The sequence below is a fragment of the Symphalangus syndactylus genome, chromosome 16 (assembly GCF_028878055.3).
Source record: "Symphalangus syndactylus isolate Jambi chromosome 16, NHGRI_mSymSyn1-v2.1_pri, whole genome shotgun sequence".
Lineage (NCBI taxonomy): Eukaryota > Metazoa > Chordata > Mammalia > Primates > Hylobatidae > Symphalangus > Symphalangus syndactylus.
Window position 1 is genome coordinate 33388501 of NC_072438.2, and position 288358 is coordinate 33676858.

The following is a 288358-nucleotide window of genomic DNA, read 5'->3' on the forward strand; positions in this document are numbered from 1 at the left end:
ATTTATGCCAAAGTCCCTGAATCTGCTATGCTGAGGACTAGAAGAAGAAATTGACCATTTGACTTTCCTTAAGGTCATTTCCCTGGGTCTCTTGGAGAGAGGAATTATTCTTTACACAATAAGCTTCCTAGGCAGGACTGGAAACAGCACCACGCAGTAGATGGGACATAGATTTAGGACAGAGATTGCAAAGTGGCGGCCTCTTTGCAGCTCAGGATTTCTTGACTATGGCACTAATGACTTTCTGGGCTGGATCATTCTTGGTGGTGGGGTCAGTCCTGTGCATTGTATTATAGAATCTTTAGCAGCATTGCTGGCTTCTACCAGTAGATGCCAGTTACACTCCTTGCCCCTAGTTATGACAACACAAATGTCTCAAAACTTTGCTAAATATCCTCTGTGGGCAAAACTGCCCCTAGCTGAGATCCTGTGTTGTGGCTATTTTAAGCAGAGAGGGGTTTAATTCCAGGAATGAGAAGGTGCTTTCAGATCCACACTAACATCATTGCAGGAGCCAGGCTGGGCTTCAGAAACACACAGAACTGGCCTTTCCCTGGCCCTGCCTCTCAGCCCCATTCAGTGGGTGCTCTCTATCATTCCCTTGCCCTGTAAGGGGTCCCCCTTGACTCATTCACATCCCCCGGTCTCCAAAGGCTTTGATTTTGCATCAGTGTCCAACAAACCTGTTTGCAAATCCTTGGTTCTGCTTCTTGCCGGCTGGGCACTCTTGGGCAAGTTATTTAATTTTCTTGAGCTTGGTTTCCCCATCTCTGAGCGTCTTTCTCAACTCACATTCCCTGTCTGCCTTGTGGCTGTCTGTGAATGTCTCAACTCCTCTTTCTTTTTCCCTTCGTCTTTTATTTTCCTTGACATCTTTTTTCCTTCTCTGTGTCTTTCCTTCAACAACTAAAGTACATTGATCAAATGTAAGGTTTGATGGTGTGCTCTTTAAAAAACATCGCCTCACAAAACAAAACCTCTATCAAAGAAAATTGGGAAAAATAAGGAACATTTAAAATACTCCCTTTAATCTTATCTCCCTAAAACAATCGTTCTGACAAATCTAGATCCATCTTGTCTTTGTTGCATTGCCTGTTTTTTCCCCTAATTTTTTTCTTACCACAGGCAGCAATAATAAAATAACATAGACTGGGTATTTTATAAAAAAACAGGCCGGGCGTGGTGGCTCACGCCTGTAATCTCAGCACTTTGGGAGGACGAGGCAGGTGAATCACCAGAGGTCAGGAGTTCGTGACCAGCCTGGCTAACATGGCGAAACTCCTTCTCAACTAAAAATACAAAAATTAGCCGAATATGGTGGCAGGCGCCTGTAATCCCAGCTACTCTGGAGGCTGAGGCAGGAGAATCGCTTCAACGCGGGAGGCAGAGGTTGTGGTGAGCCAAGATCGCACCACTGCACTCCAGTCTGGGCAACAAGAGTAAAATTCTGTCTCAAAAAAACAAAAACAAAACCAAAAACAAACAAAACAAAAAGCAAAACAAAAGTCCGGAGGTTTAAAGTTTGTTTCTAAAAATTCCAAGGCTGGGAAATTGGAGATTGAGGCATTGGCATATTTGGTGTCTGGTGAGGAGGCGCTTCCTGGTTCATAGAACAGCACCTGTTGGCTATGTCTTCACGTGGTGGAAGTGGCAAGGGTCTCTCTTGGGCCTCTTATTTTTTTATTTCATTTTATTTTATTTTTTAGATGGAGTCTTGCTCTGTTGCCTAAGCTGGAGTGGTGGCACGATCTCGGTTCACTGCAACTTCGATCTCCCAGGTTCAAGTGATTCTCCTGCCTCAGTCTCCTGAATAGCTGGGATCACAGATACCTGTCACCACACCCGGCTAATTTTTGTAGTAGAGATGGGGTTTTGCCATGTTGGCCAGGCTGGTCTCGAACTCCTGACCTCTTGGGCCTTTTTTATAGTACAGTAATCCCATTCATGAGGGCAAAGCCCTCATGACCTAATCACCTCCCAAAGACACTGGGTCCTAATACCATCACCTTGATGATTAGGTTTCAACATAAATATTGGGGGAGGGGAGTCATAAACATTCAGACCATAGCACCCGGTATTTCTGTTTTGAATTTATCATTTCTTTGTTATGTTGTATCATAAACATTTTGATGTTGCTACATTGTTTTCACAAATGTCATTTTTTTCTGAGACGGAGTCTCGCTCTTTCGCCCAGGCTGGAGTACAGTGGCACGATCTTGGCTCACTGCAAGCTCTGCCTCTCGGGTTCACACCATTCTCCTGCCTCAGCGTCCCGAGTAGCTGGGACTACAGGCGCCCACCACCACACCTGGCTAATTTTTAGTATTTTTAGTAGAGACGGGGTTTCACCTTGTTAGCCAGGATGGTCTGGATCTTGTGACCTCTGATCCACCCACCTGGGCCTCCCAAAGTACTGGGCTTACAGGCGTGAGCCACCATGCCCGGCTAATTTTTGGAATTTTTGGTAGAGACGGGGTTTCACCTTGTTAGGCAGGATAGTCTCAGTCTCCTGACCTCGTGATCCTCCTGCCTCGGCCTCCCAAAGTACTGGGATTACAGGCGTGAGCCACCATGCCCAGCTAATTTTTGGAATTTTTGGTAGAGACGGGGTTTCACCTTGTTAGGCAGGATAGTCTCAGTCTCCTGACCTCGTGATCCTCCTGCCTCGGCCTCCCAAAGTACTGGGATTACAGGCGTGAACCACCATGCCTGGCCCATAAACGCCATTTTTTAAAGTGACTGCAAATAGTCTTGCTTATCTAGTGAAAGTGTCATAACTTACTCGAGTCACTCTCCCATTCTGGACATGTAGTTTGTGTCTTTCTTATCTTTATTCTTTACTCTGTAATGAATATTTTCAAACATAAGGATAAAATATTTTTTCAATGTGGGTACCTGTAAATATAATTATTAAGTCAAAGGATAAAAAAGTCATATTTCTTAATAAATGTTGAGTTCATCTAAATTACAAAGCCAGAGGCTGGGCGCAGTGGCTCGAGCCTGTAATCCCAGCACTTCGGGAGGCTGAGGTGGGCAGATCACGAGGTTAGGAGTTCGAGACCAGCCTGACCAACATCATGAATCCACTGCTCTACTAAAAATACAAAAATTAGCTGGGCATGGTGACATGCACCTGTAATCCCAGCTACTCAGGAGGCTGAGACAGGAGAATCCCTTGAACCAGGGAGGCGAAGGTTTCAGTGAGCCAAGATCACGCCATTGCACTCCAGCCTGGGTGACAGAGTGAGACTCCATCTCAAAAAATAAATAAATAAATAAATAAATAAATAAATAAAAATTACAAAGCCAGACACTAAGGGTTCCATAAATAAAAGGAATAAGCAGAAAATACACCACAAAAGATATAGATCTACTAATTCAATCATGAAAAATGCCAATTTTTGAAGTACATATTAAAACCATGAATAGGGCACTTCTTCCTGCTAGTACAATTTGTTTGAAACATTAGTGTCTAACAGTGATGAGGGAGAAATGAAATAGATATTGGTGATTTACATGAACAGAACCTTTGAGGGAAAACTGGAAATACAAATGATCCGTCTATTGTTTATTATACTGTTCAGTGGGAATATTTTTTCCCACTGTGTTTGCCTAATTTTACATAGCTATATTGTCAAATCTATAGCTCTTTTGGGTTATCTCATTCATGGTTTTTCTGTGATCTGAGTTTTAAAGTCTTTCTCCTGGAATTAATTTTTTTCCATTGTTTTCCATCCCGAATCAACATCCCTGGAATTAATTTTGATATATGATATGATATATGTCTAAGTCAATTTTTTTTCTAATTGATAATTGGTTACTCTAGACAATTTATTAGTAATCCTTAACTTTAAAAATTGATTTGAAATGCCTTTTTAACCTAACAGCAGGAATCTATTTCTGGGTCATTTTATTCAATCATTCATCTTGCTGCTCCTTGGTTATTATCACATTGTTTTGTTCATTGTAGTTTATTACATTGTAGTTTATTATTTATTTATTAGATTGTAGTTTATTATTTATTATTTTGTATTTGTACAAATACAAATTTATACAAATATTAGTTTAGTATTTATTATTTTTTACATTGTAGTTTATTCGTGTGTTTTGGTATCTTACAGAGCTTGTTTCATCGCATTTCTTTAGTTTCTTCTGAATTTTCTTCTATATTCTTGTCCTCTCTATTCTTCTGTGTTAGTTTTACAGATGCTTTCTTTTTTGTTGTTTGCTTTATTTTTTCCTTTGGAAACAGGGTCTCACTATTTTGCCTAGGCTGAGCTCCAACTCTCCATCCTTCCATCTCAGCCTCCCGAGGAGCTAGGATCACAGGCATGCACCACCTTGCCCAGCTACTCAGATGAGTTTAGAATCTTCTTGCCAACATCCTATCTTCTCCCTTGGTGGGGGATGCCAGGGTGGGCTGGCCCAAGTGTTTTGGTCCCTAATGTCCTCATAGCACATACGTGTGTGTCAGACAGGCCTGCTCAGGCGGGTCACCAGAACAAGAGGTTTGACGTGAGTGTGTATAGAACCAAAGAACAAGCTCTAAAACAGGGGCTTCCAACCAGAGAGAAGGGATTAAACCGGCCTTAGGGTGGGACTGGGTTGATTAAATTAAGGAGATTATAGGCATGGGTGGGGCTAAATGGGACCTATTTAAGGCCTCTTATCTTCTCCGGTCTCCGACTAGTGGCTTCCAGTTCTGACTGAAGCGGTCTCCCGCTCTGAAGCGGTCTCCAGCTCTGAATCCAGCAGTTTCCAGCTCTGACTCCAGTGGTTTCCAGCTCTTCTGGACTGAATTCTTTCCAGGTAGGAAGACCAATGAGGGGTCTGAGGGATCTGGAACCTTCACCACAGTATAACTAATGTCTTCAAGTCCTGGGTGGGCAAAGGTGGTCTTTGGGGAGATGGTGAAGGGTGGGGTATCAGAGTGTCGTGTGGGGCTTGGAATGATGAAGGAAGTTGGGGTGACCAGTCAAGGAGGTCCCCATTTTCCAGCCTGGCAGGCTCTCCGTGTGTTGTTGGGAGTGGGGTAAGGGGTAGTCCCTGTGTCCGGTGAAATGAGAGTGGGCTCGTGTGTCAATGAGCTCCCCATGGGGCCTGTTGGAGAGCTTGGGTCTCATTTAGGAGATGATGTCCACAGATTCTTGCTTAGGCTTATGAGAGGTTGGTAGAGTTGTGAATCTGGTTTGAATCCTCAGTGGGCCAAAAACTTGGGCAAAATCTAAACTCCCAAGCCAGACTCCTCATCTGCAAAATGGCGATAAAATTACTGGATAATCTAGGGTTGTTGTGAGAATTTAACAACTGAGTGTTCGTTCGGGCTTTTGACGTTTATTGGAGACAGGGTCTCGCTCTGTTGCCCAGGCTGGGGTGCAGTGTTTGCTGCGCTCATAGCTCACTGCAGCGTTGGTCTCCTGCTCAAGCAATCTTCCCACCTCAGCCGCCCAAGTAGCTGGGGCCCCAGGTGGGCATCTCCCTGCCTAGCTTATTTTTGAAGTTTTTTTTTTTTTTTTTTTTTGAGATGGAGTCTCGCTCTGTCACCCAGGCTGGAGTGCAGTGGCGTGATCTCGGCTCACTGCAAGCTCCGCCTCCCGGGTTCACGCCGTTCTCCTGCCTCAGCCTCTCCGAGTAGCTGGGACTACAGGCGCCCGCCACCACGCCTGGCTAATTTTTTTGTATTTTTAGTAGAGACGGGGTTTCACCGTGGTCTCGATCTCCTGACCTCGTGATCCGCCCGCCTCGGCCTCCCAAAGTGCTGGGATTACAAGCGTGAGCCACCGCACCTGGCATTTTTGAAGTTTTTGTAGAGACAGAGTCTGGGTATGTTGCCCAGTCTGGTCTTAAGCTCCTGGACTCACGTAGTCTTCCCACCTCTGCTTCCCAAATTAGTGAGATTACAGGTTTAGAAATCAAAAGTTAAGAGATGAAAGTTTTGGCCGGGCGTGGTGGCTCATGCCAGTAAACCCAGCACTTTGGGAGGCCGAGGTGGGTAGATCATGAGGTCAGGAGTTCAAGACCAGCCTGACCAAGATGGTGAAACTCTGTCTCTACTAAAAATACAAAAAAAATTAGCTGGGTGTGGTGGTGCATGCTTGTAATCCCAGCTACTCAGGAGGCTGAGGCAGAGCATTGCTTGAACCCAGGAGATGGAGGTTGTAGTGAGCCGAGATCGTGCCACTGTACTCTAGGCTGGGCGACACAGCAAGACTCCATCTAAAAAAAAAAGATGACAGTTTTAGAGGTGAAAAGTGATAGGTTTTGACATCCTGGTTTCACCATCTGATGCAGGTAATCTGCAAAATGTGGATAATGAATCAATGGTGGTTGTTAAAGTTTTAACTTTTAAAAACTCTCTTGCATTCTTCATCTTAAATTCAGTTTATAAATATTTTTGTATTATTTATACATTTACTAAAGTTTAAACAATGCGTTTTAAAAATACTTTACATTTCAAACTTCATTTATACATATTTAGTTTATTTTTATAAATTATTGCAATTGTCTAATATAACAAAACTTCCAATCTACCCAAATAATTTTTATAAATCTAATGAGCACCAGGCAGAGGTAGTAAGCTGGCAAGCAAGCAGCTAGTGGGCCGCATTTAGCTTGACATGGATTTTGCTTGGCTCCTATAGTTGCTTTAAAAAAAAAAACCCACACTTAAATTCTGTATATTTGTTCATTTATTTTAAAATTATTTGTTTTATTTTGAGACCGGGTTATAAGACTGGTTGATTTTTGTATTTTTGGTAGAGATGGGGTCTCATCATGTTGGCCATGCTGGCTGCAAGTGAACTGCCCACCTCAGGCCTCCCAAAATGCTGGGGTTACGGGTGTGAGCCACCGTGCCTGGCCAAAATTCTACAATTTTACCCGAAAGGCTTAATTTCTAGCTTCTGAAATGTGAGAAAAGTGGCAACACTTGCCCCAGTTCCCAGCAGCAACAGCCAGGCGAAGCTGAGGAGTGGCTGCTCCTTTTAGGGGAAAATCACTGCGTCAGTTCTCCACTCTGAGATCTTTTTTGTCTCACCTGGCCTTTTTCTGTTTTCTTTTTTGAGACAGAGTCTCCTCCAACACCCAGGCTGGAGAGCAGTGGCAATCACTGCTCATTGCAGCCTTGACTTTCTGGGCTCAAACAGCCCCCTTGCCTTAGCCCCCTGAGCAGCTGCGAATACAAGTGTGTGCCATGCCCAGCTAATTTTTAAAAAAATTTTTTGTAGAGGCAGAGGTCTTCCTATGTTGCCCAGGCTGGTCTTAAACCCCTGAAGGGATCATCCCGTTCCAGCCTCCCAGAGTGCAGAGATTATAGACATGAGCCACTACACCAGGCCAATAGCAGGGGATTTTAAGGGAACATTTATAACTTTAAAAAACTAATCTGTCGGCTGGACGCAGTGGCTCATGCCTGTAATCCCAGCCCTTCCGGAGGCTGAGGTGGGTGGATCATGAGGTCAGGAGTTCGAAACCAGCCTGGCCATAGTGAAACCCTGTCTCTACTAAAAATACAAAAATTAGCTGGGTGTGGTGGCAGGCGCCTGTAATCCCAGTACTCCGGAGGCTGAGGCAAGAGAATTGCTAGAACCCTGGAGGCAGAGGTTGCAGTGAGCCGAGATTGCGCCACTGTACTCCAGTTTAGGTGACAGAGCGAGACTCCATCTCAAAAAAACAAAAAAACAAAAAAACTAATCTCTGCCAGGCGCGGTGGTTCATACCTGTAATCCCAGCACTTTGGGAGGCGGAGGCGGGCTGAGGCAGGAGAATCGCTTGATCCTGGGAGGTAGAGGTTGCAGTGAGCTGAGATCATGCCATTGCACTCCAGCCTGGGCAACAGAGTGAGACTCTGCCTCAAAAAAAAAAAAAAAAAAAAAAAAAAAAGAGCAACAGAAAAAACCTGATTTCATGGGGGCAAGATTCAAATGTCAACTGAAGTTTGAGATTCGGAGGCCCTGATTCATTAAACCAATAGTTACGTATTGGACTTACCATGAGTTGAATACATGCATATAGTGTGGTGGGAAGGGTCTGTGAGCCCTGAGAGGTCAGAGTTGGAGAGTCTGGCAGTGCTTCTAGTCATAACAGACACGTAATAGGACATAAGGAATGGTAGGAATAGTATTTACCTACTAGGTTCCAGGCCTATGATAATGCTTTATATTCACTGACTTACCAAATAACTTATAAACTATACAAACTTTATTATCAGGAACAGTTAGTTATATTTAATAACTCAGGCAAAATATTCACATACTCTTACTAGTACTAATAATCATTATCATGATTGATCTTTTAGGCTGTCTTTGACATACAGAAACGGACAGTGTCGTACGTTTCCAGCACTTACCTCCCCTCCGCCTTAATCTTACTTCCCTATGTTTCTCTTTGCCTCTTCTTTCTCACTTAGTTTTGAATCAATTCTACTTTGTCGATCTGTAAGCTGTCGTAGATCCTTTTAGGAGCAGCATACAAATAGAAAAATACAGTCCCCCATATCCCACAACCAAATATAACCACAATGGACATTTTTGTGTATTGCTTTCCGGTATTTTTCTCTGCATATTTATGTACATATTGAAGCAAGGTTGAAGACAGCCTGTAATTATGTCAGCCCTGTGTTCTGTTCCGTTAGCATTTCTCCATTTAAACCTGACTCTTTGAAGTCTAGTGCTGTCTCATGACTATGTAACACATTATTTGACTTTTCTGGAATTCTGGCTGTATCTAAGGGGATAGGTTTCCTGTCACCGAGCCTGATTGAACAATTCTGAGATTATCAACACTGCCATAGGGCCCTGAAAAAGCGTCTAATGAATGCAAAAGTTCAAAGCGGTTTTGTTCAGGTGTTATTTTTAGAGACACTTTCTCAGGCTTTTATGCTGCAATCCACTTTGTGCCCCTCTCTTGCAGCAGCTGCGGCCAGGGAAAAAGCACTAAGTGGGCTTGCTCACTGGTCCTCAGGGGTGGGTACCCTGGGCAGGCCAGCCCAGAAGTCAGCTGCCTCCTCTCCAGGCCCTGCCTGGACAGCTGAGAGTCAAGCAGACAGTTATTCGCCATCCCTACCTCTTTTCTGTCTTCAGTAACTGGCAGCTTCATCCTGCCAGAGTTTGGAATGAGCTAGGACTTTCCCATCAGTCTGAACTCCTGGGTTTTCCCAGGCCTGGTGACTCAGGGTAAGGCACCAGGCCGAGGATGAGAAAGGAGAACCTGGACTCCTGGGTGCCTTTGTCTCACCACACAATCACCTCCCAGGAAGGCTGTCATCCACTCACTCCTGTGGAATCTCTCTGCCACTTCATTGTAAAGAAAGTCAGCCCCAGTGAAGGGTAAAAAGAAGTGCCAGAGGGCTGTGGGGACAAGCCATATACTGGTAAAAAGGGCACTGGGGCAGGGTCCGAACAGCTGAGGGTATGTCTAGCACCAGGAATTGAAAATTAGTAGTTCACAGAGCTGCTTTGTTTGGCCTACTCCATATTCTTTTAATGGTACATTTCACATAGAGACCTGTATATCTGGCTTCCCCAGAAAAGTCAAGATCTGACAGCATCTGACTATATTTTTTTTATGCAATATCTGAAGCTGGGTAGCAGCCGGCCCTGGATGGGGTGTTTCCTCTCCAGATTAACACAAAGCCCACCAACTTGTTAAATCTCACCTCATAGGACAGTAGACACAAAAATATACTGAAATGAGTTGAAAAAATGTTAATACTTTTTTTTTTTTGAGACAGAGTCTCGCTCTGTCGCCCAGGCTGGAGTGCAGTGGCGCGATCTCGGCTCACTGCAACCTCCGCCTCCCAGGTTCATGCCATTCTCCTGCCTCAGCCTCCCGAGTAGCTGAGACTACAGGTGCCCGCCACCATGCCTGGCTAATTTTTTTGTAATTTTAGTAGAGACGGGGTTTCACCGCGTTAGCCAGGATGATCTCGATCTCCTGACCTCGTGATCCGCCCGTCTCAGCCTCCCAAAGTGCTGGGATTACAGGCTTGAGCCACCGCGCCCGGCCCGGTGATACTTTTTTGATGAAAGTATTTTTTTTTTTTAATTTAACTTTTTTGAGACAGATTCTTGTTCTGTCATCCAGGCTGGATTGCAGTTAGCTCTCACTGCAACGTCCGCCTCCCGGGTTCAAGTGATTCTCATGACTCAGCCTCCTGAGCAGCTGGGATTTTTTTATATTTTTAGCAGAGACAGGGTTTCACCATGTTGGTAGACGGGTCTCCAACTCCTGGCTTCAAGTGATCTGCCCGCCTCGGCCTCCCAAAATGTTGGGATTACAGGCATGAGCCACCGCACCCAGCCTCAATGAAAGTATTTTAGATGTTTGTATTTATACATAAGGCTCTATGTTTGAAGTACTAAATGGGGAGAGTATTTTGTGTCTCAGATGGAATAACGATAGGAAAATGTTCTTCAGCAAATTGTATTCCCCTAAAGGGAGAGATTATAGAGTGAAGAACACAGACACGCCATCTACCTTTCCTCCACACTTTGTAAAAAAAATTATATAAATTACAATCCCAAACTAGAATCATATACCATCCCTGATCTACTACCAAGATCTATACACATTAAGAGAACAATGTTCTGGATTGAACCTGTTTTGCCTTTTAAATTGGAACACAAAAGGGATACCTTTTCCTTTTTCCAAGTTTTTGAAATTTTGGTCTCCCTCCTACATTCACTCCTTGTTGAAAGTAATGGAAAGGCAATTAGGTCTGTGTCCCACATGAAAGCCCACGGTCAGGAGGGGAGTCTCATTGAGGTGACTGTCCTGTTAAGACCTGCTCCTGTGAACCCCCAAGCACAGGGCAGAGCAGGACATGAACTAAGAGCCAGGCTTTGCCAAATCCGGGTCGAGTTCACCAAGAGTAGTGTGTGCAGCACCCTTCCTCCTCTACATCCTGGCAGTAGAGCCCTTTCTCATTGTAAACCCAAGTGGTGTCTGCAGTCCGCCTTGCCCAGGGCTGGAGGCAGAGCTGAGCTTGGTGAACAGGTGCCAGGGGATTCCTGTCATCAGTGGACTACGCTTTAGAAGCTGCTTGTTGCAATGATCATTGTCTGAGAGCTGGATTTGAAGGCCAACACCCACTAGCAAAACCATCATCCCCTCTAATAACAGCAACCCAAGCAGATTTGATTTCTCCAGTGAAGGTTCTAGATGAGTCTAATCAAGGCTTCCCACCCATCTTCTCCCAACACCAGAGTTTCCCTGTGAAAACGATCATGGTTAACTCGCACTGAATACTACTTATGTGCCAAGTACCATTCCACATTCTTTACATATTTTAGCTCACTTTACTCCAACAGGGACCATTATTCCCGGTTTGCACATAAGCAAATGGAGCCAGGGAAAGCAAGGGGCAGAACAGGGAACTGATTTCCCGGAGTTTGGGCCCAGAGTCAGTGTGCTTAGCCACCGCCAACACCAGCCCCAGAGAGCTCCAGGCTCCTGGAAGTCGTGCTCCCGACTCCTTCCCCTTGCACAGTGGAGAGAACTCGGTGTTGGAATGAAACCAGCTAATTCCAGTAGGGTGCTTCCGCTGTTGTGAGGAGCTGGGCAACTAGTAAGCTCGCTGAGCCTCACTGTGCTCCACTATAAAACCAGGAGAGTGCTCAGCAGAGGAGAGGGTCTGGGTTTCAGAATAAGAAGCAGGTTTTCTTCCTGCTCAGCAAATCCTGGGTAATTGTATCACATCCCCTAACCCCTTAAACCTCAGCTAGAGAGGGAGCCACTCTTAGCCCCAGGGAAGGCTTTCGTGTGCACAGTGGAGACAACGCCTGCCCAGCAGTGCCCGGCACAGAACTGGGGAGCTGTTGTGATAAGCATGGGGTTGGACTTTCTGTGGGACAGATCCTATCTCACAGCAGTTTGGAGAACTGTTGTATACACACGCAGGTGACACGAGGCAGAGCAGGATGTGAAACGAGCGCTCTGGTTTGCCAAACCCGCAGCAGGCTTAGGACGGGGTGGTGAGAACAGCCCCCTTCCTTTTCCTCAGCTTGACGGTCCCACCCTTTCCCATTGCAGACCTAGAGCCCAGACTCCCAGGGCAGAAAGCGCCCCACAGACTGATAAAGCTGAACAATCCAGGCTTTGTTTCCAAGGGCTTTATCCCTGACTTTCTAACTGGCTTTTATCTGTGTCTTCACGTCTCTGACCTCTTGAGCCTCACAGGAGCTAGACTAGAATGTTCAAGTTCTTGAGGAGAAGGCAGGGGTGGGGGAGCCCCCACTTGCTGGAATCTCGTGCGGACCGAGTCGGGGCGGGAGAGGGCGCGCACCAGCCAGGCTAGGGCGCGCGGGGCGCCGAGGGGCGCGACCGTTTGGGGCCGTTCGGGCCAGTTCGCTCGGCGGGGCCCGTCGGAGCTTTTCTCCCTGCAGCCTGGCTGGCCGCGCGTCTTCTCCGCGCAGCGGGCGAAGTTGCGATGGGTTCATTAAGGCGGCAGGTAGGCAGTGCCCCGGCGGCGGCGGCAGGCGGTCCTGGAATGTGCGAGGGGCGTGATGACAGCGGCCGCCGGCCTCTTTGCGCAACACCTTCGCCATATATACTCCGGGCGCTGCGCTCCACCTGGCCGCCGCCTGCAGCCCAGCACCTGCGGAGGGAGCGCTGGTGAGTACCGCCGCCGGGGCAGGGGCGCTTCCTCGCTCTTTCAAGGACTTTGTTTGATTCACTTAATTCTTGTAAATTCCTCTCGGTGCTGACTTCAAGGAACTTGGCTGGCTTTGGGCTGCAGAAGTGAAAAACACAAAGCTCTCCACAATGTTCAAGTTGTTTTCTTCTTAATGTTACGGTTATTGCTTTTATTACAGCTTTTGCTGCTACACTCTTACTATTGACAGTGTTATTAATCAGCCACACTTGTGGATTCTAAAATGATCACTGTTTTGAGAGTCGTGGTTTGGAAGAGGAAAGGCCCAGGGGATAGAAGTCTCCACCTAGGAATCAGGATAGCTAGGCTCTTTGTGGTTGGGTCACCAACTAGCCATGTGACTTAACGCTAGTCCCTGTGAGCCCCTGGGCTGCCGTCTTCCATTCTTTATAAGCAGGGGAATGCGACTTCTCAGGACCATGAAAATTCTAGGTTTGTGGTGGCTGCCTGGTGATGTGACACTGCCCCCTACCCAAGTGTGACTTCCACGTGCTACAGTGCTTGTTTGCAGTTATTTAAGGTGCCTAGGAGGCAGTCTTAGTTTGTTTCTATTAGGGCCCGTGGCCATCAGCGAAGGGTCCATCCTTCAGCCGTCTTGGGGAGCAAAGCCCGCAATTTCTGTTTTCCAAGCCAGAAATGGGTGAGCAGGCTGGGGAGATAACTTACAAGGAGATGTGCACAGGAGTGGTTGGGTTCGGGCACTGCTCATCCTCAGGCCAGAAAGTGGGGGCTGCATGGCATGGAGTTAGTTCAGGTTCCCTGGAACGGTGCCTGCCACCGGTGGCTCGCACTGCGCTGAAGAGAGTTGGAATCTCGTTTTCTTTGAGGAGGTCCCTTTCTCAAACATGTTGATTTCATGGAAGCAGCTTGTGGATTTCATCACTCGAGTCCCCTCTTCCTGTTTAGGTGCCCCAGGAGGTTTCTGTGTTAGCCCTGATCGCTCTGGGCCTTGTCGTTCTTTCCTTTTTCCTTCTTTCCTTGTGTGCTGGCAGCTCTTTAACTTGTCCTGGGTTGGGTATTCTTGGAAAACTGTGTCTGTAGGAGTGGCCGATGTTTCAGATTGTTAAAGAAAAACAAAAATAAAAAAGACTGCCTCTTTTGCCCCATGCCAGCTGATCATGATCTTCTTCTCTGCTTTTGTAATTTGGGGAATGGGTGATAAGAAGGGCGTGCTTTGTAAAAGGTTTGGATGCTAAACAAATTGCCCCATCCAAAACTTTCCCCAAACTCCTCAACTGTCTCACTGAAGCAAGTCCCTTGTGGTATGAGGATGGGCTTCTGATTGTTGCTGTTAGACATAAAGGGGACCTAAAAATAGCCCAAATTCAATGCAATGAGGAAAACAGCCTCACAGAATCAGAGTGCTTTGGAATAAACTGGGCTTTAAGAACCATTTTCAGGCATCTTCCACCCCTCCATCCTCACCCACAGCCCCACTTCCATTCTGGGGACAGCAGGGAGCAATCAGGACATCCCAGGGGATTTATTCATCTCAGTGAATTTTAAAAATGCAAAGGTACAAAAAGAGGGCTATAAAAAGATTGTGGTATGTTTAAGATGTTTATGTTTACAAATTTAACTGCTTTAAACCCCCCAATACAATGCAGCATAACTGATATAGTTACAAGTTATTTACAGGATTTATTTTAAGATATCATAAATACAAATTGATAGTGCATGGTGAGGGTGTGGTTTGGTGATATGGAACAAGTTTAAATTTTATTAGTGTGCCACATCAAAAAATGTACTCAAGTTACCTATCAATGTGAGGCCCAGGCCAATTGCTTCCTTGACTCCTCTCATCACTACCACCACTGTGTCCTTGAAGAGATTATTATTAGCAGTAATGTAGGGACAGGGTCTCACTATGTTGTCCAAGCTGGTCTCAAACTCACAGGTTCAAGGGACTCTCCCACTTTGGCCTCCCAAAGTACTGGAATTATAGGTGTGAGCCACCACCCTGAGCCTATAGGGGTGATTATTTTTCCTTGTGATGGCTGTAAGGGAAGCAGAGGAAAAGGAGACGTCACCCTCTTGGGAATTTTCGAAGCACGGAGTCATTATTTCAAAGTACAAAGAAAGTTTTCCTGGGCATCCTGAGACATTGGCCTGCATGAGGTTGAAATTATCTCTGCAGTGTTGTGGTGCCTATGTGATTTGAAGCAATTAACTTCTCTGTGGCTCAGTTTTTCCCTCTATAGAATGAGGATACTGTTCATTTTAAAGGAGATTCTAAGTTTATATAGATACATGAAATGCTGTGAGTAAATTTGTGCACCAGTTTGCAAGTGCCAGGCACGAAGTCCTTAATAAACACCGCTTGGCTACCATGTGCCCAGCACTGTCCTATGTGCTGGGGATACAATGGCCATACTCTAGTCCCTGTGCTTGTGAAGGCTACCATTCTGGGGGGAGACTGTGTGTCCATGTCCTGGTTCCTCGCAGGACCACTGCCCTGGGCTTCCTCCTCTCCCCATTTCTTCAGATGGCCTTGACTGCTGCTCTGGGCACAAGGGTTCCCGGAACAGGTCTTGGTTGGAGAAGCCCAAACAATGCGAATGTAGGGGTTGGGTGACTGCCAGGTACCCTACATTCCCCTGCTTCCCAAGTCTGAGCCGAGTCAAGAAAGTTCCTCTCCTGGGTCTTTCTGGCAGTGGGTGCCCATGTGGTGCAGGAAGTGGAGCCAAGAGGGTGAGGCGCACAGGCAACTCGGTTACAGAGGCCAGTGTGGCAGCGGGGGAGCCCCTCCCTGGGCTTTAGTAAAAAGCTTCCAAATGATGACTTCTCTCTTCCTCTGCTGCTTCTGGCAGGTGGCAAGAATGTGCTGGAGTGAGGCCTTGGGAAGGCTGGGAGAGAACAAGGCAGTGGTTGCGCCAGGGCTATGGGGGTAGGAGAAAGGCTTAGAGGGGCTCAGAGCTCCAGGGTACATTCTCTGCCTGCACCATTTAATACTCACCCCCACCCCCACCCGCCCATCCCACCCCCACCACCCTCCCCTCCTGCTCAGCCGTTGCAACATTCTTGGGCGGGCATTTCCAGCATCCGAATGATCACGTGGGAGTGACCTGCAGATATGCCAATCTAGCCCGCTATCCAAAAACACTCAGAGCCCTCAATGTGCCTAGACCTAAGGCCCCTGGGTGCCCTGGTGCTTTGAGGGCTGGAGAATTCCTCCTCCCTTTGCCCCTGGCTATGAGATCTGTGGAAAAGCTTCTGGCTTTGGAGCCAGCAGTCTTGGGTTCATATCCTGACACCAGCTCCAGGTAGTTGGAGACAGGCTTCTTTGTTTCTCTGTGCCTCAGTTTCTTCATCTGTACACTGAGAGGAAAAACTCCTTCCTTGGTAGATTTAATGAGGTCACAAACTGTATAGGACACTCCTCTGCCACAAAACAAACATTAGCATCTTTCTCTCACAGGCTTTGGGTTCGTTTATTCAAATATTAACTGAGATCCACTACCATGCTGAGCATTGGAGATTTTTTGGTCTAGGGTACACACAGATTATGGTCTAGGGTACACACAGTGGAGGTGAGGCCATTTCCTGTTCATGACACAGTGCATTTCCACATAATAAACACTCTTTTTTATTGTTCGTGACACAGTGCATTTCCACATTGTGTCATGAACAATAAACAAGAGAGTTCCTAGTGTTTACTCTGCCAGGCACCATGCTCTAGCCTCACCTACACTTATTAACCAATTAGTCCTCATAACAGCTCAGTAAGCGAGATGGTATTGTCCCCATTTTTGCAATGATGAAGCTGAAGCTCAGAGTGGCTCAGGGTTGCATATAGTGAGGGGCAGGCCTCTGCAGAGCCAGCCCTCCCCCACTGTGATTCTCTCTCTCCAGGTATCACTGAGCCATCTTACCTTTGTGGGCTTAGAGGTTGAGTTGCATCTTTTAAAAGAATTTTCTTCTAAAATTAAAAAAATCACCCACAGTCTCACTACTCCCTTTAACCCAAGAGAACATTTCTGGATCTTGTCTGCCTTGTTGAGATGATGCTGTGAATGGGAAAAAGAAGTGCTTTAGATTCGAAGTTTATCTAAAGCATTTTCCTATGGTTTTACTGATTCAGTATAACCTCTTCAATGGCATGCTCTTACAATGCATGGGCATACCATAGTTAGAAGGAGTAATTTCTCTTTTAATTTTTTAACACTGTAAATGATAGAGCAGCAAATATCTTTTTGGTCTACATCACATTCATTCTATCATAAATATGCCCGGCAGAGCTGAAGACTTTAAAGATGAAGTGATGGACAAGACAAAGTCCCCTTTTTGGTAGGGTTTGCAGTCTGGTAAGCAGGAAATATGTTGAAGAAGAAAGGAGTCAGGTGGACTCAGGCTCTAAGAAGCCCTCTTGGAAGAGGTGATCAGAGTAAGTTAGGTATTTCTGAATTTCTGAGAGGAAATATTCTTAGCTTCCTGATTCCTAGAAGTGAAATGACTGGGTCACAGACGTGTGATGAACATAAGGCACTGGACAGTTTGCTAACTTTTCCAGAGCTTCTAGCAGTGTTCAACTCATAACATCTTCTCCAGCATAGCATAATGAACTTAAATTGTTTTTGCTACTTTGATAGTTGTCACTGTTTTAGTTTGAATACATTGGATTGCTTCTTTTTTTTTTTTTTTTTGAGACGGAGTTTCACTCCTTTTGCCCAGGCTGGGGTGCAATGATGTGATCTCGGCTCACTGCAACCTCTACCTCCCAGATTCAAGTGATTCTCCTGTCTCAGCCTCCTGAGTAGCTGGGATTACAGGTGCGTGCCACCATGCCTGGCTAATTTTGTATTTTTAGTAGAGACAGGGTTTCACCATGTTGTCCAAGCTGGTCTCTAACTCCTGACCTCAGATGATCCACCCGCCTTGGCCTCCCAAAGTGTTGGGATTACAGGCGTGAACCACTGCGCCCGGCCTGGATTGCTTCTTTTTTAATAGGCATTTCAGCCATTTGTTCCTTTTCTGTGAATTGCCTTTTTCCAGTCCTTTGGACTGCTTTGTCTAATGGACAAGGACTAATTGTCTAATGTCAAAGAACAAGGACTGCAAGGACTGGAATGTGAGGTGTGCCGAATACCATGCAACTGAGAAAAGCTTTGTGAAGAAAATAGATTGTAAGAAGGTCTTTTTTGAAGGCTGAAAAGAATGTGGTTCTAACAAAGGATGATTAATCTAGACAGCATGACATAGTAATAATTGCTGCTATTTATTGGATGCCTCCTCAATGCCAGTCACTTTCTAGACTTTTAATTTCACTGTTAGTCTCATAACCCTGCAAGAACTATTCCATTTTATAGATGGAGAAACTGACACTTTATGCTCAGAGGCATAAAGGGACTTGTCTAAATACACACCCATTAATAGGTGGCACCTCTAGATTTTAAAACCAGGCCCATCACGCCTTTCACAGAAGGCCTGGGTGGTAGGTAAAACACGTAGAAGGTATATGAACACCTGCATATATATATATATATATATATAGAGAGAGAGAGAGAGAGAGAGAGAGAGACAGAGTTTTGTTCTATATCCCCCAGGCTGGAGTACAATGGCGTGATCTCAGTTCACTACAACCTCCACCTCCCCGGTTCAAGCAATTCTCATGTCTCAGCCTCCTAAGTAGCTGGGATTACAGGCACCCACTACCACCCCCTGCTAATTTTTGTATTTTTAGTAGAGACAGGGTTTCAACACGTTGCCCAGGCTGGTCTTGAACTTCTGACCTCAGGTGACCCACCCACCTTGGCCTCCTAAGGTGTTGGGGTTACCGGCCTGAGCCACCTCACCTGGCCCCTGCATACATATTCACATACACACTAAGTTGTATAAATCTGTTAAGTTCCACTGGATAAGGTTTTGCATAGATTTGCAGTGCACTTGTCTTGATATAAGAAGTAGATGGGGTTCCATTGAAGGGTTGTGAGGATTTGGCATGCTATGAGACAACAAAGATGAATGGGCTTGCACCCTGCCTTTTTTATTTATTTATTTTTTTTGAGACAGATTTTCACTCTTGTCACCCAGGCTGGAGTGCAATGGCACAATCTCAGCTCACTGCAACCTCTGCCTCCTGGGTTCAAGCGATTCTCCTGTCTCAGCCTCCTGAGTAGCTGAGACTATAGGCATGTGCCACCATGCTGGCTAATTTTTGTATTTTTAGTAGAGATGGGGTTTCACCATGTTGGCAAGGCTGGTCTCAAACTCCTGACTTCAGGTGATCCACCCATCTCAGCCTCCCAAAGTGCTGGGATTACAGGCGTGAACTTTTGACTGATGGAGAGTCAAGACAAAAACAAGTTTAAGAGATTAAAGGTGGTGCATGCAGCTAACTCAACACTGTACGAGGTAGTTTGCTTTGGTGACTGGGTGAGTGTTTGAGGGGGAACCACAGAGGAAATACAGTGCTTAATATGCCACACTTAGGGGGCATAAGTATGAAATCTTTCCCTTCCTTTTACTGCTGCCTCCCCCTGAAACCCCCACCCAGGTGATGCTTTGCAACCAATGGTTCTTCCTCTTATAGAATCTCAGTGTGCCTCCTTTCCATGACTGCTGCTTTAAGCTGTTTTCTCATCCACAGACCATGGCTCCCTGGCCTGAATTGGGAGATGCCCAGCCCAACCCCGATAAGTACCTCGAAGGGGCCGCAGGTCAGCAGCCCACCATCCCTGATAAAAGCAAAGAGACCAACAAAAGTAAGTGTCCCTCGTTTGTCTGCAGATTGGCCTCTGGTGAAGACCCCAGGAGACTCAGGTCTGATTCCTCATGACCCCTTTTGCTTGTTTCAGCAGATAACACTGAGGTACCTGTAACCAAGATTGAACTTCTGCCGACCTACTCCACGGCTACACTGATAGATGAGCCCACTGAGGTGGTCGACCCCTGGAACCTACCCACTCTTCAAGACTCGGGGATCAAGTGGTCAGGTAAAAGTGAGGCCAGCTGAGACATTCAGGAGGGAAACTTCCTGTGGTTCACGGTGTCATCATCCTCCTGTCCCTCCCCCTTTTCATTGTTCTGATGCCCTTGAAGCAAGGGTCCTGGCTAGGGATGTTACCCTCTCATCTTTTTTTTTTTTTTTTTAGAAGGAGTCTTGCTCTGTCGCCCAGGCTGGAGTGCAGTGGTGCGAAATTGGCTCACTGCAAGCTCCGCCCCATGGGTTCAAGCAATTATCCTGCCTCAGCTTCCCGAGTAGCTGGGATTACAGGCTAAGTTTTATATTTTTAATAGAGATGGGGTTTCACCATGTTGGCCAGGCTGGTCTTGAACTCCTGACCTTGTGATCCACCCTCCTCGGCCTCCCAAAGTTCTGAGATTGCAGGCATGAGCCACAGCGCCCGGCCACCCTCCCATCTTTGAGGTTGAATCAAAGCATGTTGGACTAATTGGGGGTCATTCATTCAACAAATGTGCCAGGCACTGTGGTTATAGCAAAGATGGACATTGTCTGGCTCTTATAATTCGCTGTGGGTGAACAGGTTCCAGTTACTGCTTTGGAGATAGTGTGGATACAGTGATGAACAGAAAAGGCCCCTCTTCTCAGAGAGCTTTCAGAGGGGTCCCCTCACCCAAACGTGGGCATTAGGGAAGGTTTCTAGAAAAAGAAAATATGCAGCCAGACAGCTGGGTGCAAGCAATCACTGTTTCATTTCCAAATGTATGTAGGGCAGAAGGTCTGTCTGTGAACTAGACAGCAAGGAGGAAAAAGGAGATTGGAGTGTGGGGTGGGGAGGAGAGGTAGGAAGGAAAGAGCTGGGAGGGGGAAGATGAGAACCATTTTAAAAGCCAGTGGAGTAAACAGCAGTTAAGGATGTAGCATCCCAGGATGTATGATGCCCCAAGCCCTCCATAAATTGAGGCCGATTGCTGCTGTGCAGCTGCATTCTAGAAAATACTCTGTGCTGTTTGGAACGTGACAGCCATTATCTCCGACCCTGCACTTAGCAGGTGGCTAGTGCTGTTAACTGCCTCACTCAGTGACACTGTGGCTCAGTTGAGCATGGAGCCTGGTTTTTCTGTTGCAGACCACATTGAACTCCTCCTCCCAGATGCAAATCCTTTAGAGGCACTTTACCAAGGGTTTCAGCTAAATGGGCCACAGTGGTAACTGCTTTGAAAGCTGCAGCCATGGCTGCTTCCCATCTGTAAGCCTCGCTAGACATAAGAACTTACGGCTGCCAGGCTGGGAAGGGAGGGGAGGTGGGGGGAGCTCTGAGCTCATTGCCAAACTTCTCAGTGTTTCCAACACTAAAAGTTTCATGCCTTTCTCTCTCTCCCCCATCCCACCCCCCTGCAGAGAGAGACACCAAAGGGAAGATTCTCTGTGTCTTCCAAGGGATTGGGAGATTGATTTTACTTCTCGGATTTCTCTACTTTTTCGTGTGCTCCCTGGATATTCTTAGTAGCGCCTTCCAGCTGGTTGGAGGTAAGAATGAAAGGCTGAGAGGTCTGGGGGTGAGGGGTGTTATCATGAAATGTGGTTCCGAGGGTAAAACTCAGCAAGCCCTCTGCAGCTGCAGCCTCCTGGAGCGTTTTAGGACTGGAACTGACCTCAGATCATTTATGAAGTCTATGCTTTCCGTTATAGAAGAGAAAACTGAGGCCTATACAAAGGGCTATGACTTGGCCCAGGTGGCTTAGGCCAGGAGTTGGGGCTAGAGACTATTCCAAGCTATCAGCCAGTTGAGTTTGTCCACAAACCCCAGGCAGGAAGTTGTTTGACATACAGACTTAGCTGAGGAATTCCTATATCCTCCCCACCAGAGAATTCTGGAATGAGAAAGAGTGCCCTTTCAAAAGTGGGCCCTTGCTGGGGGAAGGACAGAGCCCCTTCTCTGGGCTGCAGGAATCTGCATCCATTGTAGTTACCTTCACAGCCTTCAGGGCTGCGTGTGCCCATGCAGCGTGAGAACCCAGAAGTGAGGTCACCATGTGCTTGGTTACTTTTGTACCTCAATGGTGATGTCAGAAACAAACAGGCAGCACTCTGTCTACTGGGTGCAGGCATTTTCGGGGGCCCTCTATCAAACATTCTTTCCCAAAGCCCTCCCATTTACGGAGAGATCATGAACCAGCCCCGAGACTCACAGCCAGTAATTAGCAGGGTGAGATTCAATCTCAGATCTGGTGACACAAAGGACCATGGATTTCTGCAACCCTTGGTGCCTCTCTTGGTGTGACTTGGGAGATTTGGGGAGGTGGGCATTCATGGGAGAGCATGAGGGGCAAAAACTTCCTGAACATTGCCTTTTTTTTTTTTTTTTTTTTGAGACAGAGTTTCGCTCTTTTTGCCCGGGCTGGAGTGCAATGCATGATCTCGGCTCACCGTAACCTCCACCTCCCGGGTTCAAGCGATTTTTCTGCCTCAGCCTCCTGAGTAGCTGGGATTACAGACATGCACCACCATGCCTAGCTAATTTTTGTATTTTTAGTAGAGACGGGGTTTCTCCATGTTGGTCAGGCTGATCTGCAACTACTGACCTCAGCTGATCCGCCTGTCCTCGGCCTCCCAAAGTGCTGGGATTACAGGCGTGAGCCACCGCGCCTGGCCTCCTGAACATTGCTTCTGGGCTCCCTGGTCCATGGGAGCATCGGCTACGGGCTTTGCTGTCTGGTTATCTCAGACAAATCACCTGCATCCTCTGGGCTTCCATCTTCTTTTATACAATGGACTTGGGAATGCATTGATGGTCTCAGGTACACTCTTGAGAATAACTCTCCCAGCATTCGATTACAGGCTGGTGCTAGGGCTAAGGGTGGATAGAGAGATCTACTCTTGGAGGATAAATCTGAATTGGGTACACACCCCAGAGACATCCAGGAGGCTCATTGGCACCCACTGGTCCCAGTATAGAGTTGAGGCTGGGTTCCTGAGCACAGAAGGGCTTGCTGACTGAGGAGTGTTTGAAGAGTGGGAGGATGCAGCGGAAGGAACAAAAGTAACCAGGGGCTCACAGTGGGTCGGGAACCAGGGCAGAGAGACAGAGACAGGAGGCACCTGTGGGCAGCTAGTGGGTTTCCTGCCTTATCGGGGCAGCACCGGGAAGAGGCATGGGGAAGCAAGATTCCCTGGGTGCCTGCAGTGATGGAGGCTGGACTCTCCAACCTGTAGCCAGCTGACCTTGGATGGAGACTTCTGTTTACTCGGTGCCTACCTAATCCCCCACGATCCGGTTGTGATTGTTTTTGTTTGTTTGCTTGTTTGTTTTTCCCAGGAAAAATGGCAGGACAGTTCTTCAGCAACAGCTCTATTATGTCCAACCCTTTGTTGGGGCTGGTGATAGGGGTGCTGGTGACCGTCTTGGTGCAGAGCTCCAGCACCTCAACGTCCATCGTTGTCAGCATGGTGTCCTCTTCATGTGAGTCGGGGCACCCATGAGCCCACCTGCATTCCAGACACTTTCTTGTCTATCTGGGGGTGGGAAGTGGGGGGGGCGGGAATTCACTCTGAATATGTCCAGGCCTTGTCACCACTGTCTTCGTATCTTGCCCCAGCTACAATATGTTCCCCTCTTGATTCAAGGCAACTTCCTGTTTCCATTTCGATGGCAGGATCTGATAATAGACCCTGCTGCTGGAGTTCTCAGCTCTGAATTCTCTAGTACTGTGCTTTCCAGACCTGTAGCCACTAGCCACATGTGGCAATTTAATTTTGTTGAACTTTAATTGATTTAAAATTAAAATATAACATTCAGTTCCTCAGTTGTACTAGTTACATTTCAAGTGTTAAAGAGCCACATGTGGCTGGCACCTACCCTATTGAGAAGTAGAGACATAGAACATTTCCATCACTGCAGAAAGTTAGTTCTCTGGGACAGGGCCACTCTCAGTGCTAAGAAGAAAGACAACTAATCACATCACAAATTGCTCTGGGACGACCGAGCATGGGGGGATGGCACGCTAAACTTGTACCTGTCTGGTAATTGCTGCAGCTAGGTTGGACAGACCCTCTGAGGGGGACCAGTTTGAACTGATTATTATTATTATTATTTTCTATTTTCTTTTTAAATAGAGACTTGGGTCTCACTGTGTTGCCCAGGCTGGTCTCAAACTTCTGGGCTCAAGTGATCCTCCCACCTCGGCCTCCCAAAATGCTGGGATTACAGGCCTGAGCCACAGCCCCTGGCCAGAACTATTTTTCTTCCCAAGCCAGCATCTTAGCCAAAATTAACTAGAATGTTTCTGGTTCAGTTAGAAAAAGGTATTAAACTTTCAAAATATTTTACTTGTTTATAGCAAAAAAGATGCAGCAATATGCTGATTTTGTCTGAAAAAGTTACACTGCCTGGAATTAAGTGTCTGATATCTAGCACAGAGATGATGCTTCCTGGCTGGGCCTAGTGGCTCACGCCTGTAATCCCAGCACTCTGGGAGGCTGAGGCGGGTGGATCACCTGAGGTCGGGAATCTGAGACCAGCCTGACCAACATGGTGAAACCCCGTCTCTACTAAAAATACAAAAATTAGCTGGATGTGGTGGCGCATGCCTCCAGTCTCAGCTACTCAACAGGCTGAGGCAAGAGAATCGCTTTAACTTGGGAGGTAGAGGTTGCAGTGAGATGAGATCAAGCCACTGCTCTCCAGCCTGGGAGACAGAGCGAGATCCATCTCAAAAAAAAAAAAGAAACGATGCTTCCTTAAGGGTGAGCCTTTGTGCCATGCACAACTGACTCAACTGTACATGCAAGCCCTGGCACTCATCCACCTAAGTCCTTAATCAGTGGGTGCCTCCTGGTCTCCTTCAGGCTAGCCTTGGATCTGCAATAGGGAGGATGGAGGAAGCTAGAAAGGCACTTTCTTCAGATTCATAGTGAGGTGCAAAAAAAAAGTTTAAGAATTTACTTGCATAGAGGATAAAAACTACTTCTTTAGAGGATACCAGCATGGGTGACTTTAGCCTGCCTCCAGGCTGCCTTTCTAAGCTTGCTCATGGCACTTTTCCATCCTCTAGTGCTCACTGTTCGGGCTGCCATCCCCATTATCATGGGGGCCAACATTGGAACGTCAATCACCAACACTATTGTTGCGCTCATGCAGGTGGGAGATCGGAGTGAGTTCAGAAGGTAAGAGGCTCAAAACCAGCCTTTGCGACATCAGCTCTATTGTTCTTGGCCACGCTGTTGTAACTACTTTTAATCAGCCAAAGATGACATGCTTATCAGGTTCATTCCTGGAGTTCCTAGAAGTAACCACAGGGAAGTATGGCTAGGATTGGATCACATACTCACCAGCTGATTAGACTCAGCTCCCTGATCGGCAGAGCAGGGATAATACTATCTATCACCACTGAGTTGTTGTAGGATTAAATATACAACCCGGCAGGTTAAGTGTTCAGAGCACCTAGCACACTGAGTTCACTAAATAAATGCAAACTCTAGCTAGAAACTTAGCTGCTGGGTGGCGGAATTGAGGCAAAGCCAGTTAAAAGAGTAGGATTTATTGGGACTGGGCGTGGTAGCTCATGCCTGTAATCCCAGCACTCTGGGAGGCCCAGGTGGGCAGATCGCCTGAGGTCAGGAGCCTGGCAACATGGTGAAAACCCATCTCTTCTAAAAATACAAAAATTAACCGGCCATTGTTGCGAGTGTCTGTAATCCCAGCTACTCTGGAGGCTGAGGCAGGAGAATAGCTTGAACCCAGGAGGCAGAGGTTGCAGTGAGTCGAGATCGCGCCACTGCACTCCAGCCTGGGTGACAGAGTGAGACTCCATCTGGAAAAAAAAAATTAATAAATAAATACTGTTTTGTTTGGTCATAATTATAACTTATTAAAACTTCCACTTTCGGTCAGCTCAACCCATGCCACCTTTTCTTTGTTCTTCACTTACAAGTTAATAAAAAACAAAACGTAGTTTCTGCATATGCATAAACTCTGAAACTAGAGCAGGTAGAATGCTGGAAACTTCTTTCAAAAAGGTTAATGTGAAAATTAAGTGTTTCTCAGCCACTTCTAGCTAGTTTATTTTTTTTTTTCAGTTTTTTTTTTAAAAGGTAAGCTGTTTCATTGAAGACAAAAAAAATCCAGAACAGAGTTTTTTAAATCTGGAGATAAGATGGAATCGAGGAGGAATCTTTGAACCTCCTCAGGTGGATGCAAAATATTTTAGCTTTGTTTCCTGTGGAAACTATTCATGTTTCATCACTTTCAAGAACTTAAAAAAAAAAGTTTAAGAATTCACTTTTATAGAGGTCTTTCTAAGTTAAATTTTTTTATTGATACAAAATATTTTTACACCTTTCTGGGATACACGTGATATTTTGTTACATTCATAGAATGTGTAGTGATCAAATCAGGGTATTTGAGGTGCCCATCGCTTTGGGGATTTATAATTTCTATGTGTTTGAAACAATTGAAAACTCCAGCATAGAGGGCTTTGATTGCCTTCATACTGGTCCCCACCTTTCCAAAAGAAGGTAGCCTTCAATATACATGATACAAAAGTGCCCTGATGCAATTCTTCAAAACAGTGATTGCTGAGCTAATTATTCCAGCCGTAACATGCTTGCTGGCCCGCAGCTTCCTCATCTGGCCAATGGGAATATAGATACCAGCCACTTTGGGGATCGCTATGAGAGAACAAAAATGAGATTGTATACATGTGCACACTTCCATAGGTGACACCTAGCACAGGGTGGCAGATGATACAGGTAATGACCCACCTCACATGGTGCCCACTTGCTTAGTGACTAATCTGGCTGTCGGGGTTTCCCTCCCATAGAGCTTTTGCAGGAGCCACCGTCCATGACTTCTTCAACTGGCTCTCCGTGTTGGTGCTTTTGCCTGTGGAGGCGGCCACCCATTACCTCGAGATCATAACCCAGCTTATAGTGGACAGCTTCCACTTCAAGAGTGGAGAAGATGCCCCAGATCTTCTGAAAGTCATCACTAAGCCCTTCACAAAGCTCATTGTCCAGGTAACTTGGCTCCTTCGGATACAGAAAGAGACAAACTTCCTACCCACAACATCCCCTACCTAAGCTGACAGATACAGAGTGTCTACAACACTATTCTGGGCCTGGCACGGTGGTTCACCCTTGTTTTCCCAGCACTTTGGGAGGCCGAGGCAGGTGGATGGCTTGAGGTCAGGAATCTGAGACAAGCCTGGCCAACATGGCATAACCCTGTCTCTACTAAAATACAAAACATTAGCTGGGCATGGTGGCGTGCACCTGTAGTCCCAGCTATGTGGGGGGCTGAGAAAGGAGGATCGCTTGAACCCCGGGAAGTCAAGGCTGCAGTGAGCTGAGAATTGTGCCATTGCACTCCAGCCTGGGTGACAAAGTGAGACTGTTTTTAAAAAATAAATAGATGAATAAACACTACTCTGTAGCTGCCTGTGGAAAAGGCCAAGGGAGGCAGAACTTTAGGGCCACCTGACAGAGTGACTGACCTTGATGGTTACTTTGACTTCCATGACATGCCACCTTTATTGGGGTGGAGGTGCTTCTTAAGACTGGACACTTGGGGCCACTTTGTTCCCACTGCTGTCCTCAACCCCAGTGGACTTGATAAAGTATGATCTACCCTTTCCTGCCTAGAGCCGTCTCAGCCCCTTCGCCCTGGGTCCTTGCTAGAACCTTGTGTTTTCACTCTCACGGGTTTTCTTGGCCATTCAGTCATCCAGAAAATACCTACTGTCTGCTCCCTAGATATCGGTGCCTCTGCAGATAGAGTGAGTCCCACTTTGCCTTTCTGGGGGCTCACAGTCACATTTATCTCCTTAGAGCCCCTCTCCCTGCAACCCCCCTGGGTTTGTGTCCTAAATCGGTTCTGAGGATATGCTGATGGTCTCCTGTCTACTGTTTCCACAGCTGGATAAAAAAGTTATCAGCCAAATTGCAATAAACGATGAAACCGCGAAAAACAAGAGTCTTGTCAAGATTTGGTGCAAAACTTTTACCAACAAGGTACGTTTCCAAGAATATTCCCGGGGTGGGGAGTGAACCTTTGCATCTGAACATGAAGCTAAATCTTGCCTTCAAGGAAGGTAAATAGAAAGTCAGGGGAAAGAAATATTGGAAGTCCCTGAAAAATCAAAAGTGACCAGTGAATGCCTTTAGAAAACAAGTCCCTGAATGAATGCCGAATGCAGCTAAACAGTAGGACAGACAGACAGACTCCCTTTTGCCCCATCCCAGGGATACATTATTTCTGGTTTGTTATTTCCATGCCTCTTGGAGAAGGCTTAACTCTGCCTGCCGCTCTGTTCTCATTTTTGGAGGGACTTGTGGAAATAGTCCAGCACGCCCTATGGGTGTTGGCAGCAAGTGTCCTCTCTCTTACTTTCCAGACTCTTCCAGAGTATTCCCCCTGCTCGGGCCCAGAGCATTCTTGCCCTCTGTCAGGAACCTACCCAGCCTGCTTTGCACCTGGGTTGTGGCTTGCCCTTGCTTCTGGGGTGTACATGTATTTTTTTTTGTGGAGTGCTAAAGACTGGAGACTAAAATAAACAAACTAGATGTTTTTAAATGGTGAAGGCTGATTTCAGTTGTCCTCAGTTATTCTAAGAGATTTCTAATAAAGGTGAGAAATAAGTCTTCAAGAGAAAAGAACTGTTCTGTTGGGGCCACACTGCATGCACCATGGGTGGTGTCTGCACCCGTTCATTCCCACCCCCGCCATTGCCTCCCATTCCCCACTAAAAGCCAGTGTTGTGGGCTTTTGTCATGTTTGTCATCCAGACCCAGATGAATGTCACTGTTCCCTCGACTGCTAACTGCACCTCCCCTTCCCTCTGTTGGACGGATGGCATCCAAACCTGGACCATGAAGAATGTGACCTACAAGGAGAACATCGCCAAATGTGAGTGGAGCTCAGTGGATTGGCCACTATGACAGGTGTTTTCTGGGGGTGACATATTTATCCGTGTTAAGTCCCAGTAAGTGAAGGAAAGGACAGTAGGAGTCACCAAGTACCTGCCCTGCATCAAGCAGTGAGCAACATGCTTTTCACAGCAGAAGGAACTATGGCTTAGGAACTGAGGTGACAGGCCTGAGGTCCCACAGCAAGGGCAGAACTGGAACTTGAAGTCCGTTTCCTTTGCCAGCTCCACACCACCTCAGAAAAGCTCAACAGATTCTAGAGGGCTCCCTCTACATGCTTTGTTCAGACTCCTTTAGTCAATAACTCTAGGGGCCAGGCATGGTGTCTCATGGCTATAATCCGAGCACTTTGTGGAGGCCGAGATGGGCTGATCACTTGAGGCCAGGAGTTCGAGACCAGCCTGGCCAACATGGTGAAACCCCATTTCTACTAAAAATAATACAAAAAAATTAGGCATGGTAGCTCAAGCCTATAATTCCAGCTACTTGGGAGACTGAGGCACGAGAATCGTTTGAACCCCAGGAGGCAGAAGTTGCAGTGAGCCAAGATTGCACCACTACACTCCAGCCTGGGCAACAGGAAGATAGTCTGTCTCAAAATAAAATAACTTTAGGGAGATGACAACCTGATTTGAAGGAAGATGTGGGACCCACATAGAACAGATGTATTCACTCAATTAGTCCCTACTGTACAGCAGGCCCCATTTCAGGGCACTGGGGCTGTAGCTCTTGAACAGGCAGTGAGCTTGCATGATGCTCTGATTATTAAGAAGCTGTAATGTTTTTTCCAACACAGCCATCCTTCGTTGTTCTAATTACTCCTTACATATACTTTTGTATATCTCTGCTTCTCTCTTCTCACCCTCCCACCACATTAATTCTGAAGAGTATACCTTAATACTCTAGGTATGATTACCCCAAAGAATCAGGTTAACTTATCACCTCCCACATTCTAGGCACTATACATTCATTCATATAACCATGTTTTGCTAGGATTATCTGGGGGATGCAGAAGGGGCTTTATAATTAGCAATGCCCCTTACTTTGACTTGCCCATCAAATCCCTCAAAGCATACTTATCATTAGTAAAAAAAAATTAGACCATCGACGCATGGTCTTTAGAGACAGAACTGGGCTTAGTCTGCCCCTGAATAGTTGTGTGATTTTTAAAGCCATCACTTCATCTTCCCGCCTCATGCGATCCCACTGATTATGACATAGTCTCAGTGGTGCCCCTTGCTGCGAAGGAGGCTGAGAAGGGCTGTCTTGATTTGGGGCTGCCATCTGTTAACTAACAACCAGGAATCTGTTTGTAGGAAAGACAGGATCTGGGGGAATAAATAACAATCTGTAGCCGTGGTGGCTCCATGCCCTCCTGACAAGGTTCTTTGTGGTCTTTTTAGGCCAGCATTTCTTTGTGAATTTCCACCTCCCGGATCTTGCTGTGGGCACCATCTTGCTCATACTCTCCCTGCTGGTCCTCTGTGGTTGCCTGATCATGATTGTCAAGATCCTGGGCTCTCTGCTCAAGGGGCAGGTCGCCACTGTCATCAAGAAGACCATCAACACTGGTAGGTACACTGCCCTCACTTGTAGGCCTTTAGGGATGGTTGCTGCATGGGGTGTGGGGGAGTCCTTTAGATTCCCATCTAGCAACGGCCTCTGCATGGAGTTTCTCTCTCAGATTGGATCAGCAGCAGAAGTGAGGATGTCATTCACCTGGAAATGGTTCTTGGCGTCCTGGGTGGGGTCTAGGGAGCAGGCCCAAGCTTCCATTGCATGTTGTCAAGGTCCTGAGAAGGAGTTCATATGTAGAGAGCTGTGAGTCAGGCCTTCCTTCCTAGCAGGTTTCCTGTATGCTCAGGGCTTTACTGGCTCTGTCAAGACCCCTTAGAAAAAGGACCCCAGGTGTCCGCCCTCGCCCCCACCTCCCTTCACTCTTGTGAAGGAAATGTGATGCATAAATACATCAGCATCTAGAGGTGGCCAATGAGACTGCTGGCCAAGAGGATTTCCTGCCAAGTAGGGTGTCCTGGCCAATGAGAGCTTGCTAAGCCAATGACATCACTCTATGAAAGCTCAGTGAAATATAGCCAAGAAAATTCGCCCCCCACTCCAGGTTGTCTTGGGGGAACAGAGCAACTCTGTGTGCTTCTGGGAAATGCAGGGCCTGATCCGGTGCTAGTTGGGTGGGGGACTCAGTTGGTAGGCATGTTCCAAGCTGCTGCGTTTTCTTGATGCTTCTTAAGGCGGAAATGAAGGTTGAAGGTCGAATGTGGTTGCTGACGGGAGACCAGGGCAGGGGAGGAAGCATGCTGTCAGCACTTTCTGGAAGGAGAGTGGTTACTTGTGTGGGTTCACTCTTTCTAACCTGACCTCCAGGGAATCTGTGTTTTTGTTTTCATAACACTTACCTGCATCCCTGGTTTTTCCATCTGAATATGCGGAGCAAAATACAATGGGGAATGAAACTGGATTCTAAAACTCTACTCTGTAATCTGAGACCATATATGGGATGAGGAGGTGCCTGTACAACCTCACCCCTAAGCCCAACCCCTGCCCCAGGCCTCCAGCCCGTACCTTCCCCAGAGAGGCCGTGACATCTCTCCCTTCTGTCTTCCAGATTTCCCCTTTCCCTTTGCGTGGTTGACTGGCTACCTGGCTATCCTCGTCGGGGCAGGCATGACCTTCATTGTACAGAGCAGCTCTGTGTTCACCTCAGCCTTGACCCCCCTGATTGGTGAGTTACTCCCTGGCTTCTCCCTCTGGCCACCACTGCCATTTCCTGTCACCCCATGGGGCTGATGTGTTTGTGTTTTGTGTTCCTCCCAGGAATCGGTGTGATAACCATTGAGAGGGCTTATCCACTCACGCTGGGCTCCAACATCGGCACCACCACCACCGCCATCCTGGCTGCCTTAGCCAGCCCTGGCAATGCATTGAGGAGTTCAATCCAGGTCAGGACTCGAGGCACGGGGACAGGGGCCCTGGGGGTGGGACCACCCATGGTTTTGCAAACTGGTCTCTAACAAGAGCCAGGCTTTTCTCTGTGCTATCCAAAAGATGGAACTAATATGTGGAGGGGAAGCCATGGGTAAAGTTTTCAGGACCTTGATATGAGAACAATCAAAACTATCAGTCCTGAGAGAGGCAGTAAGACCCCATAACTGGTGGTTGTTTCAGCAAAAGTGGGGTGGCCCCTTGATATAGATGCGGAAAAGGTACTTAGGAAGCATGGACACCACCTCCCATCTCCTCAATGCCTCCTATGGGGAACTTTACAATTAGGAGAACTCCTTGGCATGGACCATCTAGGTTACTTTGTGCAAGACCTTTGGGATTTGAATTTATTTATTTATTTATTTTAATTTAATTTTATTTTTTTGAGACAGAGTCTCGCACTGTTGCCCAGGCTAGAGTGTAGTGACATGATCTCCACTCACTGCAACCTCCGTCTCCCAGGTTCAAGTGATTCTCCTGCCTCAGCCTCCCAAGTAGCTGGGATTACAGGCACCTGCCACCACACCTGGCTAATTTTTTGTATTTTTAGTAGAGACGGGGTTTCACTATGTTGGCCAGGCTGGTCTTGAACTCCAGACCTCATGATGCACTTGCCTTGGCCTCCCAAAGTGCTGGGATTACAGGTGTGAGCCACTGCACCCAGCCTGGGATTTGAATTCTTATCTCACCATTTAAATACCAAGTGACCTTTGGCAAGTGTTCTAACCTGAGCGTCAATTCCCTCATCTGAAAGATGGAGGACATAACCCCTATCTCATTAGGATTATTATAAAGATCTGATGAGGCAAAGCCATCTGTGCAAACAGAAATAGAAATTCAAGCATATAATATAAATTAACCGCATATGTCATCCTAAAATTTTTTGGTAGATATATTTTTAAAAGTAGAAACAGGCTGATTCATTCTTCAATAATGTATTTGATTTAAACCATTATCACTTTAATATGTCATCCGTCTGTCAAAAATTGAGAGTCTTTGAAATCTAGTGTGTATTTCATACTTAAAGCACATCTCAGTGTGGACATGCGGCTAGTGTATTGGACAGTGCTGGTCCACAGCCTGGGCATGGTACTTGGCACCTTGGGAAAGTGACCAAGTGCCTGACCTCTGGAGGCAGGCACCCAGGATCCCAGGATGTGAATTTCCACCTCTTCCATCTCCCACCTGTGGGACATGAGGAGCCTCCATTTTCTCATGTCAAGAAATAATGGTTGCCACTCTGTAGAGTGTTTTTTGAGGATTGAGATAATGCACAGTTGAGTGCTCCTGGCCCTCCCAGACACATAGTAGGTTCTAATGGAATCCAGGTACCCTCTGGGCTGAGCCATAAAGACAAAGAAGGCCTGGAAGGCCTGAGACTGTGCTGCCTGTGATGCCTGCTAGCTTACCTCCCCCTCCCCCTCCTCCCTACTGCCACCCGCATTGGGCAACAGGCCCCTCACCTGTCCAACCTCTTGTGTTGCAGATCGCCCTGTGCCACTTTTTCTTCAACATCTCCGGCATCTTACTGTGGTACCCGATCCCGTTCACTCGCCTGCCCATCCGCATGGCCAAGGGGCTGGGCAACATCTCTGCCAAGTATCGCTGGTTCGCCGTCTTCTACCTGATCATCTTCTTCTTCCTGATCCCGCTGACGGTGTTTGGCCTCTCGCTGGCCGGCTGGCCGGTGCTGGTTGGTGTCGGGGTTCCCGTCGTCTTCATCATCATCCTGGTACTGTGCCTCCGACTCCTGCAGTCCCGCTGCCCACGCGTCCTGCCCAAGAAACTCCAGAACTGGAACTTCCTGCCGCTGTGGATGCACTCGCTGAAGCCCTGGGATGCCGTCGTCTCCAAGTTCACCAGCTTCTTCCAGATGCGCTGCTGCTGCTGCCGCGTGTGCTGCCGCGTGTGCTGCTTGCTGTGTGGCTGCCCCAAGTGCTGCCGCTGCAGCAAGTGCTGCGAGGACTTGGAGGAGGCGCAGGAGGGGCAGGGTGTCCCTGTCAGGGCTGCTGAGACCTTTGATAACATAACCATTAGCAGAGAGGCTCAGGGTGAGGCCCATGCTCCCGACTCAAAGACCGAGTGCACGGCCTTGTAGGGGGCGGCCCAGATTGTCAGGGGTGGGAGGATGGTCCTTGAGTTTTGCATGCTCTCCTCCCTCCCACTTCTGCACCCTTTCACCACCTCCAGGAGATTTGTTCCCCATTAGCGAATGAAATTGATGCAGTCCTACCTAACTCGATTCCCTTTGGCTTGGTGGATAGGCCTGCAGGGCACTTTGATTCCAACCCCTGGTCACTCAGTAGTCTTTTACTCCAGGAAGGCACAGGACAGTACCTAAGGAGAATTAGAGAATGAACCTGGCTGGATGGATGTCTAATACTGCTCCTAGCTGGCTTGGTCAGTAGAACCTATTTTCAGACTCAAAAACCATCTTCAGAAAGAAAAGGCCCAGGGAAGGAATGTATGAGAGGCTCTCCAAGATGCGGAAGTGTACTCTCTATGACTATCAAGCTCAGGCCTCTCCCTTTTTTTAAACCAAAGTCTGAAAACCAAGAGCAGCAGCTCCATGGCCTCCTTGCCCCAGATCAGCCCGGGTCAGGGGACATAGTGTCATTGTTTGGAAACTGCAGACCACAAGGTGTGGGCCTATCCCACTTCTTGTGCCCCCCAGATTCCCCATCAGGGCTTCCTCATGTGGACAGGTATGCTAGTCCAGACAGTTCACTTGCAGTTTCCTTGTCCTCATGCTTCGGGGATGGGAGCCACGCCTGAACTACAGAGTTCAGGCTGGATACACGTGCTCACCTGCTGCTCTTGTCTTCCTAAGAGATAGAGTGTGGCAGATGGAGGAGAAGAAAGTGAGGAATGGGTAGCATAGCATTCTGCCAAAAGGGCCCCAGGTTCTTAATTTAGCAAACTAAAGCCAAATTAAAAAGCATTGAGGCTAAATAATGCTCCTCTCCTGGTCAGATAACAAAAACCCTCCCTGTTGGATCTTTTGAAATAAAACGTGCAAGTTCTCCAGGCTCCTAGCCTGCATGCTGCCACCTTGAATCCCAGGGAGTATCTGCGCCTGGAATAGCTCTCCACCCCTCTCTGCCTCCTTACTTGCTGTGCAAGATGACTTCCTGGGTTATCTTCCTTCTTTCCACGCACCGACCCATTGGAATCTCTTTCCAAACGTTTTTCCATTTTCCCGTAGATGGGCTTTGATTAGCTGTCCTCTCTCCATGCCTGCAAAGCTCCAGATTTTTGGGGAAAGCTGTACCCAACTGGACTGCCCAGTGAACTGGGATCATTGAGTACAGTCGAGCACACGTGTGTGCATGGGTGTGCTCCTTCTCATCCTAGATGCCTTCTCTGTGCCTTCCACAGCCTCCTGCCTAATTACACCACTGCCCCTGCCCCACCCTCAGCCATCCCAGTTCTTCCCGGCCAGTGAGCTCCAGTCTTATCTAGGAAAGGAGTGGGTGTAGCCGTGCGGCAAGACTGGGGCCTCCCCCATCCCAGCTTCTCCACCATCACAGCAGGTCAGGATATCAGACAGTCCTCCCCTGACCCTCCCCCTTGTAGATATCAATTCCCAATCAGAGCCGAGTACTCTATATTTATAGTCACACCCCTGTACAGCATTTTTCATAAGTTATGTAGTAAATGGTCTGCGTGATTTGTGCTTCTAGTGCTCTCATTTGTAAATGAGGCAAGGTTCTTCTATGAAATGTAAAGAAAGAAACCACTTTGTATATTTTGTAATACCACCTCTGTGGCCATGCCTGCCCTGCCCACTCTGTATATATGTAAGTTAAACCCCGGCAGGGGCTGTGGCCATCTTTGTACTCTGGTGATTTTTAAAAATTGAATCTTTGTACTTGCATTGATTGTATAATAATTTTGAGATCAGGTCTCGCTGTGTTGCTCAGGCTGGTCTCAAACTCCTGAGCTCAAGCAGTCCGCCCACCTCAGCCTCCCAAAGTGCTGAGATTACAGGCGTGAGCCACCACCAGGCCTGACTGTAATTTTTTTTTTTTTTACTGGTTGTGGGAAGGGAGAAATAAAATCATCAAACCCAAAAGGAGTGTGTTGTTTTTAATTACAGGGAAATAGGGACCTCCTTGGATCTGTTTTATAAAAATGTGAGGTCTCCTTTTACCTCGTTGCACTGCTGAGAGCAAGATGGGTCACCAGCAGCTGTACTGGAGCCACCCGCAAAAATTCTCGCTCTTGTCGCGTCTGTTCAAACCGTCACGGTCTGATCCGGAAACACGGCCTCAATATGTGCCGCCAGTGTTTCCGTCAGTACGCGAAGGATATCGGTTTCATTAAGTTGGACTAAATGATCTTCCTTCAAAGGATTATCCAAGGCATCTACTCAATGAAAAACCATGATAGTTCTTTGTACATAAAATAAACATTTGAAAAAACAAAACGAAACAAAAAATGTGAGGTCTCTTCCTTCACTGAACGTCACTACCCACCACTTACCATCTGACCCTCCAGCTGCATAATTTGTGGAGCCTCTTGTTCAAAAACCTGGGGAAAAGTGTCATTTTATATTGTGCAATGCCAATTTCAAACACAAACATAAGGCCTATTAACTCGTCTGTAGAATCATTGACATGACATAGCTTTTGTGTGTAGCTCACACATGTATTTTATTCCTACGAGAACAGTGAAAGCATTGCACAAAACTAAATTGTTTTGATTTCACTACTTTTTTTTTTGAGACATTGTCTCGCTCTGTCGCCCAGGCTAGAGTGCAGCGGTATGATTTCTGCTCACTGCAACCTCTGCCTCCAAGATTCAAGCGATTCTCCTGCCTCAGCCTCCCAAGTAGCTGGGATTACAGACGCATGCCACCACACCCAGATAATTTTCGTATTTTTAGTAGAGACGGGGTTTCACTATGTTGGCCAGTCTGGTCTGGAACTCCTGACCTCAAGTGATCCACCTTCCTCGGCCTCCCAAAGTACTGGGATTACAGGCGTGAGCCACCCCGCCTAGCCTGATTTCACTTTTTGTGCAAATTCTGCCAACGTTCTCTGTCTTCCTGATGAGTAAGGAAGAACTGAAAGGAAAAAGAGCAATGGGCCACCCTTTCCATATGAGGGTTTTTCAGCCTAAGTGAGAAAAGACATGGTAGGGTTTCTTAGTTGTGCCTTGCTTGTTTCCTTGGAGTGCCATTACCTTTTTGCTGCATTCAAAGAAAGTTCTGGTTTGAATGGAAAGTATGGCCTTTCAGTGCTGTGCGTTCTGCCAACCACTGTGCTAGTCAAAATAATAACATCTTGGTTGGGTGTGGTGGCTCATGCCTATAATCCCAGCACTTTGGGAGGGAGGCTGAGGCAGGTGGATCACAAGGTCAGGAGATCCAGACCATCCTGGTTAACACAGTGAAACCCTGTCTCTACTAAAAATACAAAAAATTAGCCGGGCATGGTGGTGGGCGCCTGTAGTCCCAGCTACTAGGGAGGCTGAGACAGGAGAAACACTCGAACCCAGGAGGCGGAGGTTGCAGTGAGCCAAGATCGTGCCACTGCACTCCAACCTGGACAAAAAGAGCTAAACTCTTAAATAAATAAATAACTTGTTAAGAGAGAGTTGACTTTAAGAAACATTTGTAGGACTAAGCTGGTCACACCTTTTTGTAGGCCAGCTATGCTGAGGGCTGAATCCATATTGCAGAGCACAGTGAATTTGGAATCACTCAGATTGCTGGGTTCCACTCGTAGCTCTGTCATTTACTGTCTCAATAGCAACTTCCTCATCTGGAATATGGGACAGTAACACTTGGCTTCCTGTGATTATGAAAATGAAGCAATGTATGTAAATATTTAGCCAGGGTGGGTTTACTGTAAGTGCTTGGCATATGGCTCTGCCTCAAAATATAGGGGATGAACATGCATGGCAGATGTACAAGATACACTTCCCACGCTTGTTTGCATTTTTCTTCCTCTGAGTATTTCCAAAGTGACATGCCAAGTCAAGAAGGCTGCTATCAACCCAAGAAACCGAGGCCAGGACTGGCCTGGGATTATTAGGATGAGCTGAATAAATGTCATGTGGCCTGGGAGCAGTCCACTGACTGGGCTCTGCAGCCATGGGACAGGAGTCAAGGACCACTCAGCATTTCCAAAACAAATCGTTGCTCTGTAAACTCACTTCCTAGTCCCAACCAATGGCAGTGGTGAGTGTTATTATAAAAGGGTTTTGTTTTTGTTTTGAGTCAGAGTCTTGCTCTATCACCCAGGCTGGAGTGCAGTGGCATGATCTCGGCTCACTGCAACCTCCACCTCCTGGGTTCAAGTGATTCTCCTGCCTCAGCCTCCCAAGTAGCTGGGACTGCAGTTGCCCACCACCATGGGTGGCTAATTTTTGTATTTTTGGTAGAGACGGGGTTTCACCATGTTGGCCAGGCTGGTCTCGAACTCCTGACCTCAAGTGATCCACCTGCCTCGGCCTCCCAAATTTCTGGGATTACAGGTGTGAGCTACTGTGCCCAGCCTTAAAAGGATTTTTTACACTATTATTTGTCTAGGTTGAAGATCACATATGTCTGTGTGGCGGCCTGTGAGGACAGCATAAATTATGTTGCCATGAAGTAAAATTATACCTTCTCATTTGGCTCAGGTTAATTACCTGGGACCCAAAGGGGCTCTGGAACCTGCCTGTTGGTGCTGAGATTGTAGTTTTGCATTTTTCACTTCATTGGAGTCTTAGGAAGTCAGTAAATACCATCCTTTTCTTCCCTTACAGAATTTATTTATTTATTTATTTATTTTTTATTTATTTTTTTATTTTTTGAGGCTGAGCCTTGCTCTATTGGAGTACAGTGGTGCCACCTCAGCTCACTGTAACCTCCACCTCCCAGGTTCCAGTGATTCTCATACCTCGGCCTCCCAAGCAGCTGGGATTACAGGCGCACACCACCACACCTGGCTATTTTTTTTTTTTTTTTTTTTTTGTATTTTTAGTAGACACGGGGTTTCACCATGTTGGCTAGGCTGGTCTCAAACTCCTGACCTCAAGTGATTCACCTGCCTCAGCCTCCCAAAGTGCTGGGATTACAGGTGTGAGCCACCACGCCTGGCCACCTTACAGAATTTAGAATCAATTGAAAAATAAGACACACAGGACAGAATGATGGAGATGAAAATATTCATTTTATTATTTATTAAGGAAGCTAATTGTAAGATGTGGCATTTAGAATTGCCAGGAGGTGGGGACAGGAGAGCTTACTAACACTTTACCTTTGAATTAAACCAATTTTCTTACCCAGGCTCAGGCAGAGGTGAATCTACAGGCCTTTCCCATGAGAATGGAGCCTGTCCTGAGGTTTCCCAGCTGACACATGGGTGGGCAAGCTCCGGAGCTCAGCATGCTTTGTTTCTCCTCCCAGACTTGACAATCAGATGCCATGGAGGCCCAGATGTGACAACTGTGGATGCTCTAGGGGGTTGAAGGTCCTGCTCTAACATCCTAGTAAGGTCGAGCACCGTGGCTTATGCCTGTAATCCCAACATTCTGGGAGGCCAAGGCAGGCGGATCACTTGAGGAGTTCAAGACCAGCCTGACTAACACGGAGAAACCTCATCTCTACTAAAAATACAAAAATTAGCCAGGCATGGTGGTGCACACCTGTAATCTCAGCTACTCAGGAGGCTGAGGCACGAGGATTGTGTGAGCTTGGGAAGCAGAGGTTGCAGTGAGTCAAGATCGCCACTGCACTCCAGCCTGGGCAACAGAGCAAGACTCTGTCTCATAAAATAAAAAACAAACAAACAAAGAGACATCATAATAGGAACTGCAGGTGACTTCCCTAAATAGGCATTTTCTTTCTTTCTTTTTTCTTATATAATCCTCATTATTTTGGAGGCATTTTCTTTTTTAAAAAAATATATATTTTTTCAGAGTCAGTACCCATCTTGTCACCCAGGCTGGAGTGTAGTGGCATGATCATGGCTCACTGCAGCCTCCAACTCCTAGGCCCAAACAATCTTCCCCCCTCAGCCTCCCAAAGTGCTGAGATTACAGGTATGAGCCACTGCACCCAGCCCTACATAGGCATTTTCCATTCATCACTTCACTGACTCATCATAGCCTGAGGAATAGGAGTTATTTATTTCCACTTAATAGAGAGAGATGCAGAAGCTTCCAGGGACATAGCTGAGGGTCCCAAGATGAGACGATTAAGATCCACAGCCCACCCCTTGGCCACTGAATTGTGCTGCCTTGGGACTCACTGACCGCACAGTACTCATGGTTATTAAAGCAGAACAGACGCATGGGAGTTGAAGAATCAAGGTGTCTGGAAGGAAGGACTTAGAGAAAGGCTGCAGAGCCACCCAGGTATAAGAGTAAAGGGCAGGCCGGGTGCCCATGGATTCCAGGTCTTCAGATAAACTCAACCAATTGTCAATCAGAAAATGTTTAAATTTACCTATAGCCTGGAAGCCCCATCCACCCCGCCCTCTTTGAGTTGTCCCACCTTTCTGAACCAAACCAATATATTTCTTAAATGTATTTGACTGATGTCTCATGCCTCCCTAAAATATATAAAACCAAGCTGTTCCCCAACCACCTTGGGCACATGTTCTCAGGACCTCCTGAGGGCTGTGTCATGGGCCATGGTCACTCATATTTGGCTCAGAATAAATCTCTTCAAATATTTTACAGAATTTGACTCTTTTCGTAGACACTTTCTTTCTTTCTCTCTTTTTTTTTTAAATTGAGATGGAGTCTCACTCTGTTGCCCAGGCTGGAGTGTAGTGGCATGATCTCGGCTCACTGCAACCTCTGCTTCCTGGGTTCAAGCAATTCTGCTGCCACAGCCTCCTGAGTAGCTGGGACTACAGGTGCACACCACCACACCCAACTAATTTTTTTCTAGTTTTAGTAGAGGTGGAGTTTCACCATGTTGGTCAGGTGGTGTCGAACTCCTTACCTCAAATAATCGGCCCACCTCAGCCTGCCAAAGTGCTGGGATTACAGGCGTGAGCCACCGTGCCCCACCTTCATTGACACTTTCTATTCACTGGTGGGTAAATCACTAAAGCCAGCCCTTATTCAAGGGGAGTGGAAGTAGACTCTAGTGCTTGATGCAAGACTGTCGACAAATTTGCAAATATGTTTTAAAACCACCCAAGTTCACCCTCTGGTCAGAGTTTATTTACGTTCCTCCCACATGCAAAATACACTCATGTCCTTTCAAGACCTCCGTAAGACTCTTGTACTACAACATCAGGCCAAGGGATATAGTTCAGGATCTTGTTAACTAAACCAGGACCAGGTGTGGATGCACCTCCTTGGGTGTGATTTCTTGGGTATAGCTCCTGGCATATCATTCCTCTCAATCTGAAGTCCTGTGAGCTAAATAAACAAGTTGTCTGCCCTTTACACACCCAACATACAATGACAACACAGGCATACATTTTTATTTTTTTTGAGACAGAATGTCACTCTGTCACCCAGGCTGGAATGCAATGGCGTGGTCTCGGTTCCCTGCAGCCTCTGCCTCCCAGCTTCAAGCGATTCTCCCACCTCAGCCTCCCTAGTAGCTGGGACTACAGGCACATGCCACCACACCTGGCTAATTTTTGTATTTTTAGTAGAGACGGGGTTTCTCTATGTTGACCTAGGCTGGTCTCGAACTCCTGACCTCGTGATCCGCCTGCCTCGGCCTCCGAAAGTGCCAGGATTACAGGCGTGAGCCACCGTGCCCGGCCAACACAGGCATAAATTAATAGACCCTCCCATTCGAGATGGGGAAAACAGGAAGCACACACAGTCACTGATCCATAGTAACTCTGAAATTCAGCTGGTTACGTGCTGAATTTGTTGATCAGGGTGCAATTCCCCTCCTGGGGAGTTATTCTCCGTAGGTCTTGGCTCCACTTTCTGAGCTCATGCTTCTGTCCTCTAAATTAGTTTTCCTTTTCATTTTTTCTTTTTGAGACCAAGTCTCACTCTGTTGCCCAGGGTGTTGTGCAGTGGTGTGATCTTAGCTCACTGCAATCTCTGCCTCCTGGTTCACACGATTCTTGTGCCTCAGCCTCCTGAGTAGCTGGGACTACAGGGTATGCCCAGCTAATTTTTGTATTTTCAGTAGAGACAGGGTTTCACCATGTTGGCCAGGCTGGTCTCAAACTTCTGACCTCAGGTGATCCGCCCACCTTGGCCTCTCAAAGTGCTGGAATTACAGGCATGAGCCACGGTGCCTGGCCTAGTTTTCCTTTTCTATAAAGCATAGCTTTGGGTTGAGAGCAGTGGCTCACACCTGTAATCCCAACACTTTGTTTGGCTGAAGTGGGAGGATCACATAAGGCCAAGAGTTCGAGGCTGCAGTGAGCTATGATAGCGTCATTGCACTCCATTCTGGGCTATAGCACAAGATCATAGCTCTAAAAATAATAATAATAATGAATAAAACATAGCTCATTTTTGCAACTGAGTATGCTTCCTCCCTGAAGATATTTGAGAGCCCATAGTTTTCTCTTTTTTCTTTTTTTTTTTTTTTTGAGACAGAGTCTCACTCTGTCACCCAGAGTGGAGTGCAGTGGTGTGAGCTTGGCTCACTGCAACCTCCACCTCCCCGGTTCCATCAATTCTCATGTCTCAGCCTCCTGAGTAGCTGGGATTATAGGTGTGCGCCACGATGCCCAGCTAATTTTTTGTATTTTAGTAGAGATGAGGTTTCACCATGTTGCCCAGGCTGGTCTTGAACTCCTGAGCTCAGTCAATCCACCCGCCTCGGTCTCCCAAAGTGTTGAGATTATAGGCATGAGCCACTATGCCTGGCTTTCTCTTTTCATTCCCAAAGTAGGAGGATTGCTTGAGCCCTAAAGTTTGAGATCAGCCTAGGCAACATAGTGAGACCTTGTCTCTAAACAAACAAAAAAAAGTATAAATAAATAAAATAATACAAAAACAAATTTCTTCTTTTTATAAGGACACCAGTCATATTGAGTTAGGCCCAGCCTAATGACCTAATTTCAACTTGATTGCTTTTACGAGGACATTATGTCCAAATAATATTACATTCTGAGATACTAGGGGTCCGAAGTTCAACATATCTATTTTTTTTTGGTTGGTGGGGTGAGTCGGGAGGTGGATAAAATTCAACCCATGACAGCTACGCTCAGTTAGGTGGTTCTCACTCAGCATCTCTCAAACAATTACTGTCAGATGCTGGCTTCAGCCGGCATCATCTCAAAGGCTTGCTTGCTCACATGGCTCGTGGTTGATTTTGGCTGTTGGCTGGGATCTCAGCTGGGCTTTCAACCAGAATTCTTACATGTGATCTCTCCACATGGTACCGGCTTTTTCAGAGCAAGGCAGCCAGTGGTAAACAATCAGACTCTGCCCCTTGACGAGGGAAGTGTCAATAAATTTGCGGACAGATTATAAAATCACCGCATCCTCCATCTCCTAATCCTTTCACAGTGCTGCTGATAGCAAGAGTGTGGTTTTTCTGAAATGCAAATCTGACTATGCTATTTTCTTTCTTACAACTCTTTAATAGTGCCTGATTTCTTTTTCTTTTCTTTTTTCATTTTTTTTTTTTTTTTGAGATGGATTCTCACTCTGTTGCCCAGGCTGAGTGCACTGGCGCAGTCTCAGCTCACTGCAATCTTCGCCTCCTGGATTCAAGCGATTCTCCTGCTTCAGCCTCCTGAGTAGCTGGGATTACAGGTGTGCACCACCATGTCCGGCTAACTTTTGTAGTTTTAGTAGAGTTGGGGTTTCACCATGTTAGCCAGGTTGGTCTCCATCCACCTGCCTCGGCCTCCCAAAGTGCTGGGATTACAGGCGTGAGCCACCGCGCGAGGCCTTGTTTCTAATGAGATAGAGGCCAACCCCCTCAGCATGACCTTCAAGGCCTTCATTTCTGCTGTCCTCTCTAGCAAGAACCACACTGATACCTGGGAGCCTGTCAATATGAGGCCTCCTTTCAGGGCATTGGAAGTCATGGAATATGATTGCTTTTCAAGAAAGGTAAATTTGCAGATAAATACAAAATGAAATTGAAGCAGAGATATGCAGTCACCCAAAAGAGACAGATTGGCTTCCAGGCCCAAATACTTTGCTGTAAAACCAGCTGAAAGGGTTGCCATGTCCCAATTGAGATTGTGCTTATCAAAAGTGGAGGTGGGCAACCACAGAGACTGGCAGCATCCACTCCAGCTTTGTCAGGAGACAGGGAGCCCTGGCCCGAGGGCCTGGCCTGATGATTCTGAAATTTCTACTGTGGAAATAAACTATTTGAATACCCTAACTCATTGGGACTAACTTCCTTGTTCCAAATATGCATCTAGCCACTCTTTCATTATGATCTGGCTTCCCATGTAGCTTATTATGGGAGAGAATTAGACTGCTATGATGGTCCACATCCTTCTATAAATGAATAAACTAGCCTTCTGGGGTTAGTCATCAGCTTCCGAGATTGCATTAATGGGAGTCTGCCATGCTCTGCATGCTCCGCTGATTTCTGAGCTCATGTGGCTAAGGATAAACAAGGGTGAATGTAGGGTGGGGCAAAAGAGGCACCTTGGACACAAAATTCAAGGAGGCACTCACTCTCAGGGTCTTGCAAGTGTGTTTTACTCTGTTTTCTGTTGCTGTAACAGAATACCTAAAACTGGATAATTTATAAAGGAAAGAGTTTTTTTTAGCTCATTGTTCTGGAGGCTGGGAAGTCCAAGATTAGGCACCCACATCTGATGAGGGCCTCAGCTGCTTCATAGCACGGTAGAAAGCAGAAAGCAGAAGGGGAAAGAGGGCATGTGCAAGGGAAAACAGGGCTGAACTCCCCATAACTAAACCCATTTCCTTGAGAAGGCATTAATCCCTCTTAACGACCTAATTACCTCATAAAAGCCCCACCTTCCAGCACTGCCACAGTGGCAATCAAATTTCTACATGAGTTTCAGAGGTGACAAACCATATTTAAACCATAGCAAATTGCTTTCTTAAACTTTGTGCCCTAGGTGCCTCTCTTGCCTCACCCTAGTCTCAACCTGATATATTCAGAAAAGCAGGTGCCATCTTAGGGAATCACCTTTATCTGATCAGAGCCTAAGTTCCTAGTTCCAAAGGTGACATTATAATCTGCTTGCTTTTTCTCTAGGTGAGTGGTCCTTTCTTTTTTCTTTTATTTGAGGTAGAGTCTCACTCTGTTGCCCAGGCTGGAGTGCACTGGCGCAGTCTCAGCTTACTGCCATCTTCGCCTCCTGGATTCAAGGGATTCTCCTGCCTCAGCTTCCTGAGTAGCTGGGATTACAGGCATGCACCACCACGTCCAGCTAATTTTTATAGTTTTAGTAGAGATGGGGTTTCACCATGTTGGCCAGGCTGGTCTCGAACTTCTGACCTCAAGTCAGGCGTGAGCCATCATGCTGGCCGGGTGGTCCTTTCAATAGAGAACCAGACTTTCCATCTGTGAGTAAAACATAAGCAAGCTCTAAGACAGCCTCCCAGGGACATGAGACCCAAGGAGATAGGAGGAAGAGGGGAAAGTGTAGGGGAGGTTTAGGGTAACAGTAACACTACTTTAGAGGGTGTAGGGTTTATGCTGATTGGGGAAGAGATTAGTATCAAAGTCCTAGGCATCCTACGACACTGTCCCTGTGGACACTGTCCAAGGATATGAATTTGCCCTCAATCCCATAGACACAGGCTGGCTAATAGACTGGTACCTTTCAGTACCAAAATATGTATCATATTTCCTCCCACCTCCAGCTCAACCTTCTATTAATAGCAAGCAAGTAACCCCTCCCTCTCATCCCTTGGTTAGCCCTGGCCCTAAGCAACTAAAACATATGCTGATTAACTAAGGTCATTTTTTCTGTCCCCTGCCAGCTTTACATTGCTGATTACACAGGTAACTCCAGATCCCACTGGGCAAGATATTGGGATTTGGGGGGTTAGCAGAGAGCAGGGACAAGGCATCATCCTATCAGGGGCAAGACAGCCACCTCTATCTTGAACCCCTCACACTCAGCATAAATAACATCCTCTTATGCAGTGCTGGAGATATTGCAAGCATGAGTTAGGAGTGGGATGAAAGTAAAGGACAGAGACAGGTCTCAGATTTCCTATGCATCTGTGCTGGCCAATGTTTTCGAACTCCTTTCAAATCAGTAGGTTAATGTAGCAAGGCGAGGCCACATCAGGTTGGTCCCAGTCTGGTACTTGGGATTAATGTATCATGAAAGGAATAAGGGATGTGGCTGTGGCCAATTAGAAAGCCAGTGGTGCTGGGAGCACTAGTCGGCAGAGTTCACACTCCCAGCGAGCGGGGCTTTCCCTTTGTCCTGCAGTTTTTCCTTCTGTCTTCACCTCTCATCCTTGGCCCCCTCCAATGGGCTTGTGCAGAGAAAGTTACTTTGTGCAGAGAAAGCAATGCAGTAGAGTGAGAAACTCAGTTTTGGCAAAAGCCAGACCTGGCTTTGAACTGTCGATCTGCCACTGACCATCTGTGAGGTGTTGGTCAAGTTAGTTAACCTCTTTGAGCCTCAGTTTTCCCAGCTGCAAAATGAGGACCCATAAGTGTCATAGTATTTGCAAAGTATTTGACAGGTAGTAGAGTCCAGTGATACTAGTTATATTGAGGTTAGTTCTTTCGCATCTTTTTGGAAATGAAAAAATCATCTGAAAAAAAGATTTCATTTTTTTGATTGATTTTTACAGTCTTAATAGGATTGAAGGAGAAAGTGATTAAATCAGAATTTTTTGAGAAAGCTTTCTAGTGGGTTCTTTGGGCAAGAATTAATAACAATGATGATAGATAACATATATGGAGCATTCACCATACGTATGGCCCTCTTCTAAGTACAATGCATGGGCCAGCACAGTGGTTCACGCCTATAATCCCAGCACTTTAGGAGGCTGAGGCCGGCTGGTTACTGGAGGTCAGGAGTTTTAGACTAGCCTGGCCAACATGGTGAAACCCCATTTCTACTAAAAATACAAAAATTAGCTGGGCATGGTGGCGGGTGCCTGTAATCCTAGCTACTCAGGAGGCTGAAGCAGGAGAATCACTTGAACCCAGGAGGCAGAGGCAGTGAGCCAAGATTGTGCCACTGCACTCCAGCCTGGGCAACAGAGCGACACTGTCTCAAAAAATAATAATAATGATAATAATAATAACAAACTAAGTACATTGCATGAACTAAGTCATTTATTATTCTACCAGATCTGTGAAGCGAGACTACTGTCATCTCTATTTGACAGATAAAACAAAATACCAATGTCTCCTAGACAGCGTGTTTTCCTCTTTACTTCTTCTGTATTGTTTATTTGCTAAAGAATAGCTTCGTCTCTTTCCCGATTTAAAAAAATATATATTGAGGGGATGGCCAGGAGCAGTGGCTCACGCCTATAATCCCGACACTTTGGGAGGCAGAGGCAGGCGGATCTCTCGAGGTCAGGAATTTGAGACCAGCCTGGTCAACATGGTGAAACCCATCTCTACAAAAAATACAAAAATTAGCCAGGTGGGGAGGCACACGCCTGTAATCCCAGCTACTTGAGAGGCAGAAGCAGGATAATTGCTTGAACCCAGGAGGCGGAGGTTGCAGTGAGCTGAGATCACGCCACTGCACTCCAGCCTGGGCCACAGAAACTTTGTCTAAAATAATAATAATAATAATAATAATAATTACATATATATGAAATTTCGTAACACAAAATTAACCATTGTAAAGTGAAAGACTCAGGGGCATTTAGTACATTCACAATGTTGTACAATCACCACCTTTATCTAGTTTTTTTTTTTTTTTTTTTTTTTTGAGACAAGGTCTCACTCTATTGCCCAGGCTGGAGTGCAGTGATGCAGTCTTGGCTCACTGCTGCCTCAACCTCCTGGACTCAAGTGATTCTCCCACCTCAGCCTCCCAAGTAGCTGGGACCACAAGTGTGTGCCACCATGCCTGGTTAATTTTTTTTTTTTTTGAGACGGAGTCTTGCTCTGTCACCCAGGTTGGAGTGCAGTGGCGTGATCTTGGCTCACTGCAACCTCTGCCTCCCAGGTTCAAGTGATTCTCCTGCCTCAGCCTCCCGAGTAGCTGGGATTACAGGCATGTGCCACCACACCCAGCTAATTTTTGTATTTTTAGTAGAGATGGGGTTTCACCATGTTGGTCAGGCTGGTCTCAAACTCCTGATCTAGTGATCCCCCACCTTGGCCTCCCAAAGTGCTGAGATTATGGGCATGAGCCACATCACCCCGCCTATCTAGTTTTAAAACATCTCCATTACTCCAAAGTAAAATCCCTTACCCATTAAGCAGTTTCTCCTCATTACACACTTCCCCCTCCTCGCCCACTGGCAACCACCAATCCATGTCTGTCTCTATGGATTTGTCTATTCTAGATATTGCATGTAAATGAAGTCAAACAATATATGACTTTTTGCTTCTGGCTTTTTTCACTTAGTATGATGTGCTTGTGTTTTTGTTGTTGTTGTCTGAGACACAGTCTCACTCTGTCACCCAGGCTGGAGTGCAGTGGTACGATCTCGGCTCACTGCAACATCTGCCTCCCGGTTCAAGCGATTCTTCTGACTCAGCCTCCGGAGTTGCTGGGACTACAGGTGCCTGCCACCACGCCCAGCTAACTTACTAGAATGTTTTTATCCACATTTGGATAATAATAATAAACTAAGTACATTGCATGAACTAAGTCATTTATTATTCTACCAGATCTGTGAAGCAGGACTACTGTCATCTCTATTTGACAGATAAAACGAAATACCAACGCTTCCTAGACAGCATGGCCATTTGCATATATTCTTTGGGGAAATATCTATTCAAATTCTTTGCCTATTTTTAAAATTGGGTTGTTTGTCTTTTTAAGTTCTAAGAGTTCTTTAATATCCACATTTGGATAAAAACATTATATTAAGACAAACATCCCAGTAAAAACATTATATTAAGTGAAAATGGTTTAATGTTCACCTAGTATAATGTGTTTACCCACATTGAAGCCTGTATCAGTACTTTTTTTTGGCTGAATCGTACTCCATTGTATGCATATACAATAACTTGTGGAGCCATTCATTAGTTGAGGAACATTTGGGCTCTTCACACCTTTCGGTTATTGTGAGTTGTGCTGCTATGAACATCCATGTTCATGTACTCATTAGAGTGCCTGTTTTCAATTATTTGGGGTTTAGATCTAAAAGTGGAATTGTGAGGGTTGGGCACAGTGACTCATGCCTATAATTCCAGCACTTTGGGAGGCCAAGGCGGGTAGATCACCTGAGGTCAGGGATTCGAGACCAGCCTGTCAAACAAGGTGAAACGCCTGTCTCTACTAAAAAATATATACAAAAATTAGCCGGGCATGGTGGTGGGCGCCTGTAATCCCAGCTACTTGGGAGGCTGAGGCAGGAGAATCACTTGAAACTGGGAGGCAGAGGTTGCAGTGAGCCAAGATCACACCACTGCACTCCAGTCTGGGAGACAGATGAGACTCTGTCTCAAAATAAATAAGTTAATTAAAATAAAAAATAAAAATAAATAAATAAAAGTGGAATTTTGGGATCCTGTGGTGGCTGGGCCACTTGACATTCTCACCGCAATGTATGGGGGTTCCAGTTTCTCCACATCATTCTCAACACTTGTGATTTTTCTTTCTTTTTTAACATCATCCTGGTGGTGTGAAGTGGTAACTCTTTGTGGTTTCTATTTGCACTTTTCTAATAATGAATGACGTTGAGCTTCTTTTCATGTGCTTCTTGGCCATTTGCATATATTCTTCAGGGAAATATCTATTCAAGTTCTTTGCCTATTTTTTAAATTGGGTTGTTTGTCTTTTTACGTTGTAAGAGTTCTTTATATATTCTGGATACTAGACTCTTATCACATATGCAATTTGCAAATATTTTATCCCACTCATAGATTATCTTTTCACTTTCTTGATAATGTCCTTTACTTTTTTTTTTTTTTTTTTTTCTTGAGACAGAGCCTTACTCTGTGTCCCAGGCTGGAATGCAGTGGCACAATCTCAGCTCACTGCAACCTCTGCCTCTCTGGTTCAAGTGATTCTCCTGCCTCAGCCTCCCAAGTAGCTGGGATTACAGGCACAGGTCACAATACCTGGCTAGTTTTTGCATTTTTAGTAGAGATAAGGTTTCACCATGTTGCCCAGGGTCGTCTCGAACTACTGGCCTCAAGTGATCCAACCGCCTTGGCCTCCCAAATTGCTGGGATTACAGGCATGAGCCACTGTGCCCAGCCATTTTCTTTTTTAATTAAAAAATTTTTAATTCTTTTTTGAGGGAAGGTCTCACTCCATCTCTCAGGCTGGAGTGCAGCGACATGATCACAGCTCACTGCACCCTCAACTTCCAGGGCTCAGGTGATCGTCCCACTTCAGCCTCCCAGGTAGCTGGGACCACAGGCATGCACCACCATCCCCAGCTAATTTTTGGTATTTTTTAAGAGACAAGATCGTGCCATGTTGCCCAGGCTGATCTCAAACTCCTGGGCTCAAGCCATCCACCCACTTCAGCCTCCCAAAGTATGGGGATTACAGGCATGAGCCACCACGCCTGGCAATTTCTATTTTTCGTAGTGATGAGGTATGGCTTTGTTGCCCAGACTCTTCTTAAGCTCCTGGGTTCAAGCCATCCTCCTAACTTGGCCTGCCAGAGTGTCGGTGAGGCTAGAGAATAGGGTCTGGAGGCAGGGAACTTGAGACCAATTTGTGCTGACTTCCTAAAGCTGAATCAAGGGAAAACATCAAGGTCTGGGGGCCAGGAATCTAAGCCCAATTCATGAAAATTTCCTAAGGTGAAATCAGAGGGGAAATACCTGGGTCTGGGAGCAGGAATCCTAAGGCCAATTGGCAGGAACTTCCTAAAGCTAAAACAAAAGGAAAAACCCAGTCTCCCCAGGCCCAAGTAACAAAGGATCAAAGGCTACTTACTCTCCTACAACTTTCCCCCTTCCCCCAGGATAGAGAGGGATAGTGTCCCAAAGTGGCCGAGGACTGAGCTAAGTGCTACTCCTTCATCTGCATAGGGCATCGATCTGCTCCAGCCTTGGGTTAGCCTCGGGCCAATTCACCTCAGCCTTTAATTAGCCACGGACCAAATCTTTCATCCAGATAAGAGGTAGCTGATAGGCACCTCAAACAGACTACTTAAACCCCCCAAAACTTTGTAGACGGGGTCCTTGAGCTGCCTGCTTCATTCTACTCCTACCCTATGGAGTGCTTTCTTTTTTCTTTCTTTTCTTTTCTTTCTTTCTTTTTTTATTTTTTTTTGAGATGGAATCCACCCTGTCACCCAGACTGGAGTGCAGTGGTGCAATCTTGGCTCACTGCAACCTCTGCCTCCCGGATTCAAGAGATTCTCCTGCCTCAGCTTCCCCTGTAGCTGGGATTACAGGCGTGCCCCACCACACCCAGCTAATTTTTTGTATCTTTAGTAGATATGAGGTTGCACCATGTTGGCCAGGCTGGTCTCAAACTCCTGACCTCGTGATCCGCCCACTTTGGCCTCCCAAAGTGCTGGGATTACAGGCCTGAACCACTGCTCCCGGCCAGAGTGCTTTCTTGCTTTAATAAATCCCTGCTTTCGCTGGGTGCAGTGGCTCACATCTGTAATCCCAGCACTTTGGGAGGCCGCGGCAGATGGATCACTTGAGGAGACTTGAGGTCTGGAACTCCTGACCTCAAGTGATCTGCCCACCTCGGCCTCCCAAAGTGCTGAGATTACAGGCATGAGCCACTGCACCTGGCCCTGAGATAATTTTTGTATGTGATATGAGGAAGGGGTTGAACATAACACTTTTACATGTGGGAATTCAATTGTCCCAGAACCAACTGTGGAAGAGTCTATTCTTTCCCTACTGGTGGAGAAAGATCCTTACGTGATTTTGATCTCTGTGGAATACGCATGGAGGCAGGTAAAGAAAAGTCAGCCACTCCAAATCCTGGTCTGGAAACAAGCAGGGAGGCCAGGACAAGTTGATCAGCACTTCAAACAAAGGACAGGGAGGAGGAAAATTTCTCGAGTCGCAGCCCTGCGTGTAAGTGCAGGAGCTGTTCTCTGTTTATGATTTTATCAAATGTAAGTTGAGTGGCACTTTCAAAATGATTTAATTTATAAAATGCATAGTCGATAGAATGAATGTTGTAAACCATGTGGTAACATTCAAATCCCATAGTTGGAGCTCAGTACATTCAACATACCCACACACAAGGCTAGTCTTTGTACAGGGGAGTTGAAAGATTTCTATCATTTAGGTAATTTACTTCCTTTGTTTGCTTTTTTTTTTTTTGAGACGGTATCATTCTGTCACCTGGTCTGGACTGCAGTGGCGTGATCTCAGCTCACTGCAACCTCCACCTCCTGAGTTCGAGGGATTCTTGTGCCTCAGCCTCCCGAGTAGCTGGGAGCATGTCATCATGCCTGGCTAATTTTTGTATTTTTAGTAGAGACAGGGTTTTGCCATGTTGGCCAGGCTGGTCTCCAACTCCTGACCTCAAGTGATATGCCCGCCTCGGCCTCCCAAAGTGATGGAATTACAGGCATGAGCCACTGAACCAGGCAACTTAGTAGGGTTTTTATAGAGATAAATTAGTTAAAATACGTGAAGTCCTTAGAATAGTCCTTGGCTATATAAGTGGTAGCTATTTGCCATTATGATGGTGATCATGATGATGAATGGTGATGATTATTATTATTTTATCATCTTCATCATGATGTTCTCACTCTTTAAGCAAGGGGAAAAAAGAGCAGTTTACAATATCCACAAAACAGCAATATATCAAATAATAGTTTTTTTTTGGTTTTTTTTTTTTTTTTTTGGAGAGGGTCTCACTCTGTCTTCCAGGCTGGAGTGCAGTGGCTTGATCTCGGCTCTCCACCTCCTGGGTTCAAGCAATTCTCCTGCCTCAGCCTCCCGAGTAGCTGGAACTACAAGCGCCCACCACCACACCCAGCTAATTTTTTGTATTTTAGTAGAGATGGGGTCTCTCCATGTTGCCCAGGCTGGTCTTGGACTCCTGAGCTCAGGCAATCTGCCTGCCTCAGCCTCCCGAAGTGCTAGGATTACAGGCATGAGACACCGTGCCCGGCCAAAGAATAGATTTAACAAAATATTTGTTAAACCTTTAGGATAAAAATTATAAAACTTCATTAAAAACTTTAAAAGAAGATGATGATGCAATTTATCTATTTATTTTTCCCACACCTGAACCACCAATGATGATGCAATTTAAATTTGTCTGATAAGGCAAGTCACTCCTCTTTGTCTTTCTCCAAAGTTGTCTTAAGTGCTTTTTGTCCCTTTGCTCTTCCAAAAAAATTTTAAAATCAGGCGAATTTACAGATGAATTTTGGGGGGACTTGAAATCTTCCTGAGATTGAGTTCATGCTCGTGGATGAGAAGACTCGGTGTCATAAAGTGAGGGGCCTGCAGTAGCTGAAGCCCCATGGGACCATCAGCCTTTTTCATATACTCCAAAGTACCTGGCAAAGATGATCATTTTCTGTGTGAACACAATGTACAAAGGTTACTAAGCACTGGAATAGACCAGAGGGCTAGAACAGGGAACTCAGAAATAGAGCCTCATATACATGGAAATTTCATCATCTCCAAAAGTGCCATTACCAATCTGCTGGGATGAAAAGGATTATTCAATAAATGGTGCAGCTACTTATGTATATGGACAATAAAATAAAATTGCTTTCTTTCTTTTTTGAGACAGAGTCTTGCTCTCTCACCCAGGCTGGAGTGCAGTGGTGCAATTTTGGCTCACTGCAACCTCCATCTTCCGGGTTCAAGCAATTCTCTGCCTCAGCCTCCTGAGTAGCTGGGATTACAGGCATGCACCACCATGCCCGGCTAATTTTTGTATTTTTTAGTAAAGACGGGGGGTTCTCCATTTTGCCCAGGCTGGTCTTGAACTTCTGGCCTTAAGTGATCTGCCTGCCTCAGCCTCCCAAAGTGCTGAGATTACAGGTGTGAGCCAACGCCCCCTGCCAAGAATGCAAAATATTACAAACTCTTTTGAAATGTAGGATAATATTTTGATGACATCAGATCAGGAAAAAACCTAACAAAAGCAGAGAAAGTTCAAATCATAAAACAAAAACAATTAAGTTGAATCATATGCATGGGAAAAACCACTACAACTTATATCACAGACAAAGAGCTAATTTCAACAAGAAAGAAATTTTTCAAATCAATAAAGTAGTAATAATTGATATAAACAGATAGATCAAAGAAAAGTATACATAAGTGGTCTTAAGACTCTAAAAATACTAACTTTTTGCACCCTAAGTTCAACTTCATTAATAATAATAGAAATACGAATCAATGGTCAGGCGTGGTGGCTCACACCTGTAATCCCAGCACTTTGGGAGATCGAGGCAGGACCATCGCTTGGGCCCAGGAGTTGGAGACCAGCCTGGGCAACACAGAAAGACACCCTCTCAATTTTTAAAAATTATTTCTTTTTAAAAAAGAAATGCAAATAAAAACTACATTGAGATCCCGTTTTTCACCTATCAGGTTGGTAAAAATCCAGAAGTCTGACTTATGTTATTGTCCGTGGTAGAGGAAATAGACCCTTTTACAATGTTGTGGGGAGCAAATTTTTACAACCCCTATGGTGGAAATTTGGCAATATCTATCAAAATTACAGTTGTACCTACTCTTTGGCCATTTCCATATCTAGAAACGTTTTCCCTAGACATCTACACACGTGTGTGCCATGATAAAAGAACAAGGTTACTCAGTGCACCATTGTTTGTAACAACAAAATATGGGAAAGAGGCCACTAAATATTAATCTTGTTAAATATAAATTATAGTACATTCATATTATAGAGCTATGAAACAACAAAGAAACTCTCTTAAATATATTACTGGTGTGGAATAATCTCCAGGTTATATAGTAAAGGAAGAAAAAAAAACCCAAGATGCATAACAGTGTACACTAATATTTCGATTAAAAAAGTGAAAATACTTATTGTATTTTGCTTTTATGTGCATAATTCTGGAAGGATACTAAAGGGAATTCGGTGACTTGAAGAGGCAGAGAATAGACTTTTTACTATATGCTCTTTTGTAACTCTTGAATTTTAAGCTATGTGCTGTATGCATTATCTTTCAAAAGAAAGAGCAATATATTAAAATTGAACACATTTGCTACATTGAAGTTAAAATTTTTGATATAATAAAAGGTATCATAAGAGGTTAAAAGACAGTAGGAGAATGTATTTTCAATACATGTAACTGAGAAAAGATTCATATCCAGAGTTCCAAATCAATAAGAAAAAAAATCCAATATGAAAATGAACAGAAAATACGATCAAAACACTCACAGAAGAAGAAATGTAAATGGCCAATTAACATAATAAGAAAGGCTTATTATAGTGATCAGGAAACTATATATTAAAATGAGCTATCATTTTACTACAGTTGATTGGAAAATGTTTTAAATTCTGACACATTCAAGTATTGGTGAGGATATAAATATAGAAAACACTCATAGCTTGCTGGCAGGAATGTAAATTGGTATTACCACTTTGGAGAACTACACGGCAATAAAGTAGAAAATATGCATGCCCTTTGACACAGTAATTGCACTTTTGGGTACATAATCTAGAAAACTTCTAGAACATTTGCATTAAAAGATACATACAAAATATCCATTGATGTATTATTTATATTAACAAAAATCAACAAGAAAATGAATAAATAATGTTATCATTACAAAATAGAACATTATATAGCAATATTCCTATTCCAAGATTCCTATATGTATCAATGAGAATAAAGTGTAAACACGTAAGCTGGAGTGAAAAGCAAATGGTTTAAAGAATATTACTTAAATAAAATTTTAAAACATTCAAATAATTCTATGTAATGTTTGTGCTAATCTACATATGTAGTAAGAGTATAACAAGTACAATGGAATTAGAAACACTAAATGCAAAAAAAGGCCAGGTGCAGTGGCTCATGCCTGTAACCCCAGAACCTTTGGAGGCCAAGGCAGATGGATCTCTTGAGCCCAGGAGTTCGAGACCAGCTTGGCCAACATGGTGAAACCCTGTCACTATTAAAAATAGAAAAATTAGCCAGGCGTGGTAGTGCATGCCTGTAGTCCCAGCTACTTGGGAGGCTGAGGTGAGAGGATCACTTGAACCCAGGAGTCAGAGGTTGCAGTGAGCCGAGATTGCACCACTGCTCTCCAGCCTGGATGACAGAGTGAGACCCTGTCTTGAAAAACAAACAAAAACAAAAACAAAACTCATGTAATCCATAAATATATACACCTACTATGTAGCACAAAAATTAAAAATAAAAAAAACGAAACACTACATTCAAGTCATGGTTACCTCTGGGCATAGAGGGAGGATGAAACTTTTCCTGGCTGTGTGACAAGAACTAGTTTTTTTTCTACCACCATGGGGTAGGGAAGAATGGTTATGGGATATCTTTTGTGGCTATAATATTTTGTTTTATAAAAACCAATGATTGTGCGGGGCACAGTGGCTCACGCCCGTAATCCCTGCACTTTGGAAGGCTGAGGTGAGTGGATCACCTGGGGTCAGGAGTTTGAGACCAGCCTGGCCAACATGATGAAACCCCATCTCTACTAAAAATACAAAAAAATTAGCTGGACGTGGTGGTGCCTGCCTGTAATCCCAGCTACTCAGGAGGCTGAGGCAGAAGAATCACTTGAACCCAGGAGGAAGAGGTTGCAGTGAGCCAAGATCATGCCACTGTACTCCAGCCTGGGCAACCAGAGCAAAAATTCTGAAAACAAAACAAAGCAAAAAAACAAAAACCACAACAGCAAAAAACAAAAACACTGATTGAAAGAAAAAAGGGAAAAGGTAACAGCTGGTTGGTGGGTGCATTAGTATTTTTTTTTTTTCTGCAGCCCAAGCTGGAGTGCAGTGGAACAATCTCGGCTCACTGCAACCTCTGCCTACCAGGTTCAAGCGATTCTCCTGCCTCAGCCTCCTGAGTAGCTGGGATTACAGACATGTGCCACCAGGCCTGGCTAACTTTTTTTGTAGTTTTAGTACAGATGGGGTTTCACCATGTTGGCCAGGCTGGTCTCAAACTCCCAATCTCAGGTGACCCACCTGCATCAGCCTCCTGAAGTGCTGGGATTACAGGCGTGAGCCACTGCATCCAGCCTTTTTCTATACTTTTTGATGGTTGAAATAGTTCATTAAAAATAAAATGAGGCTGGGTGCAGTGGCTCACGCCCGTAATCCCAGCACTTTGGGAGGCCGAGGGGGGCAGATCACAAGGTCAGGAGTTCGAGACCAGCCTGGTCAATATCGTGAAACCCCATCTCTACTAAAAATACAAAAAATTGCTGGGTGTGGTGGTGGATGCCTGTAGTCCTAGCTACTTGGGAGGCTGAGGCAGGAGAATCGCTTGAACCCGGGAGGTGGAGGTTGAAGTGAGCCAAGATTGGGCCACTGCACTCCAGCCTGGGTGACAGAGCGAAACTCTGTCTCAAAAAAATAAAAAAAAAAATGAACAGAGGAGGAATTTAGCACAGAATGCTAAGGAGCAAAGATGTATTTGCCAGGGTTTACTTTTAGTTCTACCATTTGTAAGCACTGTGACCCTGGGCAAGTCACGTAATCTCTTTAAGCCTCATTTTCCTCAGCTGCAAGATGGGGATAATTATAGTAGCTAGAAGATTAACTAAGATAAAGGTTAAACAATCTTATGAATGCATGATCCTTGTACATACTAAGTGATAAGTTCCTAAGACCAACGGGTGACTCTAATCCTTTAAAAGTTGAGAAAGCCAGGTTATCAGGCATGGGGGCATGAGCTGGCAGTTCTTGCATACTTTCTTGATAGGTAAGAAGTTGCAGGCTTCTGTTGTTAGATCCACAGTCTAACATTTTGGTTAAACTATAGCTACAGCATGCAAAACCTATAATAATTTTAGGGTTTAAGGATAATAGGAAGATAGGCTCAAGATGTATAAGTATTAATGTATTTTCTCATGTAAAGGAAGGTTTAATACTGTTAATATAATATGCAAGTGTCCCTCGTTGTGTTGTGATTAGCATATACAGGGAGGAAAGGGCTGTAATTAGTATATTAAGTCCTATAAGCATAATAGTGACATTTGGTCAGGAGAATAAGGCCATAGTCACAAAGAGTTCTCCTGCTAGATTAATGGTGGGGAGTAAGGCAAGGTTAGTAAGATTTGCTAGAAGAGGCTATTAGTGGGAGCAGTGTTTGAAGGCCTCGGGTAAGTAATATGGTTCGTCTATGGACTCGCTCATAGTTTGAATTTGCTAGGCAGAATAGTAAGGATGAAGTGAATGTGTGAGCAATTATAAGGGTGATTGCACCTATAAAGCTTCAAGGGGTCCGGATGAGGATAGGCATAATAACAAGTGCTATGTGGCTTACAGAGGGGTAGCCAATACGTGATTTTAGATCAGTTTGTTGTAGACAATAGAGCTGTTTCTCATAGGGACAAGATGAGGAACAGATAGGCTATATACTCTGTTAGGGGGGTGAGGATAAGAGTAAGCTGTGTCATACCGTAACTGCCTAGCTTTAGGAGTACTGCTGCAAGAACTATCCAGCTTCCATATGGGCTTTGAGGAGTCATAGGTGAAGTCCATATAGAGGTATTTTTACTATACAAGCCATGATACACGCTAATCATATAAGATTATTGGATCAGGAAGTTAACAGCTCTTGGGTAGTAAGTATTATTACTAGGCCAGGCGTGGTGGCTCACGCCTGTAATCTCAGCACTTTGGGAGACCAAGGCAGACAGATCACCTGACATCGGGAGTTTGAGACCAGCCTGACCAACATGGAGAAATCCCGTCTCTATTAAAAATACAAAATTAGCCTAGCGTGGTGGCACATGCCTGTAATTCCAGCTACTTGGGAGGCTGAGGCAGGAGAATTGCTTGAACCTGGGAGGCATAGGTTGCAGTGAGCCGAGATCGTGCCACTGCCCTCCAGCCTGGGCAACAAGAGTGAAATTCTGTCTCTTAAAAAAAAAAAAAAGAAAAAAAAGTATTATTACTAGCATATTCAGTGACCTTGATATCTTTTGAGTATAAACGAGTGTTACAAGTAGAGGAAGGTATCCTACTAATGTGTTAAATAAGAAGTATGAGCTTGCATTGAGGAGTTCTGGTTGGTTGCCTCAGCGGGTGATAATAATTAGGGTAGGAACTAGCATGGCTTCAAAGAGGATATAAAATATAATTAGTTCTGTGGCGGTGAATGCTATGATTTAAAAAGTCTGTAGGGAAATCAATATAGAAATATAGAGCTTTTTTTCATGGGGGTGATTCATTGGACAGGTGATATTGGCTTGCTAGAATTGTAAGAGGTAGTAGTCAGGCTGTTAAGATTAGAAGGGGTGATGTCAGCGGGACAGAAGAGAAGACTAATGAGAAATTGGGTGAGTTATTGTTGAATTGGTTAAAAAATAGTAGGCTGATGAGGCTGATGAGTAGGCTGTGGATAACCAGTTGATTCAGATTACAGAATTTTTAGAGAATCATGTCATTGGTAACAGTATAATTGTTGGAATAATAATATTTAGCATTGAAGTAAACAGATTTTGTACATAATCTAGGCCATATGTACTGGAGATTGAAACTAGTAATCCAAGGTCCATTGCAACTTCACAGACAGCAAATACTAGGAGGATAATGGGTATATGGATGCTAGAGTGAAATGTATGTTTAAAGTTGTGAGAGTATTTATGATAAATATTGATAGTATTATGCCTTTTAGGCATCATAGGGATATTAGATGTGATTGATAGACTAATACTCCTGGTAGTGATATGGTGTATGCTAATATAATATTAATGTAAATAAAGGGCATTTGGTAAACATGGTCTATCATAATCTAATGAGTTGAAATCATTTATTTTGACTTAAACTACTTACCAATTCAACTCAGTCTAACCCTTTTTGGGCTCATTCATAAGTCAAGCCTAGGATTAAAATGGTAACTAATATAAGGGCTGTGCTGATTATTAGTGTCAGGTTGGTTGTTTGAAGGGCTCATGGCAGGGGTAGTAGTAGAGTATCTCTAAGTTGAAGAAGAGGAATGTGGTGGCTACTGGGAAGAATTTTAAGGAGAAGGGGAGGTGGGCGGAGGTTATTGGGTCAAATCCGCATTCATAAGTGTTGGATTTTTCCATATAGATATTAAGTTGTGGGACCCACAATGCTATTATTAGTAGTAATAGGGCCAGTGAGGTGTCAGTTACTAGGCCTAGTGTCAGGTTGATTACTCTCTTTCAGATAGTATCGAAACTAATTGATTGGAAGTCAATGGTACTGTTCATACTAAAAGAGTATGATCCTCATCAGGAGACAGAGACGTATAATAATAGTCATACTACATCTACGAAGTGTCAATATCAGGCAGCGGCTTCAAAGGGAAAGAGGTGGTTGGATGTAAAGTGGAATTTTAATTGGCAGAGGAGACAGTGAGAAATGTTGATCCAATAATAACATGAAGTCCGCGAAAGCCTGTGGCTGTAAAGAATGTTGAGCCGTAGAGTCCATCAGGGATGGTGAAGGGGGCCTCAAAATATTCCTAGACTTGTAGAAAGGTAAAGTAAATACCTAAGGCAATTGTGATGGATAGTGCTTCAAGTATCTGCTTTCGACTACCTTCTATCAGTCTGTGGTGAGCCCAAGTAATTGAAACTCCCGATGTATTTAGGAGAGGGACTTCTAAGGAGTTGAGGGGAAAAATGCCTGTTAGGGGTCAGTGTCCCCCTAATTCTGGAGCTGGGGCTAGACTAGAGTGGTAGAATGCCCAGAAGAAACCAGCAAAAAAGAATACTTCTGAGATAATGAATAGAATTATTCCATATTGGAGGTTCCGTATTAATCAGTATTGGTATAATCTTCATCTGACCAGGAAAAGGACATTTTTTAATCACTTTGACTCTCATCTCTTGACTCTCTTTAGAAGGTGAGATTTTGGTCTCAGATTTGCATGAGAAGTAACTGAACATAAGGATATAAGCTTGGAACTTCTTTTTAATGTCTGGTATTAAGAAGCTGAGTTCTGATAAGGAGCTGCTAATTAAGTCTGCAAGGATATGGTGCTGATTAACCCAGCTGTACCTGCTGGTAGAAATCCTCTGAAATAATGAAGAGCTGTCAAATTCCTCCAGCAATGTGGGGCTACAGGCACAAGCTCAGCTCTTTTGCGTTTGTTTTCATGTAATCTGCCAGGATACCCACAGCGGCACTTACTGCAAGCTTCTCGGTAGAAAGATAGAAAAAAATACACCTGACCGGTCCTTCCACAATGACTTACTGTGTACTTTCTCTGTGTCAGCATTGTACGAATGCTGGGGGTGTCTCAGAATTGCCCTTGCCTTAATAACGCAAAAATTCTACTGGGGAGACAAAGCAAATACCAAAGAACTAAGACTTGGACAAGATGACAAAAGTACATAACTGTTTCATGGAGTGGTCAAGTCAATGAGCCAGGGAAATTTACAGGAGGAAGGCTTCAGTGAAGGCTGCAAGGCGGCAGCTCCAGCTTTGGTGTAGACAAATGGAGGTTGAAAATAACTCACCTCCCACTTCCATGGGAAGCCTACACTTCTCTGTCCCTTGACTTTGACTTACCCATGTGACTTGCTTTCTCCAGTGGGACCTCAGTGGAAGTGATGTGATGGACATCTTCAAATGTGTTTGCACAGTTGTGCTTTCGAGCCTTTTTGCCATGAGATTGCTGTAGAGGACAAACTTTTACACTACTCTGTTATATTTTGTTCCTGGGGGGTCTGCGAATTAAAGCAACAAAAGACGGGAATGGGAGAAAAGGCACGCAATTTTTATTAATGTTTGTATGCACATGAGTTTACAGAAAAAAAGTAAAACTGAAGTGGTTAGACTCAGGGCCTTATATACCATTTTAACAAAGGAAAGGGGCTTTGGGCTTTGAGAAATGATGAATCATGGGGAAAATAGTGACTAGGAAATATATGGCAAAGGTAATGGAAGATGAGTTATTTCAGCAAAGTTTGTTTATGCAGACTCATTTAGGTGCTATCTCTGATGATAAGAGTCTCTCTCCTCCTCTTGGTACAAAAGAGGAGGTTACCTTCACAAGATAAATTTATATCCTACTTTTAGGCAGAAAAGGGGAGAGTAAGAATTCTTTTGCAACTACTGACTCTTAATCATCCTTATGCCAAGGTGCATTTTTTGGTGCGGTATACTCTGATCCCATTTAAGATGAACATGCCTCACTTGCCCACTGATCCTAGAAGAATAAAAATACATAGAGCAAGTGTGGATGCTGTGAGCTGTGCAAAGTCAGACATAACCAGGTCCACACACGTCTGTGTCTTTCCACAAGGTAAGACTTTTACTGATACCATTATACGATTTCGATCATAAGAGCCACAAGATATATGGCGTTCCAAAGGAGGCTTTTTTTTTTTTAGAGATAGGGTCTTGCTATATTGCCCAGGCTGGTCTCCAACTCCTGGACACAAGCAATCCTGCCTCAGCATCCCAAAATGCTGGGATTACAGACATGAGCCACCATGCCTGGCCAACAATTCTCTTGAGTATTACCTGTTTACTCAGTAGTCAGAGCTGTGGGTACACAGGCTCAAGCTATTCCACAGTCAGTCAATATTGCAAACCATAAATAATAATAGTATGCTTAATCGATATATAAATGTTCTAGATTAATATTTCACACAAAACAGAGTAACATTTAACATGAAGAGAAAAAGGAACAGGAGAAGGGGTTGATGAACCAGTCCAAGGAGAGTTACATGGACAAGGAGAGTGTCCCGGCCTGACCTCGACAGTCATCAATGTCTGGCAAGAACAGTCCTTAACGTGGTCAGAGCCTTCAGCAGCAGGTGCCAGGTGCTGATAATGACTGACAGCAAGACAGAGCCTGTCAAGAAGACCGTTCTTAGCTGGTGACGTTCTGCTCATTTTATGGCCCTGGAGTCCTCTGCTGAGGACTGATAGTAAAGGGTTGTGCCCTCATCTTGTTGGGTGTTATCTCTTAATTAGGAGAACATCTGAGCCCAGCTGGCTTGATGCCTTTTGAAATGCAAGTTGAAGCATTTTTCTAAGATGGAGTTACTTACATCAAGGGTGCTGTATACGCTGGACCTACCGCAGAGCCTGGAACCCAGCCCAGCTGAATCTAGCTTAGATGAGCTAAATCACAGCCAACCTACAGTGCCCAAGTGAAATATAAATGTTTGTGACTCTGAGATTTTGTGGTTGCTTGTTCCACAGTATTATTGTAACAGTAGTTTATTTATCCATAAAATCGGGAAATGTATACCTCAACTTGCAGTGGTGTTATAAGAATTCAGTGAAATAGAAGCCTAAGGTCTCAGATTTCAATAGCCTGAGAATGCAACTGTGGTCATGTCAATATTGCTATCTGATTTGCAATGGTTCCTGTACTCATGAGGAAATTCCCTTCCCAGAAGAGGGTTTGTAAATAATCCTGATGTTGCTTAGTGTTATGGCATGCCCCTCATCACCACCACCAGCTGCTGGTCCCCACTGTTAAGTTCAGGCTCAGCACCTATTGATCGACTCAGGCTGGTCATCTGGGGAACTGCAGTGGAGATTCACCAATAAAGTGAACTTGAACTTTATGATGCAGGACAGCTTGACTCATTTATTCACATAGCAAACATCTATCATGTTCCTATTACTCGCCAAGCAGTGTATTTAGTGTACTAAGCGAGGTTCTGACTTACAGCAGTTGCTTTCACAAGGGGAATGAGGATAGAAAATATTCTCTCCCTCATTTATACTCAATTAGTGAACTCCACGGCCCGGTAGGGCCTCAGAGAGTCACAGTTTAGTGAAACAGTTCTTTCAATTTTGAAATGTTTCCAGAACGGCAGGCTCAAGAAAAGATCCTCTGGACTGGGCCTGGTGGTTCACACCTGTAATCCCAGCACTTTGGGAGGCCAAGGAGGGTGGATCACTTGAGGTCAGGAGTTCGAGACCAGCCTGGGCAACATGGTGAGACCCCATCTCTACAAAAGTACAGGAATTAGCCAGGCATGGTGGAGAACGCCTGTAGTCCCAGCTACTTAGGGGGCTGAGGTGGGAGGATTGCTTGAACCCAGGAGGTTGAGGCTGTAGTGAGCTGTGCCTGTGTCACACTGCACTCCAGCCTGGGTGACAGAGTGAGACCCTGTCTCAAAGAAAAGAAAAGAAAAGAAAAGATACTAGAAAAGAAAACAAGCCAGGCATGGTGGCTCACGCCTGTAATCCCAGCACTTTGGGAGGCTGAGGCGGGCGGATCACGAGGTCAGGAGATCGAGACCATCCTGGCTAACACAGTGAAACCCCGTCTCTACTAAAAATACAAAAAATTAGCCAGGCATGGTGGTGGGCACCTGTAGTCCCAGCTACTCAGGAGGCTGAGGTAGGAGAATGGCATGAACCTGGGAGGCGAAGCTTGCAGTGAGCCGAGATGGTGCCACTGCACTCCAGCCTGGGCAACAGAGCCAGACTCCAACTCAAAAAAAAAAAAAAAAAAGAAAGGAAAAGAAAAGATCCTCTGGTAGTTATAACAGTAAACCCAACAGTTCTCCTCTGCAGCCCTCAGGGCTGGTGGCTCAGCCTGGGTCACAGCTCCCTAGGGTCAATATCCTCCCCAGTTCCTGTAAGCCCTTCCCCACCAGTGGCCCTCAAATCTGTCGGGCATGTCTGTGCATGAGTCCCACTGAACAGCAGTCAAGATATCTTCCCAGAGGACATTTCAGCCCCTTTGCACATGCTAGTCTGCAAACGGCTTCCTGGGAGGTGGAGTATTCTCCAACTATTTCCGGTGCATAGATGGGCACTTGCTAGTATCCCTGCTTACAGAATAACAAGGCAAGTGTTACCAGAAAGGAGTCCCAATCCAGACCCTAAAACAGGGTTCTTGGATCTTGCACAAGAAAGAATGCAGAATGAATACACAGATTAAAGTGAAAGAAGTTTGTTAAGAAAGTAAAGAAATAAAAGAATGACTACTCCATAGGCAGAGCAGCCCCAAGGCCCCAAGGACTGCTGGTTGGCTTTTTTTTTTTTTTTGAGACGGTGTCTCACTCTGTTGCTCAGGCTGGAGTACAGTGGCACGATCTCGGCTCACTGCAATCTCGGCCTCCCGGGATCAAGTGATTCTCCTGCCTCAGCCTCTCGAGTAGTTGGGATTACAGGCATGCATCACCACAGCTGGCTAATTTTTGTATTTTTGGTAGAGATGAGGTTTCACCATGTTGGCCAGGCTGGTCTTGAACTCTTGGCCCCAAGTGATTCGCCTGCCTCGGCCTCCCAAAGTGTGGGATTACAGGCATGAGCTACCGCGCCTGGCCCTGGTTGGCTATTTTTATGGTTATTTCCTGATTACATGCTAAACAAGCGGTGGATTCTTCATGAATTTTCTGTGAAAGGGGCGTGGAATTCCTGAAACTGAGGATTTCTCTTCCTTTTGGACTCTCTTAGGTCTCTCTTCCTTTTAGTTCCATATGGGGTAACTTCCGGAGTTGCCATGGCATTTGTAAACTGTCATGGCACTGGTGGGAGTGTCTTTTAGCACGCTAATGTATTATAATTAGTGTATAATGCACAGTGAGGACCACCAGAGGTCACTTTCATTGCTATCTTAGATTTGGCGGGTTCTGACTGGCTTTTCTACTGCATCCTGTTTTATCAGTGGGGTCCTTGTGACCTGTATCTTGTGACCTCCTATCTCATCCTGTAACTAAGAATGCCTAACCTCCTAGGGATGCAACCCAACAGGTCTCAGCCTCATTTTACCCAGCCCCAGATGGAGTCCCCCTGGTTTGAATGCCTCTGATGAAAGTACCAGGTCAGAGAGTATCAGTTCTCGTCCACTTCCTGAAGGAGAGGAAACCTGAGCTGGGTTTTAGAGCATTTGGAATGAATAGGGAAGGGGCAGAAGTTTCTGTGCCCATATTGGGTTTAAAAAAAAAACGGCTGGGCGCGATGGCTCACACCTGTAATCCCAGCACTTTGTGAGGCCAAGGCGGGCAGATCACAAGGTCAGGAGTTCAAGACCAGCCTGACCAACATGGTGAAACCCCATCTCTACTAAAAATACAAAAATTAGCCGTGCGTGGTGGTGCGCACCTGTAATCCCAGTACTTAGGAGCCTGAGGCAGGAGAATCACTTGAACCTGGGAAGTGGAGGTTGCAGTGAGCCGAGATGGTGCCACTGCACTCCAGCCTGGGCGACAGAGCAAGACTCAGTCTCAAAAAAAAAAAAAAAAAAAAAACTGTTGTACTTCAGACTCTGAAGACAGCCTGAGATGACAGAGTCAGGCCAGTGAAGTGAGTCTGGCTTCTGAGAGTTACACAATGCGGGGAACGGGCCAGGTTTCCCTGCTCTGGGGACTTTCAGACTTGGAAGTCCCAGATACCCTTTGGGTGGTGAAATTATTACAACAAGCCTTCACAGAATTCCTAGAAACATTGCCTAAGTCTTAATAAGTACTATTTTTTCACCTACATTTGTGATTCTGTTATTCACTTGCGAGACGTGCTATAACAAAATACCACAGACTGGGTGGCTTTTCCATGGCAATGGAAATTTATTTCCTCACAGTTCAGGAGGCTGGAAGTCCAAGATGAAGGTGTTGCCGGTTTGGTTTCTTCTGAAGCCACTCTCCTTGGCTTGCAGACAGATCTTCCTCTCTGTGTTCTCATGTGGTCGTCCCCCAGTGCCCTTGGTGTCTCTCTGTGTGTCCAAATTTCCTCTTCTTTTTTTTTTTTTTTTTTTTTTGAGACGGAGTCTCGCTCTGTCGCCAGGCTGTAGGGCAGTGGCGGGATCTCGGTTCACTGCAACCTCCGCCTCCCAGGTTCAAGCAATTCTCCTGCCTCAGCCTCCAAAGTAGCTGGGACTACAGGCCTGCACCACTACACCCAGCTAATATTTTGTATTTTTAGTAGAGACGGAGTTTCACCATGTTGGCCAGGATGATCTTGATCTCTTGACCTCGTGATCTGCCCTCCTTGGCCTCCCAAAGTGTTGGGATTACAGGTGTGAACCACCGTGCCTGCCCCAAATTTCCTCTTCTTACAGGGCCATCCTGTTGGAACAGGACCACCCTAAAAACCTCATTTTATAATAAACCCATCTTTGAAGGCATTGTCTCCAATGTAGCCCATCACACTCTTGAAATGTTAATCGACATTATTCATTCAAAATGGTTACTGATCCCTTACTAGCTTTTGGTCATTGCATTTTTATTTGGAGGTGAAGGCAGGACCTTCATATATAACCAGCGTGGAAAACCCCCTTGCAGGCTCCTGTGCTTGTCCTGGCTGCCTTTTGTCTGTGATCCTGCCCAAAGTCTCCTCTTCCTGTCCTTGAAAGCTGTGAGTCTGGCATGTACAATCTCTGCGCCATGTTGGGGGAAGAATAGGACAGGGGCTTCACAAACTAGCATTTCCCTGAGACACGCTGGCACTCCAGGTGCAGACAGGAAACCTGGGGTGCATCCCAGGATGGGAGGCCAGAGTCGGAGGGGAGAGATTGGGTGCCTGTCATGGCTAATTAATTAAAAACAGTGTCGGGAAACAGGCTGTGCCCATGCATCACAGCCCACTGGTTAACACCCTTCCTGATTCTGTGGGCCCTCAGCAAGATGTTCTGCCTGGCTGAGTGGCTTGGCCACAGGAGGCGACATGAAATATGAACCAGGCCGGTTCTCAGAACTCAATCCAGTATGTAGTCTTCATGGAATGAACAGACACTAGAAAATAAGAGCTCTCCTTACAGGGTGCCAGCCATCTTTTGTTTGAAGTCCCAGGTTTTCTTATGTTGACCACAACGGGAATGACCATTAGTGTTTCTAAGACCCCAGGCTTGTCCCCTGAAGAATAATCTGGGTTTCCGTAAGTGATGCTCAAGCTGTTTACTGCTCTGCAAGCTATCAGATGGCCACTTTCAGTTTCTTGACCCATGGAGAAATCAACTGACATTCGTTCTGGTGGCCACATTCTCTGGCTTTCTATTTGCAAAGTTTCCAGAAGGCAAGTCCAGGCCTGTAGAGAGGCTGCCTCTTCTGAGTTCATTCACAGTTGATTTCCTGGGTCATGCTAACCACTTGGGCACCATGGGCCATTCTCATCAACAGCAGCCCTCTGCTCCTTTCTGTCTCCCACTGTTCCCTGAAACACCATAGGCACACCCTTGCTCATCAGTTCTTCCCACCTGGCATGGCCTTTCCTACCTACCTGTCCAAAATCCTGCCCGTCCATCAAGGCTCAGCCCCCATACCTATGGCTATCTTGCACTTAATACTACCAGTTATTCTTGTGAAATAAAAGTAAGATCCAGCCAGGCATGGTGACTCATGCCTGTAATCCCAGCACTGTGGGAGGCTGAGGTGGGAGGATCACTTGAGGTCAGGAGTTCAAGACCAGCCTGGCCAACATGGCAAAACTCCGAGTCTACTTGGGAGGCTGGGGCAGAAGAATTGTTTGAGCCCAGCTGCAGTGAACCTGCCACTGAACTCCAGCCTAGGCAACAGAGACTTGTCTCAAAAAAAAGTAAAATCCTAAGCCCCCTGATCAACTGAACAGACTCTTCTTGGCCAAGGAGACCTTAGAAAAACTTTTCACAGATACTAAGTTTCCGACCATGACAAGATGGAAAGTCAGTCACACTTCAGTGAGTCCCCTTCCTCACTGCCACCAGACGTTTTTTTTTTTCCCCAGCCATTAAACAGAAACAAGCCTTAGAATAAAAGAATGGAAGATTCCTCTGCTGACTTCAATTAACCTCTTGATGCCGCGGCTGGACTCCCCTCCGGTTTTGAGATTTTGACATGACAGCTGACTGGTTTACAAAGCATTCCTTCCTGATAAATGACCACCAACCATGCACTGGTTCTGGCTGGTCTATGGAGGCTGTACACAGAGCGTCTTTGTTTCACCGTTTGACATATAGACCTAATTTTACTGCATTTTAATATTAAGTCTCCACCCCAAAGTGAACATGGGGTGTATATAACACGTTTGCTTACCACGCATGCACGTGACCACCCTTCATGAGTATTTGTAGCTTCTCCTATAACCTGTTAAATACATATATTTAGGCTGGGCACGGTGGCTTGCACCTGTAATCCCAGCACTTTGGGAGGCTGAAGCGGGTGGATCACCTGAGGTCAGGAGTTCGAGACCAGCCTGGCCAATGTGGTGAAACCCCTTCTCTACTAAAAATACAAAAATTAGCTGGGCGTGGTGACGCATGCCTGTAATTCCAGCTACCCAGGAGGCTGAGGCAGGAGAATCACTGGAACCTGGAAGGTGGAGGCTGCAGTGAGCTGAGAGTGCAGCACTGCACTTCAGCCTGGATGACAGAGCAAGATACCATCTCAAAAACAAAAACAAAACAAAACATATATTTAGCCAACCCATTTAGCATAAAACCCGGTCCACCCTTCCTCTGGTGACATGCCTGCATTCAGTATCAATCAGAGGCTCCACTTCTCAGCTTGCAATGTTGCAACCTATCATAAGAAATCAAGTTATCCTTTATAAATTCATAAATCTTGTGATTTTAAGTTGACATCTTTCTTCTTCTTCTCCTTCTTCTTCTTCTTCCCCTCCTTCTCCTTCTTCTTCTTCTTTTTCTTTTTTTTGAGACAGAGTTTCTGTTACCCAGGCTGGAGTGTTGGAGTGCAGTGGCATAATCTTGGCTCACTGCAACCTCCTCCTCCCAGGTTCAAGCGATTCTCCTGCCTCAGCACCTGCCACCATGCCTGGCTAATTTTTCTATTTTTAGTAGAGACGGGTTTTCACCATGTTGGTCAGGCTGGTCTCGAAATCCTGACCTCAAGTGACCCGCCCACCTGGGCCTCCCAAAGTGCTAGGTGAGCCACCGAGCCCGGCTACTGAATGCCTTCAAATATTTCTCGTATTATATTGGTAATGGGGTTGCAAATTTATTTCCACTACACTTGGGTGTGCATTTGGAATGCATTTTCTTTATTTTGTCTATAACTTTTTTTTTTTTTTGAGTGAGCATCTTCTGGACATCGATGGGGATGCATAGAGGAGTAGGGTGAGGAAACTAGTTAGTCCGATATAATAAATTAACACAGTGCCTTTGGCTAATGCTCCATTTCTCTGGGTCAAATGCCTTCTCTCTCAGAATCCCTCCAACACATACTCACAATTCCTCTGTAAGTAGATGTAAGGGTAGAGCCTGCCAGCTGCTTGTGGTGATGTGTATAATGTCTTTATACTACCTAGTCGTTGGGCCAGACTCTGATGCTAACATCTGCACTCAATAAACCTGTAGTCCCTTCTCTTGGTTTTGACTTTGCTTCTGAGCACTTTCACCCATTTCCTCTCTCTCACAGGCCCCACTTCCGGCTTTCATGGGTGTTAAAAGATTCCTCTACGGCCAGGCACGGTGGCTCACGCCTGTAATCCCAGCACTTCGGGAGGCCGAGGTGGGCGGATCACCTGAGGTCAGGAGTTCAAGACCACCCTGGCCAACAGGCGAAACCCCATCTCTGCTAAAAATACAAAAATTAGCCGGGCGTGGTGGTGCATGCATCTGTAATTCCAGCTACACAGGAGGCTGAGGCAGGAGAATCACTTGTACCTGGGAGGCGGAGGTTGCAGTGAGGAAAGATCACACCACTGCACTCCAGTCTAAGCAACAGAGCAAGACTCTGTCTCAAAAAATAAAATAAAGTCAGATAACAGATCTTTTCAGCTCTCTAGTTATAAGTGTCAGGGCTGTCTCCAAGAAAGCTGCAAAGGAACATGAGTTCAAAGGGAAATTAAAACACATTGCTTTAATATTTACAAATATTATCTCCCGTTTCATCTTGTTTAACACTTGTGCTTTTATTTAGCTTTTAGATTTGTTGATCCTATCTCTCTAAGTGAGTAAGATGTTTGTTTTACTGGCCATGGAGTTTCACAAACTATTGTATACAGAGTAAATTCATACAAGAATATTACAAATAAAATTGTACAGCTTCATTAAGGTACAATTGACCCATCATAAGCTGCACATATTTGAAAAATATGATTTGATGAGTTTGGGCATAGGTCTATGCCTATAAAATCCTCACCACAATCAAGATGGTAAGTGTATCCATCATGCCCAGAAGTTTAAAAAGCATCTTTCCCTCCCTGCCTTCTACCCCCACACTTGGCCCAGGCAATCATTGGTCAGCTTTCTGTCACTATAGGTTAGTTTGCATTTTCTAGAATTATATTTAAATAGAATCATTTGATAGGTACTCTTCTTGGTCTGGCTTCTTTCACGCAGCATAATTATTCATCTGTGTTATGTGTGTATTAATAGTTCATTCCTTCTTATTGCTGAATAACATGCCATTGTATGAATATACCATAATTTGTTTATCCAGACTTCTTGTTCACGGGCATTTGGGTTGGTTCCAGTTAGGGACATATTACAAAGAGAGCTGCTATGGGCTGGGTACGGTGGCTCATGCGTGTAATCCCAGCCCTTTGGGAGGCCGAGACGGGTGGATCACCTGAGCTCAGGGGTTTGAAACCAGCCTGCCCAACATGACGAAAACCCATCTCTACTAAAAATACAAAAAGTTAGCTGGGCATGGTGGTGCGTGTCTGTAATCTCAGCTTCTTGGGAAGCTGAGGCACGAGAATCACTTGAACTTGGGAAGTGGAGGTTGCAGCGATGGGAAATCACACCACTGCACTCTAGCCTGGGCAACAGAGTGGGAGTCTGTGAAAGAAAAGAAGAAGAAAGAAAGAAAGAAAGAAGAAAGAAAGAAAGAAAGAAAGAAAGAAAGAAAGAAAGAAAGAAAGAAAGAAGAAAGAGAGAGAGAAAGAAAGAAAGAGGAAGGAAGGAAGGAAGGGAGAAATAAAGAGAGAAAGGCTTCTGTGAACATTGGTGTACACATGGACATATTTTTATTTCTCTTGGGTAATTACATGGAGGTGAAATGTCTGGGTTGTATGGGAAGTAGATTTGCCAGATTTAGCAAATAAAAATACAAGGCATCCATTTAAACTTGAATTTCAGATAAATAAGAAGTAATTTTTTAGGATACATATATCCTGTGCAATATTTAGAGCCTATATTGACAAATTATTCACTATTTGTCTAAAATATGTCCCTTACCTGACAATACTAACTTGGGAGGTGTATGTGTAACATTTAAGAAACTGCCAAACTGTGTTTTCCAAACTAGTTGTGCCATTTTACATTTCCGCTAACAGTAAATGAGAGTTCCAGTTGTTTTAAGTCATTGCCAACGCTAGTCTTTTTAACTTTAGCTATGATAATGGATATGTAGTGGTATCTCAATGTGGTTTTAATTTTCACTGAATAATGACGTTCAGCCTACTTTCAATGTACTTTTTTGCCATCCTCATAGCTAGTTTGGTGAAGAGGCTGTTCAGTTTATTTGCCTCCCGCCCCACCACTTTTTTTTTTTTTTTTGTACTGGATTGGGTCTTTGGTCTTTTATTATTGAGTTTTAAGTGTTCTTTGTGCGTGTGTGTGATGGGGAGTCGAGCAGAGTCTTGCTCTGTTGCCCAGGCTGGGGTGCAGTGGTGCCACCTTGACTCACTGGAAGGTTTACCTCCACCTCCCAGGTTGAAGAACTTCTCCTGCTTCAGCCTCCCAAGTAGCTGGAATTACAGGTGCACACCACCAAGCCAGGCTAATTTTTATATTTTCGGTAGAGATGGGGTTTCACCATGTTGGCCAGTATGGTCTCAAACTCCTGACCTCAAGTGATCGGCCGTCCTCTGCCTCCCAAAGTGCTGGGATTACAGGCATGAGCCACTGTGCCTGGTGAGTCCTCTTTGTTCTTTTTTTATTTTTCCCAACATGGCTTTAGCTATTCTAGGTCCTTTGTACTTCCATATAAATTTTAGAATCAGCTTGGAAATTTCTACAAAATAGAAAAATTTTGCCACATTTTGACTGGCATTGCGTTGAATCTATAAAATCAATTTGGGGAGAATTTACATCTTGAAAATATTAAGTATTTTGATTTATGCAGATGATATATCTCTCCATTTTATTTAGGTTTTCTTTAATTTTTCTCAGTAATACTCTCAGTTTTTAGAATACAGGTCTTGTAAGCCTTTTGTTAAACTCATCCCTCAGTATTTCTTATTGTGTGCTGATCTAGTAAATAGTTGTTTTCTTAATTTTTCCATTCAATGGTTTATTGCTAACATATCAAAACATAATTTTTTTATGTTGACTTTGGATTCTACAACACTGATAAGATCATGTAGTTGTTATAGTATTTTTTTATATATATATTCCTTAGCTTTTTTTTTTTTTTGAGACGGAGTCTCACTCTGTTGCTCAACTGGAGTGCAGTGGCGTAATCTCGGCTCACTGCAACCTCTGCCTCCCAGGTTCAAGCCATTCTCCTGCCTCAGCCTCCCTAGTAGCTGGGACTACAGGTGCACACCACCACGCCCGGCTAATTTTTGTATTGTTAGTAGAGACGGGGTTTCACCATGGCTGGTCTCGAACTCCTGACCCTGTGCTTTGCCCGCCCCAGCCTCCCAAAGTTCTGGGATTACCGATGTGAGCCACTGCGTCCGGCCAGTTTGTTTTTACAAAGGACTTCCAGTACAATGCTGAATAGGACTGGCCATAGCAGACATCCTTGCTTTGTTCCAAATCTTAGGGAGGAAGTGTTCAGTTTGTTGCCATTAAGTATAATGTAGCTGCAGGTTTTGTTATAGACACTTTTTATCAGATTGAGGAAGTCCCTTTCTCTTCCTAATTTGCTGGAGTTTTGTTTTTTGTGCTTTGTGTTTTTTTGACAGAGTCTCGCTCTGGCTGTCGCCCAGGCTGGAGTGCAATGGCGCGATCTTGGCTCACTGCAACCTCCACCTGCCAGGTTCAAGCCATTCTTCTGCCTCAGCCTCCTGAGTAGCTGGGATTACAGGCACATGCCACCATGCCCAGCTAATTTTTTTTTTTTTCTGTATATTTAGTAGGGACCGGGTTTCATCATGTTGGCCAGGCTAGTCTCGAACTCCTGACCTCAGGTGATCTGCCCACCTCGGCCTCCCAAAGTGCTGGAATTACAGACATGAGCCATCGTGCCCAGCCTGCTATGTGTTTTTAATATAAAGGAACATTGGATTTTGTCTAATGCTTTATCTGCATCTATTGAGATGAGGTTTTATCCTTTTTTAGTCTGTTAATACAATTAATTATATCGATTGGTTTTAAATGTTAAACAACCTTTATTCCTGAGATAAACTACACTAGATCATAATGTCTTCTTCTTTTCATTAATTGCTTGTTTCAATTTGGTAATATTTGGTTAAGGATTTTTGTATCTTTTTTTTTTTTTTTTTTTGCGACAGTCTCACTCTGTCTCCCAGGCTGGAGTGGCCCGATCTCGGCTCACTGCAACCTCTGCCTCCCGGGTTCCAGTGATTCTCATTCCTCAGCCTCCTGAGTAGCTGGGATTACAGGCGCCCACCACCATGCCTGGCTAATTTTTGTGTTTTTAGTAGAGACGGGGTTCCGCCATGTTGGTCAGGCTGGTCTCAAACTCCTGACCTCAGGTGATCCGCCCGCCTCAGCCTCCCAAAATGCTGGGATTATAGGTGTGAGCCACCATGCCCAGCCTTTTGTATCTATGTTTATGAGGAATATTAATCTGAGTTTTGTTTACTATTTTTGTAATATTTTATCTGATTTTGACATTAAGGTAACACTAACCTAATAAGTTCAGAAGTATTCTTTTTTCTATTTTTCTGAAAGAGTTTGTGTACAGTTGATATATTTTCCTAAAATGTTTCATGGATTCAGTTTGTGTACAGTTAGTATATTTTCCTGAAATGTTTGATAGATTCACTGCTGAAACCATCTGGGCTTAGAATTTTCTTTTTAGGAAAAGATTTTCATAGATTTTAACCATGAATTCAATTTCTTATAAATTACAGGCTAGTCAAGCTATCTATTCTTTTTTTTCCCCTCTCTATGAAGACAGGGTCTTGCTATGTTGCCCGGGTTTTTCCTGGACTCCTAGGTTCAAGCAATCCTCCCGCCCCAGCCTCCCAAAATGCTAGGATTACAGGTGTGAGCTACCACATAATATTCTCTTATTACTCTTTTAATGTCTGTGGGATCTGAAGTGATGGCTCCTTTTTATTCTTGATATTGGGAATTTTGTGTCTTTTCTCTAGAGCTTTTAAAATGAATGTTATTGATTTTTTTTCACAAATAACCAGTTCTTGATTTTATTGATTGTCTTTATTTTTTTCTGGTTCCAATTTCACCAATTTCTTCTCTTTTCTTTATTATATTTTCCTTCGGCTTTCTTCAAGTTTAGCTTAATCTTTTTTTTATGGTGGACGTTGTATCATTGATTTGAGATCTAACTTGTTTTCTTATAAACATTTAACATTATAAAATCCTACAAACGTTGATGTTGTTTTTATTATCTTTCAGTTCAAAATATTTTATTTATTTTTTTCTTTTTAAACCCAGAGACAGTTCGAAATATTTTCTAATTTCCTTTGTGATTTATGTTTTTGACCAGTGGATTGTTTAGCAGCAAGTTGTTTATTTTCTAACTATTCTAGCTGTTTTATTTTTGTTGATTTTCAATTTATTTCCATTGTGGTCAGATAATATATGCCATAAGATTTTGTGTGTGTGTGTGTGTGTGTGTGTGTGATGGAGTTTTGCTCTTGTTGCCCAGGCTGGAGTGCAGTGGCACGATCTCAGCTCACTGCAACCTCCACCTCCCAGGTTCAAGCAATTCTCCTGCCTCAGCCTCCTGAGTAGGTGGGATTACAGGGGCTCGCCACCACGCCTAGCTAATTTTTGTATTTTTAGTAGAGACAGGGTTTCATCATGTTGGCCAGGCTGGTCTCGAACTCCTGACTTCAGGTGATCCACCCTCCTCGGCCTCCCAAAGTGCTGGGATTACAGGTGTGAGCCAATGCACCTGGCCAGATTCCTATAGTTTGAAATTGAATGAGACTTGTTTTATGATTCAAGATATTGTCCATCTTGGTGAGCGTTCCATGTGACCTTGAAAAGAAAGTGTATTTTGCAATTGTTGGGCATGATATTTTATGTGTTACTTAGGTTAAGGATGTCAATAGTGTCTTTCAGATCTTCTGTAAACCTACCATTTTTTTCAGTTGTTCTATTACTGAGAGAAGTGCATTAAAATCTCTAACTTTTTAGATTTGTCTATTTCTTCCCATTTCTATCAAGTTTTGCTTTATATATTTGTCATACTTTGTTAGTGGGCATATATATATATTCCATCCTACTACCTTTTTGTCTCTTGTAATACTCCTTATCTTGAAGTCTATTTTATCTAATATTAATAGCCACTGAAGCTTTCTTATTGAGTATTAGTACCTTTTAATAACATGCTACTCTTTTTTTTCTTTTTCTTTTTTTTTTTTTTTTGAGACAGAATCTCACTGTGACCCAGGCTGGAGTGCAATGGCGCAGTCTTGGCTCACTGCAACCTCTGCCTCCTGGGTTCAAGTGATTCTCCCACCTCAGCCTCCCGAGTAGCTAGGACTACAGGCGCGTGCCACCATGCTCAGCTAATATTTGTATTTTTAGTAGAGAAGGGGTTTCCCCATGTTGGCCAGGCTGGCCTCGAACTCCTGACCTTGTGATCTGCCTGCCTTGGCCTCCTAAAGTGATGGGATTACAGGCATGAGTCACCACGCCCAGCCTCAGACTAGGTTTAAACAACAGAACTTTATTTCTTACACTTCCAGAGAATGAGAAGTCTAAGATGAAAGTGCTAGCAAGGTACATATTATCCTGAAGCCTTTTTTCTTTTGTTTCTAGGTGGCCGCCATCTTGCTGTGTGCTTGCATGGCCCCTCCTTGACGCATATGTGGGAGAGAGAGGAAGCTCTCCAGCATCTCTTTTTATAGGGGCATTAATCCTATCATGACGGCTGAAACCTCATGAACTCATCTAACCCTAGGCCTCCCAAAGGCCCTAGCTCTAAATGCTATCCCATTGGAAATTAGGGATTCTACATTTGAGTTTTGGGAGGACACAAACATTCAGTCCATAACAAAAATACAGTAGTCTCTCTGTATCTGTGGGGATTGGTTCCAGGACCTTCCTCAATTCCTTGCATGCTCAAGTCCCTGATATAAAATGACATAGTATTTACACACAATCTATGCATATCCTCCCATATACCTTAAATCATCTCTAGATTACTTATAATACCTAATACAATGTAAATGCTGTGTAAATAGTTGTTACGCTGTATTGCTTAGGAAATAACAATCAAAATAAGTTTGTACATGTTTAATACAGTTGCTTTTTTTTTGTTTGTTTGAGACAGAGTCTCCCTCTGTCAACCAGGCTGGAGTGCAATAGTGCCATCTTGGCTCACTGTAGCCTCCCTCTCCCAGGTTCCAGTGATTCTCCTGCCTCAGCCTTCCCAGTAGCTGGGATTACAGGCACGTGCCACCACACCTGGCTAATTTTGTGTTTTTAGTAGAGATGGGGTTTCATTACGTTGGCCAGGCTGGTCCTGAATTCCTGATTTCAAGTGATCCACCTGCCTCAGCCTCCCAAAGTGCTGGGATTACAGGCATAAGCCACCACACCCAACTTGCAACTTTTTTAAATAATATTTTTGACCCAAGGCTGGTTGAGTCCACAGATGCGGAACCCATGGGTATGGAGGGGATGACTGTACTATTTATTTTTAAAGGCTTCTTTCTGGCTGTTTCTAATTGCAAAATCCAAGTGAGTCCCTTGGGGCTGATCTTGTTTTCCAGCAGTGTTTGCTGTCTGCTTTACTGAAAGCTGCAGTACAGGTTTTGTCTGTCTAATGGTTAATCCAACACAGTCTTCCTGACACTAAAGCTTTTGCACCCTTCAAAAATTGCTTTCGTACATCTCATTAAAGAAACACCGAGGCTTCGTCACTCTGTCTAAAGTCACAGTGAAAGCCAAAGTGCAAAAGATTATATTGTGCACTAAATTTCTTTGCCTTCAAAGACACTCAGGTTGTGGCTGACTGAATACCAATAAACATACACCAATTCAGAGGACTGAGGCCAATTTTAGTTTGTTTTTCTTTATTTCTTGTATTTGGACCTCAGCTACCCATAGTTGAGGTAATCATTCTCCTCAGTTCATTGCACATCATAACCATTGTGTGCAAGACTCTGCTCTTGTTTTATTTTAATATTTTTCCTTTCCTCACACAGTTCCTCTCACAACCCCTGCCTCTGAGAACCTAAGTGGTCACACTAATGCATTTGACATATGGTTTAGATGAGTGGTTCTTAACGAGAGCAGTTTGGCTCCCTCTACCACAGGAGACATTTAACAATGTCTGGAGGTTGGTCGGGCACAGTGGCTCACGCCTGTAATCCCAACACTTTGGGAGGCCAAGGCAGGCAGATCACAAGGTCAGGAGTTCAAGACCAGCATGACCAACATGGAGAAACTCCGTCTCTACTAAAAAAAAAAAAAAAATACAAAAATTAGCCAGGCGTGGTGGGGGCGCACCTGTAATCCCAGCTACTAAGGAGGCTGAGGCAGAAGAATCGCTTGAACCCAGGAGGCGGAGGTTGCAGCGAGTGGAGAATGCGCCATTGCACTCCCACCTGGGTGACAGAGACTCTGTCTCAAAAAAACAACAACAACAAAAAAAGAACAAACAAAAAAACAATGTCTGGAGGCATTTTTGGTTGTCACAACTGAGTAGGTGCTACTAGCATTAGGTAGAGAGAGGCCACACAGATGTGCTAAACATCCTACAATGTACACACGGCTTCGCACAACAAAGAACTATCTGGTCCAAAATGTGAATAGCAGCAATGATGATTTAAAGCCATGTGTGTATTCTGGCCAGAAGTGGTGGCTCACGCCTGTAATCCCAGTACCTTGGGAGGCCGAGGAGGGTAGATCACGAGGTTAAGAGATCGAGACCATCCTGGCCAACATGGTGAAATCCTGTCGCTACTAAAAATACAAAAGTCAGCTGGGCATGGTGGTGCGCGCCTGTAATCCCAGCTACTCGGGAGCTGAGGCAGGAGAATCGCTTGAACCCGGGATGCGGAGGTTGCAGTGACCCAAGATCGCACCACTGCACTCCAGCCTGGTGACAGAGAGAGATTCCGTCAAAAAACAAACAAACAAACAAAAAATCCATGTGTGTATTCTGAAAGAAAAAATGTGTGTGTGTGTGTGTGTGTGTGTAGAAACACAAATCTGTATATATACATATAAGCGTACATTCACACATGTACATATATAGTATCCTTTAGGGGGTTGGTTTTTAACGTACACAACTGGTATTGAGATATAGCTCTGATTCAGTTTCTTATTTTTTCATTCATCAATACATTTTTAACTTAATTAATTAATTAATTTAATAGAGACGAAGTCTCACTATGTTGTCCAGGCTGGTCTCAAACTCTTGTGCTCAAGTGATCCTCCCCCCTCAGCCTCCCACTAAGTGCTAGAATTACAGGTGTGAGCCACCAAGTCTGGCTATTTCTAACCTTTTCAACATATCTGTTGCTGTGCATAAATCTAGTTCCTAGTGGCCGGGCATGGTGGCTACCCCTAGGCTGGTCTCGAATTCCTGACCTCAAGTAATCTGCCCGCCTCAGCCTCCCAAAGTGCTGGGATTACAGAGGTGAGCCACCGAGGCTGGCCATATTACCTATATTTCTAATGTTTATGATGGGAATGAAGTGACATCTTTGTATTTTAATTTGTATTTCTTTGACTTCAAGTTAGGTTGAGCAGCTCTTCATCTACTTTAAGTCTTTAGATTTTCTCCTTCCAGGGATTGTCTGTTCCTGTGCTTTGAATATTTTTTCTACGAGGTTCTGCCCCTTGTTGTGGTTAACATACATTCTTTGCACATTCTAGATGTTGATACTTTAGGTGTGGGATGTTGCAACTCTCACACCTAAACGCACCAGCTTTGTCAGTGGTGTTCTTTCTTGAATAGAAATCCTTCATTTTTGAAGAAGAGAAATCTGTATTTTTATATACTATTTAAGAAATCTTTTGTCATTCAAAATGTGTAAAATCTTCTTACATTTTCTTTGATTTATTATTATTATTATATTATATTATTATTATTTTTTTTTGGAGATATTGCCCAGGCTCAATTGCAGTGGCGTGATCTTGACTCACTGCAACCTCTGCCTCTTGGGTTCCAGTGAGTCTCCTGCCTCAGCCTCCCAAGTAGCTGGGATTACAGGCACCTGCCACCATGCCCGGCTAATTTTTTTTGTAGTTTTAGTAGAGATGGGATTTCACCATGTTGGCCAGGCTCGTCTCGAACTCTTGTCCTCAAGTGATCTGCCTGCCTCGGCCTCCCAAATTGCTGGGATTACAAGCATGAGCCACCGCGCCTGACCAAATCTTCTTACGTTTTCTATTACTAGCCTTGTAGTTCTGCCTTTCACAGTTAAGTCTTTAATTCATTTGAAGCATTTATTTATTTATTTATTGAGAGACAGTGTCTTGCTCTGTTGCTCAGGCTGGAGTGAAGTAGCACGATCTTGGCTCATTGCAGCCTTGATCTTCTGGGCTCAAGCAATTCTTCCACCTCAGCCTCCCAAGTATCTAGGACCACAGACATGCACCACCACACCCGGCTAATGTTTGTATTTTTTGTAGAGATGGGGTTTCACCACGTTGCCCTGGCTGGGCTCCACATCCTGCACTCAAGCAATCTTGGTGCAATCAGGTGTGTGCCACCACACCTGGCTAATGTTTGTATTTCTAGTAGAGATGGGGTTTCACCACGTTGGCCAGGCTGGTCTCAAACTCCTGACCTCGTGATCTGCCTGCCTCAGCCTCTCAAAGTGCTGGGATTATAGGCGTGAGCCACCACGCCTGGCCAAGGAGTAGACTTTTTAAATTTCCTCGATAAACATCTAATGAGTTCATAGTTTGGTTAATTTCTAGACGCTTTACAAATGTGTCATTACTGTAAATGAAATCTTACTTACATTTAATATTACTTAGTATTTAATTTTCTAGTTAGTTATTGCTGGTGTAGGAAAACGCTAATATTTTTTTAATTGGCATTTTGTCTTGCAACTTTGTTGGACACTTTATTGAGACTCCAAATGACCTACAACTTGGCATCTCCCTCTATCAGGGAACAGAAAGACTACCAGAGTACCGCTTCCCCAGCTCCCAAAAGCTTGGAAATGATTAAGCAGTAAATGAATTTGGAGATCTCTCTCAGACTTGTCACAATGAAGTCATTCAGAATGAAGAGAAGTTTCAAACCATGAGTTATGAACCCAAATGCCTGCATAAAGGAATAAATGGACTAGGTGTAAAGCAACAGGGAATGGTGGGGACTGCAGCAAATCAGAAAGGACAGACTCTAATTAAAAAGGGCGGACCTAGTCAGCCTCAGCTAACTCTCGCCATGCAGCAATGAAAGCCCAGTTTTTTCACATCATTAGAGTTTTTAGGAGAAGCCCCAAATCCTTGATTTTACAATGTTAGCAATTAATTGAAAAATTTAAAAATATTGAGTGGGCCAAAAAATTATATCTGTGGGTTGGATTTGTTTCAACCTACTGGTCTGTAACCTATGGTCTAAGAATGTCCCAAGTGGAGGGGACAATAGGGAAGTAGCTGAATATCACCTCTGTACCCTACCATCTGTTAACCCAAAATATCCGAGACAGGTCTCAGTCCATTTAGGAAGTTTATTTTGCCAAAGTCAAGGATGCGCACCGTGACACAGTCTCAGAAAGTCGTGACGACATGAGCCCAAGGTGGTAAGGGCACAGCTTGATTTTATACATTTTAGGGAGACATGAGACACCAATCAATATATGTAAGATGAACACTGGTTCAGTCTGGAAAGGCAGGACCACTCGAAGCTGGGAGGGGGGCTTCCAGGTCACAGATAGGCGAGAGACAAACTGCTGCATTCTTTTGAGTTTCTGATTAGCTTTTCCAAAGGAGCCAATCAGATATGTGTTCATCTCAGTGAGCAGAGGGATGACTTTGAATAGACTGGGAGGCAGGTTTGCCCTAAGCAGTTCCCAGCTCGACTTTTCCTTTTAGCTTAGTGATTCTGGGGTCCCAATATTTATTTTCCTTTCATACCTCCTACTTCCTTTTTCCTTCCCCCCTACCCCACGTTGCCTTTACTGTGCAGGGTTCTATTCCAGCCAGCTTGGATACTAGGCTTGTTGAAATTCAGTTTAGAATTTAAAGAGAGAAGAGGAAGGTTGGGGCTTGAGGTGTGTGCTGGACCCAGATCATACAGCCTTGAGAAATCCCCGGAGGACAGATGTCTAAGGTGGGACATGAATTGACAATTAGCTTACCAGCTTCACCTGAACCCAGGTTTGACCCCAGAACCGTGCCAGCATTTCCCAACCTCATTTGGAGCTGAGCAGACCAGGATGGCTCCCATGAATTAGTCCATATGCTGGACGGGAACCAGCCTCCCATGGTGTAAGAGCTGTTGGTGGTTAAGGGCTGAATTTTGTCCTGCCACCAAATTCTCAGGTTGAAGTCCTAACACCGAGTACCTCAGAATGTGACAGTATTTGAAGATAGGGCCTTTTAAGAGTTAAGAGTTAATTAAGGTCAAATGAGGTCATATGTGTGAGTCTTTTTTTTTTTTTTTTTTTTTTTTTTTTTTTTTTTTGAGACGGAGCCTCGCTCTGTCACCCAGGCTGGAGTGCCATGGCATGGCACGATCTCAGCTCACTGCAACCTCCACCTCCCAGGTTCAAGCGATGCTCATGCCTCAGCCTCCCGAGTAGCTGGGATTAGAGGCGTGCACCACCACACCCAGCTAATTTTTGTATTTTTAGTAGAGACAAGGTTTCACCATGTTGGCCAGGCTCGTCTCAAATTCCTGACCTCAAGAGATCCAGCCGCCTCTGCCTCCGAAAGTGCTGGGATTACTGGCGTGAGCCACCACGCGCTGGTGCCCACTGCAGGCATTCATTAATTAGAGGCCAGGGGTACTGTTTAACATTCTGCAATGCACAAGACAACCCTCTCCCCCCAACAAATGTGTGTAGGTCTTAATCCAATGTGGCTGGTGTCCTTATGAGAAGAGACTAAGACACAGACACACGCAGAAGAGAGACCAACCACGTGAAGACACCGAAAGATGACGGTCATCTACAAGTCAAGGAGAGAGGACTTAGAAGGAATCAGTCCTGCTGACACCTTGATCTTGGACTTCCAGCCTCCAAAACTGTGAGAAAATAAATTTCTGTTGTTCAAGCTACCCAGTATTTGGTACTTGGTTATGGCAGCCCCAGCAAACTAATACGTTAGGGTTTTTGTTTGTTTGTTTGTTTGTTTTTAGAAATTGAGGTACAGAGTTGGGTGTGAAGATTTCTGGAGATCAGTGTTGGAAAATCCTGCAAGAACAAGAGGAAAGGCCAGGCATGGTGGCTCACACCTGTAATCCCACCACTTTGGGAGGCTGCGGCGGATGGATCACTTGAGGTCAGGAGTTCAAGACCAGCTTAGCCAACATGGTGAAAACCCACCTCTACGAAAAATTAAAAAATTAGGTGGGCATGATGGCACGGGTGCCTGTAATCCCAGCTACTCGGGAGGCTGGGGCTGGAAAATCTCTTGAGCCTGGGAGGCAGAGGATGCAGTGAGTCAAGATCATGCCACTGTCCTCCAGTTTGGGTGACAGGGTGAGACTCAGTCTCAAAAAAGAAAAAAAAAAAGAAAAAAGAACGTGAGGAAGGCAGAATTGGGCAAAGTGAGAAGCTGCATTCGGTGAGGTTGCAACCAACATGGAGTTTCGGAGCTGGAATGCCCTGCCCTTCAGCACTGTTCCAAATTGAGGCAAGGGACCTTTGTTTTCCTACATCAGTCATTCTCAAGGTGAAGGGAGTGTGATTTTGCTCCCAAGGAGGTGTATGGCTGTCACATTGGGAAGCAGGGGTGGCGAGTGCCCACCGCAGCATTCATTAATTAGAGGCCAGAGGTGCTGTTTAGCATTCTACAATACACAAGACAACCCTGCCCCCTAACAAAGAACCATCCAGCTCAAATGTCCACAGTGCTGAGATTGAGAAACTCTGCTTACATCAAGGAGCCACTGGCCATGGGCTGCTCTTGCAAGGGTATGCCCTTGGGCAGATCCTGGCAGCTTAGGGCAATTCCCAGTGTGGCGTGTAGCCGTGAGCAGTCAGCAGCTCCTGTTCCCAACAGGTTGGAAATGGGTGTGTTTGCCATGAAGAGAGGATCTCAGCAGAGCAGAGTAACTCTCTGGCCCCTCAGACTGCTCTTTCTTATGTTATAAAAATCATGACCTACCATATTTAGGACCTGATACAGTTTGGATATTTGCTTTGCTCAAATCTCAGTGCTGAAATGTAATCCGCATGTTGGAGGCGGGCCTTGGCAGGAGGTGATTGGATAATGGGGATGGATTTCTCATGAATGGTTTAGCACCGTCCCCTTGATGCTGTCCTCATGATAGTGAGTTCCCATGAGAGCAGGTTGTTTAAAAGTGTGTGGCAAAAAATATAAAAAATAAAAATAAAAAAGCATATAATAGGCCAGGCACGGTGATTCACGCCTATAATCCCAGCACTTTGGGAGGCTGAAGCAGGCGGATTGCCTGAGCTCAGGAGTTCAAGACCAGCCTGGGCAACATGGCAAAACACTGTTTCTACTAGAAATACAAAAAATTAGCTAAGCATGGTGGCACATGCTTGTAGTCCCTGCTACTCGGAGGCTGAGGCACCAGAACCTAGGAGGGGGAGGTTGCAGTGAGCCGAGATTGTGCCACTGCACTCCAGCCTAGGCGACAGAGCAATATTATCTAAAATATATATATATTCAAATATATATTCAAATATATATATTCAAATATATATATTCAAATATATATATATTCAAATATATATATTTATATATATATTTGAATATATATATTCTCTCTATATATATAGATATAGATCTCTATCTCTCTATCTATAGAGAGAAACAAAAATAAAATAAATGGAAGTCTGTGGCACCTGCCCCGGTCTCTCTTGCTCCTGCTCTAGCCATGTAAGACATGTCTGCTTCCCCTTCGCCTTCTGCCATGATTCAAAGTTTCCTGAGACCTTCCCAGAAGTCAAATAGCTGTCAGCACCTTGTTTCCTGTACAGCCTGCAGGACTCTGAGCCAATTAAGCCTCTTTTCTTTATAAATTACCCTGTCTCAGGTATTTCGTTATAGCAATGCAAGAACGACCTAATGCAAGACCCTATCCTGTAGGCTTTACATATATTATCTCGCGTAAGCCTCATACAAAGCCCAAGAGGTGGTTTTCATCGCCCCATTTTATAGTACAGGAATCTGAGACTTAGAGAAGGTTAATCACTCACCTAAGGTTACTGAGCTTGTCAGTTACAGGACCAGAATTTGAATCCAGGACTGTCAGCCTTCAACCTCTGGCTTTTTTGCAAATAGGAGGGACAACATTTGCTAAAACAAGAGCAACACTCATAGGAGGAGGAAGAGGATGAACTGCAAGCTTAGCCTGGAATGAACATAGAGCCCAGGCTCAGAGCAGCACGAAGCCCTGAAACAATGTCTGATATTGTGCGAACATTCCAAGGCCAGACCTGAGCTCAGGATTCCTGGAGAGAAGCCTCCTGCCACCTTCCTATCTGCAAATATTAATGGGTTATGAAAAATAAGCCCTCTCACCAAGAGGACTTTTCTTTTTCCCCTCCTCAAGGAGAATGTATGGACCTCTAGACTTTGTATGGTAACAGTAATTATAAAAAAGGAAAAAAAAAAAACACTTTCTAGTAGTCAATTGTATAAAAATAATTTTATTTACTACTGTAAATAAAGTAGTGCAAAGAGTAGTTTGGACCAACAATATTGCATTACTGATTTATTTACTACCTTAGCAGCATGTAGTATACAGACATTCTGCTCTTCCTCTTCCTCTCTAACACACACACACACACACACAGACACACACATCCCTGTACAGACTCAGGCCTAAGGGGTAGGGATGAAACTATAAGCTAAAGGCTTACTTTCTGTGTATTCCGTTGCTGCCAGTCTATTCTAACGGGTAACTCATGGAGAAGACTACAGTTAAGTACTAAGAATCTTCTAAATGTAAGTTCATGGATTGCAATTGAAATGTAAAAGATACCCGACAATGCCATTAAATGATTCGGAAGCGCTACGACCCTAGAAAAATTCAAGGAGAAAAATGTAAACCAATTTACAAAGCTATCGCCCTCCCTGCATTTCCAGACATAAACAATTTATTTCAAGGTGTCTTATAACTGCTAGGTCTTAGAAGTCAAAGAGAAATCTATCAATTCGGCTTTGAGGAACAGGGCTGTGGCAAGCACAGGTACCAAAATATTATCTACCTTGTAGAGTAGTCATAATTTTCTGTTCTTCAATAAAGGGATGAACCACGCACTATGATTCTTAAGACACATCTTAGTGTATAAGAATCCAGATCTGCCATAGGGCAAGCTATGACTCCTAATACATACGATCACTGGAACAAAAGTCTGTGATGGCCCAGTAAACTTCCCCACGTGCCCTATGATCAAGATGTTCCTTGTATGTGTTTGATGACCTTTGGTATTACCACTGCCTGATCTGGGTACTTCCTTGTAATTTGACTTTAAAAAAAAATGACACCAATTGCAAAATTTGCATCCAGTTGACAAGACATTTAAGGTGTTTATCAGGATCATGCCCTGGCCCCAGCTTCCCAATACCAGCTGTTGAAAAGATTCTCTCTCATCTGGAGAGAACTGGAGTGCACAGTTCACCCACGTGGCTCTGGGTTATTAGTTACTGTGGGCTGGTCTTGGTCAGAGGCAGCTGCAGCTGGAGTCACAGCTGGACTTGCAGTGGACGTGGCAGTGTCTGGGGAGGCCTGGGATGGTCTTGGAGGGGGATCGCTCGCTGCAGAGACACATGCACAACAGGTGCTGAATACTCAAAACAGTGCATTCAGAATGTACAACCACACCTAGAGACTCTGGCAAGCGAGGAGAGATGCATCTAGTCTAATGACCCTGACACTAACTAGCCAGGCAACTCTGGACCCATTATCTAAGTTTAAGAAGATGCCACCGCATGCTGACAATCTGATTTCTAAATAAAAACCCTTCAAGAGTTTCACCTCCAAGTGCCGATGCTCATCCCCAAGGGGACATTCTAGGAAGTTCAAGAATGGGTCCCCAAACTTCCAGCTTTTCTGGATATATGCAGGAATTCTTCGGGCCCCTTCCAGTACCTACAGAAGAGGTCGTGGATTCCAACACTCTTCTGAAAGAATAGGAGAGCGATGGGGAGGGGCAGGATGTTGTAGAATGATGTGCCCTTTCTAAGTCATTAAAGCCACTACTCTGGCAGGTGATGTAGTGATTAGAGCCCCAGTGATGAGGTACAAAGACCATTTTGCAACAGTCAGGAGAACTGGGTTGGACAAGTCTCATTTATCTTATGCTAACAAGTGACCTTGGGATAGATACAGATGGCAGACATTTTGGTTGTAAAATATTTGAGTCTCCTGGGCCTCGGTTTTGTCACTTGTGAATTGACAGTCTTGGATTAGATGATCTTGAAACCCACTTTGATCCTAAGATTTACCTTCCTGATGATCTCTGAGGAAGTTAATGAAGTACTAAGGCATGTATTTTCAAGCTCAGGGTAATGTTTAAATCACCATGGTAACAAGATAAATCAGCAATCAGTTTTCTGATTTAAAAAAAAACAAGTGCCAATGTGTAAATGTAGAAAGGATGCATAATTAGCATTGCCACCATTTAAAGCTTTGCTAAGAGCATAGTAAAAATATTCGATGCTTCTACAGGAAGTTAGTAATTATCTTTGTGAGGACTCCCCCTCTTCCACTGGGGGGTTTGCAATCACCGCACAAGCCCCCCACAGCCTGGCCTAATTTTAAAGTGGCCTCTTTGTCTCTGCTCACCTGGAATGTGTGCTAATTTTATTACTGGACTAGAATCAAGGTAACCAGGACAATAAGCATGCTGTTTAAAAAATTATAGAGTATATTCCAGAGCCAAATAGGAGTGATTTGTGAATTATTTGCTCCCTGGGGGACCATTTTCTGTACATTAGTGAGAATTATCAAGAACTGGCCCAAACTGCGGCCCGTGGGCCAAACATAGTCATTGCTTGTTTTTATATGGCTCATGGTTTAAAAACAGTTTTTACAATTTTACACAGTTGAACAGAAAAAGAGTAATATTTCGTGACGTGAAAAATATATGAAATTCAAATTTTGCATCCATAGTAAAGATTTATTAGAAACCCAGCCACAGGCCGGGCGCTGTGGCTCACGCCTGTAATCCCAGCACTTTGGGAGGCCCAGGCGGGTGGATAACCTGAGGTCAGGAGTTTGAGACCAGCCTGGCCAACATGGTGAAACCCCGTCTCTACTAAAAATACAAAAATTAGCCAGGCATGGTGGCAGCTCCCAGCTACTCGGGAGGCTAAAGCAGGAGAATTGCTTGAACCTGGGAGGCCGGAGGTTGTGGCGAGCTGAGATCTTGTCACTGCACACCAGCCTGGGCGACAGAGTGAGACTCTGTCTCAAAAAAAAAAAAAAAAAGAAGAAGAAGAAAGAAACCCAGCCACAATGGCTGCTTTTCAGCTACCAGCAGAGTGAAGTAGTTGTGACCAAGACAGCCCTGAAGGCCCAAAATATTTATTATCTGGTCCTTTACAGAAAAAGTTTGCTGATCTCTGCTGTTGTTAGGAAGAACATCTGCTTGCTGACTGACCAGATGGAAGCAAAAAAGAAAGAATACGTGGGACTATGTTGGATTCATCCTGAAATGAGAGAATGTTTGCACAAAGGAGGTATAAAGGGGAAAGCCCTAGAAATTGCATGCTATAAGTAAGATCATGCCTACTTCATCTGGGCCTCTGGATCTAGCAGGGACCAGATTCGTGTCACTGAAACACTTTTCAGGAGTGGAGATACTGGTAAGATGTCAAGCTAATGAGATAGGACAGAGTACAACCTCCTCATGAAATCTCTCTGACTATAAGGCTACTGCTTTCTTCATAAGCACTACTTTGTGACATTTTACTATAATTTTAGTAGAAACCTCATTAGCTGGAAATATAGATGACAGGAAACAGCAGGGAGAGGTTTAATTAATCTTATACATATCACCTTACTCTTTTTAAAAGAACATTAGGCTAACCACTTAGCTGGAAGGAATGAGTTGTCTTAAATTATAAATGTATTGAATAGGTTGACGTTGGTTTAAAAGGTTACCTAGTTGTACCGAGGAGCTAGCAGTTCTACAAATCTTGCTCTATATGGTGTATTCTATTGAGACATAAAGTTGACATGATATTAGTAAGGAAGGGCTCTTTCTTTGAAATAGTGACTTCTATTTTCCACTTCAGTTCTCGCCTTTAGCTTCCTTCAGGCAGCTGGCCAGGCTCTGTGAATTTTTGGTCTCAGGGGAGGTTTGTGGCGGGGCAGAAGTGGAGACAGCTCCAGATATATACTTTACTTTGGGATTTTTTGTTTTTCAAAAGCCTGATCAATTAAGGCAATTACACTTGGTGTACCCTCCCAAAGAGTGGACAAGGAGAGTGCTTTTGAGATGCAACAGGTGAGGAAAGGAGCTTTTTGGAGTCTTTGGGTTGTACCCACAGCAGGGCATCTACCTTGCCCCATCAGCAATCAGAAATGAAGACTTAGGAGAAGAAAGGCTAATGATGCTTGGCTTTGGCAAAGATGATGGAGTTCCCAGGTGACCCAGAAGCTGCAAAGCCAGTGGACCTGGGGGAACAATGTAGGCCCAGGGTGATGTGTGTTCTGCTATCAGACTGGTGACTATCTGAATGACCCTAGGGCCACCCAAACCCAAGGACCTTTCCACCACCATAGGAGATATAAGCAGCAAGAAAGACTGAGCTGCCTGGTGGGATGCGAGCCAGGAGTCAAACACAAGCTCCCTTGAAGGAAGGAATACGTATATTTATATGTATTCTTCATATATAAAAATAAATATATGTTCATTATATATAAATATATATTCTTTATATATTTAAGTATATATGATGAAGATCAAGACATTGACTAATCTATTGAAAGTACCAATTGAGCTATCTTGGTATTTTTGATAGATCAGCCAATGTTTTTGTTGAAATGCTTTAAAAAATAGTTGAATGGACTGGGCACGGTGGCTCACGCCTGTAATCCCAGCACTTTGGGAGGCCAAGGCAGGCAGATCACGAGGTCATGAGTTGGAGACCAGCCTAACCAACATGGTGAAACCCCGTCTCTACTAAAAATACAAAAATTAGCTGGGTGTGGTGGTGCACACCTGTAATCTCAGCTACTCAGGAGGCTGAGGCAGGAGAATCACTTGAACCCAGGAGGCAGAGGTTGCAGTGAGCCGAGATCAGGCCACTGCACTCCAGCCTGGGCGACAGAGTAAGACTCCATCTCAAAAAAAAAAAAAAAAAAAATAGTTGAATGGGCCAGGTGCAGTGGCTCACGCCTGTAATCCCAATACTTTGGGAGGCTGAGTCGGGCGGATCACTTGAGGTCAGGAGTTCAAGACCAGCATGGCCAACATGGTGAAACCCAGTCTCTACTAAAAGTACAAAAATTAGCTGGGTGTGGTGGCGGTCGCCTGTAGTCCCAGCTACTCCAGAGGCTGAGGCAGGAGAATCGCTTGAACTCAGGAGGCGGTGGTTGCAGTGAGCCGAGATCGCGCCACTGCACTCCAGCCTGGGCAACAGGGTGAGACTCCATCTCCGAAAAAAAAAAAAAATGTTGAATGTTTTAGAAAGAGTCTAACAGCAAAGAAAAACATACTGGGCTTTGGTCATTGTGTCTGTTTCTGAGGTAAATCAAGCTATTTATGTGTAGGCGTTACCTAGCGTCAGCATGCTTTAATTGCAGGTCAAGTGCCCCAGAGGACATATTCCTAGGGAACTACCAGCTAACATTTGTAATTTTGTTTAGTTTTTGAGATGGAGTTTTGCTCTTGTTGCCCACGCTGGAGTGCAATGGAGCAATCTCAGCTCTCTGCAGCCTCTGCCTCCCAGCTTCAAGCGATTCTCCTGCCTCGGCCTCCCAAGTAGCTGGAATTACAGGCATGCGCCACCATGCCCAGCTAATTTTTGTATTTTTAGTAGAGATGGAGTTTCACCATATTGGTCAGATTAGTCTAAAACTCCTAACCTTAGGTGATCTACCTGCCTTCGCCTCCCAAAGTGCTAGGCGTGAGCCAGTGCGCCCAGCCCATTTGTGGAGTTTTAAACACTTTACATTGTGTTACCTCATTTGGTTATCTCAACTACAACAGGCAGTGGGTGTACTACTATTTCTGCTATTTACAGAAGAGGGAACTGAGGCACAGATAGGCTCCTTCCTTTGCCCAAGGTCACATAGCTAGCTAGTGGCAGGGCCAGAATCTTAGCAGCACGCCTCCCACACCGATGCTGTTAACTACCGTCTTGCACTGCTAGCCTTCTGAATGCAGGTCAATTTAATGTGGCAAATGCCATGACGTGTCAACTATGTATCACAGAGCATATAAACTCAGGAGGAAAATGAAGGTAGTTGGAGCTGAACACAAAATGGATGGACAGCTCAACTGCAAGTCTTGACTATAAATCATTAATTTTTAAAAACAACTGACTGGAAAAAATGCAAATCACAAAATGACAAAGCTCTCTAACTTATAGCAACAATCCTCACCCAAAGCTGCTGACGGGAGGCTCCTAACTCTCAAATACATTTCCTCTTTTTTACACTGCCAGTCAGCACCCAGAGTTCATTATTAAGTTTGTTTCACAACACCATGGCTGCTACATGCACCCATCCCTGTCTTCCCCCAGCTGTGGGGCAGGTCTCAGGACCTTGTGCACCAGTTCACTGGGGAGACACCATATGGTAGGAACTTGGTCTCTGAGCAGCATCGCCTTTGCAGCAGCTTCTCCTCAGCTCCTCTGTGCCTCGATTCCCCTGCCCCATCATCCCATCAGCTCCACTGTACTGCTGGAGTACCTTCCTACTTAAAAATTATTGACAGGCCAGGCACAGTGGCTTACACCTGTAGTCCCAGCACTTTGGGAGTCCAAGGCAGGTAGATCACGTAAGGTCAGGAGTTCGAGACCAGCCTGGCCAACATGAAAGCCCGCCTCTACTAAAAGTACAAAAATCAGCTGGGGGTGGTGGCGTGCACCTGTAATTCCAGCTACTCAGGAGGCTGAGGCAGGAGAATCACTTGAATCTGAGAGGAGGTGGTTGCAGTGAGCCGAGATTGTACCACTGTACTCCAGCCTGGGTGACAGTGAGACTCCGTCTCAACATAAATAAATAAATAAATAAATAAATAAATAAATAAACAAACAAACAAATAAATAAGGTCGGGTGCGGTGGCTCACACCTGTAATCCCAGCACTTTGGGAGGCTGAGGTGGGTGGATCACCTGAGGTCGGGAGTTCGAGACCAGCCTGACCAACATGGAGAAACTCTGTCTCTACTAAAAATACAAAATTAGCCAGGCATGGTGGTGCATGCCTGTATTCCCAGCTACTCAGGAGGCTGAGGCAGGAGAATCGCGTGAACCTGGGAGGCAGAGGTTGTGGTGAGCTGAGATTGCACCATTGCACTCCAGCCTGGGCAACAAGAGCGAAACTCAATCTCAAAAATATATAAATAAATAAATAAATATAAAAATTATTGACAAATTTGCACTTTGATGAGGACTTTTAAAAATGCAAAAATAATTTACTACAATTTTTTTTTTTTTGAGACAGGGTCTCACTCTGTTGCCCAGGCTGGAGTGTGGTGGTGCAGTCTCGGCTCACTGCAACCTCTATCTCCAGGGTTTAAGCGATTCTCATGCCTTGGCTTCCCAAGTAGCTGGGATTACAGGCACGTGTCACGATGCCTGGCTAATTTTTGTATTTTTAGTAGAGATGGGGTTTTTGCCATGTTAGCCAGGCTGGTCTTGAACTCCTGACCTCAGGTGAGCCACCCACCTCGGACTCCTAAAGCGCTGGGATTACAGGAGTGAACCACCATACCCGTCCCATATTTCAATTCTTAACATTAGTTCTAACGGGGCTGCGGGTACCACTGTCGGGACACATTTTGGAAATGTGTGGAGTTTTTTTCTCTTTCTTTTTTTTTATACTTCTCGGCCCTTACTACTCAAAGTATGCTCTTACCAAACAGCAGTGTGTGCACCATCTAGGAGCTTGCTAGAAATGCCAAATCTCAGGGCTTACCTACTGAACCAAAACCTACTGAGCCAGAATCTGCATTTAATAAGACCCTGGATGGTTCATATGCACATTAAAATTAACAAGCACTGGGCTAGAATGTACTTATTGAAATCAATATTATTTTATTACAATTAGTTTCTTTTTGTTTCCCCTTTATATTGCTATTAGAGCCCTATATGGATTTTTAAAAATGTGTGTAGATGGGTTAATTATCATGAATTTCATTTCAAGGTACTAAAAAATATGTTTCAAAATATTTCCTATGTGAGAGGCAATGGGTTTGAGGCAGATGACAATCACTGTTTTAAAGTATTGTGATTCTGAAAATAAGCTTGAAATTCTGCTGTGCTACATCCATTCTTAATCTTTTTTTTTTTTCTTCTACTTTTTTAGAGACTGGGTCTCATTCTGTTGCCCAGGCTGGAGTGCCATGGTGTGATCATAGCTCACTGCAGCCTTGAACTTCTGGGTGCAAAAAATTCTCCTGCCTCAGCCTCCCCAGTAGCCGGGACTGCAGGCATGTGCAATGACACCTGGCTAATTTTTATTTTATTTTATTTTAGAAACGGGGTCTCGCTATGTTGCCCAGGTTGGTCTCAAACCCCTGAGCTCAAGTGATCCTCCCTCCTGGTCCTGTCAAAGTGTTGGAATTATAGGAGTGAGCCACTGTGTCTGGTCTCCTGGTCTTTATTTCCTTATTTGGGCAAGCTACTTCGCCTCTCTGCCTCAGTTTCCTCATCTGTAAAATAAAGGCCATAGAATTAAATAATTTTTATGATCCTATCCAGACATAGCCTTCTTTAGGCTGGTCAAGCAGGAATTAGGTATGTGCTGGAGAAAGCAATTGAAAAAGTTTGAGAAAAACGACAAAAATGTATGAAAGAACTATGGGGACATAGGAAGAGCAAAACATCACAGGACAGGAGAGACACGGAGACAAGAATGTGGACAGACTGATAATGAAGGCACGGAGACAGAAAAAAGAGATGACTTCTGATCAAAGCAATTCCACCCGCCCATGAATTTTCATGGCTACCAGCTGGCATAAAATCATAAAGACAAATTTCAGCTTCTCTAACGGAATTGCATTTGTAATAATCATCACAATATTTCTGCAAAGTAAAAATGACAAAGATAATTTGAAATGGAAAACACTGACAAGATGCAAAATAAATGACTATACCTGGCAACAAATTTAGGGATGGGACAGAATTTGCATGAGTGAAGTTTATTAACCGGCAGACTACGGGGCATCAAGCCTGGGAGGTTTTGATGGGTCCCTGTTAACCTCCTCAGGTAAATCAGAGAGAAATGATTTCGCATTAGCTTCTTGCAATAGTGACTTCCTTCTCACTGTGGAAGAGAGGGTGACGTGCACCCCTTTCACTTTCCATTATCTGCTACACAAATAAAAGCTATGCAAATGCTCCAATGCCATGTCCAGTCCTAATCTATCCATTTGTAAATGTCTCTGTTTGCCTTCATGAGTTCTTATATCCTTTTGTAGCCAGCTGAGATGGTAAAAAATCAGTTTTCTTGTCTCTTGAGAGACCAGAGTCGTCGGTGGGTGTGAGTACCTACTATGCATGAGTTATCACAAATGACATGACTGGGGCCTTCCTCTTACTCAGCTTATGGTCTAATAGAGGAGATAAATGTAAGAGCTAACATTTATTGAGAAGGTTTTGTATGCCAGATAAATATAACAGCTAACGTTTAACTACAGTCGTCATTTTGGTAACTATCTTATGTGAATTTTTTTTACTTAATATTTTTTTCATTTTATGTTCCTAGGAAGTAGCTACTCTCATAACCTCATTGTATTGATGAGAAATTTGGGGATCAGGAAGGTTAAATAACTTGCCATGAGTCATACAGCTAATGAGTAGCCAAGCCTGGACTCTAAGCCCAAACAGAAGCAAGTAGGGCTCCCTTGTCCTTAACTATTCTATACTAGCTCAGAAAAATAACAATGATTAGTGGAAACCATGCTCAGCTAAATGCCCACTTTACGATTCCTGCTTAGTCCCTCCCTCTGAGTCCATGTGGCCGAGGATTTTTATTCATTGCGAGTGTTTGTTTATCCTCTTACACATCTGATTGCTTGACTGAAATAAAAGGGAAGACTTCATGCTGCCAGGGGCTTTGGCGCTGTGTTTTCAGGCACACAGAGGCAGAATTCTGATAGATAAATTTTCAATGGAAGAAGTTGTATTAGGTCAGAAAATCCTTATTTTGAGGCTGGGTGCAGTGGCCCACGCCTGTAATCCCAGCACTTCAGGAGGACGAGGCAGCCAGATCACCTGAGGTCAGGAATTCGAGACCAGCCTGGCCAACATGGTGAAACCCCATCTCTACTAAAAATACAAAAATTAGCCGGGTGTGGTGGCACACACCTGTAGTCCCAGCTACTCGGGAGGGTGAGGCAGGACAATTGCTTGAACCCGGAAGGCAGAGGTTGCAGTGAGCTGAGATCACACCACTGCACTCCAGCCTGGGCGACAGAACGAGACTCCATCTCAAAAAAAAAAAAGATAAAATAAAAAATAAAATCCTTATTTTGAAAAATACAATAGTAACTTTATGGCCTCCCACCAGCCAGGAATTTCATACACCTCTAGAAGGATTCCCACCCTGTGAAGACCACCCTAGGGATAGGAGACAGCATGACCAACGGCACCAGGAGGGAAAACCCAATTTTTCCGGGAGACCAAAAAAAAAAAAAAAAAAAATCCCTGCTTTTTTTTTTTATGTATTGCTTTTGCTTTTTATAAATCTTTACCTGAGACAGACTGGAAATACTGCACAGTCCAGGCGATCAATATGGATAGCAGAAAGGTTCCCAGAAAGTAGATCTGCAAACATCAGAAGCACGCATTAGTGACTGACAAAGGGCAGGGGCCACAAGGGTGGGGCCGGTGGGAGATGAAACCTACCAGGGCTGAGTGCAGGATAGTGCCCCAGAGAAGCCGCAAGTGCAGGTAAAGCCAGGCCAAGGAGCAGGGGCTGAAGGACTCCTCGTTACTGTGGCTCCAGCACCTGCAGACAAAGCCCAGGGCATCTTGACGTGTCAGCCAACTTTGGTGGCACGACTCAGGACTGGCATTTTCAGATCCACAAACCTACATTCTTCTGCTTTTGGACAAATGAGCACACTCAACTGACAAAGATGAGAGACAAGGAAATAAAGCCAGTGGCCAAATAAGTGGTTTGGCCTGATCTGAAATTCTAGAATCCCAGTAGAAATTTTAGAAAAAGGTCAGTTTTGTCCTTAACTAAGAGTCAAGTCTGTTCTGCTGTGATGACAGCAAAAACTTAAAAATAAAATAAAAGTCAAGCAAGACGCTGAAGCACAGGACCCGTTAGAACAGTATTTCTGTTTAAAGCACGGATGAAGGAATGCCTCATCTTTCAAAAAAGCATCGACTAATTAGGCCGGGCATGGTGGCTCACACCTGTAATCCCAGCACTTTGGGAGGCTGAGGCAGGTGGGTTACTTGAGGCCAGGAGTTCGAGACCAGCCTAGCCAACATGGTGAAACCCTGTCTCTATTAAAAACACAAAAATTAGCCTGGTGTGATGGTGCATACCTGTAATCCCAGCTACTCAGGAGGCTGAGGCATGAGAATCACTTGAACCCAAGAAGTGGAGGTTGCAGTGAGCTGAGATCGCATCACTGCACTCCAGCCTGGGTGACAGAGCCAGGCCCTGTCTCAAAACAATAAACAAGAGACAAGCATGGGCTAATTGGATTGTTATTCTTTCCATTCTCGTGGAAATTTCTGGTCAGCCCTTGAACTTCAGATCTAGTACCTTCTATATCTTAAACTTCAGATATTAGAAAAGAGAAATATACTCGGGTCTGGCTGAATGTTTTCTAGCAGAAGAAAATCCTGGGCTTTTTCTTTCTTTTCTTTTCTTTCTTTTAGTAGAGATGAGGTTCCGCCAGGTTGGCCAGGCTGGTCTCGAACTCTTGACCTCAAGTGATCTGCCCGCCTGAGCCTCCCAAAGTGCTGGGATTACAAGTATGAGCCACGGTGCCCTGCCTTTTGTTTTTGTTTGTTTGTTTTTTTTTTTTAAATAACAATTTACATTACAATATAAGGGTAAAGCTAACTTTAACCAAGAAGCGAACATCATCTACTTGGGTTCCTCAGATTCCACAGTTCTAGAGGCTCTGAGCTCACCTTTCGTACAGTTCCTGGAGAATGGAGATGTTATTAGAATGGAGAGTTGAGTCAATTTCCAAGAAATCCAAGATATGGTGTGGGATTATAGTACCTTCCTCAATTAGCAGGGCCAGGTTAAAAAATCCCTAAAAACAAGCCACAAACCAAACTCATCAACTCCTTGAAATAAAACCTAGAAACACACTCTTTATCAGAATGTAAACGTTTACAACCTGTAAAAATTTTTTTAAGTCTCTAGAGCCAGATGGTTTTGTCATCTTCATTGATGAATTGTTTCCCTAAATATATGCATCTGAGAAATTTATTTGCAGGAGAACCAGGAGGCTTTCAGAAGCTGCTGTGTCCCATCTGCTCCGAAGCCAGTCAACCGGGGGATCTGTCCTTTCTCGCTCACTCTCTCAAAACAGAACTTACTGGAAAACGTGCCCTTGTATCATAAATGAAACAAGAATACTGAGTCGAATGCCACATCCATTGCCTACAGACTATGCCACATCCATTGCCTACAGACTATGCCACATCCATTGCCTACAGACTATGCCACATCCATTGCCTACAGACTATGCCCTCGGTTGCCATAGCCCTGTTGGAAATCTGACAAAATATTTCTGTGGCTAGGGCGGCTTCCAATGACTGGCATCCCAAGGCGGTGCCTCCCTTGCACAGGACCACCTAAGGGCACCCATCTCAACTTTCCTAGGCTGGTGCAGAAACCTCTTCTCGTGACTCCTCTTGGTACAGATTCCCACTATGGTATATTTTCCTACCTCTTCCTCTGACACCTTGTTCTTTATCCTTAGAGGTAGGACCTGTCTTATTGGGCTATACGGATCCAATAAAATAAACACAGTTAGAGGGCCCGACCATAGACATGCTTCATAAAGGACGGGTACTATTACACTACCTGGAGAATGCGCACCCTCCATCACGAGCTGAGCAGGTGGCCAGATTAAGAAACAAGCAGAAAACGATGTGGTACTTACCATTAGAACTTGACCAATTAAACTGGATTGTTGCCATTGAAAGAACTCAGGTTCATGTTTTATGTGTTTTGTTTTTAACTTCTATTTCAACTTTAGGGCTATATGTACAGGTTTTCATATAGATTATTTTGTTACGTGTTATGGGGGTTTGTTGTACATATTATTTTGTCACCCAGGTACTAAGCCTAATACCTATTTGCTATTTTTCCTGATCCTCCCTCCTTCCAACCTCCACCCTTAGGTGTAGTCTTAGGTTTATTGTTCCCTTCTATGTGCCCATGTGTTCTCATCATTTAGCTCCCACTAAGTGAGAATATGGGGTATTTGGTTTTCTGCTCCTGCATAGTTTGCTAAGGATAATGGCTTCCAGCTCCATCCATGCTCCTGCAAAGGACATGATGTCATTCTTTTTTATGACTGCATAGTATTCCATGGTGTATATGTACCATATTTTCTTTATCCAGTCTACCATTGATGGGCATTTGGGTTGATTCTATGTCTTTGCTATTGTGAATCGTGCTGCAATGAACATAGATGTGCATGTGTCTTCATAACAGAACTATTTACATTCCTTTGGGTGTATACCCAGTAATGAGATTGCTGGGTCAAATGGGAGTTCTGTTCTTAGGCCTTTGAGGAATTGCTACACTGCTTTCCACAATGGTTGAACTAATTTACACTCCCACCAATAGTGTATAAGTGCTCTTTCTCTTTGCAACCTCACCAGCACCTGTTTTTTTCTGACTTTTTAATAATAACCATTCTGACTGGTGTGAGATGGTGTCTCACTGCGGTTTTGATTTGCACTTCTCTAATGACATGATCACATCTAATGGCTTATATCTTCCCTCTGACCCTGCCTCTTAGTTGCCTCTGATAACAAACTAAATGAAAATCATCATTTACCAGGCTGTATACTCCAGGACGTTCACAACCATAGTATGTAGCAATCACGATAAAAATACCAGCAGCTCACATTTTGAGTGCCTGCCATATGCGAGGCATTGTTCTGTTTTTTATATTTATTCATTTAACCCTCATAACAACAAATTGATATAGGTACTATTATCCTCCCTATTTTACAGATGAGGAAACTGAGGCACAGAGTGGTTAAACAACTTGCCCAAGGTTACACAGCTGGAAAGTGGCAGAGCTGGGGCATCAAACACAAGAGGACAGAGTGCAGAATCTCAAATCTTAAACTTCACCAAGGTGCCAAGAATAACCTCTAAATAGATGGAGCACTAAGTATCTTTCAGATGCGCACACACATTTACACTCACACAACAGCAGGAAATAGACTACTTCTGCACTCTTTGAAAGGAAGGCACTTTAAAATTTGAGGTATTAAGAGAAAAGAAAAAAATGGCTTTATGAATTTTTTTTTTTGAGTGCAATGGTGTGATCTCGACTCAATGCATCCTCTGCCTCCCGGGTTCAAGCGATTCTCCTGCCTCAGCCTCCTGAGTAGCTGGGATTACAGGTGCCCACAACCACGCCTGGCTAATTTTTGTATTTTTAGTAGAGACGGGGTTTCTCCATGTCAGCCAGGCTGGTGTCAACCTTCTGACCTCAGATGATCTGCCCACCTTGGCCTCCCAAAGTGCTGGGACTACAGGGTTGAGCCACCGTGCCCGGCCGGCTTTATGAAATTTTAAAGTCTCTAATCAGTGGAATAATACCAAGATTAAAATAAGTGGGAAAACAGAGTAGGGGAATAGTTGTATGCAATGTAATAGCTTAAGGTTCATTATCTACTAGATAAATATATAAAGAACTAATTATGGTTTACATTTTTAAAAGTGTCAAAATTCCAAGAGATAAACAGGCAAAGAATAAGAATAGAAAATTTACAGAAAAGAAAATGTAAAAAGCAAATTATCATAAACAAGTATATGTAAAAGTGTCCATCATCACTAGTAATTAAGCAAATGCAAGTTAAAAACAGTAAGAAAGTATCAACATATCATTATTCAATTAGCAAAATTAAATCATGAAAGCATCCAGTTGCTGGTAAGATTTGAGTCATCCTTCTCTACTTAACCACTGATCGGTGAGGTATGAAATGGAAAGCCCTTTCAGAAAGCAAAATGGCAGCATGCTATCATGTAGTCATAAAACTATTTATTTATTTATTTATTTATTTATTTATTTTTACTTCTATTTTTTGAGATGGAGTCTCACTCTGTTGCCCAGGCTGGAGTGCGGTGATCTCGGCTCACTGTAACCTCCACCTTCCAGGTTCAAGAGATTCTCTTGCCTCAGCCTCCCAAGTGGCTGGGACTACTGGTGTGCACCACCACACTCAGCTAATTTTTGTATTTCTAGTAGAGATGGGGTTTCACCATGTTGGCCAGGCTGGTCTCAAACTGCTGACTTCAAGTGATCTGCCTGCCTTGGCCTCCCAAAGAACTGGGATTACAGGCATGAGCCACTGTGCCTGGCCTCATAAAATCATTTAGACTGTCTGACTCAATAATACTATTTCTCAGATTATAAGGAAAGTATTCAAACTAAGAGAAAAGATGGAAATATAAAAATATTCATTGTAGCACTATCTATAATTCCAACACAAGAGGAAACCACCTCCAAGTCTTCCTTGGTAGACTATAAATCCCATGTAGGCAAGAGAATGATTTATCTTTTTATCTTATGTCCCCACCACTAATCATTGTCTAAGACATGGTAGGACTAGATAAATATGTGTCAAATCAATGAATAAGTTAGTAAACAAAAGAATAAGCATCCACCAATAAGGCAAAGCTTAAGGAACTATAATGTATCAGCTCAACAGAATATGGGGCAGCTATTAGGGTTAATAATTAGAGACTATGTAATAAAACGCACACAGTCCTACAATAAATTATAAGACAGATTTTAAAAGTGACAGGTGGCCAGGCGCGGTGCTCACCCCTCTAATCCCAGCACTTTGGGAGGCCAAGGTGGGCGGATCACGAGGTCAAGAGATCAAGACCATCCTGCCCAACATGGTGAAACCCCGTCTCTACTAAAAATACAAAAATTAGCTGGGTGTGGTGGCGTGCCTGTAGTCCCAGCTACTCGGGAGGCTGAGGCAGGAGAATCGCTTGAACCTGGGATGCAGAGGTTGCAGTGAGCCGAGATCACGCCACTGCACTCCAGCCTGGTGACAGAGTGAGACTCCATCTCAAAAAAAAAAAAAAAAAAAATGACAGGCACACTATAGGTAACGTGACAGATACATTTGCTTATGGGCAAGGACTGCAAGGGAACATGAAGACATAAAGGAGTAAAACCCCTGCCATAGAATTATCAGTGCATTCTTTGGTTTATTTTTCTTGAAAAAATTATCCTTCATTGCTTTTGTAACATTGGCTTTCCAAAAAGTAAAAATAGAAATTGAAAAAGAAAAAATCCAGGCCCAATTTTAAGTGACAGGAAATACGACCTAAGGGAGTTTATTTCTATAGCGAATGTCTTTAGCAGCTCCTTCTTTTCAGAAGAAATGTTAACAGATTAGATCACGTCCACTCAATGTACTTGGCATTGGGCTTAGAGCTTTACACTGAACATCTCATTTAATCCTCACAATCTATGAGGCAGATGCTCTCATTACCCCCATTTACACATGAGCAAATAGAGATTCAGAGATTTAGTGACTCGCCATGGACAAAGAGCTATGGAGTGAGAGAGATGTGGGATTTTAACCCAGGTACACGACCACTGTGATGTTGTACCTCCATTTAAAAATAAAAATAAAAAAGATTGGCCAGGCACAGTGGCTCATGCCTGTAATCCCAGTACTTTGGGAGGCCAAGGTGGGCAGATCACTTGAGCCCAGGAGTTCAAGCCCAGCCTGGGCAACATGGCAAAACCCCATCTCTACAAAAAATACAAAAATTAGCCGGACATGCACTTGTGTTCCCAGCTACTTAGGAGGCTGAGGCAGGAGGATCGCTTGAGCCTGGGGCTGATTGAGGCTGCAGTGAGCTGAGATTGTGCCACTGCATTTCAGCTTGGGTTCCAGAATAAAACCCTGTCTCAAAAAACCTCACAAAACAGCAACAACAAAAAAATCCCACCAAAGATTGATATAGGGATGAGTTTTCAATTTTTGCTCAGTCGTCAGACTGTAAAGCACAACACCAGAAATCCGTTGCAGCAGAGGGTAACAACTATCCAAACCTCCATCATGAAAATGATTCTGATGTCCTCACAAGAGGATTCCAAGTAGCAAATGTAGAAGGAATAACGGAAATTGAGAATCATCGTTAGAACAGCATGGTAATAATCGTAATAGGCAAAATTCTTGCCCAAAATGTATAACTTCAATCTATTCAAGAGAAAACCGAAGACAGACCCAAATCAACAGACATTCTACAAGGTACCTAACAAGCATTCTTCAAGTATCAAGGGTCATGAAGATGAGAAAAGACTGAGGAACTATCATAGATTGGAGAAGATTGGAAAGAAATATACAGCTCAATCTAATGTGGGACCCTGGATTGAATCCTGGAACAGAAGAAGGATATTAGTGGAAAAACTGGTGAAATCTACATGAAGTCTGAAGTGTAGTTAATAATACTGTCCCAACATTAATATCTTAATTTGACAATGGCGTTGCAGTTATGTCAGATGTGAACATTAGGGGAAGCCGAATGAAGGGTATACAGAAACTCTCACTCTTTTTGCAACTTTTCTACAAATCTAACATTATTTTCAAATAAGAAGTTTCCAAAAGAATCACTGAGAGAAAAACTCTGTCACTGAAGCACAGCCCAACAGTACAAGCAAAATACTTCCTATTGTGGACACACTTCTAATTTCTTGAGTTTCTACCTGATGAGTGAGTTTGATGTAATTTGGTAGAAACACCCTTCTGTTTGGAGCCAAAGATCCAGGTTTAGGAGCTAGGCACTTTGCTTACCATTTGATTATTTGGCCTTGAACAGTTCATTACCTTTGATTATAAATAGGGTATAATAATCCCCACCCTCATGGGATTATGTAAGAATGGAGTGGGGGACACAGTAGGTGTTTAATAAAGGCTCACCCTTATGGTTAGTGTCCTCATAGAATTGTTTGAGGGGTGTGTGAAAATGGATGAACAATGGCTTGTAAACTGTGCAGTGTATGCACACTGAAAGGACTGTTAGGAAGAATTCTGGTTTTGCAAGTTCACAAATGGATGTCACCAAGAGCTGAGTTTTTTTCTGAGACAGGGTCTCGCTCTGTCACCCAGGCTGGAGTGCAATGGTGTGATCACGGCATGTTGCAGCCTTGACTTGCCAGGCTCAAGCAATCTTCCTGCCTCAGTCTCCCAAGTAGCTGGGACTACAGGTGAGCACCACCACACGCATCTAATTTTTGTATTTTTGTAGAGATGGGGTTTCGCCATGTTGCTCAGGCTGGTCCCGAATTCCTGACCTCAAGCGACCCGCCCCGCTCGGCCTCCCAAAGGGCTGGGATTACAGGCGTGAGCCAACTGCACCTGGCCAAGATCTGGTTTTTGTTGTGGTTGCTGTTTACCTGGGAGTCTCCATCCAGGGCGGCTTGGGCGTACATCTGCACAGACAACTCCAGGTCTTGTGACTGGTTTTGGTGGCCATAGTAGTAAAGGTCTCCCATCTTCAAATATGCTGCAGGAAATAAAGCACAGATCCATTTGTCAAGGGTTTTTTTTTCACACCAACATTTTAAATTATTGGCGCATTCACATTAATGCAAGTTTTTCCTATTAGTATCTGAATACAGGACATCTTTTTTTTTTTTTTTAGACGGAGTCTTTCTCTGTCCCCCAGGCTGGAGTGCAGTGGCGTGATCTCGGCTCACCGCAACCTCCACCTCCTGGGTTCACGCCATTCTCCTGCCTCAGCCTCCCGAGTAGCTGGGACCACAGGCACCCGCCAACACGCCCGGCTAATTTTTTGTATTTTTTAGTACAGACGGGGTTTCACCGTGTTAGCCAGGATGGTCTCGATCTCCTGACCTTGTGATCCGCCCGCCTGGGCCTCCCAAAGTGCTGGGATTACAGGCTTGAGCCACCGCGCCCGGCCCAGAACATCTTTATGTTTCCCTGATGTGTCAAGAGAGAAACAAGCAAAAAGGCTTTTTGCCCAGAGCATCCCTATTTCTAGACATATTTTCTTTTCTTTTTTTTCTAAATTTTTTGTGATAGGGTCTCCACCATCCAGGCTGGAGTACAGTGGTGAGATCAGGGCTCACTGCAGCCTTGACTTCCTGGGCTCAAGTGATCCTTCCACCTCAGCCTCCCACGTAGCTGGGATTACAGGAGTATGCCACCACGCCCGGCTAATTTTTGTATTTTTTATAGAGATGGGGTTTCACCATGTTGTCCTGGCTGCTCTCAAACTCCTGGACTCAAGCAATCCTCCCACCTCAGCCTCCCAAGGTGCTGGGATTATAGGTGTGAGCCACTGCACCTGGCCTCTAGACAGTTTCTTATTTGGCCAGGTAGCTCTCCTGAATAGCTAAATCTCAGTCTACAACCTTGCTGCCCAATCAGCCAAGGTTGTTTTGGGTGCTTTACTTCACATCTGAAATTTTGCTGTTCATCTTTGATGTCTGTTGTTGGTAACTCTTTGCTTTAGCCATGTATTTTATTTTTCCTCTGAAGAAAAACTTGTGTTTAAAGTGTATGTATCAGCTGAGTGCCGTAGCTCACACCTGTGATTCCAGCACTTTTAGAGGCTGAGGTGTGCAGATCACTGCAGGTCAGGAGTTCAAGACCAGACTGGCTAACATGGTGAAACCCCATCTCTACTAAAAAATACAGAAATTAGCCAGGCGTGGTGGTGCATTCCTGTAATCCCATCTACTCAGGAGGCTGAGGCAGGAGAATCACTTGAACCTGGGAGGCAGAGGTTGCAGTGAGCCGAGATAGCGCCATTGCACTCCAGTCTAGGTGACAGAGCAAGACTCCATCTTAAAAAAAAAAAAAAAAAAAAAAGGTGTATGTATTAGTCAATGTCCAATAAGGAAAACAGAATCCATTTCAGGTGGTTCAGAAGAGGAATTTCATCGTGGGGAAGTAGTTACTAGGGTGCTGGGAGAGCTGAAAAGGCAAATGGAAAACAATACACAGCCCAGGGATCAGCAGTGAGAAGGCTACCATCACCCCCAGGACTTGGGGGCCACAGGGTGTCTGTGATGTCACCAGAGACCCACAGCCTGGTGTTGAGATCAAAGAGGGTGGAGCTGTCAGGCAGGGGCTGGAACCGTGGAAATGTAGCCACTGCCAGAGACACAGTCCAAAGCAGAGAGAGAAAGGGAGAAGTACTTGGACTTCTTCTCCCATCCTGCAATCTTCTGCCAGTGCCTCTCATTGCCTGAAAGGAATCAGAAGTCCGTGGGTAGAGGAGTCTAGGAACTGTAGTTGCAGAGCAGAGCAGAGGAATCCGCACAAATGACTGGCCCAGAGAATCGCTCCATATTAGCGTTCTCTTTTACATTTTCATTGACTCAGAAGAAACGTTGGGGGCCAGGTGCAGTGGCTCACGCCTGTAACCCCAGCACCTTGGGAGGCCAAGGCGGGTGGATCACCTGAGGTCAAGAGTTTGAGACCAGCCTGGCCAACATGGTGAAAACCTGTGCCTACTTAAAAATACAAAAATTAGCTGGGCGTGGTCGTGGGCGCCTGAAATCCCAGCTACTTGGGCAGGAGAATCACCTGAACTTGGGAGGTGGAGGTTGCACAGAGCCCAGATCATTCCACTGCACTCCAGCCTGGGGAACACAGCGAGACTGTCTCAAAAGATAAAAATTAAAAAAATAAGAAATGCTGGGTCCAAGCACTCCACGGGACAATGGCCGAGGAGCAGTGCATTGTGCGAGGCTGAGAGCAGAGTTTAGCGACCTTAATAGCAGAGATTTTTCACTTTCTTTTCTAATTATTTGGAAAGACCTCACTTCACACAAAGCTGTCAGATGTTCCCTGTTACTAAAGATTAAAAACCCCTAATGCTTCAATTTTGCACCGTTTTTCTATACATACCAAAGGAAGGGGCATCGATTTGAAAAACAGAGAAATTATAGTATCTCCAAACACAGTTAACACCCAAGTATCTCCTGGCCAGGTCCTGAGGGGTAAAGGGAAGAAAAAGTTAATTCATTAGTATTTCTGCCAAGTGACCAACGTTGCCTCCATAAAACCCAATTCACTATCCTTAACCTCAGAGCTTGTACTCTGAGAAGAATACATTTACTTACTGGCCTCTCCTCACAGATGTGTGCTAAATTTGTCTGTGACACTTCAATTCCAGTTTCTGCTGCTAAAACATAATACAGCAAAGCTTCATGCCTAAAAATAGATGATTAATAATAAATTTCATATAGTGGCTCTTACTAATATTCACAGAGAGCTTTATATTCAAACACAAGAGGGCACAAAATAAGCAGTTTTTTAAAAAAACCACAAAATCATGAGTTTTTTTTTTAAGTAAATATTGTTAAAAATACTGCATGCACTGATTTATTTTCTGTCTTAAAGGCTGAACTCACAGATAAGGCTGGGGAGCTAGTTGATGCAACAGCTACCTCTACTGGCTGAAGGGCATGTCGGATGTTGGCTGGGGAGTTGTCTACTAGCCTTCCGTTCTTGAATCCTTCTTCCATCCTCGCTTAGAGGAGATAAATGGTGTTAAGAAAAACCCCTGTGCTTTGGAGTCCTCTGTTTTATGAAAGGCTTTATAGGGCTTAGGATTCTGAACGAGCTTAATTAAAGCTGAGCTTTTGCTGTGCATTAGAAGTTTGGCAAAGGAAAGCAGTTTACAAGGGACTTGATATATCAATGGCCAAAACACACATGAGAAAAGAAACGTTTGACACCACTAGCAATCGAATAATCGCAAAACAACGAGTGACCACTTTTCATCTGTTGAAAGATTGGTACAAGATTCATATTTGGAATAATGGCAAAGGCTTGGGGGAAATGGACGTACTCTACAACTAACTACTGCCAGCTTGAGGGCCAATTAATTCAACGATTCTGGAAGGACAGGCGGGAGGAGTCTTAAGAACGTACATACCATGTGGCCCTACAGTTCTCCCTTGGGGGGTTTATTCTAAAGAAACAATCAGAGATATGGGCAAAGATTCTGTTGCCACGGAGTTCATGGTAGAACTGTTTATGTGAACAGCAACAAAAAACTGAAAACAAATGTCTGAAAATCAAATGACTAGTGCAGCCATTTTCAGACGTGGCCATTAAAATGATGTGTGGAAGGGTATTCAAAAACATAGCAAAATATTTATGCAAAAATTTCCATTCAGTGAAAAAAAAAAGCAGAGTATAAAACAATGCATCCTATTTTTGCAAAACAAAAATATAACTGAACACACACATGCACACACATACACATGCAGACACAAATAGGCAGAGAAAAAAAAAAAAACCCTAAAAATTATCACCAAAATGCTAACAATACTTATTTCTGGGTGGTGAGAATGTAGGTAATTTTTATTCTATTCTTTTTACTTATCTGATTTCCTCAATTTTTTATACGTTACCTAGCTTAAGAGTAAAACTCTATTTTAACCAGAAGCAGTTTCTTAAAGCTTATTTTTCATTTTAAGGAGTTGATATTAATAACTCTCTCTTAATTTTAGCTCCACCTAGGAACTGGTTTAGGAAACGGTGGGGAAAGTTTGGGTGAGGGGGAGTAAGGGAAGCAGATTCTGAAATCATCTTTTCTAAACTGCTAAAAGCAGCTCCTGGCAGGCAATCCCTTGGAGACCGAGAGGTGCTGGGGATCAAATTAGGATAGTTAGACCTTCAGTCAGACATGCTGCAGGTCACAGGCCACGTGGCTGCTGAGTGAGCCAATTCGCAGGCTCTGAGATACCTAAGGCAGCTGACTAATTAGCCATGACTCAGGCTAAAGAGAGACAAGGTCAGCTAAGCAGTGTCCCTTGCAGAGGCAAGCCAGATGACATGCCCCCAAGTGCAGCTGCAACAACAGCCCAAAGGATGCTTGGGGATTAGCTAACATAGCCTGCAAAATCTATGTTTGGCTACAAGAATCCTCAGAGCAGACCCAAGGCCCCAGACAGAGGGCATGCAAGGGAGGTCCAGCAGAAAGTCCCCCTCATTCTGACACAAGGTCCTCTTCCTAAGGTCTTAGAATTCTCCAGTTTCTTCAGAGACACTCTGGCCTGCACTGGTGTCTCAGTTTCCACCAGGGATTGATGAGGAAAGGGGACAGTGTAGACCTGCAAACCAAGGTCAAATATTGGGCCAGTGCCCTCTAACCATAACTGGCTGGCATTGGCTCGTGTTTACTAAAATGTAACAAAATGAGGTTTTTTTTTTTCTGGCCAGGTGTGTGGTTGCTCATGCCTGTAATCCCAGAACTTTGGGAGGGTGAGGCGGCAGGATCGCTTGAGCTCTGGAGTTCAAGACCAGCCTGGACAACAGTAGAAACCCTGTCTCTACTAAAACACAAAAAAATTAGCTCGGCATGGTGGTGCATGCCTGTAATCCTAGCTACTCGGGAGGCTGAAGCAGGAGAATCGCTCAAACACGAAAGGCGGAGGTTGCAGTGAGCCAAGATTGCGCCACTGCACTGCAGCCTGGGTGATAGAGCCAGACTCTGTCTCTCTAAAAAAAAAAAAAAGAATTTTTTCTTAACAGCAGAAACCAATAGGCTGGTTGTCAGAATGGGTGGGGGAAATGGAGGTTGATACTCTCTGCAAGAACATTCACAATGATAAGCTTTATAAAGATAATATCTTGTGTCTAAAGTGATCTGGTGGTGGGGAAGGAAGGGAAGAACAAGTTTTATAGACTTCTATTGTCCAATCATTGTGTAAAGCAGGAGGAAATGTCATAGAATTCTCAAGCGTTTCCATTGAGGAAACACTGAAATCCATCAGAAAGAGATGTCTAAAAAGGTATGTGATATCTATAGAAGCACTGAACAGAAATCTACCTCTGGGCCGAGCACAGTGGCTCATGCCTGTAATCCTAGCACTTTGGGAGGCCGAGGCAGGTAGATCACTTGAGGTCAGGAGTTCAAGACCAGCCTGGCCAACATTGTGAAACCCTGTCTCTACTAAAAATACAAAAATTAGCTGGACTTGGTGGGCACCTGTAATCCCAGCTACTTGGGAGGCTGAGAAAGGAGAATCATTTGAACCCAGGAGGCGGAGGTTGCAGTGAGCCAAGATTGCACCACTGTACTACAGCCTGGGCAACAGAGCAAGACTTTATCTCAAAAAAAGAAAAAAAGAAACCCACCTCTATCTTTCATCTTGCACAATCAATCACCCAATGCCTGTACCACCACCATCCATGTTCACATCTACTGAGCAGTGAGCTCTAGGTGGGAGCCGGCCACTGAAGACCAGACTTCTTCAGCTTATTAAAACTTCTGAGACAATGCCTCTGCAGAAACCCTGTCCACATTTAGCCTTCCAGCACGTTGCTCTTGCTTAACTGTGTTTCAACAGCTTATTAAAACTTCTGAGACAAGGCCTCTGCAGAAACCCTGACCACATTTAGCCTTCTAGCACTTTGCTCTTACTTGTGTTTCAACAGTCGCTATCTGAAAGTATTAATTCCAGATATTTCTACACTTATATTCATAGAACAAACATTTACTCAGCATTTTTTAATTGCAGGAAACCCAAAGACAAGCTGCAAAACTATTGTCCTTCCTTGAATTTCTTCAAGCTTTAGGAAGTCAACCAGAGCTTCAAGCTTTATTTCCAATGCACTCAAGTAAAATTGTCCCCTAGACAGTCATTTTGACAGGGAGAGGGGAATGGGTGCAGAGTGGAAGAGATTGAGAGAAAAGAAAGAATTTAAGGACACATTTGCTATCCTCCTTTCAGACCCAGCACATGCATTTCTAGAACTTTTATAATGATACATCTTAATAATCAATCCTTTGGCTGCTTGCTGTGAATTATAAATTTGAGTACCCCTGAGCAGTTTCTCCACAATTATATTATTTTGCATGTGCTCTTTTCTGCCAATGCCTGAATCGGCTCAGACTATAAAGATGAAAAAAAAAATTCCTGGGGTCTCAGTGGAATTCAGGACCCCAGCTCTATTGCAAAAAGGTGAATTTCTTTCCCCTGGAGCTATGTATGCTTACTTGCCTTGCCTCAAGCCCACTATAATCTGGCTAACCTCCTGGGTTAAGTATTTTTGGTCTATTTAAGACAAAGGACTATAAAACACGTAGCTTGCAGATAAAATAGATAAAACACATGTAGGGGTAAGGCAGAGAGAAATGAAACGTGACAGCTGGTCTCTCCTTGGCTAACTTCTTCGAGTGTCCGAGGACAGCCTCAGGCATGACAACATTATCTTCTGTATTATGCCGATACAGAAAAAAGCCCTTTTCTTAATCATACTCCTCTTTTAAACTATCCCATATAAATCTTGGAACAACATAGAAAAGCACAAGCTCATCAAACTGACACATGTAATTTGAAAATAACTTCTAGAATAAATTCACTCACACAAAAAGGAAAAAAGGGGAGGGACTGGGACATTGATGGATGATTTAGTTCTATTACAGCAGAATAGATGGTACCAAAAAAATGTCATGTTGGACTGTGAGGAGGCCAACAAACATACATTTCCTATTTAACCCCTGGGGAGGGCTTGAAAGCTGGGAGAGCAGGAATGGATGGAAGCACTTTGTCCCAAATATATTTTGAAAAAGATTTCCCCATTGTAATAGATACAAAACGTTTCTTCCTGTTGATACTAAGAGGCTTCAAATCCAGACTGAGACATACCTTTAAAAATAATTAGCTTCTGTATCAAGATTAGCAAAGATATGGAGAAATAGAAATTTATATATGGTGGGCAAGAGAGTAAATTGGTAAAACCACTTAGAAAACAATTGACATTGTCTTGTAAGTTGAACATGTTCCCCTATGACCAGAGTCCCCACTTCTAAGTTGAACATGTTCCCCTATGACCCAGAGTCCCCACTCCTAAGTTTATATTCTAGAGTGACTCTTTCTATGCGCCCTATGAGATACACAAAAAATGCTCATGGCTGCATTGCTCTTAAAAAACAAAGGAAAGAAAAGGCAAGGCAAGGCAAGGCAGAAGGGAAAAGGAAAGGAAAAGAAAGAAAAAAGAAAAGAAAAAAAGGAAAGAAAAGAAAGGAAGGAAAAGAAAAAAGAAGAAAAGAAAAGAAAGGAAGAAAAAGAAAGAGAACCCAAATATTCATTAACAAGAGAATTGGGAAATAAATTGTGATCTATTACAGCAGTAAATATGGATGATCTACAGGTACATGCATCAAAATGTGTGAATCTTATTTCTATTTATTTATTTATTTTTTTTTTGAGAGGGAGTCTTGATCTGTTGCCCAGGCTGGAATGCAGTGGCTCAGTCTCAGCTCACTGCAACCTCTACCTCCTGGGTTCAAGCAATTCTCCTGCCTCAGCCTCCCGAGTAGCTGAGATTACAGGTGCATACCATCACACCCAGCTAATTTTTGTATTTTAGTCGAGATGGGGTTTCACCATGTTGGTCAGGGTGGTCTCAAACTCCTGACCTCAAATGATCCACCTGCCTTGGCCTCCCAAAGTGCTGGGAGTACAGGCATGCACCACCATGCCCAGCAAGATGTGTGAATCTTAGGAGCATAATGTTAAGTAAAAAAAAAGCAGTTGAAGAATTAGATATTATATAAAATAATTATAATCATATAAAGGTCAGAAATAAGCCAAACTAAATCCATTTCTTAGGAATATATCCATATATAGCAAAAATATAAAGAGGGCAAAGGGCAGATCAACAAGAAGCTAGGATGATGGTTACTTCTGGGTACTGGGGGTAGGATGGGATTTAATCTGGGAGGGACAGCAGGGGCTTCACCAGCACTGGCCATGTTTATTTTTTAAGTAGAGTGGTAGCTTTACAGCTGTTTATTTTATTGTCATGCTTTGGAGGTTACATATGTATCATATATACTTCGTACATATCAATGATTACATGATAAAAGAAGAGAAAAGCCACACTGCTGACTCATGCCACATCTTTCGTTCAAATGCTCGGCTCCTTTTGAACTAACTCCCTTTTCAGGCTCTCCCTTCTATTCACCATACACAGCTGTTTGATTAAGCATCTTAGAAACAGGCTCTGTCATGTCACTGCTCTCTCCAAAATGATCAATGGCTCCCCACTGCTTCATAAATTAAATAAAAAACTATTGATGGCTCCCCACTGCTTCACAAATGCATAATCTGCCATTCAAAATTCCATAAAGTAGCACCTCTTTGGTTTCATTATATATCCCTCTCAAGTTTTACCCACATGGCATAATATTTTGTAGACTCACTTAGAGTTTTCCTATCTCTTTGCTTTTGTTCCTGCAATTCCCTATACCATAAATGCTGTTCCCTGCCTGGCTAAGTGGAAATTCCACCCATCCTTCAAGACCACATCATCCATTACTTCTATCATGAAGGCTGTCCCAAGCTTCCCAAACCAGGCATCTTTTCCTCCTTAGTATCCCCTAAGAGCTTTACATACTGCTCATGGCCCTTGAGCTATAATTGTTCCTTCTATTCACCTTAGTTCATTCAATCAGTAGTTTCCGAACACTTTCCGGGCACCCCAGTGTGCCAGGAACTGGGATAGAAGTTATCAGGCAATTGACATGTAAAAAGCAATCATGATCCCATGATCCATGGAAAAACAAAAGGAAATAAAGAGTTAAGTAGGATTCCTGGGCAGAGGAAAAAGCCAGCGCAAGGGCTCAGAGATCAGACAGAATATGGGCCACATGAGAACCTGCCTGCAGAAGAGATGAGGCAGCAAATTTCCCTAAGCCCTACTTGAGGCATCTCTCGAAGCCTGTGGCCAGGCAACCTGCATTTAAGTGTACTCAGTAAAATCTGCAGAACTGAATCCAAACTCACAAAGGGTGCAGGACACACTTCAGGTCTCCTTTCTCCTTCCTCCAAACAACCAACCAGCCAATCAAACAGAAAACCATGATGAGGCTGAGTGTTCTAAGAAAGAGAGCAAGCCACAGAAATCTTAATTCATCTAGGCCTTCACAGCAGCTTTTAAAATGTGCTAAAGTGCTTTGTGATATTAAATTCAAAAGTAGGACCCAGGCATGGTGGCTCATGCCTGTAATCCCCATACTTTGGCAGGCCAAGGTGGGTGAATCACCTGAGGTCAGGAGTTTGAGACCAGCCTGGCCAACATGGAGAAACCCTCTCTACTAAAAATACAAAAATTATCTGGGCATGGTGGTGGGCACCTGTAATCCCAGCTACTCAGGAGACTGAGGCAGGTGAATTGCTTGAACCCAGGAGGCGGAGGCTGCAGTGAGCCAAGATTGTGCCACTGCATCCCAGCCTGGGTGACAGAGTGAGACTTCATCTCCAAAAAAGCTTCAAAACAACAAAAGTAGGCAAGAAAGCTAAGGAACTAACAAAGACTCTATGAGAAAAAGTGTCAGACACCATGGGGGCAGGGGTGGGTTGGAAAGGAGTGTTTACAGGACTGCTCTTCCTTTGGGAAAATCCCAAAAATAAACACTCCAATATCTGAATGTTTAGTTTATCCTAAGAAGTTTGTAGGGAGCAGAGGGTGGGAGGTTGGGAGAGCGAGAAGCAGAGAATGAATTAAAGTCAAATTTGGGAGTTTTATGAACTGAAGTTCACTTGAGAAACAAGATAAAGCATCACAAAAATTGTAAGGTACATTTACCATGGGGAAACAGTAACTTTCTGAAAAAAATCTCTTTTTGATTGTGCAAAGTGAAGCCACAGGTAATAAACTTTCACAGGATGATGATAATAAAAATTTGCATTTGGTGCTTTCTTCATTGGCCTCATTTCTCCTACATTTTCTAATTTAAGATTCTCACTCATTGAGACGCTATCTGTTGGTTGCGTGTGCAGCCATGGACTAAAAGGGAAAATGTCATTCTTTTGAACTTACACTTTAATTTTTAATTAAGGTTCAAATCAGAGTATGATCAATGCTGAGTCTCATCTAATGTCTTTGAGGCAGAGGACTGAGGACTTTTTTAAGTTATTACTGAAATATCCACATCATTTAGGCAATAAACCAGCCAAGAAAATGTGACCCATATTAAAACAACGATGGAATGCTAGAACTGACAGAAAAAAATAAAAGAAAGAAGACTGGTTAAGTTAGGAGAGGGGTCCCTTATTTGTAAAATCTATGAGTAACAGCAAACAGGGAACATTTGTGGGTCCTCATGCACCATCTTTCATCCCATAAAGAACAAGATGAGATTTGCTAACTCCACCAGAAGGTTAGGAAGGAGGGCATCTGTTTGTTTGTGCCATTGGATACTGGACTTCCAACAATCCCAGACTCCTAGTCATGGCAGATGCAGTAAAACAACTATGGAACAGGTGGCCTGAACCTTAAACACTGATCTCTCTTTTTGCTAGGAACAAGGTAGAAATTCTGGACTTTCTGTGGCCTGGAAATAAAAAGCAGAGAGTCTCACCCAAGAACCCCTATGCTGTCTCCAGACTCTAAAACCAAAAGGGGCAAGCTTAAAGGAAAGAGAAATCAATGTATTTGTATATCTTTCTCAACTTGATGAGTGTGAACAATTCTCCTAGAGAACAAATTTTTGTGTATAATTAAACATGGAAATGCTATGTTTTCCAATCAACAGCCAATCAGTCCGTGATACTCTGAATATCATTACTGGGAGCTGTGATTTCCCCGCAAATTGCTTTCACAGTTGCATTTTAAGACTCCATTTCATAAGACTATACTGACAGACAGGGAAAAAAGTTTGCTCTAACGTAGATCCCAAGCTTACCATGAACCTTCCAGGTAGGCATTGAGGCCTTTGCGGATGACATGGCCCAAGTAGCCATTTTTCTCAGCTACATGTTTTGCCCATCTGAAAAAAAAAAGGGAAGAGAAAATACGCAAACTGCGGCAAATTTAATAAAATGCTTTTCTTCGTATGCTCTCAATAAATCCCACTCGGGGAATATTTTGCGAGTTAGAATTTTTATAGAGCAACAAACCAGAACTGACTGTTAAGAAGGTAAAGAAAATGCATTCTGAGAGCTTTTCATTTAGTGCCCTTTCTTATGAATGATTAGGAGTTTTCTTTTATGGAAACAAAGACATGTAAGATACATAATGAAATATATCCACCAATATGAAAAAATATAATCTCTACCAAGAGTTCTAGTACTCTATTAAGTCATGTTTACTGACTTATTATTAGCTTTCCCTATTTTGCTTTGTTCCCTAATTTATTAGGGGTTTATTAGTAATGACCTAGTCTGTTATAATCTTTAGATTTATAACTACTAAAATAATAGTTTAACAATGCATAACTAAAAATCTAATAGAAGGAGAAATAGAATAATTTTTTTAAATACTTGATTAATACAAAGGAAGGGTAAGAAAAGAGATTAAAAAAAGGCACAAAAAACACCCCACAGATGTGACAAATAGAAAATAAACAGGAAAATGGTGTATTTAAAATCAAACATATCCATAATTACATTAAATGTAAATGTACAAAATACACCAATTAAAAATGAAAATTAAAAAATATAAAAAATAATTAAAAATATAAAATTTTAAAAATTAAAAAATACAACTACCCAATTATATGCTGCTTACAAGAGACATGCATTGAAATTGAACAATGAGGAAAAGCTGAAAGTAAAAAAATGGAAAAAGATAAGTCATACAAACTCTAACATTAAAATCAGGTATAACTATATGATCATCACAAAAAATAGACTTTAAGGCAAGAACCATCAACAGAGATGAAGAGGACATTGTAAAATGATAAAGGGATCAACTACAAAGACAAAACAATTCTAAATCTATGTGATCCAATAACATAGATTCAAGATATACAATGCAAAATTGACAGAACTAAAAGGAGAGGTAGATAAGTCCACAAATACAGTTGGAGATTTTAATATATACTTCTTTCAGTAACTGAACTAACAAGCACAAAAAGAAACATCAGGAAGGATGGGGAGGCTCTGAATAATATAATTAACAAACTTGATGTAACTGATATATATGTAGATGTTGTATCCAACAAGTTCAGAAAGTACACTCTTTTCAAAAAGCCATAAAACATATACAAAAATTGACCATATGCTAATCATAAAGCACACTTTGACAAATTTCAAAGGATTGGAATCATTCAGAATATATTCTCTGATCACAGTGAAATTAAGCTAGAAATCATTAACAAGAGGATAACAGAAAATCCACAAAACATGAATATTCATGTCAAATATACTAAATAACAATGATAAAAAACTTCAAGTCAGTCTAAGTCAAGTTTATCACCAAGGTCAGGTCAGGTTGAATTTGAACCCAAATGTGTTATGAAGAACAATCTTTTGGAGAGCCAGGGTATCAGTGTGAGGGTGGCCTAAAACAGAGGTTGACAAAACTTTTTCTGTAAAGAGCAAGATAGTAAATATCTTAAGCTTTGTGGGCCACATATAGTCTCTGTTGCATATCCTTCTTCATTTGTTTTATAACTCCTCAGGAAGGTAAAAAGCATTCTTAGCTCTTGGAGCCATACAAAACAGGTACCAAGCTACATTTCATCTATGGGTCATGGTTTGACAACTCCTGTAAAACATTTTCAGATATGCAAGACCTCAAAAATGTGCCTCCCATTCACCATACCTCAGGAACCTACTATAGGATGTGCTCTACCAAAATTTAAGTGCAGACCAAGAAAGAGAAAGAATGGGGTCTGACAAAGAAGAGAACCAAAAAAGACACAGATGGAGGGAAAGTAAATACCCATAATGATGACAGTTAATCTCAGCATGACAGCATTGTCCTGAACAAAGACTCCAGGATGGATGTCACCAAGAGGGTTAAATAAATATAATATTTAGATAGGTCTGGACATACCAAGAGGAAATTCAGGCACCCGGAGGAGAATTTGGAGATCAAATACATAGAAAATGATAAGTATACAGAAAGCTCAGCAAATAAACAATAAAAAATAAGTAGCAATCCATAGAAAAGAAAAAGTTGTGCAAGAAAGGAAAAGTAATCAGAGTATACTACATGGCTCAGTTAGAAATAGCATTTACATGGTCATAATAATGTAAACCCTGATACTAATGTAACCAAAATGATATACTTATTGGGAAGATGAAAGATGGCAGGAAGTATGAATGAGCTGAGTAGTGGGAGGTGGTAGAGTCAAAGAAAACTACATCTTCATCCTTCACAGTGGGACATCATTAGACAATGCCTTGGATGAAAATACCAAGAAACAGTGGTATAAGCATGTTATTTAGAAATAGAGACAAATAAAAAATAAATAAAATAAAATAAATCTTTCAAAAAAGATTGAAAGTGATTCATTCTAGGGAGCAGAAAATAGAGTCTGGGGGTGGGATGAAGTGGGGTAGGCAAGGATTTCTTGTTTAGCCTTTGTCAAATTATTTTTAAATTTTTAATTAAAATTTTTAATTTTGCCTTGTCAAATTATACGGCTTTTAAAACTACATGCATGTATAACTGGTAAAAATAAAAAACTCAATTTAAAAAATGCTCAGGCACGGCCGGGCGCGGTGGCTCACGCTTGTAATCCCAGCACTTTGGGAGGCCGAGGCGGGCGGATCACAAGGTCAGGAGATCGAGACCACGGTGAAACCCCGTCTCTACTAAAAATACAAAAAATCAGCCGGGCGTGGTGGCGGGTGCCTGTAGTCCCAGCTACTCGGAGAGGCTGAGGCAGGAGAATGGCGTGAACCCGGGAGGCAGAGCTTGCAGTGAGCCGAGATTGCGCCACTGCACTCCAGCCTGGGCGACAGAGCGAGACTCCGTCTCAAAAAAAAAAAAAAAAAAAAAAAATGCTCAGGCACAGTGAATATAGGGTATGGCTTTCCCTTCAAACGCAACGTGTGACAGAGTCTTACACAACAGCTTTCTCAGGATCTCTAGGGAATGTCTCCAGGTTGCCTGTGATATAGTAGAGAGAACACCACAAGGTCCCTTCCATGTGTCCACCTTGCGCAGCCTTATGGAAATATTCACCAGCTAAAGTCTGTAACGAGAGATGAACAAACATCGAGTCAGCCTAGCTGGGCTGGTTTCACCAGAGACAAGGTGGTGAGATGCTTTAAGCCTGATATGATTACAGACTTATAACTTCTGATAGCTTTAAAACCAGGGCAAGCAACAATTCCAGGAAGACAGCCAATCACAGAAGCCAGCCTCTGAGATGTATGACCTTGCCTCATCTATTCTGTTGATTAAGTTTACCCAATAAATAAGACAACATGTAATTATGAATACCACTGCCATCTCATTTGATCCTCACATAACCCCCTGAAGGCTAGATAGAAGACTATATCAGAAGTCACACCAGGTGAAAATCCAGGCATTTGCTTTCCTAACTCTGCTTAATACCTTTCTTCAAACACATGTGTAAAAACTGCATTTCCAGTAGGAAGGTGAGAATTAGAATGTGACAATAAGAAATCTTCACTCACAGATGTCTTGGGAGAGTTAGCACACATTTGCTATGCATAAAAATATACAGACTCTTATGTCATCAGAGACAGGTAGAGGGAAAAAATAAGACAAACATCTATATGGGTATATTTCCACAGATTACTCTTATTTTTCTGAGGCAGTTGGCTATTGTTTTTTGAAAGCATGGGCGTTGAAGTTAGGCAGGCTTGGTTCAAATCCCAACTCTGCTCCTTACTAGCTGTGTGGACTTGGGCATGTTGGTTAATCTCTCCAAACCTAATTTCCTTCCACTGAAAAATGTGCCTTCAGATAGCACCTAGAGTGAAGGGTTGTTGCAAGGATTAAATGAGATAACACATTCTCAAGGTTCAGCACAGTGCTTCAAAAAGAATAATCTTCCAATTCTTCCCCTCCTACCCCCAAATCGGCTGCTGCCACAATCTTGTTCCTCGCAATAAATGCCACTTCCATTCTTCCAACGCAACAAATGGCAAACACCTTGGAGTCATCCCTGACTCTTCTCCACCTCTCACACCCCACATTCAATCCATCAGCAAATCCTGCTGCCTCAACCTTCCAAATACATGTAGAACCCAATTTCAGCCCCTCCACTGACACTGCCCTGGTCTCGCCCACTGCCCTCTCTCACTTGGATCCAGTGCATGAACCCCTTGCTCCTGTCCATGTCTCCAGTAGGCAGGATCCAGGAGGAACCTTTTAAAATACAGCCCATCACTGCCCCATTGAACACTGCCCAGTGGTTTCCCATTTCGCTCAGAGCAGAAACTGAGTCTCACACTGGTCGGCTTCCTCCCTGGTCCTATTTCCCACCCTCTCCATCTCTTCTGCTTTCCACTCCACTCCTCTGGCCTCCCTGTTGCTCCTCTAGCACACCAAGCCTGCTTCCTTCTCAGGGCCTTTGCACTGCCTGCTCCTTCCTTCTGGAATGTTCTCCCAGATATCTGTAAGATTCCTTTAGGAGTCTATACAATATCACCTTATGAGAGGGGCCTTCCCTGGTTCCCTGGTTTCCCTTATAAAATAGCATTTCCCAATCTCCACCCCCTCATCCTACATATATATAAAATATATAAATAACATATATAAATAAAAAAATTATATATATAAATAACATATATAAATAAAAAATTTATATATATAAACTATATATAAATAAAAAATATATAAAATATACATATAAATAAAATATATATATTAATAAAAAATATATTATATATATATATTTTTTGAGATGGAGTCTTGCTCTGTCACTCAGGCTAGAGTACAGTGGTACAATCTCAGCTCACTACAACCTCCGCCAGTGGGGTTCCAGTGATTCTCCTGCCTCAGCCTCTCGAGTGCCTGAGATTACAAGCATGCACCACCACACCTGGCTAATTTCTGTATTTTTAGGGATAAGAGTTTGTATTTTTAGAGACGGAGTTTTAACATGTTGGCCAGGCTGGTCTTGAACTCCTGAGCTAAGTGATCTGCCTGCCTCAGCCTCCCAAAGTGATGGGATTACAGGTGTGAACCACCGCTCTCAGCCCTCTTGAACTTGTTGTAGTTCTCTGCATAGCACTGATCTTCACCTCCCCTCCTATTATATATTTATTTGTTTATAGTCTTTTCCATCTGGTGGAATGAAAGCTTCATAAGAGCAGGGACTGTTTTGCCTGCCACTATGTTCTCGGTGTCCGGAAGGGTGCCTGGCACTGGGTGGGTGTTCAGCACATTTTGTTAAATGTAGCGGAGCTCAGGACCAGGCACAGTGGCTCACACCTGTAATCCCAGCACTTTGGGTGGCTGAGGTGGGTGGACCACTTGAGGCCAGGACAACATGGCAAAACCTTATCTCTACTAAAAATACAAAAATTAACTAGGCATAGTGGCGCACGCCTGTAATCCCAGCTCCTCTGGAGGCTGAGGCATGAGAATCGTTTGAACCCAGGAGGTGGAGGCTGTAGTGAGCTGAGATTGTGCCACTGCACTCCAGCCTGGGTGACAGAGCGAGATTCTGTCTCAGAAAAAAAAAAAAGTAATGTAGCTCAGGTTATTATTACCAACATCAACATTATTATTTATAGAGTGGGCTTCCACTGTGCACTAGGCCAGGTCCTCACTCCACTAAGTGTGTGACCCTACGTTACTTAACTTCGCAGAACCTCAGTCACTTGTCTGAAAAATGGACATAACCAGAGTATTAATAGGTATTTCAGAGGAGAATTAGGATTACATAAGAGGGCACATGGTAGGGTGTTTTGCATGGTGCTTGGAACAGAGGAAATGCTTGATCAACACTAAAGATTGCCATTGCGTTTTCATTATTATTAAAACTGGTCTCACACCAGGCAATCCTATCTGGACTTAGTTCTCTTTGCTTCTAGAAAGATCAGTCTCTGCTCCATCTCATGCTTATTCCTGTCCTGCATCATCTCCCACTCTTCCCTCTAGCTCAAGCCTCCCTCCTCCATGAAGCCTTCCTGGCTGCTTTGGCCTTCACTGTTTCCCAGCTCCAGAGCTTTGGGTCATGCCATTTGCCCCACAGTTGGCACTTGGCCAGATGCCGACTTTTCCTCTTCACTCTCTTGTCTTCCTATGAGACCCTCTGAGCTCCTCGAGGACAGGGACTGTGTCTGGGGTTGTGTCTGGGGCACAGAGTGTACCTTCAACAAATGCTTCATGATCAAGTGACTGACCAGTTGCAGAGTGGGTCTCAAGTGCTACTCACTTGATTCCTTCCAGGAACTCCAGGGAAGATGCCATCCAAATGCAGGACTCCAAGATTGTATGATGCATCTGGGTTCCCCATTTCTTCTGCTTTTAACCAGTACTTTGCTGCTTTGGCGTAATTTTTCTTGAATTTGTGGTAATACCATCCCAGGCCATTGACTGCCTGATGCAATCCCTGAATTTTGGAACAAGAAAGAAATTAACTTTTGAAAAATGAAATCTAAAGAGCTCTGGAAGCAATTATTGTGGAAGCATTCTGCCTAAGTCTGAACAAAACCTTCCCTTTCTCTTATTTTGGAGCAGATGGCATTAAAGAAAAGCTAAGTGCTAGAAAACACAAGCCTGCCTGAGACTCTTCCCAGGTGGGTTTCACCCGACTTCTGCTGGGATTCTGCCTTCCATCTCTGCAGCAATGTTAGCCCCCAAATCATTGTTCTGCTCCTGTGGGCTCTTATGCAACACGCTTGTCTACAAAAGGCCTCTGATTGCCCTGCTGCATCAATAGTGCCCTTGAAATTCATGAACGCTCAACTGAGGCCTGAAACCTGCCCTGACTGGGATGGTTTCTAGGTGATCCACCTGCCCATCTGTTGATTTCTCTGCCCTGAACACCAACACACACTCTATGGGAAGCAGCAGCAACATCCTACTTGCACAGCACAGATGCTCTGTCTTTGCACAGTACCCCCAGTTCTGACAGGGGGTTCAGGGTCTGGGAGGGGCAGAAGTAGAAGGGGACGGCAGTGAGGATGAGTATCATATAACGCTTTTCAGGCCATGACTATTCCAGATCAATAAAACTGTATTTCCTCATTACTCACCTAAGCTCTGTTGAAATTCATTCAGAATAAAGCACACTAGATATCAATTCACCACTAGGATGGCTACAGAGATGCAAATTTCACAGCTTCCAAGAAACCCCCTCACGGCCCCATTTTAGGGTGCTCTGGAACCAATGACTTCCATGACTACCATTAAGTTACTTTTCTACTTCTGCCCTAGAGTTTCTGTTGGGGTAAGGAGTTGGGGTTTCTGTTGGGGTATGTATCGGGGGTTCCCTCTTCCTGGGTCATGTGTCCTCTTGACAACACACAGATGGAGGAACAATCTTTTAGGTCTCTTATTCCATGCTCCAACATCCTGCTGTATGCAACTTTGAACTCCTCAAGAGACAAGAATGAGGAAGAAAAATCAGCATGGTCATTTTAGGAGTCTTCATTGTTAAGGCAAATATTGGCAGCCTTGGGAGGCACATCCAGGTGCCAAAAGGGCTATGAGGTGCCTTGTCAAGGTGTAGATTTACAGTAGTTTCTGCAAATCTATTTATTTGGACATCGGTATGCATGCACATATGAGTGTGCACATGTGGCTGTGCATGCATTGGGCATATGTGTGTATGTATATGTGTGCATGTGTGTGCATGTGTGGGTGGGGGCCCCTCAAAAGCAACACTGTAACCTCCATTCTGTACAGCTGTATAGGAAATAGCTGACTTGAAGATACCACTTAAATGTAGTGACAAAAGCAAAACAATTCCCAAACCTAGCAATAAACTTAATAAACAGCCCTGTTATCAATGCACAGGAAACAAATGGGAAACGGACACCACAGAGTTAACCTTCAAAGGAGTTAGGCCTCTGGTTTCCTGAATTCAACGGCATTTATACCCATCCAATTTCCAGGGGTCCTGCTGCTTGTTATCAGGGCAGCTCCTGATTATAATTTTAGCCTTCAAACAAAATCAACCCCAATGCTATTGACTGGAAGGTGAATTCAGCTTTTGAATTTTGCTGCCCCCATTGTGGCAAGTTTCTGTATGTATTGTAACTAAAAAGTGACTAATCACTGCAGTGAGGGTGCCGTGCTGGCGACCAACCACTCCCCACCCCATTTCTACCTTAGGGCTTTGTAGGAAGAGGCTGGCCATTTCCTCTTTTAGACATGCGAGAGCGTGTGGGTGTGTGTGGTGGAACTGTTTCCCTCTGACAATATGCGTTTGTTACCTTGGAAGCTGCTTTCTTCATCAGCTCTAAGGCAAGTCGTCTGTTCTTTTTTACTCCTTGACCCTAAACATTGATAAACAGCGATGATTACAAAGAAAATAAAACCAGACTGCACACATACAGACACATTAGTGTTGGATATAAAATACTTAAAAATAAAACCCTAACTTTCTTCATTTAAACCCAAGCTTAGGGGTTTCTATAGGTAGTGTTGTTTCATCATCATCATCATTATTATTTCGCTTATATTTGTGGAGCAGAGGCAACAAACCTCAACTTCGCAGCCTAGCAGTAATTGCTGTGTCAGTTGCAACCCTGTCAATCCACAGGTACTACTGGGGGAAGCTATGAATCAGGTTAAATGAGTTTGGTCATCCTGGATGCTTTCCTCTTGGGATTACCTAATTTGCCAGCCAGATAAAGCACTTTATCTGTGTTGGACAGTCAAGAGTTACCAGGCTGTCGCTTGCAGCCTTCATCAGCCTTGGCTGGGATCTCCAGGGTGGAACATTGTTGCTTCAGAATCTGCTCAAGAACTGGCTCCACAGAAGATAGAACGCAGCAGAATCGGTTGCCTCAGATGTAACTAACAGAAACTAACAAGGTTCTTCCAGCAAAATCAAGATTTTCCAGATGAGGTGGTTTGTCCACTACAGAGAGACATGGGCTTTGGGGTTCTTGTCACAAGAGAGAAACTCTGTGGAACACACTGAGATGTCTGGAGGACCACTGGGGAGATGGTGGGCTCAAGGGTAGCGTGGAAGGAGGTCCTTGGGTATCTCTTGACATAGATCTGAAAGCAAAGATGCCAGGCAAGGGGGTGGAGGTTACTGTAAACCACTGCTGCTTCCAAACTCAGAATTACTGATACCCCCAATCCCCATGTGCCACACGGGGTCCTCCTGGACTCAGACAACCGTTGACAGGATCGCCTGTGATTTGGATGTGGGAGGGTTTTGCAACAAACACACCTATAAACTCTATTTAAACACTTAGCTCTATAGTAAATGGAAACAGCACTAGTTACCGTTCCTGTGTTAATTAACGTTGGCCAAGCACTGTCTAAGTGCTTCATCGACCCTACCTGAGGTGCTGCTGTTATTCTCATCTGAGAAATGTGCCCTTAGTCACACAATGGGAAATGGGGGCAGAATTTGAATCCAGACAGGTGGACTCCAGAATCCAAGCTTGTAACCGCCGCTCTCTATTTTCTTCTGCCTATTTCAGTTCATAACCTCCTTGTAGGATCCAGGAACCATGCAGCATATTCTTGACTGTCTATCTCTCAGGACCCCAAATAAAACTGAATCCAACTAAAGGTTAAATTACATATGCCAAGTTTCTACTCGACTTTAACTTGCTTATTTAATAAAACCAATGAACTGAAGCAAAGTGGAAGATGAAAATATTTTTCAGAATGGCACCACTGCTTCATTTAATTAGGAAGGAAGAGGAGAGGGAAAAGGACATAGAAGGACACTTGGAGTAACTGGAGGGGGGAGGAGACAAACTTTCTGCACTTCTGGAAAAGCGTCAGAAAGACCAGAATCACAGAATGTTGGTGCCTGGTTGAAGTATAAGTTTATCTTCTCCAACTCTTATTTGTTTTGAAGAAATAAAATGGGGGCCCAGAGCAGTTGACTTAGCCAAAGCCTCACAGTTAGAGCTGCAATGACAACTCACACACTCTAGAGTAGGGATGTTTACACTATACCCGCTATTGAGTCAAAAGTGGGATGACTTTTCTTGCACAAAGACGATGTACTCTACACAAATCTGAGTAGTACTGGAAGTTGTTAAATGAGAGAAATGTGAAGACTGGTACATCGTGAGTACTCAGTAACCATCCACTGAGTGAATGGATGGAGGACAGTTGCTGCTATCAAAGTCAAAGCTTTATCCTCATGTGGCTGCAAGATAAGATGGACTCGACTACCTGGAATGAATCACAGCCACCATCTTGGTACCATCTTTGCATAAAGCCCAATGCCCCCACACAGTCAAATGCACTTAGTGTTCTTTCCATATGGAAAGCCCATTTTCAGCGTGAGGTTCTTTCACACAGAATACACTTGAGGAGATCTTCTAGCCACAGGCGGAAATCTTCCCTGAGATGCTAATAAAGGGCTTCCTTCCTCCCACCCAGAGAAAACTTAGCAAGAATGCAGAACCCCACCCCCCCAGCCCCCTGCAAAAAAGCCTTAAGGGGTGAGAGAGCAAACCCAGAGAAGGCATTATGTCACTCCCAGAGTCATTTATTTCTGGATTTGCCTCTCCCTGTAGATTGTGAGATCTTGGTGGGCAGAGATAATGTCTGATTTGTGTCTTTATCTTTGGACAGCGATCGGCCTCCACTCCGGTGGACAGGTGCTGCTCCTCTGTGCTTAATTGATCTAGGTCCTCTGCCTTCCTCTCTGTGTATGAGCTCCCTGAGGTCAGGGATGTGACTTATGCATCCATATGCCCCTCCATCTAGCCCAGAGCCTAGCAGTGTCAGCCCTGAATGGAATGGTTGCTTATTGAACAAATACACGAATGCATTCACATATGGCTCAGATTCAAAACATTTCTATGTTGATTTGACAACTGGAAAGAGAACGTCTGGGACCTCAATTTGGAAACCACAACAACCAATAGGTTTTCAGGCTTTGATAGGGTAGGGAGGGTTAGAAATGTAGCCACAGCCATGGTTAATTACTGAGTGGCCACAGCTGTGTTCTGGAGATGGGCCTGGCCTTGTTTGAAGATGCTTTTACTTTTTGGGGGCAGCTGCTTTCTTTGGGTATGGACATAAGTCCAACAATTTCCTTACCAAAGCCAAAGCTTTTTACTTTTCCAAGATTGATGAATTGATGTCTCTGTGTCTGGGGATGATGAACACAGACTGTGAAGCCAGACTTCCTAGATCCCAGTCCCAGGTCAGAAATGCACCAGTTGGGTGACCTTGGGCAAGTTACAAAACCTTTCTGTGCCTTTGTCTTCATGTAAATGAACAGCAATCATAATACACCAAGGTACCAACCTCGTAAGTTGGTTGTGAGGATTTAATGCATTAATACATGCAAAGCAGGTAACAACCACTCAATCAGTGTGAACTATTACTAATTTTTTTTTTTTTTTTTTTGCTGAGATGGAGTGTGGCTCTCTCGCCCAGGCTGGAGTGCAGTGGCACGATCTTGGCTCCCTGCAACCTCTGCCTCCCAGGTTCAAGCAATTTTCCTGCCTCAGCCTCCTGAGTAGCTGAGATTACACGCACAGCCACCATGCCTGGCTAATTTTTGTATTTTTAATAGAGATGGGGTTTCTCCATGTTGGCCGGGCTTGTCTTGAACTCCTGACCTCAGGTGATCCACCCACCTTGGCCTCCCAAAGTGCTGGGACTACAGGTGTGAGCCACCATGTCACGCCATACTATTTTGTATAAAGAACACGGCATTTTACGGTCCCCAAAGTTCACTGGTCCTATTATCTCACTCAATCTGTGGTCATTGCCACTGTCCCATGAGATGAGGTGACTCCAAGGACATACCTGATGGTTGCAGAGGTGGGACTTTCATGCTTGTCTCCTAGGCTCTTCCCACCCCTCTCCTGTTGGCTTAAAACCAAGATCTTTATTTTCATCAGCAGGATTGTTGGGATCCAGCCCAATTACACACTATGTTTAAGCTGTAATTAAAAGAGAACTCTGCCTGGTGGCAAACTTGCAGTGCCTGTGGGGGCTGGCGGCTGAGCGCCAATCGATACAATACGGGTGTCTCCTCCAGAATGCCGTGGTTCTTGCGAAAGCACAGAGAATCCAGGTGCCAAACATAAGACTAATGATTAAAAATGAGAAGAGGGAACTGCTTCTGACTCTGCCTTTTTAGCCAACATCCCTTTCCATCAAGAGTGACAGAAGCATACGCTAAGTTTCTTCAGTTATCGACTCCCTGTTTGCCAGCCCACCCACAAGAAACTGCTCAGGAGTTTGATAAGAATTGCACAATTTTAGCACGAATTAAGTGATTCTTACCTTGAATAGCACAATGGCATAGTCATAGATTAATGCAGGATCCTCCGTCTCCAGGGCGCCCTTGGCATACCACTCAATCGCTGCTTCGGGATTCTTGGCCACACCTTGCTGCCCCCAGAAGAGCATCTGGGCCAATCGTTGCTTAAAGATAACAGCAATTTAGAACAATGACTTTTCCTGTATAATGCTTAACACAAGATTTTGAAAGGTGGGAGAGCAAACCTATTTTACAATGTTTTAGATTGAGAACCAAGGATTAGACACACTTTATCTTCCAACTGGAGGCAGGAGCCCTGAATGTGGACTTATGTAAATACAAGCCCTTAATGCAAGCCAGAAATGGTTCATGTGTGTGTGTGTGTGTGTCTGTGTGTGTGGTATCTACTGTACCCAGGACCAGAGCTAGCTGGAACTTCGTCAATAATCAGAACTCCTCAAATGGCACTCTTTTGGGAGGTATTGCCCTTTCTTTTGGCCCAGCGATTGGCATGGAGGTCTCTGCACATCTGTATCATTAGGGCATCCTTCTACAGCACCGATCTCTTATCTTATCATTTGTCTACATGGCTGGCTCCACCTTCAGACTGGAGGCTGGAAGCTCTTGGGAGGGAGGAACCTCAAGATGTTACTTATCTTTGCCCCTGTCTGTTGGCCCCCTAACCTGGCAGAGTTCAGCAGGTCATAGAAGCTGCTCAACAAAGACTCAGTGAACAAAGGAAGAAAGAAGTGCCTATGATTAGAAAAGTTAATGCAAACTCTGGCACACCCAGGAAATGGCTCTGGCAGAGTCATTCCCAGAGCTATACATTGGAATTCCTTCCTGTACTAGAAAGACTGCAGGCCAGGGACAGATGCCCAGGAACGTGGCCAGAGCAACGTGTGTTAACATTCTATAACATTCTAGTTCCACATGGGTCCTTTATTGTCCTTCCTTCTTTCTGCTTCTCCTCTCATCTCGTTCTCTTCCCTTTTCCTCCCCAATACTTATAACTTCCAGCAAAGTATCTCCTGAAATGTGAAGAAGACCCCTATAGAGAGGAGGGAGACCCGTTACAGAAGAGCCTCTTGGGCCAGGTGTGGTGAGCCTTCATTCCTGCACTTTGAGAGGCGTAAGCAGGAGAATTGCTTGAGGCCAGGAGTTCAAGACCAGTCTGGGCAACATAGCAAGACCCCATCTCTACAAAAAAATTAAAAATCAGCAGGGCATGGCATGGTGGCACATGCCTATGGTCCCAGCTACTCGGGAGGTTGAGGCTAGAGGATCACCTGAGCCCAGGACTTTGAGGCTGCAGTGAGCTATGATCATGCCACTGCGCTTCAGCCTGCCCAACAGAGTGAGAACCTGACTCAAAAAAAAAAAAGAAAAAAAAAGCCCCTGTACTGTCTGCTTGTCAATACCTGTGACTCCTTTCTTTTTTCTTTCCCTTTCCCATCTCTGGGCTTCAGCCTCCTTAGCAGCCCCAGAGGCTCTTCCCGATGCTGCTGCATTCACAGGGAGCACTAAGCCAAAGCTAAATCCTTCCTGTGGGAAGGAGGCTTCCTCCCGGTGCAATCAGCCTTCACAGGCTCCCACAAAGGGCTCCTCTTCATAGTGAAATCAAAGCAGGGAAGTAGAGAGGGTGCTTCCCCAGCCATCTGCCCTTTCTCGTACCTCTTAAAAGTCCATCCAAAGACAAGAGATGTTCAAGAGACAAGGTTGATCCTTTTGGTCCAACAAGCCATAAATGACTTTCTTTTGTTCTCCTAGCTGAGTTCATGGTCTTCCGGACGCCTGTCTAATTTCCCCTGCACCCCAGGGTGCGTCTTGTTTTTCTGTCTGATGGATGCATCAATGCACCTGATGGTAGTCTTTCAGGCTGGTCATAAATATTGTGGCTTTCCCTCCTTCTGGGTGAGTGGCAGAACTTGAAGTCAAGAGAGGCCACGTGATTTGCATTGGCCAATGAAATATCCCACTTGTGGGCAGAAGCGTCAGCCAGCTGGTAAGGCACTATGGCCATGGCCTGACTGTGATGGTTTTGGAAACCTCTGTCAGCTTGGACCCTTAAGGGATTGTGACAACTATGGCCTGCCCCTGACAACCCTTACTGGACATGTAGTGTGAGTAAGAAATAAACTGGCATTGTTTTAAGCCACTGAGGTTTGAGATGTTTCATTACTACGGTATAACCCAGTCTATCACAGCTGATAGAATCCCCAAGACAGAAGCCTGCATTTTTACCTGAGCTGCTGCATTGCCTCGGGTAGCTTCATGCTTCAACCACATAAAGACATCTCCATCTTCTTTGGTTTGTACCTTGAGTATTTCATCATCTTTTAGTCTAATTGTTTCAACATATGCCTGAGAAGGAAGGAGGGAAGGAAGGAAGGAAGGAAGGAAGGAAGGAAGGAAGGAAGGAAGGAAGGAAGGGAGGAAGGCAGGCAGGGAGGGAGGGAGGGAGGGAAGGAAGGACGGAAGAAAAGAAGGAGGGAGGGAGGGAAGGAAGGAAGGGAGGGAGGGAAAGAAGGAAGGAAGGGAGGGAGGGAAAGAAGGAAGGAAGAAAGGAGGGAAGGAAGGAAGGAAGGAGGGAGGGAAAGAAGGAAGGAAGGAAGGAAATATCCAAATGATATAAGCATGCAAAAGACACGACATTATTCTTAAACCAGCAATTGCTCAAGAAAAACTATATGAATAATTGAAATATGAGGTGTGCCTACAATGACATAAGGTCAAATTCTTTTTAAAGGAATGTATCACATCTTTTATATCTAAACGGTTGTTTGTTCCTATCGAAGTATTTGCCTTGGGAAGCCGAAGTTATTTCCACATCTACTTCTATTGCTCAGGCTTGTTTGGAAGTCCACTTCGTGCCACTGATTTGTGAGCCAGATTATACACATGCAGTATCAAAAAGGCAAATCAATATTTTCTAAGTATAACCTTATTTTTTATTCTAACGTATTACTATCCTGCATGACTAACCTCTTTTATTTTGCAGGTTCTGCTTCAAATATCTTTTGGCTATTTCCAAAAATTAAATCTACCCTGAAAAGAAGAGGGCATGTTAACTCTGAAGATGGAAGAAGGAGTGTGGTAGAGGCTTTAAAGAAGAACCCAAAGGGAAAGTTCACAAAATGTTTAGAATTTACACACAGCCTCCCAGGTATTTGACTCCTTTGAAGGAGATAAAATTCATTTTGATGTATAAACTTTCACTGTTTATTAAAAAATCCAGTCCTGTTGTTCCACGGTCTCTCTTTATACATAATGAAGTCACTCTAACCGTGCCATGAGGGGATACTAGAGAGGGCTCCCCATGCCCAAAGCATGCCACAGGCAGATGGTGAAAAAATTGGGTCTGCACTGGTTTGGAAAAGAAGCCCCAGAGAAGAAGGAACCAGGCCTGATTTTCTTTGTTAGTTAATTGAGTATTGAGCACTTTGGGAGGCCAAGGCAGGAGGATCACTTGAGGTCAGGAGTTCAGGACCAGCCTGGCCAATGTGGTGAAACCCCGTCTCTACTAAAAATACATAATTTAATGGGTGTGGTGGTACACACCCCTAATCCCAGCTACTTGGGAGGCTGAGGCATGAGAATCGCTTGAACCTGGGAGGCAGAGTTTGCAGTGAGCCAAGATCATGCCACTGCACTCCAGCCTGGGGGACAGAGCAAGACTCAGTCTAAAAAAAAATAAAGAGTACTGAGAGTCACAAACTCGAGTCTGCAGCCCCGTTCCTCAGAATGTCTCTCAGCTGCCTCTTCTACTGGCCTCGTGAAGCCAGGGGTCCCTTCCAGGGAGACTCGGGGCTGAGACTTGGGGATTGTGCTAGGCTCAAAACCCAGCCAGTAGCTGCTCCTGCTGGATAGCTAACCTGAGGAGGCCACCAAGTTAATAGCAACACTTAGAATAACGACGGCACTACCTTTTATTGAAACCAACTATATGCTCAGTATTTAAGATATGTGGTTTTTTTTCTTTTTTTCCACTTAATCTTCATAACAAAGCTTCGATCCAGGTATCACTGTCCCCAGTTTACAGGCCAAGAAACAGGCTCAGAGGGTGAAACCATGAACTCCACGTAACACTATAGAGCTGGCCTTGTCGGGTTGGCTTGACTCCAAAGACACAGCTCTCTGGTGCTCGCATGGGATGTCGCCCTCTAGTGAGAAGGCGCTGAAATCCAGTCTGGGCACAGACCACTCTATCTGGTCCATGCTTGGCCAAGCTTATGGCTAGTGTGTATGGAGGGCACCCCATGAGCGAGTGCTTCAGCTTAAACTCCAGGGTACACTGTCCTGGGCGGTGAGCCTGGAATTGTGCTGAAGCATGAACTGCCCTGAGAAGGAGTTCTCAGCTGGAGGTTTTCTGTTCATTTGTTTAGCAAATGAGTAGTGGAACCTAGGTTTGAACCTGGGTCTTTCTGGCTTATTGCACTGTAAAAAAGAATGGCTAAAAAGTTGGGTGCCTTTGATGTAGCAGATGCCATGCTAAACTCCACTTATGGATGCAGAAACTGAGTCTCAGATAAAGTAACTGGCCCAAGGCCCACAGGTAGTTAGTGATCAGTTAGAATTCAGATCCCCTCAGTCTGATATGAAAGGTGCTCTTAATGTTTTGTTTTGTTTTGTTTTTTATTTTTTATTTTTGGTTGTTTTTCTTTTTCTCCTTGTTTTGTTTCCTCCTTGAATAAAGACATAACTCATGAAGACACAGTTCCTACCCTGCAGTGATTGATGTTCTTAGGTCTTTCTGTCAGTGATAATATTTCATAAGAACCATCATGGATGATGTGCCAGGCACTGTCCTAATTGTTTTGCCCAGCTTGACTCATCAAATCTTTGCAACCTGATAAGACAGTCACCATTAATATCCTCATTTCACATATGTGGAAGCGGAGGCCCAGAGAGGTTAAGTAACAAGCCCAACGTCAGATAGTTCTTCAAACTGAGGAGTCAAATCCAAGCCCGCTGGTTGTGGGGCCCACATCCTTTACCTAGCCTTACCATCGTGAGAAGTACTCATGTATCTGGGTGGTGACGTAAATGGTGACCGTGAAAAGGAAACACGTTTGTCCTTTTTTTTGAGACAGGGTATCATGCTGTCACTCAGACTGGATTGCAGTGGCACGATCATGGCTCGCTGCAGGCTTGACCTCCCTGAGCTCAAGTGATCCTCCCACTTCAGCCTCCTGAGTAGCTGAGACCACAGGCATGCGCCACCAAGCCCAGCTATTTTTTTGTATTTTTTGTAGAGATGGGGTTTCTCCATGTTGCCCAGGCTGGTCTTGAACTCCTGGGCTCAAACGTTTGCCTTTTGTTTCTGTGTCCTAAGCTGGCCCTGCCCCATTGCCCTGCTGGAGTCACTGAGCTTTGCAGCAGGGTGGGACCATTAAGAGCACAATTTTTCATATCAGATGGAGGGGATCTGAATTTTAATTCACCACTACCTACCTTAGGCCTTGGGCTGGTTACTTTATCTGAGACTCAGTTTCTGCATCCATAAAATGGAGTTTAGCATGGCATCTGCTACATCAAAGGCACTCAACCTATGAGCCATTCTTTTTCACTGTGCAAAGAACTAGAATGACCTAGGTGCAAATCTAGGCTTAACTACTCATTTGCTGTGTGACTTTGGGCAATTTCTGACCTCATAAGGTTGCATGATGATTAAATGAGATTGTTTGTCTGACAAAAACAAGCAATGGAGAAAGGATTCCCTATTTAATAAATGGTGCTAGGAGAAATGGCTAGCCATATGCAGAAAATTGAAATTGGGCCCCTTCCTTACATGTTATACAAAAATTAACTCAAGATGGACTAAATACTCAAATGTAAAACTCAAAACTACAAAAACTCTAGAAGAAAATCTAGGCAATACCATTCAGGACATAGGCATAGACAAAGATTTCATGTGAAAATGTCAAAAGCAATTGCAACAAAAGCAAACATTAAAAATGGGATGAATTAAACTAAACAGCTTCTGCACAGCAAAAGAAACTATCATCAGAGCAAACAACCAACCTACAGAATGGGAAAATATTTTTGCAACTTACCCATCTGACAAAAGTCTAACATCCAGAGTCTACAAGGAACTTAAACAAATTTACAAGAAAAAATCCAAACAACTTCATTTAAAAGTGGGCAAAGGACATGAACAGACACTTCTCAAAAGAAGACATTTATGAAGCCAACAAATGTAGGAAAAAAAAAGCTCAACATCCCTGATCATTAGAGAAATGCAAATCAAAACCACAATGAGATACCATCTCATGCCAGGTAGATAGTGGTGAGTTAGAATTCAGATCATGCCAGTCAGAATGGCAATGATTAACAAGTCAAGAAACAACAGATGCTGGTGAGACTGTGGAGAGATAGGAATACTTTTACACTGTTGGTGGGAATGTAAATTAGTTCAACCATTGTGGAAGACGGTGTGACGATTCCTCAAAGACCTAGAACCAGAAATAACATTTGACCCAGCAATCCCATTACTGGGTATATATCCAAAGGAATATAAATCATTCTATTACAAAGATACATGTGTGCATATGTTCACTGTAGCAATAGCAAAGACACGGAATCAACCCAAATGCCCATCAGTGATAGACTGGATAAAGAAAATGTGGTACATATACACCACGAAATACTATGCAGCCACAAAAAGGAACGAGATCATGTCCCCTGAAGGGACATGGATGGAGCTGGAAGCCATAATCCTCAGCAAACTAACACAAGAACAGAAAACCAAACACTGCATGTTCTCATTTGTAAGTGGGAGCTGAACAAGGAGAATACATGGACACAGGGAGGGGAACAACACACACTGGGGCCTCTTGAGGGGTGGGGGGAGGGAGAAGATCAGGAAACATGTGAATGTATGCTGGCTTAATACCTAGATGATGAGTTGATAGGTGCAGCAAACCACCATAGCACACGTTTACCTATGTAACAACCTTCACGTCCTGCACCTGTACCCCGGAACGTGAAATATAATATTTCTTTTAAAAGAAGATTGTTTGTGAAAGAGCTTAGCAAAGTGCCTGGGTCATGGCATACTCTCAGTAAATGACAACTCATCATTTTTTAGGGCCTTAACTCATACTAAAGTGTAAATGGCTAATTGCTGTTTAGAGCATTAACCCTGTTGGTATTTGCAGTTTAGTACAACTCAAAGCCTTAGGTTATGGGGATGAAGATTTAAGAGAATTTTATGCTTTAGAAAACAGAAGGACTAGAACTGGGGGAGGGAGTGTTGGGGCCAGAAATAATTTAGGGAGCTCATCTTGTGTGCTTGTCTGTACTGGATTGACTTATCTGTGCTGTAACAACATGGCAGGTGCAGACCATCATGGCTCCCATGTTACGGGTGAGAAACAGACACAGAGGTGAGCAGAATGATCCAAGAGTTCACACCCAGTGAGAAGCAGACCCAGGACTTGAACCCAGGCAAATCTGGCCCTGGAGCCACCACATGCTGCCTGCCACACCCAGGCGGGGGTTGCCTTCTCCATAGTTCTGGGATCACTACGATAGCAACCAGCATCACATCATGGTCACATTCCTGAGGCCTTCTGTGAAACCAGACCACCTATTAATACAAAGACTTCTGAGGCAGGAATGACCTTTAAAAGGAAAGTGTTCAGTTGTCCATTCATTCAAACAGTTTTGTGGGCAGGAAAAGCCGGGAAGAAGCTGTGGACTGGAAAACAAAACAAAACAAAACAAAACACTGGGCGGGTGTGTGGGGTAGGGACAGAGCTGGTGGACACTGGCAGGAACCAAGCATCCCAGCCTGACCAGTTCTGGGATCCTCCATGGCTTCTGGGTTTTCACTGTTGTTACTGTTGCCGTTTTATAAAATCCACATTTCTAGAATGAGCAGCTCAGAAGTATCTTAATACTGCTGACCAAGTCACAGGAGGCCCAGTGTCTGGAGACAAAGCAATCCTCAGACCACCTGGGACCAAGCCCCAGAGAAGGCTCCACACTGTCCTGGGGACGCTGACACGCCTTTCATTCCAGTCAGCCTGCAGGCCACAGAGGGCAGTGCTCACAACATATCCTGTGTGTGTGTCATCAACTCCAGGAAAGGTGAAGGCTGGGGCGCAGTGGCTCATGCCTGTAATCCTAGCAGTTTGGGAGGCTGAGGCAGGCATATCACTTGAGCCCAGAAGTTTGAGACCAGCCTGGGCAACATAGCAAAACCCTGTCTCAAATTAAAGAAAAAGAATTATTTGTGTGTGTGTGTGTGTGTGTGTGCGTGCGCGCGTGTGTGTAAAATTTTAAAAAATAAAATAAAGAAAACCTTAATCAATACAGTAAGTGTGGCCAGGTGCTCACACCTATAATCCCAGCACTTTGGAAGGCCGAGGCGGGCAGATTACTTGAGGTCAGGAGTTCAAGGCTAGCCTGACCAACATGGTGAAACCCCATCTCTACTAAAAACGCCCAAAATTAGCCAGGCGTGGTGGTGCTCACCTGTAGTCCCAGCTACTTGGGAGGCTGAGGCATGATCCCGGGAGATGGAGGTTGCAGGGAGCCGAGATCACACCACTGCACTCCAGAGGGACTCTATCTCCAAAAAAAAAAAAAAAAAATACGGTAAGGTTTTGTGTTTGTTGGACAATATTTCCTTTCTAAGTCCAACAGAGCATAAAGACAAAAAAGAAGAAAGAAGAAAGAAGAAGAAGGAGGAAGAAGGAGGAAGAAGAAGGAAGAAGGAGAAGAGGAAGAAGAAGGAGAAGAGGAAGAAGAAGAAGAAGAAGAAGACGAGGAGGATGAGGAAAGATCTGGGAGAGTGATGTGGGAAGGACAGGGAAAGGAAGAGAGGTAATGAAAGAAAGAAGAAAGAGGGAGAGAGAAGAGGGGGTAGGAAGAGGAAAGAGAGAGGAAGAGAAGGAAAGGAGAGAGGAAAAGATGGGGGGAACAGACAGGTAGTGGAGAGAGAAAGAGGAGAGGGAGGAGAAAGAGAAAGGAAGAGAAGAAAGAAGGGACGTGGAAAAGAGAGAGAAAGAGATGGAGGGAGAGAGGAAGGGGGGCAGGTGAGGGCAAGAGAAGAGAGAGAGAAAGGAAGGAAGAAAGGAAGACAAAAAAACAACCCTCTAGTTTTTGCAGCTGTGGAGCGAAACCTCTCAGCAGCCCCACATTTTCCAGAAGCCTCTGCCTTCCCTGAAGTTGTGTAATAGAACAGTTCCGCCAGCACCCCTGGGAACTTAGGAGCAGGCTCAGCTGGAGGAACAGGCAGTTGTGGAGCCTGCACTTCAACCTCCCACCTCAGGGCCTGGCAGAACCGCCACGAGGAACTTACCTCTTAGCGTGTTTAAAATCAGCTATAATGTTAGGCTCCCAATAGGAATGCGTGTGTTTTCTTTGTAGAAATTTAACACTTTAGGGATTTGTAAGTCGGAAGGGGAAATATCAGCTGTAAGGGTGGAGAGACAGGAAGCAAACAGCCAAGATTCCCCAAATATGGGTGTCACATACGATGGTGGTGCTGCATGCAAGAGAGGCAGGGGCTCATGGCAAGGGCTCTCGGTAGCTGCTGTCAACAACGAAACACAGGTCCCCTCGAAAAGCACCAGCATCAAGACACTGCAGTGACTTTCTGTTCATCACTGGGTGACCTCTGCACCCACTTCTAGCCATCTTTCCATCAGTAAACACTGAGTGCCAACTACGTGTCAGGCACAGTGCTAGGCCCTGGGACACAGAGGTGAATAGATGACGTCCTTGCCTCAGGCAGCTCATAGTCTACTGGGGAGCCAGCTCTGTCACCCTGCACACAACACCCAGCACAGGAGCAACGGGAGAGATGTGCCTAGATGTGACGATGGCACAGCAAGGAGAGACCCAGGAAGGCTTCCAGAGGGGGTGATGTCTGAGCAAGAATCAAAGTGGGAAGAGTCAGAGGGAAAGGGGGAGGGGCGTGGAGAAAGCGAACCAGCGAGCAGACAGGCAAGGTTCGGAGGTGGGAACAGCCAGGCCTGGCCAAAAGTTTGGTGTTGCGAGTTTGGTTGGGGAGGTAGCAAGGAACCAGATGGAAGAACGTCTCATATGGCATCCGATGAGATAGACTTATTCTTCTGGGTGAGTACTTCTCAACCTTGGCTGCAGGGTACAATCCCCTGAGGACTGTATTTTGTTGTTGTTGCTGCCATTTTATAGAATCAACATCTCTGGAATGGGCAGCTCAGAAGTTCATCTCTGATACCTCAGAGTTAAAGCCTGCTGACCAGTAGGCTTATTTTAAAATACACATATACACGTATACATGTATCCACATATCACATGTATGTGCCTAGGCCACACCCCACGTCACTTTCATAGACCCTCCATGGTGGATTCCGTGCAGAGATGTTCTGTAAGCCCCCAGGTGATTCCAGTGTGCAGTGGTGCACTTGGCCTGAGGGAGAGGATGGGAAGGCACAAGACTGGTGACAGAAAGACCAGGATGGCTGGGCGAGGTGGCTCACACCTGTAATCCCAGCACTTTGGGAGGCCAAGGTGGGCGGATCACCTGAGGTCAGGAATTCAAGACCAGCCTGGCCAACATGGTGAAACCCTGTCTTCCCTAAAAATACAAAAATTAGCCGGGCATGGTGGCAAATGCCTGTAGTCCCAGCTACTTGAGAGGCTGAGGCAGGAGGATAGCTTGAACCCAGGAGGTGGAGGTTGAAGTGAGCTGAGATCATGCCAATGCACTCCAGCCTGGGTGACAGAGTGAGACTCTGTCTCAAAAAAAAAAAAAAGAAAGAAGGAAAGACCGGGGAGGAGGGGGTCTCCATCTGCTAGGGCTGCCATAACAAAGATCCACGGCCTGGGTGACTTAGGAATGTTCTCATAGTCCTAGAGGCTGGAAGTTCCTAATGAAGGTGTTGGAAGGCTTGGTTTCTTCTGAGACCCCCCTCCTTGGCTTGCACATGGCCATCATCTTTCTGCATCCTCACGTGGTCATCCCTCTGTGTTGCCTGTGTCCTACTCTCTTTGTTGTTGTTTGAGACAGAGTCTTGCTCTGTAGCCCAGGCTGGAGTGCAGAGGCATGATCTCGGCTCACTACAGCCTCCACCTCCTAGGTTCAAGTGACTCTCGTGCCTCAGCCTCCCGAGTAGCTGGGATTACAGATGTGCACCACCATGCCTGGCTAGTTTTTGTATTTTTAATAGAGATGGGGTCTCACTATGTTGCCCAGACTGGTCTTAAACTCCTGACCTCAAGTGATCTGCCTGCCTCCTCCTCCCAAAGTGCTGGGATTACGGGGGTGACCCACCATACCTGGCCTCTAGTCTCTTTTTATAGGGACGCCAGTCCTATTGGATTAGAGGTCCACCCTAACAGCCTCGTTTTAACTTAATCAACTCTCTAGAGATCTGATTTCCGAGTATGGTTCCATTCTGAGGTACTGGGAATTGGAACCTCATCATATGGATTTTGGCAAGACACAATTCAGCCCATCAGCTGTTGTAGGAGCTCAGAGGGGAGATGATGAGCAACAAATTCAGGCAGCAGCAGGGGTGCACATGGGGAGGAGAGAAAAAGTGGCATGGAAAGCTGTTGGGGGTTGTTGACTGGTGGGATGATGGAGGATCCAAGATGACTCCCCAGGTTCTAGCATAAACAATCGTGCCATCTGCTGAGGTGTTTGCAGGGAATGGAGATGAGGAGGGATGTGTTTCCTTTGCAGTATGTGACAACGACGGCAGATGGGGATTTGTAAGAAAACAGCCAGAGATTAAGGTCTGAGTATTATCATATGCGGAGGTCAGCTGAAACCAGAGGTGTAGATGAGATCTCTGTCCAGAAAATGTAGAGAGAGAACAGAAGATTGGCAACCAAACCTTGAGGAAGAGCACCTTTTGAGGAGTGGGCAGAATGCAAGGACTAATCATTTGTAATTAAGCCGCAGAAACAAACAGAAGCACTAGCCATCTTCTTTCTATCTAGCCTGAAGCAGAGTCCTACTAAAGCATAAAGAAAGCAATGTGAAGGGAGAGCACTAATAAAGATGAAATGATGTGAACCACGAGTTACATAAAAGAGAGAATGAAACAAGAATCAAGAAAGCAGTTATTGATGGGTCCTTGGTTTGTTAATTAGAGGTCTGGCTTTCTCTGTCTTCTCATTTACTACATTACGCTGGTGAATTAATAGATTTCTCAACAAAAGGACATTTAAATCAACGTATGACACCTGTTTAAATTCTTAAGAAGCCATTAATTACACATTCTTAAGAAAATGAACTATGACACAACTCTTCTAACTGTATAATTCCTATCTGTGATTCTTAATCAGGCGACTTTTCAGCTGCAAGACGGATCTTTTCTATTCATCTCCTCTGGTTCTGACCAATTAAACATTTTCTTTCACAATCATAACATTTCATATGCCAAATCTTCAAAAGAAAAGGAGCTTGTTAGCAACCTACCATTTCCTGTTGCTAATTTATGCTGAATTTGAATTCTTAAAAGTATAACATATACATGTAGAACATTATTAACACATCCAGGCTTAGTAAAAAAAAAAAAAAAAGCAATTTTTTTCTTTGGCTTGACTTTGTGCAAATTTTTTTAGAACAATTCTTAAAAAAAAAACTTTACCAATTAATAAATCTATTCCTGTAAATTGAGGTTAAATTATACAGACAGAAAATACATGTATAAATTATAAGGGTGTGTAAGTTTGTTCAGAAGGAATCATTATTTTCTAAAGGAATTGGAATGCCTACATAGACAGCCTTTTGGTGTTTTATAGCGTGACTCATGTTCAACATTTACTGACAGCATATATCTTCAAGTCATTTACTTCATAGCCACCCAGTAGCCACTCTAGATTTCTTTTCCAGAAACCAACCATTCCCAAACATCAAAGCTTGAATTTTCTGCACTGAGGATTTCTGAGCCCAATCCAGGGGCAGAGGTGGGGACCAGGGGTCTGGTTCCCAGCCAGCCACTCAGCCTAAAATTCAACAATCTTAACCTGGCTAGGCTTATCTCTCGGAACTGCTCACTAAGCAGGCGCAAATCAAGAGTTCATGGCACTTGCCAGGCACGGTGGCTCATGCCTGTAATCCTAGCACTTTGGGAGGGTGAGACATGCGGATCACCTGAGGTCAGGAGTTCAAGACCAGCCTGGCCAACATGACAAAACCCTGTCTCTACTGCAAATACAAAAATTAGCCAGGCATGGTGGCACATGCCTGTAATCCCAGCAACTCGGGAGGCTGAGGCATGAGAATCTCTTGAACCTGGGAGATGGATGTTGCAGTGAGCCAAGATCGCACCACTGCATTCCAGCCTGGTGGATAGAGCGAGACTCTGTCTCAAAAAAAACCAACAACTTATAAGAAGCAACCACTTTATTGTCTACCACCATTCGATGCAGATCTGTGTCAAAAGGCAGCTTTCTTTTATTCTTACACTATCACCTTTTAGTTGGACCCTATTATTCCCTGTCCTCTGAAAGAAGTCTGGAAGCAAACCATCAGTTGGTGTAATGTAATACGTTATGGTCTTTTGGGAGATGTGAGTCACTGATTTTTTTGTCCAATGAATCAATAATATTTGGGAGCCTGCAAAACTGGGGGCTGGAGTTAGTGTCCCTCATCTAGTCCTTCATCTGGGATAGGGTGGAGTCTTCAATCATCACATCCTGTTGTCAGTCACCTGGGAGCACTGGGGTAGCAAGGCTCATGGCATGGGGCCAGACATTTCTCAAGCACCCAGCAGGGGGAACATAGCTGGGTAGGAAGCTTGCCTGTCTCCATTGTAGACATTGCTTGCTCATCACACATTGAAAGGAGCCGTTACAGCTTCCTGCCTCCACTCAATTTGACCCAATCCCACCTAACATCTCCAGACCTCACCATCTCATAGGGTATTGGCACAAAGACAAGATACCTATGTTTCTGGTACACACTTCTTTGCAAAATCAAAATCTGCCCAAGGCCAGGTTGACTCTTCACATACCAGTCCTTTCACAAGTGAAAAGCTTTTCACGCATAAATGTAGGGCTGCCCCCGCATTCAGTCTGAGAACACAGCCAGGTAATACGAAATGAAGAGCGCAAGAAAGTTTCTCTCTCCATTCGATTATGTTCATCCTCTGAAGGCCAACTATGAAAGCAGCCACAGGGGCAGACACTTCATGAAAGCAGGTAAACAGGGCCATAACCATTCCCAACCTTTTTTCTCTCTCATACCTGATCTCCTTGCAGCATGTGCTGATCAAGGGGTGTCTTGGTGGCAATGTTGCTGTAGTAGGCATACGACAGTTCCCAGTCCAGGGGGTAGTTGTCAATACCCTGGTAGTGTTTGTACCCAAGATTCATTGAAGACAGCCTCTCACTCCCCTGGCCTCCAACCAAACTATACAACATGCCCTGTTAGGAAGAAATTGACAAAGTTTGTAGATAGGGTCATAAAATCCTAACACTGAAAGGTCATCAGGCCTAATTCCTATATACAATCCTAGCCATTCCAGAAATATGTTAACTTGCCTTTTTTTTTTTTTTTTTTTGAGACAGAGCCTTGCTCTGTTGCCCAGGCTGGAGTGCAGTGGTGCAGTCTCGGCTCACTGCAAGCTCCGCCTCCCAGGTTCAAGCAATTCTCCTGCCTCAGCCTCCCGAGTAGCTGGGACTACAGGTGTGTACCACAATGCCCAGCTAATTTTTTATATTTTTAGTAGAGATGGGATTTCACCGTGTTAGCTGGGATGGTCTCAATCTCCTGGCCTCATGATCTACCTGCCTTGGTCTCTCAAAGTGCTGGGATTTAACTTGCCTTTTTTAAAAAATAATACAATGAAATGGGAAAAAAGCCAATCCAGCTTTCTATTGGTTTACAAATTTCCAGCTAGCTGCCCTTCCTAATGTCAAATATCTTAAAACGCCCTGACTTTTGCCTCTTCCTGGTACAAACGAGGATCTTTCGTGACTTCTAGTGCAGCACCTTTTTGGGCACCAGCCAACCATCCTAAGTCCCCTGTTGTGTTTCAGCAACATCATCGATGGACACAGGGTCTGGATGGTGGGCCCATGTCCCATCCTCACACTCTCAGAATGTTTGTGCTGGAAGGGATTGATTGGTCTGACCACCTCATCTTATAGTTGGGAAAAGAGAGGCCCAAAAAGGGAAGTCGATTGTCTATGGTCAACCAGCCACTGGCAGAGATGGGACTAGACTGTTTTCATTATTCCACACTTGTGGGGACTTCTTCCGGGACTCAGGAAAACATGCTGTCATTCAGCAGCATCTGTAAGCCAGAGGCATCATAAGCAAATTACTGGAAGGGAACATGGAACCATTTGGGCACATCTCAACAGTCTGAGCCTCCCCAAACCACGCATACACAATCACCTATGCAAATCTGAAAACGAAAAGCAATCAGGGAACATTTAGCAGTGCTTATTGCGATGGTTTATTTGGTGTGTCAACTCGACTATGCCATCGGGTACCCAGATGAAACATCATTTCTGGATGTGTCTGTGAGAGTGTTTCCAGATGAGATGAATATTTGAACTGGTGAGGTAAGCTACGCAGACGGCCTTCTCCACTGTGAATGGGCATCATCCAATCTCTTGAGGGCCTCAATAGGACAAAAAGGCAGAGGAAAGAGAAATTGGTCCCTTTTTGCTTTCTGCCTGCCTGCCTGCTTGAGGCAGGAAGACATCAGGGTTTTTTGTTTTTGTTTTTTTTTTTTGCTTTTTTTCCTGCCCTTGGACTGGAATTTATGGCATCATCTCTCCTGATTCTCAGGCCTTCAGGCTTAGACTGGAATTACACTATTGGCTTTCCTGGCCCTCAGCTTGCAGACGGCAGACTGTAGGACTTCTCAGCCTCCATAATTGCATGAGCCAATTCTTCGTAAGAAACCTCTTCCTATATATATCTAATCCCATTGGTTCTGTTTCACTGGAGAATCCTGACTAATGCACTATGAAAATGTAATTCTAAATGTTAGACTAGTTGCATAATAAATTTGGATTCAAAACCAGAAATGAAGCCGTCTGTTATGGCGTTTATTTTGATGACAGACTGCTGGATGCAGCAATACTTTGCTTCAAGGTCCAGGTGACTTCACTTAGCTAAAAAGTGATGTGGGATAATGGTTTCACAGGCAGAGTAATTACAAGAATTTGGTAAGGAGCACCTGTTCTTGAAGAACTGGGGTTCTGGCAAGCACTGACACTGTTCCTTAGCTGGTACACCAATCATCCCCCCAAGGCCTTGTCTAGAAATGGATGAAGTGCCCTTTTTCACTCACTGAAAGCAAAGGATCCTGTATTTAACACAGCCCCAGGACATTTATCTTGAGTGTAAAGATTTTCAAGGACTCCAAGGAGCTGCAACATGTCCAGTTCTACCAGGGGCACGAGAGCATTGCTCTGCAAATATAACGCAGGTGACTGATGTTAATGGAGCAATGAAATACTCTACCTGCAGCTGATCCCGAGGAACATTTAATCCAGTCTCATAAAAGACTGCGAGGTAGTAGGATGCTTTATGGTATCCACAGCAGCTGGAATCCATCAGAAAGGGGACGATAGAGCTAATTTGGTGAAGACCATCAACGCTAGAGAGTCTCTTTACAGCCTTCTCAAATATCTTCCCACCGATTTCTGATACAGATTCATTTTGGCTCCTTGGCACTGTAAATAACACAATTCAGAGCACACACAATTAATTACCATGGGATCGACGTGGCTTTAGAAAAAGAGGAAAAACCAATTAAAGCGCCTGAGTTATTGATATGGTTGGTCTTGCAGTGCCTCAAAATTTACCACCTTCCAGGGAGGTAAATTAAACCCTTTGGGGATGCCATGGTGTCATTCTGTAAATAGCTTTTTCTTTGGCACTAAATGACAGCCTAGTATCCTGGGGAAATGATGTGCTGTATGTAGCTCAGAAATCGCCTCAAGAGAGTACTTTACTCAGTGTAACTCATCACCAAATCAGGACCACTGAAAGTTCCAGAGAGACCTTTTCCCCCTCTAAGACTCCCTAAAGAAGAATGTGGTTTATCTCACAAACAGTTCTTAGGTACCGCTCTAAAAAGTTGAGCAAAAGAACCTTATTTTTAGATGCTTTCTAGGCATCTTTTGTCCCCAGTTTTTTTCACGGGTCTCCAAATAAAGAGAATGAGTCAACTTTTATTGAGAGCTTACAACATGCCAAGTACTGGGTTAAGTGTCTTATGTAAATTATGTCATTTAATTGGTACACTTTTATAAAGTGGGTACTATTTTCAGCATCCCCATTTTTCACACGAAGAGACTGAGGACTGGAGAAGAATAACTTGTCTAAAGTTACAAAGGCTGGCAAGAGGCAGAGCCAAGCGGTGAGCCCTGCTTTGAAAGTCACTAAAGCCAGAGTTCACAGTCACCCTGATGCACGTACTCTCAATGAACAGTCGATCAGTTGCCTTAATAAGTACCTTACCATGCGGATAGAGACTTGTTTACACAACTGCTTTAAGCTATATGATGCTTCCTTTTACATAATTCTCCCATGAATCTATAAGCTGATCATCATTTAAGCCCAAACAAGCAAGTTTTATGGCGCTAGATGTACTGTTAGAGCCTTCTAAAGTCTATCTTCATTATTCATATCTCTTGTTAATTTAGCCAACGAATGTTTACTTTCTATTATGTGCAAGGCACTATGCTAGATGCTGTGTTACAAAAGGCCACATAGGATTGCAAAGATACTATTTATATTTAACTTAAGACAACTTTTAAGACTTACATTTAACTTAGGACGTGAGTTAAATGTAAATGTACATGTAAATAATGTTGATTTAAATGTTAAGCTAAATGTCAACTTGACTAAAATTTCACCTGCCTAAAAACTATGTCCAACATTTTTCTTTTTTTCTTCATTCTGTCAAAAATTAAATTTTTTTTTTTTTTTTTGAGACGGAGTCTTGCTCTGTCGCCCAGGCTGGAGTGCAGTGGCGCGATCTCGGCTCACGGCAAGCTCCGCCTCCCGGGTTCACGCCATTCCCCTGCCTCAGTCTCCCAAGTAGCTGGGACTACAGGCACCCGCCAGCACACCCGGCTAATTTTTTGTATTTTAGTAGAGGCGGGGTTTCACCGTGTTAGCCAGGATGGTCTCGATTTCCTGACCTCATGATCCGCCCGCCTTGGCCTCCCAAAGTGCTGGGATTACAGGCTTGGGCCACTGCGCCAGGCAAAATGTTGTTTTTTTTAAAGCTCAGGAGGCAACGAGAGAGACTCACTCTTATCAGCCCTTCATCAGGATTGAACACAGAAGAGTCTCCAATGTGGGAAGGTTGGAGATGGGTTTATTTAAGGGCAATTCCCTTGCAGAGGTCCATGCTAAAAATGGAAGTTGAGATCAGAAGGACCCACAGATGAAATTGTGAAGGCTGACACGTTCTCAATGAGCGGGTACTGGTGCCTGGGGGCACATGGGTGGTTTGGGTGTCCCTGAGATGGGGACACTGTGCCTGTGCTTGCAGACCCTGAGCTGTGGGGAAGGATGCAGCCACCACCTCCACCAGCTCTAAGGCATCCTCCAGCTACTGGCTTCTGGAACTCCTCCCTGCCGACCTCCTGGCTCTGCTTGTGCTTTTTTGATCCCAAGTACCTGGCACAGTAGGTGCTGAAAACATTCACTTTATGAACGAATGGAGTTTGTTCCTTTTTCTGTATTTTTTTTAAAACTCCCCAGAGAAATAACAGCTTGTCGTAAAAAAAAAAAAAAAATCAAACAATGCAGATTTGTGTAAAATAAAAACAGAAATCCCGTCTCCCTCAATCTTTCTTTAATAATGAAGATTAAAAACTATTAAAAGCTTGGTATGTAGGCTTTGACACTCTTCCTTCGCATATACAATAATTCAAATCCAAATCTATTTACATATCCACATACACATTTTCTTTACCAAAATGGCATGTTATGCCATTGTAGAGTCTGACTCTCGACTTTCTTTTTTAAATTAACTACACATTATGAATAACTCTGGGGCTGTCAGAAGCTCATTCTTTCTAGTGCTTCAATAGTATTGCATTCCATAGCTGTACCATTTTCCCTACCAGGCCTCTATTTTTAGACTCCTGTGTTTGTTTCCAATGGTTTTGCTATAACCAACAATGTGGTATTGAACATCCTTGAACATTTCCACTTCCCTCTGCTAATCTGTTAGGATGACATCTGCATGATAACACCCTTTTTCATCAGCAGCCTGCGGAATCTTGTCTTGGATTTTCCCTTTGCATAGTTGAGAGAAGTCCGTCTACCCAGTCTTTAGCTGTGATAAGAACGTGGAATACACTGAATTCAGTAGACACTGTAGCACTCAGAGTTGCAAAATAAATTCTACTGCCACTTATTCATGTGTTTACTTTTAAATATGTGCTCATCTTGGATGCCCCTCTGCACATTCCCAGCAAAGCAACATTAACATTTGTTAACGATTCATCCCTGCCTCACCTACTCTGCCAAATACCTAACTAAGATGATGAGTTTTGCCAGAGTACCCATTGACCCGAGCTTTGTAGGCTCAGAGGAGGAAGAGACTCCAAACCAAATGAAGCTTCAAATGAAACACTTGCCCTGCCGACCCCTGGCACAGAACCCCAGAAATCATTAGCAGGAGCGCCCAGGTAGCTGAGATTGCTGGAGAATAAGGAACAAAAAGGGAATCCTTCACAAAGCCCAAATCTTTAGCACAAAAAAAAACTTTGCAGATTGAAACACAGGCAGTTTGAAAGGGCTGTGTTATTTCTTTTGTATATGAAATTCAAAACTCCCCCCAAAATATAACCAAACAGTATTTTCTCTGAAAAAGAATCAAATAATTTTCTGCAGTAGTAAATATAATAAAAAATAATAATCCTAAGGTAAAACTGCTCATTTTGCACATTTGGCAAACTTTGAATTCCAACTGTTGCTCAAAAGCAAAGGCATAATGTCTTGGGTGATATTGTGAAATTGGTGATTTTAAAGTCAGTTTAATGAAACTGTTAATTTCACCCATCTGGCTTAGCATATGCATTTTTTTCTAGTCAATCTGTAACTAAAAACATGCCTTGTTTATGGAGATTAATGGTTTAATGAAGAAACAAACAAATGAAATAGAAGAAGCAGCCATTCTCCCATTTTCTTTCTTTCAGCGCCCAAAGCTAAGAAACAAGAGCCACCACCACCATTAATTACCCCTTACTATTTTCCATGTAGCCCAGAATCATTTATTTTGCTTTTTTCCCCTTTTTCACAGTAATATCATAAGGTCACTGTTTGTGTGCTCATCTTTAGAAGAGGCAAAAAGCAGAATATGAGAAGGTAGCCACTTGCTAAAGGCCCCGGAGCTGGGACCAGCGTCTGTTTGAGAATTCAGGAGCAGAAAGGCACCTCATTCCTTGTGAGAGGAATGGAGACATCAATAGGAAAGTCATTTTTAGTTTCAAGCTTCTGAAAGGTGTCATGCATCCAAAGTAGAAGTTTGAAAGGGGAAAAAAAGGAAAGGAGAAAATGTCACTTAACTATTAAAAGGAATGATCTACACCAAGTTGACTGGTTTATAAAAACACAGGGCATTCCTCATTTGCACTCTGACCTGGAGATCCTCATTGGGCTCACAGCCTGCTTTCTTTTTATTTTTCAAAAAAAGCCTATTTGGGCCATGTGCAGTGGCACACGCCTGTAATCCTGGCACTTTGGGAGGCCGAGGCGGGCAGATCACGAGGTCAGGAAATCGAGACCATCCTGGCTAACATGGTGAAACCCCCATCTCTACTAAAAATACAAAAAAAAAATTAGCAGGGTGTGGTGGCGAGTGCCTGTAGTCCCATCTACTCGGGAGGCTGAAGCAGGAGAATGGCGTGAACCCGGGAGGCAGAGCTTGCAGTGAGCCGAGATCTTGCCACTGCATTCCAGCCTGGGCGACAGAGTGAGACTCTGTCTCAAAAAAAAAAAAAAGCCTATTTGTATCTTTCTATGTACTGTGTAAATTTTCTTTTCTTTCTTCTTTTTTATTTTATTTTATTTTATTGAGACAGAATCTTGCTCTGTCGCCCAGACTGGAGTGCAGTGGCATGATCTTGGCTCTCTGCAACCTCCGCCTCCAAGGTTCAAGCAATTCTCCTGCCTCAGTTCCCGAGTAGCTGGGATTACAGGGATGCACACCACGCTTGGCTAATTTTTTTTTTTTTTTTGGTAGAGACAGGATTTTGCCATGTTTGCCAGGCTGGTCTCGAACTCCTGGCCTTAAGCAATCCACTCACCTCTGCCTACCAAAGTGCTGGGATTACAGGCTTGAGCCACAGCGCCCAGCCTATTTTATTTTATTTTATTTTATTTTATTTTTTAATAGAGACAGGGCTTCACTACGTTACTTAGGCTGGTCTTGAACTCCTGGCCTCAAGTGATCCTCCCGCATTGGCCTCCCAAAAGGCTGGAATTACAGGTATGAGCCTCCGCTTCCGACCCCGTATAAACTTTCTGATTTTACACATGTCATTTTTCTCCCTGCCTTCTTCCTTTCCTTCCCTCCTTCCTCCATCTCTCTCTCTCTCTCTCCTTTCGGAGCTGTTATTCTCTGAGCAAGAAAAGCACAGCCCATTGTTTGTTTTCTTGGTGTCTCTGTGTATTTTTTTAAAAAAACTATATGTATGCTTTTTTAAAAAAGATAATAAAGATGATGGTTCTTCAATAAACAACAGGGAACACAGCTCTTAAAAGGAAACGATATCCCGATGTTATTATGTAACATAATTGTATTTCTAACATCTCCACTCTCTGCGTTTTAAGGTCTCCAAATAAACATCGTAATTGTTGGCAAAAATAAAGTCAAAAGCAAGGTAGAGCTTCACTAGTGCAGCCAGTCACTCCTTGGCATCTTGTGTGGGGACACCTCTGCCCTCACACTCAGCACTCCAGAGCCTGGGGGCAAGAGGCAGGCAGTGGTCCTGAAGGGGCGCAGATGGTGTCAGCCCAGGGAGCCGAGCCCAACCTTGGACCTGGCCCCATCCCAGAAAACCATTTGTTGGCAGACCTTGGACTTCCTTTAGCCACAGGCACCAACTCCCTTGGTCAGAGGTGCCTAGTACAGATGAAAGGCAGGAAAGGAATAAATAGGCCTGGGCTTAGGGCAGACGTCCCTGGGGCCATGCTGCCCAGCTCCCCCCTCCCCTCTCTGCCTTCATGTCACCTGTTCAGTGCCTTTGTGTCCTTCCTCACTACTCCCTGCCACAACCAAGAGCCCCGACTGCCACTGCCATCCCCGCAGCCTCTCACCAGCCCAGTCCTCATCGCCTCTCTTCTCTGGATGCCAGAGCCCCATTCAAAGGGTTTTTGAATTCAAACGTCTCAGTTTTGACAGGTAAGGTGTGACAGGAAAGTAAAAGAAGGAAATGGCCAGCACAACTCTTAAATAATGAAAAAACATGCATACTAAAACACCACCGTACTAGCATTAGAAAACGCCCAAATGCTAATAGGGCAATTTCTATGCTCTGGCAGGAGGCATTTTCCTACAGAATTGGAGGTTCCCCAGGAAACAACATAGAGTTTGACCAATCAGAGTCCCCTCTTTCGGAGTCCTGAATGTGGGGTCTCATGTTGGATGCCACCCCAGAGTCTAGACGGTGGTGAACTACGAGCCACAGCAGCACAGGAGAATCCCTGTGCCAAGCAAGAAAATCAGGATGCAGAGCAGAGGCCCTGGAATGCCCGAGGCAGCAAGGGGACTCAGCCACATCTATATGCGCTGCAATTGTGCGCCCCGAGTAGCCCCGCCATGTTTAATTCAAAGGCTTGCGCGCTCTGGGAGGCGAGGAACGGGTCCTGTTATACATCAGAGCGGAAAACACCAGTGGGAACAGCTGCGTCTTATACCAGGTTAGCGCATCAGCTGTCAACTCTCAATGAGCCTCCCTCCTCTGTACACCCTGGCACTTGGCACAGAGTTGTATGTGGGCTGGTCCACGATTTTCATTGTGGTCGCCCCAGGGCCTGGCACCATGTGGGATGCACCCAGTACACGGGTCCTGAATTGGGTTTACAGGTACCTCGGGGCTGCTTTACGTCTTGGAACCTGTATATCTCAGCAACTAGATTACACATCATATGAAAGCAAGAACTATGACGGCTACATTTCTGGGATTCTTTTGTAAATGAGTGTGCACAGACCTGAGCAGGATTCTGGTCTACTGCTGTTGACAGCAGAAAGCTGGCAAACAGCGTCCTGGTAGACCTGAGAAACAGAACGATGTTTACAGAAGTGTCTACCGAGAAAGAGCAGCCGCTCCTCAGAGGAAACAGGCTGAGGGAGAGTGGGAGAAATGAGGGAAATGTGGAAAGAAGCAGAGTAAGTCCATAGAACTCTTAGCAGTCTGGTTTGGAGCTGCGGCTTGGCTAGCGCAAACCTTGAACTTGGGTCTCCTGGAAGTCAAATTCCTCATTCCTTCAGTGATTCATTTACCCAACAAAGATGTTTTGAGTACTAACGGTGAGATCACTTATTCATTTGGGCTGCCGCCATTCAGTTACTCAACAAATATTTATTGAGGCAAGGGTCTTAAAAAACAAACAAACAAAAAAAACAACAAAAAAAGCAAAAGCCTAGATACTGTTCCTGTCTTTGAGGAGTTTTCTTTTCCTGTGTTTTTTTTTTTTTTTTTTTTTTTGATAGTAGCCATCCTCATGGCTGTGAGGTATAATTTATTTTTGTGCAGTAATTTATATATTGGAGAAAGTCTGGTTTAACCGGAATTTAAAACGCAATGCTTTTATAAAGTGACATAATGTCTACGAAAGAACTTAGTGGATAGAAAGATACCATATGGACCTGGAGGATAGGTTCGCCTGAATAGAGCTCATCTTACTCTGCCTTGAGTTACACCATTTGATCCTACACGTGTCTCCGTCGCTCACTCCATGGCAAGCTTGTTAAGGGTGGTGTAAGAAGTGGAAGGATTCAACTTATACTTTGAATTCTCGACAGTGCCTGCAATGGTGCTAGGCATATGTTAGCTGCCTATGCCATATGTTAGTGAAGTGATCCTTCTTCTATGACCACACATGGCGTGTTTGTGCCCCATACTCACCAAAGAACATACCTCATCCACCCACACTCCTCAGTTTGCCTGCCTGGCAAACAGCTGTTATGTTCCCACTCAGATACCTCTCCTCACGTCATCTCTCCTGTCTCCCCAGGCAGATGGCTCTTCTCTGATGCCCCCCTTGCCACTGTGTAGGCATCCCCTTTACCAGAACTACCATCCTGCATAATGACTGTCGACTTTCCTGATTTCACAGTAGAGCTTGGATGTCCTCAAAGACAGGGCTGGGCGCAGGGGCTCACACCTGAAATCCTAGCACTTTGGGAGGCCAAGGCAGGGAGATCAACTGAGGTCAGGAGTTTGAGACCAGCCTGGTCAACACGGCGAAACCCCATCTCTACTAAAAATTAGCCAGGTGTAGCGGCGGGCATCTGTCATCCCAGTTACTCAGGAGGCTGAGGCAAGAATCGCTTGAACCCGGGAGACAGAGGTTGCAGTAAGCCAAGATCATGCCATTGCACTCTAGCTTGGGCAAAAAGAGCGAAACTCTGTCTCAGAAAAAAAAAAAAAAAAGGCTAGGTGCAGTGGCTCATGCCTGTAATCCCAGCACTTTAGGAGGCTGAGCCAGGCAGATCACTTGAGGTCAGGAGTTTAAGACCAGCCTGGCCAACATGGCAAAACCCCATCTCTACTAAAAATACAAAATTAGCTGGGTGTGGGGGCATGCACTTGTAATCCCAGCTACTCAGGAGGCTGAGGCAGGAGAATCGCTTGAACCCAAGAGGCGGAAGTTGTGGTGAGCCGAGATCCGCCACTGCACTCCAGCCTGGGTGACAAAGCCAGATTCTGTCTCAAAAAAAAGAACAAACAAACAAACAAAACAGGAAATAACAAGTGTTTCTGAGGATGTGGAGAAATTGGAACCCTTGTGCACTGTTGGAGAGAATACAAAGGGTACAGCTGCTGTGGAAGACAGCATGGAGGTTTCTCAAAAAATTAAATGTAGAATTACTATATGACCCAGAAATTCTGCTTCTGGATACAGTATATATCCAACAAAAAATGAAAGCAGAGTTCTAAAGAGATATTTGTAGACCCATATTCTAAGCAAAGTTATTCACAATAGTCAAGGGGTGGAAGCAACTCAAGTGTCCATCGATGGATGAATGGATAAAGTGTGGTATAAACGTGTCATGAAATACCATTCAGCCTTAAAATGAAAGGAAATTCTAACACACACTGCAACAGAGGTGAACCTTGAGGACATTATGCTAAGTGAAATAAGCCAGTCACCAAAAGATAAATACTGTGTAAAATACCACTTATACGAGGTATCTAAAGCAGTCAAACTCGTAGAAATAAAAAGCAGGATGATGGTTACCAGGGTTTGGGGTGGGGGCAATGGGGAGATGTTTACTGAGTATGGATTTTCAGTTTTGCAAGAAAAAAGTCGTGGAGCTCTGTGGCACAATGTGAATATCCTTAGCGCTGCTAAACTGTGTACACCTAAAACTGGTTCAGATGGTGAATTTTGTTATGTGTATATTAGCAAGAATAAGAATTTTAAAAAGATAAATCACAGCCCTTAAAGAGGAAAAGTGTAAATATTTGGTGACTCTCTTTTGTAATGGAATAATACGGTTATTCTGGGAACAACTCAAAGGTGCTGACCTCACTGGACGGGAATGTGGAGGACACTCTTTTCCACTTCCCACTGGCTGTTAATGAAGCCGAAGCCTCCCCACTCTCTACCCCCTGCAATGTTCTCATCTCTGCTTTGAAGTGTGTTGTTGGCTGAGATAGTGAGCAGATGATCCATCTAAAATCACACAGTGTAGGGGGAAGAAACACTTTCAGGTCTGAAACGTGCATATGTAGCGGCCTGGAAGTGGAGTGCTGGCTGTGTCTATGAAGAAAAGCTGCTGGCAGGGAAGAAGATGACTCTCAGACAGAACCAGAAATTACAGCCCATTTTCTCCTGCACCATGATGTCATCTTATTTGTTAAAAATTCCAGAAAAAAAATTCCACAAATTAATGCCCTTTGGGGAAACTATGGGAGCTGATGTTTTCTTTTACATTAGCCTAAATGACTCTCATTCAAAACACAGCCCCATTTTGATTCTATCCTGGCTCGTAGGGGGCACTCAGTCAATGCTTGTTCAGTAAATGAATGAATGAAAGGTTGTGAGTAACTTCAGAACACACCCACTCAGTTAAATTCCTTATCTTTGCTACCACGCCTATTCAGTGCCTACAGTAAGAATTCCAAGCATCAAACATCTCACGCTTGAATCCATTTTTATAGCTTATCTCAGATATGAAAAATGTAATATGATGAGGATGTTCTAATAAAGTCTATTAATCAACAGGACAGGACAGGTCAGGGCAGCAGCAGAAAATAGAATGCAAACACAGTTTCTATTAACTAGAGTCATCTGAAGCCCGCCGGAGCCAGCTAGGGCCAGACGCTGTGGGCAGGACGAACTTGGAACGAAGGGTATTTGAGGAACTGGGAACGGCGATAGCGTCACACTCGTCTTACTACGGTTCTTTTTATAGGAGATCAGAGTAAAGACGTGTTGGAAATATAAACTCATTTTTTTTACCTTCAATTTACAAAATCAAGGTTTTTTTTCTCAGCCTTGTTAGGAAGCTGGGTGCGATATAAGACACCAATCTTTCTCCCAGGTTTGCTGAAAGATGTTATGATAGCCCCAAGCAAGGGCACTGTGCCAGGCAGAGAGATGACCTTAAGGAGTATACGCCCCACCTCTGCAGAAGGCTCCCCAGTCCTTCCAATGTGACCCAGAAAAAGAGGCGCTGAAGGCAAATGGGGCCCGGGGCTTGGTTCTAGAAATTCAACTAAACTTCGGCTCTCCCTCCCTGCCATCTCCTAGGCCAGGGAAAGGCAGAGAGAAGAGGAAGGCAGCTGGCCATGTGCCTCTGGAAGCAGAGGCTGTGGTGGCAAAGGAGGCTGGCAGGTATGGTCCCTTGGGGGAAGCTCCTTGGTGCTGTTCTAATTTGGCACCAGAAGACCCCAATGGCAGGTTAGGCATGAACGGTGGGTCCTAAAGTGGCAAATCCAGCTTTGGGTCCCCCTCTCTCCCCACTGATGGGGGCCCCAGAAGTCTAAGAGAGGTCAGCGGAACAGGCTCACTGTGAGGGAATCTAGCAGTTCTGCAGCGCCCATACCGAGGAGTCTTAAGGTAAGGGGACTTATGATTGGGGTTTTTAATTAGATTTCATTGCCAGGCCTCCATGGAAAACACATCATTCTAAATTCTTACAAACAAAATTTTGAGCTGCAGCAAAAACATGAAAACATTCTCATAGACAGTATTTACTTAAAAAAGAATGTTTTGTGAAAAGGATGCACTCCTGTTCCCAATCAGCAAAACTATTTTTAAGTAGGATCGGAACTCTCGTAAAAACAATTTGGTGTGGATGTGGTCTTAGCTCATTTAGCCTAAACTGTCCAACATGCGTCTCCCTCTCCTGTTTGCGGGTCTTGGGGCATGGGGCTTCATCACCTCCAGACAACCATCCAAAGGAAACCTGGAACTATCTCTGCCCAGTAATAAGAGCAATAACACTGATATAGCAGTGGTTCTCAGCTGGGGGTGATTTGGCCTCCCTGGGGACTTGGAAGCATTTGGCAATACCTGGAGATATTTTTGGAGAGGAGGGATATGGGGAGGGTGCTATTGGTATCTAGTTGTGGAGCCCAGAAATGCAGCTAAACATCCCATAACACACAGGACAGCCCCCAACAAAAAAAAATTCTACAGTCCAAAATGTCAATATTGTGAGATTGAGAAACCCTGCTTATGTAGGGCTTACATATATATATATATGAAATACTTATATAATATATATTATTATATGATATATAATGTAATATACATATATTATGTATATTATATATACATACACACATATGCACACACATATACATACACATATATACCTATATATACATATACATATATAGATCAATTTATTGAACCCAACACTAAAAGACAGATACTATTATCATCCCCATTTTGCAGATGAGGAAACTAAGGCTCAGAGAAATTAAGTAACTTGCCCAAATCACACAGCTAGTGAGTGTTAAAATTGGACCCAGGCCAGTTGGCTCCAGAGGCTATGCCACTCATTACACAACATGACGCAGCCTCCTGCCTACTTGTCCTTTGTGCCCACATCCAAGCAGCCATGGAGTCCCTCAGACCCCTCTCTACATCCTTCAGCTCTGTCCCTGTCACCATGTCCCACTCAGGCCTGCATCCACTCCTCAAGGGACCATGGCAATATATTCCCTTCTTCCAGCTCCACGCCCTTCTAGTTCACCTCCCTGCCATTCACTGCCACCAGAGTGACCTCAAAATCCCAGATCTCACTATGTCTCTCCTTCTTGCTTGAAACCCTTCAACAGGTCCCTGTCACCTGAAAGGTAAAGCCCAAACTTCAGGGTGGTGTCTGAGCTCTAGTTGGAACAATCACTTTTCAGGGCTTCTCCTGCCTCCCCATTGTCACAGCACCATCCTGCGACATGCTGTGCTGTTACCACCTCTCAGGGTCTGCTCTGCCTGCAATCCCCACCCCCAACTCTCTTATCTGGCAAACACCTGCTGGCCTTTCAAGAATCAGTCCCAGTGTCTCCTCTTCCAGGAAGCCTTCCCAGAACACCTCAGCCCTCCAGGTAGAACTGACCACTCCTTTCTTTGTGTCTCCACCATTAGCTTCTATACCTTTAATAAAATGCATTACTATTTTTCTTTGCTTTCAAGTCCATTCCTCAAGGACAGAAGCATTGTGTTACTTCACGTATCTCTGAAGTCTAGCCAAGTAACTGAGTAGTCACTGAGTAAGCATCAGAAGAATGAATGATAAAATATCCTATATGACTTGAATTCTTTGCAGGATGGTCACTATTTTTGCAAAGGAAATCTATGTTGTTAGACACTGCCATTCTTAGGCAGTGGGTGCAATGTAAGATACCAATCTTACATGAGGCAGAAGTCAGTTTCTGCATCGCCTCAACTCAAGATCTGGTTCTATGCCCAGGACTACGTGGAGTTGCCTCCCACCACTAAGACAGTTGGCAACTCCCTGCTAGGATCCTCTTCAGCGGGCTGAACATCTCCAGCTGCCTTTCCTCTTCTTAACAGGCAAGGTTTTAAGATCCCTCATGTCCCTAGAATATGCACTGAATTACTAAGCAAACCCAAATTGCACCGGGCCTACAGAGAAGCTGGTGGCATCTGGGAAGTTTATGCAGATTCCTGAGATGATGCTTAAAGTGTGCTTCAAATCAGAGGTCCCAAGTTCAAGTGCCTGTGGGCTCAGACGGGTCAGATCCATGAATGAAGTAAGTAGCAGATGATGAAATAGACAGGAGGGGCTATGGGTGGACAAAGTATGCCTGGTCTGAGCCTTACCTCCACAATTGCTGCCACATAGGGGAAAGGCCCAGTCTTGCCAGATCTTTGTTTTTTTTTTCTTTTTTTAAAAAAAGCTAGAAATTTGCATTTTCATACAAGCTTTTTAGATACACATAACTGATTTTTTTTAACATATACAACAAGGTATTTTCCAAATCAACTGCATCTGGGGGCTGGCTCTGTCTGCAGCCTGTCCATTTGTGGCCTTGGCTTTAAATAAAGAATTGCTTGAGCGACTCCTAAATTTAAGTTTTTGTGTTTAGTGTTGGAAGTGTGCACAGATATATCGAGAGTTGTGGACATACAAGGGCAGAATTTAAATCTGAAATTAAGCTAAAACACTAGGGTTAAAAATAACTTTAAGGCGTAAATCACCAAAGAGGGTGACTGAAACAGAGAAAAACAAGGAGCCTTTCTAACCAGCGCCTAAAGCCGAGGCAAAGACTCAATTACCGGTCAGCAAATCCATCTCCAGCAATGCCTGGAACAAGCTGGGGTGTTTGTCTTTCAGCTCCTTCTCCCAGGGGAAGGCTCTGCACATCAAGGGTCTCCCATACCTGCGCTGCAGGTCCAGGTAGGAGTTGTGGAGATGGCCTACACAGAAGAGGAAGCACAAGATATCACACCCTTTAGCAGAAGATAAGACTCACCTCCCTAAAGCCCTTCTTCCTAAGAGGAACTAGAAAGAAGAGGCCAGACTTGCCATTACTGGATGTTGGTTTGGGTCCTTTCGGGATTTGAAATTGGCTATGATGCTTTTGCCTCCAGGTCACAAATTCAGAGCCAAGTCCATGAGAAATGTGCCAAAGTTGCTGATGGCTGTTGAATAATTCTACAGAATGAGCAGCTGGCCTCTGACCGGTCCCCAGGAGGCCAATATCTAGGCCATTTTCTTGGCGTGTGAGTTGAGGAGCAAAGCACAAAGACCCCCAGGGAGGCAAGGCAGTTGAAGATGGTAGGAAAATCTTCCTAATGCCACCAAACAGATGGGTGTGCATGCCTGGCCTTCCATCTCAGGATATGTCTCCTGATAGTACATGAGTTACCAAAGTCAGTTTCTTTCCTCTTTGGGTTATTACTATTCCTATATATCTTCCCCCTCCTGTTGACAGCATCATATTTTCCGGATGATTCAGCAGTGAGAGCAGCAGCTGGGGACCAGTATAGCCTATTCTTAAATTGAATTGCAGAAGCACTGTCTTTCCACACTCACCTGTCACCATCTGTAATCACTACCTGGGACCATTTCATGTGAACCCTATTGGACCGGGGCATGTTTGAGATGCATCCCTCCCTCCACGACCTGGAATGAGAAGTTCCGCTCTGGAGATAGAGAGACATATGGGCAGGACTGAAATACTCAATTCGCTTTTGCTGATGGCAAAGGCCCCACAGGAATTTCTCTTCCAGAAGGAACATATGTGAGTAACTCTAGTGCCACCATATCAAACAGCAAGATCCACAGCACAGAGAAATGTGTAAGTGCTAGATCCAAGCTGGAACACTGGCGAACCAGACAGGACCAAGTTTTGTAACTGATAAACACCCTACGTGAGTAAAAGGATGTCTGTGCAAATATGAGCATGCATGAAAGCAGTCTATTTGAAATTCATTCCTTCTGTTAAAAATTACCGATGTCTTCGAGAACGAGTCAAGTTCAAGGATTTAAAAAATAAAACCGAGCTCCAAACAACGAAGTCACCGTTCGACATTTCTGAAAGCTAATATTCAGATATTAATGGCCCAAAACAAAAGTGTACTGATGGGGAAACATTTCTAATGGTTAATTTATTTTCCAGTTCATTTTTATTTTCTTAGGCTGGCCTTATGGATGGGAATAACGCCATGCGAGGCACAAAACACTCGCTTTCATTTGTACTTGTAAACTAGATTTTTACAGTTGGAGCTATAAGATGTTTTGGTTCTTCTTGGCTGTCATTGGTCTTGGTAGAATCCAGGTGGAATGTACAATTTCACCTGTATCCACCAGTGGAGGGCTCAAGGTCACACTTGTCCCCTCTGGTATCTGAGCCAAGTCATATATGTTCAGTTTTAATCCCGTTATGGAGAAGCCAAACATGTGTTTATGTAAATGCACAGAGCTTAAAACAGCTCCCCTGAAGCTCAACACTTACATGCTTCTTGTCTCTCGCCCCCGTGCTGTGCTGCGGATGCATACACAGATACCATTTCTTGAACCTCAGCACACCTTTCATAATATAACTTGATTTGTTCAGCAAGTTGCTTCTCAAGGAGGGGATTAAAAATCTACAAGAAGGCAAGAAAGTCAAATGAACAACAATTGTCATCAAATATCCATCCACCTCTAGGAGGATGTGTTTGGGATGACTTTGTTCTCCCATTGACATCTCCAGGTGGCTTGTTTGTACACATATCATCCACTCTGGATTTGCAAAGCAAGGTCATTGGTATTAATTCAAGGACATGCCAGCTCTGATGGCTTCCCTCCAGCTTCTCTTTGTGTCCAGCTTCTTAAATGTCAGAATTTCCCAGAGACTGGGACTCTTCCCTCTTCTTTTCTCTGGCTGCACTCTGTCCCTAGAAAATCACACTCACCTTCCCCTTCAATTCCCATGAAAAGATGCAAGGGTACCCGCGATGTGCCTGCTGCATCAAAGAGCCCTCCTCCCCTCTTCTGCAACCTCCAAGAGCTGGCTGCAAGGCCATGGCTTCAGGACAGGCTCCCCTAGCGGCTCACCCCATCTCACTTGCGGGCCGATGTACCCGTTCCTGCCTCAGCACTCCCAAACACATCTGAATTAAAGCACGTATTGTATTCTTTCATGAATTCCCTGTTTAAGATCCCGAAAGGGAGCTCCTCAGGAACAAGGGACTTAACTCAGTGTGCTTCAAAATAGAGGCTGGGGCCCATTAGAGGGTCACACAGTTATTTCAGCAGGTGGTAACCTACAGAGTTTTGGTGGTGTTTTTTGTTTTTATAAAGTAGAACACAAAATATCAGCATGCACTGAATATAGCAAGGGTATGTATTCTTAGAATAATTTTGTTTGAATTTTGTGTGTGAATATATGTATGCATATGTATATGTACTGTTCATGATATTAAGCACCTTTCTTTCTTTCTTTTTCTTTCTTTCTTTCTTTCTTTCTTTCTTTCTTTCTTTCTTTCTTTCTTTCTTCTTTCTTTCTTTTTCTTTTTCTTTCTTTCTCTCTTTCTTTCTTTCTTTCTTTCTCTCTTTCTCTCTCTCTTTCTTTTTTGTTTTGAGACAGTCCTGCTCTTGTCATCCAGGCTGGAGTACAGTTGCACAATCTTGGCTCACTGCAACCTCTGCCTCCTGGGTTCAAGTGAGCAAGTCCAGCTAATTTTTGCATTTTTAGTAGACATGGGGTTTCACCTTGTTGGCTGGTCTCAAACTCCTGACCTCAAGTGATCCGCCTGCCTCGGCCTCCCAAAGTGCTGGGATTACAGGTGTGAGCCACCATGCCTGGCTGATATTAAGCAGATTTCTTATTGTGGACAACCTTCAAAATAATTTTAAACCCACCCATCTTGTTTGTCTCAACACCTAGTTCAGAGCCTGGCATACAGTATGTTCTCAATAAGCATCTGTTGCACAAATGACTATTTCATTTTTTTCCCTTTTCACAAAGGTCTCTCACAGAGGCTGTAAGATATCACCCATGGGCAGCAGGGCTCCCCATTTTTCCTGATTATGACTTTGCCTAGTGACCCCTGTTTTTCTCAGAATAAACCCCACAGCGTGAAGGGAATGACAGAATGTTTCTCTTTCAGGTATCAGGTGGGGTTCTTGATCTCCTTAATGCAGCCCAGAAAACAAGTGCCCTGAAGGCTCCCTCATGGGGAGACAGCACTCTCCCCCGACCAGTCCAGCTGCGTTGGCCCAGAGCTTTGGACAGTTCCATTCAGGGGTGGGTTTTGGATGTGGAAGGCACTGTGCAGAGGATTCGGCCCTGAAAACAATGCCCTTTTCAATCCATACAACTGCTGCCAACTGACCCCAGCATGAGCCGAAGGCCTGTGTTTCTGAAGAGAGCAGCCAATGGAACCAAGATTTTAATTTGCTACAGCATCTCTTCTGATACTTTAAATAATAGTATATAAAAGAAGCTTTACCAAATAACTAAGATTCTCTCCTTTCATTAGCTTAATCGCTGGATAGGCAACAGCCTGATGAAAATCTACTCTATAATTAAACTAGTAGTTATTAAAACAGAGGAAGTAAATGGTTTCCATTTTATGAGTACTAAATGAACCAAATGTTAACAGAAATCTATTATTGCATTTGCTGGGGGAAAAGCCTCAATATTAATGATGTTTGATGACAGAGGCGATGCATGGTCCGGCTTGGGTAAACTTTTATTTACACTGGGTTGCACACCCCTGAGGCCCACACCCATCACCCAGGAGTACTGCAATCTTCCTGATCCCCTGGACTCACCTGGGCGGGGTGCAGACTGCGAAGGCGATAGTACTTCAGGGGTCCAAAAAACCCTTCAATGCCAGCCACATACCTGCTCCCTCCAATAATGAAGTACCCAGCTGTGTCATTATAATGGAAATCCTCCCGGAAGCTAGAGAAGAGAATGAAGGATTAAGAGAGCTCCATGCCGGAAGTAGATGATTTAAAAAGAGTCTCTTTCCTAGACCCTCCTTGACTTAACCCAAATTGCCCCAAGCCCTTCACTCTGAGTTTTAGCAGATGAGACCAGTGTGGGGTCAGGTGGACTTGGGCTAGGATCCCAATTCTGCTGTTTACCAGCTATGAGACCTCAGCCCACTTAACCTCTCCAGTGCTGTCTTCTCCTGTGTCAAATGATATTTCCTCACTTACTGGATGGTTAAGAGGATTACGTGAAGTGTAAAGATGTCAAGCATCTAGCAGAGTGCTTGGCCCACAGTAAATAGTCAATATGTGGTATTGACAGTGGTGGTATTGTTTGGAATCAGTGGAATTGTCTGGAATTGTTGGTTTTCATTGGAAATATTTTGCTTTAAAAGAAAATAAAAAACCTTGTTGAATGAATAGAAGGTGGCTGTGGGGGAAAGCCAAAAGCGTAGACTATTAGATAAGGACTGAGGCAAAATTCAGTTAGGAGGAGGAGGCCACAGCCAGGTCAGAGGGTTTGGCCGGAGATGAGAGGTGAGCACAGGTGATGAGTTAGAGGACCACACTGTCCTGAAGGGCTTGAAACATCAAAAGGGAGGACAAAGTGGGTTGGCATTTATAAAATGCATGAAGGTGTCCCTTGCAACATTGTTTGTATTCACCAAAGACCGGAGAACCCCAGTGTCTGTCAGCGGGGACTGGCCCATTCATTTAGTGTACCTTGAGCTTTTTCACTATGCAACTAAAAAAGGGACAAAGGAACCTGGAGGGATCTCCAAAATATAGTGTTAAGTAAAAAAAATAAAATAAAATTACAGGACACAGAGCATATCTTTTATCTAAGAAAGAGGGGAACAGATTTTTTTCATATTTGCATAAAGAAACTCTGGGCCAAAGTCTATACAAGAAACCAATAGAATTATCTCCCCATGGGGTGGTGGGGGGTTGGGGTGAAGTGCATGAGGGTAGGCTTGGGAGCAAGACATTTAACTGTATTTTTACAAAGTTTTGATTTTTTAAAACCATGTGCATCTATTACCTATTAAGAATTTAAAATAATGCTGGGCACGGTGGCTCACGCTTGTAATCCCAGCACTTTGGGAGGCCAAGGTGGGTAGATCACCTGAGGTCAGGAGTTCAAGATCAGCCTGGCCAACATGGTGAAACCCATCTCTATTAAAAATATAAAAATTAGCCAGGCGTGGTGGTGCATGCCTGTAATCCCAGCTACTCAGGGGGCTAATGCAGGAGAATTGCTCGAACCCGGGAGGCAGAGGTTGCAGTGAGCTGAGATTGCACCACTGCACTCCAGCCTGGGCGACAAGAGCGAGACTCCATCTCAAAATAATAATAATAATAACAAAAATAAATAAATAAAATAAAAATAACAAATAAGAATTTAAAATAAGAATGGGAGGACAAGGTGTGATGCGAGCATATGTGAACAGTGAAGGGAGCGAGGGCTAAGACAGGTATCAAGTGAGAAGTCAGGCAACAAGATGGAGCCAGGAACCATGAGGGGCAGATGGAAGCAGAGGAAAGAAAACGAAGTGTCAGGCAGGCCGCCAGGAGCCCAGGGAGCTGAGGGAGCGAAGGGCCAGAGTGACGATGGATGGGGACAGAGCAAGCTACCCACAGTTGGATCAGGTAAACCAGGCAACCCAAGATTATTTCAGAACGGGGGATGGACTGTCTGTTAGCAAACAACCCAAGCCCTAGCAGGTGCACCTGGCCAGGGAGGAGGCATGAGATGATGAAGCAAAGCACACAGCCTGGCAGCAACAGCTGACAGTGGCAACATCGAATGTCTAGAGATTAGTCTCGTCTAAACACAACCAAAATGGAAAAGAAGTGCTTCAGCTCCTGATATTTTTCTTTTCAGAAGCTCAGTCTTTTAGGACTGTGAAGATGATGGTCTCTCCTGCCTATTTAAGGAGAGGCCATAAAGTTATTATCTCTGAGAGTTGTGAAGTGAATCTGTTTTCCAAGACCTTGAAAAGACATGAACATTCCAACAACCCTCATGAGACAGCACGGGGCACTAGATGGATACAAAGCAATGCTTCTGCAGTAGTAAGCCCTCTTAACAGATCTGCAGCTGAACCAACTCCCCAGCTTACCTGACCGTCCTCATGCAAAACTGACTGACTGATGCTTACAGTATCCGGGATGCTCACTGCCTCACTGCCTAGAGCTTACTGTCTAGAGCCTTAGTCTCCCCATTTAAAAAACGGAAATAGCAATAGTACCTGCCTGTATGGTTGTTATGAAGATGAAATAAACTAATATGTAAACAAAGCATTTCAAACAGTGTCAGGCACAGAGCAGACACCATAACCATTAGCCACACTGATTATCATTCTTAACCTAGTCCTCTGTTGGACTTTGGCTCCCACATTTTGAGTTGCATGCTTAGCAAGAATAAGATGTGCATACTCTCAGACTAGTTAATGTTGGCCTGGTGCAGTGCCTCATGCCTGTAATCTCAGCACTTTGGAAGGCTGAGGTGGGGGGATCACTTGAGTCCAAATCGGTTAATATCAATAGTATGTTTATTGTAATCATACCATTTACTTAAATATGTAATTCAATAAAACATGAGTGGGGAAGAAAGAGCTCTTCTTTCTATAAAAACTAAGTTGATTATTTTGGGTAGACGCAATAGAGCTTACTAAAAAATTGTTGTAAAATGTCATGGGAAAAAATTGAGAAAAATCTAGACGGCTTTTGGGGTCTGATTATTTTCATAAGTGTCTTTGTTTTTATTTGGAAGAAACAGAAATTGGGTGTCGTTTACAAGTGTGAAAAAAGCCCACAGCAAATGCTAATCTGCAGATTTGTACTCAAAAGAAGGCCCTCTCTAGAAAGACTGGCAAATGAATATATACATATATATGTTTTAATTGAAATAAAATGTTTAAGGGAGTTATCTGTTTTAATGGATCCTTGCATTAACTGAGTTTTTCAACAAAAAACAAATTACTTGGTCCCTAGGGCACTGAACCGTAATTTTTAAATTGTCATTATTATCAAGCAATAGGGGATCTGTCCAGCTTGGTCTCCATGTACATCGATGTCTTCGTTATTTTTCTCCTGCAAAATTCTCAGTGTCTGCACAAAGATTGCAAGAGATTCCTTGTACTGTGCACTGTTTGATGGTCATCAATTTCACTGACATAAAAGCTGAGCTACACTCTTCCAAAGCCCAAGCCAGCCCCTTTTGAAAACCTGAGACATGCTGGCAAACTATCTTTACTCTTATCTGGACATAGGAGAGTGCCCTGGTTTATTACCGCAGAGCATCCGTAGCCTGAAAGAATCATCGATGTTGTGAAGCAGGCCTCGCTCAGAATTAAGAAATAGCTCCAGCTTGAAGTTTCTGTGATAGGAGAACTTAGAGCTTCAAATTGGCTGCCCCCATGCCCCGCAGAGTAACCATCATCTTACATCATCTTACATGTCACTTCTTTGGGGCCTGGTCTTCGGGGCCTGGTTTAAATTCTTTTATTTATTTATTTATTTATTTATTTATTTGGAGACAGAGTCTTGCTCTGTTGCCAGGCTGGAGTGCAGTGGTGCAATCTCAGTTCACTGCAACCTCTGCCTCCTGGGTTCAAGTGATTCTCCTGCCTCAGCCTCCTAAGTAGCTGGGACTACAGGCATGCACCACCATGCCCAGCTAATTTTTGTATTTTTAGTAGAGATGGGGTTTCACCATGTTGGCCAGATGGTCTCGATCTCTTGACCTCGTGATCCGTCTGCTTCGGCCTCCCAAAGTGCTGGGATTACAGGCATAAGCCACCACTCCCGGCGGGCCTGGTCTATATTCTGACCCCCTTGTTCTCCTCAAGCTACCTTATCCATTTCCTTCCTAGCACTCACCACGATTTGTAATTTTAAATTTATTTGTGAATTTGTTTTCTGTTTGTCTCCCCAGCTCAATATTTTAGCTCCATGAAGGCAGGGTCTGTATTCTCTGTGTTCATCATTTTATTTCCAGAGTTGAGTGCTGTGTCTGACATGTGACAGGTGCTCAGTAAACAGGTGTTGAATAAATTAATGAATTTAACACTATAGAGGCCTGAAGCTGTCACCTGTCATGGGATATTATTGACAGCCTTTCAAATATGCATTGCACTGCAATCCCGAGCACTTAATTCCTGATCTTCTCACACTATCCTTGTAGGACAACCGTCATTATGTTTATGTTACAGGAACAAATAAAAAGGAGGGGTAAGAGCCTTGCCTGGGAACACCTATAACCAGTAAACTGGAAATATCTGATGTTTAGTTCACTGGCTTGGCCCACTCTAAAAGTGGGGTTCCTGGCAGGGATGAGATTCCAAATACCTGACCACAGGAACCCCCAGGGGACTCTGGACAGCTCCCTCTGGGCCTAGCTTTACCTCTGCTTATTTCTCTGATGGGGAGGTCTCAGGAGTACAGGCAGAGCAGCTGGGGTGGTAGGGGGGCACTCCTGTGTCTGAGTACCGCTAGCTTTTTTGGTTTGTTTTGTTTCTTGTTTTGTTTTGTTGTCCGTTTGTTTTGTGGCAGGTTCTCACTCTGTCGCCCAGGCTGGAGTAAGTGGCACAGTCTTGGCTCTCTGCAACCTTCACCTCAGCCTCCCAAGTAGATGGGATTACAGGCACCCACCACCACGCCCAGCTAATTTTTGTATTTTTAGTAGAGTCGGGGTTTCACCATGTTGCCCAGCCTGGTCTCAAACTCCGGGACTTAAGTGATCCGCCTGCCTCAGCCTCCCAAAGTGCTGGGATTACAGGCATGAGCCACTGTGCCAGGCCAGAGTACTGTCAGTTTTACAAAGAAATTGTTTCAATGCTTCAACTGGGATGTAGAGTTGGTGTGTACTCCAAAATCAGTCTTGATCCCTTGATCCTTCTATGTTTATGCTGATTATGTCTTTACTTAAAATTTTAATATTTTGTTCATCATAGATTCTCTGCATTCATTTTGATCTTTAAAAACATCATATTAATATGTTACTTACCATGATTACTGCTGAGATAAACTTTGTGCCCCCTCCTCCCACCAAATTCATATGTCAAAGTCCAAATCTCCAGCACCTCAGATTGTGACCTTATTTGGAAATAGGGTCATCGCAGACATAAGTAGTTAAATTGAGGTGATACTGGAGTAGGGTGAGCCCCTAACCCAATATGACTGACATCTTTATAAAAAAGGGAAATTTGGACACAGACACACCCATGGGGAGGATACCATGTGAAGACTGAAGTGATACTTGCCACAAGCCAAGGAGCTACCAGAAGCCAGGAGAGACCGGGAGCAAATCTGTCCCTCGCACCTTCACAGGGAGCACGGCCCTGCCAGCCCTATGATCCTGGACCTCTGCCCTCTAAAACTGAGATAATACATTTTTGTTGTTTAAGCCACTTCGTTTTGGCACTTGGTTCTGGCAGCCACAGGAAACAAATGCAATCCCTGAGCTTTCTGGCACCCCCTAAAGTTTTAGGCTCACTTGCCTCACCCCGGCCCCAGCCCTGGATCATTCTGTGGCCACTCTGTCTCTCATTCATTCATATCAGCCTCTAGATCTCTGGGATTGAAGAGGAAAGGCAACTCTTACAAAGAAAATGAAAAGGAGCCTATGAAATTCAACCAGTTGTCGAAATTGTCCTGGAGCTGGACGTGGGTTTCAGGGGAGAGAGGGGAAGCTCTTATTTTAAACTTCATGTCCTGAAACAAAAACTTTTAATTTCTGGCCAGAGCCTACTTCACAGAACATGGAGATCTGATCTCCAAAGCAGACTCAGATCATCTGTTTCTCCAAAGACAGCTCCCAGGCTTCACTGTCCTTGAACTTTTCAGAGAAGATCCCCTAGCCACCTGTTATATAACAACACTCCTATGTGTTGAATGCCTCTGGCTGATCTGAATCTACCTGGGTGCTCTTGAAGACACGTACTCTCTCCCTAGGCCTCAGCCGCTATGTTTCAATGCAGCTATTAAGCCACCCGCACCCTCTCTTTGCAGGCTAATAACACTTCTTTAGCCTTTCTATAAAACTGTAATCCTTTAATCCAGCCATGAAAATAAGAACTGTTCAAGGTGCCCAGAGCCTAAAAGAAATCAGTAGGACTTAAATGAAAACAGGAATTTTTTCTTTTGTTTTTTTTTTTTTTTTAGTTTTTTAACGCAGATTCTGATTTAGAAGCTCTGGAGCAAAGCCCAAGATTCTGCATTTCTTTTTTTGTCTTTTCTTTCTTTCTTTTTTTTTTTTGTTAAGATAGAGTATCACTGTCACCTAGGCAGGAGTGCTGTGGTGGGATCTTGGCTTACTGCAACCTCCACTTCTCAGGTTCAAGCAATTCTCGTGCCTCAGCCTTAAGTAGCTGGGATTACAGGTGCGCACCACCATGACCGGCTCATTTTTTTATTTTTAGTAGAGATGGGGGTTTCCCTATGTTGGCCAGGCTGGTCTTGAACTCCTTGCCTCATGTGATTCACCCACCTTGGCTCCTGAAGTGCTGGGATTACAGGTGTGAACCACCTGTAAAATGCCGGGCCAGGAGTTTGTTTGTTTGTTTGTTTGTTTGTTTGTTTTAAGTAGCATATATGGCCCTCTATTTCTGTCTCTGCACCTCTTTGCTTCCCTTTCTTTAATAATCAGTACCCAAGAGAATTTGGGTTGTGTGGGATCCTGCATATCCCCAGCCTATTTGGAGAGGCAGCATTCTGCCTGCTGCAGTGAAATAACAGACTCAAGGAATAAACCACTCCTCATCCCAGACAAAGTGCCTAAAAGTCCTAATGCATTTTTAAAATTATACATGCAAAATTGGTAATTTTTATTTCTGATCTTTACACTTATTTTTTTATTTAAAGATGGAGCCTTGCTCTGTCACCAGGCTGGAGTGCAGTGGCGCCATCTCAGCTCACTGCAACCTCTGCCTCCCGGGTTCAAGCCATTCTTATGCCTCAGCCACCTGAGTAGCTGGGGTTACAGGCATGCGCCATCACGCTAGGCTAATTTTTGTATTTTTAGTAGAGATGGAGCTTTGCCATGTTGCCCAGGCTGGTCTCAAACTCATAGCCTCAAGTAATCCACCTGCCTTGGCCTCCCAAAGTGCTGGGATTACAGGCGTGAGCCAACACCCCTGGCCTACATTTGTTCTTAAGCCTTCAATTTCAGATGTTCTTCGACATATGATGGGATTACATCCTAATAAACTCATTGTAAGTTGAAGGTATCATTAGTACAAAATGCATTTATTACCCCAATAAACCCATTGTAAAGTCAAAAAATTGCAAAGCAAATCATCATTGGGCCAGGGACCACCTATATACATATATTATCTAGCTATTGCAAGGTATCCTGCATTCCTAATGAAGGTTGCCCCATGGTTCTGACACTATAAAACCCACTATTATACGTGGATGTAGAAGTAAATTAAAAAATTATGAAACACAGGCAGGAAACTCAGTTCTTAGTTTCTGTAACTCTTGTAGAGAATGGTTATATAAAGATGAAAAGTGACACCAATATCAATAGTTGCATACATTTGAAATCCAGATTATAAACATAAATATGAAGACTGTCTGCTTTTATGTCTTATATGAGGCCAAAGTTACCAACCATTCCCAATAAGCAACACTAATACTTTGATTTATTTTTCAGAATCCTTCATAGAAGATAATTTTCAAAGAAAATGAATTATAAAGTGCCATGAAAGGAAGAATTTACAATGAGATCTGGAAAGAGGACTAGTTTTTCTTGCTTAGAAAAAAAGGTTGTGGGGGAAACAGAAAGAGTTTGTGCATGGTAGGAAAAAAAAGTACAAAGGCTAGCTACAGGGCAGAGAATAATCCATGCTTGGAAAAGCTGAATGAGGAGATGTGGAATAACATTAGGGCTGAGGGCTAAAGTATGAAGATTCCTTAACCCGCATGCAGGCAAATTTTGAATAAAAAGAAAAATCGCACTTACCTAATGGTCTGATTGTGGTAGCTTTTCAAATCCTGTCCAATGCTAGTGGTTACTACTATCTATGATGGGAGGGATACACAAGAATCAGTTATGCCTCATCACCCTACATTACCTATACAGTCCTTTGTGTAAATTACTCATAATATGTGTTGGAGAGTCTTTTACCTGATCAGTTTCTGCAAAAATAAAATTAACAGTTTACTAGCCCCGTGCATATTTTAAGATTTCATACATTTAACTTCCCCAAATGTGACTTGATGTGGTTAAAAATATCTACAATGCAGTTTCCACCAAGTTTCAGATACTTCCAAACTCCAAGCCAAAGTCTCATTTGATGTATTTGTCCATAAAAGCTCATTGTGTAGAAAGACAAGGAAATATGTATGACACTACAAGGAGTGTTTAAAATCTTGCTCTGATTCCATCAGAGCCTTAGGGGGAAAACAAGATTGGTGTTGTATGTTCTTCACGCACTGCTGTTCCCACCTTCCTTTCCCTAAGCACTGGGAGTCATCATTCTCATTTTAACAGGGACACTATTTTTTGTCATGAATGCTGTTAGCTGTCTCTTATGGGCTCTTCTCATGTCTTGGACTCCAACATAAGCCTCTGGACTCAAGGTGCCCCTTACATTCTGCTAGTGCCACCACAGAGTAACTGTTAGGGCGCGTCTCAAAGATGTGACTACGACACTTGGTCTATGAAAGACAAACTAACCCACCAGAAACCAACCCAATTCAGCCATACAACATGTTGGTTCAGAAAAGAAAATGACTCATGCCAGTTGTTTGCCTAAAGCAACCATTTAGGTCACTTATACATTCAGTCCAGGCAGACTATGGTAGTCCCATCACAGAGGTGGATTTTGGGTGGGAAGCATTATGTGTTGTTTGGGACCTGTGTATATTAGACCAGATAGAATAGAAAGAAGGACAAATGGGCTAAAGTCTACACACACCAAAAAAAATTTTTTGCTCCCACTTAACTGGTCTTTCTAATTCTCTCCTGCTTTACTCAACTATGTACTCTGCCACTAAACTTATCTCCTCCATTAAAGGACTACTTTTAATCTTCTGCTCAAAAATCTTCTACGGTGCTTTGCAAGTTGATGTCTAAATTCCCTGATATCCAAGATTCTCTGCAATCTACTCCTAAATACATATTTTCCCTTCTATTAGCTTTCTATAGTCTACAAATTTCTATTCCAGTCAAACTAGTTTGTCTGCTAACCCCCAATAACATGCTGAAATACCCTCTTCTCCCTTCTCCATCTAAATCCTGTCCAACCAGAGAAATCTTTTCATGACACCTTCCCTAAGCATCCCAGCATAAAATGCCATCTCTCTTCTAGGAATCAATACAAATCATCTGGCAATTAATTATTTTTAAATTATCATTATTATTATTATTAATGAGACAGAGTCTCACTCTGTTGCCCAGGCTGGAGTGCAGTGGCGCCATCTCGGCTCACTGCAACCTCCGCCTCCTGGATTCAAACGAGTCTCCTGCTTCAGCCTCCCAAGTAGCTGGGATTGTAGGTACACACACCACGCCCAGTTACTTTTTGTTATTTTTATTAGAGATGGGGTTTCACCATGTTGGCCAGGCTGGTCTCCTGATCTCAGGTGACCCACCCTCAGCCTCCCAAAGTGCTGGCATTACAGGCATGAGCCACCGCACCCAGCTATCATCTGGCAACTAAGCTCGCTTTATGACAGTCCTTTACCTGCTTAATGTTACTTCCATAAATAGTCTACAAGCAACTCGAGCATAGTGCCTTGCATACAGTAGGTGCAAAATAAGATCTGTGAATCTGCACTGATGATTTGATACTTGTCTCAGGGACAACAGCACTGAGCTGACCTTCTCTGTAGAAGAAAGCATCAACCAAGCTATTATGGCCATCATAATTCTCACAGAGATAGGAAGCTAAAATGTGGACCACCGCTATGTCACCGAACATTTTTAAGTAAACAAACACACATACCAAGAATCCCAGCTAACAGTTTACAGACTCTTCTCAGGAAAGCAGCAAGGACTGATCTGATTTCTTTCTTTTCTCTTACAGAAAAAGGAAATGTGATCAACCTAAACACCAAGGGAAGACAGTGCATCATCTCATCCACAAGACTAACAAAATGTCTCTTCCAGTTTTGTTACAGGAAAAATCACAGATCAATAAGAACAGCTGATGAGAAAACACAGCAACCAGAAAAAGGTGGCAAACCTGCACTGTGTATATTGAGAAATAGAACTGTCTTCAATTAGAACAACAGATTTGCCATAATCCATAAAATTCATGTTATGAGAGTTTGAAGCAGTTATGAACAATGTTTTATACTACAAAGTAGATAAAGACCCTCCATCCCACCTGAATTATCACTTATGTGTGTTGGTTATTATGATCTGTTTAATGCCAAACATAAGCAATTGCTTCACTTGCCAAAAGCAGTCAAATCATTTCTTGGCTGAACTAACCAATCCATTTCCTTAAAAAAAAAAAGTTGTAGATCTGATAACACTATATAAACATGGCCAATATTGTTTTAACATTTATCTCCACAAAGCCTATCTCCCCAGGAGAAAAGGATTGAATTGCTCAGATCACTATGGCTATAGAGCTGCCTGTACGCTTTATTCATTCACCCTACGGTCAAAAGCAGCACTTTAAAAGTTAATTAAATGGGATGGGATTCTTATGATTTAAACTTCCATCTATAAAAGTTTGATTTAGCAAGTGTGCAGTTGTAATGAGTCTATCATTTACCACAAATTTGCTTTTGCAGATTTTGTTGCTCCCCGGCTTTATGGCAATGCTTAACTTTAAGCGAAATGCTCGTATGTCATGTGATGAAGCGTGCATACAGATACCTGGCCTCCGTTAAAAGAGATATCCAGTCGAAACCACTCCGTCAAAGGTATGATGAATTTAGTTTTTACAGCAAGGTCTTCCCCTTTGACAAGATGCATCTGAATATGCAAATAGCCTAAAAGGAAAATTCGAGCACATGAAAATGACCAAAAAATATCTAAGAGTGAATGAAATAGCTAGGCCTTTTCAACAATTGTCCTAAGAAGCTACAAGACTTCACAAAAACAAAGCAAAACCCAAACGTGCATTTATAAATACATTTCTTTGTAAATAAGACATTGGGTTTAAGCTTCTGGGAAAAGAAGTTAAGTTTGAAGCCCACATTTGAAAGCCATTGCTCTTGCTGGGCTGCCATGTTGACAGTACCTTCCTTATTCTAGACAGACATACCTGTCATTAGGCAGAGCATTAAAAAATTACAATATCATTTTAAAGGTTCTGTTTTATACTCACCCTCTTCCGTAAGAAATACAGAAGGTGTGCCGTACATCTCATTAGAGTCAACAAAGTACAGAATCCCACAGAGGTTGGCCTTGCAATAATGGAGTAAATAAAGCCACAGTGAAACAGTAAACCTATAAGAGTGAGCGGGAAAAAAATTCTGCAGATTGATATCATCCAAGAACAGGTAATTATGGTTAACAATGACCAAGTAAATTGCTTTCTTTCCAATGAAGGGATGAATTTGCCTTCGTGTTCATCATGGGAGATCAGCTTGCAAAGCTTGATTTTTGAAACAAAGGAGGTAGTTAAAGTAACTGCAAAAGACAGGAGTTAAGCTTTATTGTACAAAACTAGCAGACTTTCTACCTTGCACCAAAAACTGTGTTTCTCTGCCTCTTTGAGAATCTCACATGCCTGCTATTTGAATTCTTGATTAAGGCTTACAAAGTCAGACATAGATAAAAAAATCTGGATTTTAATAAGAGGTGATTGGATAAGAAGCTATTTTAATTTCTATGATTAAAAGAAAAAACATTATTAGAGCCTTTTGAGCAGTTTTGTTCCTTTCACAGATAAAAGCCATAAGGTAGAAAAATGTAATCATCTACAAATGGCATCACTATGTGATAATAGGGACACATATATGCTATTTTCATGCTCAGATTAGGTTATTCAGTATCACGGTCCTGGCTGACCAATACGGAACAATTAATCTAATTATCCCATTCCTGGACTGGGGCTATTTTAGTCGAAAAAAATATTGTACATCTGTGACTTGTGGAGTGAGGATAAAATACCGGTAGCCAACTTAACCAGGACATATTTAGCCAAGATATGTGATCCATCAATAATTCAGAAAAGACTTGCTGAGCATCCCTTGATACCGCACACAATGCTACTGATCAGTAGTTCAAAGATGAGGAAGTGGGAATGATTGCATTTTGTATGTGAAACATGGATCAAGGTCAAAATGAATGCATTGATTTCTCTTCATTTACCCCAGTAACCAATTTACAGTTTGGGTTAAAGTGACAGTGGCCCCAGGTTCTTTGCAGATACACACAAGTCCTTTTGGGTCTTTATAATCTGGCCTCAAAATCAGCGGTATGATATGCAAACAGATGGTGCCACACAGCTCCCTCCTGACCCACCCAGCTGAGCAAGCTCGTGAAGATAAGTTATTACAAGGAAGCTTAGCAAGAACATACGCTCGGTAAAGTGACTCAAGATCTTTCTACAGCCAGTAGCATGGGAAGAATTAAATCACTCTGCTAAATCCATCTGGTCTGAGGTGAACCAGGAACCATTTTCAGCATCTTCAATTCAGCAGAAGGAAAAAAAATACACATATCTGGGTCTTGCTGAAATCAATGGAGGAGATCAGAAGTTGTGAGATTTCAAACAGCTCGTCCAATCTTCCACGACAGAAAGGCAAAGCCAAGGCTGCAATCTGTGTTGGCTTTGGCTGGCTGCACCTGAGACCTCGTAGGGCCTCAGGCTTCAACACCTTGCTGTCTACTCATGTCATGTAAGGAGGCTAAGGCAAATTGAGGATTGTTAAATGCAAGAATAATTCAAGACTCATTTGAGGTTTTCAGGTCCACCAATTCTGTCTAAGCCACGGAGATCTCAACATTTTTGCAAAACACCTTACCAAGGTGTGTCCCCCTAAGGAGTTCTTCCACTAGCCTGCCCTGGTTCTCAAATAAAACAAGCACCGCCCGACCAGCTCCCTTCTGCTACCCATCCTTACACTGGGTAATCCATCCTCTGGCGTCGAGTGGCCTCCAGCTCTCGGTTCCGAAACCTCGGGAACTTCTTGACAATGCCTGTGTTTTCTCCACTGGAGGCATAAGGAAAGCCAAGCAGGGCAACCACATCTGCAAACAGCAAAATGGCTCCCTTTCAATTATATCCAGAAAAACATTCCTTCCCAAACCACACTCATCCTGAAAGCCTCTGCTGAGCTCCAGTCAAACATTTAAGTGAGATACCCTAAAAATATTAGCAAACATCTGTTGAATATGTGCCAAGCACCATGCTAAGCACTTTACAGAGACCATGTCAATTACTTTTCATAACAACTCTGTGAAGTAGATTCTATTATTAGTCCCATTCTACAGACGAAAAGCCCGAGGCTAAGTTTGCAAAGTTAATAAGTGATAGAACCACAATTCAGGTTCTGAACTCAGGCTTCTGTGTTCATAATCATTTCACATCCTGCCCTCTGAATGCTAAGAAAAGCATCTGAATTAGTGTTATAACAGTAGGTTAACACTTCTGTAGTTCTCACTATGGTCCTGACATTTCTGTAAACGTGCTACATAAATTTGTTCATTTCATTTTCATTATTATCCCCAGTCTACAGATGAGAAAACAGAGGCATGGTTGCCAAAATAGTAACTAATATTTAGTGTACACTGGCAATATGCTAAGCACAATACAGGGATAATCTCACTTCATTTCACAAAAAAACTATGAAATAGGTTCTTTTATTATCCCCATTTAACAGATTAAAAACTGAGCATCAGAGAGGGTTAAATAAGAGATGGAGCTGGAAGTCAAACTCAGGCTCTTTGGTTTCAGAATCCATACTCTTAAAATTGCAGTTTTTTTTTTCTTCTGTGCAAACTTTCCACAGTAAATTCAACATACTACCCTACATGAAAATTACTAACCATACACCTTAACATTGGAAAGTCTTCCATTTTGTTTCACAAACATGAAAGAATTCTTCTCTATAGCTCTAAAAAGCATAGGGATGTTCATAACAAATCTTAAAGGGAGAACTGAGTTATTTCATCTATACTTAATACCTACCACTTTCAAAAACCGTAAGTATGAATTTTTGGTTTTCCATATTATCCCCAACTAAAGAAAAGAGAATCCACTTAACTCAACCTAGGAATAAGAATACTTTTCTTGGTAGGGTGGGGTGGCTCACGCCTGTAATTCGAGCACTTTGGGAGGCCAAAGTGGGCGGATCACTTGAGGTCAGGAGTTCGAGACCAGCCTGGCCAACATGGTGAAACCCCATCTCTACCAAAAATACAGAAAAAAAATTAGCCAGGCATGGTAGTGTGTGCCTGTAATCCCAGCAACTAGGGAGGCTGAGGCAAGAGAATTGCTTGAAGCCAGGAGGTGGAGGTTGCTGTGAGCTGCAATGGCACCACTGTACTCCAAACTGGGCGACAGAGCAAGACTCTGTCTCAAAAAAAAAGGATACTTTTCTTCTGCTTAAAGTGCTCCTTAGTTTAGACATTCATGATTAAATGGTGGAAACAGTCTATTTTCCTGGGCCTCTTGGAGAGAGAAGAGTTGATTTATGTGCAATTCATCAAATATCAATATTGGCACAAATTATGGGGGCTTCAGCCTAGGATGCTGGACATCCCAGCTGTCATTTCCCAAAGGAAATAAAAAGTTTTTTTTATAGAGAGAGGTACCTCTGGGTTTACTACAATTTGGAAATCATAAGAGCAGTTTTTAGAATCTCAGGCCCTTGTGTATATATTTAATAGAATTAAATAAGCCAATTTCTCCCCAGTAGCCACAAATCTACATGCTTTGTTACAAGTAAAGATGCATTTGGAAATCCAAAAGAATGGAGTTACCAGTTTCAACAGAAGCACTTACAACCCTTTGTTTTTTCAATTTGAGCTCAATTTGGGCCCACTGGACTTGCTGGTCTATTACGGGGGTGGTGAGAGGGGTGAGAAATGGAAGTACTGCAAAGGTTTTCTTTGGAATCTGAAGGAAAAATTCACCAAGGAAGTTGACATCACCTCAACTTTGGTTTGGCTTCCCCTATGTTGAGTGGAGCAGAAGAGACCAGATGGCCACGTTAGACCCCTAGGAAGCCTTCTGCTGGTGATGGCTGTTGAGTGATTTAGTGTGCAGTGGAAACATTTGTCAAAACAAATGGGATTCAATTCTGCCCAACCTGACTCCAATTTAAAAAAGCTTCATAAAGGAGGTTTCTAAAGTGAAAAGAGTTAAAAGTGAATGACAACGAGCTCTCCCCTGTCCAAAGACCAAAATAAAGCAGGTCAAATGGGAGAACTTGCCGCAATAGATTATGAAGGAAAAAGCTCAGACCTAAAGATCTAAAATAATTTTACAAGAACACATACCATTTGTACCCAACAAAACCAAAGTAATGGTAGTTTTCTTTCAAATCTGTAGCTTCACTATGTGTATAATTTGGATTCCTAGTGCAGTTTGCCCTCAGTATAATACTGTCTTCCGATTACAATTAGAGGTAATGAACAAGAATGAATTTTGGAGCAGGAGAAGACTTTAAAATTCATCTGAATAACATATAGGATATGTTATTTATCATGATTAAATGGTGGAAACAGTCTATTTTCCTGGGCCTCTTGGAAAGAGAAGAGTTGATTTATGTGCAATTCATCAAATACCAATATTGGCACAAATTATGGGGGCTTCAGCCTAGGATGCTGGACATCCCAGCTGTCATTTCCCAAAGGAAATAAAAAGTTTCATAAATAACATATAGGATATATTATTTATCCTATATGTTATTTATCAGGATAACATATAGATCTATTGTCTAATAACTGATTATGGCTGCGTGCAATGCTATAATTGACTAGTGATGTCTTGTCATGGGCAGTGGAATGGGGAGCAACAGTACCATTGCCATCCACCACTAAATAATTTACAGGTAGGAAAACTTAGGTCCAAAGAGGTTTACTGCCTTGCCTCTAGAATGTACTCATTAAAGCAGGGGCCTTACTTATTCACTATTCCATCCCCAGAACCTAGAACAGTGCACAGTACTTGATAAAGACCCCATAAATATTTGATGAATGAATGAATGTAGGTGTGGCCAATTCAGGATTTGAACCTGTCTCCGTTCCTCCTAGTACTGTCCACAATTCTGTAATGTGCACTACACTGCGTAAGCCAAAGAATGACCTTTCTTCTTTCAAATCCTTTCCCCAAATTCATTTCTTTAGCTTATTTTGCATGAAGAGCTTAGGTTAAACAAACAAAAAAAGACATCATTCAGACATAAACATAGAATGCCAGGAAAACAGTTGATGTTTGGAATCCTTTGCTGTTTTGCTTGTATTATTTCCTCAAATTTTAGAGCAAGAGGAGGCAACAGATATTATATGGTGCAAACCCCTTCATTTGGAGTCAAGAAAAGTGTGAGGGTCTTATTGAAGATTTCATAGCTAGTAAGAAGCCCTAATGTGACTCAAACCTGGCCTCCCCACTGCAAACCAATGGGCTTTTCTTCTCACAAGTCCTCCCAGAGAGAACCTCGGCTGATATTCAGTGGGCATGACCTGTGCAGATATACTGGTTGCTAAAACACTGAAATATTTCTATTTTGGTTTGATAATTGATGTCACCTTGAACCTTCAAGGCCCCACCACCCACCCTGGCCCCTCCTTCAAGTTAGAGCCTGGCCCAGCAGCGGCCTCTGGAGCCGGCTTCAGCACTAAGGCTAGCATCCACTGGAGTTCACCGAGGCCCCCATCCCTCACTGGTTGTTAAATATTTTAAATCTCATCCCTGGATCAGGTGGGGTTAAGGGACGATTATGTAGCCCATTCTCTAGTTCAGCTGAGTGATCAGAACCCTGACACAGATCCCTTGCTCGGAAAAAGGTAACAGTTCCACATAACAAAGGTAACACTTCCATGTAACAAAACCCCACTCCAGATATGCTTCAAACACACAGCAATGAAGCCACCGAGATCATCAGGCCACACTTGGAGAAGCTGAAGATGGTCTCAATGCAAGGAATCACAATGACTACAAGTCTGTAAGCAAAATCTGCGGGGAAAGAAGCGAAGATTTCTCAACCTGGAGAAATAAAGCCAGAGCACAGGCAGCTCAATAATGCTTTCCAAACACAGGACATTCAAAAGCCAGTGGCCAATAAGGTGTTTAATTTTCTTTAAAGCCAAAGCCTGAGAATAAAAACTCGATTTTCTAGCAGATATGATTTAGGTCAGAACTTCCTCCAGAAAGGATACTAGGCAGTGAAGCAGGTTCCTAAGGAAGTCTGTGGAACATTCGATGGCAGGAATCTTAAGAATAAAACCAGTTCTACTCTTAGTAATTTATCGTCCAAACATGCTTATGAGTGTGCTCAGAGATACATGTACAAGGATGTTCAGTGAAGCCTTGTGGTTAAAAGCAACAGCATGATCATCAGCAAAAGATAGGTTAAATAAATTATGGTCTGTCAGGCGATGCAACGCTAAGGAGCTGTTGAAAAGAATGAGGTCGGCAGCATGTCCTGGTACAGAAAAATCTACTGTATTGTTAATGAGCGCAGGTCCGTTTCTAGAATCCTCTCATTTGTGCAGGAAGAAAACGGGACACAACTTAAACGCTTGTATGTGCAGAGAACATTTCTAGAAGGAGACACAAAAAACTGTTGCTAATGAATTTACTTCTGGGAAAAGGACCAGAAGATTCGAGGGGGAGGGGCGTGGAAACTTACTCGTTCCCCTAAACCTTTTCACGCTATTTAAATTTTTGTTATTGTTACCGTGTACACGTATTACTTTTTCGTCTATGAGAGAAAAGAACAAAAGCTCTGAGCACTTCTGGGCAGTTACATAGAAGGAGCCAGCTACATCCCAAGGCCTCCCCACCCTCGGCCTCCGAGGCTGCCCAATCCGCTTCGAAGACACAAAGTCCAGTGGGTGAAGAAAACAGGATGATTCACATCGATAAAAATTCAACTTTAAAAAAAGTATTCTTTCTAATTTAGAACCTGGGTTAGGACTGTATTAGCATATTTCAGAGAGGCGGCATAGCAAAGTCAAAAGAATCAGGAAGTCTGGACTCCAGTTAAACAAACTCCCTGAGCCTCGGTTTTCCTCTTTGTTAAAGAAAGGTTGAGAATAACACTGTCTTTCCCATGGTACTATTATGAGGATTAAATGAGACAATGTGCGTGAAAAAAGTGTTTTGAAAATCATAAAGGGCAATGCAGATGCTAGGCATTAATTAGTGTTATTACTGAAAAAGTCAGACTACCATGATTAACTGGAAAAAAAGGAACTAGGTCTGCTTTTTTTAATGCCAAATATATAGTTTATAACTACTAAAAGTACTATCATGACATTGATTTGAATAGTCCTGCTGCATAAACCATTTTTTTCACAAAGACAAGTCAAGGCTCATTCCAACACTTGACTTAACTTTCAATCATTTTGTTGTAATGAAATTTTGTTATAAAAAAATCATACTTCCAGTCCATTGGATCTGAAGATGAGAATGCATTTTTGAAAGAAAAACAGTGGAGAAGAAGAAAACTGCCATGTTGCCCCAGAGTTTCTTATTTAAGAGGGAAGATCAGAGAAACGTTCATAAAGCTAAACATTAGGGCATTTAAGAACCTTCCAAGAGTGTTCCTAACCTGCTTACCTAGTCTTACTTCTTGAATTGCCCATCTCACATCTGAGATTGTATCTTGGAAAATAAACCACAGCAAGTGTGCTGTTGTCCACATTCCCACTCCATGGCAGACAGTAACTGATGGACATGGCACTCTTTCTCAGTATGTGCAGACTCATCCTCAGAATCCTACTCAACACCATGCTCTAGGCAGCCACCCCCAATCAACACAAGCTAGCCTGTGAGATGAAGCCTTGTTGCCATCTTTCCCGTCAAGCAACAAAGGCTTGTCACCATTTCCCGATCAAGAATTTTCTCCTTGGTGTGCCACAGCTTATGCCTTCCCCTCTGCCTGAAAGCTCAATGTCCTTCCTTCATTCCTTTTTTTTTTTCCTTCTTCTTTTTTTTTGAGACAGAGTCTTGCTCTGTCGCCCAGGCTGGAGTGCAGTGGCACCATTTTGGCTCACTGTACCCTCCACCTCCTGAATTCAAGCAATTCTCCCACCTCAGCCCCCCGAGTAGCTGGGACTACAGATGCACGCCACCATGCCTGGCTAATTTTCTGTATTTTTAGTAGAGATGGGATTTCACCATGTTGGCTAGGCTGGTCTCTAACTCCTGGCCTCAAGTGATCTGCCTGCCTCAGCCTCCCAAAGTGGTGGGATTACAGGCGTGAGCCACTGCACCCAGCCCCTCCTTTTTGATCCATGAAAACTCTACTCATCCTTCAAGTCTCTGTCAAAATGTCACCTCCTCTGTGAAGAAGCCACACAAAGTGCTTAACACATACAGATTGTCAGGAACTTTTTTTCAGTGAATGAATGACTTAAAATAAATAGCTTCAGGACATCACCTGGTAGTTTAGCCTAATGAATAAGTGTGGGGTTTGGGAACCAAACTACCCAGGTTCAAACTCCAGCATCTTCCTTAATAGCTGTGCAAACTTAGACAAGCTACTTTATCTCTCTGAGTCAGTTTTTTGTTTTCTCCTTGGTAAATATCACAGTGGAATATTGGGCAAATTAAATTAAATAACAATGGCCCAGGCGCTGTAGTTCACCCAGCACTTTGTAATCCCAGCACTTTGGGGGCCGATGCAGGCAGATCACTTGAGGACAGGAGGTTAAGACAAGCCTGGCCAACACAGCAAAACACCATCTCTACTGAAAATACAAAAATTAGCTGGGTGTGGTGGCACGTGTCTGTAACACCAGCTACTCAGGAGGCTGAGGCAAGAGAATCGCATGAACCTGGGAGGCAGAGGGTGCAGTGAGCTGAGATCACGCCACTGCACTCCCACCTGGGTGACAGAGCAAGACCCTGTCAAAAAAATTAGATAACCACGTAAACCACATAAAGCACTTTGACAGTGCCTGGTGCATAGCAAATGCTCAGCAGCAGTAAGTGACTGTAACTATTGGTAGCCATGTTAAAGAGGGTGGCTTTGTCCTCATCTTTGAGCCTCCACATTCAGAAAAGAAATTGATACATAGTAGGTGCTCAGTCAATCTTTGTTTAATTGAATGAATCATGATACGTGTCATAGGAGCGGTACCAACACAGCATTCTGATGGCCAGCATTTATGAAGTTAATTTCTGGTTGTGGAAATTAAAAAAAAAAAACAAAACTCAACAAAACTTCAGGGTGGGGGCTAGAAAAGTGTTAGAAATTTGAGCCGGCTGTTGAAATAGGGGCATGATTTTGCCAAGCAGATATGGAAAGTGGCAGTGGGGGGAGGTGTTGCTTCGTGGGCTGGGGGAGTCGGGGCGGAACAGGAGCTATTCTAGGGAAAAGAAACTGCTTTAGCAAAGACATAGGGGTGGGAAATCAAAGACTTAAACCACAAAGGGGAAGCTGAGCTTACCTGTGGCTGCAGAGGAGAATCCCTGAACAGGAGAAGGCTGCAACCTTAACTAGCAGCATCCCCGGTGGGTTTGTCTGGGAAGCTGTGGAGTGTGTGCAGTGGCCCTAGGGAAGGAGCACCGCCACCCCCACCCCCACACACTCCCTCATGTGGCAACACAGCCCTGCAAGAGTATCAGTGTGTGACGTTCACAAACTGTCCTTCCCCCTTGGTTAAGAGCATTCATTCAATCAACAAATAGTGACGAGTGCAGGGCCCTATGCTGAGCATCAGAACAAAGCAAACAAGTCCCCTGGCCTCGTGGAGCTTGTGCTCCAGTGTGGGCCAGGCAATAGACACGGAGGCAACTAAAGATACTTACTGAAACTGTCCAGTGGTGATCAGGCCAGGAAGAAAAATTAAGGTGGACAATGACAGGCAGGGCGGTGGGGGTGGGCCTGCTGTCTTAGATAAGGAGATGGCATTAGAGCAGAGGGGTAGGTGAGGTAAGGAAGTGGCCATGTGGTGATCTGGGAGAAGAGCATCTTAGGTGGAGGGAGCAGTCACACACATCCCAAAGTGAGAATGAACTCGGTATGCTCCAGGAGAAGCAAGCGGGCCCCGGTGGCTGGAAGCAGTGGGGAAGGGTGTGTATGGTGGGACGCGAGCTGCAAGGGGACAGGGACAGATTCCCACAGAGTAAGAGGCATGGGTTGATCTTAACTGGGATCAGTGGGTAATGGGAGGAACTGGGGGGTTTAATCAGGCAGTGACGCGATCAGCTTGCACTGGCTGCTGGTGGGGGTTCAGGAGGGTATGACGGGCAAAACTGGGTGGCCACTTGCAGGCAGTGCCAGGAGTCCAGACAGGAGGATGATGGCTTAGACCAGGACGACGGCACTCCACGTGGTGAGAAATGCAAGAAGGGACTGAATATGTGACACATACGGTCAGCACTAGGTGACTCTCAAAATAGAATATGACAGGAAGAGAAGTCCAGGTGGGCCCCCAGGTCTGGGGCCCAAGTCACCGGCCTGCATGGCTGATTGCTTTCTTTCTGTGACTCCAGAGTGAGTCAGGCACACACGTGATTTGGGAGGGACAACAGAAATGCCCAGTCCCCTCCCTCAAGGAAATAAGCCACACTAGGTAGATCCACAGTCTGCCTATGGCTACGTATGCCCCCCACACCCAGGATGCAACAGCAACAGGTGCACCAGGGGGCGCGTGGACTAGTCGTGGCACACACCTGTTCCCAATGGCTACCGACTTCTCATCTGGGTTAGGTTTTCCCTGCAGGGCTGGGTAAATGTCTGCTGCATCTCCACCAAAAATCAGTCTCATGGCCTGGCCAGGTCTGGCCTGGCAAAGGAGATAAGCTGCTGAGAGCTGTGTCTGGACATACGCGGCCCTCGCCTCGGTAGCCTCGGCAAAGCCAGTGGTGGGGGCCCTCCAAGCACACTTCCAGAACACCCGGGCACAGGGACTTTGACTCTTTTTATACATGAAAAGGAAAATGAAAGCAAGTCAGGGAGTACTTCAGTTCAGAGACAGGGCCATCGTAGGACACCAGGCACTTGACACAGAAAACCTTCCCTGAAACCCCACATCAGGGCTGGCTGAGACAGGGACCATATATGACAGGCCCCCTGTGGCTCAGCTCGGAGCCTCACTAATGCCATCTTGTTCTGACTTGATTCTTGTTCATTAAGAAGCCCCTGCTAAGAACAAACCAGAGGCCTGGCCCCCTTCCATCCCCACAGCCCAGATCCGGAACAAAGGTCATGGATGTTTTCCATGGGACTGCTGCAGACGCTTTTGTGATCTGTCTTTTGGAGAAGGAGGAATGTGCGCCCCTTTTTCGGTAAACAAATCACAGCCTTGTGATCAGAGGGTGCGTGGAGCTCCCCACCATTTTCAGTGACTTTAACACTTGGGAAAGGGTTTTCTCTGCATTATGGTTTAATTCTCACTCCTAAGGTAATGCTCTGAAGCAGGTGAGGAGAAAAATCCCACTGTGCTGTTCCTAAGCCTTGTGAATATGAGAAGAAACAACAAAAGAAGGAAAAGACGTTTCACATTTTAAGGGCATATTCAGGCGCCCTAAGAACTGAGCCAGTTCGTTAAATGATTTCATTTGGAAACTTCCAGCTTGCAATTCAGTCATTCTTCAATGAGAAGTACATGATTTGTCAAATATGAAATGGAATCATTAATCCCTGACAAAGTCGGAGGTACAGCAAATTGTGGCTGTGTGTGCCCCATGCTCTCTTTCCCTTAACAAATTAGATGGCCCTGTGGAAGGTATTCCAGACAGATGCCTGCATGGGGCTCTGCCTGGAAGAGGGAGGCACACTGATCATCAAAATGATTGACTTGACTACTTTCAGACACTTAACTACCCATCCCACCCTCCCCGCTATGTGCACACACACAGAAAGGGAATTTGCTTTCATCTTCTAGATATCTTTTCATTTAAAGCACTGCACAAATGCAGAATAAGCCAGATAGACAAGGCTATTAAAATGTAGGTTAAAATTGTATAGATCTACACAAACACAGGACCCCCTGTAAAAAGTGGTAAAATCTGAGTAAGGTCTGGAGTCCGGTTAACAGTATTAGATCGGCATTACTTCCCCAATTTTGATTTTGCACTGTAGTTATGGAAAATGAGGAAGCGGGGGTGAGGATACACAGGGACCCTGTACCCTTTGCAACTTTCTGTGAATCTATAATTATTTCAAAATAGTTTTAATCCAGCACTTTGGAAGGCCAAGGTGGGAGGATTGTTTAAGCCTGGGAGTTCAAGACCAGCCTGGGCAACATAGGAAGACCCCATCTCTACAAAAAAATAAACAAATAAACTGGGTGTGGTGGTGCATGCCTATGGTCCCCGCTACTCAGGAGGCTGAGGTGGGAGGATTGCTTGAGTCCAGGATGTTGAGGCTATAGTGAGTTATGATCATGCCACTGCACTCCAGCTTGGGTAATAGAGTGAAACCCTGTCTCAAAACAAGAAAAAGTTTTGAAAAATGTCAAATGTGCCAGTTCTAGGGTAAGTGGCCTCTGACCAACTATCATGTATGGTGACACAGGTCCTTTCAGTTTTCATTATATGCAGAGCTGTTTTGGGACAGTACCAAGAAATCGCCATAGTCATTATTTCCCCCAAAGATAGCCCAACAGAAATCACATCCTAGAGGTGACAAGAAGTTGATCACTAAAGGAAAAACTTAGAGTGCATGTCCTCAAGTCACCTTGTCCCAAACCCATCCTGTTGATGAAATGTCAGGCACTTCCTGTGGAAGGGTCTGTTGCCACAAACCCATGGATGTCCTCTGCCTGCCAAGCCTGGCTGGGGGTGGGGTCACGGGAACCATAGCAATCCTAAGTCCAACCAGCTCTGTCCCTGGCCCACAGGTTCTCAAGTTTTAGGGTGCATCAGAGTCGTGAGGAAGGTGTTTAAAATGCCGATTCCAAGCCTTCCCCCACCCCCGCAGATCCTAAGTAGATGAAGGACGGGGCCTAGGAATTTGCATTTGCAACAAGCATTTGTGATTCTGTCACAGGTGGTCCTAGGGCCACAGTTGAGGAAACAACTGGGAGCATGCGTGGGGAGGGCTCCCCACTGAGGGGGCAGAAGAAGAGCTGGCAGGCACTGGGCATCCACAGAGCAAGGCGCTCCTTGCACCAATGGAGAGAACTTCAGAGTGCCGCCTCTCAGCACATGCATGAGATCTCCAGCCCCAGGGCTTAAGGGAGGCTGCAGAAGGGCCTGGAGCCTCCAGGATTGGTCCTGCTGAGGCTGTGACCATGTGCCATTTAGGATAAAATGCAGGGTGTGGACTCTGTCATCATTACAGCTTCTCACTGAGTGCTGATGATGTGCTGAGCAATCACATCTCATTTAGTCCTCACAGCACTGCTCTGAAGGAACTGTTTTATTATCCCCATTTTACAGATAGGAAAACTGAGGCTCAGAGACTTCCAAGGTTACAAAGATAGAAAGTGGCAGGGCAGGAATCAGGCCCAGCCAGAGGTTACCATTCTGTGGTACAACCTCCCTTTCTGTCGGAAGGGTTCCTTTAGGTTCTTATCTCCTCCAGGATAAAACACTCTGCTTAAAAATAATAGAGGCCCGGGCATGGTGGCTCACACCTGTAATTCCAGCACTTTGGGAGGCTGAGGCAGGCAGATCGCCTGAGGTCAGGAGTTTGAGACCAGCCTGGCCAACATGGTGAAACCCCATCTCTACTAAAATGCAAAAATTAGCCTGGCATGGTGGCAGCCGCCTGTAATCCCAGCTACTCGGGAGGCTGAGGCAGGAGAATTGCTTGAACCTGGGAGGCGGAGGTTGCAGTGAGCCGAGCGAGATCTCACCACTGCACTCCAGCCTGGGCAACACAACAAAACTCCATCTCAGAAAAAAAAAAAAAAAGAGGAAACTTTAGCAGGCTTGTTGGGAGGGGAGTGGGAAGATTTTCCCAATCCTTGTTTCGGTGGCATGAATACTCCTTTCCAGCTTAAAGTAGATCTAACCCTCTCAGAGTCCACCTTCCTCAGCTCCTCTATTCTGTTCTTTCATCTTTGGTCCTGCTCTCTCCTAATCTTTCTCCTCTCTTCCCCTTTTAATTTTTGTCCTTTTGTCTTTAAACTCCAAAGTTACAGACTCATTGTGTCCTTCCATTTTCCCTGTATCCCCCGTCGCTAATAGAAGAATTTTCTCCTGCCATTCGATCATGATACAGGCTATCTGAAAAAGTGAGAATTAGGTTCCTAGCAAGACAATGACCTACCATTTTCCAGAGGACATTGTGGAATCCTGTTTGCCTGAAGGTTCCAAATATAACCCATGTTCCACTCAAGGCACACTTGATGATCTTTGAAAGGGCGTTCAAAAGGCGGGATGGTCTGCAGGAGGGTATAATTCTTTGCTACAGCATGGAGCAAGTTTTCCTCCCATTTAACATTCCAGTCTCCACCACTGTATTTGTGAGTAATCCAGGCGCGTACTATCACTGCAGATACAGAGATGGAATGTCTGATGAAATAATCATCTCTGTAAACCATAATGCTTGGAAATTTCACATGTACTATTTGTGTCCTGCTGGTGTGAAGATGTTTCTCATTCTTCCACCTTTTTTTGTACACGGGAATGCTACTTCTGGACTCAGATGAAACAACTGCTTCCAAATTGACAACACAAGGCTGAGAGCATAAATACTCAACCGAGACTTCAGAAACGTTGCGAACATTTCCTTCAAAGACAGTAAAATAAATAAAGTCTTTGTAAGCCACGCTCTGCTCAGCTTTGCGTATCACTGACGTCGTCAGGGAAGTCTGCCTACCCAAAGACGGTACAACATTCTGAAAAAAAGAAAAAGAAAGTAAGAAATACAGAAAGTTTAAAAATCCTCATCATAACAGATATGTGAATCATTATTTTCCTGGGATAAAAAATATCAATCTACATAAAGCAATGAAGGAATGCGGGAGATAAAAGATGTCAAAACCACTACTGAAGAATTGGAGAAAAAGCAACACACAAATACAAAGGAAGATGAGGCCACACTGAACTCTCTCCGCAGACCCAGTAACATCTGCTGATCAAAATGTGACTGTCACATCTATGTGGCAATAATTCCAGAGCTGGTTTTCAAACGCAGAAGTTGGTTCACAACAAATCCAGTAGCAACGGAACCTGCCTTAGAATAAAACAGAGACAATGCAGCTTCAGACATTTTCAAACTATTGTCCTGACTTTAAATGGTGGGTCAGACACTACCAAATCAAAGGGTGGCAGAAAAGTGCAAAGTGCACCCTCGAGGGAACATAACAGGGATGCCAACCTGGCCCCTTTTTCTCCCATAAGTTTGAAACCAGGGCAAGTCTGCATGATATATGGACAGGTGAGAGGCTTCTATTGCTCCCGGTCACACACAAGCAAGCTCAGATGATGGGCTGTGTTGTCTGATTCTTTCACCACAGACGATGCTACATGCACCAAGAAAGATTTTAGCTGAATATTTACCTGGTCATGAAATCAAGGCAAGGTTTTGGGCATGAGGTGCTGATATATGAATGCTAAGAGCTCTCCTAAATATGACTGTGTGATTCAGGTATCCAAAACACTATAGAAAAAGGTCACTTTGGACCACTGCATATCCATTAGGGTGGCTATTATTACACACACACACAGAGAAAAAATAACAAGTGTTGGTGAAGATGTGGAGAAACTGGAACCCTCATGCACCCTTAGTGAGAATGTAAAATGGTGTGGCTACTATGGAAAATAGTATAGCAGTTCCTCAAATAAATTAAACATAGAATTATCATATGATCAGGCCGGGCGTGGTGGTTCATGCCTGTAATCCCATAACTTTGGGAGGCCGAGGTGGGTGGATCACCTGAGGTCAGGAGTTCAAGACCAGCCTGGTCAACATGGTGAAACCCTGTCTTTACTAATAATACAAAAATCAGCTGGGTGTGGTGGTGCACACCTGTAATTCCAGCTACTTGGGAGGCTGAGGCAGGAGAATCGCTTGAACCTGGGAGGTGGAGGTTGCAGTGAGCCAAGATCATGCCACTGCACTCCACTCTGGGCAACAGAGCGAGACTCCATCTCAAAAAAGAATTATGGTATGATCAGATCCAGCAATTCCACTTCTGGATATACACCCCAAAAATCTAAAGCAAGGACTTGAAGAGATATTTGTACACCCATGTTCATAACAGCATTACTCACGCTAGCCAAAAGCAACCCCAAGGGTCCATCCATGGATGAATGGGTAGAAAAAATGTGGTATATACATGGGATGGAATATTATTCAGCCCATAAAAGGGAATGAAATTCTGATATATGCTGCAAAATGGATGAACTTTGAGGACATGATGCTAAGTAAAACAAGCTAGACCCAAAAGAACAGATATTATATCATCCACCTACATGAAGTACCTAGAGTGGTCAAACTCACAGAGACAGAAGGTAGAATAGAGGTTACCAGGGTCTAAGGGAAGAGGGGATTGAGGAGTTAGGATTTAATGAGTCGAGTTTCAGTTTGGGACAATGAAATAGTGAGACAGAAAGTGGTGCTGGTTGCACAACAATGGGAATGTCCTTAACACTACTGAGCTGTGCACTTAAAAATGATTAAAATGGTACATTTTAATGCATGCACATTTTTACCACAATTTAAAAGAAAAAAGTCACTTTGGTCTCCTCCGAGGAAAGAAATAAGGACTCCTTATTTCAGTTCTGACTTAGAGCTGTGGGAGAGGCAAAGATGGACAAGACATGAAATGGTATCAGGGAATCGTGTCTATAAATAATGGCAATACAGGTGAAACGTGGTCAGTGTTCCCATCAAACTGTAAACAAGCCCAAGGGTGCATAGCACTGAGAGAGAATAATTCTAACTGGAAGGTCTGGGATAGGCTTTTAATCTCAGTTTGGCTTTGAGGGATGAAGAGAAGTTCTTCAGGCAGAGAGACAAGGGAAAGGCACTGCAAGGGGTGTGAACAGCATAAGCCAGGCAAGAGGCAGGGGAATGCAGGTATACTTGGGGAATAGCAAGCAGCTATGTGGACACGCAGGTATGAGGTTGAAAAGAAAAGTAGAGTTTGGCCCTGGAGAACATTTGAGTCCCAGCCCAAGGAGTTGTGAACTTTTATTCTACTGACAGCAAAGAATCAACAAAGGTTTCTGTACAAGGAGGTAGTGTCTCCCTTTTAAAGCAACTGATAGTCAATGTCAATTAGAAACAAGGCTAACAATTCATACAAAAATGAGCAAACGACACAGTTAATCAACAAGTAAATGCTCATTCATAGTAAGATAAATGCAAACTGAAACTGCACTGAGATACCATTTTTTCCCTACTAGATTTGCAAAGATCAAAAAGTCAGATAACACATTGTACTGACCAGAGTGTAGGAAGCATGCCCTCTTATGTATTGCTGGTGGCAGTAATCTCTAATCTCTATGAGGCCAATCAAGTAATAGCTACTACAATTATAAATGCACTCACCCTCTGGACCAGTAATTTCACTTGTAGGAGTTTAACCTACAAATACACTCAAAGATGTGCAAAATGATGTTTGTGTATATTTTCACTACAGTACAGTCTGTAATTGCAGGAGATAGGGAGCCTAAACCCATCAAGAGGGAGCTGGTTAAATAAAAATAGTACATCCACTCGTAGAGTACCATACAGCTATTAAAAGGAGGAAGCTCTTCGCGTACAGACAATGGAATGATCTCAAAGCGTTTTCTGTCTGTTTTTTGTTTGTTTGTTTTTGAATTTTCAGGGTTTTCTTTTTCTTTTCTTTTCTTTTCTTTTTTTTTTTTTGAGATGGAGTCTCACTCTGTCACCCAGGCTGGAGTGCAGTGATGCAATCTTGGCTCACTGCAACCTCCACCTCCCAGGTTCAAGTGATTCTCCTGCCTCAGCCTCCTGAGTAGCTGGGATTACAGGCACCTGCCACCACACCCGGCTGTTTTGTATTTTTAGTAGAGATGGGGTTTCACCATGTTGGCCAGGCTGATCTCTAACTCCTGACCTCAGGTAATCCACCCGCCTCAGCCTCCCAAAGTGCTGGGATTACAAGCATGAGCCACCGTGCCCAGCCCAGGTTTTGAAATTCCAGGTTTGTTGGAATATAATTCACACCACACAATTCACACAGTGAAAGTGTAAGTTGCAACGTTTTCTAGTAGATTTACCGAGTTAGTCAACAATCAATCATTACAACAATCAATTTTCAAACATTTCATCGCCCCAAAATGAAACCCAGTACCCACTGGCAGTCACTTCCCATTTTTTTGCTTGCTTTTTAAAAACAGATTCAGAAATACCATTTGGATTATACACACACCACACACACACACATATATATGTACATGTGCATATTCACTTGAATACACATATCACTGGTTGCTTACACGGATAAGAATGAGGTGACCAGGAGACAGAATAAGAGAGAAAGATGCACTGTATATCCTTCCCTAACTTTTGAATTGTGTACTACACAATTTTTTTTTTTTTTTTTTTAAGTAGGTGAGGAGAAAGCAACTGTCCTAAAAGGTCAAAGTGGGCCGGGCATGGTGGCTCACGCCTGTAATCCCAGCACTTTGGGAGGCCAAGGTGGGCGGTTCACGAAGTCAAGAGATCGAGATCATCCTGGCCAACATGGTGAAACCCCATCTCTACTAAAAATACAAATATTAGCTGGGCGTGGTGGCACGTGTCTGTAGTCCCAGCTACTCGGGAGGCTGAGGGAGGAGAATCGCTTGAACCCGGGAGGCAGAGGTTGCAGTGGGCCGATATCGTGCCACTGCAGTCCAGCCTGGCAACAGAGTGAGACTCCATCTCAAAAAAAAAAAAGGTCACAGTGGAAACTATGTCTTCTGCAAATGGCAGAGAGAATAGGAGAAGGGCTGGCGACTTCTTTTGACCAGTCATGGGAAACCTGTGGGAAGAGATATATAAATAAGGGGGTACAGTGCAAACTCTCCATGCCACCCCCCCCCCAGGAGAGGTTTAATTGTTTTATGTTCTCGTTTATGCTGCCAGATTACAGGGAGGAAACACATATAAAAACCATCTCATAATTAGAAGCAGAGAATGTTGCAATGGATGAGTCTGGTGACAAGCCAGTCTACTCTCTTATTCTGCAGATGAGAAAATGACAATCAAGAGGTGACATTCTCCAACACCACCCAGCTGGTGGGTGAGCAAAGGCAAGCCCAGAAACCTGGCTCCTTTCCTAGCCACCCACCCACTCCCACCTTCCCCACGCCATAGCAAATGATATCAATGGTGACTAATGGTCACCATTCCATGGCTGCCTGGAAACTCTAGACTAAATTCTGCTTCCACGTGGATAGGGATGCACCCAGCATTTGTCCATAAGTGCTGGTTTATTAATTCAGCCAGATATGCCAAGATGTCGCCCCCATTCTCAAGATGCAAATCACGGTGTTAAGTCCACAACAGAGTTTCACCCAAGGCCAGGGATCGCTGGTGCTGGTGGAAGCCAAACCAGCCAATGGGTGGCCAACACGCCTTATTCCAAAGCAATGCCCCGAATGTTTCCCTCACTAATTCCACAAATAAGTCAAATGTCAAATAAGACATTTGCTTATTTAGTGAGACAAAAGGCAGCCCAGCGCCCAGAACATGCAGACGTGTATTAAATATCACACTTTGTTCTTTCCCAAAGAATGACTTAAAACCTCTTCCTCATTCTTTTCATGTATACCTTAAAAACTCACCCAGGTTCAGCTCTCCCACTTTGATAATTTTTTGAGTAGGGATGGGGGGGGGTGTCAGATTTTAAATGCTGATGCTAGGATCTCCAGTGAAAACCTCTTTTAAAAAGAATGCCGGGGGAATGACCATTTGATTTTACTAGAAAAGTGCAGTTCATAATAACCATGTTCATCATTTTACATCTTACTGCTAAAAATGCACCAGTCCACTTTTCTTCATTAATTAGCGCAGCACCCTGGGCATGGTTTCAGTTTTGTTTGATGGTCCATGCTTATAACATTGTGGATAATGGAGATATATACAAGCCAGGTGTTGTGGCTCATGCTGGTAATCCCAGTGCTTTGGGACGCCAAGGCAGGAGGATCACTTGAGCCTCAAAATTCAAGGTTACAGTGAGCTATGATAGTGCCAATGCACTCCAGCCTGAGCAATAGAGTAAGGCCCTGTCCCCCCAAAAATAAAAATAAAAATAAGAAGGCATATACACATTTCACCGTGTACTCTCCACAGAGCCATCCCTTCAAATTCTGTTTCAAAAAAACTCTCCATATACTCATATGAAGATTATTTCATTTTCACCTGTTTCAAAGTCTCAGGTGCAGTGAAAGTTACCCCAAGGTATATAGGTGCTAGACATACGTTATCCAACATGGTAGTCACAAGTCATATTAAGCACTTGTAATGTGACTGGTCCGATTTGAGATGCGCTGTAAGTGTAAAATATTCATTGAATTTCAAAGCCTTCGTATAAAAAAAGGGCTGCAAAATATCTCGTTAATAATTTTTATATTAATTGTATGTTGACATGACAATATTTGGACACACTGAGTTAAATAAAATATATTAATATTCATTATGCCTGGTCTTCTTACTTTTTTTTTTTTTTGAGATGGAGTCTCACTCTGTCGCCCAGGCTGGAGTGTAATGGGGCAATCTCGGTTCATTGCAACCTCCGCCTCCCGGGTTCTAGCGATTCTCCTGCCTCAGCCTCCTGAGCAGCTGAGATCACAGGCATGTGCCACCACGCCCAGCTAATTTTTGTATTTTCAGTAGAAACAGGGTTTTGCCATGTTGGCCAGACTGGTCTCGAACTCCTGACCTCAGGTGATCCACCTGCCTCGGCCTCCCAAAGTGCTAGGATTACAGGCGTGAGCCACTGCCCCCGGCCTTTCTTTACTTTTTTAACATAGCTACTAGAGAATTTAAAATTGTATATGTGGCTTGAAATTTGTAGTTCACATTGTATTTCAACTGGATGGTGCTATTCTAAATTTGAGGTCAGCTGACTTTCTTGGAAAAAAAAAAATAGCCAGATGGTAAATATTTTAGGTTTTGCAGGGACACTTTGAAACAGCCAAAGGGACAACACATAACTGAATGAGTGTGGCCGTGGTCCCATACAACTTTGGTTACAAAAACAGCAGCTGACCGGACAGGCCCACAGGCCTATAGTTTGCGAACTGCTTTTCTAAATTATCAAGCTTTTTTTTTTTTTTGAGACTGAGTCTCACTCTATGGCCCAGGCTCAAGTGCAATGGCTCAATCTCAGCTCACTGCAACCTCTGCCTCCCAGGTTCAAGTGATTCTTGTGCCTCAGCCTCCTGAGTACGTGGGACTACAGGCGCGTGCCACCACACCTGGGTAATTTTTATATTTTTAGTAGAGACTGAGTTTCACCATGTTGGCCAGGCTGGTCTTGAACTTCTGACCTCAGGTGATCCACCCACCTCGGCCTTTCAAAGTGCTGGGATTACAGCGTGAGCCACAGCGCTTGGCCAATTATCAAGCTATTATCCCAGATAAGAGTTTTGAAGAACAAAAGGTGACAGAAGATATGCTTTGTTAGGAGTTCTCATATAGGAGAAATGGGGTGAATAGCTCAACTGGGCATCATTTCATATGTGTGTAGTTGATGAGGCTTGATTCTGTATTTTTCTAAGGTTCCCTGGTGGAGAGTGTTGACATTTTGCTATTGTTTCTTTCAGAAAAGATCTAAGTCAGAGGATAACATGAAGTTAAGCTAGGCAAAGAGATCAAATTTTAAGGACTGAGATGGATTGTTTGACAAGTAGGAGAAGCTTGAATGACAGCTGGAGTACAAGAGAAGAGAAACTTCAGGGTGGGGCAACGTTTCCTTAAGTTAATGAGGGTGTGTTGGTCCCAAAGAGGGCCTCAAAATCACCTACGTGGCCTGTGCAGAACATGGTCTAAACTCTTCAAGAAGGTGCTTTGAGGCACCTATGCAATGAAGGAAGCTGGCATCCGGTGGCTTGTAGCAGACCCTGTGGGCAGCTGATTCACCACGAGTCGTGGCTACCTCTCCTATGCACAAAACCAACACTGATTAGCAACACATCACACTCTAAATATTGATTAAGCTGAAGCTGACTTCCTGGCTCAAGTCATGTGTGTGGTTATAAGCTGTTTCCTGCCAGGAAAATAAGGCAATTAACTTGAAGAGTTCCAGCTACAGGCATGACACGTGTCCAGCCTTCATAGGTATTTTCACATGCCAGGTTGCATTAACACAAGCTAAAAATTTATCTGCACGTTCCTTTGTTTAGAAATTATGAGTTCAGAGTCCATGTCATTGTTATGTTTCCAGCTTCTAAGGCAGAGTCTGACACACAGTAAGAATTTAGTAAGTGTTTCTTGCTGAAATAAAGCACTGGGGCTGGGCATGGTGGCTCATGCCTGTAATCCCAGCACTTTGGGAGGCCGAGGTGGGCGGATCACCTGAGGTCAGGAGTTTGAGACCAGCCTGGTCAACAAGGTGAAACCTTGTCTCTGCTAAAAATACAAAAAAAAAAAATTAGCCTGGCACCTGTAAATCCCAGCTACTCGGGAAGCTAAAGCAGGAGAATCACTTGAAACCGGGAGGCGGAGGTTGCAGTGAGCCGAGATTGCACCACTGCACTCCAGCCTGGACAACAGAGCGAGATTCCGTCTCAGGAAAAAAAAAAAGCACTGGGCATGGGCATTTCTGCCAGGTGCCTCAGTGGCCCTGGGGGCACTTGCATATAAACCAAATGACTTGATCAGTTTTGAGTCCCCACTGCCTTCTTCTTACACTCATAAGTTCTCTTGTAAGAGGTCCCCATCATTTCTCTATTTTTCTCCCAGCCTCGTTAATTCCTTCCAAACAGCCTTTAGCCTTTGGCATCTCATTGGTCCCTGGGGGTCAGAGCTGAGCTGGGGAACTGTGAGGTCAGGGAAGGTGGCACCTTGGCACCCATCTTACCCATTTGGGGCAAACTTCTCCCAGCTATTTTGTCCCTCTAGACCTTTTCAGACAACTGCCCTACATTCTAGAGCGTTTCCATTTCTCCACACCAAAAATACAAATTAAATTTTTAAGATTTCTCATCCCTCGACCCTCTGCTGAATTCCTGTTCATCTGGCAAGTTCATCCATGTTACTGTGATAATGAAGAAATACTGAGGTAATGTCACGTATCTGTATTTCTATGCCAGCTTTGCGGAGATAATGCCTTAAAAGCACAGTCTAAATGCACCACAACTCTAAGCAAGATATTTGGGGTGAAGAGGGGCATCTGTGCCCCTCAAATCATGCCATTAGGCAGCTACAATAGATGTTCCACCTTGAAAGCAACATACTGATCCATTTTGCACACAACAGAGCTGGGCCCTGAAATATGCTTGAGCTGTCAAATATGTTTATACCAGATGTGAGCCCTCATCAAAGTCAAATTTGACAATGTCATGCACAGTCACAAAACATAGATTCTCTTGCTTTTGTGTAAATGTGCATGTATTGTAATTTTTTTAAAAAAAAAGAAAGAAACGGGCCAGTTAATGTGTGTTCATGATAGAAGACCCCAAATAGGAGATCTAAATGCATTGAACTCAGCCTGGGAATCAAGAAACAGATGAATTTATGTATCTTCTGGATGGAAAAATAAAACTATCAATATGACCTAAACTTCTTTTAGGATGACTGCATTTGATTCCTTTAAGCAAAATCAATAAGAAGAGATGCTATTCAAATAACCCTCCCTTGCTCCAAAGAACTGAGAAAACTTGGCTTTGTTCTATATCTGGTCTCCACTTGGTATTTAAGGAAGGAACAGAGAGATTGGGAAACTTTAAATCATTCACATCTTGCTACGGGAAGTTCACTGGCATGTACACATGTCTGTGGGTGGGTATGATAAGAAAACAATAACTGTTTTTCTCATTCCTGACCTTTCTGCCCCATTCTTCTAAGAAAACTGTGGCTCATGAGGGCTTTCTCTTCAAACTGGCTGGATCACATTTTCCCTAGGTCAAAAAGGTAAGTGTCTTGCCTTAAAGGGCCTATTTTTGTAATTTCTGCCTACTAGATATAAGCAAAAATTCTGTTTAAGTCAACAAAGCATGCAGTTAAGCAAAATGGACGATGATGTCAATACAGACTTCAAAATCAGCACGTGCTTAGGGAAGAATTTCCCAGTTGAGTATTGTTCCTTCCTAAACCTGAGAGCTGGTCAGAGCCACACACCATCACAGTCATGATCAATATTCCTGGTTGTGTAAGATTCTCCCCCATACTATTTAATATGCTGTTTCTTCCCAACTCACATCACACAAAGCTACCTAAGCTTGGTTTGCTCTTATTTCATTGAGTACCTGCTATGTACTAGGCACTGGGATGGGTGTGTTAAACCTTTTTTTCTCTCTGACTTCTAAACTCCTCCTCTCACATGGGACCTCATAGAACTTCTCACTTCTAACCCAATCCTCACAACAGCCCACAGAGGAAGACAGCATCCCACTGTTATAGCTGAGGCAATGGAATGCCTTCAGAGAGGGTAAGTAACTTGCCCAAGGTCAACCAGCTACCAAAAAGCAGAACCAAAATTCAAATCCACATTGGCTGACTTCAAAGTCAGTGAGGGTGTGCCTCGTCTTCTAACAACACCCAGAGATGATGCCCTCAACTCACGCCCTTGCCTTTACACACCTGTCACCGCTTTCTGGCTACAGGGTTGGGGAATCTCATGACTTTCCTTATTCTCATCTTGAAAGGGTTGGGGCTAAAATGCCATCATGCCGACATGCCTTGAGTCTGGAGGAGACAGATATTGCTTTAACCACAAACACACAAACACCAGACTCAGCCAGCTCCCCAGTATAACTAAGCCCTTCTCCAGGTAGAGACGGGAAACAAGGCCTGCCAAGGCAGAATCCCATCAGCCATTCCTCACGGGCTGCACACACCTCCTGCCCCTCGGCTTTCTCAGGGGAATGGCATGAGCCAATAAACAGGGTAACTGAATTCACTTTAGGCTATTTACGGTCTACTCCAGTCTATCCATCTTTCCAGCGAATTGCCTGGGTTATTCTCTCCTACCTGTCCTCTAGCTCTGACGCTTTTGCCAACAGGCAGCCAGAAGAAATAGAAGGCAAGAGGCCAACACCATGGCTTGGGAAATTTTAGGAGCTCCAGTCAGGATGAATATGGAAACTATCGGTTGATGTGAGGTTTGGGGATGATCTCTGTTTTCAAATATTCATAATCCCTCTCCCTCAAGCTAGATAATTGCAGATCTCTTTACCTCGTTTTGATCTTCTCATGCCCTGCATTGCACACATAGTGAGGGGTTAATGAATACTCTTAGATGGATGACTGAGGGTATGTGGCCACTTACAGAGAATCCTGTACAAGGCTCTGTCACAGCTGCCATCTGCTAACTGTCCCACATGTATCTGTGCTGTTTTTTTGTTGTTGTTGTTTTGTTTTTTTGTTTTTGTTTTTTGTTTTTTGTTTTGTTTTTTGTTTTTTGTTTTTTTGAGACAGAATCTCACTCTGTCGCCAGGCTGGAGTGCAGCGGCGCGATCTCGGCTCACTGTAACCTCTGCCTCCTGGGTTCAAGCAATTCTCCTGTCTCAGCCTCCCGAGTAGCTGGGATTATAGGTGCACGCCACCACACCCGGCTAATTTTTGCATTTTTAGTAGAGATGGGGTTTCACCATGTTGGCCAGGATGGTCTCGATCTCCTGACCTTGTGATCTGCCTGCCTCGGCCTCCCAAAGTGCTGGAATTACAGGCGTAAGCCACTGCGCCCAGCCTCTGTGCTGTTAATGTCCTCTTACTTCTTTGTCCTCAGTCTGATTGTCTAACAAGTGCAACTATCCACTCTGAACATTTCAACTGACAGCTGACATCAATACTGGCCATCCTGAGATTTATCTTTTCATATAAGAAAATATTATACTTTGGAGACCAGAGCTTAGAATGGACAAGATTGTCTTCCAGAAGTGCCATTATCACAGATAGAGAGCTGGGGCAGCCTCAGGCCAGTTCTAGCCAAGTTGGAAGAAGGTAAGAGTTAATGGTGTAGGAAAATAGCAAGCAGGCCCGTTGGGCAGGGAAAGTTCTGCGTGGAGCACAGTACTCAGCACCCGCGACCTCAGTGGAAGCAATTTCATTGTCCTTTGCTTTCGAGGCCCTCTCCCTCTCTGAGGAGGCTCTCTGCATCTTGACCTCTGGTGACCTCAGAATTTTCTGGCAGCCACTGGAACCAGGGATCATCTTTTCAGAAATCTGTTTGGCATCGTTCCGTGACTTATCTTTCAGCCCTCATCACAATTATTCATGCTTTGGCAGTATCCTAGCTACAGACACAGTACTCTTCTTGAGCTGATACTGAAGGTTACTCCGTCCCAGCCTATGGAGAAGGAAGGCGCCCACTCCTCAGGACCCTGACTCCAGGAAGCATGCTCCCTATGAGGGCAGGTGCTTAAAGGCATCTATTCAGAAGCTGCTCTCAACCTCCAGCCCTTGTGAACAGGCAAATAGGTGAAGATAACACAAAACAGGAACTGGTCCCCAAATCATAGGCAATTTGGCTTTGGAATGCATTCCAAGGCACATTTGCTGTACACTTGTATGCACATTCATCCAAACTCAAATGCTAAACTCCACCAGCTGCCTCTGGACTACATAAAAACCCCAAACCTTTATCTCTTCATTAACGATGACAAATATTTTCTGGCTTTACCTTTCTTCCCCACTTTAACATCCTGCTTCTATTCTGTGGCCTGCGCTTCCTGCTTTGTATATTTTAGATTACTTTAGACATGACTTCACATCCTGGCCAATTGCACAGTAGCTGCTAATTGCTAGAGCTTTGCTAATGGCCCGTACATGGATGAAGAATGAGTTACAAGCAGCAAAATCAAGAAGACAATAAGCTAGTGTGGTTTAGAGCTGGGGATCTGGAGGGAGACAGATTTGGGTTTCAATCTCAGACTGTGTGGCCTGCAGCAACTAACTTAACCTCTCTGAGTCTCTGTCATCTCATCTAAATGGAGATTATAATATCTCCTACCTCACAGGGTGGTTGTTAAGATAAATACTGGGTAATGCCTATAAACGACTTAGCACAATGTAAGCTATCGTTATTACCATGTAGGCTTTCAAATTATGAAAGAGCTTTCTTCCTCTAGAGTCTACATATTCCTGGGATCCTGCCTAGCTATTCTGCTCCATCTCTACCCTGCACCTGCCCAGCTCCATCCCCCTGACCAACCACTTCCTCCAGGTAGCATTCCTTGATTGAGCAAAATGCACACAATTATATATTTGCATTTTCTCTCTATTGTTTTATGTTTTTCAAGTGTTTCATATGGATATTTACATTTTCTCCAATTCACACACCAAGCTTCTCCAAGATAAAGAAGCCTTGCCTTCAGTAGTATCTTGGGTAGCGTAGACCCAAGAGCAACATCCCTAGTAAACGGCTAGATCTTCAGAACAAAATGTGGAGACTACCTTTTAAGTCGGCCTTTTGCGTCCTTTGCAAAATGGCTCTCTTGTTTCTCAAAGTCTGTCTCGTACAGTAAGCGTATCAGAAGTTCATCTGAAGGAAGCATACAAAGGCAGGAAGCACTGACATTTCCCCCCACCATGAAGTCCCCAAATCCATTCCTTCCCCATCTGCCAAGACACTCATCCACGCTCTAGTTATTTTCCACATCACAGTATTTTCTAAAATTACTCTGTCCGGAGCCCTTCCTCACCCCTTCACTATCTCACTTAAGTCTATCCATGGCATCATTTTTCCCTCTGTTCTCTTAATCCCCCTTGGTGTACACAGAACTTTCACATGAATGATACTTGCTCCATCATCACATGTCTCTGTTTCCAGAGTCCACTTAGGCCCTTAGGCTTTGCTCTCCTGATTCTTGACTTCCTGAACTGTGGAGAAACAGTCCCCCTCCTTGCCAGGTCTTGAGATGTCCACGTGGAACTTTTCGGCCCTGCCCATTTGTATATGAATGTTTCACGCAACACTCTACTACATCACTTCTTCTGTGGGTAACCAGCAGGGCCCTGTGTACAGGGATCATCTGTTTAAACTGAAATCTTGTCATTTGTTATGCCAGTTTTATTTATGAGCCTGTGTGTTGTAGCCTTGTGGCATAAATATTAAATAATAATATCTCTTGGGCAAAAAAAAAAATCATTCATGTTAACTGACAACTTCTTATGAAAACATGAAGTAAGCCCAACCACACAATTTGATATTGGCTAATTCTGAAATATGAGTAAAAGCACGGATTGCTCAACAGGTAGATGCACAGGCAGAATTATAATTTGCATTTTTACACCTTCTTGCTTCAAGAAATGAAACATTCAAGAAGTAAAAAAGGTTAAAAGAAACGGGCTGGGTGGCAAATTTCTTCAGAATCAAATTCTAATTTCTGCCAGTATCTCCTAAGCAGTTTTTAGCTTCCAAAAAGAAAGACTCCAAATAATGACAATGCCAGATAAGTGAAATGAATTCCGGACAATGACACTGCTCATTTTTTTTTTTTTTTTTTTTTTTTTTGGCATTCTGTGAATTTCCTATTACATCAGTTTCATGATTCAGCATTTTCCATTTCATTTATTTACAGTAATATATGGCGAGATAACCCAAGGTTTCTGCAGGATTTTGAAACATAAGGTACGCTGGGCAGGAAGGGTGTCGCCTTCTGTAAATTTACTATTGTTTAGAACTCAAAACAGAAGCAGACAAGTGCTCAAAGGAACTGAGAACATTTCTCCCCATCTTGTTCTGAGGGGTCTCAACTACTCTGGTATTTAAAATAAATTGGTTTTGAAAAATAGGTTACTGCTCCTTAGTTGATGACTAAAACGGAAGCCAAGAAGTGTGCAAATTGCAAACTGACATGCATGAGCCAAACATATTCTCTGAAATGACAATGTTCAAGACGCAGCTAAAGTCCCCACTCTGGCGGTAAGCGTGTTACAGAGAACTAGATTTCTTTCCGGCATCCGCAACTTGGCTGGTGTGACCAAGGAGGAGTTGAAGAGCGCTGGAGATGCGAGGTGCGTCGGCAGAAAACCGTCCGGGCCGGGAGGACCCGGTGGAAACTAAAAGGAGGGTCGACGCGGGTGGCGGGCGCCGAGAGAAAGAGGCGAAGTTGGGCATGGGAAGGAAAGGAGCTGCGAGAAGATTGAGAGGGAAGCCCAGGAGGGGTGGGGGGTTGGGGGGTGCTGGAGACCGCGCGCGGCGGGGCGGGGAGCGAACTCCGGGCGGCGAGGCTCCCGGGTGGAGTCGAGGACAAGAAGGGGTCTCGAGGGTAACCCGACCCGGGTCTAGAGAGAGTCCAGGAGGGAGAGGAATGAGCACGAGCGAGAGAGCAGCTTAGCAAGTCCGGTCCAAGCGCCCCTCTCCACGCCCGGGGTACCTATCCCAGGTGCCGGGAGCGCCCGGGGCGCAGCAACAAGGAAGACAGAAAACTAGCAGTGGCGTCCCCGCCTCGCGTGGCGGGTGTCCCCGGCCGCCCCCACCCGCGTCCCCGGGGCCCCGCGCGGAGGGGAGGACCCGGGCAGGGTCCGGCGCTCACCAGGTAGCAGAGCAGGAGCAGCGCGCAGGCAGGGCGGCCGCCGAGGCCCCGGGGGACGCCGCCACTCGGGGGGACCATGGCTGCGGCCCGGGGGCCGACCGCCAGCGGCGGGGGTTGCTGCTGCTGCTGCCGCGGCCACCCGAGCCCCGCGCCGCGCCGCTGCATGGCGAGGCCGCCCGGATCCGGGCCGGAACAGGTCACCTGGTGCAGGGACCGGCCCCCGCCCGAGGCGCCACCTTCCCGCCCGCCCCCGGCCGGGCCGGCCGCTGCGCGGGGCCACCTGCCGCCACCTCCGGACCCGCCGCCGCCGCCACTGCCGCTCCCGCCGTCGCCGCCCCCGCAGCCCCAGCCGAGCGCCGGCTCCTCCCCGCCTCCCCGTCCCCGTCCCCTCCCTCTCCTCTGCCTCCCTGCCCAGCCCGCCTCCCGGCCGCTCCCTCCGGCCCCCGGGCTTCCACCCCTCGGGGCAGCGGGCGCCCACGCAGGTGGGCACCGACCCGGGTCCCGCCCCCTGGCCGCCGCCACCCCCTGCCCGGGTCGCTGGGCCCCGGCGCACCCCCCTTTCCCTTTCTCTCCGCTCCTCCCCCGCCCCCCTTCCGCGCTCCTGCTCTGCGCGATCCCCCTCCTCTCCCTCCGGCTCCCTCTTCCCTCTCCCCTCCTGCTCCCAAACCCCCTCTTTTTCACTTTCTCCTTTTCCTCCCTTTCCTCTTTCTCCCTTCCCACCCTCTTCCTCGCTCCCGCATTCTCCCTCTCCCACCCACCCCTTTTGCCGGTCGCACAGCCTAGTTCCCGCCCGTGCAATGGGTTTTTGTCTGGTTGCTTTTTTGGCCGGGGCGCCATTCCCGCAGGGCGCAGGGCGAGTGTGCCCCCTGGAGTTGTGCCGCGCAGCTGCCCGGCTCCCAGGCCATCAGGATGGATTTTGACCCCTGCCAACTTCCACCTGTCCACCTGCGGAATTGGGACCGCCTCCTTGCTGGCCTGTTTGCAGCCGGGCTGCGCCCCACCCTGCCGGCTGGTTCGCGGCACGTTCTGGATGTTTCCCGAGGGTTTTGCGTGGTGCCGCCGCCACCGCCACCACTGCGCTCTTTGTTTTAATTGTCCAGAGTATTGGCACCCAGGACGGGTTTGTATTTGATTTGCATCCCTGTGCTCCGGCTTCCACTTTGGACGGAGAAGAAAATGAATTAATTAGGTCAATACAGTAATACTGGAGCCCCAAATAAAAGGGGTGAGGCCCTGGAAGTGCGCAAACAGCTTTTTAAAAAACCGGGACACATCCTCGGCCTTGGGGACGCAGGTTGAGATTGGCTGCTCTACGACCCGGGTTCTGCGGCCTGGCGGAGAGGGGCCTCCGGGCGGCGGGACCACCAGCTCGCCGCCGGCCTTGGCGTTCAGGGAAGCGCTTGGCTGTGTTTAGCGGCTCCGACAACTATCTGGGCCCGCAGCTGCTGCTCTGAAACAGTTAATCCACCTTCCAAAGTTCGCAGAAGCTTCCCTTTAGCACTGGTAGATTTGTGCGGATTGGAACTAATAATGGCCTGGGAGCCTGAGAGGCCACAGCCCTTTCCCTGTGCCGCGAGCATAGGTCAAGTCACAACAGACGTCGGGGAGAGGCTGGTGGTGAGACGGGGTGCCCAGGATGGTTTGACGGGCGTAGGCATCCCCTGTGCCTGGACGCGCCCTCAGCTGCTTCAGTACAGGCCTGGCCATACCAGGCATGGTGGCTCCTCAGCTGTCATCCACTTTTTTTTAGGTCACCTAAGAGCTGTGGCCTTGCGTGAGTCCCCTGGTCTTATTCCACCGGTTCTCAAACTTCAGAATTACCGGAGGGATTGTTAAAACACAGGTTCCTGGACTCCAGCCTTAGAATGTCTGACTCAGTTGGTCCTGGGAGGGACTTGGGAATGTACCTTTCTAACAAGCTCCCGGGTGATGTTAACGCGCTGGTTCAAACAGCCCTCCTCCATTTCCAGAACTATTGGCTTTTAGGAAACTGGGCTCCTGCTCCTCCCAGCCAGCTGCCACCACATTAAAGCATTTTGGGGGTTTTGACAGATGCTCCCACTATCTCTGTTCCACTTCTGCAGAAACAAAGCACTTAACATTCTCCTGTGTGACGTGGAAAACCATTTATTCTATCGAGTGTCCAAGGGAACAAAAGATTTGGTGGCTTTGTCCCAGATCCTGTCTATATCTTTTCCATCAGGTCAAAATACAGATTATGCTTTTAATGTAGATGGAAGGAAAATTGTCGGCCAGTTCAGGGGAAAGGGGCTTCAACAGGCATTGCAGCATTTCTAGGGTTGCCACCTGTCTTCCTGGGCCATGATCCGGAATCTCTCTCCTCCACACAGACTCTGTTGGTCTTCAGGGAGCTAAATGGTTCCTCCGGGTTGTTTGTAATCAGGATTCATGGAATCGAGGGTTTTCAAGGCTTTGTGAGCTTTGAGGGTTTGGGTTTACCTAAGTGTAGGTAAGCAGAGTGCCCCACTGGGGGTTGGACTGTTTCTAACCTGCCATATCCAACTGCTCACTTCTCCCCTACTCACTCATCTCCTATTGTGTTCCTACTGTGGACTGGGCACCACCTGAGGCCCCAGGATTCCAGAGGTAGGCAGGATGGCTCTGTTTCTGCATGGAGCATCAGGCATGCAGAAAACCGGCCAGAGTTTGGTCTTCTAAGAGGGATGTGTGAGTTGCTCTCTCATCCTGGGCTAGAGGTGGTGGGATTAACTGCTTTATCCTGTACTGGAGAGGGGGGGAGAAAAAGTCAGGATTTCTTTTCACGGGGGAGTGAGACGTTTTGATCCAGAAGACAGAATCAGCTCTTACTTTTGCGTCTCTTCAGCAGTTTGTGTCAGTCATTGAAAGGGCGTGGTCTGATTTCAGAAGAAAGCCCTTTATTTAAAAAGAAATATATTTTCCCATTGTCCCGTGGAAGGGTTTGAAATCTCACCATTACAATTCATCAGTTTAAATTAAGTTTTAATACTCCACTAAAAGTCGAAGGCCCCAGGGGGAGATTGGCCTCCCTTATTACTGCCTTGGTGTGAGTCAGTTTATCACATGCCCTTGGAAAGGGACCAATTCCACACCTCAGCACGGGAAAGGACAAAGGCACAGTCTTGAGCTCATCACCGCCCGCCCCTAGGAGGAGACTCCAGAGGCCTGGAGGGAGGGGCTGGAGAAAGGACTGCATCTGCATGCCTAGGCGGCACATCATAGCATTCCACGTGAGGTGTTCTGAGGCTCTGAAATTTTTTTTTTGTTTTTCTGTTTTCTTTTTCTTTTTTTTTTTTTTGAGACAGAGTCTTACTCTGTTGCCCAGGCTGGAGTGCAGTGGCGTGATCTCGGCTCACTGCAACCTCCACCCCCTGGGTTTAAGCTATTCTCCTGCCTCAAGCCTCTCGAGTAGCTGGGATTAGAGGCACCTGCCACCATGCCCAGCTAATTTTTGTATTTTTAGCAGAGATGGGGTTTCACCATGTTGGCCAGGTTGGTCTTGAACTCCTGACCTCGTGATCCACCCACCTAGGCATCCCAAAGTGCTGGGATTACAGGCGTGAGCCACCGTGCCCGGCCTAAAATGGTTTAAGATCAGTCACGTCTCAGGGACCAATGCACTTGGTCAACTATTACTTTACCAAGCAAAAAATAGTTTTTATAAACCAACTGCATATACTATCTTCTGTCAGTATCATTTCATTAAAAAGACAAGGCCTTTTACCATCGAAAAATTAGGAAGAGCCTAACATCCTAAGAAAAGACTGGGTTGGGGCCGGGCGCGGTGGCTCACGCTTGTAATCCCAGCACTTTGGGAGGCCGAGGCGGGCGGATCATGAGGTCAGGAGATCGAGACCACGGTGAAACTCCGTCTCTACTAAAAATACAAAAAAATTAGCCGGGCGTGGTGGCGGGCGCCTGTAGTCCCAGCTACTCGGAGAGGCTGAGGCAGGAGAATGGCGTGAACCCGGGAGGCGGAGCTTGCAGTGAGCCGAGATCGCGCCACTGCACTCCAACCTGGGTGACAGAGCGAGACTCTGTCTCAAAAAAAAAAAAAAAAAAAAAAAAAAGAAAAGACTGGGTTGGGTGCCATGGCTCATACTTGTAATCTCAGCACTTTGGGAGGCCAACACTGGTGGATCACTTGAGCCCAGAAGTTCGTGACCAGCCTGGGCAACATGGTGAAACCCTGTCTCTACTAAAAATACAAAAATTAGCCAGGTGTGGTGGGGGGTGCCTGCAGTCCCAGCTGCTCAGGAAGCTGAGATGGGAGGATCGCTTGAGTTCAGGAGGTCAAGGCTGTACTAAGCTCTGATCACACCACTGCACTCCAGCCTGGGCGACAGAGTGAGACCTTGTCTTAAAAAAAAAAAAAAAAAAGGCTGTTCTTTAATCTGAATATTTTACTTGTGTCTTGTCTTTATATGTTGCATTTGTCCTGTCCATGTCAGCACTTGGTAACACATTTCCATATACTAAGGATGTCTGGGGCAAAGAGATGTGCCCCTGTGGAGACAAATGACCTCCAGATTACAGGTGGTGGGTAGGAAGGCATTCTGCAGGAGTAGAGAGTGTTCCTTCCATCCACTTACCCTCCCACATAAATCTTTGAGGCCCAGGCAAATGTTGCCAGTTTTAGGGAATCTTCCCTCATGGCCTCGGGTCGAAACGCAATGGGTCGGTTCTCTGTGCCCCCAGCAGGCATTGCCTGTGACCCTAAGTGGCCATTCGCTAACTCTGCCTTATAATGGGTATGTTAGTTGGCCTGTTCTCCGCCAGTAGACTATACGCCCCCTGAAAGCAGGGGTTATTTCTTAACCATTTCTCTGTACCCCATGCCTTGTACATAAAACATTTTTGAACATATTCACTGAATAAAGTTGAATCCAACATCTTCCTTTTTCATTTTTTCCTCTCCATATTTCTTCCTCCCTCCCTTCCTTCTTTTCTTTTTTTATTCATTGTTGTCTCCCCAGTCTCTTCCTGTTAGAACACGGTTATTTCCACACTCAGGCTTCTCTGTAATTCTGCAGTCTTCTCCTTTCTTCCCCCTCCCTCTTTCCTGTAATTTCAGTTATTCAGAATGAAGATGAATGAACCGTGACATTTGCCTTTTATATCAAAATAAAAGAGAAGAAAGCAGAAATAGAAGAGAGGAAAGCAAAAATAGAAGATTGCTGTCAGGCAACACACTCCCCATCCCAAAAGGAAAACCGTGGTCTTTCTTTCTGCCAAAGGTGACCTCTGGGATCTAGACAAATCCTGCACGCCCTTGTTTTACGGGCAGTATTTCCATTTTTCTTGTGGCCCCCTAGCCATTACATTCCCTAAATCTATTTCCTGTCTTTGTTTCTCCTTGTTTCAAATCCTCCACGTTTAACAGTTACTTCTTGCTTCTTGCCTTTGTAGAACATCCCATCAGATACCAACCTCATCGCCTCATCCTCAGACCCTATCCTTTGAGCTTCAAATCCCTGACTCTGCAGACTCTTTCCCTATGGGCCACAGAGCCCTTGCCTTGGGAAGTTGTGGTGAAGGAGGAAAAGGAAGCATTTGTGTAAACTGACAGCTTTTCCGTGTATTTTTACGGGATGCTGAAGGTCTTGGAATCACTCGGTCTGTAGCCCAGGCATGCTCCAAAATGAGCTCTATTTCTGGGCCTGTCAGATGAAATGCTGTTGCTCCTGGTTATTTTTGGCTCTTTGCCCTTCTGAATAGGTGCACATTCAGCTCAATTCTTTCCCCCACCCTGAGCTGGGGGAAAAAGCAGGCAGCTTCCCTTAGCCAAGCCCTCCCCTGTGTCAGGAGCACTTTCCCCCTTAAGCAGCAGCTACTGACATAAGCTCTCTGGACAGCCCACGACTTATTTGTGCAGTGTCCAGGTGGGCACCAGGGAAATCCATTCTCTGGCTCTCTTGGGCCATTGAGGGAAAGCTTTGTGAGCTGAATATTTCCAGGCAGGTGCAACCAGATGTCCAGGGCCTCCTTATTCATACCCAGGTCTGCATCCTGCCCCACTGCCATAGTTGCAGAAACTTCTGCCATCCTTGGGGGTATAAGGATAAGAAGCAGGGATTTCAGGCTCAGCAAGCACAGAAGTCCCTGTATACTGGGTGTTTGGGGAAGGAAAGTGCGCAGGATGTGGAAGATCAAGGGCATGTGTCCATAGATGTAAGGACATCTCGGGGGCCAGGCGCGGTGGCTCACGCCCGTAATCCCTGCACTTTGGGAGACCGAGGCAGGTTGATCACGAGGTCAGAAGTTTGAGACCAGCCTGGCCAGCATGGTGAAACCCCGTATCTACTAAAAATACAAAAAATTAGCTGGGAATGGTGGCGTGCACCTGTAGTACCAGCTACTCGGAAGGCTGAGGCAGGAGCATTGCTTGAACTCGGCAGGCGGAGGTTACAGTGAGCCGAGATCGTGCCACTGCAGTCCAGCCTGGGCGACAGAGCGAGACTGGAAAAAAAAGAAAAAGAAGAAAAGATGTAAGGACATCTTCAATCTTTGATCTTTGAGTGAGCGTGTTGAGAAGAACATGTGTTTGAAAAATGAATAGAGCAGACAGAAGTTAGGGGTGAATGTGCAGATCTAGTTGGGACAATGGGTAAGAGAAGAGTGAATGGGCACCGAGGGAGAGAATGTCACTATAAATAATTGAAAAGAGAGTGAGTGCACATGAGAGCTTGGGGAAAGGCAGGTTGTGCCTATAAGTCAAAGGCATATTTTATAACTGCATCCTGCAGCTCAAATCACAATCTTGGGCAGGCATTAACATTGATTTAGGGCTTTTAGTCCACCTGATAATATGTAATATCAAGCATAATGAAACGTCATGATCAGCTGGGATGCTTAGTAAAGTCCATATAAAATCAAGAAACACACAGAGAAGAGTCAGCTAGAATGGGGTCCTCTTAATAGCCACTTATCTCTACAGCTTTTCACGGAGAGGTTTCTTTTTCAGTTCTTAACAAGTATTACTTTGAGGCCTTCATTCATGTAATTCTCTTGGCAACCGGGAGAGGTAGACACTGTTACTATCATCAGCCTCATTTTACAAATGAAGAAACAGAGACGTAGGAAAGATCCCAGGTCCACAGCCAGGAGGTGGCAGAGCCAGTTTGGATTCTGGTAATTTTGCTCAAGGACTAGTGCCCATGTCACTACACCAAACTTGCTACGAAGGGCCAATGGAGAGGCAACCAGGTGCATGCCGGTGAGGAGGGGTCACATCTGAGTTTTAGGTTTAGGCCTCTGCCAGCACTTCACCAGGTGCTTGAGAACACAGATTTCTATGTCAGACACATTGTCCAGGGCAACGCACCTCATCGTAGCTGGCCTAGCTTGGGGAGAACACTAATCTTCAGTCCTCAGTCTCTGTGTCTGTAAAAATGGGACAAAGTTAATCTACCTGTTTACACAGTGTTGTGAAGATCAGGTAAGCTAGCATAGTGAGGGTGGTGGTAAATTGTTGAGCCCTAGACAAGAATAAAGCATTGTTTGTGTATTATTCCTACTTCCTAACTTCCAAAAATGGCTTACAAGGAAAGATATAGCTCTTATAAGACCATGAAAAATTTTAAAAAGATTTATAAATACCTATGGTGATATGTCTCTCATGATGACCCCACTTGTGAACCACATCTCCCATTATGACCCTAAGGGAAGTGATTCCCCAGTATTTCCCCGGGAAGTCAGCCACCATACAGCTACCAGCATGTTGTGAGAGGGCCCTGGCTAGCCACATGGATGGAGAGAGAGGTGCTCAGCCAGCCTCCAACCATCCAGGTCAGCCCAGCCCAGGTACCAAACATGAATGAGCAAACCATCTTGAACATGTGTCCCAGTTGAATCTTCAGATGACTCCAACCCTAGCCATCATCCCACTGAAACTGCATGAGAATTTGAAAGCAAGAAGTGCCCAGCTGAGTCCTGTCAGCTCACTGATCCATGGAAGATAAAAATAAATTGTTGTTTTGAGCCAGTAAGTTTGAGGGTAGTTTGCTTATAGCAATAGATAACTGAAACAGTGCCCTGAGTATTTTAACGGGACAGTATAATTAGCTCTGAGCTTCTTACTATTCAAAGCAAAAAGGGGAGTAGAATGGATTATAGGCATTTATTATCTTGAGATTCTGTGATTTACCTTAATGCAGGGTTCATCCAACTGTCTCTTTGCAGTCAAGTCAGAATGAAAATTAAACCATCTTCCTTACATGAGAATTTCTCCTATCTTCACCAAAACTATTTGTGCAAATTCTATAATCCGCCTTGCCAGAGCAAAACAAAGAATTACAACTATCACTAATAAGAAAATGTCCCTTGTATCTGGCCCAAATCTTTCAAAACTCCAGGTCAAGCCCATTTTCTCCTGTTTGGTTCTCAGCACATCCTCTCCTCCTGCCTCATTCCCATCCCAAATTAAGTCGCAAACGGGCTCGGTGACTCCGGGGTCCTTAGCACTCAGAATTAATGATTAAAATAGAAATGCTGAAAATAGTTGAAACTGAAGCAGATTGGATGATTTATTCAAACCTTCAGGAAAAAATTACTATTCAGGCCAGAATTGAAATTTAGACCTGTGGTTCATAACCAATTAGAATGCAGCTCTTCCCTGATGCTACCCACTCCCCCACCCCCCACAAAAAAGGAAAAATATATGTAAAATTCATGCATGGCTGTCCGGGTGTCCTTTAGAACCCACACTCTAGGATGTCATGAACCATGTCTGTCTTCTGCGTAGTGTGGTGTTTATGCATTACTGGTGCTTATTAAAGCTTTTTTCATTAACAGCACCTTCACAGTCTATGATAATAAAAGGTATAAAAATGAGTGAATCAGTGATTCCCATTCTCTCCAATGTGGCATCAGTAAGCAGGCAAGGCTGGTCTCCCAGGACATCTAAGTTGTCACATGGGGTATTTGCGGTCACCTCCCTCACTTGGGACCCACAGTGGGCCCAGGCAACTCTTTGAAGGTAATGAAATTTGTCTTTCATGACTTGACCTCATTTTCTATACTCTTTCTCCCTCATTAGTCTTCACACCCCTAAATTGGGCTTTGGAGGCTTCTATGCTGAGAGTCTGCAGGTAGCCTGATCGTTGGAAGACAGGGCCAGACTCAAATCCCAGCTGAGTTCCTTCTCCTACATTTGCATAAACACTTTCCAGTCATCAAGACATTTCACATTTCAGTTCATGTTTGCAACAGTTCTGTGAAGTAGTCTGTTATGGGTTGAACTGTGTTCCCTACAAGGATATGTCAGAGTCCTAATCCTCAATACTTGTGAATGTGACCTTATTTGGAAATAGGGTTCATACAGGTGTCATCAGGTTAAGATAAGTCATAAGGTGGGCCTAGCATGGTGGCTCACGCCTGTAATCCCAACACTTTGGGAGGCTGAGGCGGGTGGATCACTTGAGGTCAGGAGTTCAAGAACAGCCTGACCAACATGGGGAAACCCTGTCTCTACTAAAAATACAAAATTTAGCCGGGTGTGGCGGCACATGCCTGTAATCCCAGCTACTTGGTAGGCTGAGACAGGAGAAGCACTCGAACCTGGGAGGCAGAGGTTGCAGTGAACTGAGATCGCGCCACTGTACTCCATCCAGCCTGGGTGAAGCAAGACTCTGTCTCAGGAAAAAAAAAAAAAAAGGCATAAGGTGAACCCTCACGCAATATGACTGGTGTCTTTATAAGAAGATGGAAATTTGGGGCCGGGCGCAGTGGCTCACACCTGTAATCCCAACACTTTGGGAGGCCGAGGCAGGTGTATCACTTGAGGTCAGCAGTTGGAGACCAGCCTGGCCAACATGGTGAAACCCTGTCTCTACTGAAAATACAAAAATTAGCCAGCATAGTCGCATGTGCCTGTAATCCCAGGTACTCAGGAAGCTGAGGCAGGAGAATTAAACCTGGGAGGCAGAGGTTGCAGTGAGCCAAAATCGTGCCACTTCACTCCAGCCTGGGCGACAGGCCTTTTTTTTTTTTTTTTTCAAAAAAAAAAAAAAAGAAAGAAAGAAAAAGAAAAGAAAAAAAAGAAGAAGAAGATGGAAATGTGGACGTGGATATAGACACGTACACAGGGTATGACAGTGTGAAGAGCCAGAGAAAAGATGGCCATGGGAGGCAGAGACTGGAGCCAGGATGCCACAAGCCAAGGTGTGCTTGGGGCAACTAGAACCTGGAAAAGGCAGCAGGATGCTCCTCTTGAGGTTTCAGAGGGAGCACGGCCTTGCCAGTACCTCGGTGTTGGGCTTCTACCTTCCAGAACTGTGAGACAATAAATTTCCTCGTTTCAAACTGCCCAGTGTGTGGTCATTTTTCCCAGCAGTCCCAGAAAAATGAATACATAGATAGTTTTTATTTTCCCGTCCTTTTCCATCTAATGTTATTGGGCCCCTATTGTGTTCCAGGCTCTGTGCTGAACTCTGGAGCCTAGACCCAAGGCTACAGGCTGATATAAAGCAACTCAGAGTTCCCGAGCCTTCTCATGAATTTCCATGCTCATTCTGTTGTGTCTCAGGCTCCCGCCATCATCCTCACATCCAGACGCCCCCTGACCCATCACCATGGTTGTATCTGTGCCCCTTCCCACAACTATCAGAGATACACAGTGCTGGGACAGGAAGCGACGTTGGACATCTGCTGATCTAACGCCCTGGTTTCCTGGTGTGCACACTGAGGTTCAGAGGAGTGGGGCAGCCAGTAGAAAGGCAGCCTTGCACTCAAGTACAGCTTCCCACTCCCTGCCTCTGATCAATGCATGTCATGTATCAGTCCAACAAACAACAAATATTTGTCAATGCATGTTATGTGTCAATCTAACAAACAACAAATATTTGTACTAAATTACTAATGACTGGTAAACTCAATGTATTGTACCTCCCAGAGGTATTTGAATGTGGAACAACGGCTTAACTCAGAGAAGTGAATGTCTAATAGTGGAATGTGGTGCTGCAGGTGGGGTGGGCATGGCAGGGCAGGAAGATTTGAGAGCAAGTGTAGGGTCTTTAGCTGACTGTTTATCTCATATCCCTAGAGCGACTTCTGTGTCTGCTAAGTATAGGACTGGCTACCCTGGAGAATTGTGGAAGTGGGCCAAGGAGGGGCTTGCCCCCTTCTGTACTTTGAGAGGCCATGCAGGCTCTCTCAAAGTACAGGTGACCAATGGCCTCCTAGAAGCAGAAGTAAGCACTGGCCTCATTACGTGCAGGTTTCACGACTGCTGTTTTAAACTCCAATACTGCTGAACCATTCAGAAATAGATCCATTATAGGTCTGCTTTAGCCCCAGGGCTTTCACACAGGTCACTAGAAAATCCAAGATTGCGCAATAATTCAAACTCTTAGGAAGGAAAAAACAAATTCTGTTCAGCGCTTCCTCCCTCCCCTCCCCGCTCCTGGCCTAAAAGGGAGCACCTCTTCATTTCTGTAGTGCTTTGGAATAAGTAGCTCTTACATTGAACTTGAAATCTAAATTTTTCTTCAGCTATTAATTGATAAGAGCAGCTCATTTTACTTCTCATGCTCTGAAGTAAGATTACAGTGTAAATAAACTGGGTCAGGTTTAGCAGGATGGACGTGAACTGTTCTCTAATTCCCCTTAATCTCCGGTAAAGGAATAACTAGGATTTGGACATCAACATTCAATAAGCAATTATGCTGCTCCTTCATACTTGATCTAAATTAGTCCACGGTTCCCTCAAAGAGAATCCAACGAACCTCCAAACCAGGCTCTTAAATTGCAATCTCTTTGTATTGTTCTGGCTGATGAGAGACGAGTCGGCATTGTGGGAGGGGTTTGATTTGATTTATATTAATTTTTAAACTATCTGGGATCTCTCGTTTTACTTGAAACAGATCAGGGAAAAGGGGTTGGTAAACAAGGGTTTCATCTACTGCTGATAACCACACCACGCTCAGCATTTCATGAGCCTGGCTTCTCATTTTCATAGCACATTAGAATCATTATCTAATTATTAATCTCACCCTAGAGTTCCTAGGAGCTTATGACGCCTGTTGAAGTTAATGAAGGCTTTTACCTATAGATCTGGCATTAAATCATTGTGATTGCCTGAGTGCCCACAATATGGTAGGCACTGACAGGGCTGACAGAAAGGAAAGAGAATTAAGCGGAAGGAAAATAAGGAGGGAAAGAGGGAGAAGTCACTGGAAAGAAGGAGGGGCAAGACACCAAATCTAGATAGTAACTTCAAAACACCTCATTAGGAAAATGGGGCAGTTAAGGAAGAACTCACCAACCAATCTGCTTAAACTTTAATTAATAATTCATTTATATATATTTATGTGGCACGCTTTCTCTAGGGAACCCAATGTGCTTAGCAAACATATTAAATAATTAACTCTCTCATATCTGAGTGGAGAGGCAGCAGAGTTACTCCATAACTGGTTGAGCAGATTGGCAGGTGACAACTAGATGTCTTGCTTGGGAGAGGAAAGCCCATGTGTCACTTACCTGGTGCCACAAGCAAATGATCTCTCTGGGGGCCTAGTACTGTAAGGCTCTGTCTTAGCACCTTCCCAGAAGCAGTTTTTGTTTAGATAGATAGATAATGAGGATACATAGATGGAGATAAATAGGTATGATAACTGTAGCAATCAAGAATATTTTGGGGGGGGTGTTATTAGAAGAAAGTCAAATAGGGTATATTTAAAAAAATACTGCCTTCAAGACAAAAGATAAAAGGAAGTATTTCAAATCAGGAATATTGGTTATGGCATTAAATAAAATGAATTTGCAGAGGCCAAATGATGAGACATAACATTTACTAAGTTGTGTTTAAACACATTTTGAGTTCCTAAATTGTATCCTCAATGTACTGTTGGCAGGACACAATTAAAAAAAAAAAATACCTTTAACACGAATGGTATAAATATCTCTCCAAAAAGTACAAATGCATCTGCCAAACCAGGGGAAGGTAAAAACCAAACAAAACTTAGGAAATTTAAAAATAAAAAACAAGAAGCCAAAGCAGCACCTGCTCAGATGCAGTGAGCATGGCTTCAGCGTGAGTTAGGGGGTCACGTACTTAAGACTCATGCCTTCGTGGCCTACATCCCCTTGGTCAATTACGAGAACAGACTTTTGTTCACCACATCTTAAAACCAGTAAATTGGAATTTCCATACACAGGAAGACAGACACAATCCTTGGAGACATCATGCTAATTAAAACCACAACCTGCATTGCTTGGACACACATAACCTGGCAGCTAATGTTGAGATTTGGTCAACTAGCCTACAGGAAGTTTCAATGCTGGAGAGAGGTTTTTTAAATCTTTTTTTTTTTTTTCCTTACCAGACTGTCACCCTGGCTGGAATGCAGTAGTGTGATCACAGCTCACTGCAGTCTGGAACTCCTGGGCTCAAGTGATCCTCCCACCTCAGCCTCCTGAGTAGCTAGGGATACAAGCATAGCCACCATACATGGCTTTAAAAAAAAAAAAAAAAAAAAAAAATGTGAAGACAGGATCTCACTATGTTGCTCAGGCTGGTCTCAAAGTCCTGGGCTCAAGTGACCCTCCCACCTCAGCCTGCTGAGTAGCTAGGACGACAGGCACAGCCACCATGCCAGGCTTCTTATCTTTCTAAAATGAAAAATGAACTTACATCAAGACCACTGTCAGGAAAGTATACAGGTGAGAGGTGACAGCATGCTGGCAGTCCTCACAGCCCTCGCTCTCTGTCAGCGCCTCCTCTGCCTGGGCTCCCACTTTGGCGGCACTCGAGGAGCCCTTCGGCCCACCGCTGCCCTGTGGGAGCTCCTTTCCGGGCTGGCCAAGGCGGGAGCCGGCTCCCTCAGCTTGCAGGGAGTGTGGAGGGAGAGGCGCGAGCGGGAACCGCGGCTGCGCGCCGCGCTTGCGGGCCAGCTGGAGTTCCGGGTGGGCGTGGGCTTGGCGGCCCCTCACTCAGAGCAGCCGGCCGACCCTGCTGGCCCCGGGCAATGAGGGGCTTAGCACCCAGGCCAGCGGCTGCGGAGGGTGTACTGGGTCCCCCAGCAGTGCCAGCCCACCGGCGCGGCGCTCGATTTCTCACCGCGCCTTAGCTGCCTTCCCACGGGGCAGGGCTCGGGACCTGCAGCCCGCCATGCCTGAGCCTCCCACCCCCTCCATGGGCTCCTGTGCCGCCCAAGCCTCCCCAACGAGCGCCACCCCCTGCTCTAGTCCCATCGACCACCCAAGGGCTGAGGAGTGTGAGCGCACGGCACAGGACTGGCAGGCAGCTCCACCTGCAGCCCCGGTGCAGGATCCACTGGGTGAAGCCAGCTGGGCTCCTGAGTCTGGTGGAGATGTGGAGAACCTTTATGTCTAGCTCAGGGATTGTAAACGCACCAATCAGCGCCCTGTCAAAACAGACCACTGGGCTCTACCAATCAGCAGGACGTGGGTAGGGCCAGATAAGAGAATAAAAGCAGGGTGCCCTAGCCAGCAGTGGCAACCCGCTTGGGTCTCCTTCCACGCTTTGGAAGCTTTGTTCTTTTGCTCTTTGCAATAAATCTTGCTACTGCTCTCTCTTTGGGTCCACACTGCTTTTATGAGCTGTAACACCGTGAAGGTCTGCAGCTTCACTCCTGAAGCCAGCGAGACCATGAGCCCACCGAGAGGAGCGAACAACTCCAAACGTGCCGCCTTAAGAGCTGTAACACTCACTGCGAAGGTCCGCAGCTTCACTCCTGAGCCAGCGAGACCACGAACCCACCAGAAGGAAGAAACTCCGAACACATCCGAACATCAGAAGGAACAAACTCCGGACACGCTGCCTTTAGAACTGTAACACTCACCGCGAGGGTCCGCGGCTTCATTCTTGAAGTCCGTGAGACCAAGAACCCACCAATTCCGGACGCAGAGAGAAGGGTGGTGAGGTGGAATAGAAGAAACTTTTTAAAAAGCAAACAAAACCACTGTATTGGTTCTTAACTCTCCACCTGGATTCCTGACTGCTTTCCATATTTATTTTATTCTACCTTCTTAGGGGAATTTTTTCTCCGTTTTTTTTTTTTTTAAGAGAAAGAACTTGGCATGTGGGGTAGATTGCTTCTAGCCCATACTCCACAAATTATCAGTCAAAGGCCCTTGACCTTCTGAGCTGGCTTTATCCATTGAAAATAATGGTAGCAACTTTCAGGATTGTCCTAAGGACTATTTGAAATGGTGGCCGAGATAGTGCTTTGCAAACTACACAAATGTGTAGGGTTATTGGTATCAATTTTGGACAGGGATGAAAGTCTTACAGCTCATTGCACTGTAAGACACTTCTGAGAGTCAGGTCTTCATCCTCCTGCCCTCTTCCTGACAGACACCCCATGCTACTGCCACTGGAAACTTCCCAAATCACACTCCAGTTTAAAAGATGTTGGTCTTATTTTATTACTTTCTTTACCCTTTGGGCTAACCCAAGTTTAGCTGGCTAATTTCAACATTAGTCAGGGATCAGTCTTTAGCCTTAATATAAACCAACTGACATTTTCCTGCTTAATCCTCCTGCTTTAAGTAGCACAGAGCCACAAAGACAAAACAAGATCCCTCTCTCTGTGTTCCTTTAGGGGCTGTAGGTAAATTCTCCTTCACAAGATATACATGCAGGCTGCCTGGGGGAACTTTTCTCTAGAGCTTTCTAATATTCAGACCAACTAAGGTTTTCTAACTCCATTCACATTTTTAGTATATGCTATGGTCTGAATGTTTTTGTCCCTTCTCTGCAAAATTTCATTCATTAAAATCCAATCCCCAAAGCGATGGTGTTAGGAGCTGGGCCTTCAGGAGGTGATGAAGTCATGAAGGCTCTGCCCTCATGAATGGGATTAGTACCCATATAAAAAGAGTCTCCAGAGAGCTTCCTCCTCCCCTTCCACCATGGGAAGACACAGTGAAAAGGCACCATCTGTGAACCAGGAAGTGGGCTCTCACCGGATACCAAATTTACTGGCACCTTGATCTTGGACTTCCCAGCCTCTAGAACTGGGAAATAAATTTCTGTTGTTTATAAGCCACCCAGTCTATGGTATTTCATTAGAGCAGCCCCAGTGAAGACAGTAGATAGTTTATACTTTCCAATCTAAAATACCAGAAGCTTTTTCAAATCATGTAAGCCATGGTATTAGTGATATTTTTAGGTAATATTTTATTATTCTCATTATGAATCTATTCAAAGGTTCATATTCTTATCTACACAAAAATATCTATTACATATGTTATCTATAGCTATATGAGTTATATCTCTACATCTATCTATACAATGGGTTCAAATCCATCAATACCTAATCTCAACTCACTAGACTTAAATTTATGGTGTTTAGTGTTTCTGTGAAGCATCCTGCGTCTCCAATTATATAAAAGAAACATCTGCAGACCTAACCAATTTACCAAAAGAAATAGGCCAAATAGGCCAGGCATGGTGGCTCACGCCTGTAATCCCAGCATTTTGGGAGGCCGAGGCGGGTAGATCATGAGGTCAGGAGATCGAGACCCTCCTGGCCAACATGGTGAAACCCCGTCTCTACTAAAAATACAAAAATTAGCTGGGCGTGGTGGCACATGCCTGTAATTCCAGCTACTCAGGAAGCTGAGGCAGGAGAATCGCTTGAACCAGGTAGTCGGAGGTTGCAGTGAGCTGAGATTGCACCACTGCACTCCAGCCTCGTGACAGGGTGAGACTGTCTCAAAAATTAAAAGAGAAAAAAGAAAAAGAAAAATAATTAGACCAAATACTGGGAAAGACCTGATAGCCTCAAGGTGAAGTCACACTCCTCAAATCATAATGCTGGACCCCCATTTGCAATCTCATTAAACCTCACCACAGTCTGGTGAGGGATTCAGCGACTGCTTTTAGATTTATTTTCAGAAAAAAAGACCGTGAAGATCCAAGGAGATCTGGCCATTTTTCAAGGTCAAACACCTATAGCATGGCAAAAAGGCAGGAAGCCGAGTATCTTCAGCCCACACATTTGCAGCAGCCCCAGCTGGATGGTGATTTCTGTCCGAGCAGAAGACACCAGGCAGTCGACCTCTGTCAGAGAGCTTCACTCTCTTGGGAAATTTTGCAAAGCTTTTCCAATTCCTCCAGACTACAGTTAAGCATCCAAATGATTCTATTCTAGCTTTTAATACCTTCCCATCTCCCACCAAAACTGAGGTAGGAGAAATATTTAAAGTCTCAAGAGCACAGGGAGCAAACAACCGTTTCCTTTTTTGTTCCTCTGCAGATGAAGAAATAGCAAAGCTGTTTTTGCATTTCAAACTTTAAATTAAAAAGTTGACTTGCAGAATCCTAAGCTCCACTTTCCTCACTGAATGGAATGAGGTCTGCCCCTCAGCTGGGAGTTTCTAGTGAGGCTGGAATGGAGGCATTTTCATGTACCTGCTAGGCGTTTCAATAGTTTGGAAAGCAAAACTGATTTTAGGTTGAAAACCTCTAACCACATGGTATAGAATTTTTTTCTTATTTAAAACAATTCTCGAATTATTGGCAATGCTTGTTTTTATTTCGCAAAACCTTCTATACCAGGTGTACTAATTATGCGTCCTCTATACAGTGTTCAAAAGTAGGGGGGATTTTGTCCCCCAGGAGATATTTGGCAATGTCTGGAGACACGTTTGGTTGTCACAACTGGGGATGGGGGAGGTGTGTGTTAGTGGCATCTGGTGGGTAAACGTCAGGGATGTTGTTCAACATCACACAAGGCACAGGGCAACCCCCACAACCAAGGATGACACAGCCCAAAACGTCACAAGTGCCGAGGTTGAAACCCAGCTCTATGACAATCACAGTTAATATTCAGGACAGTTTCCTTCCCCCTTCGTACCCCGTGGCCCCCAATTCTGTCCCTAAGAGGTTTATTGCTATCTTAGCATGCTATGAATTACGATAGCTTGACCCAAAAAGATTTTTTCAGACCTTTTAAATCTCTAAATGTTGAATATCTGGAATATGAAAATGCTATTATGATGTATTTTATTATTAGAATTATAAATGGAGTCAAGAGCATTTACATTTTGAATTTATCTGTATTTAATCCTGGTTGTAAATCGAAGGCCCGACACGCAAAGGCCACACATCACCTCTCAGGAGAGAGATTATGCCAACTTGGTTGGGTGCCTTGTGTTCTATTAAAGTTGAAACCAGGCTTCCCTGTCAGACTGCTACGGTTAAACACACTCGGATCTGCAAGCAGCAAGCACAGGCTGTTCATTGTGTGCAGAGATGAGAACCGAGCCAGACTACTGGAGTGTGTCCCTCCGCCACCCCAGCATCCTCCCCATTATCCACTCAGGACTGGGAGACCAGCCTGCTAGGCAGCTAACAGGTATTGGGGGACACCTGTAATTGAGTCGAGATGCCAACCAGGGACTGTGTCAAGGCAAGAACAAGAAATTCTAAAACACTTTCCAGTATGCTTCCGAGTATGCTTCCGAGTATGCTTCCACAACCCACCTCGAAAAACTGGCTCCGTCCCAGTCCTCCACCGATTCTTCCACGTGAGTCCACTTTGCTGTTAGGATAAGGACAACACTCCATAAGGGCCCACAAGGCCCTGCCCACACCCTTTGCTCTCCCCCAGCCTCCCACACTGACCTTCATGCCAGTCCTTGTGTGCATTATGCTTTCCCACGACAGGGCCTGTGCACGAGCTGTTTTCATTTGTTTTCCATTCCCGCCGCCCACTTCACTTAGGTAAGGCACTGGCTCATATACAGATCATCACTTCCTCAGTCATCATTCCTCAAGGACACTTCCCAGACCTCCCTGACTAAGGCAAATCCTTCTAATACACATTTCCACTGCACCAACTTGTTTCTTCAGAGCACTCCCACTGATGCACTTTTACAGTTGTGTACTTAATTAAATAATGTCTGGTTATGACATATCATTGTATCCTAAGCACCAAGCACAACACTTGGCATATAGTAGGTGCTGGGTACGTATTTGTTGCCTGGCCATTTAATTTTTTAAATGAACAAGTGAATGAAAGAACAAATGAATGAATGAATGAATGAATGAATGAATGAAACTATCCTAAGATCTAAAACCTGGGCCAATGTCACAGGTATGAAACTGTGAGTGTGCTTGGGTCCAGCTAACCATTCGGATTGTCGGTTTAGATTATTGAAAGGAACAGAAGAGAAATCTTGCCTATAAAACACGGAACTGAGAAAAAAGTGTATACCTCACTTAGAGCGTCATTAAGTTAGAGAACAACTCCCACACTCTGCTCTAAGACGAAGCCAACATCCAGATTCTCATTGCAAACTTGGCTCCCCTAGAATTCTCTGTTCTTCTTTCCCCTGTCCCCGCTGCTTTCTGAACGTGAAATATCCACAGCTGCACCTTTTCTTTACTTTTTTTTTTCTGGAGAGGTTAACCTTCCTTCTTCAGTTGTATGTTGTGCAGTACCCAAGAGGCCAACACTACGGTTTGAGATATTTAAATATGACTTTGAGAAATGAGTCTGTCTTAGATATAAAAGCCCACAGTCACCATGATGAACATGACTGCAATGTTTAAAATTCCTAAATAAAGAGATGCAGCACTTTCTGCATATTCATTGCTGAAATGAATATTATATATGATGCCTGTTTTTGTAAGCATTCAAATAAAGCAGCAGGAGAGAATGTGGATTTACTTATTTTTATTAATGAAAACAACTCCACTTGACCAAAGGAAGAATTCTTTCCTCTAGTATAAAGAGCAATATGTACACGGAAGGCAGTTCTGTGTATTAGTCTCTGAGCAAAGCTTTATTTTTATATTATTATGTCATTTTATGCACAGTCCCCAAGTGCCTTGTCAGTGACAGCCACTCATTAAATCATTTAAACTATCATATAAAAATAAAGACGGATTTTAAGCTACACTGAGCCAGGCAGTTGGTTAGCAAATACTGATTGCTCCCCGTGGGGTCTCAAGTATTCTTTCAGGTGATGGAAGTACATATGAAAGAAGTGCATGGTCTGTTACCTTGAAAGGACTTAGGGACTAGTCAAAGCCACAATCAGATGAACCTCTAATCAAAGTAACATTATCCAGATAAATGCTGTCTTTTCAAAATGGATTGAAAGTCAGCAGCGAATCAGTCTTCAGACTCAGCCAATAAGGTGGCAGGCACCATGCTGGACAGAGGAGGTACGCTGTTCCATAAGTGGTAAACAGTTTAGCAAAAAGTTAGAAAGTCATGAAACTGAAAGAAGAACCTCCAAGAGGTCAATGTGGTTGATGGACAACTGATTTCCAACTTGGGGCAGTTGAAGGCACAGGAATAAACTTGGTACATCTTCCACAAGATTCATTTCCCCTTTTTGGCAAAAAAAAATTCTATAAATTTTCAACATAGAAATGAACATGACTGTCTCATGGAGAAGAATAAAAAAAAATTCTGAAAATGTGGAACAACAAAGAATTCCCATAGACTGGAGATGGGAGTGCAGGTTGGTTCAACCAAGGTCTTTGAACTATCAAAGAGTTGAAATACGTTGAAATACGTAAAAACCACCATGCAGTAATTCACTTCTAGATATATATGGCCCCAAATTCATGCTCACATGCACCAACAGATATTTGTAAGACTGTTCATGGCAGGATTATATATAATAACCATCAACTGGATACAACTTAAATGCCCATCAACAATGATATGTATAAATAAATGTTGGTGTACTCATATAATGGCATACTATACAGCATGAAAATGAGTGACCTAAGAACAGACATGGCACCACAGATGAATCTCACAAACATTATGTTGAATGAAAGAAATAATATATGAAGCAGTCTGTAGTATTTGATTATATTTACATAAAATTCAAAAACAGGCAAAACCAAACAATAGTATTAGCAGTCAGAAAAGTGGTTGGTTTCCTTTGGGGAGAAGATAGTGAAGCATTTGTTTATCTGGAAGTTATACATTTTGTGATAATTTTTTAAGCTGTATGTTTATTTTCTGTGTACTTTTTAGAAGGTACATTATACATAAATAATATTTCAATGATTAAAACATTTTCTCTAAAGCATGTGACCTTTTGAAAATAAAAACATTACAATTCAAATAAATATATTGCTTGTCGGTGGGACTTCTGCCCCAGATTTGCTGAAATATGTGGTCATCCTTTGTGCTTAAGTTCAAGAGCCACTGGCATGGGTGGTGGGAGTGGCAAGAAGCAGTTTTCATCTAAGATGCTGGTCAGGGATTATCATATAAGATCCAGGAGCTGGAAGGCAGGTGGCAATTGACCAGATTGTTTTTCCAAGCCCAAGGGTGACTCCGTCAGGGACATTATTTTCTGGGGATTGTGCCAAATATAAGCATGAGACCAGGGATTGCCTGAAGAAGCTAGAAACAAGTTAATCAGAGACAGGGATTGGAGTTAAAGAGAGAAGCTGGAGAGCGGAGCCAAATAAATGGCACCGAATGACAGACATCACTGGTGTGCAGTAAAGGGGAAGCGACTAGAGACACATTCGGAGCAGTCCAGGAGCAGGCTAGAAAATAGAAAGAAGGGGTGAAAGTTGGGGGTGGGGTGGGGCGAGGGGCTGCTCTCCCACGCTGCCATGTTACAGCATTAAGACTCCAAGGAGTCAGAGAATTCTGATCTTGAACCTGGACTTCCAGGTAGTGAAGAAGGTCTATTTGTCAAGGTAGGAGGATAAGGCCCATTTTGTTTAGCTTGTTGTCTTGTTTTATAACTTCCAGATATTTGGATGTATGGCAGGCTGGTCTCCATTTGTACTCTTGCCCCAGGATCTGAAAATATCAGATATTTTGCTAGAGCCCCACATTCTTCATTTAGGAGAGACTGCTTCTGTGGCAGAGAGTACATTCTGACCACTACTCTAGTTCATCAAGATTTCTTTGGAACACGGATTCTGACATATCAATGCCACTTTTAGCCATCCTCCATCCTGTAGCTATGGGCAAACTCCACATCGAGAAACATGGTTTCTGGTTCATGTATGCCAGTGAAAATGCTGAACAGGACAGGAGTAAGTCTGCAGTCTTATAGGGGCACATTACATATTTCCCTGAGATTGGTGTCAACCCATTCATGCACATGCTGTGGGGGCAGCTGTTTGACTAACACAACTACCTAATCAGTTCTGTCCTGCCAGTGAGGATATGATAAAAATGTTCCTGAATGCTGCTGCAGTCAGTATACTTGGGGTCATGGAAGGCTGCTGACCTCATACATGGGGACTTTTGGAGAGAAGAGATGGAGTGGCTTGACAAGACTTGCCTGGTTTCTAGAACTCACTGTCTCTCTGTCAGTCTCTCTCTCTTTTTTTTTTTTTTTAAATGTGATGCTCTACCCTATGCTCCACAACTGACTTTGTGAAAGCAGTTGAATTCGGCCACTTGATAAAGGCAGAGGTGAGCAGTACAGAAGGTAATGAGGCAAAGCTTCCAGGTTGTCTTCCAAGTTTCTGGTCTGATGGGAAAGATGGCAATGACTTTGGAGAACCAAAAGTCAAGGGTCAGCAAACTTTTCCTGTAAAGCACCACACCATAAATATTTCAGGTCTTGTGCATCTGTCTCTGTTGCAGCTATTCAACTCTGCTGTGAAATCAGTCCTAGTGCAATGATCAGCCATAAACAACATGAAATGAATGGTCATGGCTGTGGTCCAATAAAACTTTATTGGCAAAAATCGGTGGTGGGCCAAATTTGATATGGCTATAGTTTGCCAACCTCCGTTTTAAAGTATAATCACTCCCTGAGACTAAGCAAAGGACATTAGGAAATGGGCTAATCTTCTGAGTAAGTAAAACAATGACGACACCATGTATCATATTAAAGATGGCCCTCGTTGAGCTGCCATCCTCTGCAGCTCAGAGACCATCAGAAGAATCCATGTAAAACACCAATCTCCTTGCACCTTTCCTAACCTGAGAATCTTCTGGGCTCCTCTTCACACTGGCTCTGCCCAAACAGTCCTGCTTTCTTTCCCAGCCTCACCCCTTGTCCCTGTCACTTACACCATGCTGTCCAGCCATACAAAGCTCTTCTCTGATCCCTCATTAGCTGTGCAGAGTCATGCCTCCAAACCTTACTCCGTATGTTGTTCCTCCTGCTGAAAAAACTCCATTGCTGCTTTCAAACTGTTACTCATCTTTCAAAGGACCATTCAAATGTCTGTGCCTTGAAGTTTGCCAGGCACCCTCAGGTTGGGTTAATTTTCCTTCTTCCATGTTCTCATAGCACTTTGTACAGAACCATACTTCATCAACACAACTTCAGAGTGACCCCTTTTAACTCATCTCCAATAGTTTAACCTTCTTGTGTATAGTATTTAAAAATTCTGTTTGCTCCTTTCTCACTGGGATGTGAACTCTTTTCAGACACAGGCTACACTTTATTAATCTTCGTTCACCCCAGGGTTAGCACTGAATCAGGCACAGAAAGGATGTGGAGCACATGTTTGCACAATTGTTTAACTCATGGCAGAATCTGCTTGTGCTCACACCACTGGGGCTCCGTGGAATGATTCACAGTTTAGATTGTCTGCTATTTTTATAAGACACTTTCAGCGGCTTAATAACTGGCTCTTCCTGACAAGACATTTGGGAACTGTGCATAAGTGACAGAATAATATTAAAATCAAATCAAGTTCAGAGATAAATATACAAATCTCTGCTCCACCTACGTGATATGCCCCCTACGAATCACAAAAGATAATTGTTTTAGTTGATACAGCTGTTGTGTGTTTTGTACAAGCATTTTTCTCTTTCAAAGACATCTCATGAAAATCTCATTCTCTTATGAGATATGAGACCATGTTACACCTTTTCCCTTTTTAAATACATTTCCTACATCTTGTTGATTTGATCCCCAGTTCCATTGAGAACACTGACGGGGTAATCTAGGCAGTGGGACCACAGTGGCCTCAAAGTAAGGCTGCAGTTTTTCAAAGTGCCTGTTCAAAGATCATTCGTAGAAGTAAATCCGGGCAAGATCAGGTTCATGAAATGACATGTGTCCCCGGGCCTACTTCTACATTGTTTATCCAAGGAGAAGGTCAAATGTGTGTTTGAGATGGACACCCTGTTATGAGTTGAAGCCTGCCACATCCTCAGGTTTCCTGCAGCGCCCACTTTCCAGATACTGCTCTTCCTGCACATGAGTGAGTAAGACGACAGGGCAAACAGAACTAGGGATGGGGGGGGCAGATGTGAAGTTATGAGGCCCTCACTCCCTCTAAAATGTGTGAGTGGTGAACCCTCACTCCCTCTAAAACTTCAGACAGCCTCATATACTTTTCCTTATTTACTCCAAGAATTCTTGGGGAAACACTAGGCTTATCAGAATCTTCTCAGGTCAGGCACAGTGGCTCACACCTGTAATCTCAACATTTTCAGAGGCCAGGGTGGGAGGACCACTTGAGCCCAGGAGTTCGAGACCAGCCTGGGCAACATAGCAAGAAGTAGTATCTGTTAAAAAAAAAAAAAAAAAAAAAATTAGCCAGGCATGGTGGTGTGTGCTTGTAGTCTCAGCTACTCTGAAGGCTGAGGTGGGAGGATTGCCTGAGCCCAGGAGGTGAAGGCTACAGCAAGCCATGATTGCACCCCTGCACCCCAGCCTGGGTGATGCAGCAAGACCCTGTCTCAAAAAAAAAAAAAAAAAAAAAAGCAAAAAAACCATAACAAACAAAAAGAATCTTCTCGGCTGGCAAATCCCTGGTTGGGCAGTGGCATCACTTTCTTTCCCTGCATCTCAGTTCCTTCCTCTCTGGTCTCGCCTGCTCCTCCAGAGTCTGCCCTACATGGACTCCCACATTAGCCTGAAGCACTCACAGGCAAACTCCTCGAGGTTAACGAGGCCACGAAACAAGAGAGAGGAAAAGGAGAAGTGGTCAAAACTAGTTTCTTTTAGACTGGATTGATTTCCTCTGGGCCCTGGAATTGGCAGGACATAAATAGATAATCAAAGATTTTTACTTGCCCAGGTAGAAATTGTATAATCAGAGGCTGCTTCTTCCTTTGGTTTTTTTGAAACTTCACTGGAAGGAAATTCTCCTTGAGTTCTCAATGACATCGAGCATTCCTCCTCTGCTTTTACTTGGAAATCTTCATTCTCTTTAAGCCAACAGCCTTCAAAGCTAATCAGGTTATTCTGTTTAAGTTAATGTACACACTGGGGCTTTAAAAATTACATCTTTTATGATCTTTGGTGTGTATGTGTCTTGCATGTGTGACAAGAGAGATCATACAATGACACAGATAACCCATTTCAGAAATAACCTTGTTTCCTTCTTCAGGATCCACTGAACCCAGGAACATGACCCCCATCCCTGTCCACCGCAGAGTTCAAAGATGAGAAAGCGTTCTGCCGCTACCTCCATTCTGAGCAGGTGAACCTTTCAACTCCTGTTAGCAGAGGGAATTATTTCTTTCCAGTCTCCCCCATTTCAGCCCCCAATGCAATGACTCCCAACTCTGCACCTGGTTCCAGAGCCCAAACTCTTTTCTCCACTCTCCTCCACCTACTTATGCCCCAGGCATCTCCAGCTCAACTCATTCAAGCTGATCGTCCCCTCTGTCCCACCCTCAGTCCACCAGACCTGCTCTTCCTCCAGCATTTCCTGCAGCACTGTAAATATTTCTAATCATCCACGTGAGAAATCTTCTCTGCCCATAGCAGCCAGGAATACTTTTCTGCCAGGGGAAACACGTCTTTTGTGCCCACAGCCACTAGCTCAGGCCCATGACACACTGGATCAGCCAGAGAAGCCTGGCCCAGCACGACGCCTCCTTCTTGCTTGTCTCCACATTCAGGCACTTTTGTCTGCTCCGTTCCCTCCCCTCTTGACCTAGTTTGGTCCTTAGTTTCTTCCTTGGACTTCTGTAAACACCAGGTGGAAGTGGGCTCAGAGCATCGGGCCCCAGTCCAGACAACCTGCATTCAAGTCCTGCCTCCACCCAGTCTTAGTTCTGTGACCTGAATGACATCATTTCATCCTCCGTCTGCCTCAGTTCCCTTATCCTTAAGTAAGAACAATGCCTAGCTGGGCGTGGTGGCTCATGCCTGTAATCCCAGCACTTTAGGAGGCCGAAGTGGGCAGATCACTTGAGATCAGGAGTTTGAGGCCAGACTGGCCAACATGACGAAACCCCATCTCTACTAAAAATACAAAAATTAGCCAGGCGTGGTGGCAGGTGCCTGTAATCCCAGCTACTCGGGAGGCTGAGGCAGGAGAATCGCTTGAACCCAGGAGGCAGAGGTTGCCATGAGCCAAGATCACTCCATTGCACTCCAGCCTGGGCAACAGAGTGAGACTCCGTCTCAAAAAAAAAAAAAAAAGTGAGAAAGAAAAGAAAAGAAAGGAAAAGGAAAGAGAAAAGAACAGGGCTGGCAAGTTTTTGCTACAAAGGGCTAGATAGTACATATTTCCGGTGTTGCAAGTCAAGAAGGAAAATTGAGGCTACTATGTAGGTATTTATAAAACTAGTGAAAAAATAAAGATCCACAACGTTTTTACTGGTAAAATTCAAAATACAATAATAATTGGAACTCAGAGAGAGAGTAGAAAGGTGATTGCCAGGGGCTAGGAGTGGGGGAATGCTGAGATGTTGGTCAAAGGGTACAAACTTTTGCTTATAAGATGAGTAAGTTCTGGGGTTCTAGAGTACAGGATGTACTCTAGTCAATAGTTAATAGTACTGTATTGTAAACCTGAAATTTGCTGAGAATAGGTCTCTAATGTCACCACCACACACACACACAAAAAGTTACTATGTGAGGTGATGGACATGTTAATTCGATTGTGGTAATCATTTCACAATGTGTACCAAATCGTCATGTTGTATATCTTCAATATATACAATTTTCATTTGCAAATTGTACCTCAATAAAGCCAGAAAAAAGTATTATTAATTGAGGACAACTTTATTCATTTATTTGTAGAATAGAGGTGGGGTCTCGATATGTTGCCCAGGCTGGTCCCAAACTCCTAGAATCAAGTGATCCTCCTGCCTTGGCCTCCCAAAGTTCTTGGATTACAGGGGTGAGCCTCTGTACCTGACCAAGGACAATTTTTTTTTTAAATTCAGGCCTACTAATGAGAACAACAGAATTCTTTGTGAGGAGGATAATATTTTGTTTAATTAGGGTTTGAAGTTAGTATTCCCTATCATCAAAATCAATTTCAAGTGTTACATCTGTAAAAATCATTCTTAGCTCACCTGCCAGCAAAAACGGGTGGTGGGCTCGATTTGGCCTGCAGGCCACGGTTTGCCCACTCCAGGGAAAGAATAGAAGTGATTGTGCTAAGTGCTTAACACATCATGACTACTCAAAGGGTGCTAGCCACTATAATGATCTCTCACCATCCTATGCACCTCCACTGGTGGCTTCAGACGTGTACATGCTCAGGGTTTTCTTAGGCTGTCTCATACCTGAGCCTTTGCCCAGGCTGTGCTCTCAAGATCCCACCTCCTTAGAAAGCCTTTCCTGCTCCCCTCCCTTCTTCCACATCTTTCCATCCCTAAGGGACTCACTTAATCCCTCTTCAAGCTCCTGATCCTTCCAGAGCCCCCCTCCCTGCTCCTCTCCTATTTGATTAATTTATTCTTCTTCCCCTTGCAACTTCAAGGTGACACCACGCATCACTCACGATGTCTCCAGCTCTGTGCTTAATTGTACTATGTGCTCAATAAATATTGGCTGTAATGAATGAACCTCCTACCTGCAAATGGAAGACTCAGCAGAAGCCCTCCTTCATTTCTTCACTTCCCAAGGAGCTCTTTGTTCTCAAAGTATCTGAAACACTTGGTCCTCATTGGTTTTCTTATAAATGACACATTATAGAATAACAGCTAAGTGCCTTCGTCCTGGTTACAAATTCCAGCTCCATCACTTCCTGGCTTTGCGGCTTTGTAGAACTTACTTAACTTGTCTGAGCCTCAATTTGTTGGTAAAATGGTGATAATGGTGGTACCCACCTCGTATGTTGTTTGCAAATTAGATTACATAAAGCATACAAAGCACTTAGCACAGTAAATACTCTATAAATGTCTGTTGCTTTCTTCACAATTATTGAGCAATGGCCATGTTTTAAGCTCTTTCATTATTTTTTTTTTCTTTTGAGACAAGGTCTCACTCTGTCACCCATGTTGGAGTGCAGTGGTGGAATCACAGCTCACTGCAGCCTCGAGCCCCCTGGTTCAAGTGATCCTCCCTCCTCAGCCTCCTGAGTAGCTGAGACTACAGGTGTGCATTGCCACGCTTAGCTAATTTATTTTTAATTTTATTATTATTTTTTTTTTTTGTATATTTTGTAGAGACAGGGTCTCACTATGTGGCACAGGCTGGTTTCAAACTCCTGGCCCTAGCGATCCTCCTGCCTCAGCCTCCCAAGGTGCTAAGATTACAAACGTGAGCCACCATGCCTGGCCATTAATTTGTTATTTTCTCACAAATATGCTGTGAGGCAGGTGTTACTGTCATACCCATTTTACAGATGAGAAAACTGAGGCAGAGAGACATTGTGTAAGGTGACACAGCCAGTGTGACAGAGCCAGGATTCAAATCCAGGCCATCTGGTCTAAAGCTGTGCTGCTAACCCCTGTTGGTGGGTATCTTATAGAGATATGCCTCCTTGGCAAGATTTTAAGCTCTTTGAGGGTTAGGAATGTGTTGTAGAATTCTTCATTCCCTTCCTAGAGGCCAGCATGCACCCTGCACATGGTGCTCCTTGATACAGATCTGCTAATTCACGTACTCATCCCTCCAACACCCTAATCCAGAGGAGGGTAAGAGTGTTCCACAGAAATTTCCTCCCACCCAGGCCTGACCACCCATGAGCACCTTTGTGTCTTATAGAAGGGGACACAAAGGGAAGCAGAAAAGGAGGAAAATATAAGAAAAGAGTGCAGGTGGGGTGTCTGGGGAGAATTTCACCTGCTCAGAACGCGACAGTGGAATTAGAGTCGACCTCAATGAACTCCTATTTCTTGCTGTTCCGTAGAGCACCAGCCCCATCATCAGTGAGCGGCTGTGAGGACACCAACCAGCACAGGCTGACTCTACTGATTGTCTGTAACATGATTGTCCCTCTTAATCAAAGTGATGTCATCCTCTGATTTTAGAAAGTGAAGGATAGCAAAATTAATGTTGGCTCAAGTGGGCTTCTAATGGCCGTGGGCCGCCGAGGGGCTGCAGGCCTGCAGGCCTGCTGCATTTCAATGATGTGCACTGGGATTTCTTCGCTAACAAGGGTGCCATAAGTCTTAATTATCCAGAACCAAGGCCTCACCTTGCTGTGTGTCCCCCGGGAGCTCCCTGTGAAGTCAGTGAGAGCTTTGCCTGCGGTTCAGCCTGGTGAAAACTTGCCTGCAAATGTTTGCAAATTACCTCGTGCACCTCTGAAGGAAACAGGAGGGAATTATTTATTTTTAGAAGGTTGGCGCAGCCTTGCCCCTGCCTCGCCTGTCACATACCTCTGTGTTGCTCAAATCCTACTCCCTTCCGTCTGATTAATTCTGAACCGTGGGTCTCTTTTCTTTATGGTTGATGGATACACCTCTTAGGTCTTGCCCTCAGCCAAACTGCTGGTAATGTCCTGTTGCTCTTTCTCCTTCCTTAGGGGGCTCTCTAGAGAAAGCCTAATGCATTTTCCATTAGAGGAACTGATTTGTCCTTTCCTTTCCAGCAATGGAAAGCAATCTCCCCCATGTGGAGGATGTCAAGAGCCCCTTAAATGGCTATTCCTTCTCTCTTCCGCTCTTCCTGCCTGGACTGAGGCACCCATGCCCCCGCTTCTGTGAATGCTGCCCATTAACAACACAGCTGTTCCCTTCTCCTGAGACTTGCCCTGGGAGAAAAGCACCACTCACCTGGAAAAGCTGGGGAGGTTTGCCTTCCCGCTGGGGCCAGCACAAAGACTAGCCCTCCTGCTTCGCTCAAGAGGGCAATCTGTGTCCCCATACATGCCCCAGAGCTCCCTCAGGATCAGACTGAGGCCAAACCTCCTCTGAGCCTGTCCTATTTGCGTTTTCCTCACACCCTTACTGGTTTCACTTGAAAGCACACCCTCAAGAAATTGCTTGCCCAAGGAGCCCCGTTTCTGGCTCAGCGTCTTGGCAAACCAATCTAAGCCGCCTCGCTAAGCCATCCTTCCCACTGCAAGCAGAATAGTCTTTTCAAACTGCAGCCTGATCATGCCACTTCCTTTCTTAAGCCTTCAATGCCTTCCATTGTCCAAACTCCGGAGCTTGGGTCTTAATCCCCCGAGACCTGGCTCTCCTTCCACCTTCATCCTCACCTCTCAGAGAGGTCACTTCCTCCAGAGATGCCTATCCAGACCCCCTACCATAAATACTATTGTATTGAGACTGCCCGCTTGCTTTTCTTTCTTCTCCTCTAGGCTGCAAACTCCTCTGGAATTCCAGAAACCTACCATGCATGTGGCACATATGAGACCTTCAGTAATTATTTGTTGATTGACAAAATTGAACTGATGAATGATTGAACTAGATACTTCATACACGTTTAATAATAACAGCCAACTGCCGACTTCAAGTTAATGTTATATCAATATTTGCCTCCATGTGGTTTATCTAAAGTTCTCCTAAGTGGCAGAATTCACTGGGAATGTATTAAAATAATTACATGTTTTAACGCATACATATACGCAGATTGATTAGGGTGTCCAGTATAATCAATGTACAGATGTTCTCTGATGTTTCAGGTTTTCATTTCTTTTGGACACTTAGCTTGTCAGTCAAAGCCTTCCCAGCCCCCACTGACCAACCTCTGACTTTCAGCAATTCTCTGTCGAATGTTAAATACCCTTGCCTTCTCTCTGCACGTTCCCAACAACAACAAAGAAACAAAACAAACAAACAAAAAACTCTGCAATTTCAAGTGCCAGAATAGCTCTTCTTATCGGAGAAAGAAAGCCTTGAACATCAGTGAATCATGCTTGTAATCTGCCATTTCACTGCTGACTTTTCAGAAAAGCCTCACCCTGCAAAGAAGCCGCTCTTGAATGCAGGCCTCATGATTGCCAGAGTCATCCAATGTTCGGACTTGCCTAGTTCTCACTTTGGAATTGGGCATATCAGCTAGTCGAGTGCATTAATTCTCGGCATGACCATAGACTGAAACACAAGCAGCATTAACAAATTACCAGTGATAGATATGCAAATGGGCCAAGGACAAATATTCAAACAGCTCTATCTCGCTTTGCCACTACTTTGTCCTGCCCAAAATTTGCAGAATTGTTAATCCTTCTGGAATGCTTAGTAGTGCGTATAGGGTAATATTCTTGAGGAAGCTAATAATTATCTCTTGGTAGTAAGATCAGCTTACTATAGTCTTTCACTGCAGGGACAGAAAAATATTGTGACTTTGTTATGCTAAACAAAACACAATGGCAGGATAAATTAGGACATTTAAACTAACAATAATAACGTCATACAGCTATAGTTCCCCTCTACGTATCATTGATAAAATTAACAGAAAACAGGCACGGTGACAATAGAAGAATATGCATTATGATGAGACACAAAGGGACAAACTTTCTTCTGTTGCTTATGTTGTTATAGCTAATATTTATTACGCACCCACTATGCAAGGCATAACTCTTATCAAGAACAATGATAATAATAAAGTACTATCTGTCAACCATAGTAACTTCATTACGTAACCAGGCAGCACTCTTATTAAGGCTTTAGAATCTATTAAAAGTTTCATTTTGAGACAAAGAACCAAGAGGAACAAATTTATGAATTGTGGATCTGCGATATTAACCCAAAGACTGAGCCTTGGAGACAAAAAAAATTCTAAAGAAAAAAATTAATTTCTGCCAAAGAAAATCTAAGAACATAAGTTAGCCGGCCCTACCAGCTGCCTCCGGCTGTGCTGTAGCAGAGATGAGGCAAATATCTAATTTCGCAGGAAAAAATTTATAGACTAGACTTTGAATCAGGCAGAGTCCAACAAGCCTTCCCTGCCCAGTTCTCAATCAAATGGTGTAATAAACAGCAATGTCCTCACGTGTCCAAGATTCCCCTCTGATCTCTGGATCTGATCACGATTGTGTTCATCACTTTCCCTGATATATCCAGACATAACTCACCCACCGCATTTGCTAGTTTAATTTGCTTACTGGGCATGGTAGACTGTTTACAAAGTTGGCTGTAGTAAATCCTCACATCAGGCCGAACGTCTCTTTCCAACGTGACTTTGTACTGCTTCCCATCAAATGATGGAATCTATTTCTCCTTGCCTTGAATCTAGAAAGGCTTTGCAACTTTCTCTAAGAAAAGAATACAACGGAAGTGATATTTTGGCAACTTCCAAGCCCAGTCCTTAAGAAACCTTGTTGCAGCTTTCGTTTCTATAATCTTAGAACACAGGGTCACCGGTAAGGAAGCCAGGGCTAACCATCTTGAAGATGAGAACTCACATGGAGACAGGCAGCCCAGCCAATAGCCAGTACCAACTGCCAGACATATTAGCCATCCAGAACGATGGTTCCAGTTACGCTCCTAGGTGACAGTAGCTGCATAAATTACTCCAGAAGAGACCAAGCAGAAGAACCACCCAGTTGAGCCCAATGTAAATTGCTGACCCTTAGAATCATGAACAAATAAAATAGTTATAATTTAAAGCCACTGAATTTTGGAGCAATTTGTTACACAGCAGTTGGTAACCACACATGAACAACGTGATAGACACTTTAGAATTTTGCACAGTAATTTAGAGGAATTGCTCTAACTCCTACACAACACCAGCCTCCAGGACTGTGTTAACTTGGGAAGCTAAGGAATCCTTCTCATTTCTTTCCCCTTCATCTCTCAAAGCAATTCACACTGAGACTGAACTGTTCAACCTTCCTTTGCCAAGGGATTAATAAAAAATTGAAGGCTCAGAAATGCTTCTTCAGTGGTTGACTGATAGTTTGTTTACAGTGAGGTGGGTGGAAAGGCAACCCCAGCTATCCTCCTCTGTCTAGGGGAGAAATTGCCTCAGCTCTGGCACCACTGCCAAGACCCTGAGGCCTAAGGGGGAGGACCTCTGGTGACTGGAACCAATGAATAGTGTATTATAATGCCAGCGCTGGCCGAGGACGATGGCTCAGGCCTGTAATCCCAGGACTTTGGGAGGCTGAGGCAGGTGGATCACCTGAGGTCAGGAGTTCGAGACCCAGCCTGGCCAACAGGGTGAAATCTTGTCTCTACTAAAAATCCAAAAATTAGCCAGGCTTGGTGTTGGGTGCCTATAATCTCAGCTACTTGGAGGCTGAGGCGGGAGAATCGTTTGGACCCAGGAAGCGGAGTTGCAGTGAGCCGAGATCATACCACTGCACTCCAGCCTGGGTGACAAGAGAGAGAATCCATCTTAAACAATAATAATAATAATAATAATGCCAGGGCTCTCCAGAAGAACAGCACCAACAGGATGTGTATATGTAATCTGTAGGGTAGGCTGGCAGGCTGGAGACCCAGAGAACGGTTTCAGTTTGAGTTCAAAGGCAGTAAGTATATTGGCACAATTTCCTCTCCTTCTGGGAGATTAGTCTTTTTCCATTAAGGCCTTCAACTGATTGGAGAAAGCCTACCTACATTATGGAGAATAATCTGCTTTATTCCAAGTTTACTGTTAATCTCATCTAAAAAATACCTTCACGGAAACACCTAGAACAATGTTTGATCAAATTTCTGGGTACTGTGGCCTAGCTAAGTTGACACACTATTTTGTTTGTTTGTTTGTTTGTTTGTTTGTTTGAGACAGGGTCTCGCTCTGTCACCCAGGCTGGAGTACAGTGGCATGATCTCTGCTCACTGCAGCCTCGCCCTCCAGGACTCAAGCAATCCTCCCCACTCAGCCTCTTGGGTAGCTGGGACTACATGACTGGCTAATCTTTTTATCTTTTGTAGAGACAGTATCTTGCTGTGTTGCCTAGGCTGGTCTCGAACTCCCAGAATCAAGCAATTCTCCAGCCTCAGCCTCCCAAAAGTTCCGAGGTTACAGGTGTAATTACTGTGCCTAACCTGACACATGAATTAACGATTACAGATGGTTTTATGAATTGAATTGTGTCTCCTCAAAGAAAGATATGCTGAAGTCTTACCCCTTGTACTTCAGAATGTGACCTTATTTGGAGATAGGGTCTTTACAAAAGTAATCAAGTTAAAATGAGGTTGTTAGGATGGGCCCTAATCCAATATAATTGATATCCTTATCAAAAAGGGGAAATTTGGACACAGAGATAGACACACACAGAGGGAAGACAATGAAGACACACAGGGAGAAGGCAGCCATGTGACCGATGTAATGTGTCTACAAGCCGAGGAAAGCCAGGGGTTGTCAGCAGAGACCAGGAGCTAGAAGAAGCAAGGAAGGAGTCTCCCGTGAGCATTCAGGGATAGTGCAGCCCTGCTGACATCTTGATTTTGGACTTCCAGACTCTAGAACTGTGATGCAATAGATTTCTGTTTCAAGCCACCCAGTTTTGGGTCCATTGTTGACAGCTCTGGGAGATGAATAGAGGTGGAGAGCTAAGAACCATGTTTCCAGGTCTGAGAAGAGACCACAGGCACCTGCCCCTCCGGCATGGGGAGGAGAGGGAGATGAAGAAAGCTTAAGTGGGTCTTCCCTCCTTGAGCTCCTGACCTCACAACATGGACCTTTGACGAGCCCCAGGAGACAGGTCTGAGGGGAGTTGGGAAAGCGTCTACTTCCTCCCAAAGAAGCAAGCTTTCTCCTTAGGCACATGGACAGGACCAAGTAGAGTGGGAGGATGGAGATTCTTGGCTGTGAGCTTGTGGGTGGAAGGGCCTCAGCCCAGGTATTTGGCTGCTGGTCCTGTGTCCCATTACAACAGCTCATTCCATAGAGGACAACCCTGAAGAGCAGTCCAGCAGAAGTCACACTGAGCTCCCGAAATGGCCCCTGGAGCCAGAGAAACCTGGGTTAGTTCTAGCTCTGCCAGCCACCAGTTCATAATAATGGCTAGCTTTTTATGGAATGCTAAGCACTTCAGGTACGTGGTCTCATTGACTCATTGAAACAACTCATTTTGCAGAAGAGAGACTAAAGCTCAGAGAGGTTAAATGAGTTCCCCCAAATCACACAGCCAATGAAGATTCTAATTGAGGTAGTCTGACCACCAACTCCCCATGCCCAAATTCTTAATCACCATACCTGATAAAAGCATGCTAGGGACACTATGGCCTGGAGTAAACCCCTATATTTAATCAAGCCAACTTGCAGGCCAGAAGCACTCTCTCTGTATGCTATTAAAGGTGGCCGGGCATGGTGGCTCACACTTGTAATCCCAGCATTTTGGGAGGCTGAGACGGGCAGTTCACTTGAGATCAGGAGTTTGAGACCAGCCTGGCCAACATCGTGAAACCCTGTCTCTACCCAAAATACAAAAATCAGGCATGGTGGCATGTGCCTGTAGTCTTAGCTACTCGGGAGGCTGAGGCAGAAGAATTGCCTAAACCCAAGAGATGGAGGTTGCAGTGTGCTGAGATTCCAACCTGGGCAACAGAGTGAGACTCCATGTCAGAAAAAAAAAAAAAAAAAGATGTTATTAAAGGTTCCAGAAAAAGCTAGACTGCGGCCTTGTCCTGGAGGTACTGATGGTCTAGTTGACAGGAGGACACCAACTTGGGGATAATTATGACTGGCATTACCCCCTTCTTTGGGAATATGGAAAGTTTAAGTTTATCCACAGGGAGGGCTTTAGCTACTGGAGACCTCGCCATTTTTAATGAGTTGGCATTTTGCTCTCCAAATATATCGGCAGGTGAATGCATTTTATCAGACTTCTACTGGCATAGCAACAGAGTTGAAAACTAAAGGAAGTTGGACCACTGCTCAAAATGCTAGGCAGCAGGCCCAGATTGTAGCTAATCAGTACCCTAGGCAAATCACTGATTAATTCAGACTTGCTTCCCCTCATTGTGTGTCTTCTTCTGCATCTGGGCTACCTACCTGACTCAAAGGAATGCGCAAGGTGAGGGCTGGTAGTTAAAAGTGCTGTGATGGTCAGCAACCAAAGACTGTGTGATATTAAGACAGTACATCAAGAGATGGCTTCAACATTAATCACAAAGGAGAAATCATGAGACTTGTATCCTGGAAACAGAATGGCCTTAAAATGAATATTAAGAAAGGGCAACACCCTGGTATTAGCTGCCTGCTGTCTCTGGGTACTTGCTTGTCCAAAGCAAACAGTGGAGCAAACACCAATAGCCACCGGGGCCAGAGTGTGCTCAGAAGAGAGTGTTGTTATATAGGGCAGGTCCTGGTTTCAGGTATGCCAAGAACTGGCTGCATCACACAGCTGTGGGGTTAGAGAGTCAGGAGCTGCATCCAAAAGGATCTCCTCTGCGATGTGTCATAGATGGGGAGGGCAGGACTCTCTGGCTGCAGGGGGTTGTCCAGGGGGTAGCTGCAATTGTAGGCAAGATTTAAACTTGCATAGGTTCCTGGAAGCATTACCCTGGATGACTGTATTGATTTTCTAGGGCTGCCCTAACACAGTACGAAAAACTAGGTTGCTCAAAACAATACAAATGTTTCTGGAGGGTAGAAGTCTGAAATCAAGATGGTGGCAGAGTTGGTTCCTTCCGAGGGCTCTTAGGGAGTGTTTGTTCTGTGCCTCTCTCCTAGCTTCTGGTGAAGGCTGGCAATCCTTGGTATTCTTTGGTTTTTAGATGCGTCACTCCAGTCTCTGCCTCTGTCTTCATATGGCATTCAAACAGTGTAACTTTGTGTTTAAATTTCCCCCTTCTTATAAGAACACCAATTATATTAGATTGGGGCCTGCCCTAATGACCTCATCTCAAATTGATCACATCTGCATAGACCCTATTTCCAAATAAGGTCACAATCACAGGCACTGAGGATTAGGGCTTCAATATATCTTGTCGGGAGGACACAATTTAATCCATAATAATGACCCTGATGGAGCCATTAGACCCTATTGGATTGAAAGCATCTGAAAATTGGGCACTATTTTATTCATTTCGTATCCTCATTGCCTAGAACCATGCCAGGCAAATAGCTAGTGCCCAGTAAGTGCTGACTGAGTGAATGAGCAATAATCTCATCCAGATCTGTATAATGTGGGTTATTTGGCCAAGACTTTGAATGCAAAATCTTGGCTTTACTAATTCTTACCTGGGTAGTCTTTGGCAAGTCTCTTGGCAACTCCGAGCCTCAATTTGCTCCTTTCTAAAATGGGTGTAATGCAACATGCACGTTGGTGGCCAGGTGCCAGGAAGACAGTGTACGTAAAATGCCTGGCACATAGCAGGTGCTGAGCAAATGGAAATTTTTTTTTTTTTTTTTTTTTGAGATGGAGCCTTGCTCTGTTGCCCAGGCTGGAGTGCAGTGGTGTGATCTCTACTCACTGCAACCTCCACCTCCTGGGTTCAAGCAATTCTCATGCCTCAGTCTCCTGAGTAGCTGGGATTACAGGAGCCTGCCACTATGCCCAGCTAATTTTTTTATTTTTAGTAGAGACAGGGTTTCACCATGTTGGCCAGGCTGGTCTCAAACTCCTGACCTCAAGTGATCTGCCTGCCTCGGCCTCCCAAAGTGCTGGGATTACAGGCATAAGCCACGATGCTCGGCCAGAAATTTTTATTTTAAAAGGTGATATGGTTTGGCTCTGTATCCCCTCACAAAACTCGTCTCAAACTGTAATCTCCACCAGTCTAGGGAGGGACCTGCTGGGAGGTGATTCGATCATGGGGGCAGTTCCCTCATGCTGTTCTTGTGACAGTGACTGAGTTCTCATGAGATTTGATGGTTTTAGAAGTGTTTGACAGTTCCTCCTTCACATGCACTCTTTCTGGCCTGCTGCCATGTAAGATGTGCCTGCTTCCCTTCCACCATGATTGTAAGTTTCCTGAGGTCTCCCCATCCATGTGGAGCTGTGAGTCAATTAAACCTCTTTTCTTTATAAATTATCCAGTCTCAGGAAGTTCTTTATAGCAGTGTGAAAATGGACTAATAAATATAAAAGGAAAATTTAACTCTACATGCTACCCTCTAGTTTATATTTATGCCATATTTATTTCATCATATCAATTCTTTAAGATTTTTTTTAAAAACCCTAATACATATTAGGCTAATCTAACCATATTAATCAGAAATGCGTTCAGTTCACAGTAACACAATCGTCATTTAAACATCATTCAAAAATAGCAGGGTGGAGGGTATTTATTAGCTCACATAATGCCGTGCTGTTCTGGCATCAGGGATGGCTTGATCCAGAGTCCAGACAATGCTACTCAAGTTTGCCCTTTGTCTCTTGGACAGGACTTCATCGTGCGGCTACTGGTGGCCTAACTGAATCTTACCAACCTAACAACCCTAGGGGATAGAGACAGCCTTTTCTTATTGCAACCTCTGAAGAGATCCAAGGAAGATACTGATTTGCTTGACTTGGATCATGTGCCTATCTTGGAACCAGCCACTATGACCAAGAGCATAGGATAGGTGCATTGCCAGTTCTGGGTCATGTGAATAGGGAAGGGCAGAGTCAGGCTCCCGTGGAATGGGTTCCCTACAGAAAAAAAAGGGCTCTATTTCAGAAAGACATGCTGAAGAGGTTTAATAAGAAATGCCTCTGGCCCTTGCAATGGCCCACAGGCCAGAAGATAAATGAGGCTTAAAAAACATCAGGTTTCGGCAGTGGCTCACGCTTGTAATCCTAGCACTTTGGGAGGCTGAGGCGGGCGGATCACGAGGTCAGGAGATCGAGACCACAGTGAAACCCCGTCTCTACTAAAAATACAAAAAATTAGCCGGGCGTGGTGGCGGGCGCCTGTAGTCCCAGCTACTCAGAGAGGCTGAGGCAGGAGAATGGCGTGAACCCGGGAGGCGGAGCTTGCAGTGAGCCGAGATTGCGCCACTGCACTCCAGCCTGGGCGACAGAGCGAGACTCCATCTCAAAAAAAAAAAAAAAAAACAAACAAAAAAAACATCAGGTTTCTAGAAAAGTACTCAGTGTAATTTCTGCAAAAATAAAAACAGAATCTATATCTTATAGACAAGAGCTTGCTGCTCCAATTTTTAAAAATGCCTCACTGCCTTTGTGGTCCTTACACCTACATCAATTATTACAAGAGATGAGGAAGGCTGGCAGGAGTCACATGTACTGAGAGGGCCTATCATTATGTCAGCTGATAACACTGGGATGTCCCTGCAAGGAAGACCGGAACATGGCCAAGTGAGGTAACTCTTTATGGATATACCTAGGTCCCACTATGTACAAGTGGGGTAAAGTGGGAGTGAAAGCGAGTTTAGTGGCAGGAATGCCAATGTGCAAGGGGCCCTTCCATTGAGAAGAACCCTGTTTAAATCCACTTAGGTTCGTGTCACAGTAGTTTTTTCTTTTTTCACTTGTTAGTTTTATACTCTGATTTTATGAGAAATACCCCACAACTCAGGTTTAATTTCCCTGGGGGGGAGATAGCTTTGAAATAACTATTAAATCTCTTTTTCCCTCTTTTTGCTACACTAAGCAAACTGGGAAATATTTTCCCTGAGGACAATAGCCTGGTCATTCATGCAGTAATCATTTTAATGCTATTTGTTTCTTCTTCCTTTTTTAAAAAAAGTTTCCAACAGTGTTTGCATATAGCCCTCCCAATTATATATTTCTACATTTTCTTTTTTATGAGTAAGACAGACAACATGTTCATGTTTAGGATTTTGTGAGAAATTCAACTTAATTTCATGGCCAGGGGTAAATGTGAATGACTCATTGATGAAATTAGTAAGCCCTTTGCACAGCAATTGAAAATTTATCTATCTGGCACATTCATTTCATTGTCACACAACCACAAGAGGCATTATCCTCAATTTATACATGAGGAAACTGAGTCTCAGAGAGATGAAATCTTGTTAAGTTGCCGCAAGTAGATTTGAACCCAAATAACCTGCCCCAGACAAAAACTATCAACATTTCCTGTTTAAACCCCTTGCGTGCAGTGTGCTATTTAATCTCAAAAACAAATCTGTGAGCTAGGTTATGATTATCATCTTTATTTTACAGATAAAATTGAGGTTTTGAGGATTAAATAAATTGATAAGATTCAAACCCAGATTTGCCTTATTGCAAAGCTTTGTCCAAACACAGAACTTTTCCCAAAGCCTCAGTTAGCTCTGAAAACTCCAAATCTGGTGGAGGTAAGAAGTGAGGGCTGGACCTGAGGCCACAGAAAGGAAAGCAGGCAGATCAAGCCCCCTGCTCGGGCTGAGAAGCCTTTGCCTGCCAAGCCAGCTCTGTGGATGAACTATTTGCAGGCCGTGTTCATTCAGAAGAGCTGAGGCAGCCTGGATGGAAGCCCAAATGCCAAGATGAAGGTGCTCGACTGACAAAATGCCAGTGTGAGCTGTTGCCTGCTGGCTTCACCCGCTGAAAACTTGGGGACCCCCATGTTCACAAAGGCACTGCAGACAGAAAGAAACGTCTGCTAAGCAGAGAGGTCTCAGCAAGCCCAATTATCCACTGCAACCGATAATCGTGATTGTGGTGCATACCCAGCCCTACCACATCGGGGGTGGCCCCATGCGGACACAGAGGCGCCAGCTGGTGCACCGCCAATTCTTCATCAGCAACGAAGGGCAGCCCTGACATCTCTCATCCGCCCCAACCACCCTCCTTTAAACTCCTTTACATGACAAAATTTCCGCTTACAAGTTAATCAAAACCCTGACCATGAATGAGAAAGAAAAAAAAATACTCCGTTAATTAAAAATCTCAAAAGATGCCAATGGTAACAGTCTGCAGATGCCTTCTTCCTCTGCTAATCCTACAGGAAAACCAGACATCAGTGATCAGTTTAAGAATCACAGGTGCTGTGATTAGGCCTGAGAGCATTTAGCTGTGACAAGTGGAATGAGAAAGATTTTTAATCTTCCTGAAATCCCAAGCTTTGAAAGTAATTAAATAATTAATCAGAAGCAGGGCTTCCCCTTCCTTCCCAAGAGAGGTTAAGTTCCCAAGTGTCTTCCCTGTGTAATACTGTCTCTTAAATGCATACACAAAGTATCTCCAGTCATTCAACAAATATTTATTGAGCACCTACTCTGTGTCAAGTCCTCTGGAAGGTGGTGGACACACCGCAGGGAGGTTCACAAAGTTCCTGCACTTACCTTCTAGAATGAGGGACAACAATTAACATGTAAATGGGTAGTTTGAGGGTATTGGAATAAAAAGCAAGATGCATACAGCGTGAAAAGGGGGAGGACCTCTTTAGACCATGTGGTCAGGTACAGTCCCATGAGGTAGTACCACTTGAATAGATACTTAAATGACAAGTGCCTTTGTCTTCTCTTGCTTATAACTGAATACCTGAAACTGGGAAATTTGTAAAGAAAAATATTTCTTATGGTTATGGAAGCTGAGAATTCCAAGGTCAAGGGGCTGCACCTAGGGTCTCTGCAGTTTCAAGGCGGCTCAGGGTATCACGTGGCAAGGTTGCCATGTGTGCTAGCTCAGCTGTCTTCCTCTTCTTGCAAGGCCACTAGTCCCATTCCCATGACAACCCATTAATTCATGAATGGATTAATCCATGCATGATCCAATCACCTCTGAAAAGCCCCACCTCTCAATACTGCAACATTGGGGATTAGGTTTCAACATGAGTTTTGGAGAGGACAAATATTCAAGCCATAGCAACAAGTAAAGCCAGGCCAAGAGCACAGAGCATTTCAGGCAGAGGAAACTATAAGTACAAAGTCCCATAGGCTAAATCAGACTCGATGTGCTCGAGAACAAGCGGAATACTTGTGTGAGGTAGACGAGGTCGGCAGGGACAAATCCCCTAGAACCTTCTAGGACATAGTAAAATGTCTGGATGTTATTCTATGTGATTGAGAAGGCTTTATTACTAATTTTTTTCTTTTGTGTGTGTGTGTGTGTGTGTGTGAGAGAGAGAGAGACAAGGTCTTGTTCTGTCACCCAGGCTGGAGGGCAGTGGAGGAATCATAGCTCACACAGTAACCTTGATCTCCCAAGTTCAAGCGATCCTCCCACCCTCCCACCTCAGCTTCCAGAGGAGTTGTGGTGGCACAGGCATGTGCCGCCATGCTTGGCTAATTTTTTTTCTTTTTTTTTTTTTGGTAGTGATGGGGGTCTCAATTTGTTGCTCAGGCTGGTCTCAAACTTCTGGGCTCAAGCAATTCACCTGCTTCATTCTCCCAAAGTGCTGGGATTACAGGCATGAGCCACTAATCCCAGCCTGAAGAGCCTTTTATTGGGATGTCTTAACAAGGGATCATAAATCAGATTTCAATTTCTAAATGTTTGCCCCGGCTGCAATGTGGGTAATGTTTATGGGGGTAGGTGGTGGGCAAGGAAGAGGACAAAAATATTCAATAGGACCCATAGTCCATATAAAATAATGCTGCCTTTGATAAAGCCCCTGTGACATTTTTTATTGACCTTACACACACAAGCACACTCATGTGTCACTTAACAAGGATACATTCTGAGAAATGCATCCTTAGGTGATTTCACCATTTTCTGAGCATCAAAGTGTACTTACCCAACCTCCATGGTATAGCCTACTACACACCTATGCTATACGGTCTGGCCTATTGCTCCTAGGCTCCAAACCTGTATAGCACATGATTGAACTGAAAACTTTAGGCAATCATAACACAATGGGAAGTATTTGTGTACCTAAACATATCTAAATATTAAATTAAAAGGTATAGTAAAAATAGGGTAATCTTACGGGACCATCATCGTATATGTGGTTCGTTGTTGACCAAGACATTATCATGTAGTACATGACTGTAGTTGGTATTTTCAGAATGGATTTATATTAGACAGGGTTTTCCAAAGAGACAAAACATAGATGGATGGATGGATAGGCAGAGATGAGAGGGGATTGATTAGGGGAATCAGCTCACACAATTCGGAAACTGAGAAGTCCCATGCCAGGCATTTGCAAGCTGGAGACCCAGGGCAGCTGGTAGTGTGGCTCAGTCCCAGCTGAAGGCCTCAGAATTAGGGAAGCTGATGGTGTTACTCTCAGTCCAAGACAGCAGGTCTGAGAACCCAGGGAAGCACCGGTTCAGATACTGGAGTCCAAAAGCTGAAGAACTTGGAATTCTGCTTCCAAAAGCGGGAGAAGAAGGGTGCCCCAGCTCCAGAAGAGAGAGAAAAAAATGGTCTCTCCTCTGCCTTTTTGTTCTATCTGGGCCATCAGCCAATTAGATGGTGCCAACCACACTGCGTGAGGGCAGATCTTCCTCACTCAGTCCACTGCTTCAAATGCCAGTCTCTTCCAGAAACACCCTCACAGACACACCCAGAAATCATGCTTTACCCGCTATCTGTGTATCCCCTGATCCAGTCAAGTTGACACCTAAAATTAACCATCACAGGATTTCTCTATTGCTTGGCAGAGTTCCAACATTTCAGACTTTCTAATGTCTTAAAGTAGTACTTTTAATAAATGGATGTATCGTTTTACCTTTCTAGGAGCTAAGGACTGGTCCAATTAACTATAAAGAATTGAGAATGTCAGCTGACCAGGCAACCAGGAGACGCTTTCCTGACTTCCACTATGCACACAGGCTGCATAATTGTGTGTGTGAAGTACTGAAGAACGTGCTTGCTCTGTAACATCCAAACGCGTGGCCACCATTCACAGATAGTGTCCTTTGGGAATGGTGTGGGTATAGATGGGGAATGGTCAGTCCTATGAATATGGGGCTATAAGACAGCAAGGCTAGAAAGTATCTGTGCTTTCATTTTTTAATTTTATTTCTTTCTTTATTTTTTTGCACTAATGGTTTGCATTCACACTGAGGAACTGAGACTGTTTTTCAGACTTTTGGCCTACTGATGACCTTATGTTCATAAAAGGACAGAAGTATAAGAAGTTGTTTAATATAAAACATCCTGAAATTTTATTTTCTGTCTCCTTGGATATAAAGTTTCCACTTATCTTAGGTTTAAGTACCTACTCCTCCACAGAGAGCGACCTTGTGCATGTAGATTGATATTCTCAGGATGAAAGCAGTACCTTCTACAACTAGGAACTCGCAGAACAGGAAGACGGTGCTTGTTCCTGATGGCATGTAAATCTAGATTCACTTCTAGCTGGAAGGAGGCAGGCCAGAAATTCAGAGTTGTAGGTCCTTGGCCTGGGTGGATGTGCTACAACGTGAACCATAAACCTCCATCACTTATCTTGGCAGAAAGAAAATTGGAATTTTGGAGGAAAGTTTCGCATCAGGCACTCAGACCCAATAAATACTCCCACTCCTTGCAGTGCTACCGAACACTCTGCACTCCATTTATCAGGCTACCCAAGGATGCCTGGAATGTGTTGACCAGAGCCACCATCAGCACTTGCTGATGACCCTTTGTGGTACCACCACTCACTTTCTGTACTGCGTTCTTTCTTCTTCCTTCCCTTTTGTTCTTCTGCCCAGCGACACAGTTGTGCAGATTGACTTGGTGCCTTGGTGCCTGCTATGGACTGAATGCTCGTGTCCTCCCACATTCATATGTCAAAGCACAATCCCCAGTGTGATGGTATTTGGAGATGGGGCCTCTGGGGGGTGATCAGGTTTAGCTGTTGTAAAGGTGAGCCCTCCGTGTCTGGATTAGTGCCCTTATAAAAAGAGACACAAGCGAGCTTTCTCACTCTCCTTCCACCATGTTAAGATACAATGAGAAGACGGCCATCTGGAAAATAGGAAGCAGGTCCTCACCTGCTGTAGGCAATCATAACACAGTGAGAAGTATTGTGTTGGCACTGTCTGGTCCAGGAGCAGCTGGACCTCCCAGAAGGACATGGGGTCGGCCTCCACCTGGATCCTGAACTTCCCAGCCTCCATAAGTGTGAGAAATAAATGTCTGTTGCTTAAGCCATCCAGCCTATGGTAACTTTTTATAGCAGCCTGAAGCTACTAAGATGGTGCCAAGACTGTGAGATGGCACTAGAAGAGAGAGAATAAAAACACAGGCTCTTAAGTGGTTCAAATCCTGGCTCTGCCACTTGTCCATTATGTGGTTTTGGGCAAAGCTGAATCTCTCTGTGCCTCAGTTCCCAATCTGGAGAATGAGACGTCTATTCTATCAGGGTAGGGATGAGATAAGATCATGTGTTCAATTAGATGGGATCAAACACATGGTAGAGGAACTTAATACATGTTTATTGTTATTATAGCTATGTCACTGAAAGAATTGGGTTAAATAAAATGCAATCTCTCGGCCGGGCGTGGTGGCTCATGCCTGTAATCCCAGCACTTTGGGAGGCTGAGGTGGGTGGATCATGAGGTCAGGAGTTTGAGACCAGCCTGGCCAAGATGGTGAAACCCTGTCTCTACTAAAAATACGAAAATTAGCTGGGCATGGCAGGCACCTGTAATCCCAGTTATCCGAGAGGCTGAGGCAGGAGAATCGCTTGAACCCGGGAGGCAGAGGTTGCAGTGAGCCAAGATCGCTGCACTCTAGCCTGGGTGACAGAGCAGGACTCCGTCTCAAAAAAAAAAAAAAAAAAAAAAAAAAATGCAATCTCTCACCAGAAGTTGAAGATCTAGCCTGTGAGATACAGAGACACTTAATTGTAATACGTGGCACTTGGCAAAAGGTGACAAATACCATTATATAGTCAGTATATGGAAAAAACACCAGGAAAGCTGCAGGAGATTAACAAAAACTGCAGATTCCTTATCACTGCTTTCATCAAGAGCTGGAGTCTAGTTCCCCTACTCCTTGAAACTGTGACCTGTTGACAAACAGAATGAGGCTGAAACAACTCTGGGTGTCTGGTAAGGCAAAACCATGAGAAACCTTGCAGCTGCTTCCTGATTCTCATGGGGCACTCCCTTTTGGAACCGAGCTGCCATGCTGGGAGATGTTACCCATGGGGGCTCCAGTTGACAGCCCCAGTTGAGCATCCACTGTTGGCTGGAGTGAACCATCCTGGACAGTCCAACCCAGTCAGCTCCCGGGTGACTTCAGCTGTTTCAGTGCCCAGCCACACCTTGTGACGCAGAAGAATGCCCAGTCAACCCACAGAACTGCAAGAGATAATACAATTGTTGTTTTCATCTTTAAGCACTAAGTTTTGGATAGTTAGTCATGCAGCCATAGATAAACCAAACAGGAGTTTAGGAGAGGAGAGTTCTTTTCAAGTCAAGTGATCATGGAAGGGTTCCTAGAAGAAGTGGGATTTGAAAATATCCTTGGAGGGAAGGTCTGTGACAAGAGACTCACAGGAGAAGGTCATTCTAAAGAGAGGAATGAGTTAGAGCAGGACCCAGAGTGGGGTAAAGTAGGCTGCAGGCAGCACCTGGCAAATGGACCAGAGCTGCCTGTGCAGGGGGCTGGGAGAAATGGGCTAGAGCCAAGCTGAGATGGTTGCTCATTCCCAATCATGGCGGCTTTAGGGGCAGGCTCTTTTCATTGCCAGGAAGGAAAACTCATTCCTGCTCTTTCAGGTAAAGGGGCTTTATGGGAACCAATGGGATTTTATGAGTTAGGGAGACAAGAATCTGTGGAAAGAATAAAAACTAAATTGCAGGTGGACCTCCCAGAGAGACACTGGAATTGGAAGTTGCTCAAGATCCCCCAGTAGCTTCCTAGCACAGGCACAGCAAAATCCTAAGCCCTTCACATGGTCTGTGAGGCCCACAGCATGGTGCCCTTGCCCTGGCTACCTCAGTGATCTGATTTCCTTTCACTGCCTCTTTCACTCACTCTGTTCCGGCCACACTGGATTCCTCGCTGATCTTTGAACAGCGCAATCTGGGCTCAGCACTTTTGCACTTATAAGTCTTGCCACCAGGATTGTTCTTCCAGATATTTACATGGCTCCCTCCTCTTCATTCAGGTCTCTGTGGTCTCCTCAAGAGTGACTGCTTCCTCCCGCCATAGTGCTCCTACCTGCACTATTTTTCTTCCCAGCATGGTATTATTGCCTTTTAAAAAAATCAGGCCGGGCGCGGTGGCTCACACCTGTTATCCCAGCACTTTGGGAGGCCAAGGTGGACAGGTTGCTTGAGCCCAGGAGTTCAAGACCAGCCTGGGCAACATGGCAAAAACCCATCTCTAAAAAAATACAAAAAATTAGCCAGGTGTGGTAGCATGCACCTATGCTTCCAGCTCAGAGGCTGAGGTGGGAGGATGGTTTGAGCCCAAGAGTTGAAGATTGCAGTGAGCCATGATCACACCACTGCCCTCCAGCCTGGGTGACACAGAGTGAGCAAGATCCTGTCTCTCTCTCTCTCAATCTATCTATCTGTCTGTCTGCCTGCCTGTCTGTCTATCTTATCTATCTATCTATCTATCTATCTATCTATCTATCTATCTATCTATCCCATCTCTACTAAAATACAAAAAATTATCTGGATGTGGTGGCGGATGCCTGTAGTCCCAGCTACGCGGGAGGCTGAGGCACAAGAATTGCTTGAGCCTGAGAGGCAGAGGTTGCAGTGTGCCAAGATCTTGCCACTGCACTCTAGCCTGGGCAACAGAGTGAGACTCTGTTTCCAAAAAAAGAAAAATGATATATATAATTATCATTTGCCTCTCCAACCACAATGTATGCTCCATGATAACAAAGATTTTGTATAATGCTTAGAAGAGTTCCTGGCATATAGTGGGCACTCCACAAAAATGGTAGAATATAGTGAATGAATAAATGAATCCCAGGCAGTCGTAGAGCTTGAGGTATCTTGTTACTTCTCAGCGGGAGGAGTTTGTGACTCTTCATTTTAATTCTCCTCCAGTGTTCTCTGCTTCCTGTATTCCCAGGCAATTCCCACCCCATCTACTCACTAAGAGCTTTCCTCTCACAGCTCCTGCTGACTCATAACCACGGCTTACTCACAGCTCCCCTCGAGCTGCTACTGTGTTTCTTTGTGCATCTGTCCACCGTCTGTTCCTTCTGCTGACCTCCTGATTCTCCCTGGTTTTCCAGTTGAAGTTCCAGAAACAGAGAATCTGATTAGGTCAGCCCATTCTCCATTTAGGCAGGGGTTTTGACCTTTAACTCTGGTCTGGGTCAGACATCCACATGGCTCCATCAGCTGTGACCATAGGTACAAGCACAGCAACCTAGACACAGAGAACCATTGTCTCACTCAGCAGAGGTGCATGGATGCAGTGGGTGCCTTTAATGACCTGTTGACAATAGCTTGAGGCTCTGGTCAGGGCAGTGATGGACCAGATCTATGTCTTCAGAAGGTAATTTTAATCACCTGTGTATTAGTCTGTTTTCATGCTGCTGATAAAGACGTACCCAAAACTGGGCAATTTACAAAAGAAGGAGGTTTAATGAACTTACAGTTCCACGTGGCTGGGGGGGCTTCACAATCACAGCAGAAGGTGAGGGTCACGTCTCACCTGGCAGAAGACAAGAGAAGAGAGCTTGTGCAGGGTAACACCCCTTTATAAAACCATCAGATCTCGTGAGACTTACTCACTATCACGAGAACAGCACAGGAAAGACCCATCCCCAGTTACCTCCCACCAGGTCCCTCCCACAACATGTGGGAATTGTGGGAGCTACAATTCAAGATGAGATTTGGGTGGGGACACAACCAAACCATATCACCCTGTGAATAAGACAGTTTACTGATGGAAGAGGACACACAAGACCAGTTAGGAAACCATAGGAAGGGAGAGCTGATGAGGACTCAAGTCAAGCCAAGGTCAACGACAGTGAGGAGGAGTAGGAGCAAGTGGGCCTTGAACCTGAAGCTGTCCACCAGGCAAGTGACGCTGAAGTTGAGCAGAGCAAATAGTCTGGAAGTCATAAAGACATGAGTTAAAATTATGGGGTGCAGAGCATAGCAAGAGATTAACTGAGATGGACATTTTGGGGAAATCTCTTACATGGAAAGAGTCAAACAAAGAAGAAAAACCTATATATACTTATATAGATGGGCAGAGACTCAGCAAGTCACAGAACCCCATAAAAACAGAGAAGCATTTTCCCCACTTACTCTCTTATTCTCAGCAGCACCAGCCCAGAGGTTCTGCATGAGATCCCACTCTGTTCCAAGCCCCAAGCTTCAAATCTGTTTTTCTACAGCCAGTAACATTATTTCTTGGGAATCCACAACATTCTAAAAATACATTCACTAGGCTGCAGTGCCACAATTAGTAAAGCTGCTGTCCCAGGAAACCCTCATCATCATTTTGCTTAGATCAGACAGTGGATTAACTTTGATGTCTGTCTGAACCCTGTGCGATACACCACTGGCGGTCTGCTCCCTGCAAGCATTCAATCTTCACATCCAAGGGAAGAAGGAGAAAGTGCTGGAGAGGAGCCCAACCCGATTCTTTCCCCAGTGATTGAGATGAAAATATGCACCCTAGGACTGCCGACATATCTGACTTGCATCCTATCTCCCTATATCCCTGGAGCTCTCTTTCCCTTTACACAAATACATTCCCCCAAACTCAAACTTCCTTTGCCTTTCCCAAACATTAGCACAGTGATGAAGCCCCAAGTGCTTTCATCCATGCCATGTGTAGGAGGTAATTGTGTTAATTTCTGTATCTATTAGCACTCCTGGTGGCACCCCACTGAAACTGACTCTGACTTAAGTCCAAAGGGACTTTTTTGGAAGTATATGGGGTGGCCTGCAGAATATAATGAACACTCAAGAATCAGACTGCAAGGGAAAACAACCAGGGAAGCTCCAGGATTACAGGCAAGTGGGAGGTATACAATAATCACATCAGAATATTAGCAATGGAAGACAGCTACTGCAACCATGCTGTCTGTCTTTGCATCACTATCTTCATCGTCCTTATTTCTGGGAGAAAAAGAACAATTGGACCAAATGATCCAGTTGGATCATCCCCACACCCAGGCAACACAAGCTCCTTGACATCACAAAGCATTGTAGATTGGTGGTTAGGAGCAGTATCTGGAACTAGCCAGGCTGGGTTTGAATCCTGGCTCTGCCATTTACCAGCCACGTGAGCCAAGTCATTCTCAGTATGCCCCAGCTTCCCTCTCTGAACATGAGGATACCTGTCCATAGGTATTGGTGAGCACAAAGTGAGCAAACCTGTGATACTGACTATAGAGGGCAAGTGTTCTGCAAATCTTGATGTTAGCATTGATTAGGAATACACAAGGCCCCTGAAATTGCAGTCCATCCAAAAATGCCAAGATGAGAGGTCATTCTCCAAATGACATCAGGAGCTTTTATTAAGGGAAACTGGGTGGCCAAAAAACAATGACTATCCTCTGCTACATCTTATCCCTCCATCAGACTGTGGACACCATGAGGACAATAGATTCTGCTGTTTTCCTCACTGCTGTGTTCACCAGCACCTGAAAAGCATCTGGCATGTTGTGCCTGGCTCAATGAACCATTACTGAATTCACAAATATTGAATGATTCCTTCTGTGTTCCCAATCAACTAGTACAATGTTTTGCATGGGAGTAGGCACACAATAAGTATTTGCTGATTTAATTGATAGGTCAGAGGGAAAAGAAAAACTGGAGGAGTGTGGTTTTCTCAGAAATGGGGAAAACATTGGAATCAAAGAGATGAGCTTGCATTTGGCAGGACTCAGTGGCAAGTAAGTCATAGGTAACTGTTTTCTGGTGTGTTGATGTCAATTATCTATACAAATGATCTAGATGGCCTATATCATTTCTGCTGGTCAACTAATGCCTTTAGATCAGCATCAAGGAGACAAGAGAAACCACGAGTCACTTGGCACATCACCTTGGAGAGGGAGAGGCTCATCTGCCACAATGGATTTCTCCTTGCCTTAGAGGCACTCCCAGTACCTCATCACGATGCTCTATTCTCCTGGCAACCCTCCTTACTGGCTTGCAGGTGCCCTCACGGGCACCTCAGGGAGGTGTTATCCAAGTGGAGTCACATCCTCAGAGATTTTACCTGGAACTCCTTCTGTTATAAAAGACAGAACCTAACTCAAACTGGCTTCAGAGAAAGAGGGACTCTATTGCTCATGTTACTGAGCAGTCTAGGGATAGATCTCCTCTGAGGTACAGCTGGCGCAAATGCAACATTAGCATCTGATTTCTCCCCACCTCTCAGCCCTCCTTCTGCTGTACTGACTTCCTTTCAGGCCCTAAATGATGGCCCCCAGTAGCTCGAGTCTCATTCGCTCAAGTTCAACTCCAACTTTCCAGTAGCTGGGATAGACTATGGTTGGCTCAGCTTGGGTCATGTGGCCAGGAGGATGCAACTACACTGGGTGTTCAGGACTGATTCCTAATCAATACTAACCTCAAGACTGAGTCCTGGGTGCCAACCAATCCCTGTGACGAGGAAGCTTGGTTAGGCCCTTATGCTTAACTCTCAGAGCTGGGAAGAAGTAGGATGAGGATGGGGAGCCCTAGCTTATCTCATGGACCAAGAGTGGGAAAAGAGTGGGTGCCAGACAGATACTTGGGGTACTATTCACAGAAAAAAGGGAAGTGGCCACTGGGCTGATAAAATGACAGATGCCCACTACACCTGGGTATTTTCTTTCTTTTTGTTTTTTGTTTCTTTTGAGACGGAGTCTCACTCTGTCACCCAGGCTGGAGTGCAGTGGTGTGATCTCCGCTCACTGCAAGCCCCGCCTCCCAGGTTCCAGCTATTCTCCTGCTTCAGCCTCCCAGGTAGCTGGGACTACAGGCGTGCACCACCACACCTGGCTAATTTTTTTGTATTTTTAGTAGAGACGGGGTTTCACCATGCTGGCCAGTCTGGTCTCAAACTCCTGACCTCATGATCCACCCACCTCAGCCTCCCAAAGTGCTAGGATTAGAGGCGTGAGCCACTGTCCCCAGCCCTCACCTGGGTATTTTCTATCGTGTGATATAAAGCTGGCGTCACAGGTTCCCTCTGTGTTATGAAGTCTTCTGTCCTCACCCTAACAAGCTCCTGTAAGTGCCCGAGGAGCAGCTGCCACACTGCAGTCATCTATCTTCCTCTGAATTTCTGTAGCCCGCAGGACCATAACATGTGTCGGCAGCAGGCCATGTCGGTCATTAGTTATCTTTTTATGGATATGTTCTATCTCTTCATCTACGCGACAGGATCCTAGAGAGCAGGGGTCACATCTTATTCATCTTTGTGTCCCCTTAGCACTCTGCCTGGTGTTTGGGGCATGGCAGATAGTCCATGAATCTAGGGAGAGACTGAATAACCGATTTACATGCTTCTAGAGCCACAGAGGTAGACGCAGACGGTAGCTTGATGCAACTACAAGATTACAAAGAAAGAGGAAACCTGTCCTCTCCAAGCTATTTTGAAACTCTTGTAGATCTGTTGTGGCCTAAATAATACCGCTAAGATCAAGATAGATATCCTCTTTGCTCCCCAGGCCCAGCTGCTGGCATGATTCCTATTTATAAAGGCATGGGGCCCAAAGAATCTGTGTCTCAGCTGCCCAGTATCCCTGGGCAGGTCATAGTCAGGCACAGCCCACCTGTAAGGGCAGTGTGGTGCAGAGGGCGGAGGATGGCAACTTGAGGAAGAGGAAACAGGTATCTGTCCTCAGTGGCTCCCACCCAGACAATACGGAAGCGCCCCGTGGCCCCGTGGATGGGACCGGACGCTGGCTCTCTGCCTTGGCCAAGGCATCCCAGCACAGAAAACAGGGAGAGAGGATGGGATGGAGGGAGACAGGATGGGATGGAGAAAGAGAGTAGCTCGGATGCTGAAACAACGTTCCTCCTAGGCTAGTCTTGGTGAAGAAGCCCCGCGGCTCCGGTTTTAGAATCCCCCAGCAGGCCCTCTCGGGCCAGAGATTTCCCCCTTGGTCTCTCATACGTACAAACCTCCCTCAAGAAGGACGAGTGACTCGTCCAAAGCCGCGCAGCGGAGCTGCGGTTCCCTCTCCTGTAAACTAAGCAGACTGATACAAAGATTAATTGCGCGAGCGACAGAGAGCATACGGCGCATGGCGGACAGTCGCTAAATAAGCAATTAACGGGGGATGGACGAGAAAGCTGGCTGGTAAAGAAGGCGATGGTAAAGGAGGTCTGGAGGGTGCTGGGTGGAGGTGCTGAGGGAGCAACCGGGCCGAAGAAAGGAAAGTAGACAGAACAGGGCCCGCGGGAATCGAGCGCAGCAAAACAGCTCCAACCTCAATCCAACGCCAGCGCCCGGCCCGCACAGCACGGAATCCCGGGGAAGGCGGAGAGCGGGGTCCGAGGCCCCGCCTGTGACCCCACCCCTTTCCTGGCTCCGCCCCTCCCAGCCCTGAGGCCCCGCCTCTGACTCTACCCCTGTCTCTCTCTCCGCTCCGCCTCTCCTCTTCGTCCCTCCCCCAAGGCCCGGAAGCGAAAGCCTCTCCACCTCTTCCGAGCGGGGTCACGGCCGGGCCGTCGGTAGCCGGGTTTCCTAGAGTGCGGGGCGGTCGGCGGGTCAGGGCAGCCCGGGGCCTGACGCCATGTCCCGGAACCTGCGCACCGCGCTCATTTTCGGCGGCTTCATCTCCCTGATCGGCGCCGCCTTCTATCCCATCTACTTCCGGCCCCTAATGAGATTGGAGGAGTACAGTGAGTGATCTCTGACCCCTTGCGGTGACCTGACCTCCCCACACACACACACACCTCCCTCTCTGTGAGCTCCACGTGGTGTCGTGGAAAGAACTTGGCTCGAGGATTAGGGAGAGCCGGGTTCGAATCCTGCCATGTTCAGCTTTGTGACCTTGGACAAGTTGCTCAACCTCTGGGACCCTCGGTATCCTCATCTGTGAATGTTTATGGCTACATCATCTATGCTAAAATGCCGAGCCTCCTGTGAGATTCAGGTGGTCATGTATATGAAAGCAGTCCTCACATAAGTCGACGCTAAGTACTAGTTCATATTTGCAGTTAAAATTCGCTGAGGCCGGGCGCGGTGGCTCACGCTTGTAATCCCAGCACTTTGGGAGGCCGAGGCGGGCGGATCATGAGGTCAGGAGATCGAGACCATGGTGAAACCCTGTCTCTACTAAAAAATACAAAAAATTAGCCGGGCGTGGTGGCGGGCGCCTGTAGTCCCAGCTACTCGGAGAGGCTGAGGCAGGAGAATGGCGTGAACCCGGGAGGCGGAGCTTGCAGTGAGCCGAGATTGCGCCACTGCACTCCAGCCTGGGCGACAGAGCGAGACTCCGTCTCAAAAAAAAAAAAAAAAAAAAAAATTCGCTGAATGCCTATTATACGTCAGGTTAGGCATATGTTGGATCGTTTCATTTGCACAAGCTCACCTTGAAGTATATATGTAAAACATGCCCATTTTACAAATGAGGGAACTGAGGCCTAGAGGTTTTATAACGTTCCCAAGGTCACACAGCAAGTAAGTGACAAGGCAAATATATCCTACCCCGGGCCTCTGTCCAGAGCCTGCTCGGAGCACCCAGGCTGGGAATGGTGACTGGGGGAGCCAGATGGAACCCTGATCCTCCTGAGTGGAAAGGTGCTTTTACTGCACTTCATTTCCACTCCCAAAGATGTTTTTTGAGTGGGACTGTTTCAAACCCAAACTGTTAACCTGGGGTTTTAGTTTTTTCTCTTCTTTTTCCTCAAATTGTTTTTCCGATTTTGCTGGTTTCCTTCGTTTTAAGCCGATTGCTCACATGGTAATGGTGAATATCCTGGGAGTAATTTTCCTTCTTAATCATTCCAGTCCTATCATTCTAAAAGCCAAACTCTTCTTCCGTGAGACCTATACCTCAGCAAGGATTAGCACTTTGATACATCTGAAACCATCTGTCAGAGAGAAAATATTAGGCATTAGAGGCTCATTTTGTTCACCAGGAAACCGGAATCATCTTGAAGATGGAAGAGGGCCAACCCTGCCCCTTGGGAATATTAACGGACACTGGAAGCTTGGCGAATTGAAGGCGAAAGCTCCGTGTAAACGTTCCGCCCATAACAAGTGTTACAGCAGTCGATTTCTGGAGGCAGAGCGTTTTAAGTGCACACTCAGATTTCCTTGTAGCTTCTTTTCATCAGCCAAGACTGAAATGGCCACTGTGTTCTGCCTTCCAGCTTATCTGCATGCACCATGCGTGGGAGTAAGGTGGGCTGTGTGAAGCCCTGCGGGATCTGTTTCCACCATCCTTCTTCACTGGACGTCTGCCCCAGCGATTATATTAAGGCCACTAGAACTTGGGACGAAGGGTCTGCTTTGCATCCCATTGGAAAAGTCAGTTCTGAAAACTAGAGCTGTGGTTCTCATCTAGGGGTGATTTTGCCCCTCAGGATATTTGGCTCAATCTGGAGACATTTTTGCTTGTCACAACTTGGGATGGGGGGGTCGAGTGTTGCTACTGGTTTCTTGTAGATAGATGCCAGGGATACTGCTAAACTTTTGGCAGTGCATACAAGACAGACCCCCATGACAAAGAATTACCGAGCTTAAAATTCAAGTGGTGCTTTGGTTGAGAAACCCTGCTTGAGATGAAATGGTCAAGGTGTGGGCTTGTACTGTGTATCCCAGCAACAGTCTTTTAGGGATACTCCAGAATCTGTGGTTGTCTGAATGTCTTGAGACAGACAAATCAGGTGATGTTCATCTGTGGGTGAACATTTAGTGAATGTAACTATAATATCTGCATTTTTAACTGAAAGGCAGGCAGTCTGTGCCTTCCCACTTTTCTGGTTCCTTTTTGTTTTTGTTTTTTTTTTCTTTTTTTCCGCTGTCACCCAGGCTGGAGTGCAGTGGCCTGATCTCGGCACACTGCAGTCTCCATCTCCCAGGTTCAAGCAATTCTCCTGCTTCAGCCTCCTGAGTAGCTGGAATTACAGGCGCCCGCCACCATGCCCAGCTAATTTTCGTATTTTTTAGTAGAGACGGGGTTTTGCCATGTTGGCCAGGCTGGTCTCGAACTCCTGACCTCAGGTGATCCACCTGACTTGGCCTCCCAAAGTGCTGGGATTATAGGTGTGAGCCACCAGCCCGGCCTCTGGTTCTATTTTGATTAATTTGGCCAACTCTTTTCTGGGGATCATAACTGATTCTTTTTTCTGAGACAGTCTTGCTCTGTCACCCAGGCTGGAGTGCAGTGGCATGATCTCGGCTCACTGCAACCTCTGCCTCCCAGGTTCAAGCAATTCTTGTGCCTCAGCCTCCCAAGTAGCTGGGAATCCAGGCATGCACCACCAGTCCTGGCTAATTTTTATATTTTTAGTAGAGACAGCATTCTGCCATGTTGGCCAGGCTGGTCTTAAACACCTCACCTCAAGCGATCCTCCTGCCACAGCCTCCCAAAGTGCTAGTGTTACAAACTGACTGCTGTAACACTTGTAATGGGTAGAGCATTTACACAGCTTTCACCTTCAGTGCTGGCAACTGATTCTTTTAAACGGGTAAATATTGCTGAACAGGTAATATTTGTGGGAAGTTGACTATATATTTGGCACTTTTCTAAGCACTTCCTATATATTAACCCATTTAGTGTTGATAACAGCCCTTTGTGGCAGCTGCTATATGATCATCATCCCCATTTCATTTGTGGACAAACTGAGGTGCGAAACAGTTAACACAAGGACCCACAGCTGATGAGTCACAGATCTGGGACTTGAATTAATATCCTTAATCCCTAAACCAAGACAGCATACTGCTTGTCTAAGGGGGCAAGAAAAGGCAGTAGGGGAGATGAGTGTCTGCATATCCTACTAGATGAATTACCCTCATCAAAGTTACTTCACCTCTCTGAGCCCTGCCTGTTTCCTCATCTGTAGCAGTGTAGTTCACTGGATTGAATTTACAGGGTTTGGGGTGAATTAAATGAGGTAACAGGTGTGGAAACACCTAGTATAGTCTTATATTAGACATTTTATTAAAATGTTTACAAAATAATAAGCCAAAAGGGCAGGAATGTGAGACATGGAGATTTTAGCAGGTGGATAGGCCTGGGGCTGGCTGACCTGGCAGTAAACTGGGATGAGGTGTTCATGATCAGGTCATGGAAACCTACTGTGTGGTCGGAGCTTCAGCTCATTCTGACACATTCAACTAGCATTTATTTAGCATCTCACTCTCTTTTTTAGAAGAAACTTGGATTCTAGCAATCGCTGGGTACCTGGCACTGTGCCAGGTGTGGACTGCACCTAACCAAACAACATGGTCAGTCCCTTCCATCACGCTCTTCCCACCTTTGTCCTGTCCACCTTGCTCCACCCATTCCTGGGACTGAGCTGCTTCCATTGTGTCCCACCTACTTCCCATTCTCTACCTAGCAGCCACAGGGGTCTTTTCTGGTGACTTTTGGTTGCTGGTTTCTATCTTACTTGCATTTGTGGTCAGAGAATGTGGACTATATGATTTTGATTCTCTGACACTGGTCAAGATTTGCTTTGAGGCCTGGTACAGGTCAGTTTTTGTAAATATTCCCTGTGTGCTTGGAATGGTGGCTATTCTCTTGTTGGGTACAGAGTTCTGTATCTATGTATGTTAATTACAGATCAAGCTTCTTAATTCTGTTTGTATTTGGATGTCCTGTGGCCATGTTATTAGGTGCATACAATCTAGAATATTCTGGATAATTTTTTCTAATTATCATTATAGAAGAATTCTCTTTATCTCCACTGTTCTTCCCCATGTCTATTTTATCTGATTTTATTGTGCTACCAGATCCCTTTTTTTTTTTTTTTTTTTTGAGATGGAGTTTCGCTGTTGATGCCTAGGCTGGAGGCTAGAGTGCAGTGGCGCGATCTTAGCTCACTGCAACCTCTGCTTCCCAGGTTCTAGCAATTCTCCTGCCTCAGCCTCCCAAGTAGCTGGGATTACAGGCACCCACCACCATGCCCGGCTATCTTTTTGTATTTTTTACTAGAGATGGGGTTTCACCATGTTGGCCAGACTGGTCTCGAACTCTTGACCTCAGGTGATCTACCCGCCTCAGCCTCCCAAAGTGCTGGGATTACAGGCATGAGCCACTATGCCCAGCCCAGATTTCTTTTAATATTTTCCTAGCTTATCTGTTTCTCTCCTCATGCAAGCAGACTTTGTCCTTATGTGAATATCTTAAAACCAACATAAACTAGATATTTTAATCTGACCTGATAATCTCTTTTAACTATTGGATTGGATTAATTTTCATTTATTCTATTTACTGATATATTTGCATTTATTTTTCTCACCTTATTTTGTGCTTTCTATTCTTTTTTTTCTTGAGACAGAGTCTTGCTGTGTCACCAGGTTGTAGTGCAGTGGCAAGATCTCGGCTAACTGCAACCTCCGCCTCCTGGATTCAAGCAGTTCTCCTGCCTCAGCCTTCCAAGTAGCTGTGATTACAGGCGCATGCCACCACGCCCAGCTTTTTTTTTTTTTTTTTTTCTGTATTTTAGTAGAGATGGGGTTTCACCATGTTGCCCAGGCTGGTCTCAAACTCCTGAGCTCAGGCAATCCAGCCGCCTCAGCCTCCCAAAGTGTTAGGATTACAGGCATGAGCCATTGTGCCCGGCCTTCTGTTCTATTTCTATGCTTCCTTTTTTCTTCTTTTCTGCCTCAAGCCTTCTTTATTCTTCTCTTCTCGCTACTAGTTTGAAAGTTTTAAATTCTATTTTTGTTCTTTTGTAATTAAAGTTTAGAGTTAGTCAGTATCTTTACCCTTGAACAATACAAGGTCCTTATAATGCCTTAGCCTTTGTCCCATGCACCTGACATAATATATTTGTCCTGCCTGGTGCCTATGACTCAGCAAATCAGTTAACACCATCACTATTGTATATGGTCTCTGACTGTTTATCTTCACCCGCGTTCTTTACTCACTGACGCTTCTTACATCTCACTCCTTTCTAGCTTCAGTTTTCTTCCTTCTGACGTACATCTGTTACTACTTCTTTGGTAAGAATTTGTAACTGGGAAACTCTGTTTTTGTCTATTGGAAAATGTATAGAACTGCAGGTCTTCTGCCGTGGTTTTTGAAAAGTTTGTCACGCCATCCAAATTTGATCATCTCACTTGCTTAATTACAGCACTCCAGTAACCCTTTGGTGTCTTGGAAGTCCAGCCAGAGGAGGGTTATTGAAGTATAGTCATGTGCTGTGTCATATTTTGGCCTGCGCTAGACCACGTGTATGACAGGGGTCCCATAAGATTATCATGGTGCTGAGAAATTCTGTCGCCTAGTGATGTCCTGATGAGCCCGACCCTGTGTGGGCCTAGGCTAATATTTGTGTTGTATCTTAGTTTCTCACACCAAAGTTTAAAAAGGAAAAAAAGAATAATAATTTTAAAATAGAAAGATGCCTATAGAATAAAGATATATAAAGAAAGAAAATATTTTTGTACAGCTATAGATGTTTGCGTTTTAAGCTAAATGTTATAAGAGTCAAAAAGTTTTAAAAATTTAAAAGTTTATAAAGTAAAAAAGTTAGCTGAGGTTCATTTATTACTGAAGAAAGAAATTTTAAAAAATAAATGTAGTGTAGCCTAAGTGTGCAGTGTTTATAGAGTCTACAGTAGTGTACAGTAATGTCCTAGGCCTTCACATTCACTCACCACTCACTCACCCAGAGCAACTTCCACTCCTGCAGGCCTCATTCAAGGTAAATATCCTATTTGGGTATACCATTTGGAAAATCTTTTATACAGTGTTTTTACTGTACCTTTTCTAGTTTAGCTATGTTTAGACACACAAATCTTTACTATGTGTTACAGTTGCCTGCAATATTCAGTACAGTACCATGCTGTACAGGTTTGTAGCCTAGAAACAATAGGCTATATCACATAGCCTGGGTGTGTAGTAGGCTACACTGTCTAGGTTTGCGCAAGTACACTCTATGATGGTCGCACAACAATGAAATCACCTAAGGATGCATTTCTCAGAATGTACTCCCACAGTTGAGCGACACAGGACTGTATGTTAGTAAGAGCAGTGATCATATTCACTCTTTACAAGCATCACTCTGATTGATTGTATGTGAACTAGAAGCTGGAAATGTCAAATCTGGGGACAGGAAGGCCAGGCACAGGAAGGCCGTATTTCCTGTGACCTCAGGGAGAGGTGACTATACCCTAAACCAGAGTGGTGGCTATGGGAGTGGAGATAAGTGACTGCATTTGGGAGCCATATTTAAGAAGCAAACTGGTGGGCATGTTGGCTCACACCTGTAATCCCAGCACTTTGGGCAGCCGAGGCAGGAGGATCACTTGAGCCCAGGAGTTCAAACCAGCCTGGGCAACACGGTGCGACCCTGTCTCATTTAAAAAAAAGAAAAGAAGTAAACTCTACAGGGGTTTGTGGCTGATTAGCCATGGGGCAAAGAAGGAGAATGGCACCCAGTGTTCTGGCTCCAGCAGCTGAGGAGATGGAGATGCTGGTCATTAGCTAGAAAACACAAGAAGGAATTGGTTTTGGGGTGAAAAGGCAAGTTAGTTCGCTTTTGGCAAGCTGGCCCGGGACAGTGTGCTGTGGAACACCAGTGTCAGAAGGGCTGAAGCATAGGCAGTCGGAGGAAGAGAAAGGCCCTCTGAGGAGAATGAGGAGGAGTGGCTAGACAGGTTTCAAACCAGGAGAAGCTGCAGTCACAAGCCCCATAAAGACAGCTCTTCATGAAAAGGGAGTGTGGTCAGCAGGGTTAGGCTGCTTAGAGACGTAAAAGAGGTAAGTGAAAATATCTATTATATTTAACAGAAATAAGTTAAAAGTGATTGGTTATATTGTTAAACATGCTTTCAGTGGTTTGGAAGTAGGCAGAAGGCAGGTTGCAGTGGACTGAAGAGTAAATAGTGTATTAAGTTGACTATTTATAGATGTTTGGCTGTATGGAGAGGAGAATGGCAAAGTTTCCAGCAGGTCACAGGGTCTGGGAAGAGTTTTCTTTTAGTTTTGGCTGGAAGAGATGGAGGGCCAAGAAAGTCTTAGACAGAAAAAGCTGCTGGAGAGAGAAGACAGTCCGTAGAGTGGGAGGTGACATGGGATCCTGAGCTCAAGTAGAGGAAAGAGCCTTGGACCAAAGGCAAGGCACCTCTTCCACCAGCTCAGGAGGAAGGATGGTGTGGATGCTGCCATATCTAGGTTTGATGTTGGCAAGTTGTGGGCACTTCCAGGTGATGGCGTCTATTCTCTTTGTGACACAGGAAGTCAGGTCATTTATAAGTAAGAGGCACCAACTCTAGGCCATCCTCTCCTTCCTTGGAGCACTGTCTTCCCTGGGTCACTCCACCATGGAAGGTCCTCCTGGGTTTGCTCTTTTGCTCCTGCCTTTCAGCCACTCCTGTTAGCCTTTCTTGTTAGGCCTTCTCTCCTGACCATCCTTCATACATTTCATTCCCCAGGATTCTGAGACTATGGGGCAGAAGCCCATCATTCTTGGATGGACAGGGCAGAAGCCTAGTCCCTGAGAACTGGGTTACTAGTAAAAGCAAGACTTAGGGCCGGCACCAGGCAAGGCAGTCCATGTAGAGCCAAGTGTCAGATCAGTCTGGGCCCTTCACCTGTGCCAGCATGGGTATGGGGACAAGTACGTTCCAGGGTCTCTGCTGGAACAAGCATACAGGCAGCAGAAAAGAAGGGGAAGCCTGCTTAGGTAAAACAAAGCCAAGGAGATCTTCCATGGTTGCAGAGCAGGCAGCCACTATCACCAGACTGCCTTATTGGATTTCATTTTGGCATTCAGCATGATCGTCAGCTCTTTCGTTAACTTAGCAAGGCTTTCCTAAGTGTTATGTGGAGTACAAGTCAGTTTCGTACATGATACCTGAAGTACTGAAATGAGCGCCGGACAGATGATGGCATCAGTGGGTCAGTGACCCAAAACCAGAAGTCTGGGTACAGTTCTGCTGTACTTCTGGAGGGAGACCCAGACGCTTTTTAGCTTTCACCCTGTTGGCATAGCGTGTTTGGTCTGAAGAGGCCACAGTTAGGGAAGAGTACAGATGGCTAATCTGTCTTTGTTTCCTAGAACTAGACAGTGACCCTGAATATGGCCTTTTACAAATAACATGCATTTGAGGCCAGCCTGTGAAATTAGACAGAATAAGATCATTTTCTGTGATCCTCTTCATTTGAAATTTTAATTGGATGTTCAGAAGCATAAAATCATAGGGTTTTGCCAGAAGGGGCTTGAGCTCACTTCTGTCCCCTCATTTAGGGACTTGTCCAAGGTTACTCAGCACATTAGTTGCTGGGTGGACACTAGGCCCTAACTCCCTTGACCTTGCCTGTACTTAATGCCCTGCCTCACGATGCCTTCAGACAGTGAAGAATGTTCAACAGCCAGCCAAGTGAAAGGCCATAGGGGAGAGCTGTGAGGCCTCAGTTCTGCTGCTTCTCAGTCCTGTTGATTTCTGCTGCACCTTGCTGCCCCTGCCCGAAAGAGGCTATGCCTAGGCAGCACACGGTACTAAAAATCACCTGATGCAGAAAGAATTCTTAGCTTGTAAGAGCATTTTCCTTGTAACATGCCAGGCGCTTAGAATATGCTTTTTAGTCCTTTCACCATATAATCGAATGAAATGCACAGGCAGACTGGGTCTTGTTTTCTAATGGGCATTACACAGTTCCCTGGATTCAGCCAGGCTCTGGTGAGGAAACAGACTTGTTGACACTGTTGGGAGGAATGCAGTGCTTCAAGTGGCCACTTGGTCCCCTTCAGCCAACTGGGTCACACTTGCTCCTGTGGTCAATGGCTTCCCCTCCGTCCCTGGTTCTTTCTCGTCACCAGATCCATTTGGTCACCAACTGGGTCGCACTTGCTGCTGCGGTCATATGGCTTCCCCTTGGCCCCTGGTTCACACTCGCCACCAGTGAACCTCCAGTTCTGGAATACCCCAGAGGCAGATGATGTATGTGTCTAGGTGACAGCAGCAAGAAAAGCAACTGAGAAGCTTTTGAAAAAAATTTTACATTTGCTACTTTTTAAAAGATAGCTTCTTTGAAATAATCACCATGGAAGAGTCAAAATGGTGTTGGACTTTCTTATGCGTGTTGTACAGTTATGTGGTTTTTGTTAGTGAAAAAAGAAACTCAAACTTGGGGAGGCTGAGGCAGCAGAATCCCTTGAACCTGGGAGGCAGAGGTTGCAGTGAGCCGAGATCACGCCGCTGTACTCCAGCCTGGGTGACAGAGCAAGACTCTGTCTCAGAAAATAAATAAATAAATAAAAGAAACTCAAACTGACAAAAGATCCAAGAACAGTGCAGTAAATTCCTATATTGTCCTTCACCTTGATTTACCAGTTGTTAACATTTTGCCACATTTGCTTTCTCCCCCATATATAAGATAGATACATACATATATACAGATATAGTTATATGTACTATATATTATAATTATTACTGTTATTTTGCTGAACCATTTGAGAGTAGGTTGAAGACATTGTGAGCTTTCATTCCTAAACACTTCAGCCTGTATTTCCAAAGAACAAGGGCATTCTCTTATATAATCACAAAACAGTTTTCCAATCTAGGAAATTTAACGTTGATGCAGTGCTATTACAGTTTGAGCATTTCTAATCTGAAAATGGAAAATGCTCCAGAATCTGGAATTTTTTGGGTTCCAAAATGACACAAGTGGAAAATACCACACATAAGTACTTAATATAAATTTAGTTTCATGCACAAAATTATTAAAAACATTGTATAAAATTATCTTCAGTCTATGTATATAAGATGTATATGAAACAAATGAATTTAATGTTTAGACTTGGATCCCATCCCCAAGATATCTTGTTATATATATATATGTAAATATTCCAAAATCTGAAAAAATCCTAAATCTAAACCAATTCTGTTCCCAACCAATTTCAGATAAGGGATATTCAACTTGTATGGAATATACAGCCCACATTCAAATTTTGCCATTTGTCACAATTCAAGTTGTGAGTTGCTTTTATTTTATTTTATTTATTTTTCTTTTTCGAGACAGAGTTTTGCTCTTTCGCCCAGGCTGGAGTGCAGTGGCAGGATCTCAGCTCACTGCAACCTCTGCCCCCTAGGTTCAAGCAATTCTTCTGTCTCAGCCTCCCAAGTAGCTGGGATTATAGGCGCCCGCCACCATGCCTGGCTAATTTTTGTATTTTTAGTAGAGATGGGGTTTCTTCACGTTGGCCAGGCTGGTCTTGAATTCTTGACCTCAGGTGATCCACCCACCTCAGCCTCCCAAAGTGCTAGGATTACAGGCGTGAGCCACTGCGCCTGACAGAGTTGCTTTTAAGTATTTATTGGCAGGAAGAAATAGGGAGGTAGGTTCCCAAGGTCATACCTTGCACCAGCTTTCATTTGCTTTTTTATTTTAGGTTTCTATCTGCTGGTCCTCCACTAGAGTACCCTCAACGAATAATCCTGAGACTGCTGAGGGAGCTGGGGCTTGAGTATCCTGCAGTGTTTGCATTGTTGTGAATGTTCAAATAACAAGTCACACAGTTGATGTATTTCCCAGTGTGGACATTTAATATAAGGATATGTTTTTGTTTTTAAAGACTTAAACATTATTAGGTGGATTCTTTTATTACCATACAAAAAATCAGCCGGTCTGCATGTATTACTAGTTTTAATAATACACTTTGGCCCCTGGACTAGAGATAACATCCTCAATTAAAACTACAAATCACACCACTGCCTTAGCACCAGGGGGCAGAGTCGGGCTTGCTGAGACACTGGAGTGGGGAGTTTTTTTAACCCAGTGTGCCATATTTGGATTTAAATCATTTCACTCCTGATAGAAATGTGCTCACTAGTGAAGTTGGTAATAAGCTTATCCTGATTTGTTTACATAGTTAAACCCCTGACTTCTGCCATTACCCTTTTCCTGAGGTTTATATACATTTGCTCTTTTCCAAAGATAGGGAAATAGAAGCTTATTGTCAACCTCAATCAAGATGCACTGCTAAATCGTGAGGGACTCGTTTCTGTTTTCCTTTTAGCGTATTCTGCATTCACAAATAAAGTGTCTTTGTATTACATCATGAATTTACATAAGACTGCTTTGGCCTTAGAGTATTTATAAAACATTAATGGATTAAAGAACCAGGGGATGTAGATAGGATGCTAATACCTGGTTATCATTTGGTAGGAACGGGCTCAGCAAAGTGGTTTAAATTTCCTGACCAAGCCAAACTACAGAGGTGGTTGCATTAGGACAAGGATTATAAAGAGATTATGGTCTATTTAAAATAAATCTTCAGCCTTGCTTCAGCCTCATTAGCAATTAGCAAGAAAGTGTGAAGACAGGGATTTCTTTCTTTTCACTTGGTTCTCCATTGCATCATAAGAGGTTAGAACACAATTAGGCATTCGGTCCTTGCCACCAAAAGTCAGCTTCCTTTCATGCTTGGCAGTCTGCCAGCTTCTTTTGCCTTGCAGTACCTGCCTCTGGAGAATGTGTTTGGTACACCAGGATGTCTGATTTTATGAAATCGCTAAGTCTAGAATGCTTTCTGATAGTGATTTTTTAAAACTCAAATCTTCCCTCTTCCATAGTATCAGAAAATAGACCTGTTAGTTAGATATAGAAAATTAATTCTGTTTTCGTTCCTGGCAAGACTGATGACTGTGGGCTTTTACATGTTGGCATCTTCCAAGAGCATGTTCGAGACATCCATACTTTGAGACTTACATGTCTATAGGATGGTGGGGCTCAGTTCTACAATGATTTAATGTCTTAAGAAATGAGGACACCTTTTGTGTTATTTCAGAAAGTCTAACACTTCAGAGGCTCCATAATATCCACTCTAAATGGAAGAAATCTTTTGATGTATCTTGAGAAAATCTTGGTTGCCATTCACCCGCTACTTTTCAGAGAGGAACAGTGAAACCATCAGGGCGCTTGTTGCCTGTAATAGGCCTGAGTATCCTACGTGTTCCCTCCATCCCTCTTAGACTTAGACATCAGGATTCCCATAATCCCCATTGCCCAGTGTTTTATTTGCCACAGCAAAAGTTAGTATTGATAAAACCATCAGGTCGGTCATTTGGGATTGACTTTCTGTCACATGACTAGAGAAGCAAGTTCAATGAATATTAGATTTGGCCAAACCCTGTTTCTTGTACCTTTATGTTTGTGTAACTTTATGAGAATCCAGAGGCCAAAGTAAAGAAAATGGCCTGATACTAAATAAGAGCTAAATGTGGATTTAAAGAAACACTGTCAGCCTGATTAAAACAAAGGTCCGATTACGACATTTCATTACTATAATTTAGTGGTAAACGTCCTTTGGCTCTAAGGCTTTCTCCTGAAAAGCTGTCGTTTGTTTGTCAAGATACTTAAAATAATAACTCTTTGTTTTCACAGACCTTGGGTTTATTCTAAACCACTTAGAAAGATGTGTCAGAGTGCTTCAAGCCCACAGATATGAAATGCCCAATTTCTCTTGGCCCTTGCCTGTTGGACATCTCCAAAGAGACTGGCTTAGTTGCTGTTGCTACAATGCGCTTACTAATTGGCACAGCACCTGCAATCAATTAGGGAAGCTTCAATTATCCAAACCAAAGCCACCCACCCAAAGATTAATTTTCTGCTCTATTTCCTATCAAAAACATAGCATATTTAGCTCTGAGTCTAGTCCTTCGGTGGAGTGCATTTTAGACATATAAACTACATCGTTTTCTTAATTGTACTTGTTCTTCAATTCAGCAACTTTCCCCTCGTGATATCATGCCCACCAGTTCTTTCAAAATTGTTCTTTTTTTGTTGTTGTTTTCTTGTCTTTCCAAAATGCTGAGATCACAGAGAGGAGATGTTAGTTGGGGAGCTTTTCTTTTGAAGTATGGATTTCTTTATTCTTTTGAAAATACCCAATCTCTTTTGCACTATAGGATCTAACTTCCACAACCTACAAGCTTTGCATAATAGCGTATCTGAATTTAACAGCACTCATAAATACTGTTTTCTAATTGTCCCATGTCATTGGCCCATGTAAATACAAAGATTTCTCTCTCCCAGCCCCCCTTCTAAAGAATGATTTTTCTCTTGTGTTTCTCAGAGAAGGAACAAGCTATAAATCGGGCTGGAATTGTTCAAGAGGATGTGCAGCCACCAGGTAAACTGAAAAAAAAAAAAAATCAAAACCAAATCTTATTTGTACTACTGTGTTGTGTGGTTTGTGTGTGTTTGCCTTGGCGTGGAGAGTGGGAAAATGCCTTTTAGCTTAGAGAGAAGATTGTGATTTTGCTATTTATTTCTCAACAGTTGCCATTTATAGATGCCACCCAACGCATCATTCTAATATTTCACTCCAGAATACTTTTTGCACGTTTGCCAGGTTCCTCTTTTCCATTTTAAAAGTGGGCATAAAAATGTTAACAAGTGTGTGGTTCGATATGAGATGTGAATAGCTGTTTGGCAGACTTATTTACCAAGCACCTATTTAAACACTCCCCTCATGGGAAAATAGTGTTTACTTGTCAGCTATTTGAATTGATGTGGGGTTCTGCTTTGCACAAGGGCTAAAAAGCTCCCTTTATGGCTGAATGGTTAGTTCCTTCAAGGGGATCCAAGTTAGCCAGGAATGAGAAGTTTCTCATTTATTAACCAAAGCTCTTATAATCTGTAGCAACATTCTTTTTTATTTATTTATTTTTTAACTAGGCCAGATGTCGGTGTTCCTGTTATGGGGTACAATTCCTGAGCCATTTAAAAGTCCCTTATGGCAGCCATGGCTTCCTGGCCATTTAATGCCAAGGTTCCGGCAGCCTGCTCGCACCATCTCAAACTACACTGTAAATTGCACAGCTCAATTCTGATGTCATTTTGTTTGTTTGGGGAGGAGGCAAGTGGAAGGACATTTAAAAATGAATCCTGTTTTTGTTCCTGTTTCTTTCCATAGGGTTAAAAGTGTGGTCTGATCCATTTGGCAGGAAATGAGAGGGCTGTCACCAGCTCTGATTAAAAAAGGAGATTTCTTCATGCTTTCGATTCTGCATGGGGTATAGTCAGTCACCTCACCAGAGAATGACGGCTGGAGAAGAAAACTCTATAATATCATAAATAAGAGTGCTTGTAATAAAAGACTGTGCACAAGGATTAGTATTTCCCTTCTTAAGTATCAAAAGAACTCTGGAACAAATTATACCATTAGGAAGGTTTTCATGATTCAGTTGATTTTCCAAAAATGAAGCTATCTCACCCAGCTGGGTTTGGAGCAATCTGCTTATTATTCTGTCGTTACCACTTACTCAAGCAAGCTGTGATATGAATACAAGCAACCAGTAGGCTCGGGAAGGTCCGGGTCTATTTTGCCATCTTCCAGATAAGAGATTTCGGTAAAAAACTGCCATGCTGAGCTGCCTTATAGAGCTCTTTGAAAATGTTCAAGTTGATAAAGCTCTTTGAGGACAAGGTACTTCGTGCATTGCACCATGTTGGAAAATAAATATGAAGCAAGTCAAACTAGATGCATACACTTGTGTAGAAATCAATAATCAATTAATAGAAGTGAAAAATAGACATTAAAATGATTTATTTCTATCTTGCAGTGGTGTATTTTTGTAAATTGTCTTTTGTAAAGCAATTAAATTATAGTGCTGAGAAGTACAATTTGACTAGATTATATTTGACTAGATATCTGTGTGCGATTCATCTGTTTGTACTCAGGTAGACGTTTTAGAGGTAAATAACAAATTTGTTGAGACAAATACTGAATGGTGATTCTCTACCAGGTACCTCACTAGGTGCTGCAAAGATGAAAGTGAGAAGGTGAGTTGAGTATCCCTTATCCAGAAAAGCTTGGGAACAGAAGTGTTTTGGACTTGAGATTTTTTTGGATTTTGGAATATTTGCATATAAATGATGAGACATTTTGAGGATGGGACCCAAGTCTAAGCATGAAATTTATTTATGTTTCATATACTTTATACACATAGCCTGAAGGCAATTTGTTACAATATTTTAAAATAATTTTGTGCGTGAAACAAACTTTTGACTAAAACCATCACATGAGATCAGGTGTGGAATTTTCCACTTGTGTCATGTTGGTGCTCAAAAAGTTTCAGATTTTGGAGCATTTCAGATTCCAGATTAGGAATGCTCAACCTGTCTTCTTTCCCTTCCTCCCTCCCTCCCTCTTTCCTTCCTTCCCTCCCTCCCTTTCCTTCCTTCCCTCCCTCCCTTTCCTTCCTTCCCTCCCTCCCTTTCCTTCCTTCCTTCTTCTTTTGCTCTGTCTAACCTCTTACTAGATGATATGCTTCTGAAGTGGCACACTTTTTTCATTTTTATATCAGAGTGTCTTGCATATTATTGTAGGCTGTCTATGAGCTGCCTGATGACATAATTTTATTATTGTGAACCTGGAGTTTTCTTAACAGACAGCTGGCCCAATTATGTAATTACTGTCAAGAAGACTTAAGGTTGATAGTTCTAAAACCAAAGTCAACATTTTTGGTAGGCATTGCCTAACATTTAATTGACTTACAATTCACAATCCAGTAAAAGAAGTTAACTCATTAGGGGTACATTTGACCACTTCTTTTTTTTTTGGAAAGGGCGCCAGGAAGTTATATAACTTAAAGTCAAGCATTCTTTGGAAGCGTGATTGAGATTTCTTTATGACCGAAGTGAGCATGTGGTACCATCTGCTTTGGAAGATGTCCAGGCTAAAATGACTGTGTCTGAGTTCTGTAGAGAAGAACTATGGGGACTCGATTGACTGTCTTGGATGGAACAGACCCAGATTTATATCCTGAGTGGAGTCTTTGTCCCGGGCCTGCTCCTGCCCTCAGCCCACCTCTTTACAGAGATAAAGGGGCTGTCTGTCCTGCTCAGTTGCCTTGACGTTTATAAAAGGATCACTCTTCATGTTGCCAGAGATGTTAACTTCAGACTCTGCTGTCCACACGTGACAGAGGCCAAGTTGTAAGAGATGCTATTTATGAGGACTGACACAGGGCCTTGCAATTTATCCATGAGTTTCCCAGGTGTGCCCCCAAGATGATGACAGAGCACTTGAAAGAGGGGGTCCTTAGTCAAATCCATTTAAGAAACAGAGTTAAAGTTGATTATGTTTATTTGCTTCTAATTTTTCTGATTTCCAAGAAAGGCATAACATTTCCCAAATGCACTTATTTGATCACAGGACAGTTTTTATAGATTATCTCGTGGGAGTTGGGAACAAGCAGCAACTTTTGGGGAAAATCTTCCTTTATGTCAGAGATTCTTAAACTTTTTAATCTCAGGACACCTTTACACTCTTAAAAATCATGAAGTCCAAAATGATTCTGTTTATGTGGGTTACATCTATAGATACTTACTGTATTAGAAATTAAAACAAATTTGAACAATGTTTATTAAGTCATTTCAAAATATTAATAACAAACATATAGGTTAATATGACATTTTTGTGTGGAAAAATTTATTTTCCAAGACAAAAAATAACTTGCAAATCTCCTTAATGTCTGGCTTAACAGGAAATAGCTGGATTCTCACATCTGCTTCTGTATTCGATCTGTTGCTCTATCATACATCACATGGCCTCTGGAAAACTCCTCTGTACACATCCATAAAAGGATGAATGTAAAAAGGGCAAAAAAGCTTTAATCATTTTCTAAAAATAGTTTTCACCATACAGACCCCCTGGAAAGGTTTCAGAGACCCCTAGTGGTCCAGGGGTCCACTTTGAACCCACTTTTTTTCCCTCTTTAGTCACGACTTTTGAGAATTGTGTATCTGGATTGTGTTGATTCCTTTAAGGAGTTAGTTGTAATGAACTGTGCTTGAGCATGTCCATATTCAGAGTGGTTAGAAGGGGAGGGGAGAAATTTACTGCTGTTACTGCAGTGAAGTCGGGATCTTCATTTTTCAATGTCAAATAACATCCCCTTTAGGAATACTTGAATTTACATTTTTTAAATCTCAGAACCAGAAATAGCAACATTGCTGAACAGTTGGTACTTTTATCTTTGAACATTTAATTGTGTACCTTGGTTCCCTCTTTGTACTGGCTGTCAGGAAGCTCAACCGCATTTGTAGATTAGCTTTTATTTTTTATTTCTTTTTATTTATATTTATTGAGACAGGGTCTTACTCTGTCACCAAGGCTAGAGTACAGTGGCTCAATCATGGCTCACTGAAGCCTAGAATTCCCGGACCCAAGTGATCCTCCCACCTCATTCTCCCAAGGAGCTGGGACTACAGGCTTGCACCACCACACATGGGTAATATTTTTTTTTTTAATTTTTCACAGAGACAGGGTTTCACCATGTTGACCAGGCTGACCTCAAACTTGGGTTCAAACCATCTGCCTGTTTTGGCCTCCCAAAGTACTGGGATGACAGGTGTGAGCCACTGCACCTGACCTGTAGACCAGCTTTTTAAAAAGTGTTGAAGACCTTGTGGAATGTATCTTGGCCATTACTTTTTGTTCACTTCATCCCCCACACCCCACCTCCTGCCCTTATTTTCCTTCCTGCTTTTCACTTCAGTTTTCTATCTTACATTGCATGTTAGACCCCTTATTTTAAAATGAGGCAGGGCATAAATAATATGTATTCACTAAATCACACTCTGGTAAGGAAAATGAAGTAAGTTCACAAATATGTTTAACATAATGTAGAATACTAAAAGTGCCTTTAAAGAGGTCAGAGTATCAACTAACACTGGACATAGGCAAACCCCATGTTCCTGCAGTCCTGCTTCTGGCTACGCAGCAAGAGTGCACCCACAAGTTTACCAACACACATGTTCTAGAATGTTCATGGCAGCACTGGAAACTACCCAAATGCCCATCAGCAATACAATGTGTGAAGAAACTGATGTATTCACAGGATGGAGTAGGATACAACAGTGAGAATGAACAATATAATCTCACCAGCAATACTGAATAAACTAAGCCAGTTGCAAGAGTACATACTTTTAGGTTCTAGTTAGATGAAGAATAAAAACAGGCAAAATTAAACCCTCCAGGTAGAGGTCAGGATAGTGGCTTTTCTGTTTTTTTTGTTGTTGTTGTTGTTTTGTTTTTTGAGACAGAGTCTCGCTCTGTCACCCAGGCTGGAGTGCAGTGGCGCAATCTCAGCTCACTGCAACCTCTGCCTCCCAGGTTCAAGTGATTCTTCTGCCTCAGCCTCCTGAGTAGCTGGGACTACAGGCACGCACCACCACACCCAGCTAATTTTTTGTATTTTTAGTAGAGAACGGGGTTTCACCATATTGGCCAGGCTGGTCTCAAACCCCTGACCTTCTGATCCACCCGCCTTGGCCTCCCAAAGTGCTGGGATTACAGGCATGAGCCACCACGCCTGGCAAGATAGTGACTCTTCTTAGGGAGAGATAGAGGTAGGGAATGGGAAGGGGCACAAGCAAGGGTTCAGGGTGCTGTTGGGTTCAATTTTTTTACCTAGGTGCCGGTTACATGGGTGTGTTGAGTTTCTGAATATTCATTGAGCTGTACAAATATGTTTACTTTTCTAAATGTATGTTACACTTCAATAAAAAAAGTTGTTTTTTTGTTTTTGTTTTTAGGGAGACCGAGGTGGGCCGATGGCTTGAGCTCAGGAGTTCGAGAGCAGCCTAGGCAAATGGCAAAACCCCATCTCTATGAAAAATGCAAAAAAAAAATTAGCCAAGGTTGGTGGCGTGGCCCTGTTGTCCCACCTACTTGGGAGGCCGAGGTGGGAGGATTGCTTGAGCCTGGGAGACGGAGGTTGCAGTGAGCTGAGATCATGCTACTACACTCCAGCCTGAGCGACAGAGCAAGACCCTGTCTCAAAAAGAAAAAAAAAAAAAGAAAAAGAAAAAAAGTCCAGAGATACGTTTTAGAAGAAAAAGGTTGCATCTAGTTGTAAAATCAGGGAACTTTCCGGAGAACCATGTTGTTCAGTGGCAGGAGGGATGGTAAGATCCTGTAGAGTTTTGGGGAAAATTAGGAATACTGTATGTAAGGTGCCTATTATAATATCTGGAACATGGCAGGGGCCAGATAAATGACAGCTGATCATAGATGGAGTAGCTGACACGAACAGAGCCATGGGAAATGAGAGACATCCAGTGGGCAACAAAGGTGCAGAGTTTGAGAGCTGCTTTGGTTTGGATGCAGGTGTGGATGGGGAAATCACGATACCATGGGCTTTTCCTGTCTTGTGCACCACTGTATCCTGCCACCTGGTGTGGGCTTGGTGTAGAGTGGGCACTTGGTCAGTATTTGGAGGGATGGAATGATTAAATGATCAACTGAAAGAATGAGTGAATGGAGGAAGGGAATGTAGTTTAGGACCACGTGGCGAACTCCCTTAAATGTCAAGCTGATAATCCTTAACTTAGGAGATATGAAGCATTTTAAGTCGACAGTCTTCTGAAAACTTTAAAACAAAGCCAGTGTGCTTCCCTCAGAGTAGTTCTAATGATAGTGGTAGCCGGAGCAGTTCAAGGCTATTTGTTAAGTGTCCACAAAGAGCTAAATACAGAAATGAAGAACAAGCATTCAGAAACTTTTGAATCTGATAGAGCAAAACTCAGGCTTGCGTTTTGTATTTTTTGTGTTGTCAAATTTCTAATAACATTACTTTTTAGTATATTTTACAACGGTCACCATGGATTGGTAGCTAGAAACAAAAAACTCTGCTCGGACCCAGGTAGCTTGAGAAGCAGTAACCCCAAGGATGGATCCCAGATGGTGTTTCCAGGTCCACGCCAGTCCGAGGCTCACAAGTCCTGTGTGCTCAGCCGACAGAGTTCCCTGCCTCCCAGAGGCTCCTGTGTTCTGAAGCATCAGCAGATGAAAACTCCTTGTTTCTTAGCCCTGGGTGGGACTTCATGGACACGCGGTTTCAGTCTTCCGGGCTTCACTCACACCTGCTGCGTGCAGTGAGGTCTTCTGCCATTCATTCTACCTGTTGATAACAAAGCGTACAACTCATTGCGTCCCCTGTGCATGGGAAGACAAGCGGAGCACCCAGGAGGCTGCAGTGCTGGTCCATGGACGGTGCCTGGCGGTGGCATTCACTCTCCAGGGAGCTCTCCTCCCTGGAGCCAGGATCTCAGCCAAGAAATGGCAGCCAGGTCATTCCTGGGATTGCCAGCTGATGGTAGCAGTTGGGTGACCCTCACTCTTAAACGCTTCGGCTCTGCTTAGTGGTCTTCCTCCAGCTGTGATCACCTGAGCACGCTGAGAAGAAACAAGGAGTCACTGCTCCCCAGGAGACCTGAGGAAGCTGAATACAGAGACTCCAAAGTCTTCTCCTCTCCCTAGGAGTCTCTGTCACCACACGTGACTACAATAAGATACCAAACAATGAGGTGAGTTTTCCAGACTCTTGGTTGCAAGTGACAGAAAACGCAACCCCAAATGGTGCAAAAAAGCGCATTTACTCATATGATTAAAAACTCCAGAGTCACGATCATTTTTTATTGTCACAATCAAACATGAAATGAAAAAAGTAATTATATCCTTGTCAGTGGTCTTAAAATGTCCACATTTTTTCACTTCTGAGACTGTTTCATAAATTGATAATCTTATTTTTTTTTAAAAAAACTTTGTATATAAAGATGTTCATCACAGAATACTAACAACAATTTGGAAACAATTTAAGTCTAGAACTATGGTAAATATGTTTGATGATCTATGAGAGAGCCATTTAAAATTATGTTTAAATTTTACTTGTATATATTTTCTTTTAAAATATTTTTAAATAAGTATGTATTATTTATAATGATGTGCATATATCCTAACTACTCCTAAAAGTATGTTTACATGTACATGTGTGTGTTGTACAGTGTTAGGGATCTCAAAACATTACCAAATACTTGTTCATTCATTAACTTATCTACTTCTTAAACATTTACTGTGTTTAATCAATGTCAAAATTGATTGATGAAAATCAACCTAAAAAAAGGGCTGGGCATGGTGGCTCACACCTGTAATCCCAGCACTTTGGGAGGCCGAGGCAGGCAGATCACTTGAGGTCAGGAGTTCAAGACCAGACTGGCCAACATGATGAAACTCCATCTCTACTAAAAATACCAAAAAAAATTAGCTGGGCATGGTGGTGGGTGCCTGCAATCCCAGCTACTTGGGAGGCAGAGGCAGGAGAATTGCTTGAACCTGGGAGGTGGAGGTTGCAGTGAGCCAAGATCATGCCATTGCACTCCAGCCTGGGCAATAGAGTGAAACTCTGTCAAAAAAGGAAGGAAGGAAGGAGGGAAGGAGGGAAGGAAGGAAGGAAGGAAGGAAGGAAGGAAGGAAGGAAGGAAGGAAGGAAGGAGGGAAAATCAACCTTAAAAAAAATCAGTAAAACTAATTATACCCAGAGCCTTCAAGAAAGAGTCATGCTGGGTATCCTAGATAGTCACAGGCTTGACCTGTCCTGGTAGACATTTTTCAGCTCTCTGTGCCCAACATCTTTTTCCCTCTCTCATGGACAAATCTACTTCTGTCCTCCACTCCCAATTTTGCTCATCCCTGGCTCATTCTATCTCCCTGCTTCAGTGGAGCTGACTTCACCCCATGCTCCAGGAGGAAGCATGTGGTCCAAGTTTGGCCAATCAGAATACTGTACAGACTCCTGCCCACATGGATTGGATCCAGGATGAGCATATGACCCAAACCAAGCTAATCAGGTCTAGCTAGAGTTAATGTTGCCCACTGGCTTTGTTGTCAGACTGGAGGGGCTCTTGTTCACCAAAATTTGGAGCTGTTGGCAGCTATCTTGCCACCATGAGGGCACAGCTAGTTTGAGACTAACATCAAAGTAGAAGGGAGATAGAAGCTGGGTCCTGATGTTATTCAGACCTCCTGAATTCACTTGTGTCTGAAGCAAAGATATCTCTGAATTTAAAAACAAAGTCAATAAAGTCCCTTTTTGTACCAATTTGGATTTTTTGTCACTTGCAATCAAAAAATTATTGACAAGTGTCTTAGTTCATGTTGTGCTGCTATAACAGAATGCCTGAGACTGGGTAATTTATAATGAACAGAAATTAATTTGGCTCACAGTTCTGGAGGCTGGGAAGTCCAAGACTGAGGGGCCAGCATCTGGTGAAAGCCCCGTGCTGTATCATTCCATGGTGAAGGCAAAAGGGCAAGAGAATTTGGGTGGGGGACAGGGAAGGGGGCCAAACTCATCATTTTATGAGGAACCCACTCCCAAGATAACTAGCCCCTCCCATGATAATGACATTAATCCATTCATGAGGGCTCTGCCTAATCACCTCTTAAAAGGTCCCACCTCTCAACACTGTTGCACTGGGGATATAGTTTCTAACACATGAACCCTAGGAGGCACATTCAATACACAGCAACAAGGCATCTCCATTTTATGTTTTATTTTAACTATTTTTCTGAAATGTAATCCATATGGCATATCTACCTTAAATAAAAGATGTTAAATATAATTTAGTATTATCTTTATGACTTGGGCTTATTGTTATTGTACAGTTGTGCCTAAGGGCTGTTGAGGTGGGTCAGACAGTTACCCCTTCATTCTGTGCTGGGGTACATTTCTGTGCTTGTGAGATTTCTGGCTTTTCTGGTTTTCTTATCTCTGCCCTGTCTCACAGCTGTAGGGAGCAGATTCTGACTTCCTCTGATTTGCTCTTTCTAGTCTGCAGTGAGATTGGAAAGCAGTTAGCCAAAATGCTGGAATCTGGCATCAAATGAAAGCAAATGCTTTTAATGTGGGTTTAGAGGCTCTGGTATGGATAAATTGCAATGTTTTTGTGACGTTTTGGCTGCCTTGAGGTTTTTTGGTATTTGCTTTCTGTTTCTGCATTGTTCTGGATAGATGAGGTTTCCTGATGTTTCTGTTGGTTGAGTTTTTTTATTTTTTTTTTACCGTAACAAGATTTTCACCACTAATGGATTGTGCAGTGTGAACAAAACAGCTAGGGTTGAAATGTTTTATAACTTAGCAAAGTTATTCAGTTTTCTTCAAAGAAGGAAGAGTAACCCACAGCAGTTCTCTGAACATCAGGCTAATCTTTCACTTGTTTTTCTACTTTCCTAAAACATCCCCTTTATTTTTCAACCTCTAATATAGCATACACTGTCTTGCAAGGGGAGAAAAAGCATAGTTGTATCAGAGGAAGCAGTCTGCTTAAGGCAGATGTGGAATCAATTTGGGCAAATGCGAGTTGCCAGCGTCTGTATTTTTCTGCTAGTATCTGTGCCCTGGAAAACATCGGAGCCACTTAAGCCTCATAAACGCGATGCTGGTAAACATGTATAAGGGGCACACAGCTTGCCACCTTTGCTGGGTTGAGTGAAAACCCAAAGGGGCACACTCCCTCTGAGCAGTCCTGATGAAGACAACTGTGTTTAGAAAAAAATAATAACCAACGTCTGGTTTTGAAATTACTAGCAAAATGGCGGCTGTAGTGATTCATCTTGTGAAATAAGCAAAATCTGCTTTCTAAGATAGCTATTTTTTTATTTTTATTTTTCCTCTCCCTTGATATGGACTCACATTACAGACATAAAATGCCTGAGCACAAAAGCATTCTTTGGCTTTTATAACCAAGAGAGCAGCACTGGTTTTCAATGGTCTTTGCCCTTTGAAAGTTAGATCCGTGGGTTGTGGAACAAGTTAGGTAGTGGACTGAGAATCTCCAAAGGGTTGCTTCTGTTTCTTCAATGACTAAATGTGTGACTCCTTGTTCAGTTTCAGCTCCCCATTAACTCTGCACCAGCTCTTGCCAGACACAGTGGTTTTCAGGGACAATGTGAGTAATTGCAGGGAGTGAGTGTCAGAGGCCTTGCTATAGCTGGTCCCCAAGGCCCTGGCCTCCTGGATGTGTTTTCAGTAAAGGAACAGGAAGACAAATAAGAGCAGTTGCTTCTCTAGTCTCTAGAATCACCTAACACAATCACACAAATATGGTAGGTATTAGGGGCTGAATTGTGTCCCCACAAAATCCCTATGAATGTGACTATATTTGGAGATAGGGTCTTTAGAGGGGTAATTAAGAAAAGAAAAAAAAAAAACAAGGTCATTAGGGTGGGCCCAAATCCAATGACTGGTGTCCTTATATGAAAAGAAAATTAGGACACAAACACAGAGGGATGACTGCTGTGTGAAGACATAGAGAGAAGACAGTCATCTACAAGCCAAGGAGAAAGACCTGAGAAGAAACCAACCCTGCCAATACCTTGATTTTAGACTTCCAGCCTCCAGAATTGTGAGAAAGTAAATTTCCATTGTTGAAGCCACCCCAGTGGTGGTTCTTTGTCATGGCAGCCCTAGCAAAGGAGTACAGTAGGTGCATGGCAATGTCTGTTGGTAACACAATCACAACACAAGGTAGCCATGCCATTTCATGGGAAATGAACAGTATACACTTATAAAAAGCCAAAGGGGGAAGTGATCCCTCAAAGCTGGTAAGATCAGAGGAAGCCTTTTGTGGAGGAAAAATTTAAAATTGGTCTGGAGGCCAGGCACAGTGGTTCATGCCAGTAATCCCAGACGGGAGGATTGCTTGAGCCCAGGAATTGAAGACCAGCCTGGGCAACATGGCGAGACCCTCTCTCTACAAAAAATAAAAAGAATTAGCAGGTGTAGTGGTGGATGCCTGTAGTCCCAGCTACTTAGGAGGCTGAGGTGGGAGGATTACTTGAGCTTGGGAAGTCGAGGCTGCAGTGAGCCATGGTCATGCCGCTGCACTCCAGCCTGAGTGACAGAGCGAGACTCTGTCTTAAAAACTAAAAGGCCTGGAAATAATTGTAGTGTTTAGCTAGGTGAAGAGAAAAGCGTGTCCTACAAGATTTGAAGATGGACAGAGGGATGGAGAGGTGCAGGAAGGCACTAATGGTATTCTGAGGGCCATGCGTAGATACGCTGGGCTGACGTTTCCTCCAAAGGTTTGTCTCTGCCCACCTTCCCACAAGGTTAAACCTGAGGAAGATGTTCAGCCTCTAGCTAATGCCATCGTCCTATGAGACAAAGAGATTTTATTTTAGAGAAACATTCACAGAAGGTGATAGAACAATTGTTAAAAGTAAGTAATCCCAGCACTTTGGGAGGCCAAGGCAGGAGGATCACTTGATATCAGGAGTTCCAGACGAGCCTGGCCAACATGGCGAAACCCCATCTCTACTAAAAATACAAAAATTAGCTGGGCGTGATGGCAGGTGCCTGTAATCCCTGCTGCTTGGGTGGCTGAGGCAGGAGAATCACCTGAACCCAGGAGGCGGAGGTTGCAGTGAGCCGGGATTGTGCCACTGCACTCCAGCCTGGGTGACAGAGCGAGACTCCATCTCAAAAAGAAAAAAAAATAAGAAAGAAAGGTAAGAACTCTGAAATTAAGACCACCCAAGCACAGATCCTGGCTCTGCTTACCAACTCTATGACATCGGAAGAACTCCTTAATCTCTTTCTAATTCAATTTTCTAATCTCTAAAATGAGGAAGCCCCTTTCCTCCCCTTCCTTCCTTTACTCAAAAGAAAATAAGATGAGGATAATGCCTCCCCACTCCACACCCCTCTTTGAAGAGTCCATGAGCAATAGGGGAGGAGCACCCAGTGACTGGTACACGGGTGAAAGGGATGCTGGCTACACCCAGTCCCAGCAAGTGGTGACTCCCTCCCACCTTCAGCTCAGGCTAAAATCCTCACATCATCCTTTTTCCAGTTTTCCTCATACCTAAGGGCCAATCTGGCAGGAATCCAGGGGCCTCTACCATCCAAATCCACACACTGAAGCCTTCTCATCACCTCCACCGTTATCCTCGCCACCTAAGCCCCTGGCTGCTCTCGCCTGGATTTCGATGACAACCTCCTGACAGAACTGTGCTTCTATTTTGTCTGTCCCTGTAATCAACAGAATTCTGTGATGGCCCTGTGCCTTGGCCTCCCTGAGTGTAGGGAGAACTTTTAAATCCCATGGATGTTCCATCCGTGATTAAGTACTAATCGGCTGACTTTGAGGAGTATCCTGGCTGGTCTCTACCTAGTCAGGTGAGCCCTTCAAAGGGACTCTGTCCTTTCTGAAGGAAGAGATTTGAGCTATAAGAAGAATTCCGTTAGCCTTGTTAACTATCCATGGAGGGGACCACATGGCAACGACCTGAAAGTGGCCTCTAGGATCTTAGAACCATCCTCAGACAGCAGCTGGCAAGAAAATGGGATCTCAGTCCTACAGCCACAAGGGATTGGATTCTGCCAATAGCCAGTGAGCTTGGGAGAGGATCTTGAGCCTTAATTTCAGTCTGGAGAGACCTTGAGCAAGGACCCAGCTAACCCATGGCTGGACTACTGACACAGGAAACTGAGACAATGAATTTATTATATTGTATGCTGCTAACCCTGTGGTAATTTGTTATGCAGTGTGGATTACTCACACACCCCACTTCAGCCCATTCTGTGCACAGTAGTAAGAGAGGTCCTGTTAGAACACAAGGCAGATCCTATCTCTTTTCTCCCCAGAAGGCTTCAATGTCTTCCATTACCCTTGCGAGAAAAGCCAAAGGCTCAGAACATCTTCCATGATCTGAGCTCTACCACCTCTGACTTCAGATCCTATTACTGTCTCTTGTTCTACCTGCTCAGGATGCAATGGCCTCTGGAATACTCCAGAAATTCATCCAGCATGCACATGTTTCTCCTCAAGGAGTTCGTTCTCTGCATCTGGAGTTCTCTTCTGCCAGATTTCCCCACGGCTTATTCCATTACCTCCTTCAAATCTGTTCTCCAAGAGGCTCCTTAATCACCATGTTTAAATTGGCATTTAAATTTAAATCACCATAGTTAAATGCCCTCAACCTGGAAACTGCCACTCCTGATTCCCTCAACCTCTTATAGTACTGTATAGTTTACATATTTAATGTGAACATTGTTCTGTAACACTGTATAATTCACTTATTTATTGTGTATATTACTGTTTCTTTCTTCACCTGTTAGAATATACGTTCCACAAGTTCAGGAATCCATGTCTCTTCTGTTCATTGATGTATCCAAGACATCAGAACAGAGCTTGGTAATCAATACTTGTTGAATGAATGGATAAATACTCATCATGAATTTTAACAGTGAGATGCTTTCTGTTTAGACTCTCTGGAAAATGTTGTTGATGTCCCACCCACACCCCCTCCACCTACCCTGGAGGTCATCTAGGGGTAGGTAGAGGGGATGTGAGTGGGACGTCACCCACCAAGAAGATGCATCCTGGGTCTCTCACCAAGTACTCATGGGACAGGTCAGAATTGCTGGGGAGTTAACCCCGAATGACAACCTTCAACCAGCTGGGATGGAATTTGATGGAGAAACACCCCAACTTCCTTGCCCCTTGTGGGACTGAGCCCCAGTTATGCACAGTGGCAGTCCACTGACTTAACTTTCTTCTCTTTCCTGTCCCTCCTCCACCTTTCTGCATCACCTCCCAAATAAACAACATGGACCTCCAGCCACGTTTCAGGCTCTGCCTTCAGCCCAAAGGCACCCAGACCAAGCTAATCCCCTGGTTTGAAGTATTAGGATTGCAAGCCACATTCCTAGAACTAGGCTTTAAGATTGACTAGTAGGTGAAACCTCAAATATTTGCCCTAAGGAAGCTTGCAGGATTCACTCACTTAACAATTTTAGAACCAGAGGGACTATAGAACTGTCTTCGCCCAGTAGATCTCAAGACTTCTTGGGGTGGGGTGGGTTGTGGATGGTGTTCCTTCAAGGTAGTAGAGAAATCTATAAACTGTTCTCAATATTCTGAAAGGCTGAGGGAAATCATCCATTTGCCTATGACAAAACCGTGTGGGCTAAATGTTAACATTCACTGTTGGGGGTTGGAGGCATATCACCTTCTTGTAGTATATTATTCTGATCAAAAGCTATTACAGTGGTGGATGTGTGATTAATTTTTACAAAGAAGCAAGACAATGTATTAATTAATCAAAGGCACTGGTGTTTGAAGGAATCTATAAGCAGAAACTTTCTGTGTAAGCACATTTAGAAACTGCTAAACTAATCCAATCCCCTCATTCTACACAGGAGGCATCAGAGGCTGGGAAAGGCCAAGGGGCTGGGAGTAAAGGATGAGGCTAGAACTTGGACCTCAAGACTCTCAGTTTCATGTTCTCACTTTACACTGGAATGGAATGACATACTTTGGGGAATATGGGATTGTTGTTTCATCTGGAGAATATTTTGATAAAGCCAAATTTTTCCTTAAAAAGCACAGTGAATAGGATTTTATCCATTAGAAGATAAATTAGCTGCAATGAAAAAATGCTGAGTATTTACAACACCAAAAGAGTTTCTCTGTGGGAAACAGCTGCGTGGTATATGAAGAATAGTATGAAAGACATATTCACTCATTCTGGAAGCAGTGTGATGTAATTACACGCCAAGCATGGGACCTGGCATGTAGTAGATTCTTAGTGCCTAATTCTTCCATTGTGGACCAATCACATGTCCCCTTCTGGACCTCTTTTTCCTAATGTGTAAAGAGTGAGGGAGGGGAGGTCTTGATCTACTGGGAAGACCCCATATCAAGTCTCAACTTTGCCATGGGACCTTGGGTAAGTACCTCCATCACCCTGAGCCTTGGTTTCCACATCTGTAAATACAGGATCGATTATAAGCTCTCTATAATCCCTTTTAGCTAACAATTGCAAGTCTCATGGCCTAGATGTTCCCACATATCCCTTCCAGCTCTCACAACTTCTGATTTTATTGCATTTGGAATTGATTTGTTTTTGAGATTGATTTTTTTTTTAACCTAAGTAAAAATAAAATGACATCTTCCTTTCAGTCTAGCTAATCCTAAGCAAGCAGCTCAGAGAAGAGTAAAGAAGTGTCAACTAGACAAATAGAAGTGAGGGCAGCCTCAGCAGGGTATGTTCTAAAACCTGTTACCTTTCAGCCAAAGGTGATCCCCGGGCAATTACTCTCATCCGTATGTCAGCAGGTAGGAAAGAAAGATCAGGGCCTTGCTGTGACAAATCCAGGAAAGCCTATGAGCAAGAGGGATGTTCAAACATGGACTCCTTCAAAGCCTAGTTCTTAGCTTCCCTTTTGAAGGGATAAGATTGTTTCAGGGGGTGTGCTGTTCTGACCATGGTCTTTCCAGAACTCTGAGCAGGACCTCATGTCACCACAGCCACCTGGTCTCTCTCCTGATGGGTGTTCCAGGGGCATAAGCTTTTGAAAGAATGTCACCTACAGGAAACCCTGCATTAAATCAAGATTTAATTCTTGATCTGTTTTGCAACACATGTGTGCATATATACATATATGTGTGTGTATATATATGTGTATATATATATGTATGAGGATATGCTGATAAAACAATGCAATTGATTTCTGTTTTAAGCAGAACTTTTAGAAGTTATACATCCACAGGATCAGGCACCCCAGCCAGGCAGGTACATACGCTGGCAAGGCCACCCCAGTGAGATAATTTTTAGAATTCCTCTCTCAAACTTGCTTTCGGAATTGAAGGCACAGTTTTTGGACTTCCCTCAGTGACAGAGAATCAAGGTTTTTTAGGGGTGAATTTGAGTTTTGAAAGTAGCTTCAAGTCATTTAGAGCAAAGATTTGTGTATAAGGTGGGTTCTCTGGCTGTTTAAAAACAGGCAGAAGAATTCTGCCTGATATATGGGGACGGAATGAGAAAATTAGAAAATCACCATTTTGCAACTCCTAAAGAAATAATTCATCCAGACAGTGATCATCAATGAACACGTTAGATGAAAGGTTAATGAGGAACTTGGCCTCAGAGGGATCAAGCTGTCACTACCTGAAACAATGATCGATCTTAGCATCATTGAAAATAGGACACTGTATGTCTCCTGCTGCAATGCAATATGTAGCACAAAGTCCCACCTGGAGGTGTTTCTACCAAAAATGCCAATTGTGCTCCTAGAGCTGGCTTCCATTCACAGGGAATATGGAGGAATGGGGGAGCAGTAAAATGACTTAAATGCCACATCAAAGAGGCAAAGACACAAATCCAGAGTGTGGGAAATTTTCCAGGACAACAGACCCAATTTCTCTAAGTCAGTGGTGTGAAATAAAGATGGCATTGGGGCTATTCAAGATTAAAAGAATGAAGAGTCATAACTACCAAATGGAACATACAGGTCTTTTTTTTTTTTTTTACAAACCAGCTGTAAAAGGAATTTTTACTTTTTTGTTTGTTTGTTTTTGAGGAGTCTCACTCTGTTGCCTAGGCTGGAGTATACTAGTGTGATCTCGGCTCACTGCAACCTCCGCCTCCTGGGTTCAAGCGATTCTCCTGCCTCAGCCTCCTGCGTAGCTGGGATTACAGGCATGTGCCACCACACCTGGTTAATTTTTGTATTTTTAGTAGAGACGGGGTTTCAGCATGTTGACCAGGCTGGTCTTGAACTCCTGACCTCAGGTGATCCACCCACCACGGCTTCCCAACGTGTTGGGATTACAGGTGTGAGCCACCGCTCCCAGCCTGGAATTTTTGCTTTTAAGGCAATTAGGAAATTTGCGTATGAACCAGGCATAAGACAATATTAAAGAATTATTGTGCATTTTGTTAGGTGCAGTCATGACTTTGTGGTTTTATGAAAGCAATACTCACATGTTTTAGAGCTGCATATTGAAAAATGCAGGGATGAAATGACCTGATGCCTGGGATTTGCCTTAAAATACAAGAGCCATGAAAAAGAAACAAGGAGAACTTTTAAATGGATAAAGATAAAGTAAATGTCACAGATTCTTGATAATAATTATATCTGGGTGATAGGTAAATGGGGCTCCATAGTACCAGTCTCCCTATTTTGGGCAGAAATTTTTAAAAAATATAAAGGGAAGTAGCAGGGACTTAAAAGCTGGTCATTCTGAAGGTGGGCACCAGAGCACAGGCCCATGATGGACCCTTGTCTTAATCCATTCCTGCTGCTATCACAACATAACTGAAGCTGGGTAATTTGTACGAGCAGAAATTTATTCCTTACAGTTCTGGAGGCTGGGAAGTCCAAAATCAAAGCACCAGCAGATTTGGTGTCTGCTGAGGACACTCTGCTTTCAAGATGGCACCTTGTTACTGCACCCTCACATGGTGGAAGGCAGAAGGGCAAAAGGGCATAAACTAGTTCCTTCCAGCTCTTTTTAAGGTCACTAATCCCATTAGATATCACACGGGGGTTTGAGTTCCAACAAGAATTTTGGATGGACACACACATTCAAACCATTGAACCCCCTTTATATGAATTAATAAATATATCTTTACAAGGGAAAGAAAAGGAGAAGAAGAGGCGGAGAAAGGAAAGGAAGAAGGCAGAGGAGGAAGAGGTGGGGGGAAAAGGAGAAGAATGAGACACATCTGTATATATACCAGTATGTAATGATTTCTAGGAGATAGAATAATGGGTTTAGAATGCTACCATTTAGGTAAAGAAAAAAAAAGGTAGGGAAGAGGGGTAAATCTACCTTTCTCTGGAAAGATGCAAAAGAAATCAGCAGTTATCATAGAGGAGAGAAGCTGGTAGCTAGGCTGGGGTAGGAGGGATGTTGACTTTTATGCCATATACTGTTTTATACCTTATAAATTTTGCACAATATATATGTATTACCTCTTTAAAAATGCAATTTTAAAGAAAAACAAAACAACAACTGAAAAGAGCTGGGCATTCATTCCTCTGTTGGTACTCAGGGCATTTCTAGTCTAGATCAGGTTCTAAGCTTTGAAAGATTTTAGGTTTGTTGAGGGGATGTTCACCTCATTTATACCTTTCTTTTTCAGGAACCACCTCTCACAGAAAGTGTGTGCTGAAGGGACGGGCCCAGGTGGCACCATTCTATGTCCAAACCATGGCTTGGCATACGGTTAATGGCCCACCCTATTCCAGTATGGCTTCACGAATTACATCTGCAACCACCCTGTTTCCAAATAAGGGCTCACTCTGAGGTACTCAGGGTTAGGACTTTAACATATTTGGAGGGGAGTACATTTCAACCCATCACAAAGAGCAATACTTTGTTGAACTAGGGGACTAAAAACAATGTATTATCTAACCATAATACAGCAGAAACTCGCATTGGAGAAAGACTCAGCAATCGTAAAGCTGCAGCCTCTCTAAGCCTAGTAGTTTAAGGGTCTAGGAGTCAGAAGGATCAACAAAACTAGGAGATGAAGGCCAAAGGAACGCTTGATGAGCCCACTGTGAGGCTGGTTAAGGCTGCATGGGGGAACCAGTCTCCTGGAGGCCAGGAGCCACCAGGATTTTCACATTTTAATTCTTTCTTTCTCTCTCTCCACTTGCACACACACGTACACACACACACACATTGGTCTCATGTTTCTTCTTTCTTTGAAAAAAATTTAAAATTGTTAAAATTGTGGGGAAATATGCATAATATAATATTTACTATCTTACCAATTTTTTTTTTTTTTCCTGAGACAGTCTCACTCTGGTCACCCAGGCTGGAGTGTAATGGTGCAGTCTTGGCTCACTGCAACTTCCACCTCCTGGGTTCAAGCAATTCTCCTGCCTCAGCCTCCTGAGTAGCTGGGATTACAGGTGACTGCCACCATGCCCAGGTAATTTTTGTATTTTTTAGTAGAGACGGGGTTTCACCATGTTGGCCAGGCTGGTCTTGAACTCCTAACCTCAAGCTGTCTGCCTGCCTTGGCCTCCCAAAGTGCTGGGATTACAGGTATGAACCACTGCGCCTGGACTATTTTACCAATTTTTAAGTATGCTGTTCATTAGTGTTAAGTACATTCACATTGTTAT

At 44.2% G+C, this 288358-nt stretch overlaps 3 protein-coding genes, 2 long non-coding RNA genes and 1 pseudogene across 14 annotated transcripts; 3 read left to right on the forward strand and 3 right to left on the reverse strand.

Annotated features, from left to right (window-relative positions):
- The first annotated feature begins 3867 nt into the window (after positions 1-3867).
- Positions 3868-35553, forward strand: SLC34A2 (solute carrier family 34 member 2). Of its 4 annotated transcripts, none has more exons than XM_063619751.1 (13): positions 3868-4809; positions 19239-19353; positions 19450-19584; positions 20955-21083; positions 22873-23016; positions 24608-24719; positions 26375-26570; positions 27468-27563; positions 28338-28458; positions 29882-30049; positions 31102-31218; positions 31311-31435; positions 32965-35553. In XM_063619751.1, the coding sequence occupies exons 2-13, from the start codon at positions 19242-19244 to the stop codon at positions 33574-33576; spliced, it is 2067 nt and encodes a 688-aa protein (XP_063475821.1). In that variant the 5' UTR covers positions 3868-4809; positions 19239-19241; the 3' UTR covers positions 33577-35553. The 4 variants fall into 4 exon arrangements, with proteins under 4 accessions (XP_063475821.1, XP_063475820.1, XP_055101870.1 ...); XM_063619750.1 differs by having other exon boundaries at positions 3869-4809; positions 19447-19584; XM_055245895.2 differs by lacking the exon at positions 3868-4809 and adding an exon at positions 12123-12612 and having other exon boundaries at positions 19447-19584.
- Positions 25848-33055, reverse strand: LOC134732795 (uncharacterized). Its single transcript, XR_010116331.1, has 2 exons — positions 32942-33055; positions 25848-26436 (listed from the first exon to the last, which is right to left on the reverse strand). It is a non-coding gene; the product is annotated as an uncharacterized lncRNA (long non-coding RNA).
- On the forward strand, positions 33693-35919 carry LOC134732793 (small ribosomal subunit protein uS14-like; annotated as a pseudogene).
- Positions 35920-50128: 14209 nt separating this feature from the next.
- On the reverse strand, positions 50129-202707 carry SEL1L3 (SEL1L family member 3). Of its 6 annotated transcripts, none has more exons than XM_063619748.1 (24): positions 201856-202207; positions 186521-187091; positions 174245-174371; positions 172501-172622; positions 172047-172162; positions 169176-169234; positions 161042-161174; positions 158736-158868; positions 157054-157194; positions 143566-143777; positions 141330-141509; positions 129378-129497; positions 127157-127297; positions 123145-123207; positions 121140-121316; positions 117850-117977; positions 114735-114818; positions 106150-106240; positions 105935-106019; positions 103450-103559; positions 96956-97083; positions 95705-95807; positions 95551-95623; positions 50129-52978 (listed from the first exon to the last, which is right to left on the reverse strand). In XM_063619748.1, exons 1-24 carry the CDS (start codon positions 202018-202020, stop codon positions 52941-52943), a joined length of 3300 nt encoding a protein of 1099 aa, XP_063475818.1. In that variant the 5' UTR covers positions 202021-202207; the 3' UTR covers positions 50129-52940. The 6 variants fall into 6 exon arrangements, with proteins under 6 accessions (XP_063475818.1, XP_055101863.1, XP_055101864.1 ...); XM_055245888.2 differs by lacking the exon at positions 50129-52978 and adding an exon at positions 60183-61275; XM_055245889.2 differs by lacking the exons at positions 50129-52978; positions 201856-202207 and adding exons at positions 85305-86435; positions 202630-202707.
- Positions 202708-245416: 42709 nt separating this feature from the next.
- Positions 245417-255002, reverse strand: LOC134732794 (uncharacterized). The gene is made up of 3 exons (XR_010116330.1): positions 254940-255002; positions 250152-250210; positions 245417-247884 (listed from the first exon to the last, which is right to left on the reverse strand). It is a non-coding gene; the product is annotated as an uncharacterized lncRNA (long non-coding RNA).
- A 30-nt stretch (positions 255003-255032) lies between these two features.
- SMIM20 (small integral membrane protein 20) lies at positions 255033-270197 on the forward strand. 2 transcript variants are annotated; one of them, XM_063619772.1, is made up of 4 exons: positions 255033-255354; positions 256597-256861; positions 268714-268770; positions 269557-270197. In XM_063619772.1, the coding sequence occupies exons 1-4, from the start codon at positions 255246-255248 to the stop codon at positions 269573-269575; spliced, it is 450 nt and encodes a 149-aa protein (XP_063475842.1). In that variant the 5' UTR covers positions 255033-255245; the 3' UTR covers positions 269576-270197. The 2 variants fall into 2 exon arrangements, with proteins under 2 accessions (XP_063475842.1, XP_055101904.1); XM_055245929.2 differs by lacking the exon at positions 256597-256861 and having other exon boundaries at positions 255071-255354.
- The last annotated feature ends 18161 nt before the right edge of the window (positions 270198-288358 follow it).

Coding starts and splice junctions, on each gene's coding strand:
- SLC34A2 (XM_063619750.1), top strand. CDS start 19,242: ATGGCTCCCTGGCCTGAATTGGGAGATGCCCAGCCCAACCCCGATAAG. Junction 19,585..20,954: donor CTCGGGGATCAAGTGGTCAG/GTAAAAGTGAGG, acceptor ACCCCCCTGCAG/AGAGAGACACCAAAGGGAAG. Junction 27,564..28,337: donor GCAAAACTTTTACCAACAAG/GTACGTTTCCAA, acceptor TTTGTCATCCAG/ACCCAGATGAATGTCACTGT.
- SEL1L3 (XM_055245886.2), bottom strand. CDS start 202,020: ATGCAGCGGCGCGGCGCGGGGCTCGGGTGGCCGCGGCAGCAGCAGCAG. Junction 157,195..158,735: donor GGGCGAGAGACAAGAAGCAT/GTAAGTGTTGAG, acceptor TCTTCTGTGTAG/GCCATCTCCACAACTCCTAC. Junction 103,560..105,934: donor AATCGATGCCCCTTCCTTTG/GTATGTATAGAA, acceptor TATTTCCTGCAG/CATATTTGAAGATGGGAGAC.
- SMIM20 (XM_063619772.1), top strand. CDS start 255,246: ATGTCCCGGAACCTGCGCACCGCGCTCATTTTCGGCGGCTTCATCTCC. Junction 255,355..256,596: donor AATGAGATTGGAGGAGTACA/GTGAGTGATCTC, acceptor TTTGTTCACCAG/GAAACCGGAATCATCTTGAA. Junction 256,862..268,713: donor GCACCATGCGTGGGAGTAAG/GTGGGCTGTGTG, acceptor TGTGTTTCTCAG/AGAAGGAACAAGCTATAAAT.